Source organism: Psittacula echo (genome assembly GCF_963264785.1).
Source record: "Psittacula echo genome assembly, chromosome: 1".
Lineage (NCBI taxonomy): Eukaryota > Metazoa > Chordata > Aves > Psittaciformes > Psittacidae > Psittacula > Psittacula echo.
The window spans coordinates 2256582-2498856 of record NC_137735.1 but is presented as its reverse complement, the minus strand read 5'-3'; the positions used below and the strand labels follow the sequence as shown (position 1 = coordinate 2498856).

Sequence of the window (242275 nt, the reverse complement as noted above, 5' to 3'; positions counted from 1 at the left end):
TCAAAACAATCACAGGGAACACATCCTTCTCCTCCTGCATCCTCCATCCTCACCATCACAGCCCGGGGGAAGGAAATATTCCCAAAGGCATCCCTGCCTGCGGCAGGGTTGAAGCTGGATGAGCTTTAAGGTCCCTTCCAACCCAAACCATTCTGTGATTCTATGATTTTATGGCATGACAAGCAGCTGAGCAAGCCTTAAGGGAAACCAAATTTGCTGCCATCACTCTCATCCCCCTACATTGTGCTTTTTTACCCACAGAAAGCCCTCTGTTAATCTGCAATGCTGAGCTTTCTATGCCCATTTCCATCCCCATTAATCCCCCTGGCTCCTCATCCCTGATGGAAAGCAAGATAAGACTGCTCATCTGCATCTTATTTTCATGACGTGGTGTTTGCCAAAAGCAGCACCGAGTCCTGAATCTGCAGCCTTTGGAGATGAGGGGCTCTCACGTACACCTCGCTTCCAACTCAGTGCAGGTGGGAACACGTTCCAAATGGGGATTTCTTTTTATCCCTACAAAACAAATTGGACTTTGCTCACTGCGGCAGAGCACAGAAGACAAGATAAATACACCAGGCCATGACCCAGCTGCCCCGGGGCAACCAGGAAGCGTTTTAGCTGTCCTCACTGATAAACTGAGATGGGTTTGATGGACAGACGTCCCTCAGCCATGGGTTACACCACCCAGCGCCATCCCATGAGCTGACAGGGAGTTGGCACCATCTCGAGGCCTCCCTGTTTTCTGAGCCCCTGGATATGCTTTGGAATGAGCTTGCTAAGGCGACATCAGCAGTGGGAACTGAAGCACTGAAAGGAAAAGCAGAGACCTTTGGTGTTTGTCAGCGTTGCTGAAACCTCCACAAAGCCCCTAACGCTCATCCCTCCTGCCCCTCTTGTTGGATACTCAATGGGACAGTCTCCTGCAGAGCTCCTCCTGATTGCTCCATCCTACCCCATGGACACCACCCTCCAAAAGGCTTTCCTAGGCTCCCTCTGCATCCAGGACTCGCGTGACCAGCAGGTCGAAGGAGGTGATCCTGCCCCTCTACTCTGCTCTCGTGAGACCTCACTTGGAGCATTGTGTGCAGTTCTGGTGTCCTCAACATAAAAAGGACATGGAACTGTTGGAACAAGTCCAGAGGAGGCCACGAGGATGATCAGGGGCTGGAGCACCTCCTGTATGGAGACAGGCTGAGAAAGTTGGGGCTGTTCAGCCTGGAGAAGAGAAGGCTGCGTGGAGACCTCAGAGCAGCTTCCAGTGTCTGAAGGGGGCCTACAAGGATGCTGGGGATGGACTCTTCATCAGGGACTGCAGTGACAGGACAAGGGGTAATGGGTTCAAACTGAAACAGGGGAAGTTCAGATTGGATCTAAGGAAGAAATTCTTTACTGTGAGGGTGGTGAGGCACTGGAATGGGTTGCCCAGGGAGGTTGTGAATGCTCCATCCCTGGTGGTGTTCAAGGCCAGGTTGGATGAGGCCTTGGGTGCCATGGTTTAGTGTGAGGTGTCCCTGCCCATGGCAGGGGGGTTGGAACTGGATGATCTTAAGGTCCTTTCCAACCCTCACTATTCTATGATTCTATGAAAGAAGTGGCCATGTCCTTGCTGTCCTTTCCCTGCAGCAAGCACCGTCCTTAACATTTGGTTGCTGTGTTGGCTCCTTCCACCTTCTCTTCGGGATGCAACCAAGACCCTGATGGCGACGATCCATCACATCCAGGGGTGTTCATGTGCCTGCCCAAGGGTGTGCAGAGCTCCGAAAACACCCCACAGGGAGAGGAGAAGGGAAAGGGATCTTCCCAGGACAGGAGTTGGTGCAATTTTGTCCCCAAGGCTTTTCTTTCAGCCAAGAAGAGACATTTCACACCTCACGTATGGCACCAGGCTGCTACCTGCAGCCTTGCGTTTCCTTTGGGTGCAGGGCAATGCAGAAGCAGATCAACAGCCTGGAAAACACCCAACAGAGAGGTCAGACCTCCTGGAGAAGGAGTGATGTGGAAGGGAAAGGGATGCCTGGCAGCAGGGCTGGGAAAGGACACAACATCAACCATTGCTCCTGCTCCCTGGCATCCTGAGCTTCATTGTCCCACGTTTTGAGGGTTGCAAGTGAATTAAATCCATACCAACTGCCAAAGGAAGGAAGAGGGAAGCAGAAGCTTTGGAAAAGGGGGGGAAAGCTGCTGCTGATGTTCCTTGGTGGATCCTCCTGACCTAGATCTTGTCCAACAGTAAACCACCAAATCTGGGTTAAGTCTCTGTTCGCTTGACCTGATGCTGTGCTTTCAGCTTGGATACCTCCCCATTGGCATCTGCCTATGGAAAGAGTCTGCCTTTGCCCCCTCTCCCATGCATACCTGATTATTTTTAGCAAATCCCTGCTGCAGCGATGGAGAAAACAATGTTGGATGCAGAGGCCAAAAATAGCTGTTGTTTGCCCCAAGCCGTGCACCTGGAGATGTCCTCCATTCCCTCATGGATGAGGAATGCCAACCCCAGGCTGGAGGCTGCGTTTCAGTAAGGAATTAACGCATACACCCCCTGCTACCGGTATGTGCCCAACCCTTCCCTGCGGAAGGCATTGGCATGGTTTGTCAGCTGCAGGAAGGCTTTGGTGTCCTGATGTATGCCAAGGAGCCATTCCAGGATGGTGGAACCCCAGTTTACCAGCAGGAAGACCTGTCTCCATCCCTTGTGTTCAACAGGGCAGCCCCAGAAATAAAACTGGAGGTTACAGCTCCAACCCTGGCTCTCGCTACTGTGCCAGGCACAGCTGAGGGACAGCTGGTAACCAGTGGCAGTGACAGCACAACAGCTACAAATAAAACAAACAGAACAGCTCCATGGCTTGTACAAATCCTGCTGCCAGCTTCCAGCAGCCTAGGAGCCAAGGATCCATAGAACGGTTTGGGTTGGAAGGGGCCTTAAAGCTCCTCCAGCTCCAACCCCTGCCACGGGCAGGGACCCCTTCCACTAGAGCAGCTTGCTCCAAGCCCCTGTGTCCAACCTGGCCTTGAACACTGCCAGGGATGGGGCAGCCACAGCTTCTCTGGGCACCCTGGGCCAGCGCCTCAGCACCCTCACAGGGAAGAGCTTCTGCCTAAGAGCTCAGCTCAGTCTCCCCTCTGGCAGGTTCAAGCCATTCCCCTTGGCCTGGCCCTACAGGCCCTTGTCCCAAGCCCCTCTCCAGCTTTCCTGCAGCCCCTTTAGGCACTGGAGCTGCTCTAAGGTCTCCCCTTCAGGAGCCTTCTCTTGTCCAGGCTGCCCCAGCCCAGCTCTCTCAGCCTGGCTCCAGAGCAGAGCTGCTCCAGCCCTTGCAGCATCTCCATGGCCTCCTCTGGACCTGCTCCACGAGGTCAACCAATACCCCCAAGTCCTTCTCCTCAGGGTGCTCCTTCCAGTGTCCCCCTGTGTTTGCGCTGGGGATTGCCCTGACCCAGGTGCAGAACCATCTTTTAGGGCTTTCAGTTCTCCTTCTCTTATGCCTATATCAGCATCACGAATTCAAAGAGCCATTTTCCCACTCTAACAGCACTAGGAAATAGAGAGAAAAAATGAAGCATGGTGAACAAACAAGGTAGTCCCCTGCTGCGTTTCATAAGTATTGCGTTTCCTCCCTTCTCTTCGGATTTATGGGATCCTGTTGCATTTATGGGATCCCATAAATGTTTCAGCAGAGCCCACCCTCCAGGCAGGGTTCTGATAGCAGCGAATGTTTGTACCAAGAACAAACCTGCTGCCTACAGAGCTCTCCATGGAAGAATCATGAATAGCACCAGGCAGGGATAAAACAAGAGGGTAACAAAAGTTTCCCACTTTTCACCTTGTGAGGGAAAACTAAATAATAGATTATGATAGCAATAAAGAAACCCCTGCTCCATTCATCCAAGTTCTTCGGGCTATAAGGTCTTAGTCCTTCTCAAGTGCTATGCTGAGAGGAGAGATAGGAAGACTTCCTTTGCCCCTACTTTATTGGTTTATTCTCATTGCAAAAGGCAGCCCCCAAGTCAAAACAATAAAAAGGCAAGCTCATTCTCCAGCAAGCTGAGGTCTGCGCGTTTATACCACCATGAATAACGTGCACCCATGGAACAGGGTGGAGATGCAGGAGATGATGGAGACACGACACACCAAGGTCCTGTAAGCACAGGAAATGTACACAGAAATAGCAGTGCTGATCTTGAGTTACCCAGGCTTTTATCCTTAGAGCCATCACTCTTTGTAAATGAAGAGTTTAGCCAAGAGAGAGACGAGGCTGAGGGTGACCATGGGGTTTGTTAGGTGTTAGGAGGTTGTAATGAGGTGGGGGTCAGTCCCTTCTCCCAAGGGACAAGGGATGGGACAAGAGGAACCGGCCTCAAGCTGCACCAGGGCAGGTTTAGATGGAGCTGAGGAACAATTCCTGCCCCAGAGGGTGCTCAGGCATTGGAACAGGCTGCCCAGGGCAGGGCTGCAGGCACCGTCCCTGCAAGTGTTCACAGCCCGTGGAGACGAGGCCTCAGTGCCATGGGTTAGGGGTGGCCTTGGCAGTGCTGGGGAATGGGCTTGATGATCTGAAAGGTCTTTTCCAACCCAGTTGATTCTATGAGTCTATGTTCCGTTTGCAATGGGTAACTCCATGCAAGGAGGGCATTTGATGCTGTTTGTATTCATTGCTGAAGTTGACTTCTTCAGTGATTGTTGGAGCAGAGAGGTGTTTGCTGTCCGACGGGGGAACCACCATCCCTGAGAATAGTTTAGTGTCACAGCTCCTTAATCCCAAGAGGGTCTGGGACATCTCCAGGTGCCATTGTAAGACACCTCTTGATGAAAAATAAAGATTAGTTTCTAGAATTCTTCCCAGCTTAATTTCCATAGCTTTACCTTGGCTCCATGGAATAAACCTCAAATCTCATCTACTCACTCGCTGTGTGACCATGGAGGTTAAAGGCAGCACTTTCTAAAGCTGTTTGGCAATATCAGATTGACCACTGTGGGATTTTTGTGTCAAAACAGAGGGAATAATTACCTGGAGTGATGTGCTAGCTTCTCTCCTTTTACACCCTGGGTGCTCTGGAAAGAGGAAACAGTCAGCATATATCTTAGGATCATAGGGAAATCCATGTTGGAAGGGACCTCAAGAGGTCTTACTACTTCAACCTCCTGCTTGAAGCAGGATCAGCCATGAAGTCAGTTGCTCAAGGCTGGATTCAATCTGCTCTTGAAAAACTCCAGGGATGGAGACAGTGCAACCTCCTGGACCCCATACACCAAACCTCAGTGGTTTCCTTGGGATCTGCTCCTCTTCATATGCTTGCCCAGGGCAACCAGGTACCCACCGTCAGCACTATGGCTGGCCTCCGGTTGGAAGGCCATCAGCTCATGGAGGCCACCAGCTTTACACCCATCTTTTCCCCTCCCTGTTGGTAGAGTTGTTTAAGTCTCAGATGGAAGAGGAAGCCAGAACCTACAGCACTTGCTGTGTGGCCCCCCCTGCATCTTGTTACCTCCAGGAACAGCTTCCCACCTCTCCCATCCCGCTCAAATCCCTCCCCTCACTGTGCTTCACCCTTCCAGGAGCCTCCTCTTGACGCTGCCTGGGGATACACTTCTTAAAACACCATTTGAGCCAACAGCATCTGATTTTAGAGCTCTCCAGCTCGCTCTCAAGTCTCTACCTGTTGGCCTCGACCATCAGGCTGGGGAGAGGCTGCAACTTCAGGCAATGCAATGCCTTCAAAGGCTGGATGTGGAAGTGAAGAGCATCTCTGAGCCTCTCCATGGTGGTCCTGGAGAGCTCTGGGCTTCTCCTAAGGGGCCCACAGAGGGTGACTAAGAAAGGAAATCTGCCAGCAAGCTTATACTTTCTTTAATTCCATTGCATCATACTGGAAACTCACACTGCTCTATGAGGATCTGCATGAGCCATGCTGCCCTGCTGCACCTCTCCTCTCAGTTTTCCTCTCCTAAAGACTCCCAGAAGCTGTTCCTCTCCCTCTGAGACCATTTCCCTCCATCCTTCACCCACCACTTCTCCCAGAAAACAGTCAGAATTTCTCTTTATCCAGAGTGTTGCACTCTTGGACTCCCTGCTTCCAGCTTGCAGTGGTTTCTGGCTCAGAAAGGTTGTGAGCCGACAAGGCCAGGGATGTCAGGAAGCGAAAATCCACCTAAGCTTTTCATCTCGTTTTGCCAACGTTTCCTTTAAGTGAGATATTGATGCTGCCGATGCCAACATCTTCAACATTTCCCACGTACCACTATGTTCAGTCCAGTGCTGTCCACCTCCTTTGCAAGAGGAGGGAAACACCAGCAGTGCATTGGGAATTGGGACCTAACTCCTCTGAGCCCCTTTCTCTCCTTTTTCACCGAGGAAGGACGTTTATGGCCAAGACTCCATCACTAATTTTCATCCTGCAGAGTCGCTGCTGCCTTTCCATCTCCTTTTAAACCTCTTTCATGGCAAGAGTCAGCCCCTGACCAGGGTTTCCCAGATCTCCAAAGAAGCAGTACCTCACTGACCACTTCGCTTGCTGGATCCAGGGGAAGGAAACAGGAATGAGATAATTTGGAAAGCTATTATTGCTCTGTTTTGGCTTGCCCAGCGGAAAGCCAGGAGTCTGATCAGCGAACACTGAGCAGTGATTGCCTTCACCATCTGTGATAAATTAAACCCATTTTCACTCATCTGTGAAAACGAAGGTGATGATAATTAGAACCAGCACCACTCCATCCTCCTCCATCCTTCCTCAGTCTAGAGGGAGAAAGCTTTCAATTCAACCCCATTTGGTGGAGGGGCCTTGGGTACCAGCGTGGACCAATGAGTGGGACAAAGCCAGCAGCCAAAGCATTGCTCCGAGCTCAGCTCCCAGGTTTTGTTCAGTGATGGATGGTGACTAACTCATTGTCCCCTCCCTGAGCCATTCATTCATGGATTTGATATCCATCATGCATCCTGGTGCTCTATCGTAGGCAGCTGGGATGCGCTCAGCAAGCGTCTCTGCGTGGCACCATTCAGGGCTCGCGAGCCCTCTGTTACCAAGACAAATTAGAGGAACACAGTTCATTTTATGGCTTGCTCTGTTCGGGTCTGCTTTAGATCCTAGCAAATGGATCCTTTACACGATTCCAGAGATTTGGAAGGGAACACGCAGGGAAAAAAATGTTGTATTGGATCAAGTCGCTGCCCTTCGTCGTGAGTCATTTTCACATCTGCAAGCAACAGAAACACCACCACTCATTTAGGAAACAATGAGCAGAGCCCAAAACGCAGCCTTGGGAAGGCAAGCTGCTGAGAGCTTCCCCATTCCCAATTATTCTTGTGAAATACAGAGCTTGGGAAAGCGCCCAGGCGTAACCAGCCGTAAATCTTGGTTTACTAATAAACTCTTCTCTCCTTTCCTCTAGGACAGTTACAGCTGGAAAGTGGAACGCTACAGCCAGTTGCTTAACATGCTGGGGGCATCGGCACTGAAAAGCAGAGGGGGCAGGCAGGCTGCAGAGAAACTCTATTCCAACACCAGCAAGCAACCTTTATCGTGTTTCATGAGCTAAAGGATCTCCAGAGACTTAAGGGAAGGCATCTACAAGTAAGAGCCAGTTGTGAAGGGCTTATGGGGAAGACGCAACACTGAGGCTCCCTGTAAGCACTGCTTTGGCCCCACGTCTTAGGAAATAACAGCTCAAAAAACTGCTTTTTGGCTGCTCTCTGCTGCAGGACTGAACGCTGAATGTTGGAAGGGCTGGGATTTGCTGGAGCCAACTTCTTCATGACTCAAGAAACTTCAGGTCTTGCATCACCCCAGCCTCTTTCATCAGTTTGCTGGGCCATGCTGCAGGACAGGTCCATTTGCCCAGAGAAGCTGTGGGTGCCCCATCCCTGTCAGTGTTCAAGGCCAGGTTGGACACAGGGGCTTGGAGCAAGCTGCTCCAGTGGAAGGGGTCCCTGCCCCTGGCAGGGGTTGGAGCTGGAGGAGCTTTAAGGTCCCTTCCAACCGAAACCATTCCATGATTCTATGACAAGCGTGAAGCACTTGGGCTGAGGATTATTTCACATCATTTCCCCTTTGCCAACCTGACCGTGTTGTCCCACACCCCATGGTTCAAGTTCAAAGATCAAACCCATGTCTTTCACAAGAAGAAAATCCCGATTCAATCGGGACAGCAGCCCTGATTCCTCACCCCTGGGCAAGGGCAGGAATTGTGTCACTCCGACTGGGAGCACAAAAGCCTTTGTGGGCTCTTTGTCCCTTGCACTAAACCGGCACCAGCCTCTACAAGACCATGATTTACAACCTTCTATCCCTGCCGAGGGCTGTCCCAGCCGGCGTGGCAGTGATTTGAGCAGGAACAGCTTTCCCAGCGGGTGTTGGTAAAGTGGGAGACGCAAGGGAGCGATATCTCAGTGGGGAATCCCACAGGCCTGAATGTATTATCATTAGTACTAATAACACTAATACGACAGCATAGAGATTGAAATACCCAGTGCACAAGCATAGGGAGTTTCCCAGAGCTCTGTCAGCTGGCAAATGGCTTACTGGGAAGCGGTGCCACCACTTCTTTAACCACACAGTGCTGCCCTTTTGTATCTCACCCCAAAGACAGCCCCTTGATCCAGAGGGGCAGCTAAATCCCATACGCCTGTCGCTGTCACCTAAGGTCAGTGGCTTTGATGGGCGGCTGGTTTGCCCGTTCCCTGAGAAACGCAGCGCGGAGCCAGCTGGGCAGCCTCTTCCCCAAGGCTTTTCCCACTGCTCCGGTTCACACTTGCCAGCTTTCCTTGGGAAAGGGGCATTGTCAGCCCTTTCCTGGAAGTTCCGGGTAGCAGCAGCTGGGTTATTTATGTCGCTCTGCTTGTCGCCTGGAAATACAATGCACAAAATGGTCTCTAGCAGCTCCTTGAGCAGGAACGCAGGGCACACAAGCAAAGCTGGAATCACAGCTCTCATTTAAGCAAAGGCTCTGCGTGCTTCTGAACACCAGGAGAGGGAAAAAACAACAAACCCCTTTACAAAGATCACATGCTTTTCTTATGAGCCTCCTTCAATAGGGAGTACAGTGAATGAACTGCAGCTATTATAATCTTTCCTCATGTAAAGCTTCAATTCCTGAAGATATTGGTTGAATTGGATGGGGCTTGGAGTAACCTGGTCTAGTGGAAGATTTGCAGGGGGCTGGAATTAGATGAGCTTTAAGGTCCCTTCTGACCCAAACCATTCTGGGGTTCTATGATTTTATGATCTTGGCTGTTACTGGCACTGTGATGCCACCTAGAAGCCACACGAGAGATGTGGGTCCGCGATGGATGCACATCACAGGCAGTGTGCCGATGCTGCTCCCTGTATCCCCAGCAATGAGCACAACCATGGGGCTCAGTAGGAGCTGGGGACCAGAGCAGTGATTTGAGCCATGGCAAATCCCTGAAAAAGGAATGAATTCACACAAGCCAACATCCATATCCCTGTCTCGCCTTAGATGAACCCCCAGTGCTTTGCTGCAAGCCGCAAGTGTGCGGCACAGGCTGCATGAAACATATGGGGACCGAAAAGCAACCTCAAGTGTCATTAAGTGGGAGAATAAATACCCGGTAGGTGTCTGGCCTCCGTTGTCCAGTTTTATATCTGGAACTAATTTTGTCATCGTTCGGAGTGATGAGATAATTGCTGCAGCTGGGCTATTCAGCCTCTTCCAAAGAACCCCTCTTTTCATTAATTCAAGCCGTGATTACATACTCCAAGCCAAATTTCTCCGGCATGTAACACCATGAAGGCAGCTCCTTTACCCCTGGGATGGGCTTAGCCCTCCCTGGTTAAACAGCGTGTTCCCATTTCTTTGTTCTATGGGAGACAAAGGAAAAGCTTTTTTCCTCAACAGAAAAACTTACGGAAGTGTGATGTCTTCCTGCACAAAAAGGGACACTTGAGATGCAATCACAGATAGTGAAAAATGATCCATTCTTGTCCCCGAGTCAGGAAAAGGGCCAAATTACTGTCTTAAAAACACCTTTGGAATACTGAGAGCACTGGGCGAGAGGAAGGAGGAGCGTGCTGCTCACTGGCACAACAGAGATGCTGCCTTTGCACGGCAGATCTGGGGACAATGATCAGAAACTATTCCTCGACCAGCTGGGAGAGATTTGGAGTCGAGGAATGCTTTATGCAGAGGCAGGGACTGCATAAAAGAGAGACACAAAGAGAGGAGGGGTGAAGCTTCCTGGGGTGATGGCTGTGATAGCATCTGCACAAACACCCGCAAAGCCCTTCGTGTTGATGCTGTGTGCTTTTCCCCCACACCAGCAGCATAATGATCCTCTGTGCTGCGTGGGAAACACAATAAAACAAGAGGAGGTTTAAGGTCCAGTGACAGAAAATGAGGTTTTATTGCTGCTCGTTTTCCTAACTGGAAAATAATGATGTGAGGAAATAGGATTGTGCATTGCATCTGCAAAATGCAGGTGGGGTTTGTGGGGATAGAATTTGTATTATTTACTAGCTAAAAGGGAGCTGAAATGAGGATTAAATCAGTGTTCTCCACTGACAGCCCAGAGATAAAATTGCCCTATTGTCTAGAGAGGGGCATGGGGAATCTCCCATCTTTGACCTTGGCTTTGACCTTGTCTCCCTTCCCCCTTGTGTTATCCTCAGCTTTTCAGCTCCTGCTTTACCTTGCTCCATCTTTAGAAAGGAAACAATAGGAACCGAGCTGTCAAGTTAAATGGCAATTTATAGCTGTCGCCTGCATCGGAAACAAAGGAGTTCAGCTTTTACTCCATGGCCTCCTGGCAGCCCATTACATGAAAGCCAACCACTGAGCTCATTAACAAACATGCTCCCAAGGCTCAGCTCTTCCGCTGCCAACACGATATGAAGTCTTGCAAAGGCCAATTATCCTATTCTTTGTCAAAAGGGGTGTTTTTACAATCAGATGGTGCATTGGAGATAGCTTTTATCATCACGGAGCTGTGTCTAGCCCTGGGGGTGAGCAAGGTGGTGTTTGGTATTCAGCGCAGAGGTACCTGCCTCTGCCCTGTCTCCATCAGGACTTTCTGTCTGCTTTCAGTGCAAATCACAGCGGTTTTGACCTTCCATTAAAACTATGGCAACATCTTGGAATTCTGTGTTGAACAGCTCAGAACTTGCTATGAAAACAAAGCCTGAAAAATGCACCTTCAGGCAATAGCTTGGGAAAGAGGACATTTCATCAAATCAATCTCATTTTTAACAGATAGCTTACACTCAGCTCTGCAGCATCTCCTCAGGCAGTAGGGATGAGCTTTGTGTCATCACAAATCTCCTTGTGGCAACTAGAGCCAAGCAGGTTTTAATTCGACCATGTCATTGCAACTGGCCTTCATAGAATCATAGACTGACAGAGTGGTTTGGGTTGAAAGGGACCTTAAAGCTCCTCCAGTTCCAATCCCTGCCACGGGCAGGGACCCCTTCCACTGGAGCAGCTTGCTCCAAGCCCCTGTGTCCAACCTGGCCTTGAACACTGCCAGGGATGGGGCAGCCACAGCTTCTCTGGGCACCCTGGGCCAGCGCCTCAGCACCCTCACAGGGAAGAGCTTCTGCCTTACATCTATTCCTCCTAGATTCACATTGGCACATCTCAGTGCTGTTGCTGAGCTCACATAGAGAAGCAGGGCTGAGGGGACAGGATTTCATTCCTAACTTCTAATTTTAGGCAAAAAGTAATGAAATCACCACACCTCACTTATCCCATCATAAAATGCATCAGCCTTTGTGAAACTCTTGACGATGATGACTTAAAGCTATCCAAGGGCTTGCTGTTAGCGTTGCAAGTGCACTGTGAAACTTCCCGCAATCAAACAGCCACAAAGAGCATCTTCCAGTGCCTCTTGGTATGCAAAAGTAGTTAGAAAACTCTCCTTGGGTTTAAAAAAGAAATAAAGAGGGAAATATATGTAATATCTGCAAGGCGTTTCTTAGGAATACATCCCAAGAGAAAACAATGAACCATCTCCTGGTCACAGAGAGGGGATTATGGCAGTGAGAGGTGAGGACAACCCCATGGAGCATTCAGGTGTGGTTGCAGAGGATGCAGTAAGCTTCAGGAGCAGATTACACTGAGCTGGCTGCTCCACTGTTTAATAGGAGACAAGATTTCTATCCTCTCTGGATTTATGTTTTCCCTTCTTCAGTGAGCGCTTTAAGTTTCTCTGTTAATGCTCTTTCAATACAATGGGACAAGCCAGTGTCCGTGCCCAGAGCCACATGCAGACATAAATGTCAAGCCCAAACCCCATGCCACTGGGGATGTGCCTTTTAAATATCAGCACTTTTGAAGCTGGCGACTAATGGTCATTTCTTAATCATGTTTATGATCTGAGGAAGATTCAGCCAAAGCATAGGAAAAGGCAGACAACAAGCCAGCAGGATGAGACTTGAGTGTGCACTGCATGTGCAAACCCTCACTGGAGCTGGGTTTATTTTCTCCCTAGATCAGCAACAAAAGGCTTCTGGAATGAACATTCTTATTAAGTTAAATACATCCCATTGTTATTAACTTAAATAACACCTCTCATGCCTGAGAACACTTTGCTCACGAAGCAAATTCTCTGCACCAGGAAGGCTTTGACCTTCCGCTACCTGAATTTATTACAAACTCCTTTCTTTGTCAGCGCATCCTCTATGTGCATAGGTTGATAAGCTCCCGGTTTCTAAGAGCATCAACAGTGAAGGCTGGCCCAAATTTGCTATCAAACAGCATAAAACACTGGGGGCTGGATTTGTGTTGAGTCGTGGTGCTTCCACCTCCCCAGTTACTTGGTGCCTCTCGCCTGTGCCGCCTGCACAAAGTGCTGCTCCAGCTCCCAGCTTCACAGGCACCAGGAGGCAGCAAATACACAATAAAGGTGCAAAGCCGAAGAGAAAATACATCCTGGCTGTTGCTTTGCCTCTTGTCGCTGTTGCTTTGCCTCCTGTCGCTGTTGCTTTGTCTCCTATCACTATTCCTTTGCCCCCAATCACTATTGCTTAGCCGGGGAAGTAGCAAAATGTACCACCATGTTCCTGATGGTAATTGCAGCAGCTTCTCCCTTCTGTGTCTGCAGTTTTGCTGGCTCATGCTGTCCCTTTCCTTCACCTCCAGGCAAAACCTGACATTGCTTTCACCCACAGCACAAGGTGCAGTCGGATCCTGGAACCAGCCCCATGCCACTGTGCCAGGGCTGGAAACTCTGCAGGAAAGTAATTGCCCTCCTGGCTTCTGCTTGGACACAGAGCTTGCTTCTGGGGGTAGAAAACACAGTGGCTGTTGTGTCACTCAGTGCCTTAGGATTTGCCTATTTGGTGTAACAGGGGGGCTGTGATTTACTCCTAGGAATGCAGGAACGGCTGCGCAGGACCCGGGACAATCCCATTAGACAGTGCCCATCTCTGCAATGGGCACCCACCAAGTGCCCTTTCTCCAAAGCCTCCCATGATACAGGGCTTGGGAACTGGTTGAAGAGCTGCGCTGAGCAGACAAATATTGATGTCATCCTCAAAAACACCCCAGGGGGTAATCGCAGATGAGAAGCTCCCAAATTATGGTAAGGGATAAGGAGTCTGTGCAAAGGTATCACCATGGACCACAAAATACAGGTGCAGCGGGTCCCTGGGGCAAAATCACCCTCCTGTGATGGTTACATCCTCAAGGCAAGACAGTCACTTCTGGAGGACAGCAACACTGGGGCCTCATAGCAAAGTGTGAGCGCTCAGTGATTTGTTTTCTCTGCTGCATGCAAAAAGCAGTTTTCCTTTCTCCTCCCTATGCTAAAGAATCAGTCAGTGATAGTGAGAAGCCAAAAGGACGGGTATAACCCGGATGGCGAAACAAGATCCTTAAGTGATTGCCATGGAGAAGAGGATGCCCATCTATAGCAGAATGGAATCACACCGGCAGGCTTTTTCCTTCAGAAGCTATATAAATTTTGGTGCAGCAGGTTGGTCTGAGCCATCAGTGGAATCTAGGAATCATACAGTCATGGAATCCCAGGTTGGAAGGGACCTCAAGAATCATCTGGTCCAGCCTTTCCAGGCAAAGCATCACCTAGACTGGATGTCCCAGCACCCTGTGCAGCCCAATTTTAACAGTGTCCAACACTGGGGAGTCACCACTTCCATGCGGAGATTATTCCAGTGTCTGGTTGTTTTCATTGGGAAACATTTTCCTCTTGTGTCCAGTTGGAATCTCCCCAGCAGTAACTTGTGCCCATCACCCCTTGTCTGACCCATGGGACTCCGTGTCCAAAGGGAGACTCTATCTGCTTTGTACGCACCGTTTAAACACTGGACCACGGTGACAAGGTCTCCCTGAGCCTTCTCTTCTCCAGGCTGAACAGTCCCAGCTCTCTCAGCCTTTCCTCACACAGCTTCTCAGTCCTTATTTATTACTCGTAGGACTTACCAAAGGAGGTGGCTACACCAGGTTTAGTTCCTGTATGTATTTTAAGGTGCACGTTTAAGGAGTCTTTCTCTTCTGGAAGGGTTGACCACTCAGCAGAAGCCGTACAGCAATGACTTACAACTACAATGCAAAATCTCATGCTCCAGGTCCAGGTATTGGGCTGGGATCTCTGAGAGTGATCCCAACATTCATGACAGAGGTCTCCAGCAGCACGAGAAACAGCATTTCCAATCAAAATGGAGAACCACAAGCCTGGAGGAGAAGCTTGAAGTGCAGTTTCTAGGGAGAAGACCCCATCACTCCATCATGGCCCATGGGACTGCTCCTTCACACAGCTTTTAGTATCAACAGGCAGGTCTAAATAAATCACTGGTGATCCAAAGGGTGAATCCATTGAACCGGCCCTTTCTTTTCCTGCAGGAGGCCCTGAAAGCTCCTGGGACATCTCTCTGAAGCATTTACAGCAAATACACACTTGAGATCTCTGGGTAGTTGCAGTTCAAAGCACTGGGAGGTTTGCTCGGAGCACAGGATCAAGCTCTTTCTCCACCTCTCTCTAGGGAGGTACCTTAAAGCTATCGACTCAGCAAAGCACAGAATGAACTAACCAGCAGTGCTGTGACTTATTGGTTATTCCCCTACTTACTCTTTTATCTCACTGTGGACCTTGAGTGATGCCAACTGCAAACAGCAGGACTGAAATGATGTTTGCTCTGTCCCTAACCTCCCTGCAGCACATGCAAAAGCCCTGAGGACTCAATCCCATTCCTCCCCTTAATTTATATAAGGAATAAACCTATATTTCTTCCTTGCCATGAAAATTATTATCCTTCCAACTGAGAGCTTGAGGGATCCCATCAGGACGGCTGAGCCCGTGGCTGGAGTTAAGTGGGATGGAAATGCACAAACTCTTTAGGACTCTACCCAAATTCTCCCACTGTGTAATTCACCTTGTCAGTACAGGATAATACAAACTTCCCTAACTTGATGAATGTCGTAGATCATCGGCAGGCTAAACAGACGCTCTGCTGAATAAATACACCTATAACTTATTCATTTTAGTGTGCTGAATGACATCCGTAGTGCAGCTAGGGAGGAGGGAAGCAGAGATACTGTAACACACTGCTTGAAGAGGGCTGCCCTAATACTGATGCTGGATATTGCATCTAGGAAAAACAAAGTTAGTATTCACCTAAGCTTCCAGGCCCATTACTTTTTATTTTTAATACTTCAGCCTTATTTCCAAAGCTCAACACCCCATGGGAATAAATCACTGCGGGAGGCACAAATGAAAGATACAGGTGAAGAGCAACTTGTATTTATGACCCTTTCTAGTATTGCTGAGGTCCTTGCTATGCCCTGGATTTGTCTTCCCAATACAGATGTGGCAGAGATGCTCACATCATAAGAGTTATGGAATCACAGAACAGTCAGGGTTGGAAAAGACCTTAACATCATCCAGTTCCAACCGCCTGCCATGGGCAGGGACACCTCACACTAAACCATAGCACCCAAGACTCCGGCCAACCTGGCCTTGTACCGCAAAGTTGGTTCGAAGGTGTTTGAAACAAACACCAAGTTTATTTAAGCTTCAGTCTCTTATGGATTCCCTTAGGAATCTGGTACCCAACTGCTTTGAAGGATTAGTGCTGAGTGACCTGATGCGGCTGGGTGAGAACTGAGCTTTCATTGCTGGACTGCTTGGAAGCTAAAATCATCTGTGCTGGAGCCGTACCTCTGCAGGAGCTTTGCAGGGATTGAAAATCCAATTTCAAGTTATGCAGCCACTGTGAAGCCTTTAATGCTTGCAAAATTCAAGGTTAATAAAACAGAGAAGGAAAGAAAAAGAAGCAAGAACAACACACGGGCAGCTTCTCTATTGGCGTGACAGGATAAACAAATCCAACAAGGTAAAGTAATTGTGTATGTGTCTGACAGGCCACAGGGCACAGCACGTCAGAAAGACTCAGAAACTCACTTTTGGCATTGATCTTCTACATTCCCTTGGGATCAGAGCATTTCCCCATCCTTGAATCACAAGCAGTGGCACAGACACGCTTGCAGGGTACAGAGGAGGTGAGAATGCTCCAGAACAAAATAGCCCATGCTGTAGGACTGGACATGGATTTCAGTTTTGAGGGATTGATGTTCAGCTGCAGAAGCAAAGCAGAGGGTTCATCATTCCCAATAGCAATTGCGAATACTGTGTAAAGAGCTTCTTTCTTAGATCTAATCTCAGTCTTCCCTCTTTCAACTTATAGCCATTCCCCCCCTATGACAGTGGCTCCACAGACAGCCCTGGGCTGATGGCAAAGGTTGGGACAAGAAGAGGCATCTCTGTTTTTAATGGATAAGCTCAGACCTGAGCTTCTGAGGTTCAGACCTGCTCCTGTCTCTGCTGACTGCACTAACCCAGACTTGATCGGGAAGCACAAGCACCCAAACAGCAAACAATCCATCACTGCCTGACCAACGCTTGGCTGGGTGCTTCAGTTTCCTTTGGATACCTGGAGGTAGAAACCAAAACCACCCTCAGCACAGCACAATGTGTGTCAATCCCATCTCGCACCGCCGAGAGCCGGGTCCATGTTCCAACCTGCAGGCCTTTGTAGCCTCATCACGCTAATGAAGACAACCACCCCAGCTAGGTTGCCTCTTGTATAGTCCTCAGGCATCTCTGATTCTTATCTCACCACCTGGGTGCTTGACAAATGCCCTCTTTGAAGTTTGATGTGCAGAAACCTCTGCCATTATCTTAGAATCATAGAATAGTTTGGGTAGGAAAGCACCTTAAGATCATCCAGTTCCAACCCCCCTGCCATGGGCAGGGACACCTCACACTAAACCATGGCACCCAAGGCCTCATCCAGCCTGGCCTTCAACACCGCCAAGGATGGAGCATTCACAACCTCCCTGGGCAACCCATTCCAGTGCCTCACCACCCTCTCAGTAAAGAATTTCTTCCTTAGATCCAATCTAAACTTCCCCTGTTTCAGTTTGAACCCGTTACTCCTTGTTCTGTCACTGCAGTCCCTAATGAAGAGTCCATCCCCAGCATCCCTAGAGCCCCCCTTCAGACACTGGAAGCTGCTCTGAGGTCTCCATGCAGCTTCTCTTCTCCAGGCTGAACAGCCCCAACTTTCTCAGCCTGTCTCCATACAGGAGGTGCTCCAGCCCCTGATCATCCTCGTGGCCTCCTCTGGACTTGTTCCAACAGTTCCATGTCCTTTTTATGTTGAGGACACCAGAACTGCACACAATGCTCCAAGTGAGGTCTCACGAGAGCAGAGCAGAGGGGCAGGATCACCTCCTTCGACCTGCTGGTCACGCTCCTCTTGATGCAGCCCAGGATACGGTTGCTTTCTGGGCTGCGAGCGCACACTGCAGCCGGCTCATGTTCAGTTTCTCATCGACCAACACCCCCAAGTCCTTCTCCGCAGGGCTGCTCTGAATCTCTTCTCTGCCCAACCTGTAGCTGTGCCTGGGATTGCTCCGACCTAGGTGTAGGACCTTGCACTTAGCATGGTTAAACTTCATCAGGTTGGCATCAGCCCACCTCAGTTCATGCTTGGATTTTAACATGCAGACATCGTTTGAGTATTTCTCTTAAAGGCATGAGTTTGAGATAACCACAAAATCCAGGGAGGCAGTGAGTGAATTATACACTCCATCTATCCTTCTATCATCCTGTTGCGATAGGATGAGGTGTGATGGCTTTAAACTACAAGAAGAGAGATTCAAGCTAGGTGTAAGGTAAAAATTCTTTACAATGAGGGTGGTAAAACCCTGGCACAGGTTGCCCAGAGAGGTGGTGGATGCCCCATCCCTGGAGACATTCAAGGCCAGGCTGGATGTGGTTCTGGGCATCCTGGTCTAGTTGAAGACGTCCCTGCTTATTGCAAGGGGTTGGATTGGATGAGCTTTGAAGGTCTCTTCCAAACCAACCTATTCTATGGTTCTATGATTCTATGGTTCTGTTATTCTGTGATCTTATGATCCATCCATCCATCCATCCATCCATCCCTCCATCCATTTATCCATCCAGATATAAATTATGCCTGAACATGGTTTCAAGACCCTGCCCCTTTATTAGAGCCAGCTTATCCCAGCCTAGCAAACCTGTGTAAAGGCAACAGAGAGGGAAGCCAGCCCTGAGCTGCAAGGTCTGTAACAAGCTCCCAAACAGATGCTCTGTAAATCACAGGACTTGCATGATCCCATAAATCACAACCCTGATTTGGGCCAGAGGCTGCACGTGTTGCACACACCAATGCTGCTTGGATCGCAGCGATCCCATGGGAAGAAAGCCAGCGTTTCTCTCTATGGCAAACTGCAAACCACTGAGCTCTGCAAAGTCCTTGTCTCAGAGGAGTCCAGCACCAAACAAAATAACTCCTGATCTTTTAGGGCTTCTGCTCTCACCTGATCGAGACATTTGTCCCCAGAGGAGGAATAAGAACAGTTGCATTGCCAGATTTAATATCTTATAATAGCATCACTTGGAAGCTGCTCAGAGCTCTGCAATACAATAAGCAATCCTGGTGGAGACGGATTAGCAGACAGAGTGCAGGTGAAGGGGTCAGCCATGCTAAAGGAAAGGAGTTTATCCACATTTCTGAGGCCCAATAACTACATCGAGCAATAATCTGTAATAGCTTCCCTGCTAGTATCAGCCACCGAAGAGTCTCAGCACGCTGGACATGCAGCAAGGCACTGACATGTGGCTCCGTTGTCTGCCAGATAAAGCTCACTTGGTTCATTTGAAGCCAAGGAAATAGGAATCACAGAATCCCAGCCTGGTTTGTGCTGGAAGGGACCTTAAATCCAGATCCAGTCCAACCCCTGCCACGGGCAGGGACCCCTTCCACTGGAGCAGCTTGCTCCAAGGCCCTGTGTCCAACCTGGCCTTGAACACTGCCAGGGATGGGGCAGCCACAGCTTCTCTGGGCACCCTGGGCCAGCGCCTCAGCACCCTCACAGGGAAGAGCTTCTGCCTAAGAGCTCAGCTCAGTCTCCCCTCTGGCAGGTTCAAGCCATTCCCCTTGGCCTGTCCCTACAGGCCCTTGTCCCAAGCCCCTCTCCAGGTTTCTTGTGGCCCCTTTAGGCACTGGAAGAGTAAACCAGCTTCAGTCATGCTCTCACCTGCCCATCAAATAAACACAGCATTCTTTTCCCATCACTGTTTCTCTGTAAGAAACCCAACACATCTGTGAATGTCACCTACCTGAAGGCCCAGGATGGGCGCCAGACACAACCCAAGAGGACACAGACACCCAGAGATGCTCATGTTCCAGAGGAGGGGTTATGCTGCAGGACCTAATTTATCTGCACAAGCACTGAGCAGGCATAGCTGGGACGGCTGTGTTTGTTTCTGGCTATACTCATAGAATCATAGAATGGTTTGGGTTTGAAAGGACCCTAAGATCACGTAGCTCCAAACCCCCTCCTTTAGGCCAGGCTTCATAGGCTATAGGGGAAGCAGAAACGTGCTGCTGTTTAATATCTTTAATTTCTTGTTTGTTCACCACTGTAGCAGGAAGAGCTGCAATTGCCTACATTTGATGTTGGGCAGGTTACATCCTGCAGTGGAATTTCATTAGCTTCCCTGGGTACGTGGAGCACGAAATTGATCGGCTCAAAGCTGCGCTGCGTTCACCAACCACAGCAAAAAGGAGGGGAAAATCGATCCATAACGGTAGCAGTGAATTTGCTGTGGCTGAATGCAAACAGACACAAACAGCCTCTTAATTAGCTGGAGAGAGAATGAAATCACTTGGTCACGGAAGCATGCACACGTACACACACATACGTATACACAAGCCTGCTTTGGGAAGGTCTGCCCAGGGCCACCAGTGTAAAACATGGGGCATTCAACAGATCAGGCCTATGGGGAGCTAATAATTCTGGAGGAAGGAAGATACATAGTGATGGAGTTTAACCCCTCCAGTGCTTCCCAAGCACTGATGCTCTGATCCTTACTGAGCATTTGAGACCAAGCCAGAGATGTGCAGAGGATCCGAAAGCATCAGGAACTTGGAATCACACAATCCCAGACTGGTTTGGGTCGGAAGGGACCTCAAAGCTCCTCCAGCTCCAACCCCTGCCATGGGCAGGGACACCTTCCACTGGAGCAGATTGCTCCAAGCCCCTGTGTCCAACCTGGCCTTGAACACTGCCAGGGATGGGGCAGCCACAGCTTCTCTGGGCACCCTGGGCCAGCGCCTCAGCACCCTCCCAGGGAAGAGCTTCTGCCTTATCTCCAACCTGAACTTCCCCTGTTGAAGTTTGAACCCATTGCCCCTTTTGCTATCCCTACAGTCCCTGGCCTATCACTACAGCCCCAACTTCATCCTGAGTCTCAGGACCCCATCCTAACCCCCTCCTCAGGCTTTCATTTTCCCTATTAGAGCTCAGGGTCTGCATCCTCAGGAGACAGCCCTGTATCCCTTCACATCTGAGCTGTAACCAAGCAGTCTCCTCTTGCCATCTGCCTCTCCTCTCAACCAGTCTCTCCCAGCCATGCCCATCTGACAGCAGTGCAAGCTGTTGGGTATAGTTCAGTTCCATGCTCTTTAACCACTACCCAGAAGCTATTCTATCGATGTAGGTGACAATACATTTACATATCAACCCTAAAATGAAAGCTGGAATCCCCTACAAGTGTGTGGGTCAACCCCACAGGTCCAGCTTTCCCCCTTTTCATGCCCAGCACTTGTAAAACACACTCCACACCCCCAGCAGCCTGGCTCAGTGCAGCAGTGTGTGACCAGTGGAGGCATGGACCTGAGAAGATGCTTTGCTTCAGAAAAGCTTTGCAAAGCCAGCTGACATCTTACACAGCTCCTCATCCATGGTGCTGGAACACTGGGTTCAGTTTTGGTTCCCACTATAGAGAAAAGCTGTGGATGGGCTGGAGAGGGTCCAGAGAAGGGCCACAGAATTGATCCAAGGGTTGGGAAGCGTGTGAGGAAAGGCTGAGAGAGCTGGGACTGTTCAGCCTGGAGAAGAGAAGGCTCAGGGAGACCTTGTCACCGTGGTCCAGTGTTTAAAGGATGGCTGCAAAGATGGAGACTCCTTTATGACAAGGAGTCCCAAGGGTCAGACAAGGGGTGATGGGCACAAGTTACTGCTGGGGAGATTCCAACTGGACACAAGAGGAAAATGTTTCCCAATGAAAACAACCAGACACTGGAATAATCTCTGCAGGGAAGTGGTGACTCCCCAGTGTTGGACACTGTTAAGATTGGGCTGCACAGGGTGCTGGGACATCCAGTCTAGGTGATGCTTTGCCTGGGAAGGTTGGACCATGTGATGCTTAAGGTCCCTTCCAACCTGGGATTCCATGAGTCTATGATACTGCCAGTTGGAATAGTTCTTAGATCTGATCTAGCAGGGGATGGAGCAGAACAGACACGGGAAGGTTTCTTGGAGGAGCTGCCTCTTTTCCCAAAGCACCACAGGGCCATAGAAGAAATAAAATGAACAAAATCGCCCTGAGAGGATGGAAGAAGTCTCAAAAACTTGTTTGGGGAAGGGCAAACCATGTTGTTTGGTCTGAGTCACACCAGGACCATCTGGGATCTGAGCTCACTGCCCTGACCCACCACACACTTCGCATCCCAATGCCTACTGCTTTGCAAGATGCGCTGGTAACTTTGGAGACAGGTTGCTCCTGTGAGGATGAAGCTCTGTAAAGTGGGACAGCAGCTGAGAGCCAGCACCTATGCTTCAGAGCGAAAATAAGCTGAAACAGGCACAGTCCTAACAGGGGATTGGAGAGGGGAATGGAAAGGAAAAAGGGCTTTTTCAGGTGCAGAAAGCAACTGGAGGTGGGCAGCACACTGCTTTCCTGAAGGATCACAGAACAGTATGGGTTGGAAGGGAGCTTAAAGCTCATCCAGTTCCAACAGGCTACAGGCAGCTATAGAGCTGGAGTCCTTTTTAACCTTGTGTGAAGATGCAAGTCAAGTTAGAATTGCTGAGCAGAGACAGCCCATGGTGCAGGAACCCTGCGGAACAGAACTGAGGTTGCATGGAATAAAGAATCTTATAGAGTCACAGCATGGTTTGTGTTGGAAGGGAGCTTCCAAGGGGCTTCTCCAGTTCCAAGCCCCTGCCACGGGCAGGGACCCCTTCCACTGCAGCAGCTTGCTCCAAGCCCCTGTGTCCAACCTGGCCTTGAACACTGCCAGGGATGGGGCAGCCACAGCTTCTCTGGGCACCCTGTGCCAGCACCCCAGCACCCTCACAGGGAAGAGCTTCTGCCTAAGAGCTCATCTCAGTCTCCCCTCTGGCAGGTTCAAGCCATTCCCCTTGGCCTGGCCCTACAGGCCCTTGTCCCAAGCCCCTCTCCAGCTTTCCTGCAGCCCCTTTAGGCACTGGAGCTGCTCTAAGGTCTCCCCTTCAGGAGCCTTCTCTTGTCCAGGCTGCCCCAGCCCAGCTCTCTCAGCCTGGCTCCAGAGCAGAGCTGCTCCAGCCCTCGCAGCATCTCCATGGCCTCCTCTGGCCTCGCTCCAGCAGCTCCACGTCCCTCCTGTGCTGCTGCCCCAGAGCTGGATCAGGACTGCAGGGGGGTCTCCCCACAGTGCAGTAGAAAGGGAAGCAAAGCACTTGCATAGGACACACGCTTTCCTGCAGGGTTATTTCTTATCAATTTGAAACAAAACCAACTCCTCAGCACCTTTTCCCCCCTTTGCTTCCTCCTATCCCTCAAAGCCCCTGTGCAATTCTGCTGGATTTGCAGCATCTTGTTCACTGCGATCCACAGAGGTAGCAGTGAGGGTGCCATCCATGGGCAGATTTAGATAGGACCAGCTCTTTAGCATTCTCCTGGCTCTTATGAAACGCAGACAACTCCACCCCCCGTCAGGTTTATTTGTGTCCTTTAATGTTGCATTTGGAATGTGTCATTCTGTGTATTTTTGCTGGAAAAGGAACAATCTGAAAGACGCATTAAATAATGAACTGCCCTAAATAACAGCCCTACTGATACTACCACTGACTAGAACGCTGTCATCTTTGGATAGAAGCACAGCAATACATGGTGTTCTTGTGGAGGTTTTAAGCACACATCAGCAAAACATCTGGAAGTTTAAGTTAGTGATTAAATAAACCTCTGAGCATCTTTTAGGGGCATAGTTTTAGAGCGTTACTGTTTTGGCAAATAACCCACAGACATAAAGTGATGTTACATAAATAAACATCCTTAATCTTTCATTTCCTATTTTTTATGCCTCTTCAGTAGCTGGCAGCTGCAAAAATACATTTTTTTTATTGTCCCATTAATAACAGAGCATAAAAGGAGAAAGAGCTCCAATTCCAGCTGGGTACGGAGGGACCGATGCCAGGGTGGAATCTGGGTCGATTGACGTCTGCTGAGATTTTCAAGTGACAGAATAATTGGCTTGACAATAATTCACTGAAAGGAGGGAGAGCTGGAGACGTCGCACTCCCCACAATCTACACATGACAGCCAAGGGCTATGCTGTTCACTTTGCTCTTCATTAGGGACTGTAGTGGTAGGACAAGGGGTGATGGGTTCAAACTGAAACAGGGAAAGTTCAGGTTGGAGATAAGGCAGAAGCTCTTCCCTGTGAGGGTGCTGAGGCGCTGGCCCAGGGTGCCCAGAGAAGCTGTGGCTGCCCCATCCCTGGCAGTGTTCAAGGCCAGGTTGGACACAGGGGCTTGGAGCAAGCTGCTCCAGTGGAAGGGGTCCCTGCCCATGGCAGGGGTTGGAACTGGAGGAGCTTTAAGGTCCTTTCCAACCCGAACTGTTCTATGATTCTATGATGCTTTCTGGGTTGTCCCACCAGCTTTGGAGAAATGAGAGGGTTTCATATCCCCATCTGCACATGCAACTCCTGGTTTCTCCCAAGCCAGTGTGATTCAGGAGTGCTGGTGCCTTCAACAGCAAGCACCCTTCTAAATGGCAAAGAATAAACACTGCTGCAGCTATGAAAACGAAACAGCACAGGAAACAAGTGCAGAAACTGAAATAAAAGTCAGTTTTGGGGGGTTCTTACTTGCATTTGCACATGTCAAAAGAACCTTGTGTCTGGTTAAGAACGTGTAAGCAAAGCTCCATCACAGAGCTACCATTATCAGCTTGTGATGTTGAAATGCAGTTGGATGATGACAGTAGTAAGATAAGGGGAACATACGTAATGATGTGCCTTATAAATAACCTGCAGGAAGCTCTGCTGCCCCACCTCATGGGTGCTGCAGGGAGGAGATCTGTGCTGTAAGCATCGACCAAGCCAAAGACCCAGTGAGACTGGTCCGACTGGTGGGGACATTGACTTGTGGTCCAGTGGATGCCAACCCTGGTCATTGTCTAAGGCAGATTTGGATGCAAGGTCAATTTGGGCGAGTAGGGCATGGACAGGAGGTATTGGGGTGAGGTCTGCAAGCCCCATGGCTTCTGTTCCCCATCCTGAGTAAATAATGGGGTGTCCCTTGTGGGCAATTTGGTGGCTGTTATGGAAAACAAGTCTTGATGACTTCCCAATGTAGTGTGATGTTGATGGGGAACCACAGGAAAAATGAAACACATCAGGAATCTCTGGAATTCTGGGATTTTAGGCTAATTCAAGCAAAACGAGGTGGGTTTTCCTTCAGGTCCATTGATTTTGGCTGAGTCTCTGATTTCCTTTCATAGGGGAGCTCTACCCCATTTGCTTTCTGCTTCCCCAAGGATGCTGGAGGAAAGGAGTAAGAGGACTGCTCCCAGCAGAGTTAGTGGTAAGCCCTTAGCTGGGCCCTCCAAGGACCTCCAAGGGGGGAGGCATAAAGGTGCACATAAGAGGTGGGCACTTCTGCTGCGATACCTGTAGATATCAGCCCTCAGGCACTAAGGTCTTTATCACATCGTATTCAACACAGTCATTCCTTACTGCATGTTCCTTTGATATTCTATGTCTACATGGAGCATAATCTTCTTCAATTCCTTTCTTTGACCTTTATGCACCAAAGATCCCCAACCACCTCCTTGGCCCCATTTTGGAAGTGGCTCTCCATGCCCATCATGATGAAAGCTCCTCAGCCTTCTTCCCCATTCAATCACGCCTCCCACAGATCAACCCATCTTTCTAATTCCCTTTGGTGCCAATGCCACAGCTTCCTTGTTCTCTGAGAGATCAATAACCAGATGTCTGTGTGATTATTGCAGCTTCAGAAGCCTACAGCTGGAGGTCACCTCCAGACTTCTTCATAAATAAATCATAAAACATCATTATTTGTACAGTGTCAACCATGTGAGAAGTGCAACATGAGGCAAATTCACTGTGGCAGCCAACTCCCAATCTGTTTTGTTCCTGCACATTTCTGATCCAGCTAAATGGGGAGTTCTCTGTGCAATCACTCAGCTCCTCTGAGAATCATCGAACCATAGAATGGCTTGGGTTGGAAGGGACCTTAAAGCTCACCCAGTTCCAAGCCTCTGCCACAGTCAGGGGTGCCTCACAGTAGATGAGATTGCTCCAAGCCCCATCCAACGTGGCCTTGAACACTGTCAGTGATGGAGGAGCAAGATTCAACCCTCTTGCAGTCAATGGGGTCTCGCTGTTGATTTCCATCCCGTCCAAGATTCACCCCTTGTGTCTCATCTCTCACATGAAGGGGCTGGGAGCACCTTTGCAATCTCATTTCCCCCCCTCAACCATCCAGCCTGAGTACTGATGCCTACAATAGCAGCATCACGATGGTCAACTTATAGACCACCACACCTCAGGATGTGGCAGTGATGGGAATAAGTGTTAGAAACAGCCTGAGACAGGGGAGGTTTTCCATTTCTCACCCGTCTGCTAAGAAGTGAAGGCTGCAGGCAGCTTCTTGCCTTGAGCATCGTATGGAAATGCCCAAACCCTCTGGGCCTGCACAGGCAATGGAGCAACCCTGGAGAGCCAGCATTCAAAAGAGCACTTCGCTCCCACTGCATCACAAATGTCAAGGCAAGTAGAGGCTCCAATTAGGCAGAGCCTCATCTGGCCAATTAGACACACACTTGAAGGAGTCTTTCCCACTGAATAAGTTATTTGAGCTGCTGGGACAGTCTCCTGTGAGAGGCAATAGGAGCAGGCTGGTTAATTCTAATTGCTTCATTTAGTCTGTGTAAATAGTATCAGAAAGTGACCTTTAACATCAACCGGCATGGTACAAAACCCTTTCCTGCACCAAAACCCCTGTTTCCTAGACCCTTTAACAGTTGTATTTAAATCACCCAAGGGATGCTTCACTCTGAAAAGGCAAACTGGGCACTTCATAATAACTCACACGCAAACGTGCAGTTTAGCTGGAGAGCCGGTCGTGCTTCTCCATGATGGGTCTGCACCAAGAAAGGATTAAACAGGGGAAGTTTAGATTGGATCTAAGGAGGAAGTTCTTTACTGTGAGGGTGGTGAGGCACTGGAATGGGTTGCCCAGGGAGGTTGTGAATGCTCCATCCCTGGTGGTGTTCAAGGCCAGGTTGGACAGAGCCTTGGGTGCCATGGTTTAGTGTGAGGTGTCCCTGCCCATGGCAGGGGGGTTGGAACTGGATGATCTTAAGGTCCTTTCCAACACAAACTGTTCTATGATTCTATGAACCCAAAGAGCGGCTGCAGCTCAGACTTCATGACTCTGGTGCTTCCCACAAGCAGACATCAAATAGCCCAGCTGACCACAAGCTTCAGCTCCTAACTGATACCGAGAGCTGCTCTTCCTCCATGGCTGTTTGCATGCAGCACTGCTTGTCCCCTTATGTCTGCAGGCAGCAAACCTTGATCTGAATGCACCAGGACTTGGTCAGGTTGAAGGCCAGGTTGGAGGGGGAGCAAAGGGGTTGGAACTGGATGAGCTTTAAGGTCCCTTCCAACACAAACCAGGCTGGGATGCTATGACTTCCAAGCTCCATCAAGATGAGAGCATCTCCGGAGCAGATCTTGCTTTGTTCTTGTTGGCTTTGAAGAGAGAAACTCTGCCTGCAATGGCCTCTACCTTCAATTTTGAGGAATAAAAAAGCAGCTTATACCTGCAGGGCACAAGGCAAATCCTTCAGATCCATACTTTCTACAGGTCCTAGCTCTTAGTGGGCCAGGCTGGAATATTTGCCAAGGCAAATCAAAGAGGTGAATCTCCCTGAGAGTGAGGATTTCATGAAAACAGAGCTTGGAAACAGAAATCTGAGAAGCTCGCAAGTGTTTTAAAGGCATCAAAACCAGAACATTCTAACATTCAAGAGCGAAGCCTCTGCGTTTCTCATTTCAGAAGGGCTTTTTTATTTCAGTGGCTTAGGTACTGATAAAGAAAACAGTCAAAATAGGAACAGAACAGTTTGATTGACCAGAAGGTTTGGGGGATTTTCAGTGGTACTCTCCAGGAGAGGCTGCGATGTTTTCTCTGACTCAGAGCAAGAACCCGATTTGGAAGTGTGGCATCTTTTCATGCTCAAATGGTGCCCTTGCTGTAACCCACTGGTGAGTAAAGAGGATTTACATACTGGGCTGGAGCGAAACACAGGGGAGGAACGCAACCCTGTCATTTAGGGTAGGAAACAAAGAAGGTTTCATCTAGCGGAGACAATGATGGGCTGGGAAGTGGGTTGGAAAACTTGGCTTCTCATTGCCAGCTTTTGGAAATAACGTGGACATCTTTCAGCGCTGTCAAGCTGCCCGGTTCTCAGCCTCATCCAAAAGCAGTGCATCCCACAGCATCCCCTAACACTGCGCTGAAGCGATGCATCTGTATGAGCTCAGGGGACACAGTGCAAAAAAGCCTGGCATCCCAGACTGGGTCAATGGGGCAAAGGGTTTCCTTCCCTCTTCTCTCCACTGATGTGCTTCAAGGGCTGTTGGCTGCCACGAGATGGTCACAGACTCACAGCCTGGTTTGGGTTGGAAGGGACCTTAAAGCTCCTCCAGCTCCAACCCCTGCCACGGGCAGGGACCCCTTCCACTGGAGCAGCTTGCTCCAAGCCCCTGTGTCCAACCTGGCCTTGAACACTGCCAGGGATGGGGCAGCCACAGCTTCTCTGGGCACCCTGTGCCAGCGCCTCAGCACCCTCACAGGGAAGAGCTTCTGCCTAAGAGCTCAGCTCAGTCTCCCCTCGGGCAGGTTCAAGCCATTCCCCTTGTTCTGTTCCCTACAGGCCCTTGTCCCAAGCCCCTCTCACGGTTTCCTGCAGCCCCTTTAGGCACTGGAGCTGCTCTAAGGTCTCCCCTTCAGGAGCCTTCTCTTGTCCAGGCTGCCCCAGCCCAGCTCTCTCAGCCTGGCTCCAGAGCAGAGCTGCTCCAGCCCTCTCCAGTGACCTTGGTGCAGTCTCTATGCATTCCATGATCCCTATGGATTTTCTTCCTATGAGACTGAGCTGGAAAGAAAAACAACCCTACAGCCCTGACGTTTCTGTTTAAAGACTCTCAATGCTACCTGCATTGCAGTTCTGCAAATGAATCCTATGGATGCTCACACACACACAAAGTCAGTATCAGTAGAGCCCGCACATGAGAACAAACCTGAGACACTGCTGGTTGGCAGGGAGGCTCGGGGGGAGAAATACAGACAGCGAGATTGATCTGCTCCAGTCGGTGTATCAAAAGCACTGCAGAGAACCCCGTCAATAAGATACACACCAACCCACAAAACACCTTCACCTCCCTCCCTCCTCACACATTGGATCGGTGAATATAAAAGTACAGAAAGGTCACGGGAAGAAAAGCAGCTGTAAAAGGTGGTTGGCATCTCTGTGTGGCTGTTAACAAGAAAGAGAAGCAGAGAAAGCAGCAATGCGGGGAGAAAGCACCGATATCAAAGGGCCTTTGGATAAAAGACAACCTTCTTGGCATTCTTGATGATGAAGGACTGCAGCTCATGCTTGAAGGGACCTAAACCGATGATGTGAGCAGGCACCCCCATCACTCAGGCTTCAGGTTTGTGTCTCATGTGCTCCAGGAGAGAAAACTTAAACTTGAACAGGGGAGATTTTGGTTGGATATAAGGTGGATGAGGTTGGATTCTTCCCTGTGAGGGTGCTGAGGCACTGGCCCAGGGTGCCCAGAGAAGCTGTGGCTGCCCCATCCCTGGCAGTGTTCAAGGCCAGGTTGGACACAGGGGCTTGGAGCAAGCTGCTCCAGTGGAAGGGGTCCCTGCCCGTGGCAGGGGTTGGAGCTGGAGGAGCTTTAAGGTCCCTTCCAACCCAAACCAGGCTGGGATCCTATAAAGGGCCACAAACCTGGGAGCTCTGAACTGCAATAGGGGCAGGGAAAGGCAAAGCAAAAGGTCTGTTTTCTGGGCTAAAGCAGAGTGAGCATTTCCACAACCTCTTCACCTCCATCACCCAGGAGAGAGCGGCTGAGTCGAAACCTGCCTGCTGAATCTGCCCTGCATACAGGGATGATTGCAACCAATATGAATTAAAATTCAGTCACTTCCCATTGATGCTGCTCATCCGCTGCTGGGCACGTTCAGCGGGGACAGCGAAAAGACACAGAGCTTTTGAGAGCTTTTGAGCCTCACTGCCTCACTGCCTCACTGCCTCAGTGCTACCAGAAGGATTTCAGCCACGGACATCACTGTTTGGATTAGGTTTAACACGGAGGGGGCCTTGGATGTCACAATATCCATGTCGAGTGAGACCGGAAGAGGAATGATCTGAGAAGTGACAGGCGGCAAAGAGTCCTGAAAGATGAGGAAGCAATATCAGAAGTGATAAAGAAGCAAAGAACTGATGTGCTGGGTGACATATTTGGGTGAAAACCACAGCAGCAATCCCTGTCTGTATGTCAGGCATCAGACGCTTGCTAGGCGAGAAAAAAGGGATTGAAATGGAATTTGAACCAATTCACTGCATATTTTATCTCCCGTTTTCAGCCTTGTTAGCTCAAAAAGGGAAAAAAGAAACCAGAAAGCAGCAACAACCTTCCTTGTGCTTCTGTGTCAAAGATTCTGCCTTCCCAAATCCATGACAATGAAATTCCTCTTTCTCCTTCAGCCCTCCACCAGCTATTTTATCCCCCGTGCAGGAAAGGGCTGTGAATCCATTAACATATAGATGCATCTGATCCCTGCCTGTGTTAAAGACAAGGAGTTCGGCTGCACGGTGCAGCTGGAGCAATTATCACTTCACCAGTCTCAGAGACAGTAAAATTGGTCTGGGACATCAAAAAAGGAGCAGGGAGAAAGGAGATTTGTGTCTTCAATTTAGCTGGGTGATGGCTCTCAATTAACACAGAATAAAGGGCTCGTGTGATTGCAGCTTCATCCTCCACACCTCTCCGCTGCAGAGAGAGAGCAGATCAGAAGAGAGAAATTCAAGACACAGGTTTGTTGTTTTCCAGCTGGTTTTTGTTCCTGTTCAGCGCTTGGGGTATTTTTTTACTTAGGTAATCAAACAAGAACATCTCCAGATTGGTTGTAGCTTATACAGAGATGTCTCATATCCCCGGTGGCTTGCTCTTTTCTCCACTGGACTGTCATAGGACCATCAGCATCACAGATGCTACACTTAAGAGGTATCAATGCTATGACTATTTGGGCACTGCTCCAGCAGCTGAGCCCAAGGCTGGAGCCAATATTCCATAAAGCAGATTTAATGAAGATCTAATGAGCTCATACGCAAGGGAACAGACTGGGGCTGCAAAGTCAAGAGGGCAGAAACAAAACCATCTTTGGCATCACCCTCTTGTGCAACCTGCCTGGGCATTGAATGAGGACATTGCCAGGTGGAATAAGTCTTTTTGCAAGATCTCTGTGCACTTCTGCTTGGTTGTATTTTGAATCATAGAATCCCAGCCTGGTTTGTGTTGGAGGGGACCTTAAAGCTCCTCCAGCTCCAACCTCCTGCCACGGGGCAGGGACCCCTTCCACTGGAGCAGCTTGCTCCAAGCCCCTGTGTCCAACCTGGCCTTGAACACTGCCAGGGATGGGGCAGCCACAGCTTCTCTGGGCACCCTGTGCCAGCGCCTCAGCACCCTCACAGGGAAGAGCTTCTGCCTTATCTCCAACCTGAACTTCCCCTGTTTCAGTTTGAACCCGTTACCCCTTGTGCTGTCACTGCAGTCCCTGATGAAGAGTCCATCCCCAGCATCCTTGTAGGCCCCCTTCAGACACTGGAAGCTGCTCTGAGGTCTCCACGCAGCTTCTCTTCTCCAGGCTGAACAGCCCCAACTTTCTCAGCCTGTCTCCATACAGGAGCTGCTCCAGCCCCTGATCATCCTCGTGGCCTCCTCTGGACTCTCTCCAACAGCTCCATGTCCTTTTTATGTTGAGGACACCAGAACTCCATGCAGCACAGTGAATGAGTACTGAGAGTTTTACCACTTGTTGCAGCCCTTGGTGTCTGCAGGCTGCACGGTTGCTTTAGCACGGGGCAAGGCTCACCCCAGGGTCTCTGATCCACCCGAGATGCTCCTCCCTAACACAGGCACCAGCCTGGCTGTATAAAGGCAGCACAGATGAAGCTCCATCCTTTCTCCTCCTTGGGCGAATTTGGCAGCCAGGTGGGATGCTAACGGCAGTATCTGTCACTGACTCACTGTTTATATCACTTCCAAGCCAATAAAGCTGCTACATGGAGGGGAAGCCACCCTATGCAATGTGGATGCCATGTGGCACCTCAGCTACATACAGAGCCACAGATGATGGTGCATCCCTGATGCTGGGACAGGGATGGAGGAGCAGGGAGGACATGGAGACCTGGCCCCATTCCATCCCTTCACCTCCATGGACCAGGAGGGCTTCATCCACGCCCAGTGTCCCGAGATGCTCCAGCATCCTCCTCACCTCCTTGCTGAATGGGAGATTCAGTTTTCAGCCTGCACTGGGGGGGTTCAAGAGAGGAAAATCAGGAAAACCATGAATATAAGCAAGCAATGGTATTTTCACCCTTCATGGACCAGTCAATGTTATGGGAGTTTGCAGCTCTGGACACAAAGAGAGAGGTTTAAAGAAAGGCTGAGCAGGAACAACCTCTATTTTAGTGAAAAGGCTTCAGAGATGCTGCAGAAGCAGGCTAATTAATCACATTAATTAAATGACTGCAAGATACACTGGTAATGTGGCTCACTGAAGGAAGGGAAAGAGAAAAGAGAGTGGAAATTGTGCGTCCCTCAATAGAAAGATGCTGAATTCAGTCTCCCATGCATTGGTTCAGCCACATGGATCCTAAATGTGCTCAGACCTGACAAAAACCCTTGTTGTCCTATAGACACAGCAGAATACACAGATTCCTTGGGCAAACCCTTCTTTAGGATTTAAGCCTTGGTTTTAATGGGTGTTTGAACGCAGGCTGGAGCGCTATCGCCCTGACTTTCCCCTTCCCTTGTGGAAACAAGCAAGGCAGTGTGTCATAAATGAGTTCATTTTCCTCCACAAAGAGGACGTTTGCTATTAACTGTCCCTGTTAATATCTTGCACTGCCTGGTAATGAAATATTTAATGCCAAGGTCTTTTATACCAACCTCCAACTTGACAAGACCACAAGGATGTGAATGAGGATATTAATTGCAGCACAAGAAAGAAAAGGCCTGGAGAGGTCAAGGAAGCACCTCGGGAGGTGCCCAGGAGCAGCAGTAACAGAACATTTGTGATGGACATGTTATTTCCATGGAAATGAGGTGGCCCTTTGGAATAGTGAGCAGTTTCATAGCCCAGCTTCACTGGCAAGCACTCATCTTGCTGGGGAGAGGGGATGCGCTAGGACATGGGGAGCCTGGTTGTCTCCAGGGGACATGGGGAGACCCCTCCATAGGCAGCTCAATGGCACCAGTGGATGCTCGATGGCAATTTGACCTCTTTTTGTCTCAAATCCCTCTGCGTGGTAGTGTGAGGCTCCAAGGAAGCTCTTCCTGGCTCTCTTCCCATCCAAGGAAGGGATGACCTGAAGGGGCCTACAGGGATGCTGGAGAGGGACTCTTCATCAGGGACTGTAGCGATAGGACAAGGGGTGATGGGTTCAAACTGAAAGAGGGGAAGTTCAGGTTAGATATAAAGAAGAAGTTCTTTACTGAGGGTGCTGAGGCGCTGGCCCAGGGTGCCCAGAGAAGCTGTGGCTGCCCCATTCCTGGCAGTGCTCAAGGCCAGGTTGGACACAGGGGCTTGGAGCAAGCTGCTCTGGTGGAAGGGGTCCCTGCCCGTGGCAGGGGTTGGAGCTGGATGAGTTTTAGGGTCCTTTCCAACCCAAACCACTCTGCAATCCTACGATTCTATGACTCAGGTTGACAGGCAGGTGGAAAGCCTGAGGATTGCTTTTCCCACAGGTTTCTACCCATGGAAGGGATGTTACTAACTTTTTTCCCATTATCTAATCTAGGGATCTGGTTTTCCCCTCAGTCAGATGTGCTCATGAGTTGCTTGCAGCTCAGCAAGAGCAGTCATGGCAAATCAATCCAGCCCAAGCCCAGCTTCCCAATGAACCCGACCCTCTTCGCAGAGACTTCAACCTCCTTTCATTAACAGAAGCCTTGTTCTTTGACTGTTCCACTGTCAAATCACCTGTCTCCCATCTACTTTCATATATTATTCATTAATTTCTGGCTTCTTTGAGCTGAAGCAGGCTCAATTTAAAGCAGTTACTACACTCTGTGGGCCATATCTTCGACAGATAACAGGATAGTTCCTGTTGGCTTCATTCACAGGTTTTTAGGCTGAAAGAGATCATTGTGCTTGTGTATTTGGACCCCCAGAACAATTCCAGACATGGAATCTGGCTGAATTAATCTACAGTTCATACGTAGAGGTCTCAGAACAAGATCCTACAAATGGCCATAGGGGGTCAACCCAAAGCTTCTCTTAGCCCTGGATCTTGGCTCTCCCTAATAGCAGAGGGCAGAGTGGTCCTTCCTCAGACATCCCCAGCTTGCAGCTCTCCATGGCTCAATGGGTGCCAGGGACAAACTGGCTGGTCCTGTGTGTAACAGAGCTGTCTGACTGCTTTCTGAACCCATGGAAAGCGTTGGCATCCACATCTACCTACAGAAACCAGTCACACTGGTTAACCCTCCTCTCTGCCGGGCTTGAACCAGCCAAGCTATAGTCTCACTTGATGGCCCCAAACTGTTGCATCACAACAACATGATGGCTGTTCACCTCTTCTGTGCACCTCTTCTCAAGAGCACAGCCTCTAGGAAAGGCATGCCAGTCTTGACCTTGACCTTGGAGAAGTCATCACACCTAGATTAAGGTATAGCTGGTGGTCAGAGGAAACGGGTTCTTCATCCCAGCTGCAAACCTGGACCTATTCACGAACCCATCCACCCTGTATCAGAGGGGTCCACCCTGACTGAGGCCTCATGTGGTCTCCTCCTCACCCTGTGGCCAGTCCTGCTCTATTGCTTCTCTGAGTAGTCACCAGCACATCCATGGGCTCCCCAGATCCCACCCCATCGGTGGTGAGGGGTCCCTGGTGCACCTTGTGTGTACCATCCCCCTCCCCACTGCCTCCAGGATGTCCCTTATAGAATCATAGGTTAGGGTTGGAAAGGACCTTAAGATCATCTAGTCCCTTTCGCAGCCCCTCTAGGCGAGGGGATCTCTTTACCCCTCAACCTGGACAAAATGAGATGGTGGGAGCTGAGGGTCAGCATGGAAACTGCTCCCATCTCCAGGAATGCTCAGCCTGGTCTTCCCCCCGTGCATTCACTGAGCCCTTGGCCTTCACCCCCCTTCCTGCTTCTCATTAATTTCAATTCCATTAATTCTCTACTAAAAAGAGAGGCGAAAAAGACCCCATTTCCGTGCACCTGATTCTCCTGAGGGTAACCACAGATGTCAAACAGGACTTCACCAAACCACCAGTGCCCCAACGTCTGCAGGTCTGTCTTACCACAAGCACTGTTGCAGCATCACCAGCTAAGCCAGGGTGACCACATACCCAGGCACATGAGGGACACGTTCATTTCTTCACAGCAGTATCCTGCTCTCCTCTTTACAACACCGCTGGCAGTGTTCAAGGCCAGGTTGGACACAGGGGCTTGGAGCAAGCTGCTCCAGTGGAAGGGGTCCCTGCCTGTGGCAGGGGTTGGAGCTGGAGGAGCTTTAAGGTCTCCTCCTACCCAAACCAGGCTGGGATTCTGTGATACTATTCCTGAAGGAAAGGCCTCCAAACATCATAAACCACAAAACACAAATGAGAGGTGCTCCAGGCTTACTCATAGGACACTTCTATTTTCCTCCCCACCTTTTCAACCCAGTATCTTCTCTTTCCACTCCTCCATCCCTCCAGGAAAGCTCTTCTCATCTCTTTTGGCTGATCATCAGGTTTATGGCTGTAAGTGAACAGGATCATATTGAAGAAACCAAATACCCTATTGCAGGAATTGCCTGTGTAGGCACTGACATCCAAAGGGGTAAACCCAAAGAGATGTCCATCCTTCTCAGTGCTGAAAGCCATGAGGCTCTGTAGAAAAGGAGAGTCCTGCACCGCTGCACTTGGGCTGTATCTGAGCAAATCATGTAGGTACCCGCTTCATTTTAAAGCATGTACTGTATTTCCATGCTTAATTCCTTCCCCTGAGGTTTTCTTTCCCCAGCAAGAGCTGAGGCAAGCACCATCTTCAGCTTCCGTACTATTCACCTCAATTCTTCAGGAGCCCTGAACTTGGTTAAAGTGCTTTTAATTTCTTCCCAGCAAACAAGTCTCTGGTTAATAAAACATGACTCCTCCTTGAGGGATCCGAGGCATCCTTTGATTAGCGCTCCTTGCACAGGAATGAAGCTGCCTTGAGTCGTCCTTGAAGAGGAGCAGCGGAAAGGGACAGGATAACTTTATAAAGCTGCGGCAATAAATTATTAAGACCTTTATGAATACAACATATTATCTGTTCTGGTGCCTTCCGGCGTTTTCTGTTCCTTTTGTGCTTTCAAAGCAATTAATCTCGCAACCACTCATCACTTTCCGAGCTGGTCTCACACGTCTGGAGAAGGTGTGAAAATGGAAGAAATCACAGACAGCGAGTGGGGGGCGAGCTCAGGTCCCACCAATGTTGATTCACTGGACGGAGCCATCCTCAGTGGGATGTTTGTGCCTATTGGAAATGACAAGTTCCCCATGCTGGGACCCTCATCCTTTTCTTGAAGAGCTGTTAGAAAATGCATCTTCCTCAGCAGCCTGTTCCTCTTTCTTCCATTGATCACGTTCCTCCCAGCTCTCTCATCTGTGCGCCCCTAAATCACTGATTCCTTGTTGGCAATCCTTGTCTGCTTCCCAAGTGCCAAATAGCAAATTGCTCTGGTTCTTTTATTCCTTGTCGTAACCCCCCCAAAATCAGCACCTTCATTAATTTCTATGCTTGTCAGGAATGTTTCACTTAAAACCACATGGACACAAAGGACTCAGTTCCTTGTAGTCTTGCTGCTTATGCAGTATCGGACAGTGAGAGATGTGGACCAGGGTGCTGCTTCAGAGCCCTATCCATTGAGATCCCAGGCTCCCAGACAGAGTTGGAGCTGAGGGATGCTCTTCTCCATCTTTCTGCTGATACTGGACAATTTTGTGTGAGTAATGAAAGAGAAAAGAGAAAGAATCTCCTATTTTCTCTTTTCTGGGAGAATGCCCTGCATTATCCTCTAGAGCTGTTCCCAGCTTGACAAACACTCGAGTGCTTCATACTTGATCGAATGGGTCAATCAGGATAGACCTCAAGAGAGCACTGATCCATGTCAAGACACCAGGCAGCCTTGTTTCATGGCAAGGGAGAAGTGGTTTCAATTTAAGCGCTGCTGCCTGGATGGTAGGGGCCCTAAGACTGCTCCTTCAGACTGTTAGTGTGGGGTTGAAGGCATCTTATAGACCCACAGGGCCAGTCCCAGGGGCAGGTTGGTGCAGCCATCACTGGTTCACCACTATATTTTAGCCCTATTTGGGCTTCACCAATGGCACCCTCAACCTCTCTGCCCCGATTCTGCAGGGGTTTGCTTGCCAAAACCAATTTGGTTTGATTTTTCAATAGCCTGAGATCCTGATTTTGGTAATTTTAACCTTGGTGAGAAAGCTTCTCGTGGCTACAATAGGGCTTGTGGAAGCTGGGCTGCTCCAAACACTGTCATGATGGTTGCAAGACCTCTTCCCAGTGGCATGGGAGGAGAACCAGTGCTTGGGACAGGGCTTCTCACCACGGGCAGGTTGGAGCCATCAGCCAAATCCCCTGGAAAGCTGAAGATCAGCTCATCTGGAAGGTGCTACAGATCCAGCTTGATGGGTGAAGTACACGATGATGGTACCCAGCTCCAAAAGGAAGCTGATGGGGGTGAGGAGATGGAGCCATTCGGTTTCCAACAGGAGCACATCCTGCGGAAACCCCTGGCCACTGGGATGTGATTCCACAGCTCTTTAGCAACAGGATATGCTAGAAAGCATGGCTGCATGGAGAAGTGTGCAGATGGAGCAGAGAAGGCTGGTGCTGTCCTTGCTGGGAGCCTGCACTGCAGCAGGGCTGGGGGCAGTGGGTTTGCGGAGCAGCCAGGAGATGGAGCCCACATACAAGGCACCAGGAATGGAGCCTGCTTTCACCCCGGACAGACCATGGCGAATGGAGACCCGCAGCCTGGTGTTGGGGTGCTCTGCTGAGAGGCACCCATGGGCATCCTTCTATAATGCAGAATGGCTCATGCCACCTCCCCATCTTCTCGAGGGTCCCCCAGACACAAGCAAAGAGCCACCAAGGGCCTCTTCTTGTTGGTCTCAACACAACAATCATTACAAGCACCAAATGACCGAAATGTACCCCTTGGATGGTGCCACAGGCACAGACCATGGGCTCAGGCTCATGACTGAGTAACAGGACAGATGCTGTTGTGTCAAAACAGAGGTTTGTGTGACCATTCTATGGCCACATCCCCTTGCCTTGTGACAAGAGGGCTGGCATTGGGGTAGATCTTGTCACGAAACCAAGGGAAAAAGGAGGAAGGGCACCATTCTCAGAGCTCCTGTGGGGTGTGTGGCTTCACCCTGCAGGGTTTGTGGTCCAGCAGTCTGAATGAGGAGTCACGGCATCCCAGCACCCTCACAGGGAAGAGCTTCTGCCTAAGAGCTCATCTCAGTCTCCCCTCTGGCAGGTTAAAGCCATTCCCCTTGGCCTGTCCCTACAGACCCTTGTCCCAAGCCCCTCTCCTGGGGGGCTGCCACATGAACCAGCCTCCTCCTCCTGAAAGGCCTGTTTGCTCACACCATCAACGAGGTGACGCGTCCTTCTGGTGCGACAAGAACACGGGCAGGATGTGGGAGCTTCCATGTCATTACCTGCTGGCTCAACGAGACACCTCGAGATATGGAGGCAGGAAAACAGCCCTGAGCTTTAGACCATCCTTCCTGAGGAAAGCTATGGCTGGGTGGGCAGTGCCCTGTGTCAGCATCTCAAGGCATCTGGGCCTCTTGATAGAGAGCCAATAGTCAGAGACCCTCCTGCAATGGGAGACCATGTATATAGGTCTGAGATGAAGCCATCTTTATTTCATTGTCTATAACACACTCATGCCTCCCTCCAGAGGCCAGCACTTCTTGCCTATTAGACCTTACGCCTGCTGCAAAGTGACCAAAGATAAGGAAATTCCCGAGCCAAGGACCTGATTCGGGGCTGGGATACGATCATGAATATCCCACGAAGCAACAAGGACTGGATTTCACCATTTTCCCAGGGAAGCAGGACTTTTGTGGTCTGGGACATCTGGTCAGCGGTGCTCACATGCTCTGCAGTGAAACCCAGACTCCTTCTCCCCTATTTCAATCACTACATGATCACACTACAGTGGGTCTCACCGAGGCTGTTCAAGTTGGTTCACCCATATCAATTACTCAGCTTCACAAACAGCTTCCCCATTGACCAGCAGGATGTTCACAGCAGGGAGAAGGGAGCAATAGTCCCATCCCCAGCACATGGGAGCCTGGGTCCACCCCAGCGCCAGTGTAAGGAGACTCCTGCTTCCTGCAGCTCCCTCTAGGGAGAACCATCCCCGCACATCCCGCCTGCCCGCGGGGCCCCCCGCTCATAATGCCCCTTTATAAGGCTTCACAAAGCCCTTCTTGGTTTATATCCAGGCTGCTAAGAAAGGTTGCCAAGGGTGTCTCTGCAAACAATGAGGAGCCTCTGTTTGGAAGGCGGCCGCGGTCACAAGCGCTATTTTGTGACCTCCAAAGGAAAATAGCTTCTTCTTTCCCAGCAGATCTCCTTCTTCTGTGTCTTCAAGTCCCATCTGAGTGCTGGAGCACACAAAGGCCTTTCTGCTGTCAGCGTGGCAGCACTGAGAGCTTGGGGGAAGAGAGCTCTGTCCCTTTGCTAACGTCCTTGCCAGCTGAGTCCTCCTTGCAAGCTGCTTTATCGCTTGTGGAGCCCAGGAGCCTCAAAGCCCTGTTGGCATCACCCAGCAATGCTCTTCACAGTGTAATTCTGTCAAGCGATTCACCAAGCTAGGTGAAAATCATAGAATCAACCGGGTGGGAAAACACCTTTAAAATCATCGTCCAACCCCATCTAACACCACTAACCCATGGCACTGAGGCCTCGTCTCCACGGGCTGTGAACACTTGCAGGGACGGTGACTCCAGCCCTGCCCTGGGCAGCCTGTTCCAATGCCTGAGCACCCTCTAGGGCAGGAATTGTTCCTCAGCTCCATCTGAACCTGCCCTGGTGCAGCTTGAGGCCGGTTCCTCTTGTCCCATCCCTTGTTCCTTGGGAGCAGAGCCCAGCCCCTCCTGGCTCCATCCTCCTCTCAGGCACTTGTAGGGAGCGATCAGGTCCCCCCTGAGCCTTCTCTTCTCCAGACTGAACCCCCCAGGTCCCTCAGCCCTTCCCCATCACACTGTGCTCCAGGCCCTGCTCCAGCTCCAGTGCCCTTCTCTGGCCCCACTCCAGCCCCTCAATGTCTCTCTTGTAATGAGGGGCCCAGAGCTGAACACAGGATTCATAACCCTGCTAGACCCCCTGTGGTATGGGTGCTCCCCAAGCAGGCCACCAGACCAGGCTGCTTGAGTGCCTGGAGAGCTCCCAGTTAAAGGCTTGAATACATCTCGCAGTTGAGGCCACTGCTGCACAGGCACTTGGCACCCTGCATCGCTGCTGGGTGCAGCTCCTGAAATCATCAAGGTTCTCAGCTATGCCACCAAAAGGATGCTGTGTCTCCAAGAACCTGGCAGTGCTGGGAGGTGCCACAATGGCCTCGCAAAGACAGGATTTACGATCAAATTAATATTGATTATATCCAATCAAGGAAAGATTTACTATTGAGCCCTTCCCTGTGAGGGTGCTGAGGCGCTGGCCCAGGGTGCCCAGAGAAGCTGTGGCTGCCCCATCCCTGGCAGTGTTCAAGGCCAGGTTGGACACAGGGGCTTGGAGCAAGCTGCTCCAGTGGAAGGGGTCCCTGCCCGTGGCAGGGGTTGGAGCTGGAGGAGCTTTAAGATCCCTTCCAACACAAACCAGGCTGGGGTTCTGTGATGACCCTGCAGATGAATCATTCTGTTGAAATCCCAGTTCTGCAGACAGGGATGGTTTTTCCTGGGAAAAGGTAGGAGTTTCTCTCTTTGAGGGAACGGTATCCGGGCTGCTCAGACATGGAAAGGATAACATTGGAGCAGATGCATGTGCAGATACCTCCTGCTCTGCATTAACTTTCTGCCAGCACATGGACTCGCACAGTGGATTTGGTATAAACTCAGGCTTTAGCTTCCTTGGCTGAACTGCTAAAGCCCAGGAGAGCTGAGAACACCACTCTGCAGGCAGAGACATCTGGGGATATAAATCATAGAATCATAGAATAGTTTGGGTTGGAAAGGACCTTAAGATCATCCAGTTCCAACCCCCCTGCCATGGGCAGGGACACCCCACACTAAACCATGGCATCCAAGGCTCTGTCCAACCTGGCCTTGAACACTGCCAGGGATGGAGCATTCACAACCTCCCTGGGCAACCCATTCCAGTGCCTCACCACCCTCTCAGTAAAGAATTTCTTCCTTAGATCCAATCTAAACTTCCCCTGTTTCAGTTTGAACCCGTTACCCCTTGTCCTGTCACTGCAGTCCCTGATGAAGAGTCCATCCCCAGCATCCTTGTAGCCCCCTTCAGATACTGGAAGCTGCTCTGAGGTCTCCACGCAGCCTTCTCTTCTCCAGGCTCAACAGCCCCAACTTTCTCAGCCTGGCTCCATACAGGAGGTGCTCCAGCCCCTGATCATCCTCGTGGCCTCCTCTGGACTTGTTCCAACAGTTCCATGTCCTTCTTATGTTGAGGACACCAGAACTGCACACAATGCTCCAAGTGAGGTCTCACGAGAGCAGAGCAGAGGGGCAGGATCACCTCCTTCGACCTGCTGGTCACGCTCCTCTTGATGCAGCCCAGGATACGGTTGCTTTCTGGGCTGCGAGCGCACACTGCAGCCGGCTCATGTTCAGTTTCTCATCGACCAACACCCCCAAGTCCTTCTCCGCAGGGCTGCTCTGAATCTCTTCTCTGCCCAACCTGTAGCTGTGCCTGGGATTGCTCCGACAATGTATGAGCCCATGTTACTGCATATTTGCCTGACTGATACTTCCCAACCTGGGATGTGTTTTCCCTGTCTCGCTTCCTGAAGAGCATCATCATCTATTAATTAACCTAAATGGCCAAACACATGCTTCCCTCTTAGTGCATGACAAACAAAACCAGATAACCCATGAATGAAGGATAAGGTGGTGACCTGCTCTGAGCAGCATTGTTGCATGATAAAGAGATACCAGCACAGCAGGATGGATTGCCCTATGATAAAAGATCGGACCCCGGAGTGATGGACTTGGCTTCTTGAGCAACCCTGATATGGGCTTAAATAAATCACTGCAAGGCTGAGAATGGACCAGAATCCACAATGGCTGAGCAGTGACCGAGCATCCTTCCCACCAGGTGACCATTAGCTTTGTGTGACGAGTTTATTGGCCTCCCTAGACAGGCTGTTTCAGTGACGAATTGTCCCCTTTCCTTGTTATCTCATGAGGATCTGATGATAGAGGCTGAACCCCTCCTCTCCATAATGTGCAGAGCCAGGTTAGGTCAGGTGTGGGGCGAACTGCTCAGACAGAGACTTGTTCTGCTGCTGAGGCCTTCAGGGACTCATCCATACATAATATAAACTCATTTATACTGGGAAAATTCCCTCCTGGTCCACAGCAAAGGGGTGACTGGGTTTTGGCATGGAGACGAGCGCTCAGGCACAGCAGCCTATGGCACTCTGTGCTAACCCTGCGAGCTCAGATGTGCCATAAATTCACAGCCCTCTACCTCGAGCCAGCCTGGCATGGAGAACTTGCAGAGGAATTGGAAAGATTTGTCTTCAGGTCATGCTGAATCCATCATTTTACTCCCATTACTTCATTAATTGCTGTAACTGAAGACCGGGGAGGAAAAAGGAGCGATAGCATCAGGATTTATACGCCAGCACTGCCTGCAGGCACATCAGTCCCTTCCTCTCTGCTCTCCATAGCTACCTGAGATACGGATATTATTGCTCAGGGTACATGATATGGCTTTGATGGACAATCAGACAGAGAAAGACTGGGACTATGCAAGCGCTGGTCCTAAACTCTGAGCCATCTCCAACCCAAGCTTGAGGTCAGAGCAGCCTGTCCTCTGGTCATAGCTGCAAAGCCAGTTAGCATTAATATTACTCATACCTGGTAAAAGAGATTAAGCTGCTCTCACAGTGAGAAACAGCATCTCCCAGGGTAAGTATCCTCCTCCAGGGTAAATTGCAACCACTCACTTCCATGCTGACAGGCCCCTCTGCCCACCTCACTAATAGGGAGGGCTTTACCAAGCCCCTGACAATCTCAGCCTCTGATACCTCCATGACTCTTTGCAGCAGTGTCCTAAATCTGGGCTCGTCAGCTGCAGCCCTGACAGCCTGCGCAGCTCAGCTGGGAGGCAGGATAAATATCCCATCATTTCTATCACATTTCAGAGCCCCCAGGGCTGACACTGGGCTATTAGGAGACAAGGCTCTGAGATAGGAAGCGAGAGGAAAAATTGCTGCCTTGGGAGAGATATAGAGTAATGAGGGAAACTAATGATGTGGCTGAGGTGTCTGCCACACAGGGTCCTGATGGCGTTGTCAGTCTACACATAGGCACAGATAACAGCCTTGTGCATGCTGGAGATAAATCCCCATCTGTGGGCTGTGTGGATGTGAGACTGGACGTGGGACACGGATGCAAGGGTAGAAGCCAGGACCTGCATCCTTTTAGCTGTTCCAGGACGCTGGGCTAAACCCAACATGCAATAACATTTCCAATGAGAGGTTGTAGGAGGTCCCTCATCAGGACAATCCCTGGTGTCATCTACGAGCATCTTTCAAGCCAAAAGCCTGGGGTTTGTGCTTAGCAAGGTCTATCAATATTTGCTCCCAGACAGCAGGAAGGATGCTGTCTTCTGCACAGCTCAGCAAGCCAGAGATGCCATCATTGCTACACGGGTCTCTGGTCACTACACTGCATCACCCTGGGGTATTTCAGACCCCAGCCATCACTGGTGCCCCCACCAAGGACACCTTGACACTGTCCCTTGCAAGGCTTCCACAGGAACTGGAACACATCATGGAGAAGATACTCTTGTGTGTCGTCTCCACACCCCACGGACAAGACTCTGCCTGTGCTGTCAGTGGGATAAATATCCCAGAAATCCATGACATTCCCACCAGTTTTCTTTGGCCAAATGCATATAAATACACCCACCCCTGATGGCCAAGGATGCCAAGGGTGGCACGGGTGATGGAGATGGGGAGGAGGATGGAGCCACCAGTGCTTGCAGACACTCGGGGTTGGAAGAAACACCTGAGGATCTCCAAAACAAGGAACTAAAGAAACCAAATGCAGAGGTCTTGTATTAATCCTGCGGTTAAGCTTTGGCAATTCCTGACTCCAGAGTAGGAGAGGGTTAAGAGAAAGCTCTGAGCCAGGCCTGCGCTCTCTGACTACATAGGATGCTCAGAAGGAAGAGCTGAAATCTCCCCGAAAGGCCTCCTACCCTTTCGATCAGGCTCAAAAGAGAATGTCTCTCATCATTAAAGTCAATTCTTCCCTGATGGCAAGGAGAGGCATTTTCATGGCTGATTAGCTTTGTAAAGCTCAGACCAATTCAGCTGTTATGGGGAGACACATTGTGCTCCCCCCCTTGCAATAGCCAGCCTGGAGCAGGCAATCAGTGATGCTCAGTGCATGCAAGGAGCAGGAGCCACTGCACCAAAAATACTGCACTGGGCACATAGCAAAGCTTCAAAGCTGGATTTGAAGCCCTGAAGTCTCTTGCTTGTTGTCTTGGCTGTGGCTGGTAGATGCCTACATTCAACTAAAGCTAAGGCCAGAGCCAGGGGAATGCTGTGAGAAGAGGGCAGAGAATGAGTACTAAGATGCTGTGCTCTGGAAAGCAAAGTCTGATTTCAATAAGCTTTTCCTCTTCCTTTTCATTTCCCTTCTTTTCCCCTTCCTTCCAGCAATGCCAATAGGGAACCAAATCCCATAGGACAAATTCCCACCTGGCCTTCCCATAGCATCTCCCATTAGAAGCAGCTCATCTGCTCTTTGGGGAACACACAAGGCTCCGCCAGATGCTGTGAGGCTGTGAAGCTGGTGGGAGCTGATCCTTCTCCAGGGCATCTCCTGCTGCAAAAGGCTTTGTTCCCAGTTACTGATGCACTTGATTTAAACGCTGCATGAAAACCCCTTCCTCCATCTGATGCAAAGAGGAACTCCTTGAACATGTGTCTGCAGCTGGAGTCAGCCAGGAAGGTTAAGTACAAAGCACAGAGTCTCTGTGTGCAGAATGAGGGATTTCTGGCTACCTGAAATGCTGTGCCCTTGCTTGAGCAAGCTGGAAAGGAGAGGTGGTCACTGGGGCTGTAGGCATCCAGTGCAAGCTGGAGCGGATTTCAGTGTGATCCTGCTGGCTTCAGAGGGATACATCAGGAGTAATGAGGAGGAGATGAGAAAGCACAGGGCTTTGTCCTGCCCCTGCAAGACCTTTTTCATCTTAGGGTCAGACACCAGAAGTAGATTGATAAGAGAAGCCATGGCACTGGGATGTGTGATGTTCTGTGCAGAGGACAGCTGCAGCATTCCTGGAAATGTTCCTTGTGGGACTGGTCCAGGCACTTAGTACAGAAACAGAGCAATGCTGGTGGGATGGATGAGTCCTATGGGTAATTACAGAAGAGGTGCAGACGAGGCCCTCAGTGCCATGGGTTAGCGGTGGCCTTGGCGGTACTGGGATAAAGGTTGGACTTGATGATCTTAAAGGTCTTTTCCAACCTGCTTGGTTCTATGATTCTATGTGAAGGACACAGAAGATGCCAGGGTGTTGTTTGTGAATGCAGGGCACTGGCAGAGCCACCGGGATGATCTCTGTGTATCTGTTCATATGTAGCTTGGTTTAATTCAGCAGTGATGAAGCCGGAAACAGAGACCTTCACAGGCCAATTCCTGCATGTTCTTGGTCCTGATTCTGTCACCCTGTAGTGGGCACAGGCCGAAGTGATGGTGACCTGAAGTGTGCCTGGGCTGAACTATCCAAACTCAATGACCTGTGTACAATGGCTTAAGGTAGCAAACACACAAGTCAGGGCATCCCGGGCTGAGAATCTCAAGACTCACATATTAGAAACGGGTCCTCTGCTCCAGAACTGTCGTGGTTTAAGCCCAGGCTGTAAATCAGAACCACAGAGTCTACTCTCTCACTCCCCCTCTTCTTTCCCTCCCCCTGCTCCCGGAGGGATGGGGAGGAGAATCAAAAGAATGTAACTCCCACGGGTTGAGATAGGAGCAGTCCAGTAACTAAGGTATAACACAAATCACTGCTGCTGCCACCAATAATAATAATGATAGAGGAAATAACAAGGGAAGAGAATACAACACCTCACCACCCACCGACTGATACCTTGCCCCCACCCTGCAGTGACCCAGCCCTTCTGGGTAACTCCCAGTTACATCCTGAGCATGACGTGCTTTTTGGCTAGTTTGGGTCAGGTGTCCTGTCTCTGCTTCCTCCCAGCTTCCCCTCCTCCCTGGCAGAGCATGAGACTCACAAAGTCCTTGGTCAGAGTAAACATTTGAGCAGTAACTAAAAACATCGGTGTTATCAGCGCTGTTCCCAGGCTGAAAGTCAAAACCACAGCACTGCACCAGCTACTAAGAAGGAGAAAAAATGACTGCTACTGCTTAAACCCAGGACACAGACCTAGTAAGGAAAACCATTGGAACCACGAAGAGCTTTCTCAGTCCATACTTTGAGACTTCCCACCAAATGGTTGTCAACCCTGTTGGTCATCTCCGGTGACATTGCTTTGGTGGCTTCTCCACCCATCTGATATCAGAGCTTCACTACCCTGACCATGCCCTAGGGAATAACTCCTCCACTGACTAACTCCAACCTCCTTCATTTCAACTGAAGTCTGTGTTTGACCTGTTGAATGGGTCATGGAGGACAGCTTCTCTCCGGGGATGAGAGGCGGCCAATGATCCACGAAATCCCAGGGATTCTCAGCACAGGGACCTTGTCCACTAAGTGGAGTTCTGTAACAGAACTAAGCCCTGGCTGACAAAGATTAAAGTTCATTATCTCAGTGTCTACAAAGAGAGTTAATTGCTTTGAGAGCACCTGGCTTCTGAGTCACCCTCATCCAACCTCCTGCCTTGCCCCTTTATCAGCCATCAGCACTTTCTAGGTAGATGGGTGACTTTTGCAGCATCATCTCACCCAAGGCAAATCCTCTAAACAAAGGCAGCGGAGCATTTAATCGCTGTCCCCAAAGCGATGCTCATCCAAAGACAAGACCAGCTCCCCTCCCTAAGCCTTTTTAATCCTTATGCCTTTAATGTGAAACACCAGGCTGAAGAAAATAACACCAGAAGTCCCAATTCTTGGATTGGGTGCTCCCCAGAAACATTTCTGACCACCAACCAACGGTTCATTGCACTCTGTGGCCTTGCGAAGAAGAAGAAGGTATTTTAACACCAGAAGAAAAAGAATATAGAGATGGGAACAATACATTAACATCCCTCACAGGACAGTTTTTGCTGTTCCCCACGGTGATGTACTCCCTAAAACTATGTCAGACATGCACTGGTCACAGCAGTGATCAATGACACAGTACATGTAGGCAGATTAACGAGTCTGGGGTACTAAAGCTACGGCAAAATAGAATCATAGAATAGTTAGGGTTGGAAAGGACCTTAAGATCATCCAGTTCCAACCCCCTGCCATGGGCAGGGATGCCTCACTAGACCATGTTGTCCAAGGCTCTGTCCAACCTGGCCTTGAACACTGCCAGGGATGGGGCAGCCACAGCTTCTCTGGGCACCCTGGGCCAGGGCCTCAGCACCCTCACAGGGAAGAATTTCTTCCTTATTTCCAACCTGAGCTTCCCCTGTTTCAGTTTGAACCCATCACCCCTTGACCTATCACTCCAGTCCCTGACAAAAAGCCCCTCTCCAGCACCCTTGTAGCCCCCTTTGGACACTGGAAGCTGCTCTGAGGTTTCCACGCAGCTTCTCTTCTCCAGGCTGAGCAGCCCCAATGAGGTTTGCATCTGGGTATTTGCTGTAAAATACTTCCCCTTCACCTCTATTCTGTCATTTTTATAGGACAAGGTAAAACTCTTTATATTCAACAACGCCATTTGCTGTTTGTTTAAGTAATAACCATGGAGCTTGCAGGCATTTCCTGCAGAAAACCTTCTGGTGAGGAGCCTTCGTGTCTGAACTGCTCATGAATTCCCCAGTGAATATCCTGGTCTGACACCATTATCAAGACTGCTGCATGCTCACTGGTGAGACTAGAATGCCATCACTTAATGGCAAGTTGTTATTTTTCAGCACTTTATTATAGCAGGGGGCTTGTTGTGTGTCATTAAAATGACTCCATCAGAAAGATCCCTGTTCTTAACCCCTTGCTCCCACTCCTGACTCCAGCTGAGTTATCTCCCCCTTGTGCTCCTCGCTCCGTAGATGATCTCCGTACATCTATTCTTTGCTCTTCTTGCCCCCAAGAAAATCCATTCATTTCTGAGCGAAGGGAGAGTAGAAAAGATAATACAACATAACTCACGGGTCTTGTTATGAAAAAGAGACACTTTACATGGTCATGAGGTTTCTGTGCAAGCCAAATGGATGAAAGCTGGCCTGAGGGCCAGCGTTATTTATAGCACCTCTCCATGAGCACGTTGGGACTCCTCCACAAAGCATCGCTGCTGGGATCATCTTCCCAGCTCATCGCTCAAACACAGTGCCCTTGTGACTCCATCCTTCCATGGCCTCACTGTTCGAGCCTGCACAACACAACAGCTCCTTCTTCCCAGTTTTAACTCCCTCCTCCATGGAGCTGCACACTTGGGACGTTTTTGTCTGCTTTTCCCTTAACTCTTTCCCCAGTCTTGCCTGTGGAACTCCCCTCCAACGCCTGGAAAGCCTCCTCTTGCTGTAGTCTGCAAAGCACAGGCTGAAATCACAGCTTTTCATAGAATCACAGCATGGTTTGGGTTAGAAGGGAGCTTGAAGCTCATTCAGTTCCAACCCCCTGCCACAGGCAGGGACACCTTCCACTAGAGCAGCTTGCTCCAAGCCCCTGTCTGCTTCAGACATTGTGGTCCTCCAGTGAACAGGATCATTACCACTAGCCTGAAGCATTGCAGTGCTGAGACCTGAACCAGGAGCTCTGGAGCTCAGGCTGTGCAATGGGGTGAGTATTACAGGCTGCTCTCACACAGGAATGAGTCTTTGCATTGGAACTGATTATTTTAAAGGTCTTTCCAACCTACTGGATTCTATGATTATAGCAAAACTCTGCCATGCTTCAGTCTGCAGATGACTGTGAGAGGGATCCAGGCATGTCTGGACAACCTCTGCACTCCCAGGAGACAGTACATGCCACAGGGCTGCAATGGCGACATCCACGCAAAGGAGCTCAAGCAAATCCCATGCTGAAACATCTACAGTTCCCTGCTGGCTACAGAGCAAACCTCTGGGACCAGCTCAGATGGAGCCGTCTGCACTGTCAATGTCTGAGGCCAGCTGAGGTGAGTCCAACCCTTTGAGACAGAGGCAGTGCTATTGAAAAGCGATCAAATAACCTGGAGCTGATGCAGCACTTGCGGGCTGGAGTATCCATGGCTTCACAAAGGCCATCGCTGCCTACTCATCCCTGGAACAATGTTCAGCCAAGGAATGCATTTTCTTGGCTCTCCCTGGCTGTTCAGGGCTTAACCACAATGACTTCTTAACGCTGACCTCTGCACGCTGCCGTTAGCAGACGCTCTGGTCCTATCGATTGCCGGAGTCCCAAAGCCGTTCCTTCGAGATGGGAATTATTCTGTGTGCTTAAGCAGCACATTTATCTCCCAGTATCAAACGTAAGCTGACTCACAGGTCCCCAGATAGTGCCTCTATCCAGTGTTGTTACTAAAAACACACAATAACGCTATAAAGACACCTCTTGGGAGAATCTTGTTGCTGAAGAGCCCCCTCTGTTTTCCATCTGCACTCTCAAACATAACCGCAGCAGCAGCCACCTTTGTGAGTGCAGAGGCAATCCTTTCAGCAAACAGCTGCTGCACAAGATGGTTCTGCTCTTTCCAAACCAACAATCCCTATTTTGGCAGCTTTCTCTTTGCCTCCCAATAGTCTTCAACCTGCACTTGCACAGCAGGGAGAACATAGTGGCCATAATCCACCTCCAAGCCTGCTCCCTTTGCTGGTAGAGCATCCCTGCAGCATCCCAGTACAGGGATGTGCAACAGGTGATGTGCTGAATGGGGGCTGTTTTTTCCCATTCCTTGCCCCCGATCTTTCCTCCTCTGTTGCCTTTGCTCAGGCTGAGCACTCACATAATAAAGATGATGAGAAGAACTCAAAGCAGTGGAAGGAAAGACCAAAGGGCTTTTTATATTTCTGTTATAAATCACAACACAGTTTACATTTTAGCACTATTAATTTAAACTGGGGAAAATACTGAAACCAAACGCAGCCCCCCAGACCTTTCTGGATTATAATGAGACACTGTTTCCTCCCAGGAAGCCCAAGGGATTCCATGCAATGTGTTTCTTGAGCCAGACTTCCTTGAGCAGCTGCACAGGGCTCACATTGCAGTGATAATCACCCCAAATAGTGCCACAGAGCTGAGCTTTTACAGCAGCACTGGGAGCCCAGAGCCGTGAGACCTTCTGGGGCTGCAGATGGAATGGGAATATAATTCACACCTTGGGCAGGAGCAATAGGATGGAGGCAAAGAGTTGTGGATGCAGGAAGTGAGCCACGATGATCTAACGGTCCCTCCTCACCTCCATGTCCATGAACCATCATACACCCTACACAAACCAGACCCCTACACTCCCATCTGTTTTCTTTCCACGTTCCCACACAACCCCTCTACCTGCAGACCCTTGATTTTGCAATGACTCAAGGCTACTCCCAGCAGTTTACTCCTCCTCCCCGTGCCTCCCCCAGAACCATGCCTTGGTCAGAGTTACACTGATTTAAACACGTGAGGGGTGAGCATCCCTCCTTCCAAGTTTCTTTCGTTCCTAAAATTGGTTTAATTCTCTGTTAAGCCCAATAATAAGGAGGTATCTGTGGCTGTACTGGAGTTAAGTAGCGCGAAGCCATTAATCTTGCTTTTGTGGTCAGAAGCGTTGACTAGCCATTTACCTGCAAGCCCTAAAGAGTGATCCGAGGTGGTTTGAGCTGCTTGGAAGAAAGGGAGAGGGTTGGACAAAGACATTTCTTCCAAGATAATTTTTCTGTGTTTCCACGTTTGCTTTCTCCATCCATAAGAAAATTTATCCCTGTATCTGTGCTCTTTAAGTAATTGTGCATCCCCTTCTTTCAGGCATTTCCTATTCCCTAGTGCTGTCCATGCAAAATACCTGCTCAAATGCTGTTATTATCCAGGGCTTTATTATCCCAATTATACTTTGCACAACTATCTTGCACTGCAACAGGCATTGGGAGAACTGGTTCCAGTTTAAAACCAGCAACTCCTCACTGGTTTGGCCTGTCACGATAGGAGGAAGCAAAACGTGTTAATGGAATCTAGAGGCCAAGTTCCTCCTGAGGTGTTTCACCAGGGCACGAGCAAGCCCATGGGGAAGTTTCACTCTCGTTAAGCTGCAGGCACAAGTTTAACCGCACATCCAGCCACTCCCATGGAAGTCAGCCCGACCATTCACCCTCTTAATTACTAGTCCAGGTGTAAAAGGTTGGGTAAAGTTGTAGTGTAATAAACTTGGTGCGAATGCAAGGCTCGGAATCCCAGAGGAACTCTGCTTGATGAAGCTAAATTAGCCCGAGGTGGCTGAACAACAGTGAAACACAGTCCCCAGACAATCGTTAAGTTGATTTAAACCAGCATAATTTCATAGAATCCCAGAATCCCAGCCTGGTTTGTGTTGGAAGGGAGCTTAAAGCCCATCCACTTCCAACCCCTGCCACGGGCAGGGACCCCTTCCACTGGAGCAGCTTGCTCCAAGCCCCTGTGTCCAACCTGGCCTTGAACACTGCCAGGGATGGGGCAGCCACAGCTTCTCTGGGCACCCTGGGCCAGCGCCTCAGCACCCTCACAGGGAGGAACTTTCCCTAATATCCAATCTAAATCTTCTCCCAGACAGTGAATAAGATTCAGCTGTCTTTCCCAAGAGCTGGAAGCAGTCAACATAATGTGTGACGCAGAGGGTTAAATAGAAAGAAGAGGTAGCAGAACTAAGAGACAGAAGTAAAGCTAACTGGTGTCTATGGGTATGCTTATGCTTTAATCCCTAGTTACTTACTGCCCATTGGTGTAACTGCACCCAGCAGAGGTTGGGTACTGCACAGCGTCTGCCTGCGCACAGCCTGAAAGGCACCTCCATCCCTGGAGCACTGCCTGACCTCCCTGTAATCCCTCTGTTGGGGTGACTCCAGTTCACGGGCAGTGAAAGCTGCCACGGGGACGGTGGTGCCAGGGGTGGATTAGGGAAGGTGTTTCCATCCCGGGTACGTGAGTCAGCCAGAGCCAGGCTGCATGTCAAGGGCAGAGATTGCGTTTCCTTTTAGCAGTGTCACCCAGGGTTGGGCAGCACTGCTTGACTCCTTCTAGAAAGGGCAAAGTCAAGCAAGCGATGGCGCTTGTAAGAGCCTCTGAAAACCTCCCCCCCTGTGGTCCTGATCCAGCTCTGGGGGAGCAGCACAAGAGGGACGTGGAGCTGTTGGAGCGAAGCCAGAGGAGGCCATGGAGATGCTGCGAGGGCTGGAGCAGCTCTGCTCTGGAGCCAGGCTGAGAGAGCTGGGCTGGGGCAGCCTGGACAAGAGAAGGCTCCTGAAGGGGAGACCTGAGAGCAGCTCCAGTGCCTAAAGGGGCTGCAGGAAAGCTGGAGAGGGGCTTGGGACAAGGGCCTGTAGGGCCAGGCCAAGGGGAATGGCTTTAACCTGCCAGAGGGGAGACTGAGCTGAGCTCTTAGGCAGAAGCTCTTCCCTGTGAGGGTGCTGAGGCGCTGGCCCAGGGTGCCCAGAGAAGCTGTGGCTGCCCCATCCCTGGCAGTGTTCAAGGCCAGGTTGGACACAGGGGCTTGGAGCAAGCTGCTCCAGTGGAAGGGGTCCCTGCCCATGGCAGGGGTTGGAGCTGGAGGAGCTTTAAGGTCCCTTCCAACCCAAACCAGTCTGGGATTCTGTGAGTCTGTGAAATGAGCTCGGAAAGAGGAAAGGATCGAGAGGCATGAATGTGATATCATTTCCTTCCCTTCCTCTCTTCCTCACCAATCTGATCTCTCTATGGGAGGCAAGACCTCCTCAAACACCCCGTACCATCTGCTTGTGTGAGATGCACCCTTGGGACGGTGTTATGAGCAGGATGTCAGTCTGGCACGAATCAATGCTGCCACGGCTCTCACTGTACCCAGCCACTATGGTCACCAGCTGCTCTGCAAGCCCTGATGTCACAAGAGAGGTCAGACATAGCCGAGATGCTTCTTGGTTAGAAACACGGCGGGTCTGTCGTGGCCCCTCACAATACGCAGCCTGTCTTTGCTGTTTTATTCAGGGTTTTGTTTTGAACACACAAAACTCCCTTGCCTCCTTTTATTCCTCCCAAGAATACCCCACACAATGACAGAAACTCTTCTCTTTTCAGCCCCTTCGCTCCAGCTGAAGTGCAGAGGGTCACATTAGACCGGGCTTTGGTGGTGGCTCTGAATGCCTTTCGTTATCCTCTTGCTGGGCTCGGGTTTGGGACGAAGGAGGGAAGACAGAGCTATTTTTATAGCATCTAGGCGCTCTCCAGACTGCATCTCACTTGCTATTGTTGGTCAATGATCTTTCAATTACTTGCTACGCTTGGGACTTCGCTCTGTTCTTACAAAGAAAGGGCTGATGCATTCATCACGCTCTTCCCAAAGAGCAGGCTGGAACTGGACAATTAGGCTCCGCTTGCAAACAAAGCCTTTATTTTTATAAACACCAGAGTTTAAGAGTGCAGTTGGCTTTCTGTTCTGCAGCAAATTTACCATTCTGTGGCGGTGTTCGAACAATATCCATCAGGATGGCACGCTGAAGCGGTTCTTCTCTTCCCAAGAAGCACAACTTACTTTCTTTTGACGTTTTTCCCCTCTTTTTCCTCCTTACACTTTACACAGCACTCTGATTTTCTTTATGAAGCTGGAGGTTATCTCAAAATCCACCAGGATTTCAGGGGAGTGGCTTTACAGGGATTCTGGCTCCGGGCTGGGAGCCATACTTTCCAGGTTTGGACCTAATTTTAGTCCCTAGTCTATACAAATTGACATTTTCCCAAACAGATGCTCTGTTCTCATAGTTACCCAACTTGAGGCAATCAGATACTGGTTTTCAGAGCCTGCACATCTTCCCACTGAAATCAGACGGAGATATGTGGGTCAAATCTTTCCATAAAGCTCTTTGAAAACATCACCTGAAAATAGAAAACCTACAAGAAAAACAGCAGCAAAGCAGATACACTGCGAGTAACGGTGCTCCTGCGATGCTTTTGCTGAACCTGCATTGATCCAGCAGCCTTTGTGGGGCTGCAGACTTGTACAGTAGGAAATGCTGTTTCTTTTGAATTAGATATAAACCCAAGGTCCTCACATTTGTAATCACTAGAGCTCTTAGAGGGCTCTGCATAGAGACAAGTGATACAACTCACGTCCATACGGGGTTGATACCATCTCACCAACCACTGCTAACTGCAACCATCACTAACTGTTCCATTTGCACAGCTTTGGAAGGGAGCAATGTTCTTCCTTTTCCCTCCTATTTTCTGCAGTTCAGTAAAGTTTTATCATCAGTTCCTCCCTACCCTAACAATGAAATATTAAAGCAGCTGTGCAGATGCAGGGATTTGTCAGCTTCTCATCATTACCGTGCCTGCAAATCTATCAGACCTTTGTTCCTGGCAGCATTTCAGTTACTGTATTTCATCCCTTATTAAGTGCATTTTCAAAGGACCTTTGGTCATTACATCCATATCTAAATGAAGGAAAAAGAGAGGTCAAACTAAACCCCCAGCAAACTCTGAGTGTAAGCCTAAATGTGCTTCATAATTGGATGTGTGTTGTCAAACACGCTCCCGGCAGGATTTCCAGGTGGGTGGATAGAAAATAGAGGGTTTCTGTGCTTACTCCTGCTGTTCTACACTTGTATCAGCTGGGGAGCTGGTGGAAAAGCTCCTGATTTGCATGAGAGAAGGAGGACTTGTGGCAGTGTGGCGTCTGGGACATGAACACAGAAACCTAAGGAAAACAAGCGCGAGTGTTTCAGGAAGCCTGAATTCTGCAGAGCGGACAAACACCATGAAACAAACCCTTCATATGACCCAGGGAGTGTTTGGAAGGAGGATCACGTGCAGTTGTTAAGTGTAGGGCTGGCTCGCACACCTCCCAGACAGCAAACAAGCATCTCAGGTGAATATATTTCATTCTGGCCTGATCCTGCTCAGACTCACTGGCACTGCAGGGGTGAAGCACTGAGGGAAGAGGAGCTGGGGGGAAAATGGGGTTTTGTTTTGAAGTCATCTTGGTTTGAAGTTGCATTTAAGGAGAAGGGTTTTGTGCTACGCGTGTGAGCTGCTTTTTACAGTAGCAGGGATTCCTTTCTTGCTGTTTTATTCAGCCTGGGAAAGTGAGGAATTCCTGATGAGGGGTGAGGGATGATTTCAGTGGTGAAACCTGCTGGTTGTAGAGCAAGGAGGATGTTTTGGATAGAGAGCAAGGACATGCTGCTGGAGCCAGCTTGCCCCATGCCATCTGTATATAAGCAGGGCAGTTAGAAGGATATTCAGCAGAGTCATAGAATCATAGAATACTTTGGGTTGGAAAGGACCTTAGGATCTGTGGATTTGGGAACATGGGCAGAGGTTGCAGTGGGTGGAATCAGCAGGTTGGGTGAGGAACATTAAAACTGGCAATGCTGGGTTCTGAGCTAATTGGATATAGCTGGTTCTAGACCCTTGGGAAGGGAGTTATTTCTGGAGTTAAAGGCTCCTGTGAAGCAGCTCATCTCAACAGAAGGTAAAAAACATGCATAATGCAGCCTGATGGCTATGGCTTCAAGTGATTTTTGACCCCAGATATCGCCATTTTGCATGGCACAGATAAATAGACCAAGCAACCAGCTTCCCAAGGCAGCTCCATTGTTTACACACCCAGCGATATCCAGCTCAGCCGTGACTCAGCCATCAGCAATGATGTTCTGACCTTATTAATATCAATGGGAGTCTTCTTAACGAGGACATAATTTCGCCCCAGAGGCCAATTTGTTAATTAGCATCTCTGGCTATCCTGTCATTGCCCATATGAAGAGGGTAGTAACTTGACTTATATACTGAGCAAATATGTGCTGAGTAAATACGCACCCAATTGCATGCACAACGATGGGCCATAAAAGTCTGGCAGGAAGAGTGAACAGGAGTGAGCGTAGCTCCTCACTCCAAAAAGGATTCAGTGCTGGTGGTACTTCCTCTTGTCTGAAATCCATGCCTAAGGAAATGCTTCCTTGATTAGTTGTTGATCTCACATGCAAAAAGGCACTTAAGTGCTGCTCTGATGACATTACATCGTCAGTTGTGATACCCAGGACTAGTCCCTCCCTCAGCGCAATCCCCTCGCTATGTGTGGTTTGCAAAACACCATTGTCCTGCTGTGCCTCTTGCCAGGAAAGGCTGTTCTAACCACTGGAGTACGTCTATTATGAAATATTTCTGTTTTCTGAAACAAAAATAGCCTGGCCTGCACTCTGGGCTAACCCTAACTCCTCCCCTTCCAAAGTGTATTGTCAGGTCAGGCAGTTTCCTGCTAATAAAAGTAGCAAAAAGAAAAGTGGTTTTGAACATTCTTCGCACGTTAAAATTGAATAGATTCAGCTTAATTTAACCGTAATGATCTCCCACAGTTAATGTTTCATGCAGACAGCGACAGGGCACAGTGTGATCACTAACAAGGTCAGGGAAGGATTTCTTCTATTGCGCAACACACACGGATGTTAGTCTTCTCTCAAGTATTCGAGGTTGGCCACAGCAGCTGATGAATACTCTAATAGCTGGACTGTTGGCTTGCCACAGTGTGAGAACTCTCCCTTCCTGCTGGATGAGCTTTCAAAACTCTTTATTTAAGAGAGTTAAAGTTTGCTTGATGAAAAACAGCCATCAACCACTGCACAGATCTGATCATGTTAAACTGAAACAGTTGAAGTTCAGGTTGGAGATAAGGCAGAAGCTCTTCCCTGTGAGGGTGCTGAGGCGCTGGCAAAGGGTGCCCAGAGAAGCTGTGGCTGCCCCATCCCTGGCAGTGTTCAAGGCCAGGTTGGACACAGGGGCTTGGAGCAAGCTGCTCCAGTGGAAGGGGTCCCTGCCTGTGGCAGGGGTTGGAGCTGGAGGAGCTTTAAGGTCCCTTCCAACACAAACCAGGCTGGGATTTGTTTGTTGTTGTATATATATAACAACATATATATATAACAATATATATATATAACTAATATATATGTATTAGTTATTTGGTAGTAAACCTGGCCCTGCTCCAGCCCCTCAATGTCTCTCTTGTAGTGAGGGGCCCAGAACTGAGCACAGGATTCGAGGTGCAGCCTCACCAGTGCCCAGTACAGGGACACAATCACTGCCCTGGCCCTGCTGCCGCACTGGTGCTGATCCAGGCCAGGATGCCGGTGGCTTCTTGGCTGCTTGGGCACAAGCTGCTCATGTTCAGCTCCATCAATGCAGGTCCTTTTCCACGACCAGTTTCCAGCCAGCTTTCCCCAAGCCTGGAGCATTGCATGGGGCTGTTGTGTCCCAAGTGCAAGCTGCCGTTGGCCTCGTTGCACCTCATACAGCTGATCTCGGCCCATGGATCCAGCCTGCCCACATCCCACTGCAGGGCCTCCCTATCCTTCAACACTCCCACCCTACTTGGTGTCATCTCCAAACCCACTCAGGGTGCACTCGATCCCCTCATCCCCATCATCAATAAAGCCATTAAACAACACTGTCCCTAACCCCGAGCCCTGAGGGACACCACCAGTGACCGCTCACTACCTGTAGGGTCAGTCCCACGGGGTGCCCGAGGACACGGGAACACCTCCGGGGCAGTGGGGGGAGCGCCCATCTCTATGCCCCCTCCGCCGTAGAGCTGCCCTCCACGGGGCCGCTCTCTCCACCCCACTCGCTGGTTGTGACAGCGGGGGCGAACGGCAACCCCGCCGCCAGTGGCCTGCGTGCGGGTGACGTCATCGGCCGCGGCCCGGCGGCGCCGCCTGGCTGCTGCGCGCTCCTCCCGCCGCGTCCCGTCCCCCTCCCCTTATCGGCCACCGTAGCGCGGCGGTTCCCCCCTCGCCGGCCACCGTCCCGGGAGGCTCCGCGTTGGATGCTCCGCGTTGTCCCGCCGCCCCCCGCCCGCCCCTTCCCGAGCCGGCGGCGGGGGCAGCAGATGGCGCGGCGGGGCCCGGGCTGGCGGGGCGGGAGGCCGCCGCCGCCGCGGCTGCTGGCGCTGTTGCTGTTGTTGATGATGCCGGCGCTGCCGGGCTTGGGGCCCGCTGCTGCCGCCGGTGCTGCCGCCGCTGAGGAGGTGGCGGCGGCGGCGAAGGAATGCGACAAGCCGTGCGCCAACGGCGGGCGGTGCCAGCCGGCCAGCGGGCAGTGCGAGTGCCAGCCCGGCTGGGTGGGCGACCAGTGCCAGCACTGCGGGGGACGGTTCAGGTGAGGGGCCTGGAGGCGGTGGGGACGCGGCTGGGGGTGTACCCGGTGGGGCGCGGGGATGTGGGGGGACAATGTGGGCCGTGGGACGGGCAGGGAGCCGGGGGGCGGGTGTTAGGGGCTGGGTAGGAGGAGCAGGGGTTTGGGGGCACTGGTTCCAGCTGCCCCAAGGGACACTCAGGGGGAAAAGGGAGGTGGATTTGGGGTCCGCTCGCCACCCCCTGTCCTGGTTGATCCCCTCCTGTGAGGGCAGCGGGGCCATGGGTGTGGGGGGCAGCCCGCGGTGAGGATGAAGGTGGAGGTGAGAGTGCATGGGGGGGGCAGCAGCGGTGTAAATGTCCCTGTTTGAGGCTGCCAAGGGCAAAGAGGGGCGCGGGTGTGCGGGGCTGATCCGGGCATTGAGGGTGTAAAGGGCTGAGGAGGAGACAACAGGGATTTGGGTATAGAAGGGGAGCATGTGGCTGTGAGGGAGCAGGTTTGGAGGGTGATAGAGGGTGATGGGCGCATGGGAGAGATGGGCTGGGAGTGCACAAGGTTGGGTCTGGGGTGGGCAGGGGATGGGGCTGCATGGGGGAGGTCTGGGAGCAATGGGATGTGGGTGTCATTGGTGAGTACAGGGTGTTTGTGCCCGAAAGAGGTTGGGGTGCTGGGGTTATAGAGAGGTAACAGGGAGGAGTTGGGAGCTGAAGGGGCTTGGCTGTGTTGGAGAAGGGGTGTGGGTGTAAGGCATGGGGTGGGTGGGGATCTGGGCATGATGAACTGTGCAGGGCTGAGCCTGGAGATGATGGGCTCTGATTGTGAGTAACTGGGTTTGTGTTGTAGCAGGTCCGGAGAGAATGTAGGAGGGGAGGGGATGGGGTAGGGGGATGTATTTGGGGCAGCAGGGTTAGGCTTGGGGAATGTATGAAGGGATGAAGGATGGTGGATGAATGCCCCATCCCTGGCAGTGTTCAAGGCCAGGTTGGACACAGGGGCTTGGAGCAAGCTGCTCCAGTGGAAGGGGTCCCTGCCCGTGGCAGGGGTTGGAACTGGATGAGGTTTAAGCTCCCTTCCAACCCAAACCAGTCTGTGAGTGAGGACTGGTTTTGTGCATGGAGGTGGATGCAGATGGGAGCAGTGAGGAGTGGGTGCTCTCGGTGGAGGACAGTGTGGGTGTGGGGCCAGATATGAGTGAAAGACAGACGGGATGGGAACTGGATCTGCTAGAGAGCAGTTGAAGTGGGAGAGGAAGGGCTTGCAAGCAGGTGCTGTGGCTGGGTGTAGGCAATAGGGAGTGTTAGGGGGGTTTAAGCAAGCTCGTCTTTGCAGATAGCTTAAGTAGGTGTGGGTTTTGGGTAAGGGCAAGTTTGGGAGAGGTAGCCATGGGGAGAGAGGCAGCATCTTAAAGGGGACATTTGGCACGTGGTTAGAGGAGTGTGTGCTGGCTCCTGGGGAGGGACAGTGGGAATAACAGGTTGGTGGAGGGAAATCCCCTGGTTTGCTGGAGGACAAGGCCAGAGCTGGGCAGCTGGAGGGGATCAAACAGGACAGGGGTGATGTGAGGACCCTTTACACTGGAGAAAGGTGATTTCTGGGCTCTTTGATTGTGGAAAGCTCATTGCTTGCAATGCCAAGGCCACTTTAGGTGGTGATGGGGTGGTGATGGGGTGCTTAGTTGGGTTGTGTGCCTGAAGCCTGTCCCATAGGATGAGACATTGGAAATGTTCATAGGAATAGGCTGTGGAAATGCACTGAAAACTCAGGCTTTCAGTTGAAGGGGTTTCTGTAAGATGGTTACTTGCTTTGGTTTTATCAGCTGGGGCAGCCAGAGAGCCAGTGTGTTGGTGTGCATTAGGTGAATTCCCTGTGCAGGGCTGGTTCTTGGCAAAGAAGGAAATGAAAAAAGGCTGAGTATTCTAAGTAGTGATTGCTTTCCTTGGGAGCCCCTTATGGAAAGTACCAACCACCCTTCAGCGATGCTCCCTGTACATCTGGGGGAATGAATGCTGCCTGTATAAGCTGAATTCCTGGAGGAAAACCACTTTGTGTGCTTTAGGAGTTGAGGTTTCTATTTACTTATTAGTATTTATTTGACAGGCTGTAGATTTGTGTGTGAGCAGCTAATATGAGAGGGGTTCTGTGTGGAAATGATGCTGGGCTAAGCAAGCCCTGGAAGTCGAATGTGTTTTAATGTGTTTTTTGTCACTGTCATGATAAGCATTTGCTTCTAGTTGATGGAGGGCATTGTGAAACAGCCACTTACCTGTTACATTCCTCAAGCGGTTTAGGCTGTTGGGCCTTTAAAAGAGACTAGACTTGAATATAGGCAGAGGCTTCTTGTCTGAATGGTAAAACTGGTGCTGCTGAGTAAAAGAAGAATTGGTGTATATGTATTGCTAAAGGTCTTTTCTTTTTAGCTTCGTATCTATTGTTCTAAGGCTTCTTGTTTGTTTGTCACAAATAATAATGGTCTAAAATGGTAACTGAAAACATAATGTGTGTTTTTCTCTCTCGGGGTTTTACTTAGCTGTTCATTTATTTATTAGGGAGCTGGTTGTAAACTTGGAGCTCCCAGAATTGCAAACAAGTGTGTTTAACAATGATCAGAGCTCTGCAGCCACAGCTTTCACATGAGTTTACTCTGTTTCTTGTCAAAATAACACCGGAGGGTCGTTCTTTTGGTGCTTGGTTATAAAGAGCTTGGCTTTAAGTGTTACTAGATGCAAATGGGAAGTAGAAGGGCAGGTGAAAATTGTTTAGTAAGTGTGGTATGTTCCACATGCTTATCTGCTTGCTTGAGAGATGTAATTAAGTGTTGGTGTGGTAATCTTCCTGTCCTGATCTAGATGTGTATGATGACTCGATTTGTGGCCTTGACTTTATTTACGTTGAACACTGAGGTGATGATCCAGCTTGGGCTTCACTGAGCTACTAATCCCGCACCTCTTCCAGTGTTAACAGTGAAGAATGAGCATCGGAGCTCTGTGTCTCCACTAACATTGTATCTCCACTGACATTCTACTTGCCTTCTCCATTGGGAAAGTCTGCTTATTTAGACTGCAGTCAGAGATATAGGTAACAAACCTGGGGAGGGCCATTTTCTTCCTTGGTTCATCCCACTCACAAAAGGGAGGTCGTGTGCTGTTCTTATGCAGATGTATAGGGTGTTTTTAAGCTCGTGTGGTGTGCTGAGACTTCTTACAAAGGAAAAGGCAGAGCAAAAGTGTACCTGCACGTGATCGTTCTTGGTGGTAGGAATGGCTTCTGAGAAAGCATTGACCTCTGCACAGATCAGTGATGCTCTTGAGGGGGTGGAAGACTGAGTTAGGAAGGACTCGAGGTAATTTTCTTGTGTTTAAGATGTGCAACCAACCACCTGAGTTCTTTAAAGGTGAAGATCTTGGTTTTAAAGGAAGCTGAAGTAGAAAACAGGGGACGTGCCTGACGCGCTTGTGTTTTCTATTTCTGTACAAACCTCCAGTGGGCTTCTGTGCAGGCTGGAGGCTGCTGCAGGTCAGTGGCTTCAAGCTGGAAGAGGAGAGGACTGCTGCTGCGAGGCTGTCTGCTGGGAGGGATGAGAAATCTCCCAGTCACAGAGCTGCAGCAGCATGCTGCAGATAATGTTTCTGAGCAGAGAGAGCTCAGGAGCACCAAACTGGAGGGTGAACTTGCCAGCGTTGGGTGTTGTGCAGTCAAAAGGATGCTGCAAGCTTGGAGACCACAGGCTCTTCAGGGTGCTTTCCATAGCTCAGTGACACAACCTCTTGTCCTGCTTGAATTAAATGCTTTCAGCCAGCTGCCTGATCTGCAGGCAGACAAAGGCTGCTGGGGGAGGTAGAGCACAGCTTAAGAAATGACCACTGTTTTGCATAGATTTACTGGCCAGAGATTGTAGAGATTGGATTCACAAATGCAGGCTAGTGCTTGGCTTCTGGACCAGTAATTGTGTATGTATTATGTATTTAGGCATAGAAATGGCCATTTGATATATGATTGTAGCAGAAGACATGTTCAAGGCCTGGTTGGATGGGGCTTGGAGCAACCTGCTCTAGTGGAAGGTGTCCCTGCCCATGGCAAGGGATTGGAACTGGGTGAGTTTTATGATCCCTTCCAACCCATTCTATGATTCTGTGATAATAAACCACAAATGATTCCAGAGAGCTGTTTCTTGTGTGTAACAGCACTGCTTCTCCTTTCATGGTAATACTTTTGTGGGTTTTTTTTGAGGTGGGAGATAGAAAATGCAAAGCAGTGCTTAAAATGCAACGTGACAGTTGGAAGGGGAGGGAAGAAAAAAGATGAGTGTGTCTTTTCAACTATCTTTTCATTAATTTAATGAAGGCAGTTATGGGCTGCTGATTGAACATCAGTAAAGAGTTGGTGGTAATAAAGTGTCCTTGGCTAAAGAATATTACAGTGAAGAGGAATTTTACCTCTGGAAGATTTGAGTAAATCAGAACTGGAGAGAGTTGCTGGCAAGGAGCTATCACAGTTGCCATTCTTCAGTAAATGGGAGCTTTTGGTCAAAGGGTGGTATATACAAACCCCTTGTCTTTACAAAGCTACGTGAGGCAGTGTAAGGCTTTAGGGAAGCCAGGAAACTACAGAATATATCTAAGGATATTGGCAGTTTGAACCAAATCAGTTTAGGTGCTCAAATTAGATTTGAGTGCTGCGTTTGTGCCTGATTCCCCATTCTGTTTCTCCCTTTTCATTAGTACTTTATCATGCTTTAAAATGATTTTCGCTTCCATGTTGCTGTGTGAAGGACTCGCTCAAATGTTGTGCACTGGTGCTAAAAGACTAAGCCATTCAAGCAGGGAATACTTAAGCATTATCAATTCAAAAGAATACATTGAGGGGGGAAAAAGAACCTTTATGTGCTTTCATTTAGTTCTTGGAAGCATTGTTTCCAACTCTGGATTTATAATCTTGCTGGGAGGTGTGTGCTTTTGTATCTGTCTGACATCGCTGTTTCTATTTATCTATGTATCTATTTAAATGGCCTGTTCATTGAGAGAGAAACTCATGGCTAATATTTCTTGTGAGATCCCACTGTTTTATTGTTTCTCTGGCTGATTTGTTGGACAGTGATGTTTTATTAGGGCCATTATAAGAACAAAAATTCCCTGTGAAATAATTCAATATTGTTGAAATACCTGCTCTGTTCGACACTTCTTGCCTTGCACTGAGCAGCCAGCATCAATATTTGAATTGCATGAGGCTTTGTTAATGTTTGCAAGAAGCTCACTTCTTACCATGATTTTTTCAGTCTGCTTTATAGCAAGGAGGGGTATATATAGTGGTAAACTCAGAACAGGAAGATAATGCAGTGCTAGATCCTTCCTGTCATCTCTGCTTCATGCACGTCATATGTCTTCTGCATTGGAGCATTAGTTACTGGAATTAATGAGCTGCTCATGGTTTTAACGTGTGGGGGAGAGGAGTGAGTAGCATCCAGCTGCTGTCTTCCTGCTGAGCACTGGGACCTCCAGGAGTCCTGCAGGTAGAGGATAACACTGCTGTCCCTAACAGTTCCAGGAACACAGCACTGCCTCAGACCAATGCCTCAGACTTGATTGTAAGCGTTTCCTTTTCTGCAGTGGTCGATGTAAGAGATTTCTGTCTTGTTTCTCTATGGCTGTTTGAATACTGGGGAGCAGCTGCCTGAGTCAGCTTAGAGGTTGTCAGACACTGCTCTAGATTTTTCCATTATTTCAGAGTCTCAGTTGCTTCTTTCTTTATGGATCTAAAATAATCATAGCATCTCAGACTGGTTTGGGTTGGAAGGGACCTTAAAGCTCATTCAGTTCCAAGCCTCTGCCACAGGCAGGGACCCCTTCCACTAGAGCAGCTTGCTCCAAGCCCCTGTGTCCAACCTGGCCTTGAACACTGCCAGGGATGGGGCAGCCACAGCTTCTCTGGGCACCCTGGGCCAGCGCCTCAGCACCCTCACAGGGAAGAGCTTCTGCCTAAGAGCTCATCTCAGTCTCCCCTCTGGCAGGTTCAAGCCATTCCCCTTGGCCTGGCCCTACAGGCCCTTGTCCCAAGCCCCTCTCCAGCTTTCCTGCAGCCCCTTTAGGCACTGGAGCTGCTCTCAGGTCTCCCCTTCAGGAGCCTTCTCTTGTCCAGGCTGCCCCAGCCCAGCTCTCTCAGCCTGGCTCCAGAGCAGAGCTGCTCCAGCCCTCGCAGCATCTCCATGGCCTCGTCTGGCCTCGCTCCAGCAGCTCCACGTCCCTCTTGTGCTGCTGCCCCAGAGCTGGATCAGGGCTGCAGGGGGGGTCTCCCCAGAGCACAGCAGAGGGGCAGGATCCCCTCCCTGAGCTGCTGCTCACGCTCTGGGTTGCAGCCCAGCACACAGCTCCTGTCCGGCTGGGTGTTTGTTGCCATCTTAGTCAATTTACATTTAATACAAATAACTTTGATTCAGATATCAAGAAAGGAGTGAGGTTAGCTCTGTGCTCACAGAACTGGCTTTTTCTTTTGAAGCATTCAAAAGAGCTCGGACCAGCCATGCTTTTATCGTGCTTCCTGATAAAGTTAAATAACATTTGGAACGCATGTGACAGATTTCACTTTCCTGGCTTGTTCCTCTGAAGCCTTCATGAGCAATCGCATTTAAAACCATGAGCTTACTGTGCCTAACGTAAGGGTCTATGGAGAGGCATGCTGAAAATCCTCTATATATTGAGATAAAATGCTGCTGCTGACCAAGCTGTTGTATTATTGCATTAATTTATGATACCCTTGGGTGCTCTTTTCTTAAACAGCCAGTTTCCTTGAAGGATTTTTTTCCCATTTGAAGTTCCAAGCACAGCGCTTGGAATTAGCTTCTTGATCTGGGAGAGCTTTGCTTTTTCCTCCTGCACACAAACGTTCCCAGCACGTAGCTCTTTAGGAGCTCTTCAATCCCGTCTTCTAAAGGCTAGTGCAAAATATAGTAGAAAATGCAGAAGATGGGATGGAGAATGATGTGATTTGGGAGGTGAAATGGTTTTGATGGAGCTTTGAGTTGCTACAAGCTGGAATTCACCCTAAGGACCGTGACAATTTTATTGCAGTACTTTGTTCTTGTATAGCCACATGCCAACATCTGCCACTGTAACCACTGCAGAGTCTTAAAGCAGGGCTGGAAAATCTGATAATCAATTTTACAGCATGGAACAGAGATGGTAATTTGCTGTGTGCATGGCTTTGAATCAAATACTCATTTAGTCACTGAAAGACTGAACCAGTAATGATGTTTGCTTTTTGTTTCCTGCTTTTGTTCCCTTGCTTTGTTTGTGGCTGATGCACATGGAGCTCCTTTGGAGTCTACTTGAGGCTGTAATAATGCCCTTCCCTCCCTTTGCTTCCAATAAATATTTATTTGATCGAGATGCAGGTTGCTGTGAGGGTTTCAGTGGATGTGCCTGTGATACAGAGAATGGCTGTGGTTTGTGGAACCTGAAATCCTTGGAATGCGCAAAACAGAAGGGCTCTGTCCTGATTATGGAGTTGTGAAATCATTAGGGTTGGTAAGAGATTGTAATTGCACACAGAGCAGCCTTCATGTGCAGATCTGGTAGGCTAAATCTAGTACATTGGAGCAGTGGGGGAATTCTTAGAATAATCTGTTAAAGAAAATGAACTCGATGTTTTGGGCTGATAACGGCCTTGGTGCATCTCACATGATGAAGAATCATAGAATCTCTGACTGGTTTGGGTTGGAAGGGAGCTTAAAGCTCCTCCAGCTCCAACCCCTGCCACGGGCAGGGACCCCTTCCACTGGAGCAGCTTGCTCCAAGCCCCTGTGTCCAACCTGGCCTTGAACACTGCCAGGGATGGGGCAGCCACAGCTTCTCTGGGCACCCTGGGCCAGCACCTCAGCACCCTCCCAGGGAAGAGCTTCTGCCTAAGAGCTCAGCTCAGTCTCCCCTCTGGCAGGTTCAAGCCATTCCCCTTGGCCTGGCCCTACAGGCCCTTGTCCCAAGCCCCTCTCCAGGTTTCCTGCAGCCCCTTTAGGCACTGGAGCTGCTCTAAGGTCTCCCCTTCAGGAGCCTTCGCTTGTCCAGGCTGCCCCAGCCCAGCTCTCTCAGCCTGGCTCCAGAGCAGAGCTGCTCCAGCCCTCGCAGCATCTCCATGGCCTCCTCTGGCCTCGCTCCAGCAGCTCCACGTCCCTCTTGTGCTGCTGCCCCAGAGCTGGATCGGGGCTGCAGGGGGGGTCTCAGCAGAGCAGAGGGGGAGAAGAAGAATTTATATGTGTTACTGCTTGGCTGAGCAGTTTTCATGCTAAAGAAGAGCAGCTGATCTCTAAATCAGACTGTAAGAAGCACTCTCAGGACACTGCAGGATGTTGTTCAGGTTCCTGTTACTGCTTGTGGCTTAGTTTGGTAAAACAGGTTCCTTGCAGCAGCATCAGATTGAGACTTCTCAATTCTCTGGAAATGAAGGAACAGGATTAAGCTGCTTTAAGGGTGATCGTGCTTGTGGAGGCCGTCTGCTTGTTTGAACCAAGGGTTTTCCAATGTGTAAATTCCCTTTTTTTCCCCTGACTTGACTGCTGAGCTCATGGCTGCAGAAGAAACAGCATTGCTGTACACCACACGTCTCAGGTGTGCTTCTTGCATGTCCAAACCATTCAAATAGGGGTTGCTGCTTTGTGTTATATGTCCTGTTGGGGTGAAAATTAGCTGTAACATCTCTTACCATTAGGCAGTGCCACTGCAGAGACTATTGCAGGGTGTGTAACACAGCTGTGAAAATCCCAGCTTTTCTGTTATTTGTCTTCTCTTCCCATTTCCCATCCTGTGTTTTTAATTTGCTGGCTTCTATAATGCAAAAGGACACAAAATAAGGGAGGCTACTTTAGGAAAACACCTTTTTGAAGACCTTCTTATTAGTCACTGTTTGTCCTGCATGAAGAGTTCATACCCATCTCCAGGGTGGTGCTTGTCTACTCCAGGGGTAAGGAGATGGATTAGCATCTTATTGGAAACACCTTCCATGAACTCATATGCAGAAGGTGAAATCTATTTTTGCCATTCAGAAAATGGAGTTTGGATTGAATATTCTTGCATTGTGAAGGCAAAGAATAACTGTGTCCTCAATTACTCTGCTTCTAAAGCTGTAGTAGTTTCCATCCCTGCTGTTTTGCAGTCATTAGTATTGCTACAAGGGAAGAAATTACACCTCCAGTGGATTTAGCTTTGAGTTGCTGTTGGTATAATGTAGAGCTGTGGATTGAGTGGGGTTTTTTTCCCCCTATTTCTTTGTGCATGTGTCATTATATTCCTCCTTTCACCGTGTTATAATGCTCACAGTGTTGCTATTGTGGCGCTGCTGCCAGATATTTTGCATGTAATTGCTTTATCTGGAGAAAACCCCATGATTGATGTTCACCCTGAGTGCAGTTTGTGGATTTCATTGCTTGCTACGATTGAGAACGGGGTTGAGTTCTTCCAAAGTAAAGTTTTCAGCAGGGTTTTGTGATGGTTTTTTTGTTGCCATGTGCAGCACCTGCCTCTTTAATGATTCATTTACACCACTGATACCTCATGAATGCAGAGCGGAGAGTGTCATGTGAAGTTTATAGCGATTCCAGAGGTCAGGATCTTCGGTGGTTACCTTTGTTACGGGCTTTGATCTGGTGTGGAATCAGCAAAGGAGTGCCAAAGGATAAAACTCCTAGCCATTGCAAGACCTGAGATGCAGAGTAGCATAGGGCTGAAGTGCTGACTGTGCAAGTCTGCAGTAAGAGGAGTAAAATCAAGGAAAACTTCGGTGTTATTTCCCATCAACTAATTCAATACTCCTAGAAAAAGTATTCCATTGGTCCAAACTGCGAGAGACATTGAGATTGCTGGTCTGCTGGAAGAAAAGTGTTAGATTCATAGAATCCCAGCCTGGTTTGTGTTGGAAGGGACCTTAAAGCTCCTCCAGCTCCAACCCCTGCCACAGGCAGGGACCCCTTCCACTGGAGCAGCTTGCTCCAAGCCCCTGTGTCCAACCTGGCCTTGAACACTGCCAGGGATGGGGCAGCCACAGCTTCTCTGGGCACCCTGGGCCAGCGCCTCAGCACCCTCACAGGGAAGAGCTTCTGCCTAAGAGCTCATCTCAGTCTCCCCTCTGGCAGGTTCAAGCCATTCCCCTTGGCCTGTCCCTACAGGCCCTTGTCCCAAGCCCCTCTCCAGGTTTCCTACAGCCCCTTTGGGCACTGGAGCTGCTCTAAGGTCTCCCCTTCAGGAGCCTTCTCTTCTCCATGGAGATTAGGACCAGGCATATTTAGGCAGTAGCTTTTACTTTTGTTGAAAAATTTGGAACTGGATTTATTGTTGTACACGGCACTCTGATCAGTTTTGGTCCCAGCTGTACATAAAAGCTGCGGATGGGCTGGAGAGGTTCCAGAGAAGGGCCACAAAGATGATCCAAGGGCTGGGAAGTGTGTGAGGAAAGGCTGAGAGAGCTGGAACTGTTCAGCCTGGAGAAGAGAAGGCTCAGGGAGACCTTGTCACCGTGGTCCAGTGTTTGAAAGCTGGCTGCAAAGATGGGGACTCCTTTATGACAAGGAGTCCCATGGGTCAGACAAGGGGTGATGGGCACAAGTTACTGCTGGGGAGATTCCAACTGGACACAAGAGGGAAATGTTTCCCAATGAGAACAACCAGACACTGGGATAATCTCCGCATGGAAGTGGTGACTCCCCAGTGTTGGACACTTAAGACTGAGCTGAACAGGATACTGGGCTATCTAGTGTAGGTGATGCTTTGCCTGGAAAGGTTGGACCAGCTGGTCCTTGAGTTCCTTCCAACCTGGGATTCCAGGATTCTATGATGCTATGATACACTCTCTATTTCCATATGCATTTATTTATAGGTACTGCCTGCTTGCTTGACAGTATGTTAGTGCCCTTTTGTTAACTGATTGATTTATTCCATTCAGGCACGTAACAGGCACATCTTTAAATCTGGGTCACTTGGTGTCTGTTTCTCACAAGCGCAGGTTGCAGCCATTCGTTCAAGTGAGTGGTTTTCATTTTGGGAATGGGAATGGGTGTTTAACTGTGCCCTTGTTCAACTTTGGGAGAATGAATCATTTTGAGGAGGTGTTGAAGTGGTTCAGAGTCAGAAACAGAACTTGACTTCCCGCCTATGCACATGCTTCCTAAAGCATCCATAGAATGTTGCTGGAAGTTGTCTCTATATATTTTTACCAGCGGATATTGCTGATATTATCTTAGAATCATGGGATCATTTAGGGCGAAAAAGACCTTAAAGAAGATTATTTTACCTAAATTTTTATGGTGAGCCCAAAGCAAACTCGGAGCTCTGTAAAACATAACATTAAAATCGTAATTCTTGGATCATTTGCAGCTGTTCTCAGTAACCTGAACTCTTGATGATTTCTGGGGCAGCAGCAGGTATCTCAATACGTGCGTAATTCCCTAATGCAAATGATGTAATGATTTCTCTGCAGTTTCGGTGTTTGCATGTGAAAGGATGGGGATTTGGATTGCTGGTGGAAAATGGGAATGTGTGATCCAGCTGAAAAAGATGTGACTTTGTAGCCTGTAATGTTTCCAATGGCACCTAAAGAAGAATAGAAAGGGGATTAGAAGATGTAAGTCCTGAAAAGGCGAAGGGAATGAAGGAATGAATGAATGAAGAACTGCCCAATGTTGGCGCGCTGGTTGGTTTTGTGAATCTGGAGAGGGGCCTGGGACAAGGGCCTGTAGGACCAGGCCAAGGGGAATGGCTTTAACCTGCCAGAGGGGAGACTGAGCTGAGCTCTTAGGCAGAAGCTCTTCCCTGTGAGGGTGCTGAGGCGCTGGCCCAGGGTGCCCAGAGAAGCTGTGGCTGCCCCATCCCTGGCAGTGTTCAAGGCCAGGTTGGACACAGGGGCTTGGAGCAAGCTGCTCCAGTGGAAGGGGTCCCTGCCCGTGGCAGGGGTTGGAACTGGAGGAGCTTTAAGCTCCCTTCCAACACAAACCAGGCTGGGGCTCTGTGATTTTATGTCTGCTCAAATTGAAATCTCTGCAGGGCTTTGGTTGCTGTGGGTAGGCTTCTGGAGAAGAAAATGTGGGTTCCCCTTGCGTAATGCCAGCTGGGAAGGAGGTGTGATGTGGTCTGGTAGCTTGAATATAGAGAGCTGCTTTTCGTCTTTGTCCATGTTTCCTGGTAAAATCTTTTTTAAGCAAAGGTACTTGGATATTATATTGCTGTATGAACGTCTCCTCTGAAAGACAAGGATGGTATCACAGCCAGTGGTGTTTCCCCCCAGTCCTCAGTTCTGCCCAGTTCCATGGACCACCATATCAATTCATTTGCGTTTTACTTTGAAGATGTTTGGGGTGAAGCTCTCACATTCATTGTGCGTGATTCTCGTGAGTGTAAATGACCACACAACTTAAGGAATCAAACAGAAGTGTGGTTCGCCATCTAATCTTCATGGTTTGGTTTCCTCGTACATGAAATAAGGACAAGTTAGATGCTCTTTAAGTAGGAATTTTGAGGTTTAAAAGCTTTTTGAAAGGCAGTTTCGTGTGTCAAGTGGTACCCAACTTGCCTATTCTGAGAATTCCACTGTCCTATAGAAGAAATGTCATTAATGTGACTATAAATATGCCTAAGTGATCTTGACAGAGGCTTATGAAAAAGGATATTGTGTGTTAAAAGGAATGAAGTTCAAACGTGATCTTAATTCCCCCGTTCAGTGTTCCCAGGAATTTGTCATGTGGAATTACAAGCCAAATAAGTCACTTTGAGAAGATCATGTTATCTGATCAAAGCTGGTCGAGGCATCAGGTATCGTTATTGCCTGAGGTTTGCTTGTTTTCAATACAAGATTTGTACGTATGAGAGGAGGCATGAGATGAGACATTGTGCTGAAGAACGCATCCTTTTGCTGTACTCCTGGCCTCCTAAAACCCACTGATCTTCCTGCATTGCAAGGCAGGTAGAACAGAAACATGATGAAACATCAGTGCAGATGTGAAGTCATAGTGGCTTACCCTAAAAACTGTATACATTGAGCTATATTTTGCCATAAGGCTCACCAAAGCTGGCGAGATCTTGCAGGAGGTGCACTGCTGCTGATGCCATCTATGTGCAGGCTTTAGGCAGCCTTTGAGTCAGGAGCTGTGTTTCTGTAATCTCTTGAAGAAGGGTTTGAGATCTTCTCTTTACACCATGTGTGAGGAGGAGGGAAGGATGCTCTGCCCCTGTTGTTCTGCAGATCCAAACTGTGGTTTGGAAGTGGTGGTACGGAGTGAGCTTCCCCCTTGGAGAGGGACTCTTCATCAGGGACTGTAGTGATAGGACAAGGAGTGATGGGTTCAAACTGAAACAGGGGATGTTCAGGTTAGAGATAAGGAAGAGACTTGTCGCTGAATGGACTCAGTCGGAGGTCAATGTGATCAGACAAAGACATTTATTATAGAAAACTAACACTTTATATACTATTTCTTAAAGTTGTTTTCACTAACTTGGCACATTGTGATTGGATACATATCTGTGAGGCCCTTAACAACTCACATATAATTGGTTAAGCACAGGTGTGAGAACCTGACCTTCAAAGTTTTCCAACAGTCCTCAATTTAGCAACTCAGTAAATTCCAGCTCCTTCTTATCTTGCTGGGATTCTCACTCCCAGTGCCTCACTCCCATCTTCCTTCACCTTTAGTGGTCCCTCGGTTCATGTCGAACTCCACGTACGCGCTTGCTGATCTGGGTATGTGGCCATTCTTTGCCAGAAAATCATCCACAGAGACTGTTCACTGCGAGTGCTGAGGATGAGAACAGGGTGCCCAGAGAAGCTGTGGCTGCCCCATCCCTGGCAGTGTTCAAGGCCAGGTTGGACACAGGGGCTTGGAGCAAGCTGCTCTAGTGGAAGGGGTCCCTGCCCATGGCAGGGGTTGGGACTGGATGAGCTTTAAGGTCCCTTCTGGGCCAAATCTCCCTGGGATTCTATGATTCTACTCCAGTTGTGTCTACAGCATCCTGTAATCTTCCTAATCCTGAACAGGGAGATTTCCTTCAGTGAATGTCGATAGTTCACTTATTTATTCACCTTGCTGCAGAAAAGCAAGACAGCCCAAAGGGGACCCCACAAAGCCATGCCATGAAGTACTCAAGCTTTTGCCAATTTGCTGATGTCCATGGCTCCATCATAACTTTAAATCGATAGAAAATGTATAAGAAAATAAAGTGTAAACAGAAATCAATAGACACTTACATAGTTGTCTCCTACAGAATTACTTCTTCAAATCTACAGGTAAAAGCAAGGAATCCCTTTCCAAGAGCCGCCTTCTCCTGTTCTCCAGCCTCAACAGAGGGAAGAATAAATCTCTTTTTCAGATAAAGCTACAGAATCAGGGTCTACAGAGAAGGGAATCTCAGAATCACAGAGTGGTTTGGGTTGGAAAGGACCTTAAAGCTCCTCCAGCTCCGACCCCTGCCACGGGAAGGGACACCTTCCACTAAAGAGGTTCCACTCTCCAGCTTTTTTGTCGCCCCTTCAGGCACTGGAGCTGCTCTGAGTTCTCCCCTGAAAGCGGTGTTTCACTTGCACACGCTGAGCTCCTGCAGATGAAATAAGGCTGAAATATTGCCATCACCCAGCTTCAGTCACCTAAAATGCTCAGTGCCTCTTTTAGCATGGTCACCTCCCGTGCATTCTATGGATTGCATTCCTCAAAAGGCAACTGAATGACATCTTACTTAATGTTTAGATCCCATTCAGGGTTTAGTTTCAAAATACAGAAGTCTGGGATTAGTTCATGTGTAAGTGCACGTCTCAAACAACATCAGAGCCAGCAACTGTGTCTTTAAGATATTGTATTGCATAATCAGTAAGACCTTCGCTATCAAGATGATACGATGAGATGACACATGATATACTTCACATTATAGATATAAAAACTACTTTGGGCAACTGCTTCACATTGCTGATGTGGTCTTCTCACCTCCTTCACTTAAACACAATACAATATACTAAATAACATCGAGTGCCTGCACACTAAGTATTTTAATTCCATACCTAAGCAGTACACAGCTTTACCTACAGGTGTTTTACCCATAACAGGCACTGAGGTAACTGCCAAAAGAACATCCCAACAATTAAAACTAGGAACTTATCCCTCCTGTATTTTCACTCCACACAGAACACAAAAGTAATCAGGGGCAAAACTGCCCAGGGTATGTTTTAGAGACTTTACCTATATATTATCTCATAGCAGCCTTCCAGTATCTGAAGGGGGGCTATAAAGATGCTGGAGAGGGGCTGTAGTGACAGGACAAGGGGTGATGGGTTCAAACTGAAACAGGGGAAGTTTAGATTGGATCTAAGGAAGAAATTCTTTACTGAGAGGGTGCTGAGGCACTGGAATGGGTTGCCCAGGGAGGTTGTGAATGCTCCATCCCTGGCAGTGTTCAAGGCCAGGTTGGACACAGGGGCTTGGAGCAAGCTGCTCTAGTGGAAGGTGTCCCTGCCCATGGCAGGGATTGGAGCTGGATGAGCTTTAAGTCCTTTCCAACCCTAACTATTCTATGATTCTATTACAGAGCCAATAATGAACATGCATGACCAAGGGAAAAAGCTTGGAAAAAGACTTTTAACTACAAAGTGATTCCTGCTCCAAGCCATTAGCAGAAAGGAGAACCTCTGTCAGGATGCCAGGGAGTCACTGAAGAGAGAGAGATATACGTGTGCGTGTGTATATACTTAACCCCACTAAAATTACTGCTATCAGGGTTTTTGATTTAATTGGAGATGAAAGGGAAAGCATCTTGTGCCAAATCACAGTCCTGACCTGCTGTTAATCTTTAGCCCATCACAAGCCCATCAACAGCCCAGACTTCCAACAGGCTCCCAATACTCAGTCTGTTCATTAGACACAGCGCCTTGTACTACTCTTACCACATGTGTGAATTAGGAGAACCTAAATATTCAATACAATACTTCTTAGCCTCAAAATGAGGGGGTTTTCTTATTCAGATATGACAAAGATGCCAGAGGAACTTCACAGTAGTTTATATCCTCCAGTATCGATAGTGGCCTTCATCAGTCAGCTACTGGAAAGGGGCTTTGGCCAAGGGCCTGTAGGGACAGGCCAAGAGGAGTGGCTTTAACCTGCCAGAGGGGAGACTGAGATGAGCTCTTAGGCAGAAGCTCTTCCCTGTGAGGGTGCTGGGGTGCTGGCCCAGGGTGCCCAGAGAAGCTGTGGCTGCCCCATCCCTGGCAGTGTTCAAGGCCAGGTTGGACACAGGGGCTTGGAGCAAGCTGCTCCAGTGGAAGGGGTCCCTGCCCGTGGCGGGGGTTGGAGCTGGATGAGCTTTAAGGTCCCTTCCAACACAAACCAGTAACCAGTGAGTGCAAACTCATGGCAACAAGTTGCAGCAGGATTGAAACTGGGGAAGGGAAATCACTGTGCATCACTTAGTCTGGTGTGTTTTTTCATTTTAACCTTTTTATTCCCCAAGTCGTGGTTTGTACCTTGACCTCCCTGTGTTTTCAGTGACGCTTCACTTCAGAAACCTGTGGCACGCTTCCCTCTGCAAGTGAATTAAGGCAGCCTGGAGTTACAGCATTGATTTATGAACCGATTAACCGCATTGATGCCTAATTGATTCAGTACAAGTAGGTACTTTGCAGCCCTTGTAGACTGAGGCTGGGCTGTTGTCAGGCCTCTGATGCAAATCAGAGTCTGAGATGTCAATCTTAAGCTGGTCTGAGAGAGCTGTTTTCCACACGAGTGTTCTGGAGAAGGCACAGTCTGCCTGTTAAACCGCAGAGCTCATCCCGAGTGCTGGAAATGGGAACGTGGTACATATGGATACATATCGTATTACTTATTTGTACGGAGGGAGTATGTAGGAGTCCTAGTCATAACATTGGATTGTGTTCCCCCTAAAATAGTCCATGTTGTACTTCCTTTGTGATTATTTGTACCGACAGGATTCACGTTCTCTGGTTCAAATCTAATTTTGTGCCTTTTTCATTGCTACTCTTCTTATATTGATGCTTTGGTTAGATTTTCAGAAGTTGTGGTATATCCTTTATGTCCTTAATTCACTTTAAACCATCTTTGAGCCATGTAATAATAATGGAATTGTGCCTTTGGGTGCTCATAGCCTTTTAAGAGCAGTTTCAATAATAGTGGGGGTGAAGGGCTAGTCATTGAAAGTAACATTCGTTGAGTCTTTGGACTGCGGAGTAGTGATGTAGGGTGTCTGTTTAGAAAGCAGTAGTTGTGGCAAAGATGATCTGTGTATCTACAGACCTGTCAGTCTGACCTTGGGAGCAAATGAGGCTTTCAAGCACGTTAAAGGCAGGAATGATTGGAGATGGACAGAGATGACTGAATAATTTGCAAGGGCTGCATCAAGAGGAGCGTGACCAGCAGGTCGAAGGAGGTGATCCTGCCCCTCTGCTCTGCTCTCGTGAGACCTCACTCGGAGCATTGTGTGCAGTTCTGGTGTCCTCAACATAAGAAGGACATGGAACTATTGGAACAAGTCCAGAGGAGGCCACGAGGATGATCAGGGGCTGGAGCATCTCCTGTATGGAGCCAGGCTGAGAAAGTTGGGGCTGTTGAGCCTGGAGAAGAGAAGGCTGCGTGGAGACCTCAGAGCAGCTTCCAGTGTCTGAAGGGGGCCTACAAGGATGCTGGGGATGGACTCTTCATCAGGGACTGCAGTGACAGGACAAGGGGTAACGGGTTCAAACTGAAACAGGGGAAGTTTAGATTGGATCTAAGGAAGAAATTCTTTACTGAGAGGGTGCTGAGGCACTGGAATGGGTTGCCCAGGGAGGTTGTGAATGCTCCATCCCTGGCAGTGTTCAAGGCCAGGTTGGACGGAGCCTTGGGTGCCATGGTTGAGTGTGAGGTGTCCCTGCCCATGGCAGGGGGGTTGGAACTGGATGATCTTAAGGTCCTTTCCAACCCTAACTATTCTATGCTATTTTAAACTAAATATGTCTTTTGCAAGGTTGCTAATGATACACGTGCGGGGTGATGTTCTTTAAGCATTGAGACTAAAGGCATCTGTAACAGAAATGCTCTCTGGACTTTGGAAGTCCTTTTGATTCAGTGGCACCTGGAGGATTATTGAAATGCATGACACTATGTGACGTATGAAGAACTTTTCACCTTTGGTGTGGCAGCCAGGAAAAATAGAATAAGCTGATAAGCAAGTTTATCTTCTCTTTCTATTGACGTAAAATTAATCAGGCTCCTTCTCCAGTGATAGGTATTGAAGGGCAGCAGTGGATAAGGTGTTAAACAGGTGGAAGAAGCATTATATTTGGTCAATAAGGACAAGTCCAGGTCTTGGCCGTGGATAAGCACAAGTGCAGCCCAGGCTGGGATCTGCCTGGCGGGGAGCAGTTCTGGAAAGGGACCTGTGGGTCCTGGATGCAAGCTCAGCAGGAGTGGCTGGTGCGTGGCTGTGGCAAAGAAAGCAAGCAGGGTGCTGGGGAACATCAACAAGGGCATCACCAGCAGAAATAACGGTGCTGTTGTGCCGCTCTGCTCAGTGCTGGTCAGGCCACCCCTGCAATATTCGATTCAGTTTTGGTCCCCACTGTACACAAAGCGTGTGGATGGGCTGGAGAGGGTCCAGAAAGGGCCACAAAGATGATCCAAGGGCTGGGGAGCATGTGAGGGAAGGCTGAGAGAGCTGGGACTGTTCAGTCTGGAGAAAAGAAGGCTCATGGGGGACCTTTTCACCATGTTCCAGTGTTTGAAGGGTGGCTGCAAAGAAGATGGAGACTCCCTTTGTGCAAGGAGTGACATAGAGAAGGTGAGGGGTGATGGGCACAAGTTACTGCTGGGGAGATTCTGACTGGACACAGGAGGAAAATGTTTCCCAATGAGAACAGTCAGCCGGTGGAATAACCTCCTCAGGGAAGTGGTGACTCCCCAGCATTGGACACTGTTAAGATTGGGCTGCACAGGGTGCTGGGCCATCTAGTGTAGGTGATGCTTTGCCTAGAAAGGTTGGACCAGCTGGTCCTTGAGGTGGCTTCTGACCTGGGATTCCAGGATTTGGTGATTGGAATTTCAAGGGAAGTATTTCTTGGCAAGAAGTTGAAGCTGAAATCTGCTATTTTCATTGATGAACGGGGTAGAGCACACAGATGTGCACTGATGACATCATTTAGGACATCACAGGGGAGCCTGGATAGAGGGGTCACAGCCTGGAAAATCAGGGTGAATAAAATGACAGAATGGGCATGGAACAGGGCTGTGCAATGCAGTGATTTGCAGAAGACCTGTTAGAATGAAGATATACCAGAAAGAGCCAGGAACAGTAATTGGTCTTTGAATGGTTGTTATTTGTCAGCATGATGCATTTCCAAAGACACAATAAAAAGGCAAGGAGAAGGGGGAGGGAAAATGATGTTATGGTTCAAAGCAATGGGAAGAGCATCCCCTGGGTAATATCATCTACCGCTGATCAGATGTATTTCCTTTTAATCACCAGTTAACAAAGAGGATTCTTCTGCTCTTATTTTTAGGGGTCTGGTTGTAATTTATGCTTAAGTTCCTTATGTCTATTGATTAGCAAATGCTTTTGCCTGCAGCTGTTTGTTATCAGCATAAGAAATAAGTGGTGTTCATTCAGCAATGCTTAAGCATAAGAAATAGGTGGTGTTCATTCAGCAATGCTTCACAAGCGCTGTAAGGCTCTAGGGAGACCTTAGAGCAGCTCCAGTGCCTAAAGGGGCTGCAGGAAGCCTGGAGAGGGGCTTGGGACAAGGGCCTGTAGGGCCAGGCCAAGGGGAATGGCTTTAACCTGCCAGAGGGGAGACTGAGATGAGCTCTTAGGCAGAAGCTCTTCCCTGTGAGGGTGCTGAGGCGCTGGCCCAGGGTGCCCAGAGAAGCTGTGGCTGCCCCATCCCTGGCAGTGTTCAAGGCCAGGTTGGACACAGGGGCTTGGAGCAAGCTGCTCCAGTGGAAGGTGTCCCTGCCCGTGGTAGGGGTTGGAGCTGGATGAGCTTTAATGTCCCTTCCTACACAAACCAGGCTGGGATTCTGAGCAGAAACTATTATTTCAGTTACTGAAGGTGCACTTTGCCAAACATGTGTCACTTGTCCTGAGATTTGGAGAAATGGAACAAATACTGATTTTTTGTTTTCTTTGAAACAAGTGCTGTTGTTTAATCCGGAGAGATTATGGATCACTTCAGCACCAGTCACTCTGATCCTGCTCATCGCTGGCTGTACAACCCAGCAACATCTACTCAGACACGTTACAAATGGATGCCAGTGATTGCAGAGCATTTTCTCATGCACTCTTCTCTTTTAAAACTTATTGTTTTCTAAGGCTTTCTTTTCCTCACATGTTCCTCTCCAGCTCACAGCTTAGACGGGAACAGATACAGATTCTCTGCTCCTGAACTATTGTCAGGATTTTCCCAAATGGAAAAAGTACTTTTACTTTGAAATTTAACCATGTGGGAAGTTATATAAATACTTGTAACACTCTTAATATAGAACAACAGCCTCGAATGGAAACAATTAAAGCCAAATAATGTGTTTGTTATCTCTCAGCATTGTTTGCCATGGTGAGCCTCTGACTGACTGTGTGTTCCCACCCCATGCTTTCCATCCACAGCTGAAGTTAACCCCAAACCCACTGTTTGAGAGAGCTGAGCTTTATGGGGACTTCACAACAGGTCTCAGGTGCCCTTCTATATAGAAATCTAATTTTCAGGCAGTCATTTAGTGGTTTGCAATATTTGGGCTTTTATTTCAGGTCAAGGTTTTATGTTTCCAGTTTCCTGCTGGAAGTTTTCTCCCCGTTTTTGCCACTTTGGTGATGGATTCAATAGTGCATGTAGTCACCGTTCAGGTGATAAAGTTGATGTGTTTAAGTGCCCATAGGGTTGAACATTAATTTCAGCCATTTTAGCTTTCAGCGATTTGGAAAATCCAAATAAAATCTGATGTGGGATGTTAACTTTATTGGTGAGGGAGGATGGAACTTGCACAGCAACAGTTCTGTGTTATAGTTCTTATGTAGTATTTCAGTAAAGCATAGAACCATAGCATCACAGCGTGGTTTGTGTTGGAAGGGACCTCATCCAGCTCCAACCCCTGCCATGAGCAGGGACCCCTTCCACTAGAGCAGCTTGCTCCAAGCCCTTGCGTCCAACCTGGCCTCGAACAGTGCCAGGGATGGGGCAGCCACAGCTTCTCTGGGCACCCTGTGTTGATGCAGCCAATGTGATGAGGGCAGGCAGGATGGTAACTGCTCTGCAGCATATGAGTGGCTGGAGGTGGTTTTGGAGTATCAGGGCTCGGCTGGCAGAGCACTATTTGCTTGCTGAGAAGTCACAGTGCTGCTCACGGAGAAATAATTCTGTCTCCAGAGAGAAGAGGACAAAGAGCCATGGGAAAGTGCCTGTATTTCAGCTCAGTACAGGGCGGTGAGGATCACAGGGAAAGGACAGCGCTGAGCCAAATGCCTAATGAGTACATCAGCTGTGACTTCTCCTGCCCACTCTGCATGTGCCAATTAGGTATTGATTATTAAGCCAGCCAACATTAACAGTGTGAAATCCTCTGTCTCACTGAGGTAGCAAACCTGTCATGCAAATACTAGCTAAATACACTTGGGTTTGGAAGCAACAGCAACGTTTAACTCGCAAATGTTATATGAACTCTGCCAAGCTGGCCTGTTTGCTCTCTGGTGTTGAAGGGGCTGTTGTGCAAGGTGCTCTCCTGCATTGGGTGGGTCAGTTTAATAATTGTCTTTGGCCAAAGAGCGTTGTCTGCTTTCAAGGATTTCCCATGTTTGCTGTCCATGAAACGCTTCTGAATTTGGTGTTAAAACTGTTGACCTCGCGTACAACATGGATGGCTCAAGTTAAGCTTATAAATGAATGGCCCAGCTCTTAAATATGCTGAGCATTCAGTATTTATCAGTTTGTTCTTTTTCTGTCTTTAACATACGCACAATCCCAGCCTGGTTTGGGTTGGAAGGGAGCTTAAAGCTCATCCAGCTCCAACCCCTGCCATGGGCAGGGACACCTTCCACTGGAGCAGCTTGCTCCAAGCCCCTGTGTCCAACCTGGCCTTGAACACTGCCAGGGATGGGGCAGCCACAGCTTCTCTGGGCACCCTGTGCCAGCGCCTCAGCACCCTCACAGGGAAGAGCTTCTGCCTAAGAGCTCAGCTCAGTCTCCCCTCTGGCAGGTTAAAGCCGTGTATCTGAATACTTCCACTCTAAAATAGGGGCTCTCATTAGTGGAACAATTTGACTAGGAGCCAGTTCGAACAGCCTGGCTTAATCTAAATAAAACCCACATGCTTTGAGCAAGTTTGTCTCCCTTTTCCCAACTGGGACTTTAATAAATAAATTAAATAATGAGATGCAAAAGCTCAAAATAGCACTGCAGAGCTCTTGTGGGCCAGAACACATCTGTTCCTGCAGCCGGGATGAAGCGGAAAACCAAATTGGGTCTCCAGCTTCATCTTGCTTGGCCTTGTGGTGGCTGTGATGGCTTTCCTTCATCCCTGGGAGCTGGGCACCACCTTTCCCTCTGCTTTCTTGTGAATCGTGTTTGCCTTTTGAGGTTGCAGCTCGGTGTATTTGGGTATGAAAGGGCTCTGCCATGATCTGGGCAATGGAATCCATACTCAATCAAATGCTGTTTGGTGCTTATGCTTGGGGTGCTTGGAATGGCTCTGGAATTGGACGTGTCAGTTTTAAGTTTTCTGTGGAAATGTTATGGAGCCATCATCTTCATCATCTCAGCCATAGGCTGAGGAAGTTGGGGCTGTTCAGGCTGGAGAAGAGAAGGCTGCGTGGAGACCTCAGAGCAGCTTCCAGTATCTGAAGGGGGCTACAAGGATGCTGGGGATGGACTCTTCATCAGGGACTGCAGTGACAGGACAAGGGGTAACGGGTTCAAACTGAAACAGGGGAAGTTTAGATTGGATCTAAGGAAGAAATTCTTTACTGAGAGGGTGGTGAGGCACTGGAATGGGTTGCCCAGGGAGGTTGTGAATGCTCCATCCCTGGCGGTGTTCAAGGCCAGGTTGGATGAGGCCTTGGGTGCCATGGTTTAGTGTGAGGTTTCCCTGCCCATGGCAGGGGGTTGGAACTGAATGATCTTAAGGTCCTTTCCAGCCCAAACCATTCTGTGATTCTTTGATTCTATCTTTATGGTTTTTTGGTCTTTGAAATCACTGCATGTGAATCTTTTGAAGCCCATAGTTACAAGCAGGGTATAGAGTCCACAATGGAACTTGTCCACTCTGAAACTTCTCCACCGACTCAGAAGTGGTTGCAACTCTATTAAACATGCCCAACTGCCTTTAAACTGAAATAGAGTTTTTATTTATACCTTTGCAAAGATAATTTCTGCCTAAGAACAATGTGGTTCCTGAAAACTGTTATCCAGTGACTGGTACCTTTGTATTTTTCATGTGTCAAAGAGGAACTTCTACCACAATCGTCTCACTCCTTGTTCTGTAAATTATCTCTGACTGATTGATTTAAAGCACAGGAGATGAGAGGAAGTTACAGACCTTATGATGCATTGATGTGTCTGTGGTTAGGTCTGGCAGTCATTCAGCTTGAAATTTCCTCTTTTGAATAACTTGAAGTTTGGTATTTACTGTGTTAAATAGCAGAAAGGAGTAGTAAGGCACCAAGATTGCCCTCAGTGCTATGTCTGGGTGCATTCATCAGCTCAGCAACAAGGCAGAGAGCCGCTTTGGGGCAGTCAAGAGGAAAACACCCTTATAGATACACAAGCCACACCACCTTCAAATCCTACCCATGAAGGCATAGCGTGGCTGGGCGGACAATGCGGCAGTGTTGGAGAGTGCCAGAGGGAAGCACTCGATGTGAAGTGGGTTAGTGCTTTCTGTGCCGGAGAACTCTGCTTGAGTGGTTCTGATCCTTCCTGGTAGGGTACATTGAAGTGTCACGTCTCAGTTTCAGCAGTTTTAAGGCAGGAATGAACTTCTTTTACACGACTTAAGGGTGTCTGCAGGAGGTGTTTGGTGTTTCTCTCATAAATAATCATAGGATCACAGACTGGTTTGTGTTGGAGGGGACCTTAAAGCTCCCCCAGCTCCAACCCCTGCCACGGGCAGGGACCCCTTCCACTGGAGCAGCTTGCTCCAAGCCCCTGTGTCCAACCTGGCCTTGAACACTGCCAGGGATGGGGCAGCCACAGCTTCTCTGGGCACCCTGGGCCAGCGCCTCAGCACCCTCCCAGGGAAGAGCTTCTGCCTAAGAGCTCATCTCAGTCTCCCCTCTGGCAGGTTAAAGCCATTCCCCTTGGCCTGTCCCTCTAGGACAAAAGCCCCTCTCCTAATTTCTTGTTAAGACATTGTAAGGCATCTCGGTTACAAATAGAGATAACTGAATGAAAATGTCAGAAGGTAACTGGGAAACTGGAATGACGTGAAATCCTTTCTTATTTCTCTTAATAAACTCATGTGAACAGAGCAACATTTTGTGCAGGATTCCTTGTTAGTGCAAAGATGCTTTTCCTGTGGATGTTACTGGGGAGAACTTGTGATGCCTGAATCCTAAATAGGCAGGTGGGATGTTTGTTTAGAGACGGTTAGTTGAGAGCTGGCCTGTAAATCATGCTCAGCTCAGTGGTGAAGTGAGGGGTTACTTCACAAGTCTGTATAAGTCGTGTTGAGCCACTGTGTTTGTTTTTCTTGTTATAAATCCGTTGGGAGCAGATGGAATTTCATTTTTTTCCTGCTGCTGTCCAAGAATAACTCCTTTCCAAGTCATTTCAGAGGCAGTAGGGAAGGTGCACGTGGTAGATGTGGAGTTGGAAGCAGTGATTTTTGCAGCTACGCCTTCCCTTGGGGAGTTTGGCTCTTTGTTGGGTGGCTTGAAGGATGCCCATAGTGGTGTTAGGGTCTGGATTGACCCCACTGTTGGTTCAGTACTTTGCCGGTTGGATTTGTTGGTTTGCAGTCTGGGTTTTATGTTGGTTGGTAGTATTTAAGGGAGGGCTTCTTTGCTCTGGAGTGGTTATCAAGAGAGCTATATATAAGACAGGAAAAGAGGGATAAGAAACCCCATCCATGTATGCACATCCACCTCCACAGCAGAGCAATCAGTAGGCTGGAGGTTGTGACCTTCCCTGCCCTGCTGAGCTGTTTCATAGACAAACACTCCAGAACTACTTATTATATAAACATCTTGGATTATACAGATGTTGTAGTGAGTCTGGTGCTAAGGCTGCGTTGACACAGCCCATAAATCCTGTATTATGTGCCAGTGAGTTCATTGTTTCCAAATTTTCCATGTTTATTCCAAAAATATAATGGTTTCTCATAGTATTTGCTTTTTAAAATGCACTTTAAAAGTTTATTCTTTGCCAGAATTAGGTTTTTATAGTCAGATTTCTTGCTGCCTCTTCCATCACAGTAAGGAATCGAGGCTTGGTGTTATAATAGCAAAGAATGTGTCTTTGTGGGTTAGGAAATACCTTACATGCATTGTAAAATTTATCTTGCAGAAGCGCTTAATAAAGCATAGCAGTTTATAGTGGCTAAAAGCACTGCTTTTCCTAAGGGATTTACACTTGCTGGTCACAGCAAGGCAAACAAACAAACGTGCTCTGGTATTTAAAAATCACTCCAGATCTTTGCTTCCATCAGCTCAGAGCTGTTGTTACTGGATGGCTTTCACATTGGCTTTATTTTTCAGGCTCTTAAATAAGCACTGGGGTGGTTTGAGTGGTGTGGGTTTACTTCATGCTTGCAAAAAGCTGGTGGAAAAGCTTAGGTGAGATGGTGGAGTGAGCTGAGTGTGGTTAAGCCGCTCGGTGCCAGCAGTAGGAAGTTTTCATTTAAGGGATTAAGATGATTTAACTAAATCTGTGTCCTCAACACCAGAGGGACGTGGAGCTGTTGGAGCGAGTGCAGAGGAGGCCATGGAGATGCTGCGAGGGCTGGAGCAGCTCTGCTCTGGAGCCAGGCTGAGAGAGCTGGGCTGGGGCAGCCTGGACAAGAGAAGGCTCCTGAAGGGGAGACCTGAGAGCAGCTCCAGTGCCTAAAGGGGCTGCAGGAAAGCTGGAGAGGGGCTTGGGACAAGGGCCTGTAGGGCCAGGCCAAGGGGAATGGCTTGAACCTGCCAGAGGGGAGACTGAGCTGAGCTCTTAGGCAGAAGCTCTTCCCTGTGAGGGTGCTGAGGCGCTGGCCCAGGGTGCCCAGAGAAGCTGTGGCTGCCCCATCCCTGGCAGTGTTCAAGGCCAGGTTGGACACAGGGGCTTGGAGCAAGCTGCTCCAGTGGAAGGTGTCCCTGCCCGTGGCAGGGGTTGGAGCTGGAGGAGCTTTAAGGTCCCTTCAGCCCAAGCATGTCTATGGTTAGAGTCTGTCCTTTTCTCCATTTGCTAAGCCAGGATAGTGGCTGCATGTTTGGATGGAAACCGGTGCACATGGCTTGCCACCTCATAGCTGTGAACAGCGTCCCATCAAAAGCTGTATTTCCTTACAGCGGTAACAAAATGAGGGATCTGTAGAGCATTCATGGGGTTGATGAAATTTGTTGACTCTTTCAGATGAATTTAAGCAGCCATTTAACTGATAAAAGTCACTGGAGGGTTTGTAGTGGGTATATAGTGAGGTTTTATGCTTGCCAATCATACAGCTTTATCAGGCTGTTCTTCAGTATTAGCATTTCTGGTGTCTAGTTGAACAAAGAGGTTGATGTAAACTTATAGATGTGCTGAAGTTGCATTTTGATAGCAGATTGATCTTGAGGAGCCGTAGAATTCAATATACTCTTGTCTCTCTTTCCCTTTCCCCCTTGTTTACCGTCTCAATACCAGCTTGTTTCCCATTGGTATGTGACCTATTTGGCAGCAGTGTGACCGAGTTTGGTGGTGTATGGAGTCATGAGCCCAGCACACTGCTGCAGCAGGAGCAAAGAGAAGTGAGAACGTGTAGCTGGACAATATCTGCTTTTTTTTAGTACCTGCATGGCGACTTGCCTAAGTTTGAGTCATCTGAATTATCCTTTATCTTTGAGTTTTGTTCTACTTAAAAGGGACTTCTCAAGGAAGCTGTGTACATGTGCCTTAATGCAATACTTCAAGTGTTCAATATTTAGCTCCTTCTTTTCTACTTGGAGTGAAATTGCTTTCATTAAAAATGAGTCATTTGGGGAAAATACCACTTGTGCTTTTCTTCAAGGGGTTGCAAATCATTCCTTTTTCTCCTTGGGATTAAGAATTAAGCACAACAGGCCCTGGGATAGAACAGCTGCTTCAACTGGAAAATCACAGAGTGGTTTGGGTTGGAAGGGGCCTTAAAGCTCCTCCAGCTCCAACCCCTGCCACGAGCAGGGACCCCTTCCACTGGAGCAGCTTGCTCCAAGCCCCTGTGTCCAACCTGGCCTTGAACACTGCCAGGGATGGGGATATAAGGGAAGGGGAGAAGGACACAAAGTGTTTATGAAAGGTGGTTACAATTTTGTTCCAGTATTTCTGTGGAAATGAGAAGTCCTTTTAAAAGCGGAAATTAGAAGACAAAGCTTTTTGTTCCCATCTTTTTTGCTTTTGGGTATTGACAGTCTTAAGTGGCTGCTCCATCCCTGGAAGTGTTCAAGGCTGGACAGGGCTTGGAGCAACCCGGTCTAGTGGAAGGTGTCCCTGCCCATGGCGGGGGAGCTTTAAGGTCCCTTCAATCCAAACCATTCTATGATTCCATGAGGTCGAAGGAGGTGATCCTGCCCCTCTACTCTGCTCTCGTGAGACCTCACTTGGAGCATTGTGTGCAGTTCTGGTGTCCTCAACATAAAAAGGACATGGAACTGTTGGAACAAGTCCAGAGGAGGCCACGAGGATGATCAAGGACTGGAGCACCTCCTGTATGGAGCCAGGCTGAGAAAGTTGGGGCTGTTGAGCCTGGAGAAGAGAAGGCTGCATGGAGACCTCAGAGCAGCTTCCAGTGTCTGAAGGGGGCCTACAAGGATGCTGGGGATGGACTCTTCATCAGGGACTGCAGTGACAGGACAAGGGGTAATGGGTTCAAACTGAAACAGGGGAAGTTTAGATTGGATCTAAGGAAGAAATTCTTTCCTGTGAGGGTGGTGAGGCACTGGAATGGGTTGCCCAGGGAGGTTGTGAATGCTCCATCCCTGGTGGTGTTGAAGGCCAGGTTGGATGAGGCCTTGGGTGCCATGGTTTAGTGTGAGGTGTCCCTGCCCATGGCAGGGGGGTTGGAACTGGATGATCTTAAGGTGCTTTCCAACCCGAACTATTCTATGATTCCTATTTAACTGTTGATTCCCAGCTCTTTTCATGACCTTCTCTGTGTCACTTCAGCCAGAAACCTGCTTTAAAGCATTTGAGATTGTCATTCTGTAGGTTCACAAAGCCCTGTCTGCATCTTGGGACGTACTTTTACTATTTTAGTGATCTACACCTGAGGATCTACGTCAGAATCCTGTTTTTTCAGGTCAGCACCAAATGGAAGTTAACCTTCACGCCGAGCTGTTTTCCAAGCTCTTTTTTCTTAGGGAACAATCTTCCCAGCAGGTAACACGGATCCGTAGTAGCTTAGAAATTTTTGGATGTCAGGCAGGATATAAAGGAATGATTTCTATCCCTGTTAGGAAAGTGGGTCAGGCCGTGGTATTTATTTATAGGATGTCTTAATACTTCCCTTTTCCTTTTCTTGCTGCAAAACTGATCTTTGCTTGAGTTCTGTAAATGCTACTACCAGGTACTGTGCTCTGCATCTGGCCTGGAAATCAGCAGTGATGGAGGGGGGCACGTGTGCAGTTAGCACTGAGTTTAAGCATGCTTGTTGAGGGTTTAAATGGAGTATTTTGGGGTGGAGGGGTTAGAAGAATTGGGAAGCTGTGGAAAGGGGAAGGGATTGCTGCTGCTGAATTGGTTTTTGTGGTAGGGAATCGGTGTTTTTGTATGTGTCTTGGCAAACTGCAGTAGGACAATGGTCATCTGCTCCATGGGGATGGCCTTGAATTCCGTATCTTTCTGATTCCTCCTGGATGGAAGGTTAAGTCAGCAGCTCAGCCCCATTTCCAGGTTGGATGCCCAAGATGGGATGGGGCTTGGAGCAAGCTGCTCTAGTGGAAGGTGTCCCTACCCGTGGCAAGGGGTTGGAGCTGGATGAGCTTTAAGGTCCCTTCCAACCCAAACCACTCTGTGATGTTGTGATTTCATTCGCAATACAACGCACGTCCCCCCAGTGAGCACTTTTGCCTGTGTTTAAATGCAGGACTGGTGACTTCAAAGCTTATCAGACTAAAGTGCTCTTCAGCTGGAGGAGAATATTGACGTGTCTGTCAATTCTGAGTGTGCGTGCTTAAAGAGCTGGAATTCCGATGCCTTATTTCCAAGGTACACAGAGGAGGTGAATTGCAACTGAAATCCTCGTATGTGTACTTAAAATACATTTTTGACTAATTGAATGTTTCTAATTTTGACAAAGTGCTGAAAAATCATCCAACAAACCTTGTGCCTTGTGTGCTCTTTGCAAGCAATGGAGCATCACAATGAACTTCTGAAACAGGAGGGAGGGCAGAATAACGCATGGAATGATGTTGACTGCTGGAAAAAAGGGTTCAAATTGATAGAATCAGAAGTGCATCATGAAACAGTCCCAGACTGGATTGGGTTGGAAGGGATCTTAAAGCTCATCCAGTTCCAACCCCCTGCCATGGGCAGGGACACCTTCCACTAGAGCAGCTTGCTCCAAGCCCCTGTGTCCAACCTGGCCTTGAACACTGCCAGGGATGGGGCAGCCACAGCTTCTCTGGTCAAAGACATGGTGTATGTCTTGCATATTAGCTGTGGTGGGGCTGTATCATCTAGTGCCATGAATTTATTTTCATCTCCCAGTGGTACACCTCGATGGTACCTGTTTGGTTCTGCAGATCGTTGTTCATTAGCCCTTGTTGATTTTCTTTGATGATCACAATAACGTGCTTTCTCCTTACTTTCGTCTTGCAGGGTGTCGGGTTTTGGGGGATGCTGTATGGAGTGTGTGGTGCAAGACTGCTTGCAAGGGATCCTGGACAAAGGTTATAAGGATTCATTGTGTGCAAGGAACAGAGGGGTTGCTGTATTCCTTTTTCTGCTGCAGAGTTAAATGGTTTAATGGGATCTAACCTCCCAGCCAAAGTTATTATCTGACTTTATCCTGCCCCTCTACTCTGCTCTCGTGAGACCTCACTTGGAGCATTGTGTGCAGTTCTGGTGTCCTCAACATAAAAAGGACATGGAGCTGTTGGAACAAGGCCAGAGGAGGCCACGAGGATGATCAGGGGCTGGAGCACCTCCTGTATGGAGCCAGGCTGAGAAAGTTGGGGCTGTTCAGCCTGGAGAAGAGAAGCTGCGTGGAGACCTCAGAGCAGCTTCCAGTATCTGGAGGGGGCTACAAGGATGCTGGGGATGGACTCTTCATCAGGGACTGCAGTGACAGGACAAGGGGTAACGGGTTCAAACTGAAACAGGGGAAGTTTAGATTGGATCTAAGGAAGAAATTCTTTACTGAGAGGGTGGTGAGGCACTGGAATGGGTTGCCCAGGGAGGTTGTGAATGCTCCATCCCTGGCAGTGTTCAAGGCCAGGTTGGACAGAGCCTTGAGTGCCATGGTTTAGTATGAGGTGTCCCTGCCCATGGGAGGGGGGCTGGAACTGGATGATCTTAAGGTCCTTTCCAACCCTAACTATTCTATGATTCTATGGTTCTAAGTTTACCTGAAGGGATCCTGCAAGACACTTGATGAGGGACTGTAGGCCAAGGGGAATGGCTTTAACCTGCCAGAGGGGAGACTGAGCTGAGCTCTTAGGCAGAAGCTCTTCCCTGTGAGGGTGCTGAGGCGCTGGCCCAGGGTGCCCAGAGAAGCTGTGGCTGCCCCATCCCTGGCAGTGTTCAAGGCCAGGTTGGACACAGGGGCTTGGAGCAAGCTGCTCCAGTGGAAGGGGTCCCTGCCCGTGGCAGGGGTTGGAGCTGAAGGAGCTTTAAGGTCCCTTCCAACACAAACCAGGCTGGGATTCAGTCATATGTGAGCTTTATTTCCTTCTGCTCTGCACTTTTGTTGTCTTCTGCCAGGCGTGAAGCACACAATTTACTGCTATAAACTTCAGGAGCATTTCAGAACCACCAATGAAAGATGAAAGTCGAGTTTCTTCAGGCATGACAAAAACACTTGCAGCTAAATTATCTTGATTTCAGAGAACTAGGGCAAGATGCATTATAGGGATTTGTGAACAGATGGGGAAAGCAGAGTGCAACTGTTAGATCAGCTGCATAGACAACTGTTGTAGCGTGCACCATCTGCATGGCCGTTGTCTCCTGTATGGTTGTTGGGTAAAGGTGGGCTTCGAAGGGACGTCATGAAGTGGCCTTTTGTCATGATAATGTTTCTGCTTATAATAGTGGCAGTGGGGAGGGTGTTTTGAAGGTAAGAACAGACTGTTGATCGGGAGTGGAGTTGTTGCAGTATGGAGGCAGAGCAATGAAATAGAGTAGAGCAAAGCCACCAAAGCCTGCACTTAAAAACAGGTTGAGTGAAGAGGATGCTCCTGCAGTCTAATGATATTTATAATATCTTTCCTTCTTTATTTTCCTCCATAAATGTGACTGGGGAGAAGAATTTGCAGTAGTCAAAGTGCACAGTAATCTACATTTACATTTCAGCTTGGATGTTTGGTTCGACAGAGGCAGAGCTGAGGTTCTGGGGTGAGCAGTGCTGCTTTGCTGCTTCGGAGATGGGGCTGGAAATAAAGAAATGGGAGGATAGACATGGATATACATTTCCAGTTTGATATAATAGGTGGAGAAACTTGGAGGCAAGAGCATTAGGTGGAGCTCCAGTGCGTTTCTGACGTGTCCAAACGTGGGTGTTATTACAAGGCAGTGTCTTTAACTAGTGGTTGTAAAATGGGTGAAATGCTGGTTGGTTTGGGGATCCAGTAGTTTCTCATCGTTTCCGTGTGCTCTGACATGAGGACATGGTTTTGGAGGAGGGAAAACAGCTTTTCCTTCATTGTTTCTGTTGTCTTCAGTATTGAGGTTGGGTTCATTCGGTGCCTTGTCAGACGATTTTGCCCTGGCTATAATTCACTGGTGTACAGGGTAAGAGATGAACCAAGCTTCTTCCATAAAGAGCATTTGAAGTGTGTTTTTAGATTAAATGCCTTTGAAATTCCTCTCCTTCCCCAGCAGAAGAGCTGGTTGGGCAAGCAGAATGATAAAGGAACAACTCAACAACTGGGAGGAGCTCAGGTGTGGCTCAAGAGTATGTAAGCGAAGGTGGAGGAAGCATGTCAAGATTGGTGCTGTTAATGATGCTGAAAGCTACTGGCAGCTCTGGCGGTATAATGGCAGAGGGACCAGCCAGACCATCACCAAAGAGATGACTTTGGTGGCGTTCATTGGTGGTGACAGCAGAAGAGCAGGAGCGGACAGTGTGTCAGGATTGGGGGCATGATGGAGATATTGGTGGCCAACCGGAAAGGAGCAGTGTTTGAAAATGATGGGTTTGAGCCTTTTGACTTACTGCTGGCTTGCTTACTGAAAGCCGACTGTGACCCATCAGTGTGCACTCGCAGCCCAGAGCCCCCCCGTGTGCTTGGTGCACCCCCAGAGCGTGAGCAGCAGCTCAGGGAGGGGATCCTGCCCCTCTGCTGTGCTCTGGGGAGACCCCCCCCTGCAGCCCTGATCCAGCTCTGGGGCAGCAGCACAGGAGGGACGTGGAGCTGCTGGAGCGAGGCCAGAGGAGGCCATGGAGATGCTGCGAGGGCTGGAGCAGCTCTGCCCTGGAGCCAGGCTGAGAGAGCTGGGCTGGGGCAGCCTGGACAAGAGAAGGCTCCTGAAGGGGAGACCTTAGAGCAGCTCCAGTGCCTAAAGGGGCTGCAGGAAACCTGGAGAGGGGCTTGGGACAAGGGCCTGTAGGGACAGGCCAAGGGGAATGGCTTGAACCTGCCAGAGGGGAGACTGAGGTGAGCTCTTAGGCAGAAGCTCTTCCCTGTGAGGGTGCTGAGGCGCTGGCCCAGGGTGCCCAGAGAAGCTGTGGCTGCCCCATCCCTGGCAGTGTTCAAGGCCAGGTTGGACACAGGGGCTTGGAGCAAGCTGCTCCAGTGGAAGGTGTCCCTGCCTGTGGCAGGGGTTGGAGCTGGATGAGCTTTGAGCTCCCTTCAACCCGAACCATTCTATGATTCTATGATTTTTAAGACTGTAGTAACAAATGCTGTGTTTGTTCCTCCTGGTCTCTCCCAGCCTGTCCATGGTCGTTCATTCTTCTTTGGAGCACAGCAGTGTGTCAGATTAAGGCCTATCTTTCAGGAGCAAAGAGGGATTTAGCAGGTTTGTGAGCACCAGTGCCGCAGGTGAGGCTGTGTTGATACCTGCTGCAGTGTTTTACCTGCTGCAGTTTCGCTGAGCATCCTTTGTCAGACCTCGAAGGGTTTTCCAGGCTCTGCCCTTATCTCTGATCAGCAGCCAGGAAATCACGTTCCGTATTTTTACATATCTCACACAGAAGGACAAACTAATCTCTTCCTTTGGAGAAATCATGTTTCCCATTTCAAACTGTGTCAGTCATCGGGTTTATTAAAGCAAGGCAGCTCCGTAGCATCAATTTAACTCTACCGTGGAAAGTGGGATGAAAGCAGCAGATAGCGAGCATAGGGAGCGATTGTCCTTCCTCTCTGACCTTGTGCTATGTTGCGATTGGCGTAGTGCGGAGTGACCTTGAGATTCCTGATCCTCTCTAGGAGGAAAACCCTGCTGAAGGCAATGCGGAGGATGGTTTGTGAGCACTGGAATGGCAGCATCTTGCTGTGGGAATGGATGAAGATGCTTTTTGCTTGCAAAGCCATCAGACTTTCTACGGATTTTGTGGCTGTGTACCTTTCTGCTAAGGAATGTAGCACTACAATGGGAATGTTGAGCTCGTGCTTTCCAACTGGAGTGTTTAGATGGGCTGGAGATGTAGCTCGCTAGTGGAGTCACCTTCATCTGCTTGTAGCTTGCAAAGTGCTTGAGTGCTTTTTGGAGCTCTTGAGGAGTGTTCCCATTGAAGTTGGGAGCTTTCTTCAGATCCTGTGTCAAGCCACCATTACCCCAGTATGAGGAGATGAGCTGGGCTCTTGGAGATGCAGAGGTGCACCATTCAGAAAGTCTTAGCCCAGAGGTTTGGAAATCATGGGATAGAGCTGTCTTTAAGGTGATGCAGAAATCGATGTTATGGCACCATGGAGGAGTAATTGGAAAAGCTTTAGGGTGAAGAAGTGACTTTGTACCCTTTGTTGTAGACAGACTGAGAGAGCTGGGGTTGCTCAGAGAAGGGAAGGCTCTGGTGAGACTTTAGAGCAGCTCCAGTGCCTAAAGGGGCTGTGCAGGAAAGCTGGAGAGGGGCTTGGGACCAGGGCCTGCAGGGCCAGGCCAAGGGGAATGGCTTGAACCTGCCCGAGGGGAGACTGAGATGAGCTCTTAGGCAGAAGCTCTTCCCTGTGAGGGTGCTGAGGCGCTGGCCCAGGGTGCCCAGAGAAGCTGTGGCTGCCCCATCCCTGGCAGTGTTCAAGGCCAGGTTGGACACAGGGGCTTGGAGCAAGCTGCTCTAGTGGAAGGGGTCCCTGCCCGTGGCAGGGGTTGGAGCTGGAGGAGCTTTAAGGTCCCTTCCAACCCAAACCATCTGTGATTCTATGATGTGGTTCTACAATAAATGGGACACTCTGGGGTTACGGTGAGCAGTGACTTTTGCATGAGTTCACTCACCCTGAGGACTCTCTTGGGTGCGCTGGAGGCTTTGGAGTCTCTGTGTACACCCAGAGTTGTTCATCCTTAGGCACCTATTGCTGCAGAGGTTAAATCCTTATGGCACTTGATTTTGCGCTGACACCATTTACCTTCATTGGTGTGAAACCTGGGGCATAATGAATTTCTCTTCCCAGCTGTGCCCACGATGTGGCAGAAGAGGGGATTTAGCTGTTACACATTCAAAACTCATCAAATAGCTGCATAGATTATATTCATCTGCTTCTCTCATCCCCTATTGTTGCTGAGCACCCTTCCCTGCCTATAAATGAGGGCATTTGCTTATAGCAAACCCTAGAAGGATATATCCATCCTTCAACCTCAGGCGTTTAGAGAGCAAATGAACAAAGCTAACTTGTTAATCAATTGAGGCTGGAATGCCATTGTTCTGGTAATAGGCTGTAACAGCCCTTTCTTTATTGGCTTCAACTTCAGATTTACCCGAAACAATGGCTTTTAATTGTGGTGTGCTTGAGGCAGCAGAGCAACACTTGGGAAGGAAAGGGGGGAGAGGAGGAAAACTCATTGTTTGCATCAGTGTCTAGATTTAGCAAGCTCAAAATTAGGATGAGAACTGGGTTTGGGGTTTGGTTTTTTTGTGTGGTTTTTGATGGGTGGAAAAGCTGTGCTAAAACTCTGCAGACAACATGCTGGTAATTCTTCTGTGCTCTTGTAAGTGCCACTGCAGTTTTAGTGAATGCAATACAAAGCGATCTTGAGATCCATTGGTGACCTCTTAGAGGTTAAGGTTTAATGTGTTGTGTAAACCAAACAAGCCAGTGTGCCTTTTCTGAGTAATGAAGGAAAACCAGTCTGCATTTTACCTCTTCCCAGAATCCCAGCGTGGTTTGTGTTGGAAGGGAGCTTAAAGCTCCTCCAGGTCCAACCCCTGCCACGGGCAGGGACCCCTTCCACTGGAGCAGCTTGCTCCAAGCCCCTGTGTCCAACCTGGCCTTGAACACTGCCAGGGATGGGGCAGCCACAGCTTCTCTGGGCACCCTGGGCCAGCGCCTCAGCACCCTCACAGGGAAGAGCTTCTGCCTAAGAGCTCAGCTCAGTCTCCCCTCTGGCAGGTTCAAGCCATTCCCCTTGGCCTGGCCCTACAGGCCCTTGTCCCAAGCCCCTCTCCAGCTTTCCTGCAGCCCCTTTAGGCACTGGAGCTGCTCTAAGGTCTCCCCTTCAGGAGCCTTCTCTTGTCCAGGCTGCCCCAGCCCAGCTCTCTCAGCCTGGCTCCAGAGCAGAGCTGCTCCAGCCCTCGCAGCATCTCCATGGCCTCCTCTGGCCTCGCTCCAGCAGCTCCACGTCCCTCTTGTGCTGCTGCCCCAGAGCTGGATCAGGGCTGCAGGGGGGGTCTCCCCAGAGCACAGCAGAGGGGCAGGATCCCCTCCCTGAGCTGCTGCTCACGCTCTGGGGGTGCACCCAGCACACGGGGGGGTTCTGGGCTCAAGCGCTCACTGAAGCTGGGCCATGGGGAGCTTCTCCTCACCCAGCACCCCCAAGTGCTGCTCCTCAGGGCTGCTCCATCCCATCTCCTCCAGTGAACATGAATTTATGCAGCACCCCATTGCCATCATGTGCCTCGCTGTTGCAGTGCTTCGGAAGGCAGTGCTGCGGAATGATTTTATCCCACGTTATAATTTATTCTCAACTTTGTGACTTTTTGTACTCAGCTGTTAACTAGAGGAATCACTTTAGATTCATTAGATGGTAATTAGAAAACAGCTTTGAGTCTTTGCCTAGTTGTGCATTTCACATCCCTGTAGGAGCTTTGTTGCTGTGTGTTAATTTGTATTTGAGAAATGCATATTTCTATTATTACTTGTGTTATATTAAATCATGGATTTATCTGATCCTTTCCACTATCACATCTGGCTTTTTACCCAGGAGATGCCATTGTTTGTATGCTATTTTCTGGTGTTAACGTTGTGCTTGTCAGTGATTCCCAGAACTAGCAAGGAGTAGCTGAACACACAGACCTCTTTTACACACAGCGGCTCTCTTTGAAGCTCTCTTTTGTGATCTCCATCATTTTCCTTGCTTCCCTTTTGCCTTTGTCTTACAAGATGCTGAATCAGGCAGCACTCAAGGTGGAAGCCGTTTGAATTCAGCTCTTAAATCCCTTTTTTCCCTGGAAGTATTGCAGGCCATGTGACAATCAGTGCAAAATTCACACCAGCACTACGTAACGCTGCTTCCTCCTGGTAGAGTTTGAAACAAGCCTGAAGTAGTGTGTGTAGGCACAGGAGGATATGTATATGATTATAAATGCAGAGCTTTAAAAACAGATCCTTGCAATTGTTTTTGCACCTGGAGGTTTTAAAGTTAATATTGCTGCTTTGTAGGTGCTAGATGCATTACTTAGGCTTTGTGTATGTTTTCCCACCTGGGTCTAAGTGTGTTTATGCAACAGGAAACGCTTAAAGGACCTTGCTTTTTGTTTTCTTAGGGTGTAGCACCTGCACCTTATAGGGTAAGAGCTGGAACACCCAAGTAGGATGTAAGTGCTTCTAGTAGAGAAGCATCATGTACTACTAGTTAGCAAAGACAAACAGGAATTGATATATCTTCATACTTCCTTGTGTCTGATTCTTGCATCTGAGCGATGAAGTTGTGAATGCTTCATCCCTGGCAGTGTTCAAGGCCAGGTTGGACAGAGCCTTGGGTGCCATGGTTTAGTGTGAGGTGTCCCTGCCCATGGCAGGGGGGTTGGAACTGGATGATCTTAAGGTCCTTTCCAACCCAAACTATTCTGTGATTCTATGATATAATAAATATACTGAAGGCATTTAGTAGGGCAAAAGACTTAAGAGCCTGGTGGTGTTGGTGGCATCTTACCTAGAGGTAGGAGTCTTCTCGTGTGCGTTGTGAGAGTAGTATAAAATCATAGAATAGTTAAGGTTGGAAAGGACCTTAAGATCATCCAGTTCCAACCCCCCTGCCATGGGCAGGGACACCTCACACTAAACCATGGCACCCAAGGCTCTGTCCAGCCTGGCCTTGAACACCGCCAGGGATGGAGCATTCACAACCTCCCTGGGCAACCCATTCCAGTGCCTCACCACCTTTACAGTAAAGAATTTCTTCCTTAGATCCAATCTAAACTTCCCCTGTTTCAGTTTTGGGTTTGGTTATTTTTTTAAAGCTAAATCCCATGGTTTATATTTATATTGCTGAATTATCATAGAATCATAGAATCCCAGACTGGTTTGGGATGTAGTGATCTTAAAGCTCCTCCAGCTCCAACCCCTGCCACGGGCAGGGACCCCTTCCACTGGAGCAGCTTGCTCCAAGCCCCTGTGTCCAACCTGGCCTTGAACACTGCCAGGGATGGGGCAGCCACAGCTTCTCTGGGCACCCTGTGCCAGCGCCTCAGCACCCTCACAGGGAAGAGCTTCTGCCTAAGAGCTCATCTCAGTCTCCCCTTGGGCAGGTTAAAGCCATTCCCCTTGGCCTGGCCCTACAGGCCCTTGTCCGAAGTCCTTCTCTTCCTTGTAAAAATACCTAAATATAATTAAATTATGTTGATGTTGAAATGCTCCATTTTTTCCCAAGCTATGGCATAGCTGGGGCTATAGTACTAACAAGATTACTGTACTTTTTGTTCCTATCACTCTTGATAGCATTTCTGTGGTGAATGGTTTAATAATAGTTTCCAGAGAAGATTGTTCCAAGGGTTTTCTGAGCAGAGACTCTGTGAGGGCTGCATAAGCTGCTTTTGAGCTTGTGAGACTTGCTCAGGTTTCCAGAGTCTCTTTATGCTGTCAGTACCAAAGTGTTTGATACAGATCGATTCCTTCCTTTTCCACAGGTATGATTATCCAAGGGATGAATTCATAGATCAAAAGTCCGTATGTTATTGTGTACAACTTAGAATGGGCTTCGGGATTTGCAAATTCCTGCTCAGGAAATAAGAAATGTGGATTTTCAAAGCTTTAAATATATTCAGTACCTGCCTTTTGAAAGCATTACACTAAGTGTCTGAGGTTGAAAAGTGCTATGATAGATGAATATGAAGGGGAAGGAGGTTTTCAAAATCTGTGGGTTTTGCCTTTTTAATTTGCATGAGAGATGAACCTTCAAAGTGCTTTGTGGAAAAGGTTCTGGAAAATCATTTCGACTCAGTCCGGCTGTTCCAGAAAGATGAGATGATGACATTAACAGATCGCTCGGAAAAGACACAGCAAAAGGTTCCAAGGTTCGGGGTGTGGAAACTTCTGATCTTGTTTCCTTCTCTTTTCTGCCAAATATGATTTTGCAGGGGTGTTGTTTTGCTACAAGTGCGTTGTAAGTAGGACGATGTAGGTTTGCCGGAAGGCTGTGTTGTGCTCCTTCCACGTGCTGATGATGGAGTTTATAACCTCCCTAGGTTCAGGTGCCAGGATGGGCTCTGCCAGACCATAGTGGTTGGGCATCTGCAAATACTGCTTCCATTTGAGGTCATCCTGCCCTGATAATTTATTTTCAACTCGTTCTGCCGTACTTCAGTATTTGTTGAGGCCAATCTGGAATATTTTGACTCATGTTTACGAGATGGGAGCGTGTAGCTCAATGGTCTGACTCTTGGCTTTGTCTTCTCCTCATGCATGTTCCTACCAGTCTCAGTGTGAAGGTGGTAGATGCAGAACCTCAGTGTCTGTTTTTTTGGAGCCCAAGTGATGTATCAGATCTGGTGCCCCAAACTCCTGCTGGATCCTGTGGTTTTCTTCACTGTTGTCCATGTTCACAGAATCCCAGGCTGCTTTGGGTTGAAGGGACCTCAAAGCTCGTCCAGTTCCAACCCCCTGCCACGGGCAGGGACACCTTCCACTAGAACAGCTTGCTCCAAGCCCCTGTGTCCAGCCTGGCCTTTGGAGGTCTTTGGAGAAAGCATGTTAAAATCTATGGAGAGGAGAAGTTGTAGCTGCAGCCAGTAGATTGTGCACTTCAGTGATGTGGATGTGTTTGGTTGTCACGTTTGGAGAGCAGGAGGAATGGAAAACATGAAAGCAGAATTTGTGTGGCTTCACTTGCTCTTTCTTATATCCCTAATTCATGGCCATGACAAGTGATGAGCATTCCATGTGCTGAACCTGAATATCCATTTTGTTGGTACCACAACAAAGGGTTGAGCATAGTTCTGGGATGTGCTGGGAACTGTTCATCAGAACACCCTTCTCACCTATGGGGTTTGCTGCTTCTGGTTGGACAGCCCTGCATTCAATGGCCAGACAGTGCACTTGTATAGACTTTGCATGGACTTTTGCATGGTGTTTTGCAGATGTTGACAGAACTGAGTCTTTTGTTGGCTTCATTCCCTTCTCCCTTTCAGTGGCACCTTTAATTTTTAATGGTTTTAAGTACTGGAGGTCACCGAGTGTCCTGGGATGACTGATACCAACTGTACTTCCTGCTTGTACATCATTCTCCAGAGTCTTTTGCTACTGTCAAGTTGTCAGCATGTAATTACAGATGCGCAGGGGAAGGGGTGTTCATAGGGTTGTCCTGGCACTGTCCCGGCAAGTGAGAACCACTCAGCTCTAGGACTTCAGTCACTTAGTATGAGATGACATGGGGATGGGAACATGCTTCTGAAGGTGGTGGCTGCCAGGAGCTGCCATGCTCTGGTGTCCTGAGTGATGCAGCTCTTGGTACTTGAGGAATGAAGGTCTTAATTTGCACTACAGGGGTATGGGGATCAGTCTTTTGGGCAGGAGGTCATCAAGGAATTTTGTGAAGAGTCAAGTAGCGAATGGGTGAGAGGTTGCACCATGGCCTTCATCCAAGCTTCATGCAGGAGTCGTGTTGTTTGTATAAAGGAATAAGGAATATATAAGATATAGGAATAATTTTAGCTTTTCTGTTAGGGAATTCAACTTTCTGGTTATGTGATGTCTACATAGATAAGGATTTGAAACTGTGCCATTGGTCTGGTGGAGAAACCATCACTCTCAACTGTCATTCTTCAAGGACAATCATCAGAAAGCATGTACAGAGTTTAACAGGAGAACCCCAATTGCTCAACTGTGTTTTGTTGTGTTGTTGGTTTGTTTGTAGTGGCTCTGAAGTAACCAAACCCCTTATGATGGATCTCCTAAACCTAGGAAATCCTTTATGAATGCTTCTTTCTGCTGGAGACTAATGCTTGTCTTTGGGTTTTCGTTACAGACTCACTGGACCTTCAGGGTATGTCACGGATGGGCCTGGGAATTACAAATACAAGACAAAATGCACGTGGCTCATTGAAGGAAGGTGAGTGTAGAAAACCTGGGGCTTAGTGTCGCTTATTGAGAGTTTGAGGTGAGGTTTATCTGCATTGACTAATTTTGGATCTCATGATTCCTTTCTGCTATCCTTAAAACTAAATAGAGCAGCATTTAGTCATTCCTGGTAAATAAGTTGTGTTTTTGTGCAACTGAGCCCACCAAAGTGACTTCTGAATTACAGATTTGCTGTGTAAAATACCCCTCATGTTGAAACTGCATGTGGAACGTGAAAATACATGCATTTGTGTAAATAAATGAGGAATCGTGATTCGTTTAACTGTTACGGTATCAGGCCATTCAGATCTTGGGCTTCAACATGAATGGGACTTTTTGGCAGTATGTTAAAAAATAGAGCACCTCAGAGCAGCCTTCCAGTATCTGAAGAGGGCTACAAGGATGCTGGGGATGGGCTCTTCATCAGGGACTGTAGTGACAGGACAAGGGGTAACGGGTTCAAACTGAAACAGGGGAAGTTTAGATTGGATCTAAGGAAGAAATTCTTTACTGAGAGGGTGGTGAGGCACTGGAATGGGTTGCCCAGGGAGGTTGTGAGTGCTCCATCCCTGGCAGTGTTCAAGGCCAGGTTGGACAGAGCCTTGGGTGCCATGGTTTAGTGTGAGGTGTCCCTGCCTATGGCAGGGGGGTTGGAACTGGATGATCTTAAGGTCCTTTCCAACCCAAACTATTCTGTGATTCATGAAGAATCAGTTTGTGTATGATGCACTTCAGATGCTTATCTTTTCCCTGGGCCATGAGGACTTCAGAGGTACCACTGACCTGTTTTGCAAAGGCTTCCTAAACTACAAAAGACCCCCAGACCTCTTGCCCTTGTTTCCTCCCTTTCCTGTGTTTGATCCTTATCTTCCTTACAGTGATTTCTTGCAGAGAATTTTAGGAGTAGCTTATTTAGTGTATACCCTCTGGCTGTCTTCTGATTGATGGTGCAGCATTTCGGAGCATCTGACTTGTTGAAATACGTTTTACATAGGTGCAGTCTGATGCCAGGACTGTGAAACCACTTTGTTCAGTTTCTCAATCTTTGCACGGTCAGTTATGATGCTCTGTGATAACAGCTATGCATTGAGTTACGTTCCATGCTGTTCCCTGAATCTCTGTAAGTAGAGCACTTTGTGGATTGGAACGACTCATGTGAGAGCGTGGAGTTGCATTGAATGCCTGTAAGCTGAGGTCTCTTGGCATCTTAAAACCGTAGAATCCCAAGCCTGGCTGGGGTTGGAAGGGACCTTAAAGCTCATCCAGTTCCAAGCCCCTGCCATGGGCAAGGGACGCCTTTCACTAGAGCAGCTTGCTCCAAGCCCTTGTGTCCTTGAACACTGCCAGGGATGGGGCAGCCACAGCTTCTCTGGGCACCCTGGGCCAGCGCCTCAGCACCCTCACAGGGAAGAGCTTCTGCCTAAGAGCTCATCTCAGTCTCCCCTCTGGCAGGTTCAAGCCATTCCCCTTGGCCTGGCCCTACAGGCCCTTGTCCCAAGCCCCTCTCCAGGCTTCCTGCAGCCCCTTTAGGCACTGGAGCTGCTCTGAGGTCTCCCCTTCAGGAGCCTTCTCTTGTCCAGGCTGCCCCAGCCCAGCTCTCTCAGCCTTGGATGATCTGATCTTGGTGGATGAGAACTTATTAAAAGCCCAGAGTACACTTTTCCTTAGCCTTCTCTCTCCTTTTGAGAGCTTTGATGAGCGAGAGGGAGTTGGTATTCACTTCATCTGCTTCAGACGTTTATTTTGGATGAGTAAGTTAAATGCCTAAGCTCCCAAGATACTCAAAGGTGAGGGCTAAGCTGTTCCAGGGCACCATCCAGAACACTGAAACCAGGAGCCTACCGCTCACTATTAACCAAATAAGGAGCCCAGTTCTTTGATGTGGTTAAGATCAAAGGTTAGATGCAACACCTCTTCATGTTTGTAGGTAATAAAAGTACAACTGCAGCCGGTTTGGAATGACAAGTAATTAAACTAGGTTTTGCAGGAATGCTCTTGCAGTCAACCCAGCCTCAGCAGTTCCAGTCCAGCCAGCTTAACTCTCACGACTTCTTCTAAAGGATAACGTGAGTCATATTTTTATCAGAAGTGCTGCTCATGTGTCCCTGATAATGTCACCATAACTGTTCCTTCAGCCTTTGTTTGCTCTACTGAGGAGCTTCCTGGAGAGCTATCACTTTGTGGGCTTTGAAGTGAGATCTTACTTGCTGTGAAGAGGTGGGCAAAAAGGTTCCTCCTTCTTTCATAGCCAGGCATTTAAGTCGGTGTCCTTTTCCTGATTGTCGCCTGCTGTGAGAGGATGGTGGTGAACAGAAAGGAGATAATCACGCCGATTCAAGCAGCTGAAATGTGCACCCTTGGGAAAATAGCCCAAGCTCTCTGCCAAAAGTGAAATTCCCAGAGAGATCTGGGCTGGGAAAACAACATCTGCAGAGCTGTGAAATTCTGCTGAGTGCCCTCACCTCGTTGCTCACATGCCAGGATGTGGAGGGCTTTTGAGGTTAGCAAGTAAAGCTATGACCCAAACGTGCATCGGAGACACTGGATAAACCCAGATGTGAAATAAGCCGTGTGTTCCTTGCTATGTTCACTCTTGCTCCATTCTTGATTCTTCTGTGCTGTGGTCCTCAACCCTGGGGTGCCCTCGTCATTTTTCCCCAGCAGCATGAGTTAAGGCAGGTGAGATCCATCCAGCCTGAGGATCCCTTCTGAGGCAGACCCTGTAGCCATGCACCTTGCGATCCTGCAGAGGAGTGCTGTCTGATAATGGGTTGTTAGCTGTAGCAAAGAGAATCTCTTTTTGTTCTTGGTCTGCAGATTTTATTGATTGTTTCTTTCTGCTCTTCAACTGTCAGAGCATTACATTAGCAGCAGCCCCCCTACAATTTCATAGCTGCTCCCTTTTGAAACGAGGAGTCCTCTTTATAGCTTTTCTTTAAGCAAGACGTTCTCCTTGAGTTGCGCCTGCTGCTCTCTTTCCATAGGTCTGGGGTAGATCATTGTGCCTATCAAAAAAGACTCTCTTTGCAGAATAACTCCCTAAAGAATTCCCCTTCTGTGGGAAGGGGGGGGCTCTATGGCAAGCTGACATGTTATTAATTTAGTTGATTAGGATGAACAAGGGTTTCATCTGAACCTGAGGGCAAATGCTGTTGAAGAGCTCCTAATCACATCTATCCTTTCAACAACCCCAGCTGTGGGGAGGAAAAAGCAGGGCTCTATAGAGTCACTTTACTTTTATCTCCAAGTCCAAGCACAATGCTAGTGTTATTTTCATCCTCCTTGTGCTGAGCCCTAAATTAGGTGTCTGCCATGGCTTCTGTGTGATTCTCTTTAGATGTTTCTTTGCTCATTAGCCATGAAACTAATAGTGTCTAAACGTGGTTATGGCTTAGTGGGCATCTTTTATGTGTGGAGTGAAAGAAATGCTGACAAGCTTTGCTGTCTGAGCTAGTGTTTTCATCCTCAGATCAAGGAACTAAAATCTTTTTCCTGCTGATGCATCTTGGGAGATCAGGCATCCTGATGGTCTTCTCTTGACTTAGTGAGTCAACAGAGTAGATCATAAAATCACAGCATGGTTTGTGTTGGAAGCTCCAACCCCCTGCCATGGACAGGGACACCTTCCACTTGAGCAGGTTGCTCCAAGCCCTATAGATGCCTCTTGAAGGGTAGTGTTAACACTGGGGTGTGCTGGGCCAGCTGCATTCATCAGGAAGGCTGCAAGTCTTTTCCTAGGACTTCCAACTCATTCCATTTTCAACTGGTCCTCGTAGTTTTTGTAACTCATCTCCAGAAGAAAACCAAGCCACCTCATTAGATCTGTCAAAGAGTGAGGGGCAGTGATTGGTTAGTGCGTGTTCAGAGTCCAAGTAACAACCAAAACCCTCCTTTTTGGCTGAAGTTAAAGCTCCAAGGCCTTCCATCCTGTGGAAGATGGGTCTCCTCTGCGTTCTTTTGCCCTGTTTATTCACGTTCCCAGAAGATGGAGAGCAAGGCAGATAATGCCTTAAGTTAGCATCCACTGAGGCGTATTTCTGCTTTCAGTTTGGAAGCGCTTCCCTTGGGGGAGCTGTTGTACTGCACAAGTAATAATGTAATAAAAGAAGGATTTCTTCCAGCTTCTGGGCAAATAAATAATCTCAGGCCGTCGTAATCATATCAGTCTGCAGAAAAGAGCTTTAAACTCCAGTGAGTTCCCTGATGGTGGCTGTGATTCTTCATGTGTAATGTACGTGTAGGATTTCCTTGCTTGCCCCTGCGAAGCCCTGTCATTAAGGGAGCCAGCCCTGGTGAAGAGCAGTGGACTGGCTGTGCTTGCTCTGCAGTTCTGCCGATGGGGACAAGTTTAAGGACACAGTTTTTCTGGCCGTGAAGAGCATGTTGCTAAATCCCATGCGAGCGTGCACCCAAATGAAGAAAGCCACAACATGTTTGATGCACCTACAGTTACACCCAGTCTCTCAGTTTTAGTCTTGTTTAAAGCAGAGCTTCACACCAGAGAAGTTTGTTGGAGGGACTTTGCCACGTGTGTCAAAGAGGCTAATTACAACCCTTTTGTCCATTATTGTGTTTTTACAGGCCAAACACAATCCTCAGGCTTCGATTCAATCACTTTGCCACGGAGTGCAGTTGGGACCACTTGTATGTGTATGATGGAGATTCAATTTATGCTCCCTTACTGGCAGCTTTTAGGTAAGTTCCTCTTGGTAAGAATCTGACTTGATGCAATGATATTTCTTCAATTTGGAGCCTGAAACAAATGTGGCTTCCAGCAGTCTAAATATGTTCCAGTAATCTAAATATATAATACTGCTAAGACAGCATATAGAGCAAGTGTCCTTTTGTGCAGTCGTCATCAGCATCAACAATTAAGCGGTTGTTTTTGCTTGTACAATGAACAAATCATGTTACTACACTGTAGCATGTAAAGTATTACATTTTCATTTCCAGTCCTGATTATTTGAGAGACAAAAAATTGTCATCTGGTAGAGCTTGAGATGCTTTGGTATGCAGGCTGCTTCTCAAGTAGAAAGCTGCCCCATTTATCAGGTTTGAACACGACTTAAGTTTAACTCATTGTATGTCAACACTACAGAAGGCAAAAGCCAGTTAATGTTGCAGATGTACACGTCTCTGGCAGGTTAAAGCCATTCTCCTTTGTCCTGTCCCTACAGTCCCTTGTCCCAAGCCCCTCTCCAGGTTTCCTGCAGCCCCTTTAGGCACTGGAGCTGCTCTAAGGTCTCCCCTTCAGGAGCCTTTTCTTCTCCAGGCTGACCCAGCCCAGCTCTCTCAGCCTGGATTCATCTTATGTACCTTAAACTTTACATTTCTGAACTCTTTGGAATATGTTCAGAAACAGCAGTGATGGGTCAGGCAACCTGCTAAAAACATAAAAGATACTATTCTCTAATGGATGACTGAGATTTGGCTCGTCTTTCTGTGTTGAGAGGCCCATTTGTGGATGCTGGTCAGCGGTCGATACGATGAATCCTCCTTGTACCTGTGCCTTTATGTACTTCACTCTTGCAGTGACAAGCACCCTCTTATGTTTTCTGGTTTTAGCTGAAATTAGAGACACTAATCCCAAGTTGTGTATGGAAAAACTAATGTTTCCCTTTGGACTCTGCTTGTTCCAAGTGACTGAGTAACTGCTTCCAGAATTATCCTTCTGCTGTGCTTCCTTTCATTTGTGAAATGAAGTTCTAAAAATACTTCATGTTTGTTCTAAAAACCCCTTGTAATCTCTATGAGAAGAGATCAGCAAAGGAACAAAAAGCTGATGGAAATATGGAAAACACCGTGTGTTTTTCCTTGTCTTCAACTGAAAATCCAGAGTTGTTTTGTCTTGAGGGAATGCTTCCTGTAAACCTTCAGCCTAACCCAGGTCAAAACAGGACACACAAGTGAGTTATTATCTTATTCTCAGCACATCTGAAGAAGGGGAAACCTTCTTTCTTCTCAAAAACTCCAAAAACCTGGAAGTACAATCGGGAAGCACCCTCCTGGTATCATGCACTGAATTGATACGTGGCAAGAGGAAGAAATGTCATCTTTTGAGTCATAGTGATTTTGCTCTTCTCAAGCTCATTTCCAATACACTGTTGAAGAGGTGAAATACTGGTGATTTGTGCCTCTAGTTTCTTGTGTGTTTCCCAAAAATGAATAGGCTTTTGAAACTTGAGGTTATAAGTAGTTCACAGCATTAGCAGCTATGGTTCAGGCTTTAAAGTCATCAGTAAATCATTAAGAAATCTGTGCCTGAGGACAAGCTTAATGCAATGATATTTTTGAGGTAGGAAAAGATGTTGCTTGTTCTTTTAATTGCTTCTTTGGATGACATTAGAATTTCATCTTCATTAGTCACGAGCTGTGCTGTTCATAGAATCATAGAATAGTTAGGGTTGGAAAGCACCTTAAGATCACCCACTTCCAACCCCCCTCCCATGGGCAGGGACACCTCACACTAAACCATGGCACCCAAGGCTCTGTCCAACCTGGCCTTGAACACCGCCAGGGATGGAGCATTCACAACCTCCCTGGGCAACCCATTCCAGTGCCTCAGCACCCTCACAGTAAAGAATTTCTTCCTTAGATCCAATCTAAACTTCCCCTGTTTCAGTTTGAACCCGTTACCCCTTGTCCTGTCACTGCAGTCCCTGATGAAGAGTCCATCCCCAGCATCCCTGTAGCCCCCTTCAGACACTGAAAGCTGCTCTGAGGTCTCCATGCAGCCTTCTCTTCTCCAGGCTGAACAGCCCCAACTTTCTCAGCCTGTCTCCATACGGGAAGATGCTGTTCAGTAAACCAAGTGCAGGAACACAGCCTTGAGCAACATGGTCTAGTGTGAGGCATCCCTGCCCATGGCAGGGGGTTGAATCTTAAGGTCCTTTCCAACCCAAACCATTCTATGAAATAGCAGAAGCTTCTTATTGGGATGAAGTGCAAAACAGCCTCTGTTTGAAAATACCTTTCTCTGATAGAAATGCACAGGATTTTTCAAGAGCAGTCTTCATATTTTAGCTCTTTTCTTTGCTTATAATAGATTTTAGTATTAGCCATAACCACATTGCACTCTTCACTATTTATGCTCCGTGCCAGGGGATTTGCAAGGCTGAGCTTTGTACAGTGGGACACTTTGCTTGTTGATAAACACTGTAAATTCCTCCCTCTAAAGCTCAGTTTTTGTTACCTCCCTTGCTTCTAACAGCACTTTCCCAAGCCCTCGCTTCCTTCCTTGCTCTCATCTTGTATGCTTGACCTTCTGATGCTCGCTTGTGTTTGCTCACAATATGGTGTTTACCCTGACTCTAAGATAATCTTGGAAATCCTCAGCACTGGACTATGGAGAAACTTTGAATGGGTTTTATCAATTTATAACTGTGCTACATCTTTGCATAATGCAAACATTTACACAGTGCAAGTGTCTGGTTAAGCTGTTTACTAAACCCCTGGTAGTCTGAGTGCCCCCAGGGCAGTCTGGGCCTGTACATGGAGCTTTTTTTGCTATTAAAGGGTTTTCTATCAGGCTTGGTTAAAAATATCTTTGCTGGTTTATATTTGTGATGAAAGGCAACATGAGGGTGGGTAAATGTGCTGCTTCAAAAATGCACTACAATAACGGGGAGGAAGTGGAAAATCCAGCGTGTTCTGCACAGAATGAAGCAATCTGATGCAGATGACCTGCTCTCATCATCTGTGAACTTTGGTGGTTTTGGTTTTAACCCGATTCCATGTTAAACATTGACTGGAGCTGCTTTTGCACCTTTCGTTCCACTTTGTGCTCGTCAGTTGAGGGTGTTTTCCTCTTTAAAACCAACCCTTCTTGTGCAAGACCTTTGGCCATGGTTCATCCCTTGACACCGGGGGTGAAGCCGCTTGGGAGCACCTCGTGGTTGTTGTCCGATGCCAGATAGATGGGCCTGGTGGCCAAATGGATGGTCCTGGTTGCCAAATGGACAGTTCAGGTTGGCAGATGGATGTCTTGGTGACAATGCTGATGGATGGCAGTGACTACCCCATGGCTGCTTGCTGAGCTGTGGTGCCTCTTGTACCCTCAGAAAACAGGAGCAACTCGCCTTCGTTTCGTTAGTTACAAGTGAACGTGGCACTTGTCCACCCAAATTTGAATCAAGGTGAAGAAAGTGTCTGAGTTGGAAGGGACTCTGCTGTGATCATTTAAAGTCAGCTTCAGTGTAGGGTCAGGCCCTTGCTCAAGGCTTTGCCCAGTCCGGAGGGAATTTCTCTAAAGGATGGGAGATCTCATTGATCCGCTGGGCCAGTGTCCAGTGCTTGGCCACCCTCATAATCACAGAATGGTTTGGGTTGCTTGGTTAGGCTTCAAGCTGAAAGAGGGGAGACTGAGATGAGCTCTTAGGCAGAAGCTCTTCCCTGTGAGGGTGCTGAGGCGCTGGCCCAGGGTGCCCAGAGAAGCTGTGGCTGCCCCATCCCTGGCAGTGTTCAAGGCCAGGCTGGACACAGGGGCTTGGAGCAAGCTGCTCCAGTGGAAGGGGTCCCTGCCCGTGGCAGGGGTTGGAGCTGGAGGAGCTTTAAGGTCCCTTCCAACACAAACCAGTCTGGGACTCTATGGTTTTATGATAATTCAGCAATATAAACATAAACCATGGGATTTAGCTTTAAAAAAATAACCAAACCCAAGTATTTAACGAATACCATATCAAAGAAGTTCATCTGCAAGTATCTCAGATTCTCTACTAAGCTTTAGAAGCTGCTGCCATGATGAACAAATAAAGAGTATTAAAATAGTTACAATAGTAATCAGAGTTGACATCTCTGAAAGCAAAAGCAACTGGAACTACGTTTTTACCCACACACTGCCTGGTGTGAGGAGGGCATCAGCAGAACCATGTTACTCTATGAACAGCCTCCTACAGACGTGCTCCAAGAAAGACAGAAATGAACACAAAGCACTAAAAGCAAACTGAAGCTTTAAGATAGAAGACAGAATGTTGAAGGAGTTCTGTCTTTCATCCAATAGGGAAAGCTAAACTGATGTCCCAGCTCTTAGACCTTAGAGAGAGCCTGTAGGATAAGGGAGAATGGCTTTAACCTGCGAGAGGGGAGACTGAGCTGAGCTCTTAGGCAGAAGCTCTTCCCTGGGAGGGTGCTGAGGCGCTGGCCCAGGGTGCCCAGAGAAGCTGTGGCTGCCCCATCCCTGGCAGTGTTCAAGGCCAGGTTGGACACAGGGGCTTGGAGCAAGCTGCTCCAGTGGAAGGTGTCCCTGCCTGTGGCAGGGGTTGGAGCTGGAGGAGCTTTAAGCTCTCTTCCAACACAAACCAGTCTGGGATTCTGTATGACATTAAAACCCTGTGCTGGACTGTGTTGCAATACAGTCATCATGATCACACAGTTCATGGAGCAGCCTGTCCTCTACATATTTATTATTTTGTTCTATTTGTTTTCTTTGTATCCCCAATAACTTCTAGAATATTGAATAAAAGAAGGGATTGGTATAAGGTGAGGAGCAAATGTATTTGGGCTTTTGCTAGGGATGTACCTGCTGGGTGACGTTCCCTTGTTCACATTTACTCCATAAGCCAGCTGATCCTTGCATTGCATGAGGATTTATTAATCAAAGTGTCTGCGTGGTAGAAAGTCACATTTCTTAGAGAAATAGAAACGCATTGTATCAGATTTGCTTTTGTTCATTAAACCTGTAATCCCCTTCAAAACCACCAAATCTGTTTGACGGGATGGAGCAAGAGAGATGCTCTTTTAGGGCTTTGAAAAGATAAATCCGCCGAGTTAAATCAAGGCGCATCAAGGAAGTTTAGAGCAGAAAGTTTCTTCAGTTCTTCACTTGCTTGATTCTTTTACACTGTTTCTGAAGACTCTGAGTTTGTTTTCGTTAACTCAGGTATCCTGTACTGAGCTGCATGAGTATTGAATGAGAACAGTCTTTAGGTTTAATAAAGGAAAAGGATTTGTGCCATTGCCGGTGGCATGGTCTGTCTCTCCAGCACTAGGAACTAAAATAACTTGTTAACTTTTAAAGTACTTCTTTACTGTAATGGCAAGAAAGGTGCTAGAACTGCTTCCTAAGAGCTCATCTCAGTCTCCCCTCTGGCAGGTTAAAGCCATTCCCCTTGGCCTGGCCCTACAGGCCCTTGTCCCAAGCCCCTCTCCAGCTTTCCTGCAGCCCCTTTAGGCACTGGAGCTGCTCTCAGGTCTCCCCTTCAGGAGCCTTCTCTTGTCCAGGCTGCCCCAGCCCAGCTCTCTCAGCCTGGCTCCAGAGCAGAGCTGCTCCAGCCCTCACAGCATCTCCATGGCCTCCTCTGGGCCTGCTCCAAGAGCTCAGCCACCATCCCGACGTCCTCCTCATTGGGACTGCTCCATCCAGGGACTGGACCTTGCACTTGGTCTGGTTAAACTGCATGAGGTTCACACAGTCCCACCTCTCCAGCCTGTCCAGGTCCCTCTGGATCCCATCCCTTCCTTCCAGCTTGTGGACCTCACCACACAGTGTGGTGGTGTTGGCAAACTTGCTGAGGGTCTCGATCCCATTGTCCATGTTGCTGATAAAGATGCTGAACAGCGCCGGTCCCAACCCCTGAGGGGCACCACTCATCACTGGTCTCATCTTGGTCATTGAACCTTTGACCACAACTCCTTGAGTGTGACCATTCAGCTGATTCCTTATCCACCGAGTGGTCCATCCATCAAATCCCTGCCTCTCCAGTTTAGAGATGTTTGGAATGTCAAGGATGTCCCTTGGGGCAGAGTCTAATGGTTTGCCCATGTTCAAGTAGATATCATTCTTACTCTTCCTTTATCCACCAGTTTAACCATCCATCAAATCCCTGCCTCTCCAGTTTAGAGATGTTTGGAATGTCAAGGATGTCCCTTGGGGCAGAGTCTAATGGTTTGCCCATGTTCAGGTAGATATCATTCTTACTCTTCCTTTATCTACCAGTTTAACCCCACTATAAAGGCCACCAAATTTGTCAGGCATGATTTACCCTTAGTTGAAGCTGTGTTGGCCATCACCAATCACATCCTTATTGTCCATGTCCATTGCATGTGTTCCAGCAAGATCTGCTCCGTCATCCTGCCAGGTACAGAGGTGATTGCTTTGTTTCCTTAAAGTCTGGCAGTCATTTTGCTGCACAAGTATTGGAGCTTTTCCTTTAAGAAAATAAATTTGAGGTCTCCTTATTTTCTCCCTCCCTTTTTGATTTTTTGGCACTGATTTACTTGTAGTCTCTTGTCATTCCTATTTTTTGGCTTGTTTATTTTCACTCATCGTTGTGTGTATTAGGTGAGATGCAGGAACTGTTTTAATTAGGGAGAAATGGTGTCATTTTGCTTATGTGTGTGGCCAGATGGATCAAAGTATTGAAAAACTAGGGGAAGAGCGTTGCTTAACATTGCATTTTGGTGGATTGAAAATAGTGACTTTTCAGTATCACCTTTATCCTTTTACTTCTCCATAATCCATGCAATCTGATCTAGTTGAAGATACATATCCCTGCTCATTGCGGTGGGGTTGGACTAGATGACCTTTGAAGGTCCCTTCCAATCCACCCTGTTCTATGATCCATACGCTGTATTTTCATCCTTTCCTTTCATGGCTCCCATCTTCTTCCTTTGTGGCTGTTTTCTTCTCAGCAGAGCTTCTCATGCTTTTGATCTCTGCCCCTCTGGCAGGTTGTGTCTCAGGAGAAAATGATGAATACACCATCACCATGCTGCTTGCATAGCAGATGAAGGAAAAATAATAGAGGAGATGCTCTTTGCTTTTAAATAATTGCCATTTTTCTATGGTGTAGCAGAGAGAGCAAAGTAAGTGGCATATACACCTGGGTCGGAGCAATCCCAGGCACAGCCACAGGTTGGGCAGAGAGGAGATTCAGAGCAGCCCTGCAGAGAAGGACTTGGGGGTGTTGGTCAATGAGAAACTGAACATGAGCCGGCTGCAGTGTGCGCTCGCAGCCCAGAAAGCAACCGTATCCTGGGCTGCATCAAAAGGAGCGTGACCAGCAGGTCGAAGGAGGTGATCCTGCCCCTCTGCTCTGCTCTCGTGAGACCTCACTTGGAGCATTGTGTGCAGTTCTGGTGTCCTCAACATAAGAAGGACATGGAACTGTTGGAACAAGTCCAGAGGAGGCCACGAGGATGATCAGGGGCTGGAGCACCTCCTGTATGGAGACAGGCTGAGAAAGTTGGGGCTGTTCAGCCTGGAGAAGAGAAGGCTGCGTGGAGACCTCAGAGCAGCTTCCAGTGTCTGAAGGGGGCCTACAAGGATGCTGGGGAGGGATTCTTCATCAGGGACTGCAGTGACAGGACAAGGGGTGACGGGTTCAAACTGAAACAGGGGAAGTTTAGATTGGATCTAAGGAAGAAATTCTTTCCTGTGAGGGTGGTGAGGCACTGGAATGGGTTGCCCAGGGAGGCTGTGAATGCTCCATCCCTGGCGGTGTTCAAGGCCAGGTTGGACAAAGCCTTGGGTGCCATGGTTTAGTGTGAGGTGTCCCTGCCCATGGCAGAGGGGTTGGAACTGGATGATCTTAAGGTCCTTTCCAACCCAAACTGTTCTATGATTCTATCTGCATGGTGTCAGAGAAGTTCGTTCTGTTGGATGCTGTTTCTCACTGTGCTGCTGACTACAAATCCAGCACATGTTAACTAGGAGTTGTTTCAGGGCAAAGCAGAGGCTTGCCTTTCAGCGTGTAAGAAATAACGTCATTAGGCAGCTTAACTGAGTAGGAGTATTTATTTGCTTTGGAGTAGTGCTGATTGTGAAACGTTTGGAAACCTCATGAAAAGAAACAGAAGCGGGACATTGTGAAATAGGCTGCTCTTGGCCAGCCGAGGCTCGGAGACGTTCTGGGTTGTAGTTTAGAAGGCAGTTTTGCATAATCCTTGATCATTCTGATTCTGTCTGGGCTTTTCTTCATGGCAGATCACATAAAGTCTGCTTGTGCTGGTTTATTCAAAAGGCTGCTGTGCGCACACTGATTTATTCATGGGTTTCCGGGTTCAACCTTTCAAGGACCTGAGTGTTGTTTTGGGTTGTGTTCCCTCCTGGCTTTCTCTGAAAGAAATTCCAATCTCCATAAGTTTTATCCGGCTGCTTTGAACTGGTGGAGGTGGGATAACATCCTCTTTAGCATATTTACGTGTGTATCGTCAGGAGAAGACGGAAAGAAACGAACAAATGGGAGATGTGGTGAGGGCATCTGCTATGGAGGTACCTGCCCTCATCTGAAACAGATCCCAAGTCAAGATCTGTAAGAGAAAACAAACTGTCCAGTGCTATTCCCTTTATTAGGAAAGGTTATTGGGGGGCATTTTTGTCTTCTCTCACTACCGCTGTGCACTCTGGACTTTTATTCTTTGCTGTTGTTATTTTCCCCTCTCTAGGGCCTTCCTAGATTGCCCTCTAGTATCAGTGATAAGTGCTGCAAGAATAAGACTGGAGAAGAATAAACCAGAACAAAGGAGTTTTCTCCTGTCCCTGAGCTGCACTTTGCCTTACCCTCAGTTGTGTTCAGTTGTCTGTTTTCCTGTGGCAGACACATCTACAGTTTGCATTACAAAGGGAAACTAGGAACCGAATAGCAAAGAGAAGTATATTAGTCCTTTTGTTCTTTAGTGTTGCAGGAGATGGTCTTTTGGGAGAGATGATCTTCACATCGCAAGCCTATGGAATAGACTCTTACCCATGGAGCAAAAGGCAGTGAATTTTACCTCTTAACCCCATATCCTTGCAATCTGCAAGAGGAAATAAACAACTGGCTTTTTCACGAGGAAATACTTTACTGAGCTGCATGTCAGCAAATGTGCTGGACTTGTTTGGCCAAAACATGGGATCAGGTTCCTCTGGTTTTAGGGCATGTTGGTAAAATGATGGATTCCTTTTTGTCCGCAGTAAGATTTGTTGTGCAAGAAAGGGCTGTTTGCAGCCTTATCCAGATGTAGGTAACACCACCTGATGACCTCTTAGGCAGAAGCTCTTCCCTGTGAGGGTGCTGAGGCGCTGGCCCAGGGTGCCCAGAGAAGCTGTGGCTGCCCCATCCCTGGCAGTGTTCAAGGCCAGGTTGGACACAGGGGCTTGGAGCAAGCTGCTCCAGTGGAAGGGGTCCCTGCCTGTGGCAGGGGTTGGAGCTGGAGGAGCTTCCCAACCCAAACCAGGCTGGGATTCTATGGTCTGTTCTGTGATTCTATGATCCATTCTGTGATTCTAACTTCTATAGCAAAAGCTTTTAGAAAGGATCACTGAGTGCTTGCTATTCTTCAAGTGCAGCAGTGTCTTCTATTGCATTTGAACAGCAAAATTCAGGTCACAAAAGAGCACTTTGCAGGGGATATGAATGGGCTGCTGTGAAGAGCTGCGAGTGTTTTCTTTGGGAATTGGAACTCATTTATCCTGTCCTCAAATGCATTTGCTTTCGGTTCTGAATAGATGTAAGAAGAGGAAAAGTAAGTTCTTTTCGGGGGGGAAATTCTTTACATTGTTGGTTTTTAGTCAGTGGTACCCTCGGATATTCAGAAGTCACAGGGCACAAAACCAGGCTTGGCAGCTTTCCCAAGCCTTTCTGGTGCTGCCTGTGGTTCTCTGCATGAAGTGCTCCTCTCTGGGATTTGAAGTCCCCCCTGTTTGTCAAAAAGCTTCAGCTTTGGCTCTGCAAGTAGGGCTGAGGCTGAGGAAAGATGCTTCTGTATGAGGGAGTAAAAGCTGATATGACTAGTTGCTGGTAAACAACATTCTTTGCTTAGATAAAGGCTCTTAAGAATATAAATTCAATAGACTTCAAGTTTATGCCTGCTCTTATGTCTTTTGTATGAGGGAAGAATCGACTGCTTTCTTTTGTTGTCAGGCTTCTGTTAAGAGGAATAAACATTCCCTTTCATATACAAACTATTCGGTACAATAGGTAAATAGGTAGTAGTTACTCTATTCAGGAGGCATTCAGTCTCTGTGTCAGCTTACTCCAGTTCTTTTGGCAGATCATTATATGGGTCTGTACTGTGTCCAGTCTCAAATACTGTAAATGGTCTTGCCCAGCATCCTCGCTTCTCTCGGCCAGCCCTGGAGAACTAAAAAACTGGAGGATCTCACAGAACATGGAAGGATGTAAAGAAACAGCCAGAGGCATCCAGAAGTGTGAAGCAATGAGTGAGGTGGGAATAGAGTGTGAGAGCCTTTAGGATAGGAAAGAAATGTGGATGTGGTGAGTCAGATGGAGCTTTATGAAAGAGCAGGTGGTGGGAAGATGATAGAATCACAGCATGGTTTGGTTTGGAAGGGATCTTAAAGCTCATGCAGTTCCAACCCCCTGCTATGGGCAGGGATGCCTTCCACTAGAGCAGCTTGCTCCAAGCCCTGTCCGGCCTTGCCTTGAGTAATTCCAGGGATGAAATACTTTGAATCCACGTTTATCTTTCAGAAGAGCCATGTTGATTACTTCAGGGTTTTCTATTGACATTTCTTTCTGCAGCCATTCCTTCTTCTAGAAGGAATGATAGCCTTGATAGCCTCTACATCCCAATTTGTCTGCGTTCCTCGGTCAGTGACATGGCTATTGTAGTGCAGGTAATTAAGCCAAGCAAGAGGGCTTAATAAACAGGTCCCTAAAGAATGTGGCTTTATCTTCCTGAGATGGGCTTGAGAGTTCTTACACCTTTGAGACCAGGGTTGTTCCGAGGGTTGGTTGGCTGTCCACATTCACATTGGCCAGATATTGGAGTACTTAAGGAGTTCTGTTAAAGAAAAACAATCTGAAAACACTGCTCTGTGAAAATGATGATTACTCAGATTCATTTTACTTCCAATGCACATAAATACCTTCAGTTTAAACTGGTTTATTAATACTGATGCATTCACTATTGTTGCTTCGCTCCCTTTTATCTCCCTTCCAACGTTGTTTTCTTGTTCTTCTTTTCCAGTGGTCTTATCGTTCCTGAGAAAGACAGCAACGAAACGGTACCAGAAGTTGTAGCTACTTCTGGATATGCTCTTCTGCACTTCTTCAGTGATGCTGCTTACAATTTGACAGGGTTTAACATCACATATAAGTAAGTAGTCCCACTTCCAAGTGATGCTGCAGGTTGAGTAAAAGGAGGTTTCCTCTTTCCTCAGTTCTGTCCTGAAATAAAGCAATTGTCATTGAAGCATGTCATTATGAGTAGATATTGATACTTACATTCGTATCTTTATTATAGCCTTGCAACAGCTAATAACTGTAATGTGCTCGGCATTACCTTCAGTTGTCAATTGTAAGTGTGGGCAAATGTTTGCTCTGAAAGGCATCATGTCATTTATTTTATGTTATTAGCTGTGTTTGGTTGTATTCAGTCAACCAGAATTGATGGATATTGTGCACGTGGCTGTTCTTATGCATTCTGCATAGATACTTCTGCACAAACACACCTTTGCCTGAGCACATGTTTCACTTGGGGCACTGGACTGTGCTTGCTGTTGAGGTTTTCATTGGGATGCTCTTTCTAATTCAGTCCTTGGATTGAATCACTTAACTCTGGCTTCTTTTTCCTGTTGTCTTTGCTTCGTGCATTAAATGTTATAGGCAGATTCTTCTGTTTAGAATCATAGAATAGTTGGGGTTGGAAAGGATCTTAAGATCATCCAGTTCCAACCCCGTGCCATGGGCAGGGAACCCGTGCCTCCAAGGGAGACATGGATTCCTAATATGTATTTAATCCTTATTGATAAGCTGTTATAAGTTATTCTAGGGGATTCCCTAATTCATGGACTGCTTTTGGAAAAGTTTTGTTTGGAATTAAACGATTCCAGTGTGGACATACTAACAGAGATAGAATGTCCTGCTTCTGGTGAGGATCAGGTATATGCAGGAACAACAAATTCACAGCCCAAATCATGCTTGTGCTGCTGTGGGAGATGTGAATTTGGGTGTAAATTGCAGAAGTTCTGATCTCTGTTTCACAGAGAAATCCTTGGTCACAACGGACGTTGTGCAAAAATCGAATGTTCTCCTTAAAAAGAGGGGTTTGAATACCCGTCTTGGTGCTTTCGTCCTCGTTAAGCACCTAAATGTACAGTGGATTCTTAGCCTTTGTAAAACGTGGGGTATCCAGCACCCCTTGAGAGCTCCCGAAGGAAATGAGCCTGCACAGGTTACTTGGAACAGCCCCTGAAGCTGCGGCGTTGTCAGGGGCTGGTTGATCCCATAAACCATGTCACCATCTACTGCCCGCTGTCTGTATTGCACAGTTATGGTACAAGGGCGTCTCTTAGGGAGTAACGGGCCAGTTATAAGTTCCTTTAAGATATTCTTTTATTTCGTTAACTCTTCACCTTATTGATTATTTCAAACAATCTACAAGTACTGGGTTGTTTGTTGGGTTTTTTGGGGGGTTTATGTCCTATGTGTTCTGATGATAAGGTTTGCTAATATTTCTGCCAGCAGTAGGTAAAAGGCTGTATTTGTTTTGATATTTCAGTTTCAGAGAGGCACAGACTGGTTCGGGTTGGAAGGGAGCTTAAAGCTCGTCCAGCTCCAACCCCTGCCATGGGCAGGGACCCCTTCCACTGGAGCAGCTTGCTCCAAGCCCCTGTGTCCAACCTGGCCTTGAACACTGCCAGGGATGGGGCAGCCACAGCTTCTCTGGGCACCCTGTGCCAGCGCCTCAGCACCCTCCCAGGGAAGAGCTTCTGCCTAAGAGCTCATCTCAGTCTCCCCTCTGGCAGGTTAAAGCCATTGCCCTTGGCCTGTCCCTACAGGCCCTTGTCCCAAGCCCCTCTCCAGGTTTCCTGCAGCCCCTTTAGGCACTGGAGCTGCTCTAAGGTCTCCCCTTCAGGAGCCTTCTCTTGTCCAGGCTGCCCCAGCCCAGCTCTCTCAGCCTGGCTCCAGAGCAGAGCTGCTCCAGCCCTCGCAGCATCTCCATGGCCTCCTCTGGCCTCGCTCCAGCAGCTCCACGTCCCTCTTGTGCTGCTGCCCCAGAGCTGGATCAGGGCTGCAGGGGGGGTCTCCCCAGAGCACAGCAGAGGGGCAGGATCCCCTCCCTGAGCTGCTGCTCACGCTCTGGGGGTGCACCCAGCACACGGGGGGGTTCTGGGCTCAAGCGCTCACTGAAGCTGGGTCATGGGGAGCTTCTCCTCATCCAACACCCCCAAGTGCTGCTCCTCAGGGCTGCTCCATCCATTCTTTGCCCAGCCTGTGTTTGTGCTTGCGGTTGCCCCCACCCACGTGAAGGACCTTGTTGTACTTCCTGAGCTTCAACAGTCTTTCTAGTTATTACTGGACATAGGTACCCAACAAACACTAGTGAAATTGGGGTCTTGGAGCCAGTGACTCCACTTGTCACGTGACAGGGAGGATATTGTGAGTTATACTGATTGATGGCCTGTCAAAACCTGGAATTCAGAAATGAATAGGATCTCTGAGTTTGGGTCTTCACCAAGGAGGTGTCTGATGTTGCCCAGCTACATTACAGATACTGTATAATTAGAAATGATGCAAAACAGGCCCATCTTTGGCTCGGGGCTCATCTCAAGTGTGTTCCCTTGCTAAGCTGATCCCCGAATAGCACCTAATTGTGAGTAGTCTCAGTATAAATTAGACACCACAAAAGCCTTATGCACTGATTAAACCCCTCACTTACTGTTGGGTGTTTTGAGGCAATTCATTTGCCTTACCACTGGCTAGAAATATTGATACTTGTTTCAGAGAAGTTGTAAGTTTAACTCATTGAGTAGCTCTGTAGATGACAATATATAGGCAATCTATAGGCGGCAAATCCCTGCGGGTCCATGACATCAGGTTCTAGATGAGCAGCTCTCTGTGGGTTTGCATGTTAACACACAGCTGTATTAAGTTCTATATTGTATTCATTAATAAGAGGAACAGCTTGGGAATCTGTTTCATTACTGACAGAGCTCCTTTCCCTGATGTTTGCAGTTTCAATATGTGTCCCAATAATTGCTCGGGCCGAGGGGAGTGCAAGCTCAATAACAGCAGCAATGCTCTGGAATGTGAATGTGCCAAATACTGGAAGGGAGAAGCCTGCGATATTCCCTACTGCACAAATGACTGTGGGGCACCCGAGAGAGGACACTGCAACTTCAATGATACCAAGGCATGTTTGTGCTCTGCAGGCTGGCAAGGTGAGTCTCCTGAGCAATGTTTGATGCCTTGTCTATGCACTTCCAGGTTAACTGGGAGTGTTTGAGTGTTTTGCTGGACATGTAATAGCATTTTTGCTGAAAGCAGGGTATCTCTGTTTTTATACCAAAAGATCATACTTGATTTGTATCAAATGCTTTTAAAAGCTACTGTGATAGGTTGGTGCTTTTAAAAGCAACTATTACAGGTCGGTACTTTTAAAAGTACCAACCTGTTGTGTGTAGGCTTCAGATAAAAGCTTTAAACCTTGTTCCCCTGTACCTAAAGCAGATTTGAGCCTGGTACCACCATTGAACCCACGAAATGCCTTTTCATGTCAGCTGTGCTGGTCAGCCCTATCTTAGCAATGATTTGGACCAAACTTGCATATTCCCTTTGCAAAGATAGACTGATATGCATGAATGAGTCTTGTATGAAATGCACTCAGCTTCAGTGCTGGCAGCACCTCCTACCACCACTGAGCTGTGCTGCAGAAGCTGACAGTGTGTTAGGCACTGTGGAAAGAATCCAGGTTACCAAAATGAGCATCCTGAAGAGAGTGCACCCAGTACTGAGGTTAGCACGTCCGCCTTTTGGATGTAAAACCAGCCACAGGTATACTTCAGGGCTTGTACTCAGCTGGAAGACCACATCCCCTTATCCTAGAATCACAGACTAGTTTGGGATGGAAGGGTTCTTAAAGCTCATCTCTTTGCCAGCCCTGGAAAACTAAAAGGCTGGAGGGTATCACAGAACATGGAAGGGTGTAAAGAAACAGCCAGAGGCATCCAGAAGTGCTAAGGAATAAATGAGGTGGGAATAGTAAGTGTGAGAGCCTTTAGGGTAGAAAAGAAATGTGGATGTGATGAATCAGATGGAACTTTATAAAAGAGCAGGTGGTAGGAAGATCATGGAATGGTTTGTGTTGGAGGGGACCTTAAAGCTCCTGCAGCTCCAACCCCTGCCACGGGCAGGGACCCCTTCCACTGGAGCAGCTTGCTCCAAGCCCCTGTGTCCAACCTGGCCTTGAACACTGCCAGGGATGGGGCAGCCACAGCTTCTCTGGGCACCCTGTGCCAGCGCCTCAGCACCCTCCCAGGGAAGAGCTTCTGCCTAAGAGCTCAGCTCAGTCTCCCCTCTGGCAGGTTCAAGCCATTGCCCTTGGCCTGTCCCTACAGGCCCTTGTCCCAAGCCCCTCTCCAGGTTTCCTGCAGCCCCTTTAGGCACTGGAGCTGCTCTAAGGTCTCCCCTTCAGGAGCCTTCTCTTGTCCAGGCTGCCCCAGCCCAGCTCTCTCAGCCTGGCTCCAGAGCAGAGCTGCTCCAGCCCTCGCAGCATTTCTGGTGGCCTTCCTTTTATGCAGTTTAGTGCCTCCTGATGCTTTTCTGGAGTCTGGTGGGTCACTGACAGCATGGGCGGGTCACTGACAGCATGGGCAGGTCACAGGGAGCTGCCTGGCAATGAGGAAGATCATTTTAAAAGCAGCAGAAACACAGGAAAAAAGAAGTGAGCAATTCATGACTGGGAAGGAGAGGAATGAAAAGAGGGGAAGATAGTTATAGACCCTTGGGTTTTTACAGCATGCTGCTGAGCAGCTCTTCTGACGCTTTTGCAAGCTGTGTTGGGGCTTTTGTGGTGGGCACATGGTAGGTAGGAAAGTGCTGAAGATACCCAATTAGTGTGGAGGGGGAAGGGGTATGCATCGTGCGCCTTCAAATCACAGGAGAGGAAAACTGAGCTCCGTTACCTGTTTGTCACCCCTGGTGCAGGGTATTGACCTTTAGCTGAATACAGGCTTTGGAAAGGAATCAACCTGATTTTAAAACCTTATTTTCCCAGGTCCTGGCTGTTCAATCCCTGTTCCTGCAAACCAGTCGTTTTGGACCCGGGACGAATATTCTCTTCCCAAACTTCCTAGAGCATCTCACAAAACAGTCATCCACGACAATAAAATGTGGATTGTTGGAGGCTATGTCTTCAATCATTCTGACTCTCAGAAGGTTTTAGCGTGAGTATAAACCCAGATAATAAAGTCTTAAGTAGAGGAGCTCAGATATGAGGATTATTTTTAGCAGATGCCATCTGACATGCTGTGCTTTAGCCTGCGCTTCGTCTCCAGGGGAAAACAGCCCTAATAAAAACTGGGATTCATGATTGAGGTGTGGGAAAATGTTGCTGAAGGGTGCTAATTTGGGAAAAGGAAAGGTATGGTGTTCCTGATGTTCAGTGAATCCTTGGTTCATCGGCTTCTGACAGCATTTAACTGTTCACTGTGGCTTTCTGGGCTGGCTCCTCAGTTATATCTAGCCTTGTATTCAAAGAGGGTAGGTCTGCCTCAGTGTTATTAGCCCTTCTTTCTATTATATCTGTGTGACTTCAGAGTGCTTGGTTCCTTAATTAATACATATTGATTGCTATGGATGTTTACCCATAATGGTTGGGATGCCAAACAGGGAGTGACATTTGGGATGGTGACATTTATGCAATTCAGAGATTTAATAGTAACTAAGATAACAAATGGAAATCCCTCATTAAATATAAAAGCAAACAACCCAAACAGAATAAAACCCCAAACATTTCCATTTCCTCTTGTGCTTGATGGGATTTGGGCACATTTAGGCAAAAGCTGGATTTCTTTATCAAGGTTACCTGCATACCTCTCTTTCATGGGCCTAAGCATGAGCTGTGTGTCCTGTACTTGGGTCCAGAGGTTATAGTTCCTGTAGGGGAAGTTAAAGAGGAGCTGAAAATGCACCCCTTAGTTATAGAATTACATGCACAATGCACCCTTAGTTGCTGATTACATCCACAATTTACTGTTTCAAAGTCATGCCTGAGTTTTCTGTATATACCCTGTGGCTTCATTGAATGCTCTCTCAGAGGTGATTGTATCTTCTAAGGCTGTCAGCCTGGCGAGCATGGTTCATGCTTTTATCTCAACAGCCACAGGCGATTTGCAGGGCAGAGGGTTTATCTTGTTTCGAGTTCACAGGAAAAAATACACTTGAATGACAAAGGCATCATTAAAAAGTGCCTTTTAAACCAGGGCAGGTTTTATTTAATTGAGTAGTTGGTACTTATCTGAGCTTAGTGTAAAGTTGTTCTGCTGTTCTGGGTGGACCGTGTGGTGTAAGTTAAGTCATAGCTTAATAGACAATGCAGTAGTATTCCCACAAGCAGTCATTTTCTCAACTTCAGTACTTCTCAGAGGATGAATTCAGTTTGTATTATACAGGTATGATCTGATGTCTGAAGAGTGGCTCCCACTGGCCAGCACTGTGAACTCAGTAGAGATGAGATACGGTCATTCCCTGGCGTTACATGAGGTAAGTTCAGTGCTGCAGCCTCACTTCCCAGCTGGTTTTCCCTTCTTCTGCGCACCCCTTTGAACAAATCAGTTTTGCTTTGGGAGAAGCATTGGTCCATGATTGGCCCTGTGTGTACTTGTACTCCAGGGAATCACAGCCACAGGTTGGGCAGAGAAGAGATTCAGAGCAGCCCTGCAGAGAAGGACTTGGGGGTGTTGGTCAATGAGAAAATGAACATGAGCCGGCTGCAGTGTGCGCTCGCAGCCCAGAAAGCAACCGTATCCTGGGCTGCATCAAGAGGAGCGTGACCAGCAGGTCGAAGGAGGTGATCCTGCCCCTCTACTCTGCTCTCGTGAGACCTCACTTGGAGCATTGTGTGCAGTTCTGGTGTCCTCAACATCAAAAGGACATGGAACTGTTGGAACAAGTCCAGAGGAGGCCACGAGGATGATCAGGGGCTGGAGCACCTCCTGTATGGAGACAGGCTGAGAAAGTTGGGGCTGTTGAGCCTGGAGAAGAGAAGGCTGCATGGAGACCTCAGAGCAGCTTCCAGTATCTGAAGGGGGCCTATAAGGATGCTGGGGAGGGACTCTTCATCAGGGACTGCAGTGACAGGACAAGGGGTAACGGGTTCAAACTGAAACAGGGGAAGTTTAGATTGGATCTAAGGAAGAAATTCTTTCCTGTGAGGGTGGTGAGGCACTGGAATGGGTTGCCCAGGGAGGTTGTGAATGCTCCATCCCTGGTGGTGTTCAAGGCCAGGTTGGATGAGGCCTTGGGTGCCATGGTTTAGTGTGAGGTGTCCCTGCCCATCCAGTTCCAACCCTCCTGCTATGATCTTAAGGTCCTTTCCAACCCAAACTATTCTATGATTCTATGAATCCTTGTGCTGGTGTCAGAGGAATTCTCTAGTGCTTTTGCTGTGTGTTGCTTCTTTGCCCTTTTCTCAGAGATATTAGGGCTGACTGAGGTCAGTGGATGCGTTATTTCCTTCTTGCTGTCTGTGCTTACAAGACATTCCTGATGGCTGGAGTCTGCTGGAGTTCATCTCGTTCCCCATCTGCCTTTTGTGTAGACCACGTAAATGTGTTCATGAGCTCCCTTGTCCAAGGCACTGAATCAGAGCGGGTGAATTAAGGAGTTTTGGAGCCTGCTTTGCTTCTGCATTAGACCCATGAATGTGTTCTTCCAGCATCTGAAACAAGAAGTGGCTTTGCCTGTTTCTCAGCTCCTTTCTCACCTGCATGCCTTGCTGTGGGTGCAGGCCATGTGAGAGCAGGATGGCAAGGTCTTTGAGAAGGAAATGAGCTAATCCTTGAGTGACCTTTGGTTTTGAAATGTTAATTAGCTCATCACACTGCAAGCCTATGTAGAGCATAATTAGAAACACTTGAAACAACTCCAGGCAGCACTGCTCACAAACAGAACACTTGAGCAGCCTGGGAGGATGGAAATCCCTACCTGCAAGGGCTCCATGCACAATCTCCCAATAACTGTTCAACAGTAGGGTATGGTGAGTGGTTTATCAGCAATGATGGGCTGTAGTTCTCTGGAATTTCCCAAGAAGCACCAGCCATAGTAGAGAATTTCCTCTTCCAAGGTTGCCACCTTGTCCATAGGGAGACAGTGGTCCACTACATGCTTTGGTGGATTCTGAGATGCCTGGAGAACCCCACAAAGGAAACTGGGTAGAGTTTTGGAACTTAGCTTTTACAGGATGTTTAATAGAACCCTGTCTATCCTGGCTCCCTTCTTTGCAAAGGTGCTCGTTTTTTCAGTACATTAAATTGGACTTTGAAGGCAAAGTACTTTTAATGTTACATACACAGGCATTTCCATCCTAACTGCCTTTCTTACCAGCTATCTTCTGCTGTTTGCATTTGCAGGCTGTGGGAGGGCTTCAGACTGACTTCAGGTGCTAACTTTGAGTACCTTTGGGAGCCTCTGAGCTCCATTTATGGTGAAAACAGACCTAGTCAGGACAGGTAGTGAAATCTAAAGAGCAAGTCAGCTCACCCCAAAGGAGGCACATCTTCCCTGCTTTTGATCAGTTGAATTATTCTCCAGGCTCCACTATATAGCCTGTATCAGCACCAGTGCCACAGCAGGGCCAGGGCAGTGATTGTGTCCCTGTACTGGGCACTGGTGAGGCTGCACCTCGAATCCTATGCTCAGCTCTGAGCCCCTCACTACAAGAGAGACATTGAGGTGCTGGAGCAGGGCCAGAGAAGGGCACTGGAGCTGAAGCAGGGCCTGGAGCACAGTGTGATGGGGAAGGGCTGAGGGACCTGGGGGGTTCAGTCTGGAGAAGAGAAGGCTCAGGGGGGACCTGATCGCTCCCTGCAAGTGCCTGAGAGGAGGATGGAGCCAGGAGGGGCTGGGCTCTGCTCCCAAGGAACAAGGGATGGGACAAGAGGAACCGGCCTCAAGCTGCACCAGGGCAGGTTTAGATGGAGCTGAGGAACAATTCCTGCCCCAGAGGGTGCTCAGGCATTGGAACAGGCTGCCCAGGGCAGGGCTGCAGTCACCGTCCCTGCAAGTGTTCACAGCCTGTGGAGGCGAGGCCTCAGTGCCATGGGTTAGTGGTGGCCTTGGCAGTGCTGGGAATGGTTGGGCTGGATGAGCTTAAAGGGCTTTTCCAACCATTGCTTTTCCGTCTGTTACCTGAAGGCCAGTCCTGCCCCATGCACCTTTCCTCTCCATACCTTGATATTGGGTGAATTGTGTATGTTTTAGGTATTCTGACGTTACAGACTTGAATACAAACCCTGGCAGTTGTGGGTGCTTTCATATATAATGTGACTGGTGAAGGATATATGTTTCTCTTTGAGAGAGGAGAAAAACTTATGCTGAGAGAAGATAAAGGATCACAACTTTATTTTGTGTGTATTAGCAAGTTGAGCTGTTCCCGTAATGCCAAACTCCCTGCCTTCGTTTTCAATGTTAAATCTGCTTTCTTTCAGGATGATATCTACATGTACGGTGGAAAAATAGATGCGACGGGGAACGTGACCAGCCAGCTGTGGGTGTTCCACATCCCTACCCAGACCTGGGCTCAAGTGACACCGCAAGCCAAGGAGCAGTACGCGGTTGTTGGCCACTCAGCTCACATCATCACGGGGCCAGGCGACAGCGCGGTCATGCTCGTCATCTTTGGGCACTGCCCTCTTTATGGGTATATCAGCAACGTCCAGGAGTACAACCTGAGTGAGTGGGGCCCTGTCGCGGATGGAGTCTCTCTTGTCTCATAAGAGAGAAGTAGCAAGATGTTGATTGATACAAAACAGTGATTTAACCAAGTTTGATGTTAAGCGTGACAGTGATTTAACAAGATTCAATGGGAAGTAAATATGCAGCTTAACTCTTGCTGAGTCATGAGGTTCAAAAAGGACCCCCTTGTGTTCTAAACAACTTCTCAGAGAGGGACAGCTGGATCCAGAGTCAGTCTTGACTTGATCCGTGGTTTATGTCTGAAGGATTTAGGCTCTTAGATTGTTTTACCCAAAGAGGGCATGTACTGGTAGGACAAGGGGGAATGATGAGATCTGAGGCAGAAGTTCTTCCCTGTGAAGGTGCTGATTTTAGAGTCCAAAAGGTTTCTGGTATTGCCAGTGGAGAAGTGTAGGAAGCTCTCCAGATGAACTGAGCTTGTGCCTAACTCAGCTGCTCTGAAGTGTCACTCTGGAGGCATGTCCCTTGCCCTGCTTGCAAGAGAACACAGTTAAGCACAGGACATTCCCAACAGGAATGTATTGGTTATTGCCAGAAATAGTGGCCCTACCTGCCCATTGGACCTGTTATCTCTGTCCTTTGGTCATCCTGATCCAGGGGTTCCGCTGGAGTCCACTGGTGTCCACTTGCGTGAGTTCTCCTCCTCTGGAGAAAACCAGGATGTGTGGGGCAGTGATTTGGTTTTCCCATATGTGACCTTGTAGACTATCTAATTCCTTTGCTTTTTATGTGCCTGATCTTTCCTGGAGTTGGGAAGCCAGAGTGAGGGTTTCATTCTGCACTTGCTCCAGAGATTTGATATGTAATTTGACATTTTTGTTTCAGTTGCCATTATGTTACATCTAGAGTGCTTCAAACCAATGTTATTTTAGTGGGTGAGATATAGGACCATTAATCACATATTAGTTTTTAACTGCAGTGTTCTTCGCAGTCATACTTGTCTTCAGTGCTGCCTGGCTTTATATATATATAGATATAAAATGAAAGTGCTCTTGGGTGCTATTCCAAATCAAGCCATTTTCATGTCATTGAAATGCAATGTATTATTTCTGCATTTTTTCCTCTCATTTTTACTTCGCTTGTCTGCAAAGAAGGTAATAAATGACTGCAGAAGAGATATTTCTGCTCCAATTAAAGATACTTGACAATAGTTCTTGACAACAGACTCCTTGAAGGAGGGTATTTCTGGGTATGAAGTGACAGAGACAGTGTCTAGATCTGAGTCAAGAGAAAACCCAGTTTGTTCCACAGTGAGATTGGTTGGTAAGTTCTTATTAATGGGGATGAATTAACCGTGTTCTATCACCTTTTTCATTTCTCAGCCACAAATACATGGAGCATTTTACAGACGAGCGGAGCTTTGGTGCAAGGAGGGTATGGTCACAGTAGTGTTTATGACACACATACGAGATCCATTTATATCCATGGAGGTTACAAAGCATTCAGTGCCAACAAATACAGGCTAGCAGATGACTTGTACAAATATGAAGTTGATACCCGTATGTGGTAAGTAGTTCTCCTTCCTGTGTACCACTCATCATCTGTGCTTGTCATGGACAAGAGGATGGGGTATTTGATAAGGTTGCAGTTGTACATTTGTCTGCATTCAAGATAGATACTGTGCTCTTCTATCTGTGATTGTTATGTCCCTTTATGAATAGGGAATCATGTAATCACATATAATCAAGGCTGTGAATGAGCCGAGAAGTCCATTTTAATCTATTGTTGTATTAAAGATGAACAGAGAAACCATTGGCTGGGATTTTCTTGTCAGCAGTACAGGCTGTGCAGATGAGTGTGTCTACTGTAGGCAAGTGAGTGATAATTCATTCCACAGTTAAATCTGCAACAGAACTTCTATTATAACCCCATTTTCTCCTGGCTCTGTAACTGCTTGAAATGTTCATTTCTTAAGCTGAAATCTTCGGTGATTTATTTCTGCCCAAAGGTGAGTTTTATTAAAAACCCACAGCAAAACTTCACAGCTTTGAGCTGTGGAGGTGAAATACATTTTCCTCTATTGGAAGTTCTTCTGAAAGTTGTTTCTAAATGCTCCTGACAAAAAGGAGACTGAATTCTGAGCATGGGAACTGTAGTTTGAGCATTTACACATGTAAATTAGAGTGACCGTATCTCTTCTGTGAGACTTAAAAATAGCCTGTACTTCTGCAACAACTGGGAGTCTATACGATGAGTAAAGTAACTAGTGACTAATTGCCAAACCCCTTCCTTCCTGCTCCATTGTACATCCAGTTACAGCCATGCTTCCTTTTGTGGTTCATTCAATCCTCTGCTTCAGCCATGAGCAGGCAAATCTGGCTGAATAGGCAGAAAATTATGACAAATGTGACAGTATTCTCCCAAACCACTGCAGCATCAACTTCCTTTATTTCATCAGTCTCGTGAGGGTGCTGAGGCGCTGGCCCAGGGTACCCAGAGAAGCTGTGGCTGCCCCATCCCTGGCAGTGTTCAAGGCCAGGTTGGACACAGGGGCTTGGAGCAAGCTGCTCCAGTGGAAGGGGTCCCTGCCTGTGGCAGGGGTTGGAGCTGGATGATCTTTAAGGTCCCTTCCAACCTGAACTATTCTGTGATGGTATGGATGTGGCCACATCAGGGTTTCCCTGCAATCCCACCCTCTCAAGGTAGTAGGGGAATGCCACAAAGGGTGACCCTCTGTATTCAGTGCCATTAATCAAGCTGACTAAAGGTGATGCGAGCAGCAAGTCTGATTAACGCTCCCCATGATTTAGTCATGGATGAGGCCTTGAGTTTTGCAGGTATTAAGCTTGTCAGCAGCTGCACAGATTTCCATAAAATAGGAGGTTTATTTTAGTTTTGAGGAACAGATGATGCCCAGTTTGAAATGATTCTTTAGGTTGCTCTAAAAGTGGAGTTACTGTGACATTTGCATGACTAGTTAATATTTACTATGAGTATTTCATGTTTACTATGAAATTACAGGACTGTTCCCAGGCAGTGCCTGTATCAGCAGGTTTAGCTGATCATGCTCAAAAACCCAGTTAGTGTGAACACTTGGCGATGCCTAGGAAAGGAATTGATGAATTTCAGCCCCATAGCTTTGGGAAGAGGCTTTCCTTGATGTATTTCTCCTATAAATTGGCAGGCAGATGAGAAAATGAAATTATAGGAGGAATTAAACAGCATGGAAACAAAGTTGTTAAATACTGCCCTCACACTCCTTTTTGATCCCCTAAACCTTCTTCAACTTGGAGGTATGAATTGTCCTGTCTTTTCCAGCTACTAATCAGTGTTATTAATACATACACTCTTATTTTTGAAGGACTATACTTAAAGACAGCAGATTTTTCCGCTACTTGCACACGGCTGTGATAGTGAGTGGAACCATGCTGGTGTTTGGAGGAAACACGCACAACGACACCTCCATGAGCCACGGTGCAAAGTGCTTCTCTTCAGATTTTATGGCATATGATATTGGTAAGTTGTCGCAAAAATGATCGTAATAATAAAAAGCATCTTGGCTAGACCAAAAGAGCTTTCGTGGACTGATTTCCATGCTGGGTAGATGATACCAAATGCTACTAAGAGCGCTGCAGAAGAATGTGTAACGAAGAGAGGCTCATTTACCTCGCTACACATTACCAAGCGTATGAGCTGGCGCAGTGATTTCTAGGCAAATACAGCAGCAGTTATTTGGTCAAATGTTCAAACCCAACCTTGAGCATTAAAAGTTATTTCTTAAATGGTAAGCATATTGTTCTGCCATCTCAGCCCTAAAGCTATCCTGATGCTTTAAGTGTGTTTTAATCAGTGATTTATCAAAAGTGCAGGCTGTTAGGGCAGTTACGAGCACTGGACCTTGCTGAAACTCCACTTGTACAATGCACGCTCTCGTTTTAACTGCAGCCTGGCTGACTTGTTTGGCTGTGCTGTTTGTAATGTGCATTTGTTTTATAAGCACAAATACCCCCACAAGTGCGCTTAAACAATAAAGCCAAACGAGTGGATTTTATTTAGAAGGATTGGGTTCAGTGGGTTTGAAAAGCCAGAAGAGGGCAGCATTTATTTGTGAATTTGGAGTTCAGAGAAGGTGCATTGAAGAAGAAAAAAAGAGATGAAATTATATAAAAGAAGGTGGAAGAGAAGCTCCCCTTTACCCAGCCGTGTGCGCTGCAGTCCTGCGTCCTGCTCTGGAGCACGGACGTGGAGCTGCTGGAGCGAGGCCAGAGGAGGCCATGGAGGTGCTGCGAGGGCTGGAGCAGCTCTGCTCTGGAGCCAGGCTGAGAGAGCTGGGCTGGGGCAGCCTGGACAAGAGAAGGCTCCTGAAGGGGAGACCTTAGAGCAGCCCCAGTGCCTAAAGGGGCTGCAGGAAAGCTGGAGAGGGGCTTGGGACGAGGGCCTGTAGGGCCAGGCCAAGGGGAATGGCTTGAACCTGCCAGAGGGGAGACTGAGCTGAGCTCTTAGGCAGAAGCTCTTCCCTTGTGAGGGTGCTGAGGCGCTGGCCCAGGGTGCCCAGAGAAGCTGTGGCTGCCCCATCCCTGGCAGTGTTCAAGGCCAGGTTGGACACAGGGGCTTGGAGCAAGCTGCTCCAGTGGAAGGGGTCCCTGCCCGTGGCAGGGGTTGGAGCTGGAGGAGCTTTAAGGTCTCCTCCCACCCAAACCAGTGTGGGACTCTATACTTCACAGGCAGAATGTTAACTTCAAAATGCAGTTGCTGTGAGTTAAATAACCATTCTTTCTTATTTTGAAACAAGTTTTTACTTTATGTTGTTTTCTCTCTTCAACCTCAGCATGAAATATTCATGTAGTGGCCATACTTGTATAATGATCTGTTCTCCCCACAGGAGGGAAATTAAAACCTTTCTATTTACCCCATCAAAAATTCAGTTGTGATGACAAACTGGATGTTTCCATAGCAGATGTGTTGGTTTGAACAGCATGGTTAATCAACCCTGGGCATTGTAAGGTTTAGGCTTGGCTTAACCCTTTAGTTGGGAAGGAGAGGATTCTTTGTACTTTCAGACTTACTCATTTTTTCCAGTGCTTGAGCTTTAGTTAAAGATGGAGAAGAAGCTTAGAAAGCAAAACATTCCAGGCCTTCTGTTAATCCAGAAAAATATGTTTCTTGGCCTCACATAACTCACAACTTGATGGGTATAAAATTGCAAATTGCTGTCCAATTTTGCTTAGGTCTCTTATTAAGAACTGGAACCAGGCATGTTTGTCTCGGGAGTGATGCTGGGCTCAGTTAAACTCTTTGAGAAAGGCTCACATGACAGCTAAAAATGAAGTTCGACATCACTATTTGTATTCAATCCAGCCAGCTGGGTTCTGTTGTCTTTATTTATCAGCCTTCTTGAACAGAATTTTCTGCTGGATCAGGGGTTGGGGTCAGTTCTTTTACCCAATTAAACTGGGACAAAAATGAAGGAGGTTGTTCTTCTTTGCCCTCTGTATGTACTAGTTTGGGTTTGGGGGCTCTATTTTAGAGGTTTAGTCCATGGCACAGCAGTTTCATCTTGTATTTATCTCTTCATCGTGGGCTGCAGCGATAGGACAAGGGGTGATGGGTTCAAACTGAAACGGGAAGTTCAGGTTAGATACAAGGAAGAAGCTCTTCCCTGGGAGGGTGGTGAGGCACTGGAATGGGTTGCCAAAAGTAGGGGTAAATGCTCCATCCTTGGAGGTGTTCAGGGCCAGGTTGAATGGAGCCTTGGGTGACACGGTCTAGCGTGAGGCATCCCTGCCCGTTGTAGGGGGCTTGGAACTGGATGATCTTAAGGTCCTTTCCAACCCAAAGCAGTCTGGGATTCCATGATCCTATTAAAGAATCTTTTGAGTATTTGAAGGCTCTGCGGATCTTTACCAGCAGATTGACTGTTCTGTTTTAATAGCATAAATTGCATACAGCTGCCTCTGGGGTATAGGCCACCAAGGTGATGCCGTGCACTGCCCACAGTTTAAGTGATCGGAATTGGACTGACTTCTCCTGCTTTTGTTCCTTTGATTGCTCAGTGGCTTGTATGTTTCTTAGGTTGTTTCTTTTGCCTTGCTGCCTAAAGGGAGAAATTACCTGAGAAACCGAGTCAAAAATGAGGCAGAGCTTAGAAATGTTATGCTAATAGAAAAAGGGTGGAATAATCTCACATTATGTTAAAAGAGAAAAACAACCACAAATCCTAAAGCTATGATGAGTGAAGAATATGTTGAAAAACATGGATCTCTGCCCTCTAGGAACATAATTGCAATGGAAAAAGAAAAATATAAACCAGATAAGTCTCTGTTCTCAGTGATGCTGGTTTGGGGCAAAACTGCAAAGAAATCACATAGCAACAGCTACAACCGAACTTGTTACACAGTGAAAAATCCCACTAGTAATGAAGAAAAAGCAGCTCAAGTCAATGCTGTTTGGTTACACGTGATTGGCAAAAAGCTAATAACCCCTTCATCACAGTGCCCTGGAACTTCCCTTTGATGAGGTGTTTAGATGATGGAGCGGAGCCATTGCAGCCATCCCTTTTTGTCGCACTGTGGCAGCTGGGGTGAGGACCAAGCATTCTGCTTTGCGAAGGAAGATAACGCAGAGCTTCTCTATACTGATTCACTCAAGCTTTGCATTTTGGTGGTGGGTGGCATGGTTTCTCTATAGGTATTAAAGTAGATTTGTAGAATCATTGGTTGGAAAAGCCCTTTAAGCTCATCCAGTCCAACCACTGCCCCAGCCCTGCCAAGGCCACCACTAACCCATGGCACTGAGGCCTCATCTCCACGGGCTGTGAACACTTGCAGGGACGGTGACTGCAGCCCTGCCCTGGGCAGCCTGTTCCAATGCCTGAGCACCCTTTGGGGCAGGAATTGTTCCTCAGCTCCATCTGAACCTGCCCTGGTGCAGCTTGAGGCCGGTTCCTCTTGTCCCATCCCTTGTTCCTTGGGAGCAGAGCCCAGCCCCTCCTGGCTCCATCCTCCTCTCAGGCACTTGTAGGGAGCGATCAGGTCCCCCCTGAGCCTTCTCTTCTCCACACTGAACCCCCCAGGTGCCTCAGCCCTTCCCCATCACACTGTGCTCCAGGCCCTGCACCAGCTCCAGTGCCCTTCTCTGGCCCCGCTCCAGCCCCTCAATGTCTCTCTTGTAGTGAGGGGCCCAGAGCTGAACACAGGATTCGAGGTGCAGCCTCACCAGTGCCCAGTACAGGGACACAATCACTGCCCTGGCCCTGCTGCGGCACTGGTGGTGTTACAGGACAGGATGCTGGTGGCTTCTTGGGTGCTTGGGCACAAGCTGCTCATGTTCAGCCACTGCTGACCAGCACTCTCAGGTCCTTCTCCATGAGCAGTTTCCAGCCACTCTTCCCCAAACCTGGAGTGTTCCGTGGGGTTGTCATGACCCAAGTGCAGAAGATCCCGAGTATTTTGGGATCTTTCAGGAAGAAATGTGCTTCATAACTTGAGTCATGACTTATACTGAGAAACTATTCTGAGATGAGCTTTTATTTCATCCTAGCTTGTGACCGGTGGCATGTCCTTCCTCGCCCGGGTCTCCATCACGACGTGAACAGGTTTGGACATTCTGCTGTGCTGTACAACAGGTAAGGTTACAAACAAGCTGTGAGCTGTTGGCATTTCTCATGCCTCAGTAAATGTATGCATATTGATCAGTAACGCTGAGACCTGGGGCTTGAGGATCTTTTGCAAACCTCTCGAAGCTCCCAGGTCTTCACTCTTGTCGTGTCTTTAGTACTTACCTGTTCCTGTCTGCCCTTCTTCACTGAACTAAATTGTTTCAGCTCAGTTCTTTCTAAAATCTGTGGGGTTTTCCATATTTCCATTCCTTATTTATCTTGCAATTTTGTGATTTCATTTATTTCGTATTCCTATATTAGCTGCACTGGCAACGTTTATTTTCCCTCATGCTTTCTCAATCTGTCCCTATTTCACTTTACATAACTTATCCTATGCGATTTTTCTTTACGTTCATGTGAGGTACAGTATTTAGGTGAAATGATAGGTGAGGTTTCTGTTGTTAAGCATTACATCACTGTAATAATATCTGTGCTTTCAGCTGAACATCTGTTATTGTGTTTGAGTCTGTGGAACCAGGCTTGAGGAGTGATATTTCGTAGGAGTCTTTCGTTCTGGTTCCTTTATCCTTTGAGGATACTTTCTGTAAATCACTGACATTATTTGAAGCTCAGTTTAAGCCAGGCAGATAACTGTCACTGCCTTGGAAAAGAGGGCTTGCTTCTAGATACTCTTTTTGCTTCTGAAAACTCACTCACTACCTGCTTCCTTCAGTGTACTGCATACCAGCCGTACATTTACTTCTATGAAGGACAGCTAAGCCTTTGCATCAGTTCTTTTCATCCAAGAATAGGATGAAAATCATCTTAATACTTATTATTCAACCAAACCTTTTCAGTTACACTGACTCTTCTTCGCTCTCTTTTAAATGTGCATTTTGCAAACGTGGATGCACAGAGGCTTTTTGGCTGGCATTTTTGTGTAACTATAGAAATTTGCTGTTTTGCCTGAAGCAGTTGAGATATTAAAGAAGGCTTAAAAAAACCCCATCTTCCCCCTCCCCTAAGTGTTTTTTGGTTGGGGGGTTTGGTGGTGTTTTGGTTTTTCTTTTGGTTGACACAATGACTCTTTGCTCTGTGTCTAAGAGCCATGAAAATAACTGCTTTTGTCACAGCGGCGTAGGGAGATGTGGCAACACTGAGTAGTTTTGTCACAGTTTCTGCACGCTGGTTTAATGGTGTGAAACCATCTCCCTCATTTTTAGCTTTCCTCCCTCTCTTGCCACTGTTCTCTGCAGGAGGATCTTGCATCCCTGCAGCATTTCGTGTATAGTCGCACTGATGAGGTGCCACTCAAGAGGTTTGGCTGATGGGGAGGGTTGGTCCATGACCTCGGATAGGTTCGACTCTGTTGCAGCACCCTTGTGTTGAGGCTTTGTGGGTTCTCTGAAACAGTGGAACTTGCCTGACCTTTCCTTTAGTGTCTTCCTTACCCATGAGCTGTTTATTTGGATTTATACGTTTTGGAGTGTTGTAAACCACTTTGCTCACACCTTGGATCACACTGACCCGGAGCAGTGCGTGGTCTGCAAACACAGATGTGAGGTTTTATCCCTTCTGTTTTGTCTAGCACCATGTATGTGTTTGGAGGCTTCAACAGCCTCCTCCTGAGTGACATCCTGAAGTACACACCTGAGAAATGTGAAGCTTTCGACAACGAAACGGCCTGTGTGAGAACAGGTCGTGGTGTCAGATGTGTGTGGGTCAGAGTCCCCCCTCACTGCATCCCCTGGGAAATGGCATCCATCAAGCAGCAGCAAAAGGTCTTTGAAGACTGTCCTCCCAAGCCAGGTATGTGCCACGTTTCTCTTTCCGAAAGGCGTGTAGGGTCCTTTTCTTTCCCAAATTCTGCCCTATATTAGTTGTATGCCATTATCAGACCAAGTGTAAGATGATGGGGTTGTGCTTCCATACATGCCCTGGGAGACCTTCCTCTGACCAAGTGCCTGCAGTGATGTGGATGTGTTTCCATCTCTCACTCCTCCTGAAGCTGCTTGCTCATTGGATTTGTTTCCTACCATACTGCTTGTACTTACCTTCCCCATCCCAAACAGACATCATCAGTCAGGAATCAAGCCTGGACCATTGCTCTGTAGATGTTTACTCCAGGAACTGGCCTTGTGAGAGGCAGCAATTCGCTGCTGGGCACCATGGGGCAAGGGAGGCTGATTTGGGTCCTGCAGCGTTATCCCATGCTCTTCAAGACAGGAAACAGGAATAGTGTTTTAAAAAGTTACTTTATTTTTCTTTCTATGGTGCTATAAGGATAAGGGCATACAAAAAGAACGCTTGTTTTAAGGTCCAATGCCTGTGTTCTCCCTTATGATAATTTCTACATAACTTCTCAGCGCTTTATCCTGATGCATTCCTTGCTTTGAATTGAATTATACGAACCTTGATTCTGGAATAGATGGCAGCCTTTAATTATTTAATAGAAACTGATGTAAAGAGACGTTGCTTTGATAGGCTCTCAGTGTACAGTAAATTTTCACAATGCACACTCAATAAGCCATTGGAAAGATGAAGTGGAAAGTTCAGGCTTGGCATGAAAATGCTCCATGTAATCGAAGGGCCAGGCTTGCTGCAGCGTGATGGGAGATGTTCCCTTTCCTTGTGGATTGTCTTCTGGCATCGTTTGCATGGGCATTGACTGAACGTGCTTACACGTCTTGGTGCATTTTGTGGTGGTGGTTTACTGCTCCTCAGGCACTAAAACTGATGGATGCTGCAAATGAATGTGCTTTTCTATCAGTTCGATCACATGAGAGCATCTGATTTACCAAGTAGCTGATAACGGAAAATCCACGGGCACTACTGTTTGGTTGTATCTGTTGCTGTTTGTAATCAAGTTCTTAGAGCTCTGTCAGGAAATGCCTGTTTTTGGTCATGCAGGTTTTTTTCTTTAATAGCTGTAGACAGTGAAAAATGTGATCAGATTACAGACTGCTATAGCTGTACAGCCAATACAAACAACTGCCAATGGTGCACTGACCAGTGCGTCTCAATACAGAACAACTGCACAGAGGAACAGGTAAAGTCTCTCTAATCCTTCTGTAGTTTAAATGAATTTGAAATAGCAAATGGCCATCTGTCAGTATTATGAGCCTTGTTTTGTTATTTCTTGCTCTAAAACTGGTTTCCAGTTGGTCCATGGGCTTTTGGTGGGACTCTTCCCCTTATGTTGGGAGGATGGCCACGGGTAGGGGAAGAGGTGGAAGTTTCATGATGGTGTGGTTATCAGTAAGGCACTTCAGTTGGGTTTGCTATTAGTAGAATATTCCTTAAGGAAAAACTTAACTTTTTGTACAAGCTCTGGTAAAGATAATGCATAATGGTGGCTTGGGGAAATACCTTGGATACAGAGCACAGGCTATGCCCAGTGTCACAGCTTTTGAACACATAGGTTGCTTTGTAGGTCTGAACTGTGAAGTTTAGTGTAGTGAGGATGGCTGTTATAAACTGGCATTGTTTGGATGGAAAAAAGCCTCATCTCTGCTATTTCTTGTAGGTTCCTATTACTGTCTACGACAATTGTCCAAAGGATAACCCTGCCTATTACTGTAACAAAAAGACAAGTTGTAAAAGCTGTGCCATGGATCAAAACTGCCAGTGGGAACCTAGGAATCAGGAGTGCATCGCTTTACCAGGTAGGTACTGCTTGTATTTGTATAAGAAAACACTTCAAATTCACCCAGTCCAAAAGTGGTGGGGCTTTCTACTGTTACTTTTGGGGTTTTTACCTCCCATATGTGTAATATTTAGTGCTAAGCTGGAGTAAATAATGTTGCTCAATCATAGCAGCTTTAATATGAAACTTTATTTCCAGTCAAGCCTGATGGAATATTTTTCAGTCCCAATTGCCTGAAGAGGAGCGTGATCATTTGTATAATTATAAGGCTGTATTTCATCTCTCTCTTTTCATTTGATGAAAGTGGCACTGTTGATATAATAGGCTTCTGCAAGATATTAGATTTAATAATGCATGCTATTTAATTTTAGCAAGTAGACTTGTGCAAAGGCGTAATGGCACATACTGGACGAATTAGCTGAGTAACAGCTAAAGTGTGTAAGGGAAGTTCTCTTATTAGAGTGTTTCCAGTGGGAGATCATAGGAGTAGAGTAATAGTCCCCCTGTAGTAAGTCTTTTTCTTCTTTCCCCGATAGCTGGGAAATAAATGTAACATCTTCAGTGATTAACGTTTGGAGTTAATAAAGAACAGGGAAAGGGGAAAAACCAACCCAAACAGGACCTTTTAATGGGCATGGAAAGCCTTTCCCTGGTAACTTCTGTAGGCCTGATGTGTGCTAGTATGGAGGAGTGAAAAAATGAAGGGACTTCGGAGAATCCCAGAATCCCAGCCTGGTTTGCGTTGGAAGGGACCTTAAAGCTCATCCAGCTCCAACCCCTGCCACGGGCAGGGACACCTTCCACTGGAGCAGCTTGCTCCAAGCCCCTGTGTCCAACCTGGCCTTGAACACTGCCAGGGATGGGGCAGCCACAGCTTCTCTGGGCACCCTGGGCCAGCGCCTCAGCACCCTCCCAGGGAAGAGCTTCTGCCTAAGAGCTCATCTCAGTCTCCCCTCGGGCAGGTTAAAGCCATTGCCCTTGGCCTGTCCCTACAGGCCCTTGTCCCAAGCCCCTCTCCAGCTTTCCTGCAGCCCCTTTAGGCACTGGAGCTGCTCTCAGGTCTCCCCTTCAGGAGCCGTCTCTTGTCCAGGCTGCCCCAGCCCAGCTCTCTCAGCCTGGCTCCAGAGCAGAGCTGCTCCAGCCCTCGCAGCATCTCCATGGCCTCCTCTGGCCTCGCTCCAGCAGCTCCACGTCCCTCTTGTGCTGCTGCCCCAGAGCTGGATCAGGGCTGCAGGGGGGGTCTCCCCAGAGCACAGCAGAGGGGCAGGATCCCCTCCCTGAGCTGCTGCTCACGCTCTGGGGGTGCACCCAGCACACGGGGGGGTTCTGGGCTCAAGCGCTCACTGAAGCTGGGTCATGGGGAGCTTCTCCTCACCCAGCACCCCCAGGTCGTTCTCCTCAGGGCTGCTCCATCCACTCTTCACCCTCTGCAGTTTCTCAGGAGAGCCATGAAAGTGAGAAAACCATCTTTTAATGAGATAAAGAGCTTGGTCTTGTTTAATTTGGTGTAGAAAAGGGGGTGACTTGATCATAGGTGTAAAAAGCCCATCTGAAAAACTGACACTTGAGAGCTTTTCAATCTGTTAAATCTAAACCAAGATGTTAGAGCTAGACATCAGCTCTGCAGAAATTCACACTGAATATGTCCATCAGGTTTTCTGTAAGGGAAGTAATTATCCCCAAAGCATAAGGAGTTCTTTAGTAGCAGGGATGGCTGCGCTCAATACGAAGCAGGGAGTAATCCTGCAAGTTGGAAGCTGTCGACAGGATTAGCCCATCAACCCTCTTCTGTTGCTTGGTATCCTAATAACTGTGGTTGAATGAGTGGCTTTAAACCATCAGCAAAACACTCATTTGCTTTCCTCTGCTTGCTCTTCTACAATGGTTTTACTATGTGATGTTGAAACAAGTGCTTTGACCACCTACTGCAGATAACCAAGTGCTGATGTCGCACTTCAGCTCCCCTAAACAGCTTCCCTTTTCCTCCGGGATTATCCTACATAGATACTCGTGAGCATGCCAATAAGTCATGCTCATGGGATGGGGCTGGAGGTTTTATTGTGGAAGGGTTCCTTCAGTGCTTTATATGTCGTGAAGGTCACTCGCATCTCTTGTTCTCCCCTCTAGAAAACATCTGTGGAACAAACTGGCATTTGGTTGGCAACTCCTGCTTGAAAATCACAAACGCAAAGGAGACCTACGATCACGCCAAGCTGTCCTGCAGGTCCAACGGTGCTTTGCTGGCTTCGCTCACGACGCAGAAAAAGGTGGAATTTGTTCTCAAGGAGCTGCAGAAGATGCAGTCGTCGGTGAGTGTTTCTCTTTTCTGTCCCCTGCGTCATTAAGCTGTGAGTGCGGAGAAGTCCTTGCTGTGGTGTTGTATGCTCGGTGCGGAAGAGACGTCCCTCTTTGGTGCAAAGGACTGATCTGTCTTTAGAAACTGAGCATCCCCTCTGGGTGCTTTTGAACCGAAATGGTAGAGAATGTAAATGGGGAAGATAAATATAAACACGCACTGTGCCTCAGAGGTACCGCATCTGTAATGGAATCACACACACATGTCTCTTGTGGTGATACGCGACTGCGGCAGGGCTCCTCTCGTGACTTGTACACAACAGTTGATAAATAAAGGTCCCTTTGGGGCACCGGAGGTGCTTCATGTAAAGCATTTAAAGTTGTTTATTCTGCTTAGAAAAGGAGCTGTGTGAAATGTTGGCTTCTTACACCGCAGATCTACATGGCTTATTTGGAGTTGTTTAGCTTGGATTTAGTGGCAGGTGCTTTTTTGTCAGAGGCGCTGAGAAGCGAATTGGAATCTGTCCCTCTTTATGCATCAAGAAAATAAATACTTATTTATTTCCTGGTCCCCAGCAGAAGTTTGGAGGTTTTCAGGGCAGGTTGTGTAGGTGATGCTAAAGCCCTAATGAAGAACGATGCTGGGTGGCTTTGCTGAAAACCTGGGTTAAGCTGCAGAGCTGCTGAGGCTTCACTGCACGTCAGGCTAACTCCTCATGGGTTCCGAGGATGCTGTGGGCAGGGCTGGCAATCAGGGAGAGCTTTATATTGGGAAAGATTGGGCAGTAGGAAGGAATTCTTTACTGCGAGAGTGGTGAGCACAGAGGAGCTGTGGCTGCCCCATCCCTGGCAGTGTTCAAGGCCAGGTTGGACACAGGGGCTTGGAGCAAGCTGCTCCAGTGGAAGGGGTCCCTGCCCGTGGCAGGGGTTGGAGCTGGATGGGCTTTAAGGTCCCTTCAAGCCCAGATCATTCTGTGATTCTATGATGCAGTGAGAAATGAGGCTGGAGGCAGTAGCATTGCTGCTTCCCACAGAACGCACTTGAATACTAAAGAGCAATATTCCCCTGTTGAAATGAAAACATTCCCTGCTTTGATACTCTTTGTAATTTTCAAGTGGCATTTCAACAATTACGGGGTTTTAGAGGGATTTCAATTTAGCCATAAAAAGGTAAGGTGAAATTCAAGGAAGCTTGCTTGTTAAATCTTTTGTAAAGAGGGGAAGTCAATCCTGGGATGCAGTAGAAGTGTGTGGTTCGAGCAGCTCCAGGTGTTTCTGGATATACCAGTAGTTAAGTGTAGTGTAAATCCCTAAAGACACATGGCAACCCTTGCCTAATAGTGTTTGAACCAGTACACTGGGGAGAAAAAAGCTGATAATCTACAGCTTTTGATCTTCTATATTGTCCTTTAGAAAGAGAGCCTTGGAAATCTAAGGAGACTGTAAGTTCTTTTTAGTGGGTATCAGTAGGGAGTGTTTGTAATGTGGGAGATACAAGGAAGAAATTCTTTACTGTGAGAGTGGTGAGGCACTGGAATGGGTTGCCCAGGGAGGTTGTGAATGCTCCATCCTTGGCGGTGTTCAAGGCCAGGTTGGATGAGGCCTTGGGTGCCATGGTTTAGTGTGAGGTGTCCCTGCTCATGGCAGGGGGTTGGAACTGGATGATCTTAAGGTCCTTTCCAACCCTGACTATTCTATGATTCTATGATTCTAAAATGCCTGTGCTAAAATCCAGCCTGTGTCCGCTATGTGAACTTGTGCCACTCACTGGCACGTTGTGACTGTTCTAGGGGGAGGTTGTGGTTTGCAGTTGCTCCTTTAAATAAGCTGTGTGTAGAGGTTTTGGGATAGTATCTGTAATATGGGTAATAACACCAGTGCCTAAAGGGGCTGCAGGAAAGCTGGAGAGGGGCTTGGGACAAGGGCCTGTAGAGGCAGGCCAAGGGGAATGGCTTTAACCTGCCAGAGGGGAGACTGAGATGAGCTCTTAGGCAGAAGCTCTTCCCTGTGAGGGTGCTGAGGCGCTGGCACAGGGTGCCCAGAGAAGCTGTGGCTGCCCCATCCCTGGCAGTGTTCAAGGCCAGGTTGGACACAGGGGCTTGGAGCAAGCTGCTCCAGTGGAAGGTGTCCCTGCCTGTGGCAGGGGTTGGAGCTGGCGGAGCTCTAAGGTCCCTTCCAACACAAACCAGGCTGGGATTCTGTATCAAACGAGTTAAACTGCCTTTCCCCAATATAAGTATGCTAAAAAAGAGATTGCCAGTAGAAATAGCTGTGTTATGAGTTCTTCATATGGAGAATTTTATTACCAGCAACACAAATTCAAATTTGCCCTGCTCTGTCTCTCCACCCATCCATATATGCATGCTTGTAAAAAGCAGAGGTCTCCCAGTCAGACTGTAGAGTTAAGTAGATTGTATCATTGAAATTGTACAGGGGACAGCTAGTTTTCTTCCTCATGTCAAACTGTAGCTCCTGAATTTCTTTTCCTATCTCTAGCCATTTATAGGAGGCAAAAACATATAAAGAGCAATGAAACTTGCTGTTAATGTCAGCCAGTGTGAAGGTTTGATTTGCTCTCCTCTTGGTTCAGATAACAAGAAATTTAGTTAGGAAGAGAACCAGTGGTGTTTCCTGCAGGATTTCTCTGTCTCTGGCATTTAATTCTGATAGCACTGGGAAACAACTACTTCCCTCATCTGTTTTTGCAATACCTAACCTGGCAAAGTTGTTATGAGCATTATATGGTGATGTGTATTTTCTTTTCATACCCAAGGTAATAAAACTGAGCATTACATCTACTGTTCTCCTTTATTTCTAGCCCAAAACTTTGACTCCATGGGTTGGCCTGAGGAAGATCAACGTGTCTTATTGGTGCTGGGAGGACATGTCCCCCTTCACCAACAGCCTCCTCAAGTGGCTCCCCAGCGAACCAAGCGATGCTGGCTTTTGTGGTTATTTAGCTGAGCTTTCCAATGAGGGCCTGAAGGCAGCAACGTGCATCAATGAGGTCAACGGCAGTGTCTGCGAGAGGCCAGGTGATGGGATCCAGCTCGTGTGTCTCATGGGAGCAGGGGGGCTGATACATATTTATATGTCCTATAGAGAGTAAAGAGGATCCCATTCATTAGTTTAAAACTGACTGCATCGTGATGGGTCCAGAGAAGGGCACTGGAGCTGGTGCAGGGCCTGGAGCCCAAGTGTGATGGGGAAGGGCTGAGGGACCTGGGGGGTTCAGTCTGGAGAAGAGAAGGCTCAGGGGGGACCTGATCGCTCCCTACAAGTGCCTGAGAGGAGGATGGAGCCAGGAGGGGCTGGGCTCTGCTCCCAAGGAACAAGGGATGGGACAAGAGGAACCGGCCTCAAGCTGCACCAGGGCAGGTTCAGATGGAGCTGAGGAACAATTCCTGCCCCAAAGGGTGCTCAGGCATTGGAACAGGCTGCCCAGGGCAGGGCTGGAGTCACCGTCCCTGCAAGTGTTCACAGCCCGTGGAGACAAGGCCTCAGTGCCATGGGTTAGTGGTGGCCTTGGCAGTGCTGGGAATGTTTGGACTTGACCATCTTAAAGGTCTTTTCCAACTTGGCTGATTCTGTGTTTCTATGACATTGCCAAAGAAAAGTGGTTCTGGAAAAGTGTCTTGTGTAGGTATTTCGTGCAGGAATTGGAGATCTTAAATTTGCCCTGTTAGCTGTAAACTGCTCCACGCACATTATAGTTTAATTATTTTTATCTAAATTGCATACCTGACTGTGACATTTAGGTTAATTATAGCATGGCGCAATCTCCCATTTATAAATGAAATAAATCCAAGCTACTTTCCAACTGAACTCCCCCTTCTTCCCTCCCCTGCTCCGTAGCCAGAGGAGGATTTTATCAAACTTTGAAATGAATTGGGCAAAACACTTTGCAAATGTGAGGACTTTGACAAAGAACCCCTGTGCTTTGGGGAGAAGCCTTCAGGTGTCATTGGAACCACCTCTCTTTTCCAAGGGCTTGGTCTGTTACCTCTCCATCATAGCTGATTGTTTCTGAATACCTCTTTAAGTTGTAAGAAAGCTGGCTGACTGCATGGGATTTCTACAATTCCATGTAATCGGCCACCACTTCAAATCATTCTCTGTGGAAGAGCAGGATGCAGATCATGGATGTGGAACCTGGCCTCAAAGCCTTGTATATTTGGACTTGCAGCACTGTGAATTCAGTTAAGCTTTAACTTGTTTTTTATGGGCTGAGAACAGCCACTTGAAATGGTTGATAAAGCATTGGCTCACAGCAGAAACTCCTGAGTTAGAGCTGCTTTCAGTGCTCATTTTCTGTGTGGAACTGATCAAATAACTTTAACACGTCCCAGTGTGCTCACATAAGAAGTGGGATTCCTTCCCAGCGCTTTGGCTGGGAGGATAGCTAAGGAGACCATTTACAGACCTGCAGACAGATTAAGACCACATTCATACACCATTTAAGTTGTTTTCTGCCCACCTTAAAAAGGTATTAACACTTGGAGGATGCATAAAGAGGGAATATTTTGCAGTACATACTGCATTTCTAATATTGACTGTCGAAAAGCTATCTCCAGCTCCATCCAGCATCACCGCATCCCAGAGGAAGTGTTTCAGATCTATGATACTGAACTGTTTTTCATCCCGAATATTAGTCAAGGCTTTTTATCTTCTGTCTTTCCATTTTGGGGCTTGTTGCCTCTTTCTTTCTGGGGGAAAGCTGACTCTTGTGTGTGCGTCTCCTGCAGCTAACCACAGCGCCAAGCAGTGCCGCACGCCCTGCGCCCTGCGGACCATGTGCGGGGAGTGCACGAGCGGCAGCTCCGAATGCATGTGGTGCAGCAACATGAAACAGTGCGTGGACTCCAACGCTTACGTGGCCTCCTTCCCCTACGGACAGTGCATGGAGTGGTACACCATGAGCAGTTGTCCACGTGAGTAGTTGCTTCTGCGTCTTGGTGGGTGGGATGGAGTCGTGTGCCTGCTGACATGTCATAGAATGGTTTGTGTTGGAAAGGACCTTAAAGCTCCTCCAGCTCCAACCCCTGCCACGGGCAGGGACCCCTTCCACTGGAGCAGCTTGCTCCAAGCCCCTGTGTCCAACCTGACCTTGAACACTGCCAGGGATGGGGCAGCCACAGCTTCTCTGGGCACCCTGGGCCAGCGCCTCAGCACCCTCACGGGGAAGAGCTCCTGCCTAAGAGCTCATCTCATTCTCCCCTCTGGCAGGTTAAAGCCATTCCCCCTTGTCCTGTTGCTCCCTCAACCTAATGCTCACACTCTGGGGGTGCAGCCCAGCATGCAGGGGGGTTCTGGGTTCAAGCACACACTAAAGCTGGATCATGGGGAGCTTCTCCTCACCCAACACCCCAAGTCCTTCTCCTCAGGGATGCTCTCTTTGTATGCATTCTTTTCCAGCCTAGAGCTGTGCTTGGGGTTGCCCTGACCTAGTACCTTGCCCTTGGCCTTGTTGCGCTCCATGAGGTTTGCACAGTCCCACATCTCCAGCTTGTCCAGGTCTTTCTCGATCCCATCCCTTCCCTCCAGTGTGATGACTGCACCACACAGCTGGGTGTTGTCATTAAACCTACTGAGGGTGGTAGCAGAAGTCATCAAACCGCACATCAGTCACAGTGAAAATCCATTGGACAGAGGTGACAAGTGCCTGACCCCAAGAGCTCCGTGTGTCCACCTCAGTCCTGCATCCTGTAAAGCATTAAGTGGAATTATGTCCCAGTGACGGGAACTATCAGTTAAACTAAATGGCACACAGTGAAGGCTTTCATGTGAGATGATGAAACCTCCTCTTCTTGTTTTACATGAAGTACTTGTGTCATTATTTGAATTCCCATCCTTCAAATTCATTGTTGTGTAATTTCATGTGATTAATTGCTTTTGTAGCTCTTCTGCATCTCTTTTATTCACATACGGTGCCATGTAATTTAATATTAGACTGTCAAATCCAGGTTAGGGTTTACAGGACTGATTTATTCGGAAGTATTGTCCACATACAGCCCAAAGTAGGAATTTCTAACTTATTTTAAATGAATCATTTCCTTTTTACCCTTTAGGTTGATGTGAGCAAAGTGCCCGAGATTGATGGTGCTTTGGAACGTTGTATTTTGGTTTCAAATTAGGGTGAAATAGCCTAGAAGTTTATGAACAGCTTTAGAAGTTATTTCTCTTTGAGTCCTTTAGGAGCAGTGTGTGGGCAGGAGAGTTGGGAAGGCCAGGAGTGTCTGGATAGCCTAGGGAGAGGAGTGCGTATGATCCCCAGGAGGGAAGTTGGGCAGTTGGAGATGCTGCATGTGCTCCAGGAACTTCTGGAAGGTGATGAGGAGAAGCTGAAAAGTGTTGCCAAATCCAGGAAGTTAGTTTCAGGTAACAGTCACGTGAGAGTGAGAACTGCCCGTGTTGCCAAAGGTCAGGAGCTGGAGGAAGCATCAGGCAAGAGATGCATGATTTCAGTAGGCTGAAATAATGGAAAACAGTGGTTTTCTACTACTTTTTGTCTTAAAGGCAAATACTGTTTATTTAAACATTACCGTTTATTTACTGTGCGCTCACAGCCCAGAAAGCCAACCGTATCCTGGGCTGCATCAAGAGGAGCGTGACCAGCAGGTCGAAGGAGGTGATCCTGCCCCTCTGCTCTGCTCTTGTAGGACCTCACTTGGAGCATTGTGTGCAGTTCTGGTGTCCTCAACATAAAAAGGACATGGAACTGTTGGAACAAGGCCAGAGGAGGCCACGAGGATGATCAGGGGACTGGAGCACCTCCTGTATGGAGCCAGGCTGAGAAAGTTGGGGCTGTTCAGCCTGGAGAAGAGAAGCTGCGTGGAGACCTCAGAGCAGCTTCCAGTGTCTGAAGGGGGCCTGCAAGGATGCTGGGGATGGACTCTTCATCAGGGACTGTAGTGAGAGGACAAGGGGTAACGGGTTCAAACTGAAACAGGGGAAGTTTAGATTGGATCTAAGGAAGAAATTCTTTCCTGTGAGGGTGGTGAGGCACTGGAATGGGTTGCCCAGGGAGGTTGTGAATGCTCCATCCCTGGCAGTGTTCAAGGCCAGGTTGGACAGAGCCTTGGGTGCCATGGTTTAGTGTGAGGTGTCCCTGCCCATGGCAGGGGGGTTGGAACTGGATGATCTTAAGATCCTTTCCAACCCGAACTATTCTATGATTCTATGAAACATGAAGATGGAAGACCAAGAATCTGAAATATCTTTTCTAAGATGGGGTGGGGAAAGGAATAGAGAAACTTTTCTATATGGAAAGAATTTGTCACCACTGAAGTACAATCCCATTTGAGAAGGGAATGGTGAAAGAATGGGGATGGCTTTTCCCTGATACAGTTGATTGCTAGGCCCAGGGATCTGCGTGTGGCACTCTGGGCCTCCTAAGAGAGATTTGATTCTCTATTTGTATTCTGTGCATTTTGGCTCAATAAATACTTTCAATAGTAGCGTGGGATGTTAGAGCCTATGGTAAGAAGAGACAAAGCAAGTAAACAAACTGGTTTTTAGCCTTTGCTTCCAGATGGCTGATTTTATCATCTGATGTGTTGTACATCAGAGATCTTTTGTAGCTGGGAACATTAACCTCTGGCTTCAGTGGGTGGTGTGCAATGGTTAGAAAAAACCTGTACGTGTGTATTGTGTTATGTTCATAACATCCAGCTCCAGCCCCCTGCCATGGGCAGGGACACCTTCCACTAGAGCAGGATGCTCCAAGCCCCTGTGTCCAATGTGACCTTGAACACTGCCAGGGATGGGGCAGCCACAACAAACATGCTGATATGAATGAATATATATATGAGTATATCTGTATATACTCGTTCAGGCATGTAAGGCTCAGACAAGGGGGAATGGCCTTAAACTGACAGAGGGGTGATTTGGATTGATCTTAGGCAGAAGCTCTTCCCTGTGAGGGTGCTGAGGCGCTGGCCCAGGGTGCCCAGAGAAGCTGTGGCTGCCCCATCCCTGGCAGTGTTCAACTAGTAGGGGGTTGGAACTGGATGAGCTTTAGGTTCCTTCCAACCCAAACCATTTTATGATTCTGATATATGTGTTGCTGTGAATATCAGAATAAATGTTTAGAGATTTGGGTGGCATAAATGCTTAAGGTCACAAAGGACATCGAAGGGTTTCTGTGACCATTCTTGTCTGTGTTTTAGGCCAGTGATTTATGCCACAATTTGATGCTTGATTTTGTCTTTATAGCTGAAAACTGTTCAGGTTACTGCACGTGTGCTCACTGTCTGGAGCAGCCTGGCTGCGGTTGGTGCACAGATCCGAGCAACACAGGCAAAGGCAAGTGCATCGAAGGCTCCTACAGAGGTCCGGTGAAGATGCCAACCCCATCGTCAACAGGCAAACATAGCTTGGAGCCTGTCCTCAATGTCAGCATGTGTCCTGTGGAGAACAACTATAATTGGTCCTTTATTCAGTGTCCAGGTAAATGAGCAGTGTTTAATTGTTCAGGCAATTCAGCCATGGCAACAATTAAATGCGAGGGGAGAGACTGTTTCAGACTGCTGTGTTGTCTGTGTTTCCTCCTGTTCATGGAGCGAGGAAAAGAAGGAAGACAAAGGAGGGAGGAAAAGCTTGGAAGACAAAGAAGGAATAACACATTTTGAGGTGGAAGGAGTTATGCAAGTGTCTGCAGGGGAGCTGAATGAAGACTTGCTATGCATTACTGCAGTGAAATGTTCCCTTTCCCTACAAACCTGTACTGAGTTTAGCAAACTTTAGTTTGCTTATTTGGCTTAGGGTTGTTGGAAAACAAGGCAGTTCTCTCTCTGAAGGGTGATTTAGCTGTTAGTAATGCTCAGGGGGATTCTGAAATAACACTTTTGACACCAAACGTATGGAGTGAAATTACATGGGCTGCTGCTAAAGCCTTTCTTCCCCAGTCCCCTTTGTAAATCTGTCTCACCGGCTGCTTCCCATCCTGTCTTTCCAGTATGCACATAATGTTTTAGAGTTCAGTTTTCCATGTATTGCTTTAAATATCATGTTTCCAGCACACACCTTTATGAGTTCATGGGTCTCTAGCAAGACTGCAAGAACCTCTTTGGGAGGTGTGTGAAATGGTTTCATTCAGGCTCTGCAGAACCCAGAGCTCTGAGGATCTAATGAACCACTATGAGCACAGATACTCATCCTTTCCTCTTCCCTGCAGCCTGCCAGTGTAACGGGCACAGTAAGTGTGTCAATGAAAGCATCTGTGAGAAGTGTGAAAATCTGACGAGTGGCAAACACTGTGAAACTTGTATCTCAGGCTACTACGGTGATCCTACTAATGGAGGAACATGTCAGCGTAAGTGATGCCTTAAATCTTCCTACGCTGAAGTCTTTGGTGTTTTCTCCCTTTACTCAGTCCTCTGTTATCTTAACCAAAATTGTACCCTGATAATACATGATGTCATTCCTGCAAGCAAAGCACCATCCTTGTTTCTTCAAATGAAAGATAGGGAAACTGCTTGATGAAATTCTCTTTGACTTCATTGCATGAGATAAAGATTGTTTTTTACTGTCCTTCGTAAACTTGAGATGACCACAGTGAAACAACTGTGATTTTTAGTGGCTGACAGTCTCATTTTGAAAAGAAACACTGTTAATCCCCATGTCTTGAACAAATTTCTGCTTATCTAAATCCCACCTTCTATTACATTTGGTTAATGTGTTGTGTGCTTATTGCTGTAATTGTCTGTGCATAAAAGGCTTGCCATATTGTACGGAGGAGTTGGCTGGATTTCAGCTGAGGATTAGGTGAACCCTTGTTAAAGTTGCATTTGAAGTTTGTCAAGTGCTTTGGGGCTCTTTGGCACGAAGAACTTGTTGTGGTTGTGCAAGATCCAGTTAAGAAGCAGGGAAAAAATCTTTCTTGAGGGAGCAGTACAGGTAAATAGTGAGAAATGAGCATGAGGGATTGGGAGTTTTGCCCTTGAACCTTGCAACATTATTCTGAATTACTGTGAATTTTGTAGCTGTAGCATGGGGAGATGAGTTGTAAACCAGAATCCAGCTGTGATGGGTGATGTACAGATGTATAGGAAGGTGCTTCTTACTTGGAAGAGCTTTAATGGACTGTAGTTAGGTGGAGTGATATAATTCATAGAATCCCAGCATGGTTTGGGTTGAAGGGACCTTAAAGCTCATCCAGCTCCAACCTTCCTGCAGTGAGCAGGGACGCCTTCCACTAGAGCAGCTTGCTCCAAGCCCCTGTGTCCAACCTTGGCCTTGAACACTGCCAGGGATGGGGCAGCCACAGCTTCTCTGGGCACCCTGTGCCAGCGCCTCAGCACCCTCACAGGGAAGAGCTTCTGCTTAAGAGCTCATCTCAGTCTCTCCTTTGGCAAGGTTAAAGCCATTCCCCCTTGTTCTATCCTTGCATGCCCTTGTAAAAGACCTCATTTAGTCCAGGGCATTGCTGGAAATCAGTGCTGCTTGAGTAGAACCTCCGGGATCATTTCAATATCACATTCTAGAGACATCCCAAAAGCAGCTCTGCTGCTTCCTCACCGTGTAACCCTCAACCTCCTCCTCCCTGGCTAGATACAGCAATGGAAAAGGTAGAACCAAAATAACATCGTTCACTGTCAGAGTCATATCAGTACTTCCATGTAAAAGAGTGTGGATGCTTTTTAGGCATCCCAGAAGAAATAAGGGAACACAATTAATGAGGAGACATTGAAGACTTTGAGTTGCTCCTTCCAAGTGTGGAGACAATCCAGTAGAAAATACTTGGAGATACATGAAATTCCATTGACCTTTTGGATGAAGATGAGAGTCAGTAGCTAGAGCATGAACATCCTGTTTCCTAGAGCAAGAGCATGTTGGTGGCAAATGAGGCAATGAAGAGCCTTCAAGTGGACGCATTTGAGGAGGGGGTTGAAAAGATCACAGACAGGGATGAGGCTGCTTTGCTGAGAGAAAAGGGTGTTGCAGTAGCTGGGATATGAAATTACAGCAGGCAGCACAACAACACAGCTGCAAAGGAGAAGGTGCATCTCTGGTGCTTTATTCCAGAGCATTATCTGCAAGATGAAATACTGCTGATACATGTAAACTCATTTTGGGTGAAGATAATTTGAAGTGCGGGAGTGAATAAATTGAGGCTGAGTTGGCCTGAGAAGAGACACAATTCTACTCAGAGCATTCAGGTTTAATCACTGGATCGCAACGCGCCTTTTGATATTTGTTGCTTTTCTATGTGTATGGAAATTGAGAGTAAGTTCCTTTGGACTCTTTCGCGTGAGGGTTGTCCAAACCCAGTTTATTGTAGAGATAATGAATGATAGACCAAAGTCATCCAGATGCCTGAAAAAGAAATTAGAAAATGTGTTGAGAGACTGTGGAACAGCATTCATTCGTTATCTGATGAAACCAGCAGCTCATGTCAAAAGTGCTTTGCTCTCAAGTGCTTTGGGCCCAGGGTTTTAATTTGCTGTGATTTAACGGTGTTTACTGTGAAGGTGAAAGAGTGAGGAAAACAGGAAGCTGGGCAGAAAGACTGAGGTGGGTTGGAAGAGGGAAAGCAAGAGGAAACCGTCTGTCTGATGCAACCAGAGCCACTGCTGCCCATTTTCCTTGATGAGAAGGTTTCCAAAGGGCAATTCCTCACATAAGGAATGGTTGATGGGCAGCAAAGCCAACTCCAGCTTTTTCCCTCCTCCAAGCCCATTTCCCTCCTTCCTTTCCCATTAATGATGTGCTGATTCTGCTCGTTTTGTGTATTCTATGTCAAGTGTTGTGTGTTACACTGTTTTTAGAGTCTATGGTCACATCTGTGCTGGAGATGGTTGTTGGTACCCTCCACCCCGATGCACAAGCATCTGTGTGTTTGTATGCTGAGTGCCTTGTGTGAGTCCTTGTACTTCGAGGTGTAGATCTGTAGCATCAGCCCAGTGGCCTCAGCAGCATGGGGACCATAAATGTCACAGAATGATAGCATCATTAGGGTTGGAAGGGACCTCTGGAGATCATCTGCTCCAACCCCCTGCCAAGGCAGGGCCACCTAAGGCAGCCTACATAGAACGTGTCCATGGTGGGGTTTGAATGTCTCCAGTCAGGGAGACTCCACACACCCCCTGGGCAGCCTGTGCCAGGGCTCTGTCACCTTCAGCGTATAGTTCTTCCTCCTGTTGAGGTGAAGCTGCTTGTGTTTTATGGCCATTGCTCCTCATCCTGTCGCTGGGCGCTGCTGAGAAGAGCCAGCACCATCCTCCTGGCACATACCTTTGAGATATTGATCTGCATTGATGAGATCCCCTCTCAGCCTGCTCTGCTCTAGACTAAACAGACCCAGCTCCCACAATCTCTCCTCATAATAAAGATGATCCAGACCTTTGCTCATCCTTGTGGCCTCCGCTGGACCCTCTCTAGTAGCTCCTTGTCTTTCTTGTACTGAGGAGCCCAGACTGGGACACAGTATTCCAGATGTGGCCTCAGCTGGGTCGAGTAGAGGAGGAGGAATCACCTCCCTTGACCTACTGCCACACTCCTCCCAGTGCACCCCAGGATACTCTTGTGTCTCCTGGCTCAAGGGCACACTGCTGCTCATGGTCAACCCCTCATCCACCAACACTCCCAGGTCCTCAGCTGGACTGCTGTCTTGTAGGTCAGCCCTAAAAATCCTCAAAAACCCCATCCTCAAGAGTAATATCCTCAAACTAGCATCCATTTCCAGCATTAATGTTTGGTATTCCCCATTCCATGAGGAGTCTGAGTGACACTGTTATGATAGCAGCTGCCCTTCTAACAGGTTAGGCCATGCAGAGCTGGAAGTAGTGGTCATGGGTTTCAGAAGCCAGGGGAGGAATAAGAAGAGTGGATGGAACAAGTTGCTTTTTCCTTCTGCTCTGTGCACCAGGTGAATGCTGCTGTATCCCTTGTGTTGAAAACATTTTGATAAGCTGCAGTCACTTCTCTGGAGGAATTGGTTGCATATCATCATGGGCATTGGTGTTTGCCGAGCTGGGCAGATAATAACTAAACGGGAGGTAAATCACTCCTCTGCAGTTGCTTTTAGGTAGTGTCCAACGTAGAGGAGCGTTAATCGGGAAGAGCAGGAAATGTAGCACATCAAATGTAAAAATAGCTGCCAGGGGCTTTCTCTGCATTCAGGATTTAGAATTCTTCTGATTAAAGTTTCACAGGAAAATATGTTAGGGGTAGATAAGGAAGTTATTTGCAAGAGAAGGGAAGGCACTATTATGCCTGAAATCAGATTGCTGCGGCGGCAGCGCTTCTGAATGCTTCTGTGGAGCGTGTGCTGGTGGCCCATGATGAGCTATAGTGCTGTGCTTCTGCCTGCTCTCTGCTGCCAGGTTGGCCTTAGAGGATGGTCAGGGCACTTAGAGTGGACAAATGGGATTGGTCGGTGGGTGATGTGGTTGCTCTTAGGAAGCTAGACCATTATGACTGCAGGAAGAGGAGCAGTGATCCCTGTGAACATCTTGGGGTGAGATCTTGACCCATGGCTTGGGAAGAAGGTGGTAAGAGACTCACTGTGAGGTGGTTCGTTGTCAGACCATGCTTCACAGTCATAGGATCAGAGAAAAGTTTGGGTTGGAAAGGACCTTAAGATCATCCAGTCGCACCCACCTGCCACAGGCAGGGACACCTTCCACTAGAGCAGCTTGCTCCGAGCCTCATCCAGCCTGGCCTTGAATGCTGGCAGGAATGGAGCATTCACCACTTCTCTGGGCACCCTGTGCCAGCGCCTCAGCACCCTCACAGGGAAGAGCTTCTTCCTTATATCTAACCTGAACTTCCCCTGTTTCAGTTTGAACCCATCACCCCTTGTCCTATCACTGCAGTCCCTAATGAAGGTCCCTCTCCAGCATCCTTCTAGGCCAGTCAGAAAGCTGTTTCCAATAATTCTGGCTTTCTGCTCTGGCATCAGACTCTGGAGAGAAATACTCGTTTGTAGACTCCAGTATTTAGTACCTCTTGTCAGTAGTTTGTTTCCAAACTCCATAGTTGTTTGAAAAGCCATGGGAAGATTTCTCTTTGGGCATATTCTAGTCCTTTAGTCAATGATCTCCAGTTACAAGGCTTCTAGGAAAATGCAGGAATAAATAGACTGTTGTTTTAAGTAGAGATCTTGGAGTGTTCATTCTTGATAAGCGTGTGGTTATCACAGGGTGATGAAGCATTAATATTAGTGCTCGAGATACTGTGATCTGCATCTGAACATCATGAAACTCAAGATTTCTCCATGTTGTGCTGTATGTTAACGTTGACTGTTGGTCGGGTTTCACCTTGCTTACCTTTAGCGGAGCGTAAGGAAGGGAGTACAGAGCATCCTCAATAGTATGAAGGGTTGTTTTTTTTTGAAGGGCCACTAATGAGAATTGTGTTTGCTTCACGGAATACAATTATTTTGTCAAATCTCCCTTCAGTCTACTTGTTCCCACAATAGGCCTTTATGCTTCTACCTATTTTGTTCCGTGTTGCTGCTAGGAAACCACTCATCCACATCTGAAAAGCACAATTAAGTGTCCCTCATACAATAGAGCTTCCATTACATGCCAGTATAAAGAAGACATCAAAAGAGTTCATAAAATAAGCTTCAAGGTTGGCAAGGATATTCAGGATGGGTACTTCATGTCTAAGAATCTGCTGGTACATTGAGTGGCTCGTGTCTTCTTAATGAGAAGGCATATGTCTTCATAACAAGGAGGTTTGGCAGCCTTTGAAGCATACTATTTCCAGCAAGCTCAGGGACACCAAATGAAGGATCTTCTCTTTATGTACTTTTTCCCTTCTTATATTGTATGCTCTCCCATGCAGAGCTCAGATGACTGCATCTTCCAGTTTGTTGGTAGAACAATGTCTAGAAGGCCTTCTGGGAAAAGTTGTTATATCCATTCTTGTAGTTACAGTGAACATTATATCCAAGACAACTGCTTGTGTTGGTTTTGTTGTTCGTTGTTGGTTTGGTTTTGGGGGTTTTTTTGCATGTGCTTCCTCTACTTCTTTATGAGTAAAAGGCTTAAAGTGTATCAATGGTAGCAGCTTAATGTTAATCGAGAGTGTTCTTTTGAAGCACATCTCCCTTACCTCCCACTGTCATACCTTGGTTTGCACCTCAAGCAGGCTCAGAGCATAGGAGCTGGTCTGTCTTGGGCAGGACACAAACCTGATGTAGTCTAGGGGCGGGCTACTTTGCTTCTACCACAACTGAGTGGCGCTGAGTTCGTGAGACCAGGCTAAAGCTCAGACACATTGGCCATGTGCCTCGAACCACTAACAGCGTGGTTTCTTAGCACCATCCACTTTATACTGCAGGTACATTGACATTGTTGATAATGCCATTGTTTTCTAAAAGGCCTATTTGTCTCCGGAAAAATCCCTAAAAGCACCATGAGCTTTGCTTGATTTGCAAAAACAGTCTTCTCTCAAGAGCTTTGAGTTTGACTGAAAAGTGTTACCAAGCCCCAAACTATTCCAAATATTGGCTTTTTCTTTCCGGTTATAGAACCATAGAATCATAGAATAGTTTGGGCTGGAAAAGATCTTAAGATCATCCAGTTCCGATGCCCCTGCCATGGGCAGGGACACCTCACACTAAACCATGGCACCCAAGGCTCTGTCCAACTTGGCCTTGAACACTGCCAAGGATGGAGCATTCACAACCTCCCTGGGCAACCCATTCCAGTGCCTCACCACCCTCTCAGTAAAGAATTTCTTCCTTAGATCCAATCTAAACTTCCCCTGTTTCAGTTTGAACCCGTTACCCCTTGTCCTGTTGCTACAGTCCCTGATGAAGAGTCCATCCCCAGCATCCTTGTAGGCCCCCTTCAGACACTGGAAGCTGCTCTGAGGTCTCCACGCAGCTTCTCTTCTCCAGGCTGAACAGCCCCAACTTTCTCAGCCTGTCTCCATACAGGAGGTGCTCCAGCCCCTGCTCATCCTCGTGACCTCCTCTGGACTTGTTCCAACAGTTCCATGTCCTTTTTACGTTGAGGACACCAGAACCGTAACAGAACTTTCACTATCTAACAACAAGAGAGGAAGTTAAGTAAACTTTGAGGCTAAAAAACAGAGTCTGATCATGATTTCATGCAAAGCATCAGTCCTGGAACCTGCACTAACTCCATTTTGATGCACGGTTCTATTTCTGGCTGCCTTCTGCATCACAAAGAAACCAAAGAGCACCAAATGGGTTTTCATATCCACTTCAGTTGTTGATGTCTCTCAGTTTGGCAACTAAAGGACTGAATTGCTATGGAATCAGTGTCTTTTGCTTCATTCAACATTGCATCTTTTTCTCCCTCTGCTCAACAGCTTGCAAGTGCAATGGCCACGCGTCCGTCTGCAACACAAATACAGGGAAATGTTTCTGCACCACAAAGGGAATAAAAGGAGATGAGTGTCAACTGTGAGTTCATTTCACTTTGTTATTTGAAATCAAAAGGCTGTGCACATACTGGCATGGAACCCCTGCATTTTTTAATCATTGTATTTGGGATGTATCTGCTGCTCTCTTCCTGCTGTCAGTTGACTGACTCCATTGATGGTGCAGCCGGCCATGCTTCCCCCGGGGGCATGACATAAACAAAATGATTTCCTGAAGATTTGCATTTTTAAGAACATTTCACCCAGGAATGACATGCAGAAGGGATGGGGCGAAAAAATAATGCCACCAGCCTTACAACCTATACACAGAATGATAGACTGGTTTGGGTTGGAAGGGACCTTAAAGCTCCTCCAGCTCCAACTCCTGCCACAGGCAGGGACCCCTTCCACTGGAGCAGCTTGCTCCAAGCCCCTGTGTCCAACCTGGCCTTGAACACTGCCAGGGATGGGGCAGCCACAGCTTCTCTGGGCACCCTGGGCCAGCGCCTCAGCACCCTCCCAGGGAAGAGCTTCTGCCTAAGAGCTCATCTCAGTCTCCCCTCTGGCAGGTTAAAGCCATTCCCCTTGGCCTGTCCCTACAGGCCCTTGTCCCAAGCCCCTCTCCAGCTTTCCTGCAGCCCCTTTAGGCACTGGAGCTGCTCTCAGGTCTCCCCTTCAGGAGCCTTCTCTTGTCCAGGCTGCCCCAGCCCAGCTCTCTCAGCCTGGCTCCAGAGCAGAGCTGCTCCAGCCCTCGCAGCATCTCCATGGCCTCCTCTGGACTTGCTCCACTTCACTTTATCCCTCTAATTGCTATATTTTTATGGTCTGTGCACTCTGATGCTGTTCTGGGGGAGTGTAAATATACCTGAAATAAGAATTTGACGTTCCAGCCTTTAAATGGAGCAGTTTGAGAGCAACAAATGTGCTGGAGGGTTCCCTGTAACAGAACAGAGATGCTTTTAGCGTAATGTTAGTTGAAATAATTTCATTCCAAATAATTTCATTGCCAGGTTTATTTTTAAAGGCTTGTTCACATGAGTAAGCGTTTATAGGACTAGATCCTGGAATAGCCATAAATGTAAATGGAGACTTTAGGGTTTGAGTGTTTTAATCCAGTTCTGTGCATTGTGAAGAACTAATCATGGAATTGCAGAATGGGTTGGGTTGGAAAGGACCTTAAAATCATCTAGTTCCAACCCCCCTGCCATGGGCAGGGACACACTATACCATGTGGTTCATACATTCCAAATGATGCAAAGGTTAATAGCCAGGATTTTATATCTGATTCTTGGTGCATAACTAGTTTTGACCATGGAATTTCTGGTCTGGACCATGGTCGTGCCCGTGAACTGGAGCAGTCCAGTATAGCTCAGAAATGCATCTATTACTTTTAATTGCATACTGTTATATGCCTGGGTGGTGCTTTCTGGTTTGTAGTGGCTGGGAATAGATAGAACTAGAGAGAAGAAATCCATTTATTAAAAGTACGTGTTCTTTTTAGGTGTGAAGTTGAAAACAGATATCAGGGAAATCCACTTAAAGGAACGTGTTACTGTGAGTACTCTTGGGATTTTATTTCTCTCATATAAAATGTGTCTGAAGTTTAAAATATCTTAGTTGAAACTAGTTTTGGTTGCCTCAGCGCCTATTTAAAATACAGGGGATTAAGGGAAGGATTGAAAACTAGTTTAAAAACCTTCAGTTTTCACTAAAGTATTGTTTCAAGAGACTGAAAATGCTTCTCTTGGTAAGGTTTGGGTGAGGATTGGATCTGTAAGAACGAACTTGTGAACGTTTTTCACATGGCTTTGAAAAGAAAGCTGGTCTTCTGGAGAATAACACTAAAATATATAGCTAAGAACTCCAACCCAAAGCATGTCCTCAGAACTTCTGTAAGTGCAAAGTAGTGTTGTTTGACATCCTGGTCTGTGTTAGCATGGGTCAGGTTTCCAACTTGCCACGTTTCCTCTGAAATGAACAGTTGGATTCTTGTGCAACTCCAGAAGATCCTTTGCCAAGATTCAGATTACTCAATGGAAACTCTCCAGCTTCTATTTGCAAGTATTAGCAATCAGCTCGCTGGCATGCGCAGATCTTAAATGACTTAAAGCTGCAAGTCTCAGATAGTGGGTTTCTGCAACAGAAATTATCCTCATGCTTTCTTTAGCAGGTTTGAATTCCCCTTCCACCGCCAGACAAGTGCTCTGATGGCTTCTCACAACAGTCTCGTTGGAGGAACCATAGAATCATAGAATAGTTTGGGTTGGAAAGAACCTTAAGATCATCCAGTTCCAACCCCCTGCCACAGGCAGGGATGCCTCACACTAGACCATGTCACCCAAAACTCTGTCCCTGACCAAATTCACTGCTGCCAGTGGGGATAAAGTGGGCAGAAAGGGAGAAACAGGCAGAGCATAACAACTCTTACAGGAACAACCTCGTGTTATAACCTCACTTGGTTTTCTTCCTTGAAAATTCCTTAGTGTTCATAGATGTTTTAGATAGAAGAAGGTGGTGTGTATCAGAAGGTCATCCAGCTTGTGTCTATCCAACAAGGGGTCTCCAGGAGGCAATAAGAGAAAAATAACACCTAGTGTATAGCTTCATATGTATTATTGCTTGGACTCTCTGCAAGGCTTTGGGAATACGTACAAGTCCTACAAGTGTGTTTCAATAGAAGGATGCTGAGACTGGTGGATGTATCCCCAGACTGGCTGTGCACTGTTGGCTGTCAGAGAGGTGACACCCCAGCCTGAGGCAGACATGAGTATAGGAGGGCATAGAGCAGAAAGTGGTCCTGGCATGCCTGAGGATGATGTGGTTTGGAGTAGGATGGTAGCTTGGTCCATTATCAAGCTGCTGCTCTGTAGAAATCCCCCCTGTGAAGTCCGGTGGTGTACAGAAACGTCTAATGTGTGGAACTTAGTCCCCTGCAAGCAGGGATTACACATCTCTTTCATTGTTCTAGTATTCCCTTAGAACATAGAGGTATTGCAGTAAGGAAATAGTAAATGTCTTGGCATGCTTATGCTTTTTACAATGTGTTGGTGTGAATGTTCATTTAGGTGAAGGCTGGTGGCTCTTGCTTGGAAAATCAAAGTTGCCTCTTTTCCCTCTCTAGGCTTAACTTAAATCTTTGTCCCTTTTGTGTTGGAGTCATTCGTAGCAGTGCGGTGACTCCTGGTTGTGCTCTCAGTGCAAGGAGCACTTCAGCAGCATCATGCCTTGCATTGCATGATGCAGTGTACTTTGGTTTATTCCAAGACTTGGGATAATGCTCTCCATGCATTCCTTACAGATACTCTCCTCATTGACTATCAGTTCACCTTCAGCCTTTCTCAAGAGGACGATCGCTATTACACAGCAATCAACTTTGTAGCAACACCTGAAGAGGTAAATTCTCTGCTTTCCCTTTAAACTTCATCCTTTGGGTGTATTTTTGTCCTCTCTTGGCCATGGAGGTGATGAATCGTTACAGCTCTGCTGCGAGTCTTCAGCTTTAGTCTGGTGACGTGCATGTGTGTCCAGTTCCATGAAGCAAGAACCTTTTGACCTTGGTTTGGCCATACAGATTCAAATCTTCACAGTAGAATTTCATGAGGAACCACAATTGATTCTTTATAGCTATTAGAACCTCTGAGCTACTCCAGTTTTGCTTATTCATGCCATACTTTGTGTCTCAATTCATATTCTATGCTTGTGACTTGCTCTATTCTTTATTATGCTTTCCTTGGGGAGGAGAATACTGCTTTCAGAAAATGTAAATAGCTTTTTGCTTGATGTCTTGTCTTCATGGCAGTAACAAATTCCAAGATTATTTTATTTTTCACTGAAAATTCATGAGGAAACAGTGAAATTGCTTATCCTAAAAATGGGGCTTCTTTTTCTTCCCTCCGCAGCAAAACAGAGACCTGGACATGTTTATCAATGCATCTAAAAACTTCAACCTCAACATTACGTGGTCCACGAGTTTTGCAGGTAAAATGAGCATGATCCTAGTTGCTTGGTAGCTTGTTTCAGTTATCAGTTTCTGAGAAACACAGATTTAATTGGGGAAACAGTTTTGGTTTTTAACCTATGAACTTGTTGTTTAGTTCTTAAATGCTGGGCCTGGAGGCAAAGGTGAACTGTGTTTTCCATCTTAATAGTGTAGTTTGGAAACATCAAAGGTGCCAATTCGATTTGTAGTAATGCAGTAGGTTGGCATATACAATGTCAATTGTGGAGACCTCAGAGTATCCTTCCAGTATCTGAAGGGGGCCTATAAGGATGCTGGGGAGGGACTCTTCATCAGGGACTGCAGTGACGGGACAAGGGGTAACGGGTTCAAACTGAAACAGGAGAAGTTTAGATTGGATCTAAGGAAGAAATTCTTTACTGAGAGGGTGGTGAGGCACTGGAATGGGTTGCCCAGGGAGGTTGTGAATGCTCCATCCCTGGCAGTGTTCAAGGCCAGGTTGGACAGAGCCTTGGGTGCCATGGTTTAGTGTGAGGTGTCCCTGCCCATGGCAGGGGGGTTGGAACTGGATGATCTTAAAGTCCTTTCCAACCCAAACTATTCTATGGTTCTATGGTAATAGTTTAGAATAGTCACGTTCAGATGAATAATTGATTTTATAACATTAGAATCTGGGATGATTTACCTTTTTGCTTGTCATTTAAAGTACTCATTGAAACATCTTTTCTTGCTTTCTAACATTTGAAACAGCTGGCACACAGGCTGGGGAGGAAATGCCAGTTGTTTCAAGAACCAATATAAAGGAATACAAGGACAGCTTCTCCAATGAGAAGTTTGATTTCCGCAACAATCCAAACATCACTTTCTTCGTCTACGTCAGCAATTTCACCTGGCCGATAAAAATCCAGGTAGGAGCTGTTACCGTGTGTATCATCACTTGGAAGTACTCTTTGTTTCTCTCATGGATGTGGTAGTTTGCTTTGTTCTGTGTGGTCCAAGCTCTCAGTACAGTCCTGCAGCAAACAAAGGGGTTGGTGTTCCTGATGAAGAGCAAAATGTTGTGTCATCCTCTGATGTTGTGCTGTCATCTAATGTTGCATCACCTTCTGATGTTGCCTCAGCCCTGTTGGGCTCTGTTTCACTGGAGGGGAGTTAGTTTTCTTCCCAGTAGCTGGTTATGGGGCTGTGTTGTGGATTTGTGCTGGGATCAGTGTTGATAACTCAGGGATGTTTTTGTTATTGTTGAGCAGTGCTTACACAGGGTCAAGGCTTTTTCTGGTCCTCACCCCACCAGTGAGGAGGCTGGGGGAGGCATAAGGAGTTGAGGAGGGACACAGCCATGATACAAGGGATTTTCTAAACCAGATGGCATCATGCTCAGCATATAAAGCTGGAGGAAGAAGAAGGAATACTCACTTGGCGTATTGTGTGCAGTTCTGGTGTCCTCAACATAAAAAGGACATGGAACTGTTGGAACAAGTCCAGAGGAGGCCACGAGGATGATCAGGGACTGGAGCACCTCCTGTATGGAGACAGGCTGAGAAAGTTGGGGCTGTTGAGCCTGGAGAAGAGAAGGCTGCGTGGAGACCTCAGAGCAGCTTCCAGTATCTGAAGGGGGCCTACAAGGATGCTGGGGATGGACTCTTCATCAGGGACTGCAGTGACAGGACAAGGGGTAACGGGTTCAAACTGAAACAGGGGAAGTTTAGATTGGATCTAAGGAAGAAATTCTTTACTGTGAGGGTGGTGAGGCACTGGAATGGGTTGCCCAGGGAGGTTGTGAATGCTCCATCCTTGGCGGTGTTCAAGGCCAGGTTGGACAGAGCCTTGGGTGCCATGGTTTAGTGTGAGGTGTCCCTGCCCATGGCAGGGGGGTTGGAACTGGATGATCTTAAGGTCCTTTCCAGCCCTAACTATTCTATGATTCTATGTTTTGGAGCGATGGCGTTTGTCTTTGCAAGTCACTGTACCTGTGATGGATTCCTGCTGTCCTGGGGATGGCTGAACACCTGCCTGTGATGGGAAGTGCTGAATGAGCTCCTTGCTTTGCTTTGCTTGTGCACTTCTTTTGCTTTACCTGTTAAATTGTCTTTATCTCAACCCACACGTTTTCTCACATTTACCTTCCCATTTTCTCCTCATCCCACCGGGGAGGAATGAGTGAGAGGCTGCATGGGGCTTGGTTGCCAACTGGGGTTAAACCGCTACACCAGTGGATCTGAAAATGTGCTGTGAAATGAAGTGGGATGCTCACTTACTGACAGGGCTATGTTCTAACAAGGTCTCTGACTTTAGATGTGTAGATAATTGATGTTGAAGAAAACAGTGTTACAGTCAAAACCCAAGCCTGGAATGAGGAAACAGAGGAAATGTTCTTAGTGTCTCTTTTTAACATCTTGCTCTCCAAAGTCACAGCTCAAGGGCCATCCCCTCTCTCCTTGTGCTACCCAAGACTGGTGGTACCTGCAAGAATGAGATGAAGCTCTTTCTTTCCCTTAATTCAGTGCAGTCTGTTAACACACGCGTTGCCTGAGGTGTCAGACTGACTGTGATGATAAGGCTAGTGCTGATGAAGCTTGGTGAATCATGAGAACACTCATAGATCACTGAGTGCAATCACAGAGACTCTGCATCCGCTGCAGCAGCTAATAATTCAGGGAAACCTCAGCCACCTTCTTGCTTTGGGCTAACTCAAGTGTCAACCCATAGTGTACTCAGTGATAGAGGGGCCCTTTGAAAGGCTAAAGTACTTCTCAATCTGGAGCAGAGACTCAAGTGAGACTCTGTGTATTTGGATTCTTCCTTTTTAAGTAGCTTAGTCAAAAGTGGGGACCAAATCCTTCCAACTTCACCCTTATTCAACCAAGTTCTCTATGAAAGATGATAACTTCACAGTAACTTCTGTATTTCAGACCTATCAGCCACACGCGATCTCACCATAGGGGTTTCTTCCAACAAGGATAATGCACATTATAATATTGAGCAAGGAAATGACATCCTCCTGGAAAAAAAGATCTTTACTCAATAGTGATATTTTTCAAGGTATTTCCTGAACTCTTAGGAATACTTGTGCTGCATCACATTGTGGTAAAGACAGCGGGGTTTAAGTACTGATGAAGTGTGTCTTGTTGCTCGGTCCGTTTGATAAGCTGACTTAGGGCGGCATCTTGGTACTTTGGAATACCACTTACAATATTGGCAGTTATCTTCCAGCTGGAGAGTTTTTACTTACACATTGGTAAAGTCTTAGTTCATTGTCAAATGCCCATTTTTACATATGGGGGAGTTTGCAAGAGCTGCAAGGTAAAACCTTTGTGTCACTGGATGCTCAAGCAGTGAGTGCTGTGCCTCATGGTTTTCACTTAAGTACTGCTTCCAATAGAGAAAGTAACATTCTGTGTACAAAGGTGGGCACTGTGATTCCCTTAATGGTTTATTTAAATGGTCAAACTTCTCCTTTATCAAATTGGTGATCACAGGGGTCAGAAAAAAGTCATATTTTATGTAACTTAGAGGTTCTGTTGGCTGATAGTTTACTTACCATAAGCAGTGCTGTACTGTACCTTCCCCCTGATTTATCTATTTGCTATTTCTTGATGCGGAACTGTGTGTTCGGACTTTGTAGATGTTTAAGAGCAGTGCTGTCTCCTGTCCCTTAAGTCCCTTAAGCTCTCCTGTGTTTACTGCAGCCTCCACCCCACCTGTACTTAGAATGAATTTCTGCTAGCTTTTCCTATGTCAGTGTTGTCATTGAGCTTAAATGTTCTCTCCATCGTCTTGTTTGTCTCCTGCTTCCCCGGGATGAATTTGGACAGGTCATATCCTCTCTCAGCCTTTAGTGTTTGTTGGCTTGAGCAAGACAAACTCTCTTCATCTCATCCTGTGAAACAGGATATTCAGGTTCAGTTGCTACATTTGTTTTTCCACTGCATTCACTTACATTAATCTCTCTTGTATAGTCCTGGTCAGCCATGTGTAAGGTCGTGGAGATCAGGTCTTGCCGCTGCTTTGCACAGTGGTATCTCTGGGTTCTTACAGACCTTACTAGATCTGTTTTGTATTGTACTAGAACTGTTTTGTTTTGCTGATTCTCATGGCTTCAGTATTTAATAGTCCTTATTCATTTTCATATAGACCTTGTTCTTTCACATCCTCTGTTTCCAGATGATGAGCTCCCAGTCATGGTGTGAATTTTCTTCTCAGTCCCTAATAGCATCACAGAATCCCAGACTGGTTTGGGTTGGAAGGGACCTTAAAGCTCCTCCAGTTCCAACCCCTGCCACGGGCAGGGACACCTTCCACTGGAGCAGCTTGCTCCAAGCCCCTGTGTCCAACCTGGCCTTGAGCACTGCCAGGGACGGGGCAGCCACAGCTTCTCTGGGCACCCTGGGCCAGCGCCTCAGCACCCTCACAGGGAAGAGCTTCTGCCTAAGAGCTCAGCTCAGTCTCCCCTCTGGCAGGTTCAAGCCATTCCCCTTGGCCTGGCCCTACAGGCCCTTGTCCCAAGCCCCTCTCCAGCTTTCCTGCAGCCCCTTTAGGCACTGGAGCTGCTCTCAGGTCTCCCCTTCAGGAGCCTTCTCTTGTCCAGGCTGCCCCAGCCCAGCTCTCTCAGCCTGGCTCCAGAGCAGAGGTAGATGGAAAAATGCTATCTCGCTGGTGTTACTGGAAAATATCAGCTGTGCTGAAGATCATCTGGGTGTTCTTTTTTGTGGTTCTTTTCCATATTTTTATTGATGGACCACTTCAACTTTATCAGCAGATTGTGATATTAGCACACTTTCTTTTTGGGTCTGTGTGATTAATGGATATATCAGCAAAAGACTGTCCAAATGCTATCCTTGAACTAACTTCTATCCTCTTTAAGTCCTATGATTCTTGGAATAATCTTCACCACCTTCATCTTGCCCAGGAATTCCCAATGTATTGATATCCATGATGAAATTTGGAGTAGCTCAGCTGTACCACTTAGGTCTATACAATTAATTCTTGTTACAGACAGAAAATACTGGGCTGGTATGGCACAGATCATTGTTGTCAGCTCTATGGCTTGATGATTTTGGTCTTTCATTTACTATTTCAGTTCTTTTATTCAGAACTTGTCCTGAAGCTTTGCACAATGTTGAGGTCTTGGGAGCATGGCTATCTAGATTCTCCTTCCTCCTCTAAATACAAGCTTTAAGTGTTCTGTAGGGCCATGCTCAAGTGGTAGATTCCTTTAACAGTCTTGCTATCAGAGGTGTTCTTTCACTTGCCATTTGGAGTGCTGGGATGCTTGCTGTCTGCTTTCACTGACTTCAAACACATAGAAACATCTAAGTTCTGTCTCCACCTTGGTTGTGTGTCTTCTTATAACCTCCTTCCCGTTCAATACTTTGCCTTGCACCTACATTCAGTGTCCTTGTCCTTAATGAAAACTAAATTAGCTTTAGGGATGCAGCTGACTGATTTTAATCTCCTGCCTATCCTCAGAGCATGCCCTTTTCCCCTTCCCTTTCTGGTCTCCTTTACTTGTGTGACTGAAACATCTCATGCTATTTTGTTTATCATTTGCTGGGGTCTGGCATAGCCTGGCATTCGGCACTTCTTATTTTCTCTCTGTACCGCTTGCTGGATTCTAAGGCATTGCTGATGAATCCTTTCCTCTCCCTAATAAGCAGACTCTTTAGTTGTTCCTGATGGCCTTTTTAAGGTTAGTTCTGAGGATGCAGCTTTCAAATAGTTTTGCATCTTTGACCTGAGAGAAGTACTTAGGTGGCTGCTTTCCCATTCCTTTTCTCCTCAGTCCACTTGATTTTACTGTCTTATTTAATTTCTCATAGTTAAAGAGTGAACTTTGATTCTCTTACAACACTTACCTCATTTTATCCTTAATTTAATGAATGTGCTTGTGTGCACTCAGTCCAAGGTAATTTTCTACACCAGCTCTTCTTGATGTCCTTGTTACTTGCCAAAACACAGCCTAAAATAGCATCAACTCTTACAGGTTGAGACCCTTTCAGTGAAGAAGCCTGGCAGTGATACAGCATCCAGGAATATGTGGTCCTTACGATTTCTAGTAGCTTGCTTTTCATTTCATAGCTAAGACACTTGTTTCCTCGCACTACTGTTTTTCTATCATCTGTCTACAAATACTGATTGGTGTTGTCTCAGTCCTTTCTCCTGTTTGCAATAGCAGTTCTTTGTTGCTTTGCTATGGCTTTGTTATCCTTTTCCAGGAAGCCCACGCGTACCTCCTTTCGCTGGATGTACCATCATCACTCAACACAGCATTCATCCCTTCTTTCTCACAGCAACCCAGCAGTGTTCGAGTGTGAGCTAAAACCAGTGGTTCTGATCTGATTGAAGGTGTCCCTGCTCATTGCAGGGGGGTTGGACTAGATGAGCTTTGAAGGTCCCTTCCAACCCAAACTGTTCTGTGGGTCTATGACTTTGCATTCCTTAATTTGACAAACAGCATGATCGTCTTCACGGAATCCCAGCGTGGTTGAGATTGGAAGGGACCTCTGGAGGCCATCTGATTCAAACTCCTGCTCAACAGGGCCACCTAAAGCAAGTTGCCAAGAGCCATGAACAGGCAGCTTTGCTTTTGAGGATCTCCAAGGATGGAGGCTCCACAACCTCCCTGAGCAACCTGCGCCAGTGTTTGATCATGCTTGTAGTAAAACAAGTGTTTCCTCATAGAATCATAGAATAGCTTCGGTTGGAAAGGACCTCCAAAGATCATCTAGTCCAACCCCCTCGCAATGAGCAGGGTCATCTTCATTGAGATGCTTGTTGTGGATAGGCACATATGGGACCGGTCATTGTACAGATGTTCTTATGGTCAAAGAGACCCTCTGTTGTGCTCAGTTTGTGCCCATCACCCCTTGTCCTCTCACTGGGCTCCCTTGGAAAGAGCCTGAAAGGTCTCTTTTGCACCCTCCCTTCTGGGGTTTATACACATTGAGACCTACGCTGAGCCACCTCTGCTCCAGGCTGAACAGTCCCAGCTCTCTCAGCCTTTCCTTATAGCAGAGATGCTCCAGCCCCTGAATCATCTCTGTGGCCTTTGTTGGAAGCTCTCGCTGTCCATGTCTCTTTTGTACCGGGGAGCGCAGAACTGGACCCAGTACTCCAGGTGTGGCACTGCCAGTGCTGATCTGCTTTTGCCTGGTATCACACTGTACTTTGAGTCCATTCGCCGTTGGGTGTAACAGCACTATCAGATTTGATGCCACATGAAAGCTTTTCCACACTGGATGCCAAGATGCTGTACAATACAGTTTGACACTACCCTTCTCACCCCACGCTGGGGTTCTGCTTTACTCCAGTTTCTTCTCCCTCCTCACCATCCTTATCAGTTTTTCAAAGCAGTTGATGAGCAGGAGATGGATTATGAAAAGTAATGGTTGCAAAGAGGAAGGGCTGGAGGAAAGTCAATAAAAAGCTATGATTTGTCTCCAGGACTCACTGCGTCCTTTCAGGTCTTGTGCAATCTTCTGTGGTGGATTGAGGTGCCCTCAATTGCCCTTAATTGCAATCTGTGTCCCTGCCTGTCCTTGCTGTACCTCCTTCCTATTTGCTGTCCCTGTTTTTTCTTCCTTTCTTGTAAAGTCTTGGCTCTTTGTGGAACTCTATCTTCAGTGAGATAAAATAGAAGATAAATCATGGTATGGATTTTTTGGGGAAAAAGACTTCCCAGCAATCAGTCTTTGGCTGGGGTTCACCACAAGATATAGAAGAAAGCCATAAAATGACTTCTTTCTTCTTGACCTCTCTGCTTCCTGTGACTGCTCCTTTAGCACTCATCTCACACCAGCAAAACTGCTCCTGTCTTCTCAGGAATGGTTTTTACTCAGAACTTTTCCATATTCACAGAGTCCAGCCTGGTTTGGGTTGGAAGGGAGTTTAAAGCTCCTCCAGTTCCAACCCCTGCCACGGGCAGGGACCCCTTCCACTGGAGCAGCTTGCTCCAAGCCCCTGTGTCCAACCTGGCCTTGAACACTGCCAGGGATGGGGCAGCCACAGCTTCTCTGGGCACCCTGGGCCAGCGCCTCAGCACCCTCACAGGGAAGAGCTTCTGCCTAAGAGCTCAGCTCAGTCTCCCCTCTGGCAGGTTAAAGCCATTCCCCTTGGCCTGTCCCTACAGGCCCTTGTCCCAAGCCCCTCTCCAGCTTTCCTGCAGCCCCTTTAGGCACTGGAGCTGCTCTAAGGTCTCCCCTTCAGGAGCCTTCTCTTGTCCAGGCTGCCCCAGCCCAGCTCTCTCAGCCTGGCTCCAGAGCAGAGCTGCTCCAGCCCTTGCAGCATCACTGTGTCCCCTCTTCTTCTAAGTTACTGTCGCTTATTTCACTGCATAAAGGTTCCAGTGCAGTTGGGTTTAGTCCCTCAGGACAAGCTGAGGCATTAAGTAAAGCCTGTTGCACTGTGGCCAGGATGCAAACTGCTTTTCTTATCTCGGAGGCCATCTCCTCCAGGTTTGCTCACTGCAGTTACGCCATCAAACTTCTTGCAGCTGCACAACGTGTTTCAAGTTCCCTTTGGAAAGCAGGGGTGGTTTTAATATAAGAAATAGGATGAGGTCAGTGAGACTCTGCTGCTGCCAGACTGCTGGAAAATACTCCCTCTGTGTGTGTGTGTGCATCACCTTGTAGCTTATGCATGTGCTTGGGCTGTTCCTATGTGTGTCCAATGGGTAGTTTGGGGGTTTCTTTGTTTGAATAGTATAATAAGCAATCATTGTACCTACACACTCTTATCCTGGCTTATTTTCAGTTTAGGTACTGTAGGTGTAGTTACAGAAGGATTTGTCTCTACACAAAACCTTGCAACAGAGAACTTCAGAAATGAGCAGGCTTCACTGCAGAGCACTGAGTCTACGCTGTGTAATTTTAAACGTTAGGAACTTAGTTCTCAAGTCCTTGATGGAAATCTGTCTCTCATTCCCTCTCTTCTTGCCTGTTAAAGTGTGGACTTGGAGAGTATAAATGCTCCTTTGTGTTAGAGATAGCTGTGTCCCTGCCAATGCTGAATGCTGGCTTTTTTCCCCCCCTCTTGCTCCACCTCTCTTCAAAACCACTTCAGTTGGGGTGTTGTTAAGTGCGCCGGTTTAAGATGTCTTTTCCTGCCGCCTTTAATGACTTGAAACGATGATTTTGTAAAAGAACTAAAGCTGCAAAATGCAGCAAGCCTTTAAACACAGCCATCGGCTTCCTAACACCTCCCGGCTGAGTGGATTCAAGGGATGAAAGCTGCGCTGCGGAGTTCCCGTACAACCTTTGCTTGCCAAGCTCTCGTGAAAATCCAGGTAAGGTCTTGTTGAGAGCTTCTCAGTACCTCCATTCTCTGCTTTGCAGCTCCTCCTTGCTGCCAGACTTGGTCTGGAACAGCCACAAAGGCTTTATAAGCATCATGCAAACTCCAGCTCTTCACTTACGTCTCTTTTCCTTGGAAAGAACTGCCCTAAATATTCCTCATCTGCTACCCAGCAGCGAGTGCACCCATCAGAAAAGGACGTTAGGGGATGCTGTTATGGTTGATGTTTTTTCTGTAGTCATGTATATCTAATGTTATCTATTTCCCCACTATTTTTTCTGTTTTCTTAATCTTCATTGCAAGTGTGCTCTGTAATTCTTTCATAATACATCTTGGATTACAAAGGAGCTATGGAACACAAATAGCCAGCTCTACAATATTGCACCAAGAGCAAGGAAATGAAATGCAGAAACTTCCAGAGGATTAATTTCCATGGATTTCCATCCACACAAATCAGCTCACCCAGAGGTGAAACATCACTTCTGGAGCTGACAAGTAGTTAATGGTGAGAATTTGAACCTCTCTTTAATAGTGGTGCACATGTCTGCAGTTCTTCATAACATTTAAACTGGCTTGTATTTACCTGGAGCTGCTTCCAGTGAGCGAGTCCCTCTCCTGAATGCACAGGGTGAAAATCAGAGTTGCTAATATAGCAAACTTCAACCCCTTCTAATGCCTGTAAGCTTTCTGCTCCATCACAGCTTACTGCTGATGGTGTTTTCTGCCACTCCCTGAATATAAACCTGTGTTCTTGTCTTGTTTCATTCCCAAACTATTGTTTGCAGTAACATTCTGTCCCATTTGATTTTAGATCTTTCTCCCAAATCCAGAGTCCTCACTAGGAAGGTCCTTTTGCATTGATCTCTCCTTTCTGAGTGTCTGGAAGTCGCCTAGGAGCTGATTAAGGGAAAACCACAGTTTGTAATTGTATCATTAACTGTCAATTGCCTCCGCTCTTTCCCTCACGTTGGTTGAAGTATTTTAATTTCAATGTGCTTAAACCTTAATTATGAGCCAAATGCTTCAAGGAACAAAAAGAAGCAAATGGATTTTGCAGCCTCTTGCATACAAAAGACACCATTTGTAAAATCTCATCCAATAGTCACTATATATTCTTTGCTTGACAATTCATTATAGAATCCCAGACTGGTTTGGGTTGGAAGGGACCTTAAAGCTCATCCAGCTCCAACCCCTGCCACAGGCAGGGACCCCTTCCACTGGAGCAGCTTGCTTCAAGCCCCTGTGTCCAACCTGGCCTTGAACACTGCCAGGGATGGGGCAGCCACAGCTTCTCTGGGCACCCTGGGCCAGCGCCTCAGCACCCTCACAGGGAAGAGCTTCTGCCTAAGAGCTCATCTCAGTTTCCCCTCTTTCCATTTAAGCCATTCCTGCTTGTCCTGTCTTTATAGGCCCTTGTATCATCACCATGACTACGTAGCATCGCTGCACGTGCTGCTTGATGGAGCACTGCAACACCATTAGACAGCTTACGCTGCTGGAGGACTTGAGTGATAATCAGTGGAAAATTTCCAAGTCACTTAAATTGTTTCCTTCCACTTTGATTTCATAAAGGCTGTAGTAGAAAACCAGCTAAAATTGCCTCTGCTGTCTGCACTTTGTAGTTTCCCAAAGTTTTGCATGGGCTGTTGAAGCTGTTTCCTGGGTTCCTCCAGTTGATTTATTTCAGGACTGTGGGTCTGTATAGTCTCTTCTAAAGCTTAATTCCCTTCTGCACAGGAAGTTAATGCACTGCGGATAGTTTAATTCATGGATTCATATCATAGAATTGTAGATTGGTTTGTGTTGGAAGGGATCTTAAAGCTCCTTCAGTTCCAACCCCCTGCCACGGGCTGGGACACCTTTCACTAGAGCAGCTTGCTCCAAGCGCCATCCAGCCTGGCCTTGCACGCTGCCAAGGATGGAGCATCTACATGTCTTATCATCATTACTCTCAATGTTTCAAAATACACTGTCTGCTGCCATAGGGAAATATTTATGATCCCACCCCAAATGTTGAATTGCTGCCTAGCTCCTCTGCTGAACCTGCGAATGGTGAAGTGAAAGGTGGAAACGATCCATCTCCCTTAACTTGATCGCTGCTTTCCAAGGAGCTGCCAGAAGTTCAAGCACAGAAACCATACCAAACGGGTGATCTGGAAACTGAGAAGAACCTCAGTTGTTCTATTTGTAAATCAGCCTCCCGTGCTTTTGGAGCTGCTCCGGGTGACCATCACTATCCTGTGTGTGTGCACGCAGTGCCATGTGTAAGGAATGAAATGTAAACCACTGGATGCAGACCTCTTGCATGATGTACTCTATAACGAGCTACCTGCCTTTGGGTCCCTCCCGTCACTGCCTTATGTTGCTGTTGTTCTGGCAGCAGACATTGCCAGGATGACTCCATCCAAGTTGGGAAGCTGAAATGTGTGTTTTAGTGCTCCAGTTAAGAGCTGCACTGCTGTGATTTAATAAGATTTCAAATAGATGTGGGAGTACAATTCGGCTCTGGGGAAAGCTTCCAGCAATGACACTTTCTTGGCTTTGAGTGCTTTGTATATTATGCCTGTGACTACTAATTCTGATACAGTTTTAAGACCTTTTCTTCTTTCCTTAGTTGTTAGATTAAGGGAACAGCCTAAGCTCTGTTTATTCCCATGCATCAAAAGACTTCTCCTCTGCCTCTCATTTTGAGTTTGCTCTGGGATTGTGTTATTTTCTCTAATGGGCTCCTTTGACCTGTATTGCTGTCCCAGTGGTTTACAATGATACACTGAAGGTCTACATAGGAATGTAAGGGAGCAGATTCTCTTTGCCATCTATTTGACTTTGCAGAGCCAGCAGTGACATTGTAAATGTGTCTTTTCCTTAAGCCAGTAGATATTCCCTGTGTTAGTACGTAGGCAACGTTCACGTGGAGCCATATGCCACTGGTGTCAGCTGGATTTCAAAGTGGAGATGAATTATCAACTAGGTTCTTCTAAGGAATAGCTGTTTGGCTGATTAAAGCAGGTTCGTCTTCTGTTATGCCGAACGTGGCTTTTTAAGTGGGAAATAGTAGCCAATATTTTCTAAAGGGCCAGGAATTCCATTCCTGAAAAGACTTCACAATCCTCAGGCAAAGCCCTTACTCCTTAGCATCATTATCTTAATGTTACATGGTTCATGTGTCCAGCGGTGTGCAAAGACTGACGTCTTCCCAAGTTCTCATTTTCCAAAGGAGATCTCCTTCATTAAAGCAGTTTTGGATTGAATTTCTTCTCCTGACACTCTTTCCCCCATCCTTCTATTTTTATTGGCTCTGTTACCCATAAAGCAGGTGGTCTCCATTAGCACGAATCTTAATACCGGTTTCAATTAAGCTTTCATTTTACTTGCCATTCGGTGTTTAATGTGCTTCAGGAAGCATTTGTTTTCCTGCAGAGTTAAATGATGGATGGCACTTGGCTACAGCCAGAGAAGGTGTTGGGGTACCCTTAGCTCCTGCCAGGCGAGGAAGACCCAGAACTGGAGGAATGTCACATCCCACACTTCCACCTTCCTTTTATATTCAGCTTTCAACCTCTTTAAGGTGACATGAATAGCACCAGCAGTGATGCTCTCTAGGGTTACCTCACTGGGGCTTACAGCCTAACGAGAAGGCTTTGATAACGCACATAATAGGATAGAGAGAAGAAACAGAACCTCACTTAAAAAGCAGGGTCTGTAACTGACTCTAATCCCCTGATTTGTCTCTGGGGGAAGCACTGTGTATTTGATACAGGGCATAAATATCCCTAAGGAGTAGATATGACCCATGGAGGTGTCCAGCCTTCCTCTAAATTAATGTCGTTCTGTAATCAAAAGCTATGAGTTAATCGAGTGAAAGCTCTCAGTAAGGGTAAAGGGAATGAAAAAGAATCTTTGTTGTTGGCCAAAGAGAATAAAATACATATAGATAGGTAGTGACTGCTTTGATAAAATAATTATGTAGGCTTGAAACCACACTGAAGCTGGTGATCTCACTAGCATTCCTGCCAGGTCCTCAGCGTGCCTCATGCACCGTTAATGAGGAATAGATGTAGGTGCGGAGATAACATCATCCTTAGCTCTCTGGGACCCTTTTGTTCCAAAACTGTTCTTTTTCCTTTGCTTCTGAAAGCAGTGGAATGCCAAAGTTGTTTGCTAATGATGTCCCTTGCCTTTATTTAGCTATAACTGCAGGTGCTTTTGAGCCCCTGCCGCCGCAGCCCGCTCGCTGCGGTGAGAGCTTTGCTTTAAACCCAACAATGAAACGTAAATCAATTTGTTAATCTGATGAAATTTGCTGTTGGATGTAATTACTTTTTGGAGACATGCAATTACATGCTGGTTTTTCAGAGCAGGCAAACTGACATCTTCTGCCGGGGACGGAAGGATTCAGAACACAACAGTTAAAATGGTATTTTAAAACATGAAACAGCTGCTTCCTTTTTATCCGCTCCCACCGCCTTATTTTTGGCATCAACCGGTGGCATTTTTCCCCTTTTAGAAGTTGTTCCCTTTCATATAGAAGTAGTTATTTTTGCAAGCAGCTTCGTAAAATCCTTAAAACTGAGGGTTTCTCCCAAAGGCGGTTAACCCTTTGTAGCATGGGTTGTTGACTTTAGGGCTTTTCACTGGAGATGGTGGTTTCAGCAACCTTGAAAATGGCTCACACTAAGCTTTCATAGAATCCCAGCCTGGTTTGAGTTGGAAGGGACCTTAAAGCTCCTCCAGCTCCAACCCCTGCCACGGGCAGGGACCCCTTCCACTGGAGCAGCTTGCTCCAAGCCCCTGTGTCCAACCTGGCCTTGAACACTGCCAGGGATGGGGCAGCCACAGCTTCTCTGGGCACCCTGGGCCAGCGCCTCAGCACCCTCACAGGGAAGAGCTTCTGCCTAAGAGCTCATCTCAGTCTCCCCTCGGGCAGGTTAAAGCCATTCCCCTTGTCCTGTCCCTACAGGCCCTTGTCCCAAGCCCCTCTCCAGCTTTCCTGCAGCCCCTTTAGGCACTGGAGCTGCTCTCAGGTCTCCCCTTCAGGAGCCTTCTCTTGTCCAGGCTGCCCCAGCCCAGCTCTCTCAGCCTGGCTCCAGAACAGAGCTGCTCCAGCCCTCGCAGCATCTCCATGGCCTCCTCTGGACTCAGGTCTGGAGTGTTGTGTTGTTGCATTGGTTTTTTCTCCTTTTACTCATTGAAACCTTGGGGGTTTATATCTACAACTTGTGCAATACATGCATGAACTGCAGTAACTCACGTATCATTGTTTGCCAGGTATACCATAACACCTTCATGCAGCTTTGGAAGTCTCCTCATGTGGCTGTTGCAAAACTTCAGCTGCATAAATAAGACAAGTTAGAGGAGAACAGAGAGACATAGGCTGAGATTCAGATTTAATAATACCAGGAGGATTTCTTCAGATGGGGTTTTTTCAGATACGAGCATGAGATGTGTATGGATCGTCCTATTTTTAAGGCTCTTTTTTCTGCCCTTTTAAAATGCAGGGCTGGGGAGCACGCTATGAAAACACTTCAGAATTAATGTTCTATGGAAGCAAAGTCCACACGAGGCAGTTAATTTCTCCTGGGTGAGGCGGGGGGTGATGGTGTGCTGGTTGCTTGCCCTTGCTGTACTTCGGTGCTGTATAGCTCTTGAAAATACAGTCTGCCACTGGCTGAATGTAAATGTAAACCTCAGGTTCAGATGTATTTCAGAACACGAGCCATGTGGGCCATGGCTGGGAAGCTTTTACAGCTGTCAGAAGAGCTGGATGTATTTGCTTTTATACCAAAGCTTATTTAAAGAGTCAAGGAATAAGAGTTAATGAAGAGGAGAAAAGCACGCTGCTTATGAAACAGAAGAAACCAGCAGGCTCAAATGCGGCAGGAGATAAAACCTGGGTAAATCGTGGAGAGGGGCATGTATCCTGGGTGAGAAACCCAAAAAGCCTCAGGCTTGTTTAACTAAGAGACATGAAGACAGAGCCACCAGCGCTGGAATAACGGCTCTCGGATGGCTCTGCGGGCCTGCTTTTGTTCAAAGCAAACCATCCCTGGACTGTCACTAAAACTCCTTTTTCTCTCCCTTAGTTTCCTGACTTTCCTGTTATTACATGATGTTTTCTTTAACCATATTGGCAAATCTTGCTTGCAGCAGCCTTGGCAACCAGCGTGGAGAGCTGGGATCAGGGGTTTGGTGCAATCACAGCCCTGTATAATAAATCTGTGGGATGACTGGGGGGGTTTGGTGGATTATTTTCACCTAAATTGGTTTCTTCTTTCCTTTTACCCCCTTTATTATGAGTGTCATGTATAGTTATTTCTTAGAACCATAGAATAGTCAGGGTTGGAAAGGACCTTAAGAACATCCAGTTCCAACCCCCCTGCCATGGGCAGGGACACCTCACACTAAACCATGGCACCCAAGGCCTCATCCAACCTGGCCTTGAACACCGCCAAGGATGGAGCATTCACAGCCTCCCTGGGCAACCCATTCCAGTGCCTCAGCACCCTCACAGTAAAGAATTTCTTCCTTAGATCCAATCTAAACTTCCCCTGTTTCAGTTTGAACCCGTTACCCCTTGTCCTGTCACTGCAGTCCCTGATGAAGAGTCCATCCCCAGCGTCCTTATAGGCCCCCTTCTTAAAACCGTCTGTTTTGTGTACGGGACTAGCACCATCCTGGTTTCTGTACCTGGCCCCAAACTATCTTTAAGCTACATGACTATTTTGACTATGGGGATTGAAATACATCAGAATGGATTGATTTGTCAGTTCAGTTCTTTACTGGGAAGTTTCTCAGGACACAAAGGTGAAATAGATGTTCTAGAAAGCCCTTAGTGGTAGATAGCAACTACCTCTCCTTAATGTTAACATGAGGGCTTATATATGTAGATTGATCTTTTTTCCCTCCCCAGCAGTGTTATGTTTTTCATATTAAGATTTCCTTAGCATAAACTCATAGCTGCGGCTCTCAACAAATAAAACCTTGATGAGTCAAACAGCCCAGGCTGGGATTCCTGACTTCACAGCTCTCTCAAAGCTGAGGCTGCAGAATGAGGCAGCCCTTTGATCAGTCTTTGCGTGAGCTCAGACACGGTGCTCCACAGCATCAAGTTACCTTTCAAAGAACCTCATGGTTTTCCTTTGGTATTATGATGGAAACACAGATTAAGCTCTCAGTGCTGCTGCTTATGGATGTTCATTATAAAGCTCTCAGCATTTTAATTTCGTAAGTATGCTGGTACATAGATTCATGGAATGGTTTGGGTTGGAAGGGAGCTTAAAGCTCCTCCAGCTCCAACCCCTGCCACGGGCAGGGACCCCTTCCACTGGAGCAGCTTGCTCCAAGCCCCTGTGTCCAACCTGGCCTTGAACACTGCCAGGGATGGGGCAGCCACAGCTTCTCTGGGCACCCTGGGCCAGCGCCTCAGCACCCTCACAGGGAAGAGCTTCTGCCTAAGAGCTCATCTCAGTCTCCCCTTGGGCAGGTTAAAGCCATTGCCCTTGGCCTGGCCCTACAGGCCCTTGTCCCAAGCCCCTCTCCAGGTTTCCTGCAGCCCCTTTAGGGACTGGAGCTGCTCTAAGGTCTTCCTGGAGCATTCTCATTTAAAAAATCCTAAAATGAGTTAAACTTTATCTTATTGTGCCTATCTTTGCTTCTCTTGTCTTATTTTTTTTCCTCCCTGCAAATAGGTAGCTTGAAAGTAATTTTGGTTTTGGTTTTTATTTTGTGTTAGTGTCACATCACTTCACATAGTAATGGAACACCAGGTTGGAAATAGCGTGTGGCTTCTGTATTGCTCAGTAATGGGAGAAATATTGTCACTAAAAGGTATTTTTATTTGGTGATTTGTATCAATCTAGACTTATTTTACCTTGAACTGTATATATAGTTTGTATATGCAGTGTATATAAATATACGTACTTATTTTAGTACTTTATTTTATTAAGGATATAAAATACTTTGAGTTGCTGTAGAGCCTCCTGCAGCTGGTGCATTGCAAAGCCTTGTGTGATACAGATTGATAAACATTTTTAATCTGTCATCACACATGATGCTGACAAATCAAAGCATCCTTGGTGAAGGAGGCAAGGCTTTTCTCCGCTAATACCCACTGCAGCACTGAGCTCAGTCTGTCGTATGTTCCTAGTATTTTGTCTGGTCAAAAATGATGCAAGACATAAGGTTTGGCCCATTTCCATCTGTCAGCTAGTTTGCAGCCTAAAAAGAATGGATTTGTTGCTTTGCTTTTCTTTCTGTTCTTGATTCCCTCTTCTGTACTTCCATTGCAAGCTCTTTAGGAAAGCAACTTTCAATCCTTTTCAGCTTTTGACGCACAAGTAGTTGTAAAGCTCATCTTTTTGCTGGACTTTCAGGTTCTGAGGGAATCTTTGAGCTGTTGCGTGCTGAGGTTTTCATGTTTCCCATGTGGAAGCTCTGCTGAAATAGTTGGTAGGCTGACGAACGTAACTTCTCCTGCATGCAGATGGTGTCAGAGCTCTGCTCGGCACGAAGCCAAGGAATGGGATCCTTCACAAGTGCATCCACACAGCAACATCTGATACTTAGGGAGGTATTTCATGGAACAATTTGTGTTCAAAATGACCTTAAAGCTCCTCCAGCTCCAGCTTTCTCCCACAGGCAGGGACCCCTTCCACTGGAGCAGCTTGCTCCAAGCCCCTGTGTCCAACCTGGCCTTGAGCACTGCCAGGGATGGGGCAGCCACAGCTTCTCTGGGCACCCTGGGCCAGCGCCTCAGCACCCTCACAGGGAAGAGCTTCTGCCTAAGAGCTCATCTCAGTCTCCCCTCTGGCAGGTTAAAGCCATTCCCCTTGGCCTGTCCCTACAGGCCCTTGTCCCAAGCCCCTCTCCAGCTTTCCTGCAGCCCCTTTAGGCACTGGAGCTGCTCTCAGGTCTCCCCTTCAGGAGCCTTCTCTTGTCCAGGCTGCCCCAGCCCAGCTCTCTCAGCCTGGCTCCAGAGCAGAGCTGCTCCAGCCCTCGCAGCATCTCCATGGCCTCCTCTGGCCTCGCTCCAGCAGCTCCGCGTCCCTCTTGTGCTGGGGGACTTCTTTGTCCTCTTCTTTGAGGACTTGCATCTGGAGAGAGTGGACCTTTTTAATGCTCGCAGCTCGCTTTCTGTGCCTAGTTACGGCATTAGTTTAGTTTGGGCATTTTTATTTGTACCAGTATTTTTCAAAGTAGCTCAGAACTGCCTTGTCTCCAGAATTATTTTTGCAGTCACATATAAATCCACATCCCTCTAAAATAAGGAACACATCAGCATTTTTCTCTCTAAAGCCTCTCACAGTGGCGAGAAAGCTCACTCTGGAACCAAAATATTATCCTCAGCTGCAGATTATAACCATTTTCTTGTGGCATAAGCTGAGTGCTTTGTGCTGTATGAGTGAGCCCGGCTTTGCTGCTGGGGCTTGTCTTGGGGTCCCCATCCTGGGTAGATGCACCCTTGCCAGCCTCCGGCAGCCATCCATTGGTCAGGAGAACACACGGGTGCAGGATCCCTACTGCAAAGATAAAGGTAACTTGAAACAGCACAAATGCATCTGAAGTCCAGTGTAAAGGTTGATGTTTTATGCACATTCTGAATGAGCCTTTTCCTTTGGAAGCTGCTGCTTTTAAACCAAGCAGTGGAAAATGTACATTTTTATTTATTTTATAAATGAGGGATTTTATGGCATTGTTTTTCTCAGCTGAATTCCTCTTAAAGGAGCGAATGCCGTACCTGCGCTTCATTTACTATGCAAGACCGTTTAGCAAAGAGGTTTTTCCCTCTAGTTAAACATTTATAGTAGGAATGGCATGAAGTTTCTCTGCTGTGCTTGCAAAGATACCATTGCTTAGGTGTTGCAGAACTAAACAAGACAACGTCGATTGCTCCAGGAATCCCTTTTCAAGTGACTTCTACCAAACCTATGGGTCGGTCTTCATGGTTAAGTGCAGACGAGTTTGTAAGCAACAGGAATTCCCTTCTTGGACAAAAAGAAGCTCTTAGGAAGTGAGTTGTTTAGGGGCAAAAGCCATGTGATAACTGTATCCTGGGCTGCACCCCCAGAACATGAGCAGAGGGTCATGGAATGATTCTCTCCTTCTACTATGCTGTGGGGAGACATCACCCCCCCCCCCCTTGCAGTCCTGATCCAGCAATAACACCCTTTTCCTTCTGAATTTCAAGCACCAAATTTGCACTCGAAGTTATTCTTGTGGGCACCTCACCAGTGCTTGGATTTTGGGGAGGCCAAGGGTAAGCACTGATTTTCTTCTACCAGCAGTATAGGAGGTTGGGGGAGTCTTGACCATTCGATTCTGTTCCTAAACCCTTAAATACTCCTAAAGGAGATTTTCCTTTCTACGCTGAAATCGGTGGTGCTGTTTACTGCTAGAAGTGATTAATGTTGTTAGTTTCTGTCTCCGGCTGATGATAGTAATTTGTCTGAACTTAATTGCCGTTATCATGAAATGCACTATTTTTAACTTCAGTCATAAGCATGAGTGGTTGTGAAGATTCACCAGGATTCAACGACAACAACTTGAAACAACTGAGTAACTGGTTCAGTTGTTTGCAGGAACACAAATGAAGCAGAGGTCTTTGAGTACTGTGCTCTTTGCTTTGGGGAACCAAAGCCTGGGGGAGTTGAAGTGCACCTTAGAGGTCATCTTCCCCATGGAAGCGACCTTAAAGCTCATCCAGCTCCAACCCCTGCCACAGGCAGGGACCCCTTCCACTGGAGCAGCTTGCTCCAAGCCCCTGTGTCCAACCTGGCCTTGAACACTGCCAGGGATGGGGCAGCCACAGCTTCTCTGGAACCTCATGGAGTTTTCCATGATAACCTGGCCATCTCAGGTTGTTGGATCTACTCCTCATCCTCTCATCTGCTCTCATCCTCTGCCTCTTCACTGAATGTTCTCTCAAGCTTTACAAACCCAATGGGGGTTTTTGCTAAGTACTTTTAGAAGCTGATACCTACATTTTCAGTCTCACTTTGGCCACTGTGACTCTGGAGTCACCTGCAAGGATGGACTTGTTGCTGCAACACAAAACACAGGGCTCTGGTAGAAAATCACCATCTTGTAGATCAGCCCGAGAAGTCGCACTTTGCACTTCTGGGGCAGAGTTATAGGTGTGAATTCCTTCTGTAACCCTCCTTGGAGGCTGCTTACCTCCTGGTTGAGAGAAGAGTTGGGACAGTATCTCTGAACCCACTGCAGCAAGGTTTATCAGCAATCTTTCCCATCATTATAATCCCAGCCTGGTTTGTGTTGGAAGGGACCTTAAAGCTCCTCCAGCTTCAACCCCTGCCATGGGCAGGGACCCCTTCCACTAGAGCAGCTTGCTCCAAGCCCCTGTGTCCAACCTGGCCTTGATGCTACAGAGGTCTATGGGGGCAAATGATCTTCAGCTTTACTGTATTTGCCTGACATTCAGAAGTGATTTTTTTCCAGCCCTGCCTTATGTTTCTTGTGGCATTTGGTGCTGGATGACTGTAATGAGGAGGTGTGTAGGGTCTGAGCTTGACATTGCTATTCCAATTACGGGACTTTCCAGAACGTTGTTTGCTAGTGCGCTTTAAATTCAGATGAGCATCACTCTTCAACCCCTGGCTGTTTATTGAGCAAATACTTCCCCTTTGTCAGATTTGTGTAGCAGTTTCTTTTGATGCAGAGAAATGGGGGCTTCAATCTCGAGCGCTCTTTGTAATACACAGACAGCTATGCAGAGCAACCTGAGGGTTCACATGGGGAGACAAAGCTTTTGTAATTGGCATTTCGGAGCCAACTGCCCCAATTAGCTGCAAAGTGACGATTTGTGACTGCTGCAGAAAGGCAGCGCAGTATTGGAATGTAAATCGATTTCCATCTCATGTAAGTTCAGAAGTGAACCAAGTTTTCTATTTGCACAGGATCAAGTGTTTGTGCCATAAAGCTCAATGGCTTAGTTAATATTGCAGCAAGCGAGGAGTAAGTCGTTTATCTCTTTCATTGGTCCTCCGCGCAGGAGCAACGTGGCTTGTAGTTGTAGGTGTGAAAATCAAGTTTTAGTGGGGGTTTTATTGTGGCTTGTTGTAGAATGTAAATCTGAGCCTGTGAACCTCTTCAGCTGCACCAAGTAGGCAGAAGTTTATCCTCTGCAAAATGTAAAGCAGCAATCTGTTTAGTGTGCTTGGATGCAAATTGGGGTTTAAGCTTCTGATGAGCAATGAGTGATTCTTTTAATGCAAGCAGTGACAGCTCAGTCTGGATTTATGTCTGGGACTTGAATGCTTTCTATGACCCAAGTCTCCTGGTCCTCTAGCTGTCAGATCAGCTGCTGTTGCAGCTATGGATGGTTATCCCTTACTCACATTTGTCAACTTGCAATTGAGCATCACAACTCCCTCTGACAACCACACCTACACCATCAGGTGTAGGTTTATGTTAGAAACTCTCCAGGATCTCCCACCTCTGAATCATAGAATCAAGGAATGGTTTGGGTTAGAAGGGACCTTAAAGCTCATCCAGTTCCAACCCCTGCCACGGGCAGGAACACCTTCCACTAGAGCAGCTTGCTCCAAGCCCCATCCAACCTGGCCATATTGGTGAACACATGAAACAACAGCAGCAGCATGTGGCAGAGCTGATACCACCTTTTAGGTGGTGGAGCTGGATTGCTGGCTTGGCTCAGTGTTCCTTGAAACCCAGGCTGTTGGACTTGGCTCGCTGCTCCTGCTGAGTGGAGAGCACCAAGAGCAACATGTTCTCTGCTATGTGTTTTACTAGAGCGTGTTGTATTTGTGTTTAAAGGAGAACTGAAGCAGGGAATGACGTTTCTCTCAAGCAGAAGAGCAGTTTTTCCCTCCATCACTATCACAGAGGGCAGAATGAATGTTTTGATGACTTTGGCATTGCTCAAGAATACTTAAAACCCATTTGTTTTCCAGCAGGTCCTTTGACAGCAGTGCGGGCACTCAGCATTCAGGCCACAGCATCCTGCTACTCTTGTCTGTATTCTCCAAGGTCAGATTGAATCCTTGCCTCTAACCATAAAAATAGATAAAAAAGAAGAGGCAGTGGAGATGCTGAGGAAGAAATAGAGGAAGATGTGCATACATGTCACCTGCAGCTTGTTTGGCTGTTGGCTTTGTCTCTTTGGGAGCCCGTGGAGCTCCCAGGCTTTCATTCTTGCATGCTGCTTCTTCATTCATTAACTTTGTCACTGGGGCTGTGTTCACATAAAAGCAAAGCAGCCTCAAATCCCTGGATTCCTGTGCTTTTCCTTGCTATGTGGTCCTGTAGACGTTCAAAGCACGAGTGCTGTAGCATCCTCCCACCTGCTAGCTGAGGTTAATGGATGTAGCAGGAGGGACCTTTTGATATCTCCTGAATGCACAGCAAGCACCGAGCTCTGCAGCCTGCTTCACGTTGTGCTTTCTCTGTTGTGCTTCTCCGGTTTCATAACTTAATTAGACTTTTATTTTTCTCTGCTTCATAATTCTATTCTAAGAGTGTGTCCTGTTGAAAACATCATTTCTGATTTCCCTTTTCCTCATCCCTAATGCAAAGTAGGGTTTGAGAAGAAAGGCAGCAATGATATGAATTGAGTCACTTGATACAGTAGTCGCGAAAGGCAAAAATACGGCATATAAATCCCCCTGAATTGTTAGCAGGGAAAGAAAAGTTGTAAAAACAGTGTTTTCTGTCTTCATTTGTGTTGTCTCAAGCATTTAGATCCCCAAAATGTACCAAAATATGTTAGGAAAATGCCGTTCTTAAGTACGTTTGGAGTTCTTCAGTTAAGAAGTTCAGGTGAGAAGTACTGATACTATGTATAATACTAGAATATTATAGAATCATAGAATCATAGAATAGTTTGGGTTGGAAAGGACCTTAAGATCATCCAGTTCCAACCCCCCTGCCATAGGCAGGGACACCTCACACTAAACCATGGCACCCAAGGCCTCATCCAACCTGGCCTTGAACACTGCCAGGGATGGAGCATTCACAACCTCCCTGGGCAACCCATTCCAGTGCCTCACCACCCTCTCAGTAAAGAATTTCTTCCTTAGATCCAATCTAAACTTCCCCTGTTTCAGTTTGAACCCGTTACCCCTTGTCCTGTCACTGCAGTCCCTGATGAAGAGTCCATCCCCAGCATCCTTGTAGCCCCCTTCAGATACTGGAAGCTGCTCTGAGGTCTCCATGCAGCTTCTCTTCTCCAGGCTGAACAGCCCCAACTTTCTCAGCCTGTCTCCATACAGGAGGTGCTCCAGCCCCTGATCATCCTCGTGGCCTCCTCTGGACTTGTTCCAACAGTTCCATGTCCTTTTTATGTTGAGGACACCAGAACTGCACACAATGCTCCAAGTGAGGTCTCACGAGAGCAGAGCAGAGGGGCAGGATCACCTCCTTCGACCTGCTGGTCACACTCCTCTTGATGCAGCCCAGGATACGGTTGCTTTCATGAGCACACTGAAGCTGGCTCATGTTCATGTTATGTAGAGTAATAGAAATTACCTAGGTTTGGGGAAGGATTTACCCTATCCCTGTTGTGGTTATTAGTTGAGCTTTTATTTCTCTAAAATAACAGAACCTTCCAGCAGAAGTGGGAAGGGTTATGTTGTGATGCGATATATATACACACACATATATATAATGTTATTAATAATATATATAACAGCTAAGTGAGAGGAGTTACTCAAATTTGTTTCTTGCTGTATTTAATGAAAAACCATATTTCTACAGCATTTCTCATTGGATTGGTGTAATTTTTTCTTAGAGGTATGTGAAATTCAAGTGCTTCTTAATGAGTTCAAAGCATGTGGAAATCAAAAGAACCGAGGCTTAAATACTGTTATGGTTGCATTTCCAGGCTTCAAGTGAACTTGTTGCAAAATAAGGACTTGAGTATGAGTCAGCTGGACCCATTTTGGTACAGAATTGTGCTCTTGGAATGATTCTCAGGTTTCCTTTCTCTTGAAGCACAAACCCAGGTACTAATGCAAACCAAGTCCTGGGCTTTAATCATCCCAATTTGATAGCCGTCACAGGCTGTCGTTTTAACTCCAGAAGCATTTGGAGTTTGAAATACCAACTGTTACTGGAATGTCAGTTGGGTTCAAATGGCTTTTCCTTTACTCAGAAGATTTTGTGGCCGAGTACTTGGCCGTTAACTCCTTTGAAATGTGTGTGTGCTGATTACAAAGCCAGGGCGCTTTTGTGATGGAGAGGCGGCCAAATTTTCTCCTTGGCTTAATATTTTATGCTAATCAAATAATAAAGAAAATAAAGCTCAAAACTTTACACTTTTATCCGTTCTATAGCCAGCGATTTCTGTTCATCTGGAAAGCAGCCAGATTTCTGCCGTGCTTCAAATGATGTGGCATTAAAAGAAGCGTAATCGGCTGGTTTGCTGCTGCAGGTACTTCTTCAGATCAGATAAAGAGCAGCTTTATAATATTCCCTGGAATTAATGTAATTAAATTTGGGGTGTTTTTTCACCTCACCTGCTTGAGGATGCTGCATTTATTCCTAAGGATTTAGTATAAAGCATCCTCGAAGGAAGGTGCTGAGGCGCTGGCCCAGGGTGCCCAGAGAAGCTGTGGCTGCCCCATCCCTGGCAGTGTTCAAGGCCAGGTTGGACACAGGGGCTTGGAGCAAGCTGCTCCAGTGGAAGGTGTCCCTGCCCGTGGCAGGGGTTGGAGCTGGAGGAGCTTTAAGGTGCATTCCAACCCAAAGCATCCCATGGTTCTATGACATGGATGTTATGAAAGTGGCAGTTTGGTTGTGTAACTGAGCTGGTACCTGGTGCAGGCTCTCCCAGCCCGCAGCACGAGATACACGGTGTTTTCCTGTTTTTACACTGCTTATTTCTTTGGTACAAAATGAGTTGCTTGCAGAATGGCTAAATGAATCTGCTACTGTCATTTAAATGTAATTAAAAATCCATACTGCAAAGGAATTTGTGCCATATTTTTCCTGTATCCAGACTGAACCTTCCACTTCTCACAGCTATTTCTAACCAAACTTTCTCTGTAACAGAATTAATTAAGTCCTGGGAACAGATTATATTAGGGGAAATTAAGCTGTAAGTAAGCAAACCATTAACAATTATGATACTAAATTGCCTGTGACACAGATTGGTCAGGTTTAATAACAGAAAGTGTTTTCAGCTTGTGAGAAGTAAATTGCAGAAACCAACCTAGGCTCTTGCTTTTTTAACCCATGTATGAGGTACACATCCTCAGCTGGTCTTTGCAAGGGAAGAGCTCCAACAGGTAGGGAGAAGAACCAGCGTTGGTAAAGCATTTATAGTGCTTCTGTGTGAAGAAGCCCACATTTTCCTTCTCTGTTCTATTGGTTTGCTGCAATTGTATTATCAAAAAATGAGAAGCCCTTCTCTGGTGAGTGGAGAGATGAGATTTCAGTCTCATTAATCTTTCATAGAACCTTTCTTCAAATGAGCAGATACTTGTTTCTTCTAATTTGGAGCAGGCTTTGGTTTCCATCACAGAAACTGATCTATCTGTCTTCAAAGGACTGGCCTGTTCATGATTTCTTTGTGCTTTTGGGTTTGAATATAAGCTGTTGGTACATAATAAGGTCCTTGTTTTGAAATGCATCTTTTATAGTCGGTCAGCATCGTAGTTATTCTCAAGCCGTGTTTCTCTATGCTGAGTATATGTTTGTGCTTTTGGATGTGATATTGGTGGACTTGGCAGTCCTGGGGTAAAGGTTGGACTTGATGATGGGAAAGGTCTTTTCCACATTAGTTTGTGATTCTGTGATTTTAGGAAGGAAATTCTTTGCCTTAAAGAAGCACCGGAATAGTTCCGTGAATATAAACCCATGAGTTTTAGAACACAAAGTGAAATCGTGCTCTCTTTTTCTAATCAGAAAGCTATTGGGAAGCACTTTATAACGAAAAAGATCAGCAAGAAGCGATGTGTTTTCTTGTCTCTTGTAGGCTGCAGTAACTGAGGTCCCAAGCATCTGGTGTGCAGGTTTTGAGCTCGCTTTCCAGCGAAACAGGAGTTATGCGCTGTAAAAAGCTTTCAGCTTTAGAGCATTTCATTCTATTTACAAGAAAATTGTTTTGGTCAGCTTCTGTGCCAAGTGACAGTGGATACTTAGAGCAAATACGATGATAGAAGGTGTTCTAGAGCAAGAGAAATCCAAGCAACAACTCCTTTTGCATGTATTTGTCAGTTTTGGTATGTGACTATTGCTGTGAGGGGAGTTTTGTAGTTACGCTAATGGTACCGTCAAATGCAGTTTATTAAGGAAATAAAGAACAACGAATAATGCCTGAAATGAGTTCAATATCCACGGAAAACTTTGGGAAGTGCAGCTTTCAGTTTGGTTTTGAAAGCAGCTCCGTTCCTTCCTGAAAGGGTTAATACCCTGTTGTGGTGCTGAGATTGATAGTCAGAGGAAATAGGAGGTACCTGGAAAGAACTTCTGATTCCTAATATTGCAGAAGTTGCCTTTCTGTTGGCTTGCCTCCCCTCGGCTTTGAGATTTCTAACCAGGCTCCCTAATCTTTCCCTTTGCCTCCGACCACCTCCCAGTTTCCTGCTCGCTTTCTTCCCTCTGTTTTTCATCCAAAATACCCGGTTGTTTTCCACTTTCCTTTGCAGTTGGAGTGGATTGGAGGAAAGTGAGTTAAGATGAATGCCATAGCTGTTTTTACAGTATCTATTATCTTCTGTGTTTCGTGCCTCTTTGCTGCTCTCGGTGTAAGTTCCTTATTCAAGATTGCAATGTATGAATATTGCTTGAATGGGAGCATGTGTGTGGCACTTTTAATGCTGTTCTTTGGGTTGGTGTGTGTACACTGATTAAAGCTGCTCTGCTTCTAGCTTCACAAAACTCCTGTGTTCTAACTTTTTGAGCTAGTGTTTTCCCCATGGTAGTTAATGTGCACTGAAGGTTATTCCTGGGACATGGCAGGGAGAGATGTTCCTTGTTTAGGCTCTTTTCTTGGATGTATGGTTTCAAAATGATGGGAATTTACAGTTTATGTTCTTTTCCCTCAGCATATTTCAGTGCTAGTCCCAAATTAACAAAAAACCTTAACTAACTGAAGCAGAGGTGTATTTTATTGTCATTTTTCAGCCAGCTGAAACACGAATTTCCTTTTCAGTAATTGAAAGCATTTGCTTTTCTCTTGCAGATTGCATTCTCACAGCACAGCAACTTTATGGACCTGGTACAGTTCTTTGTGACATTCTTCAGGTACTTTTCCTTTCTGTTTCTTCTTTAGGAAAGCTCTTTGGGTTTGAGTGTGGTGGTTGGGTGTTTGTGGTGATGGGTTTTTTACTTAAGCATCCTGCTTGCATCACAGCCCAGAAAATGGCAATCTCCACTATGTGTAAAGTGTTTAATGAGGAAATACGCTGGGAAAATTGGCTGCCCATCTGTGCATCTTGCGCTGTGCGTGCAGGGAAGGGGAGTTTGGAGGTGGGGAAGGCTTTTTGAAATGGAGCACTTCGAAAATGCTATAGAAGACATGTCCTGAGTGACTGCCTCATGCAAATAATGTTTGACTTACAGAGGCTGCAGATGCTCATACGTTACTGGACACAAATCGTGAAGCAAGGAAGTGATTTTGCAAAGAGTTAAGCATGGGTTGATTTCAGGCTCTTAGGTGGCCCCTTTTGGTTTTCAGCTGGACTCTGAAAACACATCAAGTTAAATACAAGCGTACATTTCAACGCTGAAGCTAAACACCCTCCTGTCCTTCATGAGCTGCTTGGTGAAGGTCATTTGTAGTGTGAAGCAAATGGATGATTCCGCAGGAGCTGGAACCAACAGACTCAGTTTCAATGCTTGTTTTGTCTTCCATCCTTCAGAAAGAATATAGCCCTAGCAAAGAGGTTAAATATCTCCTGAAGCATAGCAGAACACTTCTATAAGGCTTCAAAATCTACTGTGTTAGCCTCTATTTTAGGACTTGTTAATACTCCACATATATAAACCAATACTTGATCAATAAGAAGTCCCTCGAAGGGATGTACATGGAGTAAAGAGTACTCCAGATCTTAAAACATGGTTAAAGGAGGCAGTATTATGCCCATTTACAAATGAGCAGTGGGAATAGTATCTTAGAATCATAGAACAGTCAGGGTTGGAAAGGACCTTAAGATCATCCAGTTCCAACCCCCTGCCTTGGGCAGGGACACCTCACACTAAACCATGGCACCCAAGGCTCTGTCCAACCTGGCCTTGAACGCTGCCAGGGATTCCATGCTAAATTTAGGTAAAGCAAGGAGCTTCAGGTGGGTCCTTCAGACAAGTGGTTTATATCAGTTTTATGTTTTTAGGATGTAGCTTTTGCAGAGCTGAATGTGCTTTAATACAATCCCTGATAGACAGCAGGCTGGGATCACCACTTTGCTTCCACTGATACGGTGTAAATGTTTACTTCTGGGTCAGACTTAAGCATTTGTTCTGCGAATCCATCACAGTCAAGGTCTTCCCTAAAAGTCTTTGTGGCAGGTGATTGCTTATAAGGAGAACAAATAGGGAAGCAGTTGGTTCCTTAATTCCTTTTTAATGGCATAAGATCAATCCACACTATAAAAACCTCCCATAGTTCTTTCCAGACCCGGATCCACCTGCCCATGAGAGTTTGAAACTCTTCAATAAGAGTGATTCCTCCAGTTCCGATGTTGGAAGAGAATCACAGTTTGAAGCAGAAGAAAGGTGAATTATGTATCCCAATGAGCACATGCAGCTGAAAATGCATGTCCAGCAGTCAGGCAGGCTAAAGATAGTCAGCAGTGATTTTCCTTCCCTCCATCACCGCTATCATGGATCTCCTCAAGAAGTGATGTTGCAGGATTAAGATCCTACTATGCCAAAGGAATAAGAAATGTGTATTTGGGAGAAGAGAGTTTATTGGTGTTTTCCAAGGAAGCATTTATGATCTATTAAAAGTGCTTTGATTCTTTAACTGTAGCTACTGCTTAGTTCCTTTTCCTCTATTTTATTTTACAACACACTAATTAAGCAGTATATTAGAACAGCATGATCCATCTCTGCTAGTTGTAGGGGAAACTATTGAAACACCAGCATTTTTAATGCTCCAGGGTGCATTTCGTAATTACACTTGAATCCAAGTTAGATCATAAATAAGCAATATCTGATAGCCCCCTGTGATGTTAATGAGATGGAGTCAGCTGAACATTTGCACACGGAGTAGAGGCAATGAAAATGTTTCCTGCAAAGCCTAAGGACAGTTGGTAAAACCACCTTTGGGACACAGGCCACCTCTTAACTAGGAAACAGATATATATATCAGTATTTGGAGTGCAGTCATCGAACAGTTTGGGTTGGAAGGGACCTTCAAAGCTCATCTCGTCCAACCCCCCTGCAATGAGCAGGGACATCTTCAACTAGATCAGGTTGCCCAGAACCACATCCAGCCTGGCCTTGGATGCCTCCAGGGGCGGTGCATCCACCACCTCTCTGGGCAACCTGTTCCATGTTTTACCATAATGGACACAAAAAGAGAGTTTGTTCTGGAAAATGGATGTTTAGAATCACTTTCTGTTGGCATGTTCAAGGGTCTTGCTTCATTTTGCCATTCTGCAGGTAGCTTAGGGGATTTTTTCTGCGCTGGTGGTGCTTTGGCACATTGCATCTTCTAGAGGCCACTTCCTCCATTGTAACCCCATCCTAAATATGCTCTTCCACCATGCTACTGGAAGAAATAGCTGTGCCTTGAGCTGCATGAGGAACCAGGTAGTGAAACATGGGAGTTAGATTTTCAATGTCATTGCTGATGCTGGTGATGATTGAGGTCAAATCAGTCCTTCCAATGAGCACTGCAGACCAAGCTGGATTCCCAGACTCCAGCACTGCGGAGTTCATGGAGTATCTCAGTCATTGGCTGGACTTGGACCTAATGTGATGGAGAAGCCAGAAACCTGACTATGCATTAAACAACATCAGTGTGGGGCAGGATGAAACAGGTCTGCTGGATTTGATTTCCATTTCATGAAGAGCCAGACTACTGTGGGTTAGAGGTGGGGTGTTCCTCACATTTAGAGGTGCTGTTATACTTGTGGAGCTCCTTCTGGAGTCAGTGTTCAATACAAAGCTGGGCATATGGCTGTATGTTACCCGTATTTATGTTGCATCACATTAATGTTTTGTTTCAAGCTATGAAAATGTCAGTGGATAAAGGTTGGGTAGAACGGTGCAGTTACGGGGTCATTAATACTGTGTTGTAATTGGAGCTGCAGGAGCAATGATATTGTTAGCATTTGCAGAGCTGAATGAATTGCGGGCGAGCTGGGTTCTTCTGTTCCCTCCTCTTTGCTTTTTGTAACAAAGCTCTTTAATTTACAGATGTCCTGGGTTAAACTGTTACAGGTGAACCCAGGAGAACAGATTTTCCTAGAATCCCAGGTTGGAAGGAACCTCAAGGATCATCTGGTCCAATCTTTCCAGGCAAAGCATCACCTAGACCAGATGTCCCAGCACCCTGTGCAGCCCAATCTTAACAGTGTCCAACACTGCGGAATCACCACTTCCCTGGGGAGATTATTCCAATGGTTGCTCTCACTGGCAAATATTTTCCTCTTGTGTCCAGTCGGAATCTCCCCAGCAGTAACTTGTGCCCATCACTCCTTATCTTCTCCATGGGACTCCTTGTCCAAAGGGAGTCTCCGTCTTCTTTAAGCCATGCTTTAAATACTGGAGCGTAGTGACAAGGTCTCCCCTGAGCCTTCTCTTCTCCAGGCTGAACAGTCCCAGCTCTCTCAGCCTTTCCTCAAAAGGCTTCCCAGCCCTTGGATCATCTCTGTGTCATTTCTCTGGAGAGGAGCTTTGCTGTTGTCTTTCAGCAGATAGTTTGAGCTATTTTGACAGTCTCTAGTAAGGATCTGTGCTTCCTTATCTTCCAAAAAATCCATGCATGCCACCACACCTATCTATAAGAAAGATGGCAAGAGACTTTTTAGTAGGGACCTGTAGCAGTGGGGCAAGGGGAATGGCTTTAACCTGCGAGAGGGGAGACTGAGATGAGCTCTTAGGCAGAAGCTCTTCCCTGGGAGGGTGCTGAGGCGCTGGCCCAGGGTGCCCAGAGAAGCTGTGGCTGCCCCATCCCTGGCAGTGTTCAAGGCCAGGTTGGACACAGGGGCTTGGAGCAAGCTGCTCCAGTGGAAGGGGTCCCTGCCCGTGGCAGGGGTTGGAACTGGATGAGCTTTGAGGTCCCTTCCGTCCCAAACCAGGCTGGGATCTGTTTCTTTTCTAGAATCTTATCCTGAGCTTTGTTAAACTGATTTACTACAGAGCTCTGATGTCTTCTGCTGCACTTCTGTGTCCTCACATGCATAGTTTTGCCCCATTTCTCAACTGTTGTATGTCTTGTCTCTCATATCTGCCCTTCAGGCATCCTTCTAAGGGTGCTCATCGCTGACTCTCTCTAGTTCCATCTTAGTCTCATAATCATTATTAGAGAAATGGGCCCATTTCCTGCGTGGACCAAAAGTTGCCAGTTTTGTGTTTTCGTCACATCGAACATCTCGTGTCTCTCCTAAGGTCTGAATATCGAACAGTGTAATTTCAGTTCTGTGCAAATAATTGGACTAGTTCCTCAGAAGACTTATGAGAGAGCAGTATTGGTCTCTGTGCAAGTCAGGCAGATGGTTTAATGTGCTGTATATTGTTTTTCCTGGCTGTAAGCATTTACCCGGTGTTTTCAATAAGTGAGAATGACCTGTGTCAATAATTCAAATCTAAAGTTGTGCTGCAGGTATTTTATTCCCTCTTTTTGCTTATTAAGTATTTTTTTTACTGCAGCACAAATGGCATTACTGCATAATGTCTAAAAGACAGTCTGAAGCCCTTTTGGAGGAAAAGGAAGAGCTTGGGAGTATCTTCACATTATATCTAACGAGAAGGAAGTTTAACAGTTCAGCATCTCTCCTGTTTTCCATGTTGTCTTCATCACTCTCTACTTTGTCCTCCACAGCAATCACATGCAGGCCAGAGCACTAGGGCTGTTTGGTCTCTCCTCCATTTATTAGTCCCACCGTTGTCTGCACTTATTTATGCTTTTGGACTTGAAAGTCTCCTGTGATAACATCATGGTTTAGGAGGTGATAAAACCGCTTTGGGTTTTTAAACCTTTGGTGGGTTTAGTTTATAGCTTTGACACTCTTTAGTTAGGTTTCTCTGTGTTGTGTTGAAGCTCTTCTAATCAGCAGCTGATAGACACCAAAGAGCAGTTTGGTTACCAGACATAGTGTCCACTTTAGGGTGACCCACATCGCTCTCCACTGACTTTAGTTCATTTTGGTATTTATGATGAGTTATGTTGTCAAGATGACCAGGTTAGTGGAGAGACTACAGAAGAGGAGGACTGAGAATGGAAGGAATCACCATGGCCAGCACCATGCTTGATCCCCAGTCCCACTCATAGCGACAGCCTGCTCAGACTTCCCTGCCTTTGGAGTAGCTTGTTTTCCTGCCTGAAAATAGTATGGGGAAAAGCCTTCAAAGCACAGGTCAAAATAACACTGATTTCCATTCCAGTTTCATGATGTGTCCCATGATTTTTCGTGTGTTTACTTAAAGCTCCATCCTCTAGACCTTCTTCTATGACTTCTTCCCTTTATCTAATGTTATGCCCAAGAAGGACGTGCAAATCTGAACCCTAAAAAGCAAACCAAACCCAAGTTAAAATACCCAAACAAACAAAGAGAACCCAGACAAATATGCTAATACCTGCCTTCCCAAAAGACTTCTGGTTAGACTGATGTGTTTATGGAAGTTGCCACTGTTTTTACATGGTGTCGGATGGGTTTTGCTAGCCAAGAAGTAGCTTCTTAAAACAGACACAATGAAAAATAGCATCCCCTGCTATAAATAAGATGGGTTGTGGCTTGTTAAACCTTGGTGCTGTCTTCAGCAGCAGGATAAGGTCAGGTGTGTAGATCAGATCTGTTGGTTTGCTGTTGGCTGCAGATACCTGTTTGGCAAAGGCAAGCCGTGTGTGCTCCTCCTGCATTATGTACATACACCAATTATTTTGAGGTTTAATGCATCAGGTACTTAAAAATGTGTCCTGTAACTCTCCAGCAGGTTAAAATTCACTTTTAAATAGCCCTTCAATAGCTCCCAGATCATCAAAATAATTTGGGATGTGTTTCTAGTAATCATTGCAGTGCTCTCTGAAATTATTAAGTAACCTATCTATGTTAAAGCGTATTAGTACTGATGCTACTGTATATTTTGGCATTTAAACCTGCCATTTTTTACTAGCAATTTGCATGTTGATAAACACTGTAGGAGAGGTTAATAATTGGGCCCTAATATGCCAGATGGATTTCCTTCTCTCCTCCTGAGAATGCATCGTCTCCGAGTGCTGATGGAGTTTTCCAGCCTTTTAGAAACGAAAAGTAATTGTTTGAAGAGCTCTAAGGACAGCTGGAGTGGAGAAAATATCTTCCTTGCTATGAAGAAGAGCTTTGAGGATAGAATAAAACCAGACAGGGTGGTAAAGTTCAGGGTTTTGGCCAAGGTGGGCCTACCCTGTAGTATAAAGAGAGCTGAAGGTCTATCAACTCGTGATTAATGGATATGTTGAGGCCAGCTGAGGGGAGATAACTTAGAAGCATGTAGCTTGTTGACTAGACTTAAATAGTGTAAGGAATAATTAAGAATTACTTAGGCTATTTATCAAATAGAATAATGTCCATAAAATATAAATGGAACTTCTCCCTATATTACAGTATTTATGCTGCATAAGCATAAGTCCTTATAACTTGTATAGACCAATGAAAGTTATTTTTTACCCAAAAGAGGAGTAAAGGGATGAAGAACTCTCCAGGGGTATTCGATGACTGCAGATGGCTCTTTTTCTTGCCAATTGGTTTCACTGACTCACAGAATCACAGAATGGTTTGGGTTGGAAGGGACATCAGTCCAGATTGCTTCAAGCTATGTCCAACCTGGCCTTGAGCAGGATGGGGCAGCCACAGCTTCTCTGGGCACCCTGTGCCAGCGCCTCAGCACCCTCACAGAGAAGAGCTTCTGCCTTCTATCTAACCTGAACTTCCCCTGTTTCAGTTCTAACCCATCACCCCTTGTCCTATCACTGCAGTCCCTGATGAAGAGTCCCTCTCCAGCATCCTTGTAGCCCCCTTCAGATACTGGCAGGTTGCTCTGAGGTCTCCACGCAGCTTCTCTTAAGGCTGAATTTTCTGGTTTCCTCTTTTTCTGTTGTAAAACTTGAGCTGCTCTCAAATGGGACTCATCACTGGCCTTAGGAACATGAGAATACAGCTGCTGATAGTTCAGGTACAGCTACTAGATGTGCTGGTTTGCCCATACGTGCTTGCAGGAATGTACTGGGATGTTACAATCCCAAGTACTTTTCCATCTCCTTTACCTTCTTTTCAGAGAGATGTGTGAAGGGAAGCAATGTTTGAGATAGAGGAAGGTGTAAAAGAGGACTTGAATGACCAGGGATGAAGGAGGCTCTTGGTAGGCTGTTATATTTGGAGGAGCAAGGAACAGAAGGAGAAGGTGAAGCACATCCTGCAGTGAAGATTTCTTTGTAAAGCCATTTGGAAATGGGTGCATATTCATAGCTGGCACAGAGATTGCTGAGGCAGTTAAGGACAGAGCATGCTGTTTGACCAGGACTCTGCCAACCGTAGGCTTTCACTCCACATCATTTTCCAAGGCAGCTCTCATTCCCTGCAGCAGTTTCTTTCCGCTGGCTCCATATTTACACCGTTGCTTTCCAAGAGAAAGTATGGAGAAAAATAAGCTTCTTTAAAGCTGCTGATGTGAGGACAAGTCTTCAGACCTTATATCAGGAGAGTTTAGGCTGAGTAAACCCAGCACATAGATCTTGACTTTGCTCTACCCCCAGGGCTCCTCCAGTAGATGATGGACTGGAGCCCAGCAAGTAGATGCTGCATTTTATTCCTCCCTTTGCTGCCAAGGGGATGTAGTGCAGGGGGGAAATGTATTTCCTTAGAGGTTTTATAGCTTTTGTGGGTATTTGCTGCCTCCTTGTGACGGTACAAAGATGTATGGTGCTGTTCCTCTGAAATACAGGGTGGTGTGGTTTAGGAGGAGTTTTTATTAGTCCCTAATTGTTAATTCCTGACTGTGCTCTCTTCAGGAAGTCTTGGCTGTGGTGCCAGAAGCGAGACAGGAAGGAGAAACCTGTGAGGTTCTGGCATGTACGATCTGATGCAATGTTACGTTTTGGAAAGGGGATTGAATATAAGGATATATAATTATTTAATATTTATATTAAAGATATATTTGTATATAAGATATATTTAATATAGGGATATCCCTAGAATATAGGGATAAGGATAAAGGTGATGCTCTTAGTTCTTCACTCCAGCTTTCTTCTCCAGGGGACTAAATGTAAATGAGTATTTAGGGAGACACCATATTCAAACCATAGAATCCCAGACTGGGTTGGAAGGGACCTTAAAGCTCCTCCAGTTCCAACACCTGTGTCCAACCTGGCCTTGAACACTGCCAGGGATGGGGCAGCCACAGCTTCTCTGGGCACCCTGTGCCAGCGCCTCAGCACCCTCCCGGGGAAACTTCTCCATACCCAACATGGACAACTCACTGAGGTCACATTTGGCCTAGAAAGGAGCCATCCTGACAGGAATTCAGCATGTTTTGATGTGTATCCTCGGTTTGGTGTGTATGCTGCTGATGCTCTCTGATAGATAGATGTGAATGGAGCACATGCATCTTGTAAGGGTCACCTACAGAAAGGCGGAGATGTCAGTGACAGGATGTGACAGCGCGGATTCATCTGTACGCTTGACCACCTGAGAAACTCCTCTTGAAAGTAAATCTCTGTAAAATGGGTCTATATAACACAGAGGTGCTGGAGATAGTTGAAGCATCTCTCCATCTCTTTGGACTTCCATTTCCTTTCCCTAAATAAAGGGATATTGAGGAAGTAGATTTGGATAAACCATGGCAGTAGCTGTTGCCCATAAGCTGCATCTGAAATGCTTTAACCTGCGATAGAACCTCTCACTGGAGTCAGGAGGTGAACATGATGGCCTGGTAGGCATTGAGCTCTGGCAGCTTGTCCTGGAGACTCCTGCACATGTTTTGTATGTTGTTTTCATGATTCAATTAAATGAGGAGCCAGGAGTGGTTCTCCCTGATGCTTTGAAGATTTTATTTCCACCCTCTATTTGTATAATGATGTTAAAATGACACTGAAACCAAAGCGGACCAGAGATTTACCTTATGGTCTTAGCTCCACTGGTTTTGCATGGAGACATCTTGGACTTCTGCTCTTCAGAGAGCACTGTCCTCTTTTGGCCTCAGGGATAAATCAAACATTGCACCTTAGACTTTAGGTTCCTTGGAGCAAAATGGAGCTTAAGACGAGTTAAAAAGCTTACTGAAGGCATTGAGCAAGCGTGGTGGCATTCATGCCATGGGGAGCTGGCAGGAGTCCTCAGACAAATGCAAGCACTCAGAATTTTGCTAGTCCATCATTCACTCGTGCCTGCTCATCTGTGGCATAAGTGAAAACCCATCTATTCCAGACATGACCTTGTCCAGGAGAGATACTGTTCCCAGGTGGTACAGTCTGCCATCGTACTTAATGCAGCAGTAGAGAGCTTTGGGAAAGCTGAATGTGTGAACAGGTATGGCCAGGATGGGCTTGGAGCAAGCTGCTCTAGTGGAAGGTATCCCTGCCCGTAGCACGGGGTTGGAACTGAGTGAGCTTTAATGTCTCTTCCAACCCAAACTAGTCTGGGATTCTATGAAATCCGCAGTCATCAATAATGCATGTTAGCTTCATTACCGAAATAGCAATTAAAGATTTAATATATATGCTTTATTAGTTAATGGTGGCACCTTTCCCAATCTGATGCACTCTATAGAGAGGTGTGCTGCCAGCTGGGTGTCATTTCAGGGGTGTCATCGAGAGACCAAACCTCATACATTATCCACTGCTGTTGTTCCATGTGGGCATCAGTGTCATAGCCAGGAGCAGTCTGAGGAGTATCAAGAAGGATTACAGAGCCCTGGGAGCAGTGATTGAAGGACTCTGTAGCACAAGTAGTTTTTGCATCAGTCCTCCCTGTCCAAGAGAAAGGGTTGGAAAGGGTCAGTTGGATCTGGTGAATCAATAACTGTTAGAAGACTGGTGCCACAGCTAGGGTTTGACTACTTGGACCATGGGACTGGCTTTGAGGAACCTGATCTGATGGAGTCCATCTGTCAGAGAAGAGGAAGAGCATCTTCAGTTACAGGCTTGCCAGGCTGATGAGGAGGGCTTTATACTAAAGTTGCAGGGAGGGGAACCTCAATCCATCTCATTCCTACAAGTCTGATGCTATTGCCAGCAAGAGATGCCCAAAGCCTGGAAAGGGATCACAGATCAGCAGGAGAGCACCTGAAGAGCAACACAAAGGAATTCCAGTCCCTCTAGCCAAAAAGCCAGCTTCACTGGGGCCCAACTTAAATGCCTCTGTGCAAATGTATGTACAGTGGGTAATAAATAAGAGGAGTTAGATATCATAAAATCATTGAATGATTTGGGTTGGAAAGAACCTTAAAGCTCATCGAATTCCAACCCTCCTGCCATGGGCACAGGCACCTTCACCTAGACCAGGTTGCTCAAGATCCTGTCCAGCTTGGCCTTGCACAATGTGCACACCTGCAGAGCTGTGTTCTTACTGGTATCACACAGATGTGGTGGGATGGCTCCTATGATTGGAGTGGTGGAATGGAAGGATGCAGGCTCTTTAGGGAGGACCAGGCTGAAGAGACAAGGAGGAGGTGTCACCCTCTGTGTCAGTGACCAGCTGCAGTGCATGGGGATGGATGAGAAACCAACTGAGAGTCAGGGTTAAAGGGAGGGCAGGGGACATTATAGTGGGGTCTGCTGCAGGCTGCCTGACCAGGAAGATCAAGTGGAGGAGGCTGTAGACAGATAGATGCAGCCTTGTGTTCACGAGCCCTGGTCCTCATGGGAGACTTCAGCCACCTTGAAGCACGCACCAATACATGGGCAATCCAAGAGGTTCCTGGAATGCATTGGTGATAAATTCCTTCTCCAAGTGATAGGAGAGCCAGGGAGTGGTGGTGCTATGTGGACCTTGTTCTCACCAGCAGGAAGGGACTGGTGAAGAATGTGAAGCTCAAGGGCAACCTTGGCATCAGTGACCATGGAACGACATTCAAGATACGTAGGGCAGCGAGGAGGGTGCACATCAAGCTCGCTACCCTGAACTTCAAGAGAGGAGATTTGGTCTGTTCTATGATTCCATGAAACAGGAAAAGAAAAGCCCCTAACAATGCTTGTCTAAACTATTTTTGCTTGCAGAAAAATGGCCTGGCTTTTACAGCGAAATAATGTCAGATTTTAATATGGCGAGAAAATGTGGGGGAAGTGATGGGAATGCATATGTCTTGAAATGAGAAAGGCCCCCAAAAAATCTCGCCATGATCCTGCTTAGACTTAGAAAGAAGTAGGCGCTGTAGGAGTCTTTCAAAGCTGTGCAGACGTTTTAATGCTGAAGTGACACAAGTGCCAGTATTTTAATCTCATACACTATATGATAGTAAAACATATTTCTGTGCGTATCCAAGCCTGAGAACTACAGTCATGTTGCCCCTTGAGTGTTCAGTGCCTGATCACATGCAGCTTTCATAACACATAGGCTGTGGATAATGACATGTAATGAGGAATGAGCTCTCCTCCTTTTGCTTCTCAAGGAATGGTTCCTGCTGTCTGTCCTGTTTTTAATGATACATATTTCCAAGTCTTTGCACTACTCACTGCTACAGAGCTTGCTGTTGTAGAGTGGGACTCGCAGTTGCTGAAGTAATGCTTGAAGGCCAAAATGTGCAGCCCTTGCAGCTCATGTAAGGCGAGCAACATCTTACGAAGAGAGGGAACAGCAGGGAACTGGTGTCATTGATCATTGTAAGCTGGGTTTTTGGTCAGCAGTGGCTTCATGTCCAATGAGAAGCAGTCTTCCGATAACTAAAACGGCTGTGGGAAACCTGGAGAGGGGCTTGGGACAAGGGCCTGTAGGGACAGGCCAAGGGGAATGGCTTTAACCTGCCAGAGGGGAGACTGAGCTGAGCTCTTAGGCAGAAGCTCTTCCCTGTGAGGGTGCTGAGGCGCTGGCCCAGGGTGCCCAGAGAAGCTGTGGCTGCCCCATCCCTGGCAGTGTTCAAGGCCAGGTTGGACACAGGGGCTTGGAGCAAGCTGCTCCAGTGGAAGGGGTCCCTGCCCGTGGCAGGGGTTGGAGCTGGAGGAGCTTTAAGGTCCCTTCCAACACAAACCACTTTGTGGTTGATCATTGGAGTCATGGATATTTGTATGAGTAGGGTGGGAGAGCACAGTGGAAACCACGGTGTTGTTTGGAAATAGGAGTTTTGGGGATTGAGTTTTGGAAGCAGAGCTGAGTTTTTTGTTGAAGGTAGGCTATACTGGGCAGTCACAGTCTTTCTCCCACCATAGTCTTTCCTGCATGGCTGTGGTCTCCATTGGAAGCTCTAGAATGGTGAGAACCAAGCCATGCCGAGAGGCAGGGAGAGGGGCACGCCAGTCCCCCCTTCCACAGAAATCCCTGTTGTAGCATACAGAACCCAGCAGTCCCTGTAAATAATGCACCTTAGCAAATAATTTATCTATTTTCATCTTCCTTTAAGCACTGTCTTTAAATATACCCTAGAGAGTGGGGAGGGAGGTTTGGAGACATTTTTCTCTTACCCATCAATGTGATACTTGAGAAGAGAGGCTTTCCGTTGGGTCCAGATATCCAAAAGGAAAGATTTTGATCTTAGAAAGCTTGTGTGCCTTGAAGTTGCTCATTAAGCATTCACCATGATAAGATCTGTCAATAGAGTCAGCAGCTATTGTTATTTATTATTGTTATTATTATCACTGCTTTTTGTTAAATCTGCTTCTTTGTTAAATCTTTGCATTTTCCTTAGAAGTTGATGAATTTATTCTTCCTTCTGTTCAGATTTAAGGAAAGGAGTACAGGTGGGGAAAGCAAGAAGTGCTTATAGGCTGCAACAGCCAGTTAAAAAGAACCCAACTACTACACACTTTATCTTTGGTTAGAGAAGAATAAATAATCCATTTTCTCTGCTTCTGTCAAGGCTTTTCTTCTTTAGGTTATTCTCTCACTTTAAATGCCAAGGTAGGAAACCCTGGCTTTTTCAATTCGATCAAATCTTTCAGCCTTACTGGTCTGATTTCCTGGTCAAGACTGGTTGGTGTCCTATAAGCAGGTCAAATAGGTAACTTGGGAACAACAGTCTTCCCTGATAAAACAGATGTGCATCGTTCCTCACCCAGTGTCTTAGGCATTGAAATGTGCAAACCACTCTACTGTGTTATCTTTTAGCCAAGTCCCTCTAAGCCTTCTATGAACTTGTAGTCTGTTTCTTTGATTTACTAGGATTTTTCAGCTGCTGTCACGTTCTGAACAAGGCCAATAAGGTATTTTCTCTCTCTTTTCCCTTTGCAGTTGTTTCCTGTCTTTGCTCCTGGTGGCAGCCGTGGTTTGGAAGATCAAGCAGAGTTGCTGGGCATCGCGGCGAAGAGAGGTTGAAATGACAAAACTGAATGCTATCTTTTCAGTGACTTCTTTTATAGCTGTTCTCTGTTGTATTTATTCACATATGCATAGCATTAACCTTCAGTTAAGGATAAGCTCCACTAATCTATAAGTGCTTCTGTTTAGGGATTTATAATAGTGTACGTTCGATTAGAGTCTCAGTGACAAATGATGCTATTTTAGTATCCTGATGCTGCAGTTTCTGTGAAGCACAAAAAAAATAGGGGTGAATGTCCTGAGTTCCAAGAACTCAGCTTCTAGACTGAAATGTATTTCTAGCAGAAATATAACCCCACTATAATTTAGGAGATTCCTGACATCTGTGTCGAAAGAGGAGGTTTCTACGCTGAGCCTCTGACCCACGTTAGCCCCTGCTTCAATCTGTTTAAAGAGGCTGATCCCCATTTTCAAATTAAAAGCTTATCTAAATGGTTTGGGTGGGTGTTTTGGGGTGGTTTTTTACCCGTGGAGCATAGTAGCAGAACAGAAAGGTGGGAGAAGCCATGCAGGACTTGGAAAGCTTTTGTGTACTACTTAAAAGGTGACTTCTAGTGCCAAAGATTTCTGCTCTTCATCCCATACCAGTTTCCCAACTCCTTCCTGTTTGCAGCATGTAAAAAAATATGTGCTTTACATGTGCCAAATAGGGTTCCTTCTTGTTTATCCCTGATGCCTTTGGTGGGGGTTTTTCACTGCTCCTTTTTCCTGCTTATTAGTTGAAGCTAATTTCATGTTAGACCTGAAGCACTCGGGCTGACCAAGGTAGGATGGCCAACATGTTGTTGCTCCATAGTATACAGAATCTGTCCTTATCTCTCATATTTAAGTAAGAATCACAGACTGTTCTGAGTTGGAAGGGACCTTAAAGCTCCTCCAGTTCCAACCCCTGCCACAGGCAGGGACACCTTCCACTGGAGCAGCTTGCTCCAAGCCCCTGTGTCCAACCTGGCCTTGAACACTGCCAGGGATGGGGCAGCCACAGCTTCTCTGGGCACCCTGGGCCAGCGCCTCAGCACCCTCACAGGGAAGAGCTTCTGCCTAAGAGCTCAGCTCAGTCTCCTCTCTGGCAGGTTAAAGCCATTCCCCTTGGCCTGTCCCTACAGGCCCTTGTCCCAAGCCCCTCTCCAGCTTTCCTGCAGCCCCTTTAGGCACTGGAGCTGCTCTAAGGTCTCCCTTTTAGGAGCCTTCTCTTGTCCAGGCTGAACCAGCCCAGCTCTCTCAGCCTCTCTTCATAGGAGGTCATCCACCAAGACCGGGTATCTCCTAAGGAATGATGTGTGTTTCTCCCCTGCTTTTAGATTTTAGGGTGAAATCTGCCCATTCCCATAGATTTTCCTCCCATCTGCCCTGCTGGAATGATGCTGCAGACACCCAGCCCTGTAACTGTTCTGTTCAAGGGTCGTTTATTCATATGTAGTAGTTGGTCAAGACTGTTCTGGGGGTTAATTTTTACAGTGCTGAAATTCAGTGCGAGTGCCCATTTCATGCATCTCTTCCAGACTCTGTCTCTGGTTGTACTTTCCAGTGCAGTAGTGGGAATAGGATAAATTTATTCAATCTGAGGATCTCCTTTCTTCTAATAAAGCAGGACGATGCCTGATAACTCTTGCTCTTTCTGCTTCGGATGGTTTTGCTCTTACTAGTGAACTCAAATGCATAATATAATCAGTGGCTTTCAAGCAGATAACCCTTCATCTTGGAAGTAATTTAAGTCTTTGAGGTTTCCTGTACTCTCTGAAGGTAGATAAATTTTTACTAGGGAGAGTGGCTTTTTCCTTCTCACTTTCTTTGGCAAGCAAGTAAGCTGGAGTCAGCGTAGCATTCCCTATTGGCTCCTGGGGTTAAATGTTATTTAGGACTGTATGAGGGATATAGACTGAGAAGTAAATACAGCGCTTTGGAGCTCAGTTAAAACACTTTAGCAGGGGCCTAAATGAAAAATGCCTCGATACATTAAGTTCCTTTCAGTCTGATGTGTGTTTTAAGGAAGAAAGCTGTAGTGCTCATAACGTCTTGGTATGTCTTAGTTTAAATTCCATTTACGCCTGAGTCTGTTTGATGGGCAGTTCATTGGTGTGTCCTTTTCCTGCCAGATTCTTGTCTTTTGCTGCTCTTTGTCTTGCTCCTACTTCTCATCTCAATCTTGTAGGTCATAGATCTCTGGTATTCCATTGCTGTTTTGTTAGAGATACCTGTACAACTCAAGGGAGTGGAGAGGGGCTTTGAGCAAGGGCTGTAGGGACAGGCCAAGGGGAATGGCTTTAACCTGCCAGAGGGGAGACTGAGCTGAGCTCTTAGGCAGAAGCTCTTCCCTGGGAGGGTGCTGAGGATCTCCACAGGGTGCCCAGAGAAGCTGTGGCTGCCCCATCCCTGGCAGTGTTCAAGGCCAGGTTGGACACAGGGGCTTGGAGCAAGCTGCTCCAGTGGAAGGTGTCCCTGCCCGTGGCAGGGGTTGGAGCTGGAGGAGCTTTAAGGTCCCTTCCAACCCGAACCAGGCTGGGATTCTATGAAACCATTTTAAATCTTTGCCATGCTATTGTTAGATGCTCTAATAAAGTCTGTCTCCAGAAACAGGAGTCCACCCAAAAATTCTGCAGCTTTTTGATATAATCTGAAATGGTTTTATAGCTTGCAGGGTTTTTATTTTATAGACTCTTAGTAAATTCTAGCAAGCCTCTCTTTAAACATGAGTAGTTAATCAGAGAATCTCAAACTGATTTGGATTGCAAGGGACCTTAAAGCTCCTCCAGTTCCAGTCCCCTGCCATGGGCAGGGACACCTTCCACTGGAGCACCTTGCTCAGTGATTAGTAGCAATTTACTGCAGTGCAAATTTGAGGTGTACCAAAATTTCCCTGTGTTCCGAGGATGTTCCTGAAGTGGGTCTCTTTCAGATCTGCCGTTCTCACTTCCTTTGGTAGTGGCTTCTCTCTTTGGGTTTCTCCAGCACGCTTACAGGGCTCTTGGGTCACAGTTTGCAGGCTGGACTGGGAAAACCAGGTTTTGCTTCCCTGCCCATGGCAGGGGGTTGGAAGTGGATGATCTTAAGGTCCTTTCCAACCCAAACCATTCCATGGTTCTCTGATTCACTAGTTGTTCCTCTGCAAACTGCTGACACATTTGATGGAGACCACCTCCTCCACCTCCTCCCATTGCAGTTTAGATGCTGGGTGGATTAAGCAGCAGTGGCGGGGCACTGGATTCAGACATCACCGTCAACCTTTGAGTGAATATATGCTGCAGCTCTGGAGGAAGGCATTTCTCTGGCTTGGGCTGTATTTTAAGAAGTAGTCATGTTACAGTTGCCTGTCTCCCATGGGTTGTGCTGTAGTAATTCTGTGCTCATTCTCTAGTCTTAACCCCAAAGTAAGTAAAATATAACACAATCTGTGAGTAATTCCCAACTATCAATCACGTCTGCTTCCAATATAAGCGCTGCAGTGCCTAACTCCTTATCACGGTGCAGAGTGAAAAGTAGATAGCTAGATCTGAGATATGTATAGGACAGGAGAGGGAGTGTGTTGAAAGGTCTGGTAGTCAGAATTATTCAGTACTGCTGGGAGAAGTCGTGCAGTTGGGCTTGGTGTGTTGGGTTAATGGAACAGAGCAGCATCATTTGGTTCGAAGCGAATTTGCATTCCTCCTTACTGAGAAAGCAGTGTGCTAAATCCGGAGTCTACATCAGGATCTTGTACAGTGTATTTCAGGTCCCTTCCAACCCAAATCATTCTATGATTCCATAAGATTCTCCCTTTTTAGCTTCCCTTTTCATTTCTGCAACTAATCCTCTTTGACCACGTATCAGTGCTGATGCTCCCAAGCCTCCTGGCTAAAGGGTCTTTTGGGTGTGCAAACACTGTGGAACCAATGTCTAGTTGTAGGAAAATGAGTTTGGAGCACTGGGCAAAAGTTCAGGCCTTGCAGAGTATAAAGCTTGACCCAAAGTGAAAATGGGACCAATTTGTGTCATTTCAGGCATGGAGGAGATGGGATTGTAAATTGTGTGTTTATTCCCTCTCCAGTGAGCACCAAGTTTAAGTACTGTCAGACATCTTAAAGAGGGGAAAATGGAAATCAAATGGCAGCTTTTATAGGAGGCTTAGGAAGAGGTGAATGACATTAGGAAATAGGGATAGGAAACCTTTCTATCTTGTCTCTAGAAAATGACATGTTAAATGTATCGAGGTGGTGATAGAGAATAATGCACAAAATACGAGAGTGGCATTAGAAATTTAATATGCTCATCTGCTGTCGTGAATTTTCTGTCCTGTTTTATTCCAGCATCCAGCTTCTGTTCTCGTCATCCTCAGTGTGCTTCATCTCCTCCACTTTGAGCAAGAAATGATTCCTCTTAACATTTCCAGCAAATGGAGCATGGGTAGTGATGGCCAACCCAGTGTAATTGCATGAGCAATGGCTGTGCCCCATTGGGATGTGTGGGGAGCAAAGTAGTAGGAAAAGAGGGGATGGCTTTAACCTGCGAGAGGGGAGATTGAGATGAGTCCTTAGGCAGAAGCTCTTCCCTGTGAGGGTGCTGAGGCGCTGGCCCAGGGTGCCCAGAGAAGCTGTGGCTGCCCCATCCCTGGCAGTGTTCAAGGCCAGGTTGGACACAGGGGCTTGGAGCAAGCTGCTCCAGTGGAAGGGGTCCCTGCCCGTGGCAGGGGTTGGGACTGAATGAGCTTTGAGGTCCCTTCCAACCCAAACCAGTCTGAGATTCTATAATAACTAAATTTGGGTGTCTAGGCCTCAGTTGCACCTTTAACATAGATAAAATTGTCTTCATTTTGCCTCCCTTCTTGCCAGGACTATCCAGGAGTGAACGTTTTCACTCTGTGCACTACCCAGCTTATTCACAATGGAGTTTGTGAATTGATTTACTGCAGGGATTATCCTTCTCCTTCCTGACCTCATTGCTGAAACCTTTGCCCCTCTGTCCTGGGTTCAGCACTACCTGAAGTGGATTCAAACTGTAGCAGTGCTTCTTTTCCACTGGCATCCTCCTCTGTAACACCCGAGAACAGTGAATACCATTTAGGGAGGCAGATTGCTGTGTTCAGTCGCTCAGCAAAGACTTTCCAAGGGATGTGCACTGTGTTATTGCCCTGCCTTCATTTTCTTCCCCTTCCTGCTCTCACCTGTTAGTATTTTGTTCACCTCAAATCTTCTGTCCTCGGCTGTGATTTAGAGCATCCTTTGTCAAAGCAAAGCATTCAGGATTGGAATGTTTTCCAACTGTAACTGTAAATCAGGATCTCCCTCGCTCTCTAGAGCCCACAGTGGTGTTTTGGAAGGATCTGGTATCAGCTTTATGCAGGAACATGAAAAGGTCAGGCTACAAACATCCCTAGATTCAGGCAGCCCATGGTGCTTTGGAGGGCTTGTGAGAAACGAGATGTGCTGGTGCTGAGATTTGCTGCTGTATCCTCCAAGCTCCCAGCAGTCATTTGGCATGTAGACCTTCTTGTTCGATAAAGCTGACAGTGCTATTCAGTGTCTGTCAGGGAGAAGGAAATATGAACTTGGTGATGGTGTAGTTTGTAGAGGAAACACGAATCGGAGGAGGGAGAAATCATGGCAAGCAGGTAGCTTTGAAGGAGGGGTAGATGGCACGGTTAGTGTACTCAGTTGTGTCATTGCACGGTGAAACGTAAGCCTTCATGTATTTCTTAAGCAGTTGAGTTTCCTTCCCAGAATGCCTATTCCTGGAAAGCTGACTGAAATGGTGATGGCAGTGGTGGTTTAATAACCCTGCGTCATTTTCCAGTCCCTGCATTTATAAGTAATGTTATAATATAAGAGCATAGTGTTAGTGTTACGAGTAACCAATTATTGGAGTACTGCGTCCGCTCTGGTCTCCGTGATGTCTTGGGTGTTGCAGATGGTAAAGAACAACACTGCAAGAGACTGAGCTCTGAAGGATGATCTGAGGGCTGGAGCAGCTCTGCTCTGGAGCCAGGCTGAGAGAGCTGGGCTGGCGCAGCCTGGACAAGAGAAGGCTCCTGAAGGGGAGACCTCAGAGCAGCTCCAGTGCCTAAAGGGGCTGCAGGAAAGCTGGAGAGGGGCTTGTGACAAGGGCCTGTAGGGCCAGGCCAAGGGGAATGGCTTTAACCTGCCCGAGGGGAGACTGAGATGAGCTCTTAGGCAGAAGCTCTTCCCTGTGAGGGTGCTGAGGCGCTGGCCCAGGGTGCCCAGAGAAGCTGTGGCTGCCCCATCCCTGGCAGTGTTCAAGGCCAGGTTGGACACAGGGGCTTGGAGCAAGCTGCTCCAGTGGAAGGGGTCCCTGCCTGTGGCAGGAGTTGGAGCTGGAGGAGCTTTAAGGTCCCTTCCAACCCAAACCAGTCTGGAATTAATTCGCTGTCTGGAAGGTAAGCGAGAGACTAAAGCATCACAAATGACTCATTTTATCCAAGGAAGAACATACAGAGATGTGATGATGCGAGTTAGTGTCTGTCAAAAGGAATCATTGAAGATTCATGATGGGTTGAGGTTCTTCTAAACAGTCAGCCAACAGAACACCCCATGTCTGCAGCTGGGGGTAGAGAATCAAAAGTTGTTCTGTTTTTCTCCTCTTCTTAATGGGAAGAGTGGCAATGCCAACAGGTTCTTATAGAAACATGGCTCTCGAAATTTGATTGCCCATAGAAGGATCTTTTCTAGGTCAGTTGCATGGTGGAATTCAGTGGCTCATACTATGCAGGAGGTCAGATCAAATAGTCATAACTTTCTGCTATCCCTAAATCTAAAATCTATGAATGGGAACCACCTCATAGTACCTATAGATTTATCCAAATAAGAAACACCTGCAATGATCTGTGTGGCTTTGGTCACCAAGTGGGGGAAATTGTAGCAGAAATAAGATGCTCTGAAGAGGAAGAACCTCCAAAATATTAATGTTGACAAGAGATTCCAGCTTAGGGGGAAATCAACGGCCCATTTCTGTTTGAACATGGTTGCTGTCACATCTGGGCCTAATTGAGCTCATCTCTGGTTGAACTTGCAGTTACAGCTGACCATTTGTAGCTTTAATATGTCCATGTAGGACCCCATCATATTGGGTTGGCATTCTCATATGCAGTGTTGATACCCAGCTGAGCTCTTCTCACATGGGCTTTAGTGGGTTTGCTGTTAGAGAATTAAGTTGGGTTTAGTATATCCCAAAAACTACAGAGTGGTTTGGATTGGAAAGGACCTTAAAGCTCATCCAATTCCAACGCCTTCCACTAGAGCAGGTTGCTCCAAGCCCCGTCCAACCTGGCCTTAAACAGTTGGCTGGTATTTGCAATGCTGAAGCTCAACTATCATCAAATCTAGCCTTAGCAGGGTTCAACCTCATTTAATAACCCCTACAACTGTATGTATATTGATGCTGTTGTTTCAGACTCCTAGATCCCTCTCTGATGATAGGAATCAGTGGTACAGGTATCTAATTTAGCCCTTTGGGAAAATCAGGGAGAGCAGAAGTGTTGTGTAATCAGGCTAGAAGAGCTCTAGTCAATCAAAGGTGTGCTCTGCTATTGTATAATTATCTGCTATTGGTATATATTTTAGTCTGCATGGGCCATATACTTCTGATCATTTTAAAAGGAAATGATATCTTATTCTTCTTATTAAAGGTCAGGTTTTTCTGTGCCCTCCTACTAGGCATGATTACGATGAAGAACTTGTTTCTCTTAATCAGCCCTGAATTAAATCTCTTCTGTCATTTCAGCATGAGGCAACTTCCCAGCAGCTTTTGCTTTCTGGTTTGTTATGGTTTTGAAGTGTGGACATGCCTGTTCACAAGCATTTGAACATTAATTCTCTCCTCCTTTCTCTTTCAGCCCAGCCTGCAACGTCAGTTGCAGAACTAATTAGCTAATGTTAATATGTGCACGGCTCTAGGGGCTGAAAAACTTCATTTTCAGTGATGATGGAAGCGTCAGAGCAAATGGTTTTTGTTGACTTACATGGCAGTTAATGTACTTGTGGCTAAATGCTTTAAATCACTGATTTCTGACACAATGTGGCTCTTCTTCGTGCAATATTTATAGCTTCTCTGTTTATTTCTTTGCTGATGTCCCTTTGTGTTTTCTGGGAAGCTCCATTGTTTTCTCCTCTTTCCTTTAAGGTCACTGTGATGTAAAGCAAAGGTTCCCACGCTGAGATATGTATTTTACTTCAGACTAATGCCCAGTGATGCCTGTTCACCCACCAAACACACAGCTCCATCTGCCCACCATTGCCACTGCCACCAAGATGGGCACCATCTCCAAAGCCCTTTGGGAGCCCCAGGAGATGGTGGCCCCTTCCACACTGGCCCTTAGCAGCCTCTGAGCTGCTGCTTGGGCAGATGTCATTACAGGAGAGCTATGGGACAAGTTCTGCAGACGAGGTTCTCTTAAGTCATGCCTGCAGATAGGTAGTTGGTAGTTGATGCGCATACACAAATGCGTATTTGTGCACAAATGGGATGAGCCGCCTTCTGAATTCAAATGAAGCCTTTAAAGCAATGTAGGATGTGCAGGAATAAGCTCAAACTGCCTGTCTATCAGTGCAGCCACTCTACATAGTATGTTTTGGAAGGGTAGGAGTGCTCTCCATCCTTTGACCTCAACCAAATCCCAGTTAATCCTTGCTATCAGTGAACGGCCAAGTCAGAGCTAAAGAGCTTTGCTGAGAGAATTCTGTTACCCTTTGCTCGGTGAATGAAGAGAGACCTTTAGGTATTCAATTAGATTGTGTGTTTTATGTGCCTTGGAGGGAACGTGTAAGAGGATTGACACTCTTTAACTAACTTTGCAGAACTAATGCTATTTAAAAGACTGGTCAGGAAGAAGGAGACATCTCTGCTTGGTTTCTGGACCACCCTCTGTTTAACCTTGAAAGGGAGTGGATGACCAGACTTGCAGAATCCATGCTGGAGAATCTTTAGCACTGTGTGGTAGAGCTGCACACCTCAGCTTGATACAGGAAAATCAAAAGTATTCAGTTCTGCCCCAAAATGTTTCATTTTTCCTAAATGTCTTAAAATGATTTGTGGTTTGCTTGGTCCTTTCCTTGTCTTCTTCATTTTTCTATCAATCTTTCTCCTCTTTTCATGACACTGGAGCTGTTGAGTGAAATCCCTGGGTTTTGCTCAATTAACCTGGCCAGTTTTGGCCACTTTATCTTTGCAATACAGACAGGGTAGTGGTTCAAAACACAAAGCTGATTTCAGAGTCTCCTGGTTCTTAAAGTTGGCTGTAGAGAGCATGGAGAACACAGGAAGGGATTTTGCTTCTTCATAAGAGAGTGAAGCTTGATTTTTCTCATAGAATCCCAGCCTGGTTTGGGTTGGAAGGGACCTTAAAGCTCCTCCAGCTCCAACTCCTGCCACGGGCAGGGACCCCTTCCACTGGAGCAGCTTGCTCCAAGCCCCTGTGTCCAACCTGGCCTTGAACACTGCCAGGGATGGGGCAGCCACAGCTTCTCTGGGCACCCTGGGCCAGCGCCTCAGCACCCTCCCAGGGAAGAGCTTCTGCCTAAGAGCTCATCTCAGTCTCCCCTCTGGCAGGTTCAAGCCATTCCCCTGGGCCTGTCCCTACAGGCCCTTGTCCCAAGCCCCTCTCCAGCTTTCCTGCAGCCCCTTTAGGCACTGGAGCTGCTCTAAGGTCTCCCCCTTCAGGAGCCTTCTCTTGTCCAGGCTGCCCCAGCCCAGCTCTCTCAGCCTGGCTCCAGAGCAGAGCTGCTCCAGCCCTCGCAGCATCTCCATGGCCTCCTCTGCACTCACTCCAGCAGCTCCACATTATTCCTGCTGTACCTCCTGTCTGCTGGACATAACTGCTCCCTTTGTTGTGGGGTCCTGCTTGCTTTGCATTTTCTCTGTCTTAAAATGAAAGCTCCGCCATGCCCGTTGTTCACTTAGCACACTTGTGGTTTCTTTCTCCTTGAGTTTCTGCCTTTTTCCTTCTTGTCTCCATTGAAAACCGAGATGAAATACCCATGTAAACTCTTGTGTTCATTATAAGCTATAGATAGCTGATTTGCCTAGCTTATTTTTTTAAAGCCATCCTTTATAAGGAGCAAATAATATCCAAAACGTGTAGCTTTCTTCTGGAAGAATCATCACCCTTTCATGGCTGAAGATACCAGACCCCCAGCCCGAAAGGCACCACGCTCATAAAAGAACCTCTGCAGGGGGCAATTGCTGAGATGGATGGTAGCAGCATGGTTATACAAAGAGTGGTGACTGCTTTATTAGCATGAATAAAATGTTCAGGCTTTCCTTGTCAGAAAACACAGCATAGGTTATATTAGTCAATTAACCTGCTAACCTGAAGAGCTGTTTTTCTTTAGCGGAAGAGCCTGTGCTATTGCATGAAGAGGTTTTCCTCAGTTCCTCCGGTGGCTTTTCTCCCATCAGCAACCCACTTTTCATTTTGGATTATCCATTACTCAACATGTATGAGTTTAAAGAGTCCCTGGTATACAACACTGCAGGTCTGCACTGTGCGCTCCGGCATCTGCACCCCTAGTCCTGGCACAGTGAGATGAGCGACGTCGGTTGTCTCCCCACCTCGCTGCTCTTTTCCGCTGTGGACTGTTGGGTTTGTTTATTGTCAGGTTCTCTTAGTGTGGCTGCACCAAAGCCTTCAGGCTTTGTTTCAACACTTCCCACTCTGCAATTGCTTGAACTTGTGATTCTTTTTGAGCAGAGTTTTGCTAGTGATAGTGGGAGGAAAAAAAGAAAGTCAATGCAAATGAAAGTTGCAGGTTCTCAGTTTGCAGTTACTTAAATATTAAAGGCCAGGGGCTCCAATTCCTGCTTTTTGATGTGTTTTTATTGTAAGCCTGTCAAACGTTTTGCCTTTTAAATCCTCTTCAGACCTAAGTGATTTAAAATATTCCCAGGTTGTCTTATTAATTGTGTGATCTAGAAACCAAAGCTTTGCTTGAAAGAGCGTTGAGGTTCGTTATGTCAAATCTCAGAAAGCCAATCATTAGGAATGAGGGGGAGCCAGCTTCATGGTATCTTGATGTTAACTGCTGCTGAGTTCTAATGCTGTGCTCGGTGTCTCGGCTAGGGAAATGCCACAATTTCTCCCTCACAACACAATAACTTCTTTGAATTAAAATTTTCGCATACCAAAAAGCACTGAAGGATACACGTGCACAGGTTACGAGTTCAGACTTAAACAGGGGAGAGTTAGGTTAGATAACAAGGCAGAAGCTCTTCCCTGTGAGGGTGCTGAGGCGCTGGCCCAGGGTGCCCAGAGAAGCTGTGGCTGCCCCATCCCTGGCAGTGTTCAAGGCCAGGTTGGACACAGGGGCTTGGAGCAAGCTGCTCCAGTGGAAGGGGTCCCTGCCTGTGGCAGGGGTTGGAGCTGGAGGAGCTTTAAGCTCCCTTCCAACCCAAACCAGGCTGGGATTCTAGGGTTAAACATGCACAGTGCATGCACTGGGGAAAGAGTGACATTCTGGTTACAGGACAGGAACTTCTCAAATCTCTTCTTAATTTGGGGGGGGGGGGTTTGAAATTTAGTAGCATCACTTGTGCTGTGCCATGAACTGGTGTTAGGAACAGGATGCTCCCTTAGGCATTTGCTGCTCTGATTGTAGCTGGGACCTTTCATCTTACCTGGTCTGGCCACTGTTTTATTGAGGCTCAGCTGGGACAACCCCAAAAGCAGTGCCTTTCCTCAGCCGGTTCAGAACACAAAGACAATAACGATGCTGTCAGCACTGCTTTTCCCACTGCTCGTGTTGTGTCACATCTCTGCCTTCACAGCACTGCTCTGTGTTTCATATCTTGAAGCTACTATTGACTTCAATAGGAGTCATGTTGCCAAATTGCACATTTCCTTGAGTAAACTAAACTTCCTTCAAAGAGCTGATAGCTTTTAGCTCCTAAGTCTCTTGGACATCTTCATCAGGACAGCTTGTTCTTTGATTTTATAGCCATTCAACAAAGCGCTTTATGATAGCTGAAGGGGACAATTGCAGAAACAACAACCCAGCAATCTGTTTCACACTTGCTTTCGTCTGCAATCTGCTGGTGTGCTTTAAATATTCCAAAACTCCTCGTGTTCTCTTACCCAAGTGTGAGTTACCCACAAGTTTGCTTGCAAGTGCCTGGTACGGCTCCGTTGGTGTCAGTTCGCTGGGTTTTTTGCCTTGTGACAGTATCTACAATCTGCTCCAAAATATTTTCTGTTTTCCTTTTTTTTTTCCCCCTTTTCTTTCAGAAATGAAGGAAAACTTTGCCACAGGCCTTTTATGACAGGGAATTGCTGTATTTTATGAGTGTGAGATCCAGATGAGGAGCATAGAGGCTTATATACGCCCAAAGCTTAGTTGTATTGACCTTGTCGTGCCTGCCTGCCACATTGCCTGAATCCCAAGCTTTTTAAAGAGACAGTATTCCAGTTTTCTACACTAAAACCAAAACCAAAAGGTGTCTTCGCAAAGAAAAGGCCATAGAAGGTTTATGAGTTCAAGAAAAAGGTGATGTAATAAGTATTGTCCAAACGAGTTGCAGGCTGGATAGAATTGTAGAATCACAGCATGGTTTGGATTAGAAGGGACCTTAAAGCTCATCCAGTTCCAACCCCTGCCACGGGCAGGGACCCCTTCCACTGGAGCAGCTTGCTCCAAGCCCCTGTGTCCAACCTGGCCTTGAACACTGCCAGGGATGGGGCAGCCACAGCTTCTCTGGGCACCCTGGGCCAGTGCCTCAGCACCCTCACAGGGAAGAGCTTCTGCCTAAGAGCTCATCTCAGTCTCCCCTCTGGCAGGTTCAAGCCATTCCCCTTGGCCTGGCCCTACAGGCCCTTGTCCCAAGCCCCTCTCCAGCTTTCCTGCAGCCCCTTTAGGCACTGGAGCTGCTCTAAGGTCTCCCCTTCAGGAGCCTTCTCTTGTCCAGGCTGCCCCAGCCCAGCTCTCTCAGCCTGGCTCCAGAGCAGAGCTGCTCCAGCCCTTGCAGCATCTCCATGGCCTCCTCTGGCCTCGCTCCAGCAGCTCCACGTCCCTCTTGTGCTGCTGCCCCAGAGCTGGATCAGGGCTGCAGGGGGGGTCTCCCCAGAGCACAGCAGAGGGGCAGGATCCCCTCCCTGAGCTGCTGCTCACGCTCTGGGGGTGCACCCAGCACACAGGGGGGTTCTGGGCTCAAGCGTTCACTGAAGCAGGGTCATAGGGAGCTTCTCCTCACCCAGCACGCCCAGGTCGTTCTCCTCAGGGCTCCTCTGCATAGACAGCATCTAGTAGCAGCATCATCCTTTTGCCCATCTGCTCTGTCCTCTTCTGCTGTTCTGAATGGGGATTATTTGGGGCACAATTCATTTTGTTGTGTTTCTTTAGCCCTTTTTGAGTGCTCTAAATGATCAGTTAGGACTTGGAATGTCAGATTGTCCAGAATTAATGGGGAAATGTGGGTGGTGATGGTGGCAAGTACAGAGGACATTTGATGGTGCCTCAATCTAGCTTAAAAATAGAGTATAACTGGTATTGCTGCAGCTAAGTTGGAATGCTAAGTGTGTGCTAAGTGTGCGTACAACAAGCGATTTAGTAGGCAGTTGCTGCACTTAAGGGTAAGACCGCTGGGTTTTTCCACCCTATACAAAGTGGATGCCTCTTCCCTTATTAAGTAGGGGCACTGAGTCACATCAGACCCATTGCTTCTGGGAATTAGGGTTACGGCTTCTGCACCCACTTCTGGGCTGCGTAGCTTGCTCTTAGTGTTAGAGATTAGACACCAAAGCCAAAAAGAAGCATAGCCACGGCTCAGCTAAAACTGAAATGCTGTTTGCAGCCCAGCCATATAGGAAATGTCTTTTTTTGTATGTGTTAAAGAAAGGGAGCTGCATCATAATGCTTGAAAGTGCTTAAGAGTACAATAAAAAGATGCCTGGTGTCATAAAGGCCTGCAGAGATTTACCCAGGGAAAGGTTTTCTCTTTTAATAAAACACATTGCAACAAGGACGTGTTCTTCCCGTTTGATCCGTTTGCTGCATTCAGAAGGAAACAAACCCTAAAAAAATGATGATTATTCAATAGAAGCCCGACAGCGTTTTGCTAGTGCTGTTATAAACAGTATCAAATCCTGTCTTACAGTAGATCCATGCTGCTACTAGTTGCATTTTCCAATGGTTCCCACAAATCCTGTGGAGCCCTGTCGTGCCCCAGCCAGATGATAACAACCAACCAGGGTATCACAGCTTAAAAAGTAAATAAGTGCTTTGTGGACAGTTAAGCTGCTGCATTTGCCATCACAGATGGGTCAGGCTCAGGCTGTGTAGCTTTACTCGCAGTAACCTATTAACATTGTAGTAATGTGAATGTTTACGATTCTCTCTCCGTACCCTTAAGCCTGTTGAACACCAGGAGGTTATTTCTTTATATTCATTGATATCCCTTGCTATGGGGTAAAACCCCTCAGATACATGTGGTGGTTTTTTCCATCTCTGTGTTGGAACAAGATGATAACAATATTTTTCTGTTTATTAAATTAGCAACTACTCCGTGAGATGCAACAGATGGCAAGTCGCCCCTTCGCCTCCATCAACGTTGCCTTAGAAACAGATGAAGAGCCGCCAGATCTCATTGGGGGAAGCATAAAGGTGAGAGCTGGTGCTTGAGGATGGTCCTCGCAATTAATCATGGATGCTTCTTTTCAACTCTAGTTAACTCGATAATCCCAAATCCTCTGTTCTGTACCTGCAAGAAGCAGTAAGTTTGGGAAGGCCAATAAATGCTGGTTTGATTTGCTTTTATCCCTTCAGGAATGCGATTACTACTTGGGGGCTGGTTTAGATTGAAGTTATACTGGGTGTATGGCATGGATTTTGTTTGCCTTGTTAGTTTTATCCCTTGTAATTGAGAAGGATGCGGCTTTATTCAATAGAATGTTTGGCTACAAATAGGTATAGGTGCTGCACATAAAAGCCATTTTTCTGTGATATCTCAATGCAAACAGGAATATAATCATGTCTGTGTACTACAGTAGCATTAACATATTTCAGATTATATCATATGTAAGTTCAAATGCATCTTGTGATGTGCAAATAGGAGTGGGAAGAAATCACTGTCTTGCACTAGGCTGGCGTGTTCTTAGAACGCATAGTTGTAAGAAAAGCCTGTTTGAAAGGAGACTAATGAATTAAAAGATCTTTTTGATGTGATGCTTTGACTAGCAGACTTGTCTGTAAAAGGAAAAAGTTAAGAACCTGAGAACACTGATTATTTTCTCTCCTAAAGTGGCTGTTTTATCTTATTTTATTCAGACTTCAGGTGTTTTGGAAGTCATTAGTCCAGGCACTAAGTTTCTCATGTTCTAGTACTGGGACAAGAGAGCTAGTTCTGTTTTTTCTGTTAAAAAATGTGTGTTTTAATTATTGCAAAGCGCATGAAAACAGTCTGACCCCAGGACTCCTGTTTGCTGAGTAGGGATATTTAAATTTTGGCCTTCATATCAGGAAATGCCACAATTAAGGATGCCTCGATAGCTTTAGCTTTTCCTTAATTTATGTGAGAATATAGTACTTCATGGCAAGTTGTAATACTTTTTCCACCTGATTGATGTCCTGAACCATGTTCTGGGTGGGCACTATGTAGAATCATAGAATAGTTAGGGTTGGAAAGGACCTTAAGATCATCCAGTTCCAACCCCCCTGCCATGGGCAGGGACACCTCACACTAAACCATGGCACCCAAGGCTCCATCCGGCCTGGCCTTGAACATTGCCAGGGATGGAGCATTCACAACTTCCCTGGGCAACCCATTCCAGTGCCTCAGCACCCTCACAGTAAAGAACGAAGCTTTTTGGTATATTCTCCTAGTTTCAGTATTTGTTGTGGTTATTTTCTGTCTTCCATCCAAACCTTTAGTCCCAAGCTTGGATAATTCCTGAGCTCCCCCTTACCTTTCTCTGAAGTCAGGGATTAATTGTCCCATGTTTTGCAGAGGTGAAACTTGGAGCATGGTGTGGAAATGAAGTTACATTTACAAAGGTACTCAGTAATTTGGGATATTGGGATGCTCAGTGACTGAGCAGCTAAGCTCACCTGTCTCTGGAGGTTCCAAGTAGTTCTACTCCCCATTGACTTTCATTTGACTCCAGATCACTCAGGTTTTCTCAGTTGTTATAATTTCTCTTACAAGGCTGGTAGGCTCTGGAAGTCATTAGCCATTAATAGCTCCCCAAGACTTTGAAATACAGGCTTGTAAAATAGGATTGTCACTCAGCAAATTAGGATGAGCCTTTTTTGGTTGCTTCATTGGAGAAGCTGTGAGATGTGTATGGCTGTTCCCATCGGGCTAGAGGTGGATTTGTGAGGGTGTAGCCTGGCTGCTGATGTTTTTGGGTTGCAGTCTGTCTGGGGCCCCTTTCCTTCTCCTCTTCCCATTTTCTGGAAATAGGTAACTAAGAGCACCTCTCCAGTAGGATCAGAACAGGACAAAGCCATCCCTAACTTCTTGATCTCTCTGACAAGTTTGTCAGCACTCCGAGCTGCAGAGGAGATAGTAAACTTGGATCTCTTACCTTCTGATCAGTGTGTAAGTTCTCCTCTAGTTCAGCCGACAATGCTTTTTCCCTTTTCATTTGGGCTTTATGGTCTGATTTCTCTTCCATGCCTCTCTGCGTTTTGTCGTCTTCTCAGGTACTTTTGTGATCATAGGAATGCTGAACTCTTCTCTTTTGAAGTGCTCCCATAGGCAGCGCCACAGACAGGGTTTCATCTTTCTCTCACTCACAGCTAAGCTTCCTTGCTTTCCCATGTCTGTCATCTTCCATATCTCACTTCTCTGACCTCCTTGGGTTACTCAAGAAGGGATGGAGAAGCCGGTTTTAAGCATACTAAGTCAGACTGTGGACATATGTCCCCTTTTAGACCCAGAAACTGTTACCAACTGCTAATTGCCCTCTGTGCTGGTAACTCATACAAATGTTTCTCACTCAACTTCAAGCATAGATGAGATGGTCTGATTGAGGCAAATAGCACAAAACCTGTGCAGTTACATGAAGCCAGATACGGAACGTGGACATGGGCTGTTGTGCCAGCAGGTGCCTTCATCTGCTGGAAGATATGGGTGCAGAACAAGGATGCTTCTCCATGGCAGGGAGAATCACTACATTTTGGGGGTGCTTTATATAGTTTTTTTAGCATCTTGGAGAACTTGGATAGGGGATAAAAGTATGAATAAAAGTCCTGTTTCAGCAAAGTTGAAGTCACAGGGAGAGGAGGCTCAGGAAGTATGGGGGTTGTGAGCAACTTGGGGAATGACACTTCTTAGTCTGGCCTCTTGGATTCTGCATCTAAATAAATTTAAATTGAAGTGAAAAAGCAGTCTCAGTATCCATGGGGTCAGCTTTGGTTTTTCTCCTTATCCTTTTTGCACCTGCATAGGGAAAAAGGCTCTTAGCAGGAGGGAGCTGAAGAAAGATGGGCTGGGATGATACAGAGCCGTAGAAGTGCATTTTACTTTGTGTTTTGTCAGTTATTAGCCAAGGAAAGAGTGAAGTGGTGCTGCGTTGCTGACTAAGCTATTCTTCAGTTCCTCTGCAGTTCACTATGTCCAAATCTGAGTGCCTTCATTTTAAAGCAAGAAATCTAGCCTTGTGTTATCATAACTGCATTGGTGTTTTTCTTTCCTCATGTGAATCAAAGCCTTTGGTTAATAACGAGTTGATTTGAGGGCTACAAAGGAGAAGTGGAAAATGGGATGTCTTGTCTGCAAGAGATTAATTTCCTTTTCCATTGTGGAAGGCCAGTTGGCAGCCAGTGTCAAACTGGTTTCATCCCAAGCTAATGTTTTCCAGCTGGACGGTATTAGAACCATGTTTTCAATTAGTATTTTTCCTGGGGTACTTTGAAGTAATAGAAAGTGATTTACCTGCAGGAAAACTATTCATATTACAGACTGCAGCTAAGCAACACGTAACTAGCTGCTTGGGTTGATTTCCCACTCAGCAAATACCCACTGGATTGCAAATCTACTGCTAAATTTGCTTAGTTATTACAAAATCCATTGGCTTTTCTCTGCAGCTTTTGTGTATTTGGCGGTGCTGCATATTGCAGTGGTCTGTATTTAACATCCCTGGGTATCTGGGCCTCATCCAAGTGTCTGAACTGGTATTAATGTAACTCAGGCCTTTTTAGGTCTTGTTATCTGCTTAATCTGAGTCCTGTAGTCCTCTGCAGCCACTTTTAGAAGAAGCTTTCCAGAAAGAATTTGGGGATAGGTTGAGAAAGTTGGGGCTGTTCAGCCTGGAGAAGAGAAGGCTGCGTGGAGACCTCAGAGCAGCTTCCAGTGCCTGAAGGGGGCTACAAGGATGCTGGGGAGGGACTCTTCATCAGGGACTGCAGTGACAGGACAAGGGGTAACGGGTTCAAACTGAAACAGGGGAAGTTTAGATTGGATCTAAGGAAGAAATTCTTTACTGTGAGGGTGCTGAGGCACTGGAATGGGTTGCCCAGGGAGGTTGTGAATGCTCCATCCCTGGTGGTGTTCAAGGCCAGGTTGGACAGAGCCTTGGGTGCCATGGTTTAGTGTGAGGTGTCCCTGCCCATGGCAGGGGGTTGGAACTGGATGATCTTAAGGTCCTTTCCAACCCAAACTATTCCATGATTCTATGATTCTGAGTTTATAATTCTGACATTGATTTCCAGATATCTTGAAGTTGGTATTGGCACAAAGTTAATGCATGTAGATTCCTGGGGAGAACCACATACATAGCACACCAAATGCTTAGCTTGTGCAAAACACCTACAGGGTTAACAAGGAAATTGTTGCATTAGAGAAGAAACAGCCTTAAGTCAGAAAAATAAGACCTTGGAAGCTTTTAGAGGATTTGACAAACAACATCCGCAAAGGTAGATGTTCACCTAGCAGAGCTGGTGCATACATAGAGCAGCCTTTGCTGCGCTGTGTTTAGGGATCCAACGTGTGAAGCCGGGGCTAAGAAGTGATTATCTTTGCATCTGTGATCGACAGGCTGTCCACAGCTCTTGAGGGAAAGATTGAGTGAGCAAACTCCTCATGAAGTTCATTTAGCACGTTCTGTACCTTCGTGCCAACGTGCGTTTAATTCTGCTGTGTTAGGCTTCTGAGGGCAGAATAGCTTCGCTGCAGATCCTTCATCAGCTCGCCAGGCTGGCTGATTCCTTAAAAATAGCAGGGAAAAAATGATGGGAAATAGCATCTTACTCCAGTAATTGTTTGCTTTGTTAGGGAAGAAAGTGCTGTTGAGTGGTTTAAAGAGTGCCAGAAGATCCCATCTGTTCGAGAAGCATGGAGATGAAGTGGTGGGCTGAGTTAGGAGTGAGCAAGGGATACCACAGATTTATATTTTCAGTATACTTGTGTTTTGCATCTGAGCCCTTCTTAAATTCCTTTTATCTTGCAATGAAGTTGTGACCAGCAGAGGAATAGGAATCAGACTGGTTTGGATTGAAAGGGACTTTACAGACCATCCAGTTCCAACCCGCCTGCCATGGGCAGAAGCAAATGAGTGCTTAAAGGCATGTTGCACAGGGCAGTGGGTTTGGGGAAGCTTCTGGGGTACCACTGTGGTGAGGAGTGATTTGAAATGAAGCATCATCCAGCTCCAGTGCTTCCCCAGCACAACTTCATGTTTACATGTAGCTCTGTGTTGGGTTATTTCACTTAATGAGAGAAGGGCAGTGAAGAACAACAAAGGGCCAAGGAAGTGATTTTTTCACAGCTTTTAGCCTTTTTGGTTGTCACTTCTGATGACTCACTGCCCCCCTTTCTTCACATGTTACTGACCTGCTATTAGTCCATCAGTTCACTGATGGGCCAGCTTCTGTGACCCCCTCCCAACCCACTTCCCTTAAAATGAGCTGGGTTAAGGGAAGCATGATGAGCACGTAGTCACCATGCCACTGAGCTGAGAGACATGGGGTCCTCATGCAAGCAGACAGGTTTGGAAGGCTGGCAGGGTTGAGCTGTGATATATAAAAGTAGTCTTAAGCAGAAATGCCCAGGCTATCAAGATGCATTAGAGGGAGGTGGAGAGCAAATTAGGGTTTTTTAAGGATGGTGTAAATAAGCTGAAAGGGAGAATCATTCTTTATCCTCAAAAGGGTAATGGTTGGAGGAGAGGAAATGAATTTGAGGAGGGAAACCATAAACTGAATAAGCTTAATGTGATGTGGCAGTTGCTGGAGATGGTTCACATGCAGCCTCTGAGGCCAGAAAGGCTGGTTTCATTTCACCTGACCTGTCTGAGGCAGGCTGCTTGGGTTTGTTAGCTTGCCTTTTGGAATGCAATTTGATTTCTAATGTATTATTTCTGGGGTTTCTAGCACTGGCTGCTTCTAGGAGCTTTTCCTTGCATTAACATGAAGGTGTTCAAAGCATGTCAGTGTGTAGCTGTCTCCTTGTCTTTAGCAAAAGCCTTTCCACTTGTTAGACTTCGTGTGTGCAAGTGGAGGCAGGAGGCTTCCTGTGGCATCAGGGTGATGAGGGAGCACAAGACTCATAGAATCACAGGTTTGGGGTAGAAGGGACCTTAAAGCTCATCCAGCTCCAACCCCTGCCACGGGCAGGGACACCTTCCACTCCAAGCCCCATCCAACCTGGCCTTGAACACTGCCAGGGATGGGGCATTCCAGCTTGTACTTTGCATTTGGTGTTAATTCTCCTTATGCTGGCCCACTTTCTAATCCATGGAACACTGTATAATCCTTTTTGAAGGAACCCCATGCTGGATGGAATAAGAAGGGAGTAACATAGTAAGAAGGGAGTGTTATCTGGGCAGCTGAAGTGTGCAGAACAGATTAGCTGCACTGCAACTGCACATAGCCTGGCTGTGATCCCTGCTGAGAAACCAACAACAAAACCACCTGATAAAACCTTCACCTAATGAATTATTTCCAGTTAACTGGTGCTGGGTATCTTGTTTTGATTTCTGTTGCAAAATTAAGGACTTTGAGGGGGGAAACTTTTGCCACTTCCATGATATAATACGGAACATAAATATTTGGAAGGGAGCTATCATGAGATCAATGGAGACATCTGTTAAACCCACCTTGTATTTAGGGGCTATTTGGCTGGTAATTGAGATTGAACTGGCTGTAGATTTGAGGACTGTAACTGTTTCAGCAGGAAGGACCCTGATTTTTAGCCAATAAGGAGGAATTTGCTGGAGGGAGAGGATGGAGCCCAAAGCTCCCTACAGGAGAGGGTTTTTCTAAGCTCTTTTTTCCCTCTAGTGCAAACGAGTGTCTGTTCTGATTGAAGCACTAATAACACCAGCAGCTTCTCCAGAACGTTATCAGAGACCTGTTTGCATTCCTTGATGCCAAGTAGTTATGTTGCGTGTCTTGTGTTTGCCATCTTCATCCAGCTGTCCTGTTCTGTAGCGGTTTTAGCTGATACTTTTTCATGTGCAAAACCCAGCCAAGTGGTTGAATAGAACCAGAAAAATCCTGTTTCTTCACCCATCAAAATAAATAGCCCACCCTTGGCCATATATATATATATATATATATACACACACACACATATATATTGCTACCCATGGCCTTGTCCATCCCATCCGCTCCCCAGGGCATCAGCAGGGATTTGCGAAAGGAGGGCGAGCGTTGGTGTACGTGAGCAGCAATGCTCCTGGCTGTGACACGAGATTTGGTCATTTCAGGGTGACTGCTTTTGCAATACAAATCTTTTCCTTCACCCAGAGCTTGTGTTTCCCTTTTGCTGGGTTGACAAAGGGTGCTTTCAAATAGAAAGCAGTTGTTAAAGACAGTGGGAGCAAACCCGGTGCCCCGTGGAGGCTGCTTCGCGTGTGTGCTCCCTGTTGTTGGAAACCCGGGATGCTCGGGTGTGTATTTTCAATTTCAGCCTGTTAGAATTCATTGAAGATGAAGAAATCATTGCATGTGATTTTTGCTCAGTTGATTCAGGTCCTCCTATGCAGGTTTGGGGCTGAGTTGTGAGCAATTCATTCCACAGCCCTTGTGTCACTTCCAGCGTAGCTATCACGGACGAGGTAAATGTACATTTTTAATCTAGACTCATTTACTGCAAATCATTGCTGAAATCTCATTCATCTCGATCCTGGAGGACGTACATATTACCCTGAGAATATGATTTCTTTAAAGCTTAATACTCTCTTCTTTATAGAAAATTGCTTGTAACTGGTTTTACAAACGTTCGCTCCGCTTTTAATGGCACCATTTGGAAACTTGCAAATGCAGTTTGACCCTTTCTGCTTCCGAGTAAAAAATCATCCCAAGAAGTGGAGTCAAATAATAAAGTTGAAGTGTTTCAATAATGTTCCTCTTCTCCCACCATAAGATTTTCCCTTTATTTTAATTTCCTTGCTGGAAATTGAAAACCATGTCCGGGTTATTTGATCAAACCACAGAAATAATGTTTTCTTGTTAAGGACAGAAATATTCTCCACAGTGTTTCTTCCTTAATACATGTTGAAAAGCAATATTCCGGCAGCGCATTCCGGGACCTACCCAAAATTGATGCTGTGTTTTTGAAATGACACAGAATATTTATTGTTCCGGCCATTAGTTTTTATGTGGCACGTTATTAACCTCTCGAATTTGTCAAATATAAGCAGCGCAAATAGAAACAATGAGATGCAAGAAAAGAGAGATGGGGAGGTTAAACATCGCGCAATTCAATGGGATGGGGGAAAGCGTTTGGCTGTGGAATTGTCTCCCAAGGGAACTGGTGGTGTACTCTGCACCTTGAAATAGCCCAAAGTCCTGGAAATTCCCTGTTTATGGAGGAAATCCTGCTGGAGAAGCTGGACTACTTAGATGACCTAATAGGTTTCTTACTGCTTTGAGTTTCTTGGGTGACCTGGGTTTTTTGGGCTGGTTTCGGACGGTAAAGTGCAAAACAGCTGAAAACAGAATTCCCTGTCTCCGGGAACACCGGGCTTGTGTGACCACTTAGTAAAATACCAGGAACTTCATGTTTTCATCCAAAAGAGTGTAGTCACGACATCCAAGCGCTGCCTGACACCTAATGTGTGGTAGCGCTTCCCAGTTAAAAGCCAGATGCTGCAGTGCGCGTTCCTCAAGGTGCACATTGCCCAGTAAAGTGTGTTCAGATCTGCACGAGGCTGAGAGCTGAAGTGGTTTTTTTGCTCTTTGTTTGAAATTTGCGCTATTCTGATTCTTAGTTGCTGGGGTTTTTCCCACTGTTTCCACTGATCATAGCTTGGGTGGTGTGGAGGAGCCATCCACGTCCACTGCAGGAGGAAGGTTGAGGCTGTTTGTGAGCAGCAGATCAAGGGAGGGGATCCTGCCCCTCTGCTGTGCTCTGGAGAGATCCCCCCCTGCAGTCCTGATCCAGCTCTGGGGCAGCAGCACAAGAGGGACGTGGAGCTGATGGAGCGAGGCCAGAGGAGGCCATGGAGATGCTGCGAGGGCTGGAGCAGCTCTGCTCTGGAGCCAGGCTGAGAGAGCTGGGCTGGGGCAGCCTGGACAAGAGAAGGCTCCTGAAGGGGAGACCTTAGAGCAGCTCCAGTGCCTAAAGGGGCTGCAGGAAAGCTGGAGAGGGGCTTGGGACAAGGGCCTGTAGGGCCAGGCCAAGGGGAATGGCTTGAACCTGCCAGAGGGGAGACTGAGATGAGCTCTTAGGCAGAAGCTCTTCCCTGTGAGGGTGCTGAGGCGCTGGCCCAGGGTGCCCAGAGAAGCTGTGGCTGCCCCATCCCTGGCAGTGTTCAAGGCCAGGTTGGACACAGGGGCTTGGAGCAAGCTGCTCCAGTGGAAGGTGTCCCTGCCCGTGGCAGGGGTTGGAACTGGATGAGCTTTAAGGTCCCTTCCAACCCAAACCAATCTGGGATTCTATGATGAGCTGCATTAAATTGTCACTCCAGCACTCTCACAATACTTCTATGAGAACAAAAAGAACCTTTAGGGGAGGTGTCTCATGGGTAGACCAGCTGCAGTTCTCTGTTCGTAGCACAGATACAGCCAGGGCAGTGCAGCATCCCCTTCAGTGACCTCCATCCTGGCTGCAGCCAGCAGGGAGATGATCTGGCTCCACATTTCTTGCTGCTGCTGTGCAGTTGGCTGGGTGCAGGCGTGCTCTGTGTTTTATGAAGGGCATGGCTCCTTTCCGATGGACTCTTGGATGGCAGTTTGGCTTATACAGATTGACCCAATCCACTGAAGCCAAGATCCTTTTATCCCATTAACTGTGCTCTTTGTCCATCGCTCCAGCAGCTGGGCTCTGCTCTCGTCTCTGTGCCCCAATCCCAGTGTGGGACTCTGCTGTTCAGGCACCGCTTGAAGCAGTCATTGTGTGCCAAGTGTCTGAGGGATGCACCTTATTTGCATAGATTTGAATAATGTCTACTTTATTGTGCCATTAAGCCTTCAATAAAAAGGAATTGCTTCTATAATTCAACTATAGGTTTATCAAAACACTCTAAATAGAAGTCTCTGGCAGAGGCTGGTTTTAACCATCTCATGAAAGGTCTTACAAAGTTTGGAAATCTGCTTTATTTTCTCTTTTTCCTTAAGTGGGCCATTAAAAGCCACCTGTCTGACTGAAGCACAAGCATTTATAATGACCTGGTCTTGGTTCCCAAGTCCAATCCCAAACCTTCTTGCAGAATAGCAGCTTGGATCTCTTTCAGCGAGAGCATTCAGAAACCACGCAGGAGGCAGGCACACTGCAGAGGTGGGGAAGGAAGGGAGGCATAAGCTCTTCTTAAGCCTCCGCATGAAAATGTCAGCTTGATGTAGCCAGCCAGCTTCTCCTTAGCTGCTTTGTGCCATGGTAACGTCTACATAGGTCATGTAAAGACACAAGCAGGCTTAGTGCAAGGCCAGCTGTGAGTGAGATCTGTAATCCCAGACTGGTTTGCATTGGAAGAGACTTTAAAGCTCATCCACTTCCAACCCCCTGCCTTGGCCAGGGACACCTTCCACTAGAGCAGCTTGCTCCAAGCCCCGTCCAACCTGGCCCCCAGCGTGCCACATAGCTCAGTGTGGTCACCATTCAGTTGCTGGTTGAATTACCCACGTGTTTTCCTCCCTGTCTACAAAATACAGTCCCCAGGCTGCACCACTGGGTCGCTCTGTGCCTCGCAGAGCTCACAGCGTGCCCTTCACTCTGGGCTGACCTCTTGCTTGCATCCAATTCATCATTCCCGTCACTCCGCATGTGAGTCATTTCATCAGCCTGCGCTTTGTTTCTTGGCCTGGCGAGCGCACGCTTTGGAGATGAGATGCAGGATGAGTCACAGTTCAAAAAGCAGGTGCCTGAACTGGTGCTGTCAAACCCAAATTGGCAGGATTTGATTCTTTATGCTGGGGGTTTGCTGCTCTGAACTGCAGCTTGTGTCAGGAAAGCGGCTGGTATTGATGGACAATGCACCGCTTTTCCCCCCTTGAGATTTAAGGTTAAGAGGAGCTGCAGGAGAAATGATCTTGTGCTTAATTCCTCCCAGATCAGCTTGTAACTGCCTGATTTTGGATGCATGGTTATAGGAAGAATACTTCCTTGCTATGCATGGGAAATAGAGTACCCCATGCAGAGAGATCTGAGCAATGTGTTACTAACGCTCAGCTTCTCTGACACGGGAAGGAAGAATGCTCAGAGGTACACCCTCTGCCCTCCACTATCCATGGAATATCGGATGGATTAAAAAATCACTGCAGCATGAGGGTCAGACTCATCCCCATGAAATGACACTGGATTTTAGGTATTGGTGTGGCCACCGTCTCTGTCTTTTGCTGGGGGATGGCACTTGGCTGCCTGATTGGGGGGGTTTCCAGCACCAGTGGCACCTGCATAAAAGCTTCTCATGGTTTAGATTGGGATCAGGAGAGCAGAGAGGAGGAAGACGCCTGCCCTTGAGGAATGAAATAGAAATCACATGGGAAGGGAAAGATCGTGCCCATAGGGACTTATAATGAGAGTTTCTGCTGCACGCTCAGGATTTGTTAGTTGGAAAGGGCAGAGGAGAAAGGTTCCTGCTTGGGGCTAAGGGATGAGCTAAATTACCCCAAAATCCTTTCAGCTCTGTGACTGAGAGCTGTATAATGAACCACTTCCATTCCTCACCATTTTATGGTGTGCAGGAGAGTTAGGGTGGGTTTGATGCTGTTACAGCATCCTTGTCAAAGCCTGAAACACTTCTCAGGTCACCCATGGTCCAGAGCAGCAGATGCGGTGCAGAGGGATGGTTGGGAGAGCTGGAGAAGGGAGTATTTGTGTTCAGAGAAGAAATGCAGGATTGCTTATTCAGATGAGCCATTTGAAGGCCATGATGTGCAGTAGGGTATAGCCCAGGGACAGGCTGAAGGCACAGAAGAACATCAGGTGGGTGAATAAATTTATGTGGGAAAGAACAGAGGTTAGAAGAACGTTTCTGGTGTCAGAGCTGGGAGATCCAGGAGCCTCTGGAAAGGTCTCACAGAGGTGATGACACAGGGTGAAAGTGGAACTGCTTTTAAAGCAGAGCATTGCACTTTTATGTGTGGTCACCTGCGTAAGTGAAGGGCTGGATTTAGTGACCATGAGAAGGATTTCCTGTTCTCCTGTTTCTGCATAGTGACTGGAAGATGATGAGCATGCTGCTGAGCATCCCCAGGCCATTACAGAGTGTGTTGGAGTACAGCTGCACTAAGTAATGTATGTTAGGGAAGGACCAGAGTTGCAGAAGTGTTTTGATTAGAATCAGAGTCATAGAATGGTTTGGGTTGGAAAGGACTTCGAAAGTCATCTAATCCAACTTTCCTGCAGTGAGCAGGGACCCCTTCCACTGGAGCAGCTTGCTCCAAGCCCCTGTGTCCAACCTGGCCTTGAACACTGCCAGGGATGGGGCAGCCACAGCTTCTCTGGGCACCCTGGGCCAGCGCCTCAGCACCCTCACAGGGAAGAGCTTCTGCCTAAGAGCTCATCTCAGTCTCCCCTCGGGCAGGTTCAAGCCATTCCCCTTGCCCTGGCCCTACAGGCCCTTGTCCCAAGCCCCTCTCCAGCTTTCCTGCAGCCCCTTTAGGCACTGGAGCTGCTCTAAGGTCTCCCCTTCAGGAGCCTTCTCTTGTCCAGGCTGCCCCAGCCCAGCTCTCTCAGCCTGGCTCCAGAGCAGAGCTGCTCCAGCCCTCGCAGCATCTCCATGGTCATTCATCCAGTAGGAATTAAAAGTGAATATATTTGAAGGTCTTAGAAAATGCAAATTCTTCTTGGCTTGTTCAGTTGCTCCTTCATCCTCCTCTTCTCCCACTGCTTTTCCTCTGCTTGGTCTTTGCCACTCGCTCTGCTCAATGCTGAGGATGAGCACAAGTCCTCACTGTAACACCCAAGCACTCAGGGCTTCAGCAGGAACGTTTTATCAACAGTGGCATAAGGAAAGTACTTGGCTCACTCCAAAAGAAAACAAGCATTGTGCTTTGTGCCCACTTCCACTCCTGCTCCAGGAGTCCCTTGCCTGTACTTCCACAGTTGCCTTGCCTATGCTCTCCCTATTCCCTCTGCTAATTGAGTCTCCTATGGGATACAACACCAGGCTATGCTTGGGTGCCTTGTGGGAAAAGCGTTGTTTGGAGTTTAATCCCTTTGTTGGGGAGGAGATGAAGAAAACTGCAGTCATAAAGCAGGCAGAGAGCAGCTTCCATCATTACAGCCTGTGCAATACGTATTTATCCACCTTGCACAGACATACAAATTGTTGTTGCAGTCATTACAGCAAATATGAGATATGAAAACAGTTTTAAGTTTCATTTTGCTTGCTGTCACCTCTTTCTTTCTCTTTTATTGAGCAGCAGGAATTGAATAGCGTTGTTTGACTCCTGTTTTCTGTGTTTTGCATCGTATTGAGTTTCTGTTGAACATTTAAGTACAGAAGAACAATTTTATGCCTAATGGAAAAAGCAATAATTATTTCATTAATACCAAGGTAGAATTTACTGAATCAGAAAGTATTGAGTGTGTCAGCTAAAATTGGGCTTCGCAGCTTTTTTTGCTTATGTAGAACAAAAGAAAGCGTTTGCTTGTACCTGTACTCCTAGGTGTAGACTTGCATCCTCATCTTAGTCTCGTGCTGTGCAACAAGAATGTGTGTAATTCTGTATGGGATCATGGCCCAGCTCAGGTAGAACATATTCTAGCTTGACTTTGCTGTTGCATTTTGTCTTTCTAATGAGATGCTGAAATTAGCTGATGATATAAATAATATCTTTGTAAGAATACAGAGGGAGGGTGATGTTCAAAGGCACTGAGGGTCAGCAAAGGAGCCAATCCCTTGTTCCTCCAGGGAGGGAGAAAGGGTGCTCGTTATATCTTATAGAATCAGAGACTGGTTTGGGTTGGAAGGCACTTTAAAGCTCATCCAGTTCCAACCCCATTCCATGGCAAGGACACCTTCCACTAGAGCAGGTTGCTCTGAGACCCATTCAATTCATATCTTATCTGAAGACTTTATTTCATGTCCATGTTTGTAATGTAAGTGTGAAATACTTGTATTCGAGATAAACAGGCTTCAGAAAAGTATGTTAAGAGTGGTCCATCTTAGGTCATTGCACCAGGGTCACAAACCCATCCTCTGCCTTGCTGCTTTTCAGTTTAAAAAGGGCAGTACAATCCAGTAGGCTTCCTAAAGCACTTGCAGCTCCCAGAGCAACCAGCTACCTCAGAGTATAGTCCAGAGTGGTATGGAAGACCACTGGAAAATGAATGCAACTGCTTGGGAAAGATCATAAATGAAAGACAAAGCTGAGGGAATATGGCTTAAAGCAAACAACAGTGAAATAGAGTGTTTAGGAGTAAATGTTCTTTACCATGTATTGAGTATTGCTTACAGTTCTGGTGTCCTCAACATAAAAAGGACATGGAACTGTTGGAACAAGTCCAGAGGAGGCCACGAGGATGATCAGGGGCTGGAGCACCTCCTGTATGGAGACAGGCTGAGAAAGTTGGGGCTGTTCAGCCTGGAGAAGAGAAGGCTGCGTGGAGACCTCAGAGCAGCTTCCAGTGTCTGAAGGGGGCCTACAAGGATGCTGGGGAGGGACTCTTCATCAGGGACTGCAGTGACAGGACAAGGGGTAATGGGTTCAAACTGAAACAGGGGAAGTTTGGATTGGATCTAAGGAAGAAATTCTTTACTGAGAGGGTGGTGAGGCACTGGAATGGGTTGCCCAGGGAGGCTGTGAATGCTCCATCCCTGGCGGTGTTCAAGGCCAGGATGGACAGAGCCTTGGGTGCCATGGTTTAGTGTGAGGTGTCCCTGCCCATGGCAGGGGGGTTGGAACTGGATGATCTTAAGGTCCTTTCCAACCCTAACTGTTCTATGATTCTGCGTTGGTTCTTACAGGGCTGTGAAGGTGTTACATGAAGTTAAAGTCTAGGAGTAGGAGTTGAATGGCCAAATTACAGTGGTCAGACGTGAATATATTTGTGATATATGTGCTGATGGGTTCCAAGGAAAATAACCCTCCATCCTGTTGTTTTGCATAAGCTGCTCCTTCATTATTGAATTCAGGGAGAAATACAAACCCTGTGCAATGCTTGACTTTTTAATAGTTAAGTAATTGTGTTTTTTGCCATGACTGGGGTTCTGATTGTTATTATCACTGCTTTGAGCTTTGCAGGCTTCACACTGGATACTTGCCAAGCACAGAAACATGGTTCATGCCCTGAAGCTTGTACGATCTGAGAGAGACAACACAGGGGGAAGAGGGAGGGTGTCACACGCTGTGTAACGTTTGCTTTCTCCTCTCCCTTCCCTCGCTGCAGACTGTACCAAAGCCAATTGCGCTGGAGCCCTGCTTTGGGAACAAAGCAGCCGTTCTCTCTGTGTTCGTGAGGTTGCCTCGAGGACTTGGGGGTATCCCACCACCAGGACAGTCAGGTGAGGAATGTCATTGTCTCTGCTGGCTTGGTATTCATAGAATCCCAGCCTGGTTTGGGTTGGAAGGGACCTTAAAGCTCCTCCAGCTCCAACCCCTGCCACGGGCAGGGACCCCTTCCACTGGAGCAGCTTGCTCCAAGCCCCTGTGTCCAACCTGGCCTTGAACACTGCCAGGGATGGGGCAGCCACAGCTTCTCTGGGCACCCTGGGCCAGCGCCTCAGCACCCTCACAGGGCAGAGCTTCTGCCTTAGATCCAACTTAAATCTCCCCTGTTTAAGTTTGAACCCATCACCTGTAGAGAGACATTAAGTCCTTTCAGAGCATCTATGTTCTTCTCTTAGCAGCTCTGAATAAAGAAGTTTTCTCCCTCCAGCTTAAGGTTTCTGTGTTCTCAGCCTTTTGCACTGAAACCTGAGGTCAGGGCACTGAGTCATCATCTCCTGGGCAGTTTGTGGTTTCACTGGGGTTTCTCCAATGCCCAGGGAGCACAATGGAGCAGAGCATTAGCTGGGTTTGAGGTGAGATGGTTGGTTTGTGAACTCTATTGAGCTAAATCCCAGTGGCCAGCAGTGGTTTGTCAATAGATCGGTCAGGAGGAGGATGCAGAGATGATGGACGCACAGCAGCACAAGGAAACCTCCATGCACTTGTGCTTGCAGGGTTTATTCCAGCACATCCACTGGTGCAGAGGAAGAGACGTCCCTTCCATATGATGGGTTTTATTAATACCCATACTTCTTATTGCCGGTTGCTTTGGATAAACCATGCAGTATTTAAAAGCTTATTTCAGAATAGAATCACTGAGTGGTTTGGGTTGGAAGGGAGCTTAAAGCTCATCCAGCTCCAACCCCTGCCACGGGCAGGGGCACCTTCCACTGGAGCAGCTTGCTTCCATCCCCATCAACCTGGCCTAGAGGTTTAATCTCTGAAGCCCAGATGCTTTTCTAGTGTGCTATTTTTAAGAAGAACTCAGAAAATGGTATTAATTTTGTGCCTTTGGGTGTGTTTGGACTGTGGTGGAAGGATTTATCTTTATTCAGTGACTGTTTCATTTGTTGCCTCAGGTCTCGCAGTGGCCAGTGCACTGGTGGACATTTCACAACAGATGCCAATTGCCTACAAAGAGAAATCGGGTGCAATACGAAATCGGAAACAGCAGCCCCCTGCACAGCCAGGAACCTGTATTTGATGCATGGACATCAGAAACTGCATAGGGTTTTAAACAAAACGGAGAAGTAATACCTAGGAGGAGGAGGAGGAAGAGGAAGATTTCCAAGTTGTGTCCCAAGAGACTAGAAGACGAAACACAACTTCCTTGAACCCAACTTTTTCTCTCATCTACGTGATAGTTGGCTTTATTTGACAACTGCTCCACTTAAGTTTTACTGACACGTGGCTTCAGATTGCTCCTTTGTTTTCTTCCAGTTTAAAGTAAAATGATTTTATTGCAGGTCCAGTAACATCCAGTCGCCACCATTCATGGTCAGTGTAAATAGAACAGTAGTCCAATCTGAATGACACTCAGGTTTATACATGGAAAGTGCTTTGTAGTTCCTGTATTTATCAAACTGTACAACAAGAAAAAGATGCAGTGTTTACAGGTGTCAGCTCTCAACACATAAACACTACTATTAATCTTCAAAGCATCTTCATCCTTTGTTTTCCTTTACTATTACATGTCTGTTCCCTCATTATTTAAGTGGAACTCTCTTCCAGATGCAGCAGTTTTGTAGTCATCATGGTCCAGAACATGAGGAATGCAGGAGGTGGCATGGTTTAAAGGTTGATGTCACGTGTTGCTCAGACCATGTGCAATACTTGGAGAAGTTGAGTGTCACTTTGGAAGGACTCAGTGTTTACATAGTCTTAACCTGCTTGGAGTACACCACACACAAGTGCCTAGACTTGAACAGATCTAGGGAGTGAGGAGGCTGCTACACAACTTTCTTTTTGCCATCATTCTGTTCCTTTTAAATATATGTGCACACACATAGATACAGTCACCCAAGGCAATCTCTGTTCTCTGTAATACATCACGTGCAGTCAGGGGAAAATGGCATTTTCCTGACCAACAAACTAGTCAACCAGATGGAAATATCTGGAGGGAAAGTAGAGTTTCTGTATCTCATAAGAAAGCTCCTGGTTTCACCAGCGCTTTTAATAGAAGCAGTTTGTGTTCCAGGCCAGATACATTATATTTCTTCTCATTTTCTCTGCCCATTTCCCTTCTTTCCCTCCCTCTGCCCTCCTGCCATTCTTCTGGATGAGAGCTGAGCTGTGCCAGGGCTCAGGCATCGCTCCTCAGCAGTAAGATTTGCTCTGTCTCCTTACAGGGTGTCAAAAGCAAGTCTCTGGGTGCCAGATCATTTGAGGATGAAGTAAAAAAGCACTTTAAATAACAGGCAAGCAGAGCAGCTTCGTTTGGCCACAGGTTTGAGTTCTACAAGGTCAGTTACTGATATGGTCAGTTACTGATAATCCCCATTGGGGTTGAGCTCTAGGATGCTGAAGGAGGTGGCTTGTTGGTGAAAGGAAGGGACTTACAAACAGCAAAGAGAAGCCTTAGCTTTGAGGGGATGTATCAAACCATCTGAAGTAGTCTGACTGGTTGGGTTTCGTGTTTTGAGGCTCAGGGTTGGACTTTAACACCTCTGTCTGTGCCTGCTGCTGTCCGATGTCTCCCTTGACTCTGGAATGTGGCGCAGTGCTGGAGCCAGCTCGCACGAGGTTGTGATGTTGAAGCTGGTAGGAAGACGTTAAGCCAAGGTGCCAAATGAGAGGTTGTAATTATTGCTTAATCACAGTAAATGTGGTTTCATTCAGGTCATGGTATCTGATGAGAACATCCAGGTACTTACAAAATGAAGAGAGAACACATGGAGAGGAGTGAAGGAAAGTGCTCTCGAATCTTCTGGCCAGGTAGCATCCTTTCCCAAAGTGAAACCCAAGGAACTGCATCTTTTTTTGTGTGCATGTTTTGGTGATCAATCACATATCAGCCACTCATTTTTGCGTTGTTTGGGGGTTATTTAACCGTGTATTTTGAAGAAGCTCTTTGGAGCGCGGCGGCATCGCAATAAAGATGTGAATGGTTGTGCGTGTCCGGACGGCAGTGATGGGGTAAAAGGCTGCTGGTTTAAAGCCTGTGGTGGGTTATAATTCTGATTTCATGTGTCATTTAACAAATACAAGAGGACTGCAGAAAGAAAAAAGATATTGTGGAAAAAAATGCATTTTTATATATATATATGTGTGTGTGTGTATAGATATATATATATATAAATAAAATGCATCCTTTTCTAAACCAGAAGTTTAAATGCCCTTCTCAGAGAGGAGAAGAACTACGGGAGGGGAGGGGGTGAGCTTTGTCTTTTAGAATGAAGGGGTTTAGGCAATTGAAGTTTTAACTGATGCACAGATTACCTCAGACAGATTCATCTCCTGGAAGTATTTTCTAACGCCCTATGTGTATAGTGATAACCTGAACTAGAGAAATAATACTGGACTAAAATCCCTTTACCTGTCGTGATGCACATCCTCATGTTCAGAGATGTCTTCTTGCTTCTCCAATGCTGCTTTGGGAGCAGAACTGCCGCCCCAAGCTTTTGTGCTTAAGTCTCCATAGTTAGAACAGCACTTAAGCAAGTGCTTAAAGCCATGGCTTGGGTTTTGCTGGACAGAAACAGCTTTCAGATCAATGGGCCTAGAGGGGTGATGTATTCTTACATTACAAAAAGACTTCAATGTGGCTTTGGTGGGTGATTTCCCCCTCCTGGCGAGCTGGGTCTTAATGTTGGAATGTGCCCAGCACTGTAGCCGTCAAGTGTCAGATGTTGGAAAGAGAAGCAAAAAATGATCAAACTTTGAGGTTTAGGAGAACCAAATGATGTAAATGGAGGAACAAGACTTATTTATATAAATAAAATGAAACGGCTCCTTTAGGATGCGGCTCTGCTCTGCGTCTCATCTCCATATTGATGAAATATGGAACTCTCATACATGTGTCTGCTGCAAACAGTTTCATCCCGACTTGGAAGGTAAAATAGAGACAAAGGTGGGACTGCATCGGGGGAAGAGAACTGCTGGTGCTTTATCACCAGCCCAATATCAGAAGTGAAGGATTTGTGGGTTCAATTCTTTTGGAGGTGGTGCTGGGGGCAAGAACAACCTTATTTCATGGGAGAATCTGTAAATAGATGACAAATAACACACCAATTTTGCACTTGTACATAGCGTATACAGTAGTGTGCGGAGCATTGGAAGATTGAAAGTGTACATAAACCAGAAGAAAACCTATTGAATGTATTTTTGATGCATTTTAAATGATGTATGAGGTTTGTCTTAATAACTTCTTCATCTGATCAGTATTAGATAACTTCCCAGGGCTTTAAAGAAACATCAAATTATAGTCGTGCTATCTTGCAGTCTAAAGCAGGGAGGCATAACTTGACTTTTATGTATTCAAATGCAGTTCACTTAACTGTATAAGCGAAGTAAAATACAGCTCTTCCATTTGAAAAGGGGGGAAAAAAACCCAACACTTGAAGACAAGTAATAAATGTCCTTAAAGGAGTCATTACTTGGAGGATTAAGTCAGCAGTTTGAGCCTCCACCATTAAGATTGTGCCAGTGATTTCCATTCAGAATCACTCTTATCGAGCCTTTATAACTGCCTGAAATCCAGCGTTCAAGGTCTCAACCCTCCAGGTCTATTCACTGACAGTAGCCTTTAAAAGAAAACCCATAAAACCTCGGAAATGTTGTAGGCCTTTTATTCTAGCAAGCTCCAAATAACACATATTTCATTGTTGTTCACCATTTTCCCTTTTCTTTAGCCCAGAATTCCCTGTGGCCTGTTGTAGCATCAGTGATAGTGGCTCTGCCCCAGTGTGGGTCAGTATGTTGGATGCAAGAAGATTCATGGGACACAACTTTTGAGTTATTGCCACCCTCCCTGGGTTTAAAATGTGCTGTATTGGAATTGCCAAAATGAAGCTCTACATGATGGGATAATGCCTGAGATTAGCATAAAGTTAGAGTGTGTAATGTACCAAAATGTGATGGTACGGTACCAGAAAAGCATGATGGCCCCTGTTGGCGGATACATGCTTCCTATGGGGTAATTTCTATAGTAAATACTGCTCAGAAACGTCATTAAACTGGGTTTATGGTATGGTTTTCAAATGGCAGCTCAGCTTGCTAGGCCCTAAATAAGCTGAGAAGAGCTCCTGATGCAACGCCTTCACTTAAACCTCAGGCTTCTCCCGTAACCCACCTAAAGCCCCGTGCAGCAAAGATGCTGCTGATTCTCCATCCTTGACTGCTCCCAGTGTCAGCAGCTGCATTCCCTTTTCCATGCGACCCGAGTTAGGGATGGAGCATCAGCAGCTGCCCTGAACCTCTAAAACCCTTTCCCTGCAAACAGGGCTTTGTGAGCAAAGAACAGACCCTGTGTGCCGGGAGCAACTCTGAACCTCATCCATCCAGCTCTGCATCACCTGTGGATGTCTCTTCTCTTCCTGCTTTTGCTCTTCATTTGGGAATGCCATAGGGGCAGGGGAGGGACAGGGGTGGGATTTCGGAGCCTCCTGAACTAAGCTGCGGGTTGGGAGAGGGAATTGTGTGTGTTTGACATGGGAAGGTGCCGCTGGAAGATGCGCGAGCACTCAGGGATGCAGGAGCGAAGGGGCGGAACCTTGGTTTTGGACATCTCGGTGGCAATTTAACTGAAATTCCCCCTTCTTCTGTTAAAGGCTGTTTAACTCAGATGAGTTCTCCCTGCTAGGATACCAGTGCAGAGTCTGGTTCATCCGCTTCTGCACCGGGGCAGGTTTTGTTCAGCTTACTCCTTCATTCTAACACTACGCACGCTCTATTTGTGTGCGTCTTCCAGGTACTTCAGGCATTTCCTCTCTGTTTGTCATTGATTCCACAAACCTCACCCGAAGAAAGAAGACAAATAAAGAATAGCGGAGTGTAACATATGTCAGCCCATTTCTTTTTCCTTTTCTTTTTAAGAAAACAACAAAAAAGAACAAAAACAGAGTTTTCTATGACTCGGGTTTGTGCACAATAACTGTTCTGTACACCAAGATCCTTGAATTCATTGTACTCTGTATTCTTTCCCCTTTGTTCTGTAATTACTGACGATTCTTATCTGTGTTCCGACTTGAGCTTAGTTTGTTAATATGTATAATTCAGCATTTCTTGCGTTCACGTGTAAATACGAGCAAGCATTGTAAACTATTTCCTGGCCGGGGATTGGGGGTGTTATGCAGACACACATTTAGGACTGCAGGTTTTGGTATAATTTTTTTGTATTGTAAAATAAAAGCCGATTTAAAGCAGGAAGGAGGAAATTCTTGGGAGGTCTGCGTGTTTTAAATCCAAAAATGTGACGTCCGTGTACATAAATCAAAGTCAATAACGCAAATCTTTCCTCGGAAATAAAAAGTAGATGACCTGGTTAAATTTCTGTTTCCTCTGCTTTTGTCTTCTCGTGCTTTCTCAAAGCGAAGGGAAGGATGCTCCGGCCTCCGCAGCGCTGGGGTTGTGAGTCCCTGCTGTTGGGATACAGCACAAGAGGGACATGGAGCTGCTGGAGTGAGTGCAGAGGAGGCCATGGAGATGCTGCGAGGGCTGGAGCAGCTCTGCTCTGGAGCCAGGCTGAGAGAGCTGGGCTGGGGCAGCCTGGACAAGAGAAGGCTCCTGAAGGGGAGACCTGAGAGCAGCTCCAGTGCCTAAAGGGGCTGCAGGAAAGCTGGAGAGGGGCTTGGGACAAGGGCCTGTAGGGACAGGCCAAGGGGAATGGCTTGAACCTGCCCGAGGGGAGACTGAGATGAGCTCTTAGGCAGAAGCTCTTCCCTGTGAGGGTGCTGAGGCCCTGGCCCAGGGTGCTCAGAGAAGCTGTGGCTGCCCCATCCCTGGCAGTGTTCAAGGCCAGGTTGGACACAGGGGCTTGGAGCAAGCTGCTCCAGTGGAAGGGGTCCCTGCCCGTGGCAGGGGTTGGGACTGGATGAGCTTTGAGGTCCCTTCCAACCCAAACAGACTCATAATTCTATGAGTCTGTGATTATCCCATTTGGTGACTCTGCTCCTGCCCCAGTGCTCAGGGCTTCTGCATTCATTGTTTAAATAAACCCAATGGAAATCCAGAATCTCAGCTCGCTCACTACTTATTTTCCCACTAAACTGCTCCTTGCTTTGAACCCAAAGAGGGGAAATCTGACATCCGGAAGCCTGTCTCTCCAAAGAGCTTTGCTAATGATATTGCCACCTTATCACATGCTGGTGCCAGACACACAGGAAAGCTGGAGAGCGATGCCGGAGGTGACCTCTCCTGTCCCACCGCTGCCCGCAGCGCTCCCTGGCATCCCGAAGCGCATCCCTGGTGCGACGCAATCCGTTGTTCTCCATTTACTTTTATGCCTCTCTCCAGCTCTGGAATTAAGCACTGCTGAGGTGAAGCAGGGTTGAACTTGGCTTTTATGAGCCATGAAGGTTTCAGTCACCGCCATCTCCAAGCACCGTTCTGCTACTTCATCCCATGGCGTTAAACTTGGATGCAGAAGCCCAGTTGCGGCTGAGCTGAGCGGAACATGCCAGCCTGCAAGCACAGCGTGGTGTGTCCAGACTTGTAATGAAGTGGGCAGGGGGTAGTGGTTTTACAGCTGGTGTAAACTCATTTCGGACAGCGGGATAAAATGCAGAGGTTCGAGGCCATGTTCCAACTCTGCTCTGATGTTTTCTTCTTGTGTTGTAGCAAAGAAACGAGGCTTGCAGGGAAGGAATGGAAGCTTGCGTGGAGGCTCTCTAAGGCTCTGTGTGCATCCAGGATGATGCTCTTTGCTGTCATCCCATTGCTGATGAACGTAGTTGGGTGAGTAACCAGTAAAGTATTTGCCATGCAGCTTGTCTTCCCACTAGACTTAGATATCCATTATTTATGGGAAGAGGGGAGGCAGTTTTAAGTGTTTATACAAAGCCATCGATTTAACTCAACCACCCTACAGAAAGCCTGGACCAGGCTGGGCGCTGTTTCTCTTTACCCAAGGAACCCCAAGGTGGGGTTTTGCATAACTCTTGGGTGATAAAATCTTCCCCCAGACAAAAGCAAGACCATAGAATCATGGAATGGTTTGTGTTGGAAGGGACCTTAAAGCTCCTCCAGCTCCAACCCCTGCCACGGGCAGGGACACCTTCCACTGGAGCAGCTTGCTCCAAGCCCCTGTGTCCAACCTGGCCTTGTTGGGTCAAACATCCAATGGTTCAGACCACCCTGAGATGCGCAATCAGACCCTTCCTTCCCCTTTTCGGTGTTCCTAAGTCCCCATTCAGACCGCATGCACCTCCCAGAAGCCACATTTGCAGGGAATTTAGCCCAAATTACACTGCCAAAAGCACCTGTGGCCCCTCTGGCTCTAACAGGCAGGATAACAACTTGCTCCTCTTTATTCCCTTGCTGCTGCCAATGAGCCCGGGTCACAGCTCTATAGGCCCATAGCCTGCAGGACTGGGGCTGCTTCTGGTCTCACCCCGTATTGGTGGTGATCAGTGATGCCACAAGAGGAGGGGATTTAATCCATCCTGGTCCTCACGCTCTCCCCTGTATTTAATATGGAAGCAGAGGTAACAGTGGGTAGGTTTGGACTGTGACAGCAGATCACACCAGGATGGGGTCTTAAAGGAGAGCATGGATCTAATTGATGTGGTTGAAGGTGTCTCTGCTCATTGCAGGGGGATTGGACTGGATGAGCTTTGAAGTTCCCTTCCAACCCAGACTATTCCATGATTCTATGACTCTGGTGTCCACGTTTCCCCATCCATCACCAGCAGCCCCCTCCGTGTTTTATCAGCTCAGCTTCCCAGTCTGCAGCCTCACTGTGCCTCCGGCAGCAGGCCTGGCAGGAATCCCATTGCCCCGTTCCCTGGGATCCCTCTTCCCACCAGAAATCATTTCCACTTCTCCTTAGATTAAGAAAACCCAAAGTGCTTTGAACGTTTTTGATGTCAGAGCTGATTCTGCAGCGCTTCCCTTTGGCAAAGAGCCACTGTTTCCGTGCTTGGCATGGAATGACAGCGATTTAACAACCGGAGCGAGGTGCATCCAGCCCTATCAGCACATTAGCACTGTTTGCATGGAGATCACGGACGGGAAGTTGTTGTTTCTGCTGTAAACGTCCCCTCACAGCGGTTGAACATCAGCTGCAGGGGTTGGCTTGTGCTGAGTCTGCAGCCGTGGTGTGATGAGGGTTGTTGGTCGCCATCAGGTCCTGTCTGCAGGCAGATACCCCGGGCTCTTCTCCATCACTGGGGCTACAGAGGTTGTAGGGTGTTTTCTCTGGGAATCAGGGTAAATCACTTTGCCTGCTCTTGCTTCACTGTTTGTCCCTGTCTGGTAATCGTGGAATCAACCAGGTTGGAAAAGACCTTTAAGACCATCAAACCCAACTACTACCCCAATGCTGCCAAGGCCACCACTAACCCGTGGCACTGAGGACCTCATCTACACAATGTGTGGTTGGAGGAGGGAACGGGGCTCAGTATTTTTGTGGGCACAGCCAGCACCCTCAAAAATCATATCCAGAGATGTGATAGAAGTGGGGGTCAAGCAAAGCCCCCTTTAGCTATTGTGGTGCAAAAATGTGTTGTCCAAAATCTCTTCACCTTATCTTTAGGTGATGCTCAGGCTTGCTCGAAGCCAGTTGCCATGACCCAGAGCAGGGATGCTCTATCCAGCCCCATGCTTTGCCCTGTATCCATCAAACCAACACGCAAAGCCTGCAGGAGCCAGGACAGGCTCTACCACGATGAGAGTCCCAAGGTCTCCTTCAAGGCCAGGTTCCCCCCTGCAACCCATGAGCTGCTGTCAGCCCCTTCTCCATCAGGCCCTGGACCCATCCCACAGCAGCTTTCCAGGTGCTGACCTTGGTTGAGGGGCCGCCTGGCAGGAAGCAGGGAAAAGCCATCAGACCTGCAGCGTTCCCACAGCGTATTCCAGGTCCAACCAGCTGGAACTGTCCCAGGGAATTCTCGACTGTGTCAGCAAAACCGCATCCACCAAAACAGCCCAAGAACTGTGGGGAAGGAGCTGGCTTTGACGAGAGTCCCAGCGCTGGCCATCACCCTCAGGCTTTGCGCCCCTCAGGCTGCTTCGTGTGTGTATAGAGACAAACGTGATTTTGGGGAGGAAAAGGTGCAGCATTTGTGGGTTCGACCTTGAGCTCACTTTGTGTTTAGGAAACAACTTGAATTTCATTTGCTTTTTTAAGATAAATTTCATATACATTTGCTTTCTAGATTTTTTTCCCCCCCGCCCAAAATTGGCAGGAAAACATTCAATTTGCCTCTAATCAATTTGCCTGTGATTTTATGGGGTTTTTCTAAGTTGCCAAAAATAACTCACAGATGTGCATGGCATGAACAGAAGCCTCCCCAGCTGGCATCAACCACCACCTCCCTCCTCCTCCAGCTCCCTCCTCCTGTGCCCTGCAGGAGGATGCAGCACCAGCCACCCCAGTTATTGCCACCCACCCAGGGTATATGGTGGTATCTCAGCATTAGTGGTCCAAGTGCCCCTAATTGTGGGTGCAATTATTGCCATCCCTGCTACAGAGAACCCCAGACTGGTTTGTGTTGGAAGGGACCTTAAAGCTCACCCAGTCCCAACCCCTGCCACGGGCAGGGACCCCTTCCACTGGAGCAGCTTGCTCCAAGCCCCTGTGTCCAACCTGGCCTTGAACACTGCCAGGGATGGAGTATTCCAATCTTAGTGTGCATCGCCCTTGCATGCAGCACCAGCATCCCCAGGACTCACAAGGGTCCATGTCCCATTCCCAGGTGGCACTGATGTCTCTCCATCTCAGAACAGTTGGGTTTTACCCCTGCTGCCCCTTCTTGCCGGGAGGCATCGCATCAGAGCTGGGTTTCTATCTAAGCACAGGGCATTTGAATCCCACAGCTCTGCCACCCCCCCCGGGACATCCCCCTATTCCTTCCAGCTGCCCTTACAGCATAAGACCAGGACATACAGACACGGATATCCCAGCACCACAGACAGGAGGAAAGGGCTCAGGAAAATGCATGTGTGCTTTATTCATGGATATATTTGAATATTGACATGTACAGAAGAGATAAGTACAAGTTATACCCCAGTAGTACAGGCAGACATCAACCACCCTCCCTATGTGCATGTGTATATATACACACACACACAGAGCCTTCAGCATCACCCTGGTACCCATGGGGTTATTGCTCCGAAACCAGCTCCCCACCACAGTGTCTGCCTCCCTGCTCATGCTCTGGCTTTGATGATGACGTGGTATTTGTACACACACACAACATTCCATGGGCTTTCAGGATGCCAAACCACTGAGAACGGTGCTGAGCAGCCAAAAAACCAGAGTTCGGTGGCTGGTTTGGTTTGGTTCTTTTTCTTATTACTTGTCCCACGTGACTCTTCTTTGTGCTTATGGAAGTCCCCAGGTATGGAGTAATCCCTAAAAGTATTGTTTCCTTTCCTCTCTTTTGGCTTTCCCAATCCTTTGCCTTTACAAGCAGCTGCTCTGACTTTGGTGGTGACTCAGGAGACTTCAAAATGAAGATCCGTGGTTCACTCCATAGAGTTCAACCGAGATGGAATTTCATCCCAGAAAATCACTGACTTTTCACCAGGGAACAGAAGTGGCCCGTGCACACACGAGTCTGTAAGTGGGGAGGAATGTACTCGGGTTTCCTTCCTCCAACAGGACTGCTCAAAAGCCATCCTTCTTTCGCAAAGTGTGATTCATGAATGGGCCTGGAGGGGGAATTGACATTAAATGGTGGCAAAAGGGGTGAAATGACCAGTAAAAAGTCATGCAGGTTTGGGGATTATTATTGGCGTCAATTCTGTGTGATACGAGTGCCCATCCCAACCCCCTGGCTCCTTCCTGCTGGATGAGAGGCTCAGTACTCTGTGCCCTACTTCATCTCAGAGCATCCCCAAACCCCAGTGTGCAGGACTTGGCCTAAGACAGTGCTTGAAGGATGCGGTATCCAAATCACAGCACAGGACAAAGGCTGAGGACACTTTGAGGCCTACACCCTCCTCTCTACAGATGATTTGAGGTCCCTCAAGTAAGGTCATAAGGAGGAAACCCCTCTCACAGACACCTATTGACACAAACTCACTGCAGTTTGTGCAGGGATCCCAGTAGATCACTGCTGTGGGGTTTGAGTCTCTCATGCAATGGCCCTGATATGATCCATGGCAGTTGGCTGTCACCTTCCACAGCCACTTCTAGCTGTTGGTTTGCCATCCTTCCATAACTGAGGGCTTGAGAAGACACCGCAATGGGAATTGAGGGTCTCGTTGGCCTGTGATGCTTGGAGACAACTAATATCCTAGAGTCTTTAAAGCAAGATCTAAACTCAGGGAATATGATGATGATGATGATGATGACGATGTGTTTCATTTAAATTGTTAAAAATCATTTAAGATAAACCTGCCATAAAACAAACAGACCATTGGTCCTGATGTGGCACATGGTAATGGACCAGGTAACCTCTGGAGGTCTCCTCCATCCTCTCTAGTCTCTGAGTATGATTCCCCACATGTATTTTTCACAGTCCTAAGGGAGACCTGGAGTGGGGTTGTCATCCTGACCACCCACAAGAAGTCTGTCTCTGCTG

At 47.2% G+C, this 242275-nt stretch overlaps 1 protein-coding gene across 1 annotated transcript; it reads left to right on the top strand.

The window, feature by feature from the left end:
- Nucleotides 1-58192: 58192 nt before the first annotated feature.
- ATRN (attractin) lies at nt 58193-230793 on the top strand (the record flags this gene model as incomplete). Its single annotated transcript, XM_080619602.1, has 29 exons — nt 58193-58524; nt 99406-99489; nt 104079-104192; nt 115407-115535; nt 118397-118602; nt 120438-120606; nt 121834-121924; nt 124870-125113; nt 126460-126643; nt 128439-128593; nt 132617-132701; nt 134263-134483; nt 135602-135723; nt 136201-136339; nt 138448-138629; nt 141434-141650; nt 143361-143546; nt 146830-147063; nt 147791-147928; nt 154906-154999; nt 156458-156510; nt 158255-158349; nt 158856-158934; nt 159665-159822; nt 186366-186427; nt 199708-199786; nt 214263-214370; nt 229489-229603; nt 230669-230793. The coding sequence occupies 29 exons, from the start codon at nt 58193-58195 to the stop codon at nt 230791-230793; spliced, it is 4200 nt and encodes a 1399-aa protein (XP_080475728.1).
- Nucleotides 230794-242275: the final 11482 nt, after the last annotated feature.